Source organism: Notolepis coatsorum (genome assembly GCF_963971535.1).
Source record: "Notolepis coatsorum genome assembly, chromosome: 1".
NCBI lineage: Eukaryota > Metazoa > Chordata > Actinopteri > Aulopiformes > Paralepididae > Notolepis > Notolepis coatsorum.
The window spans coordinates 146375426-146653967 of record NC_140165.1 but is presented as its reverse complement, the minus strand read 5'-3'; the positions used below and the strand labels follow the sequence as shown (position 1 = coordinate 146653967).

The 278542-nt window shown below is 43.0% G+C and overlaps 7 protein-coding genes across 8 annotated transcripts in view; 2 read left to right on the top strand and 5 right to left on the bottom strand.

Moving 5' to 3' along the window:
* The window catches only part of LOC311246000 (E3 ubiquitin-protein ligase NEURL3), a 3922-nt gene extending 280 nt beyond the window's left edge, over window positions 1-3642 (bottom strand). The window contains exons 1-4 of one of the 2 annotated variants that reach the window (XM_084336053.1): window positions 3575-3642; window positions 1515-2018; window positions 1208-1363; window positions 1-893 (exon numbers count right to left, since the gene is read on the bottom strand). The exon at window positions 1-893 is cut by the window's left edge and continues 280 nt beyond it. In XM_084336053.1, the coding sequence (XP_084192179.1) occupies window positions 739-893; window positions 1208-1363; window positions 1515-2018; window positions 3575-3605 (846 nt within the window). In that variant the 5' untranslated portion in view covers window positions 3606-3642 and the 3' untranslated portion in view covers window positions 1-738. The remainder of the gene's footprint in view (window positions 894-1207; window positions 1364-1514; window positions 2019-3574) is intronic. The other variant, XM_084336054.1, reaches the window with a different exon arrangement.
* Window positions 3643-74854: 71212 nt separating this feature from the next.
* nkx6.3 (NK6 homeobox 3) lies at window positions 74855-77248 on the top strand (the record flags this gene model as incomplete). Its single annotated transcript, XM_084314500.1, has 3 exons — window positions 74855-75272; window positions 76147-76316; window positions 77018-77248. The coding sequence occupies 3 exons, from the start codon at window positions 74855-74857 to the stop codon at window positions 77246-77248; spliced, it is 819 nt and encodes a 272-aa protein (XP_084170626.1).
* A 2765-nt stretch (window positions 77249-80013) lies between these two features.
* On the bottom strand, window positions 80014-125380 carry inpp5l (inositol polyphosphate-5-phosphatase L). The gene is made up of 16 exons (XM_084326665.1): window positions 124923-125380; window positions 114047-114088; window positions 105890-105990; window positions 103123-103210; window positions 96712-96775; window positions 95908-96011; window positions 95599-95651; window positions 93687-93806; window positions 91394-91478; window positions 90986-91081; window positions 89739-89813; window positions 88594-88667; window positions 88212-88323; window positions 87144-87212; window positions 86992-87051; window positions 80014-82866 (listed from the first exon to the last, which is right to left on the bottom strand). The coding sequence occupies exons 1-15, from the start codon at window positions 124980-124982 to the stop codon at window positions 87010-87012; spliced, it is 1185 nt and encodes a 394-aa protein (XP_084182791.1). The 5' UTR covers window positions 124983-125380; the 3' UTR covers window positions 80014-82866; window positions 86992-87009.
* A 6800-nt stretch (window positions 125381-132180) lies between these two features.
* Window positions 132181-177814, bottom strand: LOC311242551 (glycerol-3-phosphate acyltransferase 4-like). Its single transcript, XM_084331522.1, has 13 exons — window positions 177682-177814; window positions 176347-176980; window positions 163189-163258; window positions 157565-157865; window positions 154317-154391; window positions 154092-154181; window positions 144234-144327; window positions 143999-144114; window positions 143653-143708; window positions 143442-143527; window positions 138926-139054; window positions 134491-134570; window positions 132181-132965 (listed from the first exon to the last, which is right to left on the bottom strand). The coding sequence occupies exons 2-13, from the start codon at window positions 176512-176514 to the stop codon at window positions 132857-132859; spliced, it is 1374 nt and encodes a 457-aa protein (XP_084187648.1). The 5' UTR covers window positions 176515-176980; window positions 177682-177814; the 3' UTR covers window positions 132181-132856.
* Window positions 177815-178044: 230 nt separating this feature from the next.
* Window positions 178045-214385, bottom strand: polr3d (polymerase (RNA) III (DNA directed) polypeptide D). The gene is made up of 9 exons (XM_084325809.1): window positions 214256-214385; window positions 200185-200338; window positions 198490-198533; window positions 198231-198388; window positions 189527-189651; window positions 185559-185730; window positions 185204-185454; window positions 179572-179724; window positions 178045-179424 (listed from the first exon to the last, which is right to left on the bottom strand). Exons 2-9 carry the CDS (start codon window positions 200335-200337, stop codon window positions 179308-179310), a joined length of 1173 nt encoding a protein of 390 aa, XP_084181935.1. The 5' UTR covers window position 200338; window positions 214256-214385; the 3' UTR covers window positions 178045-179307.
* A 45913-nt stretch (window positions 214386-260298) lies between these two features.
* On the top strand, window positions 260299-262907 carry phyhip (phytanoyl-CoA 2-hydroxylase interacting protein; the record flags this gene model as incomplete). Its single annotated transcript, XM_084328937.1, has 4 exons — window positions 260299-260475; window positions 261642-261816; window positions 262147-262264; window positions 262361-262907. The coding sequence occupies 4 exons, from the start codon at window positions 260299-260301 to the stop codon at window positions 262905-262907; spliced, it is 1017 nt and encodes a 338-aa protein (XP_084185063.1).
* A 1750-nt stretch (window positions 262908-264657) lies between these two features.
* On the bottom strand, window positions 264658-266223 carry ppp1r3c2b (protein phosphatase 1 regulatory subunit 3C2, duplicate b). The gene is made up of 3 exons (XM_084319000.1): window positions 266159-266223; window positions 265935-266010; window positions 264658-265664 (listed from the first exon to the last, which is right to left on the bottom strand). Exons 2-3 carry the CDS (start codon window positions 265952-265954, stop codon window positions 264803-264805), a joined length of 882 nt encoding a protein of 293 aa, XP_084175126.1. The 5' UTR covers window positions 265955-266010; window positions 266159-266223; the 3' UTR covers window positions 264658-264802.
* Between the last annotated feature and the right edge of the window lie 12319 nt (window positions 266224-278542).

Sequence of the window (278542 nt, the reverse complement as noted above, 5' to 3'; positions counted from 1 at the left end):
TCATCTTCAAATAAAATCACTTGGTCATCGATCAAGCTTATATATAATAATTACTGTTAATAAATAATAGTTATTTTGCAATCAATAGGCTACTGTACATTTCTAGAAATTCATTCATTTTTGTTCAGTTTAATGTCGTCATCCAATCCATTCCGGAGTTACCCCATGCACAACCTTGATCACATTAAATAGTACTTGATATATCTGACTCTGAGACACATGTATAGATGATATATTATCTTCACAATAGCAACCATTTTACAATGCTATACAATAGACCCTTTTTTTCCATCGATTATTCTCATAGATTAAGAAAACGAACGCAAAGACAGGTCATTGGACGTTGCATGGTTTCATCCAGACCATCCCTGGAGACATCTGTGCACACTAAAAACAGAGAGAGGGTCTATAGGTCCCTGGTCTCATTCACATTTGTGCAAGTGCATGTGCATGTGCATGTGTATGTCTTTTCACAACAAGCATTTTTTTTATACATTCATTGTAATTTCCTATATTCACATTTTTTGATGCATTAGCCATATGATATGAATTGCATAGAAATGTTGTAAGTTCATAAAAAGCTATAGAATAGAAATACTGGATATCCCTAATTTCTCATATCCACGTCTTCCTTCCCTGAGCTCTGACATTACATCTACCTTATCCAGAGCCACTGAGTAGCTATAGTGTGTCCAGTGTTGGCCTGTGTTGTGGAGCCGCAGCCCTCCCTTGAGAATCTCAGATCTTGTAACGACAAAGCGGGCAGACGCCAAAGTCCCGGATGATTCTGGGGGCGCACTGGAGGCATAGGCACTTGTGTCCACACTCCAGAGTGATGCAGGCCTCCTCCACCGTACACACCACACACTCCTCCACCGCCTCTGAGTCTGTAACTGGAACAGGGGGACAGAGTTCACATTACATGACCTGTGTTAACTTGTTGTGGGCCTCTCACTCGGCAGGGCTTTGAAGATAATGGGTTAATGTCCATTAGTTTGCTCCCACTAAGCCTGCATGCATCTATAGGTCCTGCAGCTACTGTACAAATGACCTTGAACTAACAGCTGTTAACTAAGGGTTTCTGTCAATGTATAGCTGAGTACACATCAGACATGTGTAGTGGTCTGTAGTCTTGTTAGTCTTGGTTTTAGGTCAACCTCTGGTTTATAACAACTGTGGTCATTTGGAATAACTGAGCCTTGCTTACCTGATGTGAGTCTCGTAAGCAGACCGTTGTTTTCAGAGAGGCTGTTTGAGGGACAGCTCACCGCAGGAGGATATTTCAAATTGCAGTGGCTGGTAGTGTTAGGTGGGGGAGCAGAACAGGACTTCTGATTGGTTAGTGTTCCCTTCTTCTCCGAACCTATAACAAAGAATGGGAGTTTTTTTGTTTGTTTGTTTACCATGGTACAAGTTTAATCACAATTAACATCTGTTATAATTATCCAATCAAAAATCAAGGAAAAGAAGGACATATTTCACTGATATCCAGGCATACTGTACTTAAAACTCACCCAGCAGGGAAATGGAGCAGGTCTGTCCATAGATGTCTATGACGGCCCACAGGGGCTTGCTGATATCCACTCTATTTGTTTTGAGTATGTACTTGCTGCCATCGTTTCTGCCGAAGTACATCTGGCCATTTCTTGAAACCCAGATCTTCACCTCTGAACCCGGGAGACAGCAGTCCTCCGGCAAGGCGACGGCCCAGTGCCCGGGTGTGTCTGTGAGGTTGGGGATGGCCAAAGCGGGCAGGGGCACAGTTCTGGCTAGGGGCGGCACATTGGTGAAACCCACACGCATGGCTCCGTGCCATCTGAGTGACTCGCTCTCCACTCTGAGACATACTCTCTCCTGCACTTTCACAGGGCGGCTGCTGAACACCAGGCCGTTCTGAAAGGTGTCCCCAACCCTCACCGCACACCTGGCCCCGTGGCTCAGGCTGACGCTGTCCCCCACAGCCTCCATATGGAACGTCAAAGGGCCCAGGCAGGAGGACCCACAACAGTGTGACCCTGCTGATCATGGAATATAGGGGGAAATTATATTACTTAGATAGATACTACAACATGTTTGAGAAAAGCCTGCAAACCCCAAAAGGGTTTGAAGCGTGTTCTCGGTGAATGCGCAGGCATGAGTATGGGCTTTTTTCTAACATGTTATATTACCCCCTAAACAATAAAAAATGTCAACAAATGTTCGTTGTTCCCCTTTAATTAATGTAATGCAGATCTTGCTGTATGAGATGAGGGTTACATGTGAGGGCTGAATGGAAACTGAACAGATGAATATGAGATGAACAAACTTAATGAGATACGATCTTAACATTCTAACAACTGCACATCAGTACAAAATGTATGTACTCTACTATAGTCACAGAGAATAACAACAAGCCAGCAATTGGTTATATAATCATATGGCATATTGCCATGGCTACTTACTGCTGCACTTGAAATAATTTATTTCAACTGAATAAAATACTGTATATTATTTCAGATTATTATTATAATTATACTTTTTATTATTATTTTATAATTATTATGGATTATGAATTAAAATCAATTTGATTTTAATCTATTTGACCAGATACTTGACACACTTGCCAATGGGAAGGGCTTTGTTGATATAGGGTGACCTAAATACTAGCCAACACTGCATATGCTTACAACGCTTTATGTTGTCAAAATATCTATTGCACTATCTAGTGCAAGAATCATTCATTTGGAATAACCGTTAATAGGTATGCAGTCAGGCCTCTCCTCTGGCCAGCGAGCTAACTGACTAGTCCACCTATTAAATATCGAAAGCAGTTAATGATGTGGATAATTGTCAGATTACAGTAAAAATAGTCAAAGTGTTTTACCTGACACAGTAAGCAGCACAATTATCTCTGACAACAGCTATTGCAAGTTATACATTTGACTGGCAACAATAAAACTAAAACATGATGTATAAAGTTATTGTGTATGACTGCCAGTCAGTTTCCATTGGTTTCCTCAATTTCAGGTTACTAACCAGTATCGGTATTTGGAAATAGTTAGCTAGTTATCAGTAACACTGACGTCAATATCCTGTACAGTAATATAATGGTATAAGCCTGGGCTTGCACATCCCTGCCATAGCCATGAATCCTCTAGTAGGGGGAGGGCTTAAAGAAATCATCCATTGATACATTTAGATTTTGCAAGTATTTGGCCAGGAGAGGGACTTTTCCATGACACATCATTAGTATCCAGAAAATGAAAGTAATGTCAAGATGGCATGTAGTCATACTGGTATTAGTAAATCTGGCTTCCCACACCCACTGTAAGTTATTGTAAATTATGGAAAACAACTTAACTGTGTATTAATACCTTACAATTGTGCTGTTTTATAATGTATATCTATTTTTTTTTGTCTGTCAATACATTTCACTCAAAATACACACCATTAAGCTTTTCATTTAGTAAAGTTCACCATCATCTTAGTTTTGCAATATTAGTGCAGCAGCACACCTCGATTTACAGAATGACATTGTGGAAGATAGTATTTAGAGATGAGTCAGGAATAAAGTTGACAAAAAAAGAAGACTTACCAGAAATTCTGTGTAAATGTCCCTTTACCATCTTGAAAGTCTTTGCAACTGTCTTCTGTTTGTGTTCTGACGAGGTGTGACTTTATAGGACCTAATGTTGAACAACAAAAGATTACTCAGCACATGGTCAACATGAAAATGGGAGGTGCCATTGAGAGGGACTCCACTCTGGAAAAGTACCTAAAATGTGTGAAACATGATGCTAAGCACGCCTCCCTTTTAGTCTTGATGCTAACCCTTTGTTCATACTCAGGTGATTGTACCAAAGTTATCGTGTATATTCCTGTGCCTTTCAATATATATAATTTACAGCAAGCACAAAATCACTATCATGGATTGTGCACAAATTGCTACAGTTTGTGCACTATTAACATGTATTAACTGTACCTAGTGTGCCACTGCATTCTTTCTGTTTCACTTTTGATATTTATCATTATTGCAGGGGCGGACTGGTATTAAAAAATGTGCCACCCCCATACAAACACCAGCCCTTCAAGGGGAATTTCAGTATTTTCAAACCAGGAGTCTATTTTTTACATCACATGAGGTCTAAATGAATAATAGGGATACAAATCTTTGTAATTGGTCCAGTATTGAGGGGATCACTTCAGCTGGCAACCACAGAAATGCAATACAATCACACAGGGCTTTGTTTTGCCACTGACAGGCTCAGACTGTTATAATAAGTGTCTGCAGATACTTCTAATCTACTTCTTTCACTACAGTGTGGCTCAAACAGAAGTGTTTTATCTGAAATCATCGAGTTGGTGAGGAAGATTAGGTTGTTTTGTTGGGAGAACGCTTTGTGTTATCTAAAAGATATAAAACAATGGTGCATGTTCACGCAGCATCCACCCTGAGTACATCAAACATCAAGGCAAGAAGGCAACCGACTGGCTGCACTCCCTCCTTTCTTTTTTTTTATATTTTTTTTATTATTGCAGAACAAAAAGTTATTAAAAGTCAGTACTCAACACACAATGCATAATGAAACTTTCAGTAAAGGTGGTTATAATATATGCAAGTACAGAAACAGGATAAAACAAAAATAGTCTATAATAACATTTTAGCCGTATACAGTGTATATCCAACGAAATTACAATTATATAAATGTTAGTATATAATATACCCCTAATACCTATTTTCTAAAACCCTACACACATATGCTCCAGCTCAAACCCCCCCCTCCCGGACCCCCTCTTGGATAGTACCTCCATTATCCCTCACTCCTAACCAGACACCACCATTATAAGCTAGCTTTTATTCTCTCCACCACTTCTAACCACATTGACATTTTGGATTCATTGATCCCAAGAATTCTTGCTGTAGATATTTCTTGATATATCACATCAAGATATGTAAGAAACCACACTTTTCGGCACATTTTTTCCGGTTGAAACCAACGTGATGCGATCAGTTTTTTAGCTACTGTGATACCCGATAAAACCAATCTTTTTAGTTGTGGATTCACTGCAAACTCAAAAACATCATTCAATAGTAATACCGCGGGGTGTACAGGTATATTCCAAAATACGAGTGTTGATAATTGTTGGGACACATCTTTCCAGAATGCCTTAACTGGTGGGCAGTCCCAATACATGTGCATAAATGTTCCTTCGTTCCCATTTGTACATTGGGAGCATTTGGAGTCTTGTATAAGCCCCATTTTGCACAGCCTTATAGGAGTCAAGTATGTCCTGTGAATATAGTTCAGATTGATTTGTTGATGATCCGGGTTCCTTGATGTAAGTCGGACATTTTCCCAGGCTCCTTGCCAATCAAAGTCATATTCCAGGTCTGGTATATCCCTCCTCCAGACAGTGTCTATTTGAAGGGTTTCATACGAGGACGTTAGTAATTGATAATAAAAACTTGATACAAAACCTCCCAATGTATCTCTTTCATAGAAAAATTTGTGGTATCTGTGGTGTTCAATTGGTATGAGTAATGGAACACCGTGAGATCTCATACAAAGTCGTAACTGTATGTAAAAAAGCCATGTGGACTCGGTGAGGTTAAACTTTATGCATATTTCGACATAACTACAGAGGCCCTTGTTATTAAAAATATCCCCTAATGAGTGTATGCCTTTCTCTTCCCATATAGGGAATCTTATAGGTCGTTTTCCCATTAGGAGTGCATTGTTATTGAATATGGGAGTGTGATTATGCCATTCTTGAGGGTTAGGATATTTCTTTTGTGTTTCCCGCCATGTTCTGATTGCATGGGTAATTATTGGGCCAAATTCTCGCTCACAATGCTTGATTGAAATTTTAGTGTGTGCTATGTCTTCCAGTCTCTGTGGGGCTACCATGTTTTCTTCTAATTCTCTCCAAGATACCAAAGCCTGGGGGTCAGACCATATCTTCACTGGTCTTAAAGTGAAGGCCTTAAAATATTGTAAAAAGTCTGGGACTGCCATGCCACCGTCTGCTTTATTTCTCTGTGCGGTGGATCTTTTTATGCGAGGTGGTTTGTTATTCCAAATAAATTTGTATGTGGAGGTTTGTAATCTTTTCCAGTAGCCCTCTGGAGGAGGTAACGGAAGCATTGAGCTGAAGAAATTGATTCTTGGTAATACATCCATCTTAACTATTGATACCCTTGCCTGTACTGAGTTTTTAAGTTTTGCCCACCTGTCCAGGTCATCTTTGATTTTGTTCTGTATTTTTGTGTAATTGTGCTTCACCGTTTGTCTTATGGTGGGAAATATTTCCACACCCAAGCATCTGAAATGTTTGACCATGGGTATCGCACCTGGGAGGGTTGTGTCTTTTTTTGCACTGGTGTTAAGAGGAAGAAACGCCGACTTAGGCCAATTTATTTTAAATCCCGATAAATCACCAAAGTTTTCTATCAACTTGAGTATATGCGGCAATGTGTTGTTGGGGTTTTGCATGAACAATATTACGTCGTCCGCATATAAACTAATTTTAAGATGTGTGCCCTTGATTACTATTGGTTCTATGTGTTGGGATTGTCTTATAAATTGTGCTAAAGGTTCTAATGATAGATCGAATAGTCCGGGACTAAGAGGGCAACCCTGTCTGGCTGAGCGTGATACCGGAAAGATATTGGAGATGAATGTGCCTGTTGTAATCCTGGCCGATGGGTCCTTGTATAGTACTTTAATCATATCAATGAATCCTTTTCCTAACCCCATCCTTTCTAATACTGCCCATAGAAACGACCATTCTAACCTGTCAAATGCTTTCATAGCATCCAGGGATAGTATCGCCTTAGGTGTGGTGTCCTCTTTGTCAGCATCTAGTACGTGCAGTATTCGCCTTATGTTATCATTGATCAGGCGACCTTTTATGAAGCCTGTTTGGTCCAGATGAACTAAAGACGTCATATGCTTTTGCAATCTGATGGCTAATATCTTAGAGTACAGTTTGACATCGGTTCCGAGGAGGCTTACAGGACGGTAACTACCGCACTCAGTGGGGTCTTTGTCTTTTTTGTGAAGAACTGAAATAAGTGCGGTATTTTGGTGTTTATGGAAGCTTCCCTCTTTGACTGAGTATATGATCATATTTAGTAATAAGGGTCCAAATATGTCCCAGCAAGAAATGTACATTTCTGATGGGATACCGTCAATTCCCGGAGCCTTGCCGTTTTTCATTCCGGATATGGCCTCCTTGAGTTCTTCTAATGTGATCGGTACTTCTAACTGTTTAGCGTCTTCCTCCGTAATTTTAGGGAGAGTAATTTGATTAAGATATGTGTCTAATTTGTCCTGATCAAAGGACGTTTCTGAATTATATAAATCGGAGTAGAATTCTTTGAATGTATCGTTTATTATTTTGGGTTCTGTTACTAGAGTTTGTTGTTTCCTAATGGCAGTTATATCTGCAAATTTTGCATTAATTCTTAGTCGCATGGCTAATAGGTGACTAGGTTTAGAGCCTTGGAAGTACTGCTGTTGTCTTGTGCTGCGTATTTGCAATTCAGATTTTTGTCTGTATATTGCTTTGATCTCTGTCTTTAGAATGTTTACTTGGTTTTCTAGTCTAGTAGAGTTGTTGTATTTTAAAGAATTAAAAAGCGTTGAGTAAAGCGTTTCCATTTCAGATAGTTTTGTGTTTTGATTTTTGCGCAATATGGAGGAAAATCTATCCGAGAAATCCTTAATCATAGTCTTTACCGACATCCATAATATTCTGGGATCTTGCACCGAGTTAGCATTATCCCGTAGGAATATTGTGAGAGCTTCTTTAATTTGTGTAATGAATTCATTGTTGTTAAGCAGCATAGAATTAAAACGCCATCTTGGGGCCCGGGAAGATAGTGTACCAAATGTTGCTTTCAGGATTAAGTAGCAGTGATCTGATAGCGCATTGGGTGTCATTTCCACTTCATATTTATCAAATATTCTCGGGGATGCAAAGACGTAATCAATTCTGGATAGTGTGTTGTGTCTCGACGAACGACAGGAGTACTTGCGGGTCATGGGGTTAAGTGAACGCCATAAATCAGTTACCCCTGTTGATTTCGACCAATCTTTTAATGCTTTAGATGAATTTTTTTGTTCGCTGGAAAAGGTAAGGTAAGTTTTGTCCATCCTTGGGTTCCAAATGGCATTAAAGTCTGCACCTATTATATATGAGTATTCGGGATGGTTTAACATTTCTCCGGTTAGTGAAGTGAAGAAACCCACTTCGTACAAATTTGGGGCATATACCGCTGCTAATGCAATTTTCCTGTTATTGTGTATAATCCTAGCTATAGTTATGCGCCCCTCAGCATCCGACCATACCCCTTTCAATTCGATATTTAATTTGCGTCTGACGACTATGGCTACCCCTCTAGTTCTCGTAACAAAAGAAGAGTGACTAATATTATGGTATATGTTATCCGCTAACGTATTTATGTCTTCCTCTAAAATGTGCGTTTCGCTTAATAGAGCCACGTCCACATGTTCTTTTTTCATCAGTGTGAGCACGCTTTTGCGTTTGTGTTGTTTGTTTATCCCGCCGGTGTTCCATACCATTATATTCAAACTAGCCATAATCTATGCATGTTTTTGTGTAGTTTTTGGTAATGTTTCTGGAGTGTGAAGCTACAATAGATGTACATCCAATTAATGAGGTCCCGTTGAGAGCTGAGCTTAAAAACATATATATATACAAATAAAAATCCCCTAATTTCCCCTCACCCAGAAAGTCGTACAGGCCTGTGTTCCAAGAACACATCCTCCGCGATTGACTTTCTCCCCTAGTCCACCGGATTGCCCAAACTGAGCATTGTAATCTTAATCTACCTATCGCTGCTGTCGGGACAAAACCTCATAACTCCAAAAACCCAACTTTTCAGCAGATGAAAAAAACTAACACAGATTTGAGGGTGAATAGAGTTAGGAGGTTTAGACAGATGATCGGTTTAATGCTTTTCCATTGTTTAAACTTTGTAAAACCCACACACACATATGGAGGATGATCTACGGAGTTGATTTATATAATAAAAAAAAAATTCAAAAAATGGAGTTATGAGGTTTTGTCCCGACAGCAGCGCTATGCTAATTGCCATAGGATCTAACATTTCCATTCTATTGCAATAGAATGTCGCTTTTGGTCTTGCCCCTTCCCTTACTGTAATGAAGTGTTGTGATAAATGACAGAAAAAATAAAATAAACAATAAAAAAAAAGAGAATAAACTTTTATCGACATATTCATTTGAACCCTCTACTAACGTGTGGAAAAACGGAAAAAAGGAAAAGATTGTAGAGCAATATTGACACCTTAATGTGAAGAACATTGGAAAAGAACAATGTAAGTTAAAATATATTTTAAAAAAATATAGAGTAATGAGAAGAAAAAATTAAATAAAATAAAAATCAATGGAAAGATATAGATAAGGAGTGAGAGATAGAATAATTATCAACGTGGAGAAGCCACTAGTCTCGAATTAACAGATTAGATATGATAGAAAAGCAGCGCCTTTTAGAGCTTCAATGTGCCCTCAATGGAGTGATTACTTAAATTGTTAGAATAACCTTGTAGTGTTCATACGTTTAAGTGTGGTTAATTTTTAAACTATTATTAAAGATTGATAGAACTTCATTTAATTTATTATCTGCTATGTGTATACACACCGGATGTTTATTGTTAGAGTTGTAGGCTTCGTTGTCATGGTGCCTTATATTCTAGAAGGTTGTAGAGTATACTATTGCCTAGACTATTTTATGTTCCAGAATGATCTAAGAGACTCAGGGCATTTGAGCGATAAACCCAGAATATTCCAGATAGATCTTTTTGCAATGATATGTATTTGTCTCCTCAGAGACCAGAGTCTGAAATTATAATGTATTATGAATCGTATTATACACAATACACATTGTTATAGACGGCTTGCATATCGTCTGCTACCTTGATGAACACAATAAAGTCATTCTAACACTGGTATACAATGAGAAAGAGGCTTATATGTTTCCGACATTTTCGCCCTACCTTGGGTTATTTGCTCCAATTCGATTCAGAAAATCCTCAGCTTCCATAGGTGTGTGTATATCTGACCTGCGACCGTCACTGCCCAAGAATGATAACAGCGCTGGGTATGATAGCCTTGGCTTGTAACCGGCTTTGAACAGCTGCACTCCCTCCTTTCTGCGTGTCTCCATCACTCAAAGCTGCCAAAGATCTGGCGTTGTGCAAAGTTCATCCCCCTGCCAAAGCCAAAAAAGCTGAGCGACGACCCCAAGAGATACCGGCCCATCTCACTGCTGTGTGTCCCATACAAGCTTCTTGAACGTCTCATCCTGGCGCGTCTTAACCCAGTCATTGACCCCCAGCTGCCCAAAGAACAAGCTGGCTTTCAAACCGGTAGGTCACTAGCAACTGCCAAAGCAGCAGGGTCAGAAATCTCAAGAACAGAGTCCCTCAGGGCTCAGTACTGGCACCTATGCGGCTATGCTGTTCAACATCTACATTCACGACCTATCCGCAACAAAATCAAGGAAGTATGGCTATGCAGATGATCTGGCCATTCTACTTAGCAAACCATCCTGGGAAGCAGTGGTATGTACAAAATATCAACTGAGTCATGACTGATTATAAAATATCTATATATATTTACAATAGTGGAATAGATAAACAGAGACTGGAAGGAGCGTAAACACAAAGGTTTATCTCTATAGGGATCCTTTACATAATGTTGGGCAGACACATAATATAACAATCTGAGCCTGTCAGTGACAAAAAAATGCATTTTTTGTGTACTTTGACATACTTTGATGTTCATGTTTGCCCCATATTGTTACATTGCAGCCCGACTGAAGCGATCTCCCTCAATACTGGACCAATTACAGAAATTGGCAAGATGGAGGGACCAGTGGAAGTCTGCAGAACCATCCAGGCTTCACTACTATGTTGAAGATCCCACAGATGTTCTTGGCCAGCACCTGCCCTGAAAGCAATGGACAACCCTCAACCGCCTGAAGACAGTTGTAGGACGCTTTGAAGCAGCAATGCAGAAATGGGTTCTCGTGAACAGTGCCCACTGCGAATGCAGGGACCCATTACAAACTGTGGAACACATAATAAGTAGCTGCCCCAAACACCGGCCACCGAATGGTGATCGTGGTCTAATCGACCTGGATGATGACACGTTGGACTGGCTTGCCTCAACGGAGCTGAAGCCAAGGTCTAAGGACATACGCCAGAGAGAGAATCACCCAATAAGCCAGTGGTATGTATGATGTCCCTGTTGCTAGGGTGCCAACTTCTCTATTCAGCTCAGCCTATACTGTAGTGATTGCATTAATCAACTCATATGGTCTGCACTCTCTAGCTGTAAACAATGAAGGCATATTGTGCTTTTGATCATCATTTAGGCATTGAGGCCTCAACACTGCAAGACGAGTTGCAAAGGAGAGTAAGGGAGAAAGAGAGAGAGAGGCTGATTAAGGTAAAGTGCCAGACAGCACAGCAAAACACAGCCAAAATGTTTTTCCGTGATTACATTTTCCACTAGTGGCACTGGTGCGTCCAACTTACCACTTAGGGTCATCTAGTGAATAGCAGCAATAACTGGACACGGGAAAATGATGATGATCACATGAATTGTCCGAGCTACACAGACATTGACCATTCTATTCTACAAAAAGGATCAAATATAAACAGATTGCACAGAACAGGACTAAAAGTTGGTAGCGAGAGACGGTTAGAAAATAGAAACGTTACACTATAAAAGTTGGAGCGAGACATGGACTTACACTGTTAAATGTGGAAAGGTGGAATGGCCTACACTGTAAAAAAAATTAAAAAGGGGAAACGGACATACAGTATGCTGTGAAAAGTCAGAAGGGGAATTCACTGCATTTGCAGCAGGGCTCTCTAGACTAACTTTTACATTAGTGGCAATGGTGCTTCCAACTTTCTCAGTAGGTGGCACCAACACAAGATATGGGTGGTTAAAAAAAAACTGTGCTGTGCAGTAGCTTATTCGGGATCTTAATTCAGGGCTTTAGACTGCGAGTAAAACGCCTCATCCTGGCGCGTCTTAACCCAGTCATTGACCCCCAGCTGCCCAAAGAACAAGCTGGCTTTCAAACCGGTAGGTCACTAGCAACTGCCAAAGCAGCAGGGTCAGAAATCTCAAGAACAGAGTCCCTCAGGGCTCAGTACTGGCACCTATGCGGCTATGCTGTTCAACATCTACATTCACGACCTATCCGCAACAAAATCAAGGAAGTATGGCTATGCAGATGATCTGGCCATTCTACTTAGCAAACCATCCTGGGAAGCAGTGGTATGTACAAAATATCAACTGAGTCATGACTGATTATAAAATATCTATATATATTTACAATAGTGGAATAGATAAACAGAGACTGGAAGGAGCGTAAACACAAAGGTTTATCTCTATAGGGATCCTTTACATAATGTTGGGCAGACACATAATATAACAATCTGAGCCTGTCAGTGACAAAAAAAATGCATTTTTTGTGTACTTTGACATACTTTGATGTTCATGTTTGCCCCATATTGTTACATTGCAGCCCGGCTGAAGCGATCTCCCTCAATACTGGACCAATTACAGAAATTGTTGTCCCTATTATTCCTTTACATGATGTAAAAATAGGGTCCAGGTTTAAAAATAACAGAATTTCCTTTTAATACCACCACTTATAAGCATAAGGGATGGATACTCTAGGCCAGTGGTTCTCAAACTTTTTTGTTTCAATGACCCCCTAATTAACCTTTGGATCCACATTTGATATGATTGTTTATGCTACTACATTATTTCTCTTTCACTTTTCATATTGGCCATTCTTATTGTGTTGACCTGGCATCAGTACACATGAAAGCATGGCAGGATAACGGCAAAAACAATCATGCAGTGATTATGAAATATCAAAACATTTATATTATTAAATAATTGTTCATATTAATAGAGGAATAGATAAACAGAAACCGGAAGAAGCATAAACAAAGAAGAATAAGTGGATGCAAGAAGAAATACTATACCAAAGCTACACGCATACAGATACACACACACACATGCAACCTTTTTGCTTTGACTTCAGGGAGAAATCGCATGGTGATGCACCTACTGTATCCAAGAACGTCAGGTATAGTTAATTTGCAAGTATATGGACATACTTGAATGTCATAGCACACCATACCATATAAATGTGGGGTTCATTCACACATTCGTCAAGTGCTTGATTTGTGGGTGGAAAATAAGCTTTCCTAACTTAAATCAGAATATAGGTCTATATATATATACGAGAGGGCCTACCTGGAAGAGGTAGAGGACCTGGCGCGATGGTGTCGGGAGAACAGCCTCTCCCTGAACGTCAGCAAAACTAAATAGATGATTGTGGACTTTAGGAGGTCGGGGGCCAGGGACTACAGCCCCCTCAGCATCAACGGGGCACCGGTCGAGAGAGTGAGCAGTTTTAAGTACCTCGGAGTCCACATATCCGAACACTTGACATGGACCACACACATTGTGTAGTGAAGAAGGCACGGCAACGCCTCTACTTCCTTAGGCACCTAAGGAAGTTCAAAGTGAGTCAGAAGATCCCCAAGAACTTCTACTCATGCACAATAGAGAGCATCCTGACTGGTAACATCACCTCCTGGTTTGGGAATAGCACCGCACAAGACCGTAGCAGACTACAGAGAGTGGCCCGTTCAGCCGAACGCACAATTGGAGGTGGGCTTCCCACTCTCCAGGACATTTATAACAATCGTTGCAGGGCCAAGGCTAAGAGAATAATCAAAGACTCTAGTCACCCAAACAACTGCCTCTTTGAACTGCTGCGGTCAGGCAATCGCTACAGAGTCTCATGGCCAGTACAGAGAGACTCAGAAGGAGCTTCTATCCCCAGGCCATCAGGATGCTCAATGACAATGACACTATGTAACAACCCATCATCTACACTCACTGCACACACATCCACATGTACACACTCACTTTAGTCACTTTAGACACTTTAACACACTTTATATTGATCTATTATTAAAGAGATTTGCACTACATTCATACCTCATTTGCACCCTACCTAAGTTTTGTACCTCATCTAATTTCTGCATTGTACCCGTAACCCGGCTCACTGTTACTCATTTGACTCTGTATTGTATAGTGTATATATGTATATTGACTGAACATTCCTTTACTTACTTTTTACTTACTTCTTAATAATCTTTTTTTTGTTTTACTGTATGTAGCACACTCTCAGGGGCTCATAGAGAAACAAGCATTTCATCATAAAGTATTCTGTATTTTGTTGTGACAAATAATAAACAAAGTTGAACTTGAACACACACACACTAACCTCTTCAGATGTGACATCAAAATATGGTGTGTTTTTTTTTTTTTTATATAGTGTAACTTCCGATTAGTAGCCCACATTATCTTTAAACTGAGCCCAACAAACAACAAACACCCCAACATAAAGTACACGCTAGTATCGCAAATAGAGTTAAGCTGCGTTCAGCGTTCACATGCACTAAGCTCGATGCTGTCTTTGAATAGCACAGTGTTATACCACAAACTATTTACCTCTAGTGTTTACATGAGTATGTTTTATTTTTGGATCTGTCATTTACAGTAAAACACAGTCATTCTGGGTATAACTGTATGTCCTGAAGTTTGATTATTGTGTTCACACACCAGTCCTAACGAACCGCACCATGGGGGTAAAAGCTCCAGGGTTCAACCGGACTAACAAGGCGTGTGAGCATGTTTACACACACACACACACGCACGCACACACACACACACACACACACACACACGCACGCACGCACGCACGCACGCACACACACACACACACACACACACACACACACACACACACACACACACACACACACACACACATAAACACACACACACACACACACACACACACACACACACACATAAACACACACACACACGTCATACAGTCTACAGCGTTTTAGATCACTGGAAATATAGCTTTTGGAAAGCGGCGTCTCTGTTTTGCCTGTATTCTGTTGACAGGTGACACAGAGCTTTTGGAAAACAGTGACACACACACACACACACACACTATATTTACAATAGTGGAATAGATAAACAGAGACTGGAAGGAGCGTAAACACAAAGGTTTATCTCTATAGGGATCCTTTACATAATGTTGGGCAGACACATAATATAACAATCTGAGCCTGTCAGTGACAATTTTTATTTAATTTTTTGTGTACTTTGACATACTTTGATGTTCATGTTTGCCCCATATTGTTACATTGCAGCCCGGCTGAAGCGATCTCCCTCAATACTGGACCAATTACAGAAATTGTTGTCCCTATTATTCCTTTACATGATGTAAAAATAGGGTCCAGGTTTAAAAATAACAGAATTTCCTTTTAATACCACCACTTATAAGCATAAGGGATGGATACTCTAGGCCAGTGGTTCTCAAACTTTTTTGTTTCAATGACCCCCTAATTAACCTTTGGATCCACATTTGATATGATTGTTTATGCTACTACATTATTTCTCTTTCACTTTCACTTTCACACACACACACACACACACACACACACACACACACACACACACACACACACACACACACACACACACACACACACACACACACACACACACACACACACACATAAACACACACACACACGTCATACAGTCTACAGCGTTTTAGATCACTGGAAATATAGCTTTTGGAAAGCGGCGTCTCTGTTTTGCCTGTATTCTGTTGACAGGTGACACAGAGCTTTTGGAAAACAGTGACATCATGATCTCAAGCTGTACCTCATTTTCTGCATTGTACCTCACTGTTTACACATTTTTACTGTATTGTATATATGTATATTGTATATTCCTCTGTACTTACTTTTTACTTACTTTCTTACATACTTTTTATTTTACTGTATGAAGCACTCTCAGGGGCTCATACAGAACCAAGCATTTCACCGTAAAGTACGTGTATTTTATTGTGATAATTATGAACTATTATACCTCAGTGTTTTCAGATTAAAATGTATTGCAATACTATTCTTTTGATTGTTTCCTCTCATGTGTCATCAGCCAGTACAGCAGACCTCCACCTGACTGATTCAGTGGATTTACCGTAAACCTTGACAGCATACTCATTATGAAACTACAAAAGATTGTCTGTGAGAGCTGGTTTACCAGACAATAGTGCATAGGGATTGTTGCTGCCCCCTAAAGGATGACAACCACAGTGCAGATCATGTGACAGGATGAGGATCATTCATCATGTAAATGTAGAATCACGTCACCCTGAACTGTACTGCTGGAAAGTTACTGGACACAATTGTAGTGCACCATTATTTTATTCAGGTTAGCTTCCAGGAAGAGGGAATGCTGCAATTTGCATACCGCCCCAACAGGTCCACGGAGGATGCCATAGCCCATGTGCTGCACACAGCAGCATCACACCTGGACAAGAGGCAGGGGAACTATGTGAGAATGCTGTTCATCGACTACAGCTCAGCATTCAATACCATAGTCCCCTCCAAAGTCCCACCTCTGCCAGTGGGTCTTGGACTTCCTGACGGGCAGACCCCAGGTGGTGAGAACAGGCAACTGCACCTCCTCATCCATCACTCATAGGGCCCCCCCAGGGCTGTGTTCTGAGTCCCCTCCTCTACTCCTTTATGGAAGCAAATGAGTGACAGAAGTATTTGAATTTTATCAGACACCAAATTTATAGCATTGAAAATAATTACTTTGAACAAATGTATCTGAATTTTTTTCAGACACCAAATTTATAGCATTGAAAATAATTACTTTGAAAATCATGTATCTGAATTTTTTTGCTCCGAATTTACCTATATGAAATAAAAATGCAGTGTTTAAAATTCAACGTAAAAAATTCAATGCATAATTGCAGTGTATAAAATTCAATGTAAAAAATTCGATGCATAGAAATATACATATGGCGGGGAGAGAATATATACATACGGTGGGGAGGAGACTGTACATTAGGAGGGAGTGGGTGGGTGGGAGAGAAATATATATATGGTGGGGAGAGAATATATACATACGGTGGGGAGGAGACTATCTATTATATGTATATTTCTCTCCCACCCACCTACCCCCTCCTAATGTACAGTCTCCTCCCCACCGTATGTATATATTCTCTCCCCGCCATATGTATATTTCTCTCCCACCCACCCCCTCCTAATGTACTGTCTCCTCCCCTCCGTATGTATATATTCTCTCCCCACCATATGTATATTTCTCTCCCACCCACCCACCCCCTCCTAATGTACAGTCTCCTCCCCACCGTATGTATATATTCTCTCCCCACCGTATGTATATATTCTCTCCCCACCGTATGTATATATACTGCCATCTTTCTCCCAGGTTGGTGTGATCACATGACTGACAATGCCGTGCAGTGATAGGCCAGAAGTCAGTTCGATTGCATCCAGGCTCGATTGCTTATCCTGTCTGGGTAGGCCGGATGCGTGAATACTTTCGACAACAAATGTTTGTTTCCGCGTTCGAGTTTTGCGCTCTGATTGGCCAGGTCATGTGACATGTGCGCCAATCGTGGGACAGCAAGTTCTGCGCCTATTTCCGGGTCTAACAGCCTGCAAACTACCTGGCGTTCTATCGCCATGCTCTAAGACAAACTCTAACCTTAACCAACTTCGAAAGAGTGCCTAAGCTTAACCGTCGAAAGAAGGGCAGGCGTTCTATCGCCATGCTCTAAGACAAACTCTAACCTTAACCAACTTTGAAAGAGCGCCTAAGCTTAACCAGTGTAGAAACTTGCGGTCCCACGATTGGCGCACATGTCACATGACCAGAAACGCGCGGGCCAATCATAGACGCGGAAACAAACATTTGTTGTCGAAAGTATTCAGGCAGCCCGCGTGATGGTTTTTTACATCGAATTCTATACATCGAATATTTTACATTGAATTTTATACACCGCAATTATACATAGAATTTTTTACATTGAATTTTATTATGCATTCGAATTTTTTACATTTAATTTTAAACACTGAATTTTTATTTCACATAGGTAAATTCGGAGCAAAAAAATTCAGATACATGATTTTCAAAGTAATTATTTTCAATGCTATAAATTCGGTGTCTGAAAAAATTCAGATACATGTTTTCAAAGTAATTATTTTCAATGCTATAAATTCGGTGTCTGAAAAAATTCAGATACATGTTTTCAAAGTAATTATTTTCAATGCTACAAATTCGGTGTCTGATAAAATTCAAATACTTCTGTCACTCATTTGCTTCCATACCTATAGTGTGAACAGCACAAATCACATTGAATCTGGTCTTTCAATTCTGATTTGAGCCACTTTAATATGTGGTTCTTCTAAGTTCTAACTCAGATACAGGTCAGATTTTTTGCAATGCGACTTCAGTCTGAACAGTCATATCGGAATTCATGCGACTTTTACTCTAGATTGACATTCATCACAATTCTGCACTGGCGGGAGTCACTCTGTGAATACAAACATGGAAGACAGCTGTGATGGTGGTGGTCAGTGGAAAGACAGTGACTTGTTTACCTTATAAGTATTTGGGGTAATACTTGTGTACAAGCTCAACCTGAGGAGAACTCTCTTGCTCTCTCTCTCTCGCTATCTCTCGCTCGCTCCTGCTCTCGCTCGCTCTCGCTCGCTCTCTCTCTCTCTCTCCCCCCGCTCACTCTCTCTCTCTCTTTCTATCCCGCTCTCTTCTTAAATGTAAATATAAATCTATTCCTTTGGGTTTCACCATGGTCACTGTTTAGCAACTCCTAGTAAGGCTGAGATCAGCCATATACATATATAAATGCACTTTCGATGCACATTGATTAAAGGTTCAAACAAACTTGAGCTGGAGCACAAATATGAGTGACACAGAGGTGTTGAGGTATTCCTGTGCACTATAGAATAGTGGATATGACTGATGATAAACGGATGATGATAAAGGTTTAATAGCTATTGATGATGTAAGGAATAGTTTGACAGACAATTAGAATGACAGTGTTTTATTAAAAGAAGACAGATACGATGTTCTCTTCCAATATGCCTAGACTGAGAGTAACAGAGGAGAATGGTCCCTTTTCACGTGCTTATATTTAAGACGCCAAATATGCATAAAGACATAATTAATTACAATGTACAGTATATAATGCTGGATAACTACATTTGAAAGGAAAATGCTACTGAAGTGAACCAGGGTATCCTAAAAGGGTAGAATGTTTACTGTGATGATATGAATATGCCTTTGAGTTGATGACAAGAAAGAAGAAATGTATAATGACTATGTAATTGAATTTATAAGAATTTATTGAATGATGTTAAAATGATTGATTGAAGATTATTATGACTAAATTAATGCTGTTGTAATAAACAAACGAGAGGATTCAGTCCCAGTAACATCATGTCCACGCCTCCTTTTGTCCATGACTAAGGCTATGGTTAGACTAGTGTATTCCTGGCGTTTTTTTATACGTTTTTGACGACGTTTCATGTCCTATCTACACAGTAATGCGTTTTTTGGCGTTTTTTTGTGGATACGGCTGAAACGCAAAATTGTGTTTGCGTTTGGAGATACGCAAAAAAAACTAGTCGACAACAGCGTGTAGTCAGCACGGAGCAGTTGTTGCGAAAACGCCCATGCGCAGTAGATACCATCTGCGTGCCCTTCCGGTGACAACAGTGTGTGTGTTTGGGACAGAGCTCCGTGTCCCAAATAGCTTCAGCTACCATGTGTTGTCAAGTTATTGTTATAAGGACCCCAGTCCAAGCTACAACAGTCTGCATTCCCTTAACAATTGTTTGTATTGAGCCGTATTGTATTGTACCCATATGCAATATGTTAAATAAAGTTTACATCCATTCATTCTGCTAGCATTACCGATTGCATGAGCAGCTGGCTAACGTGAGCTATCAGGATTCAGACCCTGTTAGCTCAGAGTTCCTCTTTCAACTTAACAAGCATTAAACAAAATGGCCCAGTCATCTATTCACCTTTGTTTAATACACACAGCGTTGTCTCTAATGTTATCTAACTACTGATAGCTCGCGATATCATCAGTTTTAGTGCTGGCTAAGTAGCGTGAGCTAACGTTAGCTTCTAGCCACAATGCTATATTGTTATTGTTGGGGAAAATGTGTATGGGGTGGACTAGTTTAATATAGGTCAACTAGCAGTGCTGAAAGACGGTCTGGCTGACGTTCTTAAAACAACTGGGACAGATGGACATTTCAGTACGGCACGTTGTGTGCTGGTAATCTCGGACATCGTATCGCTTTCATATCTTGTTCTTTTCTCTCTTTCATACATACACAGCACACACAGTCACACAGACACACACACACACACACACAGACACACACAGTCGCACAGACATACACACCGACACACACACACACACACACACATTCCCTGTGACACAATACACACATACAATACACATACGTCTGTACGCAGACGCACACACACACAGACACACACACACATACACACACACACACACACACACACACACACACATCTCACTCTCTCTTCAATGTTCTTAAATGTTTTACATCATATCGTGTGTTTACATCATATCTTGTTTATCTCTCTTCATGTTCTTAATGTTCTTATCTCTCTCCGATGTTAAATCTACGTATCATCTTAATGTACGTCATGTCAGATCTGACATGATATGATACGTCATCATATCTGTCATGGGGGGGCAGGACTGAGAGGGGATTTAGGGGACAGGCAGAGGGATTGAGGGTGGAGTGTTTTTTGTTCAAGCTGTGGTGATCCTCTGCTCGACCCATAGCTCTTGCTGTTAAGAACTTCTTTTCTTAAATAAATTACCTACTTGTTACAATTGGAAATATCGTCTCCTGCTGTGTTAAACAACCTTCAGCCACAACATTTGGTGACCCTTGACCTGTAGATCGCTCCACCGGGCCTTTTCATACGGCCAGTTCCTGGAATCTCCCGTAAACATTCTGCCGGTTGTCGACAAAAAAAAGGTAAGCGTTGGGCTTGTTATATAAATATCCGTCAGAGTTTCTGCGGGAGGAGAAAGTGAGCTGGTTGTGTGAACTGGTTTTCTGGATGGACGGCTAAAAAGAACACGATTGACTGGTGAGGTGTTTACACTGGGGCGATTCCTCTTTTAACAGGCTATAAAGTGCGCCACTAATCAATTTTAATTGCATGTTTTCGACCTCTGGTCAAATTTTTCTCCATCTCTTCAAACCTCTTCAAACCTCTTCAAACCTCTCCCCGACCCCTTTCACATAACTGTGCCTTCTGTCCTCTGTAGATAAGACTCTCAAATTTTCAAAACAAAAACTGCTGAAGATAGCTCATTCTGGGCGTAGAGCCAGCTCCCAGGTCTGGGCGTTCTGCCAAGAGAGATAGCTCTCTCTCTCTCTCTCTCTCTCTCTCTCTCTCTCTCTCTCTCTCTCTCTCTCTCTCTCTCTCTCTCTCTCTCTCTCAATTCAATTCAATTCAATTCAAATAGGCTTTATTGGCATGAAATATCAACATACTTATTGCCAAATCAAGTCCAATATACAAACAATAACATATATATTATTAGGCAATAAAACATACCATAATATTAGCAATAAGTAAAACAATCAACAGAAACATATTAAATTACAAAATAATCATTCAATCGGGTAGTCATTTTACAGATGTAGCCACCCAGATACGTGTATTTACAGGGCTTGTTCTCTTATTGTATGACAACCATCTACATATTTTGCAGCTAATACTGTACACTGACTTTTCTCCCCACATATATATAACAGCTTTTGATTATCAGGGAGATGGATAAACTGGATCAATTTTATTTATTTTATAAAAGAAAACTTCTCTTAGATCCTTGTATTTCTCACAGTATAGTAGGAAGTGAGGTTCTGTCTCAACATCCCCCTGATGACAAAGTGAACACAGCCTGGCCTCTCTGGGCAGCCAGTTCTGCCTGTGACGGCCTGTTTCTATGGCTAGACTATGTCCACTCAGTCTGTACCGTGTCAATGTCTTTCTTAATTTTATATCATTCACAGTGGTCAGGTATTCTGCCACCGTGTACTCTCTGTTTAGGGTCAAATAGAATTCTAATTTACTTTGAGATTTGGTTGATTTGTTCCAATATTCTATATAGTTTTCTTTTTGTTTTGAGGTTATTTGGTTGGGCCAGATTTTTTGGTATCTGTCCTGAGGCATTTGTGGGCAGAGATTTCTGACTAGCTGGCAGAGGGGACTCTTATCTGGGTTCATCTCTTGGCTCTGAAGGGCTTTGTAGTGGTAGGAGTGGGGGTCACTTGATTGGAGGTGTGTGTAAAATTTTATGGCTCGCTTTTGAATTTGAATGATTAGGGGGTATTGGCCGAGTTCTGCCCTGCATGCATTATTGGCAGTGTGTCTGTGGACCTTAAGTAGGTTTTTGCACAATTCTGCATGCAGTACTTCTAATGGGTGTTTTTCCCATTTTGGGAAATCTTGGTTAGTTAATGGACCCCACACTTCACTGCCATATAATATTATTGGATTTATTACGGAATTTAGAATTTTGAGCCAGGTCCTAATTGGGATGTCAATTGGAATTTTCCTTTTGATGGCATAAAAAGCCCTTCTTCCCTTCTCCTTCAATTCATTCACAGCCATCTCTCTCTCTCTCTCTCTCTCTCTCTCTCTCTCTCTCTCTCTCTCTCTCTCTCTCTCTCTCTCTCTCTCTCTCTCTTTCTCTCTTGGGTTTGCTGACCCCTGGTGGTAGACATACATACATACACACACACACACACACACACACACACACAGTCAGTCAGTCAGTCAGTGTCACACACACACACACACACACACACAGTCACACACACACACACACACACACAACCACACACACACACACACACAGTCACACACACGCACACACACACAGTCACACACACACACACACACAGACACACACACACACACACACACACACACAGACACACACACACACACAGTCACCACACACAGACACACACACACACACACACACACACACACACACACAGTCACACACACACACACACCGACACACACACACACACACACACCGACACACACACACACACACACACATTCCTGTGTCCCGGTAGACAGCAGGTTGTGACACCGACACACACACAGACACACACACACACAGTCACTACACACACACACACACACACAGACACACACACACACACACACACACAGACACACACACAGTCAGTCAGTCAGTCAGTCACACACACACACACACACACACAGTCACACACACACACACACACACACAACCACACACACACACACACACAGTCACACACACGCACACACACACAGTCACACACACACACACACACAGACACACACACACACACACACACACACACACACAGACACACACACACACACAGTCACCACACACAGACACACACACACACACACACACACACACACACACACACACACAGTCACACACACACACACACCGACACACACACACACACACACACCGACACACACACACACACACACACATTCCTGTGTCCCGGTAGACAGCGGGTTGTGACACCGACACACACACAGACACACACACACACAGTCACTACACACAGACACACACACACACACACAGTCACACACACACACACACACACACACACACACACACACACACAGTCACACACACACACACACACACACATTCCTGTGTCCCGGTAGACAGCGGGTTGTGACACCGACACACACACAGACACACACACACACAGTCACTACACACAGACACACACACACACACACAGTCACACACACACACACACACAGACACACACACACACACACACACACACACAGACACACACACACCGACACACACACGCAGACACACATTCCTGTGTCCCGGTAGACAGCGGGTTGTGACGCACACACACACAGTACGCACACACACAGTCACACACACACACACACACACACACAGTCACACACACACACACACAGCAAAGACACACACACACACACACACACACAGACACACACACACTGACACACACAAACACACACACATTCCTGTGTCCCGGTAGACAGCGGGTTGTGACGCACATACACACAGTCACACACACACAGTCACACACACACACACACACAATCACACACAAACACACACACACACCGACATACACACATACACACACACACACACACAGACACACACACCGACATACACACACACACACACACACACACACAGTCACACACATACACACACACCGAGTTGGAGTGGTAGTTGTAGAGTAGATCTAGGTTAACTGTGTCCTGGGGTAGTGGTAGATCTAGGTTAACTGTGTCCTGGAGTGGTAGTTGTAGAGTAGTATATCTAGGTTAACTGTGTCCTGGAGTGGTAGTTGTAGAGTAGTATATCTAGGTTAACTGTGTCCTGGAGTGGTAGTTGTAGAGTAGTAGATCTAGGTTAACTGTGTCCTGGAGTGGTAGTTGTAGAGTAGTAGTAGCTGAAGTACAACCACACACACACACACACAACACAATAAACACATATACACACTAAACAACGATGCATACAGCAGAGGACATACTGTTAGACCGGAACCCGCTGATAAAGAACCTAATTCTCAAGGTTGGTGTCCGGTGGCAGAGGCGTACAAAGGCCGGGGACACAAAATGGCCTTCCGGAGGTACTTTTGATCTCGACGTATGCGAAGAGATGAATGTAATGATTCGTAACCACAAGCCAGGCGATAACAGCAAAAAGAGGTTGAAAAAGAGGACAGAAGAGTTGGGGGTAATGAAGCTCTACGCCCAGAAGGGGAGAGCATACAGGCAGGAAGCTTTAGCGCTAAATCAGAGAGAGACGGATATAGGGAAACCAACATCCCCACCTTATGTCACGCAATTGCCGGTGAACATGTGCTATGTGAACAAAATACTGAAGGAGTGGAGAGGTGAGCTAGGACACAACCCAGAAATTGACCCGTTGCAGAGAGCGATGTTTAGAGAAAGTGTGATGAGAGGGCTTCCAGAGGTGGTTAAGAATAGACTGGAAGACGTGGTGGGGTTAATGGACATGACTTATCCTTTGTTCTGTGCACATGTAACACATAGTGTGGAGAAGCAAAGGGCTCAGGAGCAGAAAGTCAGGGATCAGGATAGAAATGACTCAAGGAAGTTAACTCAGCAACAACTGCAGCCCCAAAGGAGGTTGCAGGCAGTAATGGTGTCATCTGCTACCTCTCCACCCATGCAGGACCAGGGACCCCCGCCTGCACCTCAGGTAGTGAGAAGTTATGGCTATAGTTCACAGAACCAGGCGTCCAGGCGGCAGGCAGGGAATGGGCAATCAGGCCCACGGTTTACACAGGGACCGGGGAACGAACAACAGTTTCCCCGTTTCCACTGTTGGAACTGCGGCATGCAGGGACACAGGGAAATGAGATGTAGGCAACCATACCGTCCCGGCTCGGAGTATGGAAGACCCGTGCGCCAGGGGGAGTCACAAGGGCCCCACGACCAGGGGGAGACAGGAGGGCCCCGAAACCAGGGGGGTAATCACTAGGGGTGCCCAGAGAATGCGACGGGGGGAAATCAAATGATTGTGGTTTCCAAGGGAGCTGAGCAAGAACCTATTCTGCAGGTCCTAGTGGAGGGCAAATTAACAGAGATGATGGCAGACACTGGAGCAGGTTTTTCCTGCATAAAGCAAAAATACGCCGCTCACTTACCCCAGTCTGGACAGTATGTTCGGACGGTCGGATTCTCGGGAAAAACACAATTAATACCCACATCAGATCCAATCTCTATGACGTATAACAACAAGACCATAACAATACCTGTATTAATTTCGGACAGCACCCCGCGCAATCTCTTGGGACGAGATGCAATGTGTAAACTAGGCTGTAAAATCCTATGTACGCCTGAGGGGATTCAAATTGAACAAGACGTGTACCAAATGATGCTACAAGGGACGGGGGAGAAAGAGGCCACTGTGTTCTGGCTGGGCAACATAGATGCAGAGCTGCAAAGGGTCTGTGCCCCCTGGGAGCCATTTCTGAAAACCCAACTGCCTCAGTCTAGACAAACAAACATGGAGGCACATTGCACACTACAATATTTGACGAATAGTGACCTAGTTAGGAACAAGGCATGGTTGCAGGGACAGCCCGAGCAGGTGCAGATTAACTCATCTACGATAATTGTAGGGAGACAGGGCGCGGCGTTGAGGGTTAACACGGGTAAGTATCTACGGGAACAACATAGACTAAGAGACGCCGCCCCACACATCACTCTGAGAATAAATCCTGGTTACGAATCCGAACATCTAGGTTCAATGATACAGGAATCCGAGACTCAAAGGTGGGTCTCCACGGAATCTCCGCTAATTTGGAACAGCGCAGATGGGAGTTTCATAAAAATAATGATTTCCTTTTCAGTTTTGGCAAAACCGCAAGTAATCAGATTACCAGGAGACCCTTGCGTTATTCCAGAGGCGGATGATTTGCTGGAACAGGACATGTTGGCGCGCACCCCGGAACGGTTGTGGTCAAAACACGACACAGATGTGGGTCTAATATTGTCGGCACAGCCAGTGAAGGTCAGGTTAAAGAAGGGTTGTAGACCACCCTTTATCAGACAGTATACAATGAAGCCAGAGTCGGAGGAAGCTATATCACATCAGATTGAGGGACTGTTAAAGGGGGGAGTGCTCGTCCCTTTCAAATCCAGATGTAATACACCTATCCACCCAGTGCTAAAGGCGGACAGGGCTAGGTACAGACTGGTACACGATTTGAGGGCGGTGAACGACGTGGTGTCTGGACCAGAGGCGGAAGTCGCTAATCCACACACCCTCCTGACAAACATCCCGAGTAGCTCGCAGTACTATACGGTCATTGATCTCACGCAGGCATTCTTCAGTGTTCCATTGGAAAAAGAGTCTCAGTATCTGTTTGCTTTTACCCACAGGGGGAAACAATACTCTTACACCCGGTTGCCACAAGGGTTCGCGCACTCGCCACATTACTTCTCGAAGGCGCTCAAGGAAGACTTGCAAGGAGTGTGCGACACACTACTCAGCACGGTTTTACTGTATGCAGATGACATTCTAATCTGCTCGGATACACGTCAGCAGTGCCATGAGGACTCCATCAAAGTTTTGAGTGGATTGGCCGTGGGAGGCCACAAGGCATCCCGTTCAAAACTGCAGTACTGCCAGCCAAAAGTTGAGTACTTGTCTCGCGTCATTCAAAAGGGCATAAAAAACATCTCACCCACGCAACTCGAAGCTGTATCCAAGGCACCTAGGCCATTGACGGTCCGACAGATGATGACGTTTTTAGGGATGACTGGGTACAGCTCTGAGTGGGTGGAGGACTATACGATAGCGACAGCGCCGTTGAGGATGATGATAAAAGAGGCGGGTACAGACAAACTTCGCGCTCCCTTGACATGGACCGAGGAGGGGGAGGACGCGTTCATAAACATTAAGCGTCTGTTGTTACAGGCCCCTGCCCTGGCGCTGCCGGATTATGAGAAGTGTTTCCACCTATTCGTCTCACATAGAGCGCAGCATGCGACAGCTGTCCTGACTCAAACACAGGGGGGGAGTGGGAAAAAACAACCGATAGCATATTACTCTAGAGCTCTTTCGCCGGTGGAGCAGGGTCTGCCACCTTGTTATCAGGCCCTGGCCGCAGCACATTTGATGTATGAGAAGGCAACGGCCGTGACAATGGGATATGACATTTGCATTTGGACACATCACAAATTGGCAAACTTGATTGAAAGAGGCAAATTTGTTCTGACCAGCCAACGGCAACAGGCTTACATGAGGCTCCTGCAGTACTCGGACGTTACGATAAAAACATGCCACGGCAGTAACCCGGCGGATCTGGTACCACTCCCGAGCGAGGGTCAACCGCATGAGTGTGAGGTGGAGGTACAGGCTTTCGTGAAACTCCGTCCTGATTTGGGAGTCGACCCGCTCGCGATAGCAGAACTCTCACTTTTTGTGGATGGGTCCTGCTATCGGGAGGGGGAAAATTTAAGGTCAGGATACGCCGTCGTACAGTGCAAACCTAACGGAGAAACACTAACAAGAAAGGCCGGACAATGCATGCAACCATGTTCGGCCCAGCTTGCAGAACTAATAGCACTAACAGAAGCATGCATAATAGCTAAAGATCGCACGGTTAACATCTTTACAGACTCTGCGTATGCGCATGGCGTATGCCACCTATTCGCGGCCATTTGGAAGGCAAGAGGCTTTAAGAAATCGGACGGCTCACCGATCCTTCACCACAAGCAGGTTGTGGCGCTTATTCAGGCTGTAAAGTTGCCCAAAAGCATTGCTATCGTAAAGTGCCAGGCACACAGAAAAGACCTGTCCTTTGTGACGACGGGAAACAACGCGGCGGACGAGGCCGCGAAGGCGGCGGCTGCGGTGCCGTCCACGGCTGTTCTGATGTTTGCGGCCGAACTGACGACTGAGGTAACTGAGGATAATTTGAGTGATCTTCAGGACTCAGCCACGCAGGCCGAGAAACAGTCGTGGACGGAGAGGGGGGCTGTAAGGGGGGCAGATGGTCTGTGGAGGAGTCATAACGGTTTGATAGTCGCCTCCATCGATCTTCTGTCCTTAGTGATACCTGAGGCTCATGGTGTTGATCACTGTGGAAGAGCAGAGACCCTGAAACGAATCACGAAAATGGGATTTTGGTCCCCAAAGCTTCAGGCACAAATTGACGTTACACTAGCCAGGTGTTTAACATGCTTACAGGGCAATGTGCGCAAAGGAGTACCGACAGTGGCGGCTTACACACCCCTCCCTGAGGGACCATTCAGACATCTGATTATGGACTATACAGACATGATAACGCCAGTGCAGGGCAAACGATACCTCCTGGTAGTAGAGGACTGCTTTAGTCGCTGGATTGAGGCCATTCCATCTAAACACAAGAACGCGGACACAGTGATCAAGTTCCTGTGTCGCGAGGTCATTCCGAGATTTGGAATTCCCACGATATTACAAAGCGATAATGGCCGCGAGTTCATCGACAAGGTGGTTAAAGGGCTGATGCAGAAATTAGGTATAAGACAGCGCCTTTCCTGTGTCTATAGTCCCGGGTCGCAGGGGAAGGTGGAAAGGGCCAATCTGGTCATTAAAAACAAACTGTTGAAAATCTGTATGCAAACTAAGCTTAACTGGATTGATGCTTTGCCACTTGCTCTGATGGCTATTAGAAGCAGCGTAAACCGCCAAACACAGCTAACACCGCATGAAATGCTTACAGGCCGCAGCATGCCAGCACCGCCATTTAGACACCTGGCTAGGGGCCCGGCATTAGATATTTTTGAGCAAGATCTGAAAAAATATCTTCAGCAAGTGACTAAAATACATGAAGCTGTGTTTCGACAGGAGCAGAGAAAGGAGAGAAAGGGGGTGAAGGAGGCGGAGAAGGAAGCCACCAAACCGAGACTGATCCCTGGGGACTTGGTCTTCGTAAAGGTCCACAAGAGAAAGTGGTCATCACCCCGGAGAGAGGGCCCGTACGAGGTGATCCGATCGACTGGAACGGCAGTCCAAGTCAAAGGATCAGCGACCTGGTTCCACTTCAATCACTGCATAAAGGCCAGCGGCGATCTCTTGGGGGATACAATCGATCGCAGTTATGCAGAACCCGACATGGAGGGTCCGAGACGGCAACTGGAAGGTGCAGTGCCTGCTGATGCTCCCGCAGATGTTGGCAGCAGTGTGCGGACGGTCGGCCGGGCACAACGACGTCATTAAGAACCGTCACGGTCGACCCGTCCTTGAGGATGACGGGTTTGAGTGGGTAGGAGTCCCACGGGGTCCCGCTCAGGCTCAAGTACCAGCAGGCTTTCATGACCAGGCTCAGAATCAGGCGCCCCCTCTTCCCTCCATCGAGGAAGGGGGGGAGAAGATAAGACTACAACCAAAAGGGGTGTTTCCCGTAGGACCGCAAGGGCATGTTTTTGATTTTGACCATTCCCCCGTTACAGGCGGGGATACTTACCATTATACTAACGAGGATCGGGTTGTGGGGGTAGATAGGAGAGTTGAGCCTGTCCCGAACCAATCACAGGGGACAGGGGTGAGGGGAAAAAGGGAGGTCAAGGACACTGAGTCGGAAGAGGTGGGGGGACAGGATATGTTCCAGAGGACAGCCGGAACGTTGAGGGACTCAGTGGGCTCACTCTGGGCCAGGTTGAGGGGTTTGCTTCCTTCCGGGGAACAAGATGGGGGCGACTATGACTATGACGAGGAAGACCCGGAGGCTGACCCGATGTATAGGGCGGCTTTAGGGAATGAGTGGTTTAAGTGGGTCCAGTACACGAGCGCGCAGAATCAGATAGAGGATTGTTATGTCTGCTCCAAGGCACGTCCGGATAGGCTGCTGGTGAAGGGCACGAAGTTCAGTTGGGCTCAGTGTGACAGGGACGCAGAGGCATGGGAGGGGCCCCATAATAGTCGCCCTTGGTGCGAGGCAGAGTGTTTGGGGTTTCTCGGCTCTAGTCGTTTTAAGGCGGCAGGAAACGTCACGGATTTCAAGGATGTCACTATGCGGGAACGTTGTAGGAAATTGGATGTACGTGTGCAGGGGGTAGCGACGGGGTTGCCAATACCCAGAGGTGTCAAACTATGGCTGACCAAGGATTTCGAGTGCTTGCAAAAGGAGGGGACCCGGGATGTAGGGGAGGTGGCAGAGGGGCGGTGCACTACTATTTGGAGCATCACGACTAACTGCACGAAAGAAGGAAAGTGTGGACACGGGGTCATGTTAAAGGGAGTGGATACCAACCCACGGCCTGTAGCTTGCCCTTTTCATGTCCAGGATATGGCACTGGCGGACCAATACTGGCTCTGCGGCGGTAGGAGGTTGAGGAATACACTTCCTTTAGATTGGTCAGGTAGATGTGCCCGGGTTCAGGCGATCATGCCAATGGTGGTCCTACCATTATCAGTGACGGAAGGACCTTCTGAGTCTCCTATCTCTCGAACGAAGCGTAGCTACAAGGCAGACCCAAGGGTGTATCTGGACAGCATAGGACAGCCAAGGGGCATTCCAGCCGAGTTCATGGCTAAGAATGAGATTGCGGCAGGGTTTGAGTCTATTCTGCCATGGATATCGGTCAATAAGAACACCGGGTGGATCAACTATTTGTTTTACAATCAGCAGCGGTATCTCAACTACACCGAGGAGGCGTTGGATGCAATGGGGGACCAGATGCACGCGACCAGTACGGTGGCGTGGCAGAATAGACAGGCTCTGAACTGGTTAATGGCGGAGAAGGGTGGAGTCTGTTCCATGTTTGGACAGTACTGCTGCACATTCATTCCGACGAATGTGGGGCCAGGGGGAAAGTTCTCCGAGGCCATGGCTAAGCTGAAGGATTTGAGGGAGGAGTTGAGGGGGAATTCTGGCCGGAATGAAGAATGGTGGGGGAGTGGGGTGTTGGAAAGATTGGGACAGTGGGGAAGCATAGTGATGCAGACGGGGATATCCATTGGGGTGGCAGGGTTGGTATTGGTTCTCCTTTTCTGTTGTGGTATGCCTCTCTTGGGTAGGCTGGTAACTTCACACGTAACGAGCCAAATGCTGATGGTGGGACAGAAAGAGATTGAGCCACAAATCGGGCCATATCCTCAGCTTTATGCTGCCTTAGAGGGAGACGAGGGGATAGAGGATTAGGGGTATGGTGAGGTAGGGACATTTTCTTTTTGTTGGTTCTTTCCTTTAAGAGTGACGGGGGATGGTCTGAGTGCAGTTTTGTTGGTTTATTCCTTTAACTAGGAATTTTAGTCTGATTTTCTAATGATCCTTCGGCATAGAGATTGCAACCATTGAAAATCATTGCATTGTTTTTTATTTTTTTATTATTTTTTGTTTATTTTACTTGTGGTCCTGGTCAAACCGGAATGGGAAGGGGCATCGGCAGAGTGTCGGTTCTGAGCCTGAGGAAGCATTGAGAAGAAGTGGTCTGGGGATCGGTTCTGGGGACTGGAGGGACAAAGGGGGGGGCTAACGCAGTGGGCAAGATGGGCACCTCCCGTCGAAGATGGGGGGACACGTGGTGAGGTCGGTACCAGCGCCTCCCGTCCAGGCATGGGGACATGCGTCTACGAGGACTGGAGGTGTGGCGTGGTGGTTGCTGTATTGGCAAAATGTGACTTTTGGCAATACGGTGAGGAGACTATGGCGTGGGCATGGAAGGGGGGCTGAGCGATGGACACTGGGACTCAATGTTATGGAAGAGACAATGTCATTTTTTTTGGGAGGGATGTTCTATGTTTAGTTCTGACGGTCAACTTCTCCTTTCCCTGATGAGAGTCGCGGTTTCCGGCCGGAACTGTGGCTCATTTGGTAAGCGGTGGAGGTTGGGGGGATTTGTCTGTCAGGTTAGGATTATAAATTGGGGTATTTTTTTTTTTTTTTTTTTTTATGTTTTATTATTACTCTTGTTTTGAGCGGTTTTGTGTTTATTGTGAGAACGGTAGTCAGCCTTTGTTGGTCCGTTAGGGGTCCAGTGAATGAAGTAAGGTTTCTTGTTTAGTTAGACATTTAAAATTTATTATATGGCTAGGTTTCTTGTTTAGATCAGCCATTTAAACTTTTATTATATAAATATGGTTTCTCGTTTAGTTAGACGTTCACATTTTCTTGGTTATATGATTTGGGTGGGACTAGGGATAGCCCCAAATGGGGGAATGTTGGGGAAAATGTGTATGGGGTGGACTAGTTTAATATAGGTAAACTAGCAGTGCTGAAAGACGGTCTGGCTGACGTTCTTAAAACAACTGGGACAGATGGACATTTCAGTACGGCACGTTGTGTGCTGGTAATCTCGGACATCGTATCGCTTTCATCCATCTTGTTCTTTTCTCTCTTTCATACATACACAGCACACACAGTCACACAGACACACACACACACACACAGACACACACAGTCGCACAGACATACACACCGACACACACACACACACACATTCCCTGTGACACAATACACACATACAATACACATACGTCTGTACGCAGACGCACACACACACAGACACACACACACATACACACACACACACACACACACACACACACACATCTCACTCTCTCTTCAATGTTCTTAAATGTTTTACATCATATCGTGTGTTTACATCATATCTTGTTTATCTCTCTTCATGTTCTTAATGTTCTTATCTCTCTCCGATGTTAAATCTACGTATCATCTTAATGTACGTCATGTCAGATCTGACATGATATGATACGTCATCATATCTGTCATGGGGGGGCAGGACTGAGAGGGGATTTAGGGGACAGGCAGAGGGATTGAGGGTGGAGTGTTTTTTGTTCAAGCTGTGGTGATCCTCTGCTCGACCCATAGCTCTTGCTGTTAAGAACTTCTTTTCTTAAATAAATTACCTACTTGTTACAATTGGAAATATCGTCTCCTGCTGTGTTAAACAACCTTCAGCCACAACATTTGGTGACCCTTGACCTGTAGATCGCTCCACCGGGCCTTTTCATACGGCCAGTTCCTGGAATCTCCCGTAAACATTCTGCCGGTTGTCGACAAAAAAAAGGTAAGCGTTGGGCTTGTTATATAAATATCCGTCAGAGTTTCTGCGGGAGGAGAAAGTGAGCTGGTTGTGTGAACTGGTTTTCTGGATGGACGGCTAAAAAGAACACGATTGACTGGTGAGGTGTTTACACTGGGGCGATTCCTCTTTTAACAGGCTATAAAGTGCGCCACTAATCAATTTTAATTGCATGTTTTCGACCTCTGGTCAAATTTTTCTCCATCTCTTCAAACCTCTTCAAACCTCTTCAAACCTCTCCCCGACCCCTTTCACATAACTGTGCCTTCTGTCCTCTGTAGATAAGACTCTCAAATTTTCAAAACAAAAACTGCTGAAGATAGCTCATTCTGGGCGTAGAGCCAGCTCCCAGGTCTGGGCGTTCTGCCAAGAGAGATAGCTCTCTCTCTCTCTCTCTCTCTCTCTCTCTCTCTCTCTCTCTCTCTCTCTCTCTCTCTCTCTCTCTCTCTCTCTCTCTCAATTCAATTCAATTCAATTCAAATAGGCTTTATTGGCATGAAATATCAACATACTTATTGCCAAATCAAGTCCAATATACAAACAATAACATATATATTATTAGGCAATAAAACATACCATAATATTAGCAATAAGTAAAACAATCAACAGAAACATATTAAATTACAAAATAATCATTCAATCGGGTAGTCATTTTACAGATGTAGCCACCCAGATACGTGTATTTACAGGGCTTGTTCTCTTATTGTATGACAACCATCTACATATTTTGCAGCTAATACTGTACACTGACTTTTCTCCCCACATATATATAACAGCTTTTGATTATCAGGGAGATGGATAAACTGTGGATCAATTTTATTTATTTTATAAGAGAAAACTTCTCTTAGATCCTTGTATTTCTCACAGTATAGTAGGAAGTGAGGTTCTGTCTCAACATCCCCCTGATGACAAAGTGAACACAGCCTGGCCTCTCTGGGCAGCCAGTTCTGCCTGTGACGGCCTGTTTCTATGGCTAGACTATGTCCACTCAGTCTGTACCGTGTCAATGTCTTTCTTAATTTTATATCATTCACAGTGGTCAGGTATTCTGCCACCGTGTACTCTCTGTTTAGGGTCAAATAGAATTCTAATTTACTTTGAGATTTGGTTGATTTGTTCCAATATTCTATATAGTTTTCTTTTTGTTTTGAGGTTATTTGGTTGGGCCAGATTTTTTGGTATCTGTCCTGAGGCATTTGTGGGCAGAGATTTCTGACTAGCTGGCAGAGGGGACTCTTATCTGGGTTCATCTCTTGGCTCTGAAGGGCTTTGTAGTGGTAGGAGTGGGGGTCACTTGATTGGAGGTGTGTGTAAAATTTTATGGCTCGCTTTTGAATTTGAATGATTAGGGGGTATTGGCCGAGTTCTGCCCTGCATGCATTATTGGCAGTGTGTCTGTGGACCTTAAGTAGGTTTTTGCACAATTCTGCATGCAGTACTTCTAATGGGTGTTTTTCCCATTTTGGGAAATCTTGGTTAGTTAATGGACCCCACACTTCACTGCCATATAATATTATTGGATTTATTACGAAATTTAGAATTTTGAGCCAGGTCCTAATTGGGATGTCAATTGGAATTTTCCTTTTGATGGCATAAAAAGCCCTTCTTCCCTTCTCCTTCAATTCATTCACAGCCATCTCTCTCTCTCTCTCTCTCTCTCTCTCTCTCTCTCTCTCTCTCTCTCTCTCTCTCTCTCTCTCTCTCTCTCTCTCTCTCTCTCTCTCTCTCTTCTCTCTTGGGTTTGCTGACCCCTGGTGGTAGACATACATACATACACACACACACACACACACACACACACACACACAGTCAGTCAGTCAGTCAGTCACACACACACACACACACACACACACACACAGTCACACACACACACACACACACACAACCACACACACACACACACACAGTCACACACACGCACACACACACAGTCACACACACACACACACACAGACACACACACACACACACACACACACACACACACAGACACACACACACACACAGTCACCACACACAGACACACACACACACACACACACACACACACACACACACACACACAGTCACACACACACACACACACCGACACACACACACACACACACACCGACACACACACACACACACACACATTCCTGTGTCCCGGTAGACAGCGGGTTGTGACACCGACACACACACAGACACACACACACACAGTCACTACACACAGACACACACACACACACACAGTCACACACACACACACACACACACACACACAGTCACACACACACACACACACACACCGACACACACACACACACACACACATTCCTGTGTCCCGGTAGACAGCGGGTTGTGACACCGACACACACACAGACACACACACACACAGTCACTACACACAGACACACACACACACACACAGTCACACACACACACAGACACACACACACACACACACACACACACAGACACACACACAGTCAGTCAGTCAGTCAGTCACACACACACACACACACACACACACACACAGTCACACACACACACACACACACAACCACACACACACACAGTCACACACACGCACACACACACAGTCACACACACACACACACACACACACACACACACACACACACACACATAAACACACACACACACACACACACACACACACACACACACACACACACACACAGACACACACACACACACAGTCACCACACACAGACACACACACACACACACACACACACACACACACACACAGTCACACACACACACACACCGACACACACACACACACACACACCGACACACACACACACACACACACATTCCTGTGTCCCGGTAGACAGCGGGTTGTGACACCGACACACACACAGACACACACACACACAGTCACTACACACAGACACACACACACAGTCACACACACACACACACACACACACACACAGTCACACACACACACACACACCGACACACACACACACACACACACATTCCTGTGTCCCGGTAGACAGCGGGTTGTGACACCGACACACACACAGACACACACACACACAGTCACTACACACAGACACACACACACACACACAGTCACACACACACACACACACACAGACACACACACACACACACACACACAGACACACACACAGTCAGTCAGTCAGTCAGTCACACACACACACACACACACACACACACAGTCACACACACACACACACACACACAACCACACACACACACACACACAGTCACACACACGCACACACACACAGTCACACACACACACACACACACACACACACACACACACACACACACACACACACACACACACACACACACACACACACACACACACACACATAAACACACACACACACGTCATACAGTCTACAGCGTTTTAGATCACTGGAAATATAGCTTTTGGAAAGCGGCGTCTCTGTTTTGCCTGTATTCTGTTGACAGGTGACACAGAGCTTTTGGAAAACAGTGACATCATGATCTCAAGCTGTACCTCATTTTCTGCATTGTACCTCACTGTTTACACATTTTTACTGTATTGTATATATGTATATTGTATATTCCTCTGTACTTACTTTTTACTTACTTTCTTACATACTTTTTATTTTACTGTATGAAGCACTCTCAGGGGCTCATACAGAACCAAGCATTTCACCGTAAAGTACGTGTATTTTATTGTGATAATTATGAACTATTATACCTCAGTGTTTTCAGATTAAAATGTATTGCAATACTATTCTTTTGATTGTTTCCTCTCATGTGTCATCAGCCAGTACAGCAGACCTCCACCTGACTGATTCAGTGGATTTACCGTAAACCTTGACAGCATACTCATTATGAAACTACAAAAGATTGTCTGTGAGAGCTGGTTTACCAGACAATAGTGCATAGGGATTGTTGCTGCCCCCTAAAGGATGACAACCACAGTGCAGATCATGTGACAGGATGAGGATCATTCATCATGTAAATGTAGAATCACGTCACCCTGAACTGTACTGCTGGAAAGTTACTGGACACAATTGTAGTGCACCATTATTTTATTCAGGTTAGCTTCCAGGAAGAGGGAATGCTGCAATTTGCATACCGCCCCAACAGGTCCACGGAGGATGCCATAGCCCATGTGCTGCACACAGCAGCATCACACCTGGACAAGAGGCAGGGGAACTATGTGAGAATGCTGTTCATCGACTACAGCTCAGCATTCAATACCATAGTCCCCTCCAAAGTCCCACCTCTGCCAGTGGGTCTTGGACTTCCTGACGGGCAGACCCCAGGTGGTGAGAACAGGCAACTGCACCTCCTCATCCATCACTCATAGGGCCCCCCCAGGGCTGTGTTCTGAGTCCCCTCCTCTACTCCTTTATGGAAGCAAATGAGTGACAGAAGTATTTGAATTTTATCAGACACCAAATTTATAGCATTGAAAATAATTACTTTGAACAAATGTATCTGAATTTTTTTCAGACACCAAATTTATAGCATTGAAAATAATTACTTTGAAAATCATGTATCTGAATTTTTTTGCTCCGAATTTACCTATATGAAATAAAAATGCAGTGTTTAAAATTCAACGTAAAAAATTCAATGCATAATTGCAGTGTATAAAATTCAATGTAAAAAATTCGATGCATAGAAATATACATATGGCGGGGAGAGAATATATACATACGGTGGGGAGGAGACTGTACATTAGGAGGGAGTGGGTGGGTGGGAGAGAAATATATATATGGTGGGGAGAGAATATATACATACGGTGGGGAGGAGACTATCTATTATATGTATATTTCTCTCCCACCCACCTACCCCCTCCTAATGTACAGTCTCCTCCCCACCGTATGTATATATTCTCTCCCCGCCATATGTATATTTCTCTCCCACCCACCCCCTCCTAATGTACTGTCTCCTCCCCTCCGTATGTATATATTCTCTCCCCACCATATGTATATTTCTCTCCCACCCACCCACCCCCTCCTAATGTACAGTCTCCTCCCCACCGTATGTATATATTCTCTCCCCACCGTATGTATATATTCTCTCCCCACCGTATGTATATATACTGCCATCTTTCTCCCAGGTTGGTGTGATCACATGACTGACAATGCCGTGCAGTGATAGGCCAGAAGTCAGTTCGATTGCATCCAGGCTCGATTGCTTATCCTGTCTGGGTAGGCCGGATGCGTGAATACTTTCGACAACAAATGTTTGTTTCCGCGTTCGAGTTTTGCGCTCTGATTGGCCAGGTCATGTGACATGTGCGCCAATCGTGGGACAGCAAGTTCTGCGCCTATTTCCGGGTCTAACAGCCTGCAAACTACCTGGCGTTCTATCGCCATGCTCTAAGACAAACTCTAACCTTAACCAACTTCGAAAGAGTGCCTAAGCTTAACCGTCGAAAGAAGGGCAGGCATTCTATCGCCATGCTCTAAGACAAACTCTAACCTTAACCAACTTTGAAAGAGCGCCTAAGCTTAACCAGTGTAGAAACTTGCGGTCCCACGATTGGCGCACATGTCACATGACCAGAAACGCGCGGGCCAATCATAGACGCGGAAACAAACATTTGTTGTCGAAAGTATTCAGGCAGCCCGCGTGATGGTTTTTTACATCGAATTCTATACATCGAATATTTTACATTGAATTTTATACACCGCAATTATACATAGAATTTTTTACATTGAATTTTATTATGCATTCGAATTTTTTACATTTAATTTTAAACACTGAATTTTTATTTCACATAGGTAAATTCGGAGCAAAAAAATTCAGATACATGATTTTCAAAGTAATTATTTTCAATGCTATAAATTCGGTGTCTGAAAAAATTCAGATACATGTTTTCAAAGTAATTATTTTCAATGCTATAAATTCGGTGTCTGAAAAAATTCAGATACATGTTTTCAAAGTAATTATTTTCAATGCTACAAATTCGGTGTCTGATAAAATTCAAATACTTCTGTCACTCATTTGCTTCCATACCTATAGTGTGAACAGCACAAATCACATTGAATCTGGTCTTTCAATTCTGATTTGAGCCACTTTAATATGTGGTTCTTCTAAGTTCTAACTCAGATACAGGTCAGATTTTTTGCAATGCGACTTCAGTCTGAACAGTCATATCGGAATTCATGCGACTTTTACTCTAGATTGACATTCATCACAATTCTGCACTGGCGGGAGTCACTCTGTGAATACAAACATGGAAGACAGCTGTGATGGTGGTGGTCAGTGGAAAGACAGTGACTTGTTTACCTTAAAGTATTTGGGGTAATACTTGTGTACAAGCTCAACCTGAGGAGAACTCTCTTGCTCTCTCTCTCTCGCTATCTCTCGCTCGCTCCTGCTCTCGCTCGCTCTCGCTCGCTCTCTCTCTCTCTCTCCCCCCGCTCACTCTCTCTCTCTTTCTATCCCGCTCTCTTCTTAAATGTAAATATAAATCTATTCCTTTGGGTTTCACCATGGTCACTGTTTAGCAACTCCTAGTAAGGCTGAGATCAGCCATATACATATATAAATGCACTTTCGATGCACATTGATTAAAGGTTCAAACAAACTTGAGCTGGAGCACAAATATGAGTGACACAGAGGTGTTGAGGTATTCCTGTGCACTATAGAATAGTGGATATGACTGATGATAAACGGATGATGATAAAGGTTTAATAGCTATTGATGATGTAAGGAATAGTTTGACAGACAATTAGAATGACAGTGTTTTATTAAAAGAAGACAGATACGATGTTCTCTTCCAATATGCCTAGACTGAGAGTAACAGAGGAGAATGGTCCCTTTTCACGTGCTTATATTTAAGACGCCAAATATGCATAAAGACATAATTAATTACAATGTACAGTATATAATGCTGGATAACTACATTTGAAAGGAAAATGCTACTGAAGTGAACCAGGGTATCCTAAAAGGGTAGAATGTTTACTGTGATGATATGAATATGCCTTTGAGTTGATGACAAGAAAGAAGAAATGTATAATGACTATGTAATTGAATTTATAAGAATTTATTGAATGATGTTAAAATGATTGATTGAAGATTATTATGACTAAATTAATGCTGTTGTAATAAACAAACGAGAGGATTCAGTCCCAGTAACATCATGTCCACGCCTCCTTTTGTCCATGACTAAGGCTATGGTTAGACTAGTGTATTCCTGGCGTTTTTTTATACGTTTTTGACGACGTTTCATGTCCTATCTACACAGAAATGCGTTTTTTGGCGTTTTTTTGTGGATACGGCTGAAACGCAAAATTGTGTTTGCATTTGGAGATACGCAAAAAAAACTAGTCGACAACAGCGTGTAGTCAGCACGGAGCAGTTGTTGCGAAAACGCCCATGCGCAGTAGATACCATCTGCGTGCCCTTCCGGTGACAACAGTGTGTGTGTTTGGGACAGAGCTCCGTGTCCCAAATAGCTTCAGCTACCATGTGTTGTCAAGTTATTGTTATAAGGACCCCAGTCCAAGCAGTCTGCATTCCCTTAACAATTGTTTGTATTGAGCCGTATTGTATTGTACCCATATGCAATATGTTAAATAAAGTTTACATCCATTCATTCTGCTAGCATTACCGATTGCATGAGCAGCTGGCTAACGTGAGCTATCAGGATTCAGACCCTGTTAGCTCAGAGTTCCTCTTTCAACTTAACAAGCATTAAACAAAATGGCCCAGTCATCTATTCACCTTTGTTTAATACACACAGCGTTGTCTCTAATGTTATCTAACTACTGATAGCTCGCGATATCATCAGTTTTAGTGCTGGCTAAGTAGCGTGAGCTAACGTTAGCTTCTAGCCACAATGCTATATTGTTATAATGGTATACTCCATTGACGTTAGCATGCAGCTAACAATGCTACCGATCGTTTTTTAGACTAAACTATCCGCTCTTGGTGGTCACTTGTGTTGATGTTAGTTTTGTTTCATCAACAAATGACAGGCAGAACACACAGTGAATGTATCCGTTTTGTTTATTGCACTTTTATTAGGCTTTGCTGAAAAAAGAATTGCTGCATTGAGTAAAAAAAGCAAGATGGTGGCGCGGCATAGGCGCCTGCCTTATTGACATTTTCTTTGCTGGAGCTTCCACCAGGAAGTGTATTGGCACATTCGTTCTGATTGGTTGAAATTGCCTTCATGTTTGCCACCTACTGCCACCTACTGCTTTGGCAGTGTACTACATCAGTGTGCTCGGCTGACAAAAACGAAAAAAAAACTAAAGTGTGACTCAGGCGCACGACGTCGCGGCGATACGCGGCGATACGCATAAGAAAACAATACGAAGATGATACGAAAGGTGTAACCCCAGCCTAACTGCAACCTGTGTTTCAGGTAAACATATATCTGCTACCAGGTGCCACATACTGGTACCTGTAACAGTTTATTGGGGGCTCGTCCGGGATCAGCGCCACCTGCTGGCTGGGAGCTGATCCAGAGATCTTGACACTTGGACCAACCGCAACAGTTTTTATATAGAGTCATAGGACTCAAACAGAAGATTTTACTAGCATCAAAACATGCTGACACTGACATTAAGTACAACACATGCACAGTTCAGGATGTCTTTCTCCACACTGTGTACCAAGGTCTAGGACACAAGCATGATGACATTCGTAGGGAACTCAAACCATTACTTGAAGACAGAGTACCTGATAAGGCCATTCTCAGACAGATGAAAAGGGTAATGAGCGATGAGAGTGAAAGACAGCGACGGTTAGGGCCTACCAACCGCAATAGACCCCCCCATGTACATAGCGCAGAGGCTGAAGTGAAGGGAGCACAGTGTCCCCCCCGCATTAGGGAAGAAAATACAGAAAAGAAACCTAAAGTAGACCTGATTAAACAGTTAACAGAGAAAGTAGAGAAACTTACCAGTCTAGTTGAGCTCCTGCAGCAACAGCCACCAGTCAGAACAGGGAGGATAAATAGGCAGAGAGACAGGCCATATGGCTGTAGCAAATGTGTTGAACAGAAGCTGCCCAACTGTCCTCACTGTTTCCACTGTGGTAAGGAAGGCCACAGGGCGGTGGTCTGCCTGAAGGGACAAACATTGACCGGTTCCCCTTTACTGTCCCAAACTGACACCCATCATACTTGTGAGCCTGAGAAGGAAAGAGTAAAAGAGGAGAAGACTACACCTAGAACAAGAACCAAGGTGATAAATCAGATACAGAAGCACACAGACACCCCTGATTTACCATACAGCAAGAGTGAATGCCTTGCCAAGCTTGTAGGGAGAAGAGCTCTCACCCATTGTAACCTAAACAGAGGAGTTGAAGAGGAGTTGAAGAGGAGTTGAAAGTCTATGCGGTAACCGGTGAGGTCCTCCCATTTGATGGCTGGGTGGCCCTTACAGTGAACTTAAAGGGGAATGAAGATCCTAACCTGTTCAAGTTTCAAGTTTCTTTAATAGTTGTCATACAGAAGTACAGAATACTTTTATACAAAATGCTTCTTACTGTTACGCTCCAGAGACTGTGCAAGACAAGATAAGTATGAAATAAAATAACATAGTATAGCATGTAAATTAGAAGTAAAAAAATGAGGTCACAGTGTTCAATATAGACATATGTACAATGTTCGATGCAGAGTAGACGTAACTGAGTTACCATATAATATACAATACTGTGTAGTGTACTAATATACAATACTATATAGTGCAAGGCAGAAATAGGATGAGGTGCAATTTAGGTACAATTTACAGTAGGTGTACGAGTTGTAGTGCAAATCCTTTATCAATAAATATAAAGTGTGTTTGTGTGATCTAAAGTGTGGAGAGTGGGTGCTGCAGTGTGTTTGTTTGTTTAAGTGAGTGTGTGCGTGTGGGTGTGTGTGCTGTGAGCATTTGATGGTTGTTGCATAGTGTTTATTGTTCGTTTAGCAGCCTGATGGCAAAAGCGAAAGGCCTCTCCTCTGTCCTGATTCTCCTAGATCTATCTGCAGCCTTCGACACAGTCAACCACCAGATCCTCCTTGCGGCCCTCGCAGGAATGGGAGTGGCTGGCTCTGCGCTGACATGGCTGTCATCATACCTCAATGACCGCTCCTACCAAGTGTCATGGAGAGGGACCCTGTCGGCCACCCGCCCCCTGCGGACGGGTGTCCCCCAGGGCTCGGTTTTAGGACCCCTTCTCTTCTCCCTCTACACTAAATCACTGGGTAACATTATCACGTCTCATGGCTTCTCCTACCATTGTTATGCCGACGATACTCAACTCTTCCTCTCCTTCCCTCCCTCAGATATCCACGTCTCTGTGCGGATCTCGGCCTGTCTGTCCGACATCTCAGCCTGGATGACGTCCAACCACCTCAAACTGAACCTAAGCAAAACAGAATTGCTCCACCTGCCGGCCAAATCCTCCCCCCTAACCGACCTTTCAATCACAGTCGAGAATGCAGCTGTGACTGCGTCCCCGACCGCCAAGAACCTTGGTGTTGTCCTCGACGACCAGTTGAACTTCTCTGCTCACATCGCAGCGACGACCAGAACCTGCCGATTCCTCCTGAGCAACGTCAGAAGGATACGCCCCTTCCTGACAAAAGAAGCCACCCAACTCCTCGTCCAATCAACAGTCATCTCCCGCCTCGACTACTGCAATGCACTGCTCGCTGGCCTCCCGGCCACTGCCACTAAGCCTCTTCAACTCATTCAGAACGCAGCGGCCCGCCTGATCTCAAACCTACCGAAGTCGGCCCATGTCACCCCACTTCTTAGGGACCTGCACTGGCTCCCCATTGCTGCACGAATCCGCTTCAAGGCCCTCGACCTAGCATACCGTGCGGCAAAGGGAACCGCTCCCGCCTACCTCCGGTCAATGGTCTCTAACTACACACCCTCAAGACCCCTACGCTCTGCATCTTCTGGCCGCCTCAGACCTACTCCTATCCAAGCTCCGGGAGGGTCATCAAAGAGAAGTCGCCTATTCTCAGTCCTTGCCCCACAATGGTGGAATGAACTACCCACCCCAGTTAGGACAGCCGAATCACGTCCAATCTTTCGCCGTCGACTAAAGACGCACTTCTTCAACCATTATCTGAAAAAAAAAAAATAAATAAAAAAAAATCTAACCCTAACTAACCGTACTGTCATGCACTTGTCCTAATAAACTAACCTACACTGTAGCACTCAACACTTTGATGAACATTGTTGCTCAGCTGATAGAGTTGTGCCCTTCCTGATGGCTTGTCGTACAGAACTTGTAAGTCGCTTTGGATAAAAGCGTCAGCTAAATGACTAAATGTAAATGTAAATGTAAATGTAGAAGCTTCTTCTGAGTCTTTCTGTGCTCGCCTTAAGACTCCGGTATCGCTTGCCTGACCGCAGCAGTTCAAAGAGGCAGTTGTTCGGGTGGCTCGAGTCCTTAATAATTCTCTTAGCCTTCCCCTTGCCCCCCTCCAATTGTGCGTTCGGCTGAACGTGTCACTCTTTGTAGTCTGCTACGGTCTTGTGCAGTGCTATTCCCAAACCAGGAGGTGATGTTGCCAGTCAGGATGCTCTCTATTGTACATGAGTAGAAGTTCCTAAGGATCTTCTGACTGACTTGGAACATCCTTAGGCGCCTGAGGAAGTAGAGGCGTTGTCGTGCCTTCTTCACAACACTGTCAATGTGTGTGGTCCATGTCAAATCCTCGGATATGTGGGCTCCGAGGTACTTGAAACTGTTCACTCTCAACCGGTGCCCCGTCGATGCTGAGGGGGCTGTAGTCCTTGACCCCCGACCTCCTGAAGTCCACAATCATCTCTTTTGTTTTGCTGACGTTCAGGGAGAGGCAGTTCTCCTGACACCACTGTGACAGGTTCTCTACCTCTTCCAGGTAGGCCCTTTCGTCGTTGGCAGAGATCAGGCCCACCACTACTGTGTCATCAGCAAATTTGATGATGGTGTTGTTGTTCCGCTGTGCTACGCAGTCATGTGTGTACAGGGAGTAGAGGAGGGGGCTCAGAACACAGCTCTGGGGGGCCCCTATGTTGAGCGATGGATGAGGAGGTGCAGTTGCCTGCTCTTACCACCTGGGGTCTGCCCGTCAGGAAGTCCAAGACCCACTGGCAGAGGTCATAGTTCAAGCCCAGGTCCCTGAGCTTGGCTATGAGTTTGGAGGGGACTATGGTGTTGAATGCTGAGCTGTAGTCGATGAACAGCATTCTCACATAGTTCCCCTGCCTCTTGTCCAGGTGTGATGCTGCTGTGTGCAGCACATGGGCTATGGCGTCCTCCGTGGACCTGTTGGGGCGATATGCAAATTGCAGAGGGTCCAGGTTGATGGGGAGGGAGGAACAGATGTAGCCCTTCACTAGCTTCTCAAAGCACTTCATGGCTATGGAGGTGAGGGCTACAGGGCGGTAGTCGTTGAGGCAAGCGGGCGTAGATTTTTTGGGTACAGGGATGATGGTGGACTTCTTCAGACAGGTGGGGATGACAGCCTGTTCCAAGGACAGGTTGAAGATGTCAGTGAATACCGGGGCCAGTTGGTCGGCACAGACTTTTAGGACGCGGCCGGGGATGCTGTCCGGTCCTGCTGCCTTCCTGATATTCACTTTTTTAAAGATCCGTCTCACCTCATGCTCTGTTACCCTGAACACTGAGTCTCCATCAGCAGACCCCCCCCCCCCCCCATTGCCGTGGTTTGTGGGCTGGTGTTTTTATTCACAGCCTCAAACCTCGCATAGAAGGAATTGAGATCATTTGCTAAAGAGATGTCATTGTTCAGTTTGAGGGAGGTGCCTTTGTAATCTGTCATTGTTCTGAGGCCCTGCCACATGCCTCTAGAGTCAGCCTGTTCGAACTGAAGTTCAACTTTATCCCTGTAACGCCGTTTTGCCTCTTTTACTGCTCTCCTGACGTTGTATCTTGCCATCTTGTGTTCTTCCATGTTGCCTGTCTCCAGCCCGGTGTTGTATGCTGATGTGCGCACTTTCAGAGCCCCTTATTAGAATAACTGGTCTTCACTGAATATATTTAAATCAAAGGTTAAAGGTTAAATCAAAATAAATACAAATTAAATACCACCTAACATCTGTTTTAAATATTTAAACGTCATCACTTGACAGGAATGTCTTGTGTTTGATATTCCCTGTTAACACAGAACTAGGGAAAACAGTGTAGTATAATACAAAAATAATAATACAAATAAATAGTTTTGAAAAGTTTTATGGTGCCATGATTGGAAGCATCAGAAGTTACCGAAAATAATGGTGTGTTTTGGTCATCTGGGACCATTGGGGTTTTTAATTCAATCAAACAACTCGAGGAAGGTGCCAGTACATCCATAACTATGGATGTAGCTTTTGTACGACCACACGATTTTTTTTGCAATATCTGAGTCTGGCCAAATGACAGGAGCTAGTTTCATACCACAGTCGGCTGACCTGTATGAATGGGAGTGTTGTACTGTGTGATAGACACTTGTTATCTCAGCTGCAGTGACCTAGTCCGTCTGGCTATCATTGTTTGGTTTAAAAAGAAACGTATCCATAGATCTGGATGTTTCTTTTTGGTGAGCCACTCACGTCCACTGTGGCGCTTCAAGTCGTATTCTCCTCCATGCGCAATTGAAAACGAACTATGACACAAAACACAGAAAGCCTGCTGCGGATTGCCTGCCATCTGCCTCACCCAGTCATGTGTCGTTTGCCAGTCTTGGTTGTAACTGCAGGTCCGTTTCTTTTTACTGCTTTCCATCTTGAACTAGTTCGCTTGTAATGTTGTTGTGTTTTTTTTTACCAATCAGATTTGCGATATGAGGTAGCATCACAAGTTCAACTCTCACGAGCAGAGCAGTGCGCTAAATTACTATAACCAATCAGATCTGCGATATGAGGTAGCGTCACGACTCAGTCTCAGTCACGTTACAAGCAGGCAAGCAGCGCGCTAAAGTACTATAACCAATCAGAGCAATGTGTGTGGACAAGAGGCGGGTTGCTACGTTTACTGTCTGTAGGAAGGGGCTTTTAGATGCATGTTTTTTTTTTGGCTTCGAAAAGAGGGACATCCTCTCAATATGAGGGACGCGGGACATTTGGTCAAATGGTGGGACAGTACAACCAAAAGGGGGACACCTGGTCACCCTAGCTGGAGGTGATGATACAGGAACTGATCTCAACTCTCACCAGCCTGCTCTGTAACGCCATGGTGATACCAGCCGAGAAGGCAGAACTCCTGGTGAATTATATCCAGACTGACAGACCCCCTGTGCAAGTTGGTCGCCTACGAACAGGTAAACAAGACACTGTCATTCCTGCAGGTCAAGTGGCCTGGGTCAGGTGCCAAGTCCCACCCCAGGTGGAACTGTCTGACCCCACCTTCCTGTTCGAACCAGATGACAACAGTTTACAGCTGGCGGAACTGGATGTTGGAGAAGGCCTGCTGAAGGTGCAAAACCCCAGAAAGCCGTATGTCACCGTGCCTGTGGGAAACAACACAAAGCATACCGTCACTCTCCCCAGGAAGACAGCTCTGGGAAGCATCCATTGTGTTGGGAAAGTCATCACAACAGACTCCCTGGGGAACCCCCGACCGCTAGCGACCGTCAGCAGCACCGCCACCACCCCCGTCATCACTGGCCCGCCTCCATGGCAAACCCCCATCCCAACCTACTCACCTGAAATCTCCCAGCCCATGGTACCTCCCAACCGTGCAACTACAACATCAGCTGTCCCCAGCTCCATCCCATTCCAACCCCCCGTCGATCTCAGTCACCTTGATGACGAACAACAGACAATAGTCAACAGGATGCTTTGTGAAGAGGCTGGGTCCTTTGCACAAGACAGTAGTGACATTGGGTGCATCCCGAGCCTGCAGATGACAATCGCTCTCCATGATACTGTCCCGGCCCAGAAGACGTACTCATCAGTACCAAAGCCACTGTTTAAAGAAGTAAAGGAGTACATACAGGAACTGTTAATGAAAGGTTGGATAGTCAAGTCCAAGTCTCCATATTCTGCCCCAGTAGTCTGCGTCAGAAAGAAGGACGGCAGCCTACATCTATGCATTGACTACCGCCTCGTGAACAAAAAGACTGTCCCCGATCGTCACCCATTACCTAGAATACAAGACCTGACTGACACTCTTGGAGGCTATACCTGGTTTAGTATCCTAGATCAAAGAAAAGCTTACCACCAGGGCTTCGTCGCCGAGGGTTCACGACCTGTCACCGCATTCATCACTCCGTGGGGTCTTTACGAGTGGGTTCGCATCCCATTTGGACTCTCAAATGCCCCTGCAACATTCCAACGGAGCATGGAGGAGATGCTAGGTCCCCTCAGGGACGAATGCTGTATCCCGTATCTTGACGGCGTACTCTGTTACGCAAAGACATTTGAAGAACATGTAGAGACCCTCTGCAAGGTTCTCCAGGCCCTTCAATGTCACGGAGTGAAATTGAGACCTGAGAAGTGTGACCTCTTCAAGCAAGAAGTCAGGTACGTGGGTCGCCTTGTGTCAGCAGAAGGGGTCAAGATAGACCCACGAGACATTGAAGCCGTAAAAGCCCTGTGAAGTAAGACGCCCAGAACTGTTGGCGAAGTGAGGAAAGTAACAGGATTCCTGGGATATTTCCGTTCATACATTCAGGATTTTTCCCGGATTGCCAGACCCATCTACGAGCTACTCCAAATCAAGATAGGAAAGAGCGCAGTCCCAACGCGGAGTAAGAACACCAGACGCCCCCAGTTGCCCTCTAGAGAGCCCATAGAGTGGACCACGGAACAGCAGAGAGCCCTTGAACAACTGATTGACCTTCTCACAAACCCCCCCTGTCTTGGCGTATCCCGATTTCAACCTACCCTTCATGCTACACACTGATTCCTCAGAACAAGGCCTGGGACTGTTCTGTATCAACATCAAGATGGAAAACTGAGAGTCATCGGGTACGGGTCAAGAACATTGTCACCAGCCGAACGTAATTACCATATGCACAGTGGAAAACTGGAGTTCCTCGCATTGAAGTGTGTGTGAAATTCCGCGACTACCTGTATTATGCCCCACACTTCACTATCTACACCGACAACAACCCGTTGACCTATGTAATGACCAAGCTCAATGCGGTCGGTCATCTGTGGGTTGGGGAACTTGCAGACTTCCGGTTTGACATCAAATACAGACCCGGAAAGTCCAACATAGATGCAGACACCCTTTCCCGCCTTCCCCTGGATATGGAGAGATATGAAAGAACCTGCACAGAGGAGCTCTCCAATGAGGCAGTGGGAAGGAAGCCAGGCAGCTGAAAGGAAAGACGTGGCATGGGTTGTGGCGCTTAACATCGCGTCCCCAGACTCAAACCAGCAGTCTCACCCCCACCTACAAACAATCAGCCACGATGAACTGGTGAAGGCCCAAAAAGAGGACCAAGCCATCAACATGATCAGGGAGTTGAAAGAGTCGAACACGAAGTTGTCATACGACGTACGAAGAACTGTAAGCGTGGCGACCCGAAAGCTACTTCATGAATGGAGCAGATTACATATTGACAATGATCTCCTTTACAGAAAGACCAATCAATACCAACAGTTGGTCCTCCCTGTAAAATACAGAACACTTGCCCTGAAACATCTACATAATGAGATGGGTCATGTTGGAACAGAAAGAGTGATCCACCTCGCAAGAGAAAAATTCTATTGGCCTTTTATGTCCCGAGAGATTGAAGAATATGTGACCCGAAGATGTCCTTGTATCAAGTCTAAAAAGCCTGTCACACATGTCCGAGCTCCCATGGGCCCATTAGAACTTGTGTGTATCGATTATCTACATCTGGAAACCAGTCGTGGAGGGTATGAATATATCCTAGTGGTGATCGACCATTTCACTAGGTTCGCCCAGGCGTACCCCACCAAGAACAAGAGTGGAAAAACAGCGGCAGAGCGTATCTTTAATGACTTTATATACCCAAATTCGGTTATCCCTCGAAACTACATCACGACCAGGGTCGAGAATTTGAGAATAAACTGTTCCAAGCACTGCAACAGCTGTCTGGGGTCGGCCACTCTAGAACATCACCCTACCATCCACAGAGCAACCCAGCTGAGCGGCTCAATCGAACCATACTCCAGATGTTGAGCACATTGACTGAAAATGAGAAATTGTGGTCACCTCCCGCATGTGTTACACACGTGCAACTGTACCAAACATGAATCGACTGGTTACTCACCCTTTTTCCTCCTCTACGGTCGTCATCCACACCTCCCAGTTGACCTGTTGTTTGGGTTAACGAAGAAAGAGGAACCGTACTCACCCAGAGGATACGCAGAGAAATGGGCTGAGAAGATGTCCGAAGCCTACCGGATTGCTTGTGAGCATAGCAAAAAGTCCAGTGCAAGGGGAAAAGTGGCTTATGACAAGAAAACAAAAGGAGTAGTACTGCAGTCAGGAGACAGAGTTCTGGTAAGAAACCTCAGTCAGCGTGGAGGACCAGGCAAGTTGAGGTCGTACTGGGAGAAGGCGATTTATGTGGTCAAAAGCCAGCTCGCTGAGAGTCCTGTGTACATTGTCTGCCGTGAACACGGAGACCAGAAGAAGACCAGAACATTACACCGCAATCTCTTATTGCTGGTAAATGATTTACCCGTGGAAATGACTCCACCCCCAACTAGAACTGTCCCTGTAAAGAAAACAAATGACAGACCGAGACCAGGAAGAATGTCAGACACACAAAGACAAGTAGAGACAAGTGACAGCACTGACAGTGATTCAGATGATGACAGTAACAGAGGATACTGGCTAAGGATACCTGTTGAAAGGACAGAGGAAAGACCACTTGTACACCGTGAATTACGACCTGAAGTTGTGCCAGTCCTGTGCCCTGAGAGTGAAGACGACAGGAAAGGAAACACAGATGGAAACTTACCTGTCTTGGCCAGACCTGATGAAGAGGTTAGCGAATCTGAGGAAGAAGAGGAAAATGAGGCCCCCCAAGCTCACTCTCCTATAGCCCAACTCCGTCCCCAACCTCACTCTCCTATAGCCCAACCCCGTTCCCAAGCTCACTCTCCAATAGCCCAACTCCATCCCCAAGCTCACTTTCCAATAGCCCAACTCCGCCCCCAAGCTCACTCTCCAATAGCCCAACTCCGTCCCCAAGCTCACTCTCCAATAGCCCAACTCCGTCCCCAAGCTCACTCTCCAATAGCCCAACTCCGTCCCCAAGCTCAGTCCCCCGTAGCCCAGCTCAGTCCCCGAACCCAATCTCCACTCTCACCGGTAGAGCAGGTCCAGTCAGAGATTAGGAGGTCTGCCCGTGACAGAAGGCCTAGACAATGTCTCACATATAATTTACTAGGTGAACCGTCAGTGCAGAATAAGGTGACCGTGAATTCAGTAGTAGGACACACAGTGCAATGCCCACCGATAGAGCCCACACCGCTGTTACGTCTGGTACTCTAGCGAGTGCCAGCACTTTAACTAGTGTTCTAACTATTGCGACAGTGTCGTGTTATTCTGTTGAGTTTCACGTTACGGCATATGGCCGAACGTGACGTTGACGTTGATGTTCTGGTGTACGTTAGAATGCATGTGTCTTCAGTTCAGTAAACACCGACATGCTGAAACTACGTGTTGTCTGATTCTTCCAACATAACATTGGCGACGAGAGATGGCTGAATTATCTATCCCACCCCCTCCATCCTTCCTACCGCTGCCCGGTGAGCCGCCCGTCCCGTGGGCGCGTTGGATTTCCTCGTTCGAGACGTATATCCTGGCTACCGGTTTTGACTTGTCCACGGTGAGGAAACGTGCATTACTACAGCACTGTTTAGGCGTGGAGGGACAGCGTGTGTGTGAAACGCTCGGCACATTAGACAGTGACACATATACGTCGGTGGTGGCGCTCCTAAAGGGACATTGTGTTCCGACGGAGACATCAACGTACTGGCGAGTCAATAACGCAGTACGTCGCGGACCTACGGGGCTTGGCTAGCTCATGCAAATTCAGGGCATTACAGGATGAAATGGTGAGAGACCAACTCATATTGAACACTGACAGTGATAAAATCAGGGAAAGACTACTGTTGGAAAATGACGAGCTGACATTAGCAGTAGCTATTAGACTAGCAGTGCATGTGGAATCTGCTATGAACTGTGCAGCTAGTTTGTCTACCTCCCCCAGCCCCAACACACATGTGCCAGTAGAGGCTGCGAGTACGCTCAGCTCAAGGGTGTCCCTCCTCAACGTGAGTGCAGATGACGGCGGGGACAATATACTGTTAGCCTCCCAGTCACGTGACCGCTCACGCCAGCCGTGTGGGAATTGTGGCTCCCTTTCACACAACTCCAGAGCCCAGACCTGCCCTGCCCGTGGCAAAGCCTGCTCCAACTGCGGGAGGCTAAACATTTCCACAAGGTCTGCAGGTCAGCCCCAGCTAGCGCTTCCAAGCCACCGACCACTATCATCCATAATGTCAGCTCAGGACAAGTGCCATTCAAAACATGCTCATTGGTGGTTGGTGACATCACACTGCCCCTCCTCCTCGACACTGGAGCCACAGTGTCTCTATTGAATTGGGTGACATACTCTCAATTCTTCTCCCACAAACCACTGGGCCCGCCCACCACCACGGTAAACAAGGCCATCGTCCCTGATAAATACCCCCTGCCAACCACAGAGGAGCTCACCGCCCAGTTCCACGGGTCCAAGGTGTTCTCTAAGCTGGACCTTCGTCAGGGGTACCTCGAGGTGCCACTACACCCAGAGAGCCGCAACCTCACCGCGTTCATCACCCACAGGGGGGTCTTCCGTTACAAACGCATGGCTTTTGGCTTAAGCTCCGCCCCCAGCTGCTTCCAAAAGATCATGGCCTCCGTCTTCGCCGGGATCCCCGGGGTGGCCATCTACCTCGATGACATCGTGGTGCACGGGGCCAACGCCGAGAGTCACGACGCGAGCCTCCACAGTGTCTTAAGTGCGATGGCGAAGCACCACCTCACACTCAACGGCGAGAAGTGTGTCTTTGCCACCACGACCATTGACTTTGTTGGGTTCCGCCTCTCGGCTGACGGCATGTACCCGCTACAGTCAAACACAGAGGCCATACACAGTGTCCCAAAGCCCACCTCAGCGGCCCAGGTGGCCTCTTTCCTGGGCATGACGGCGTACTACCTCCGCTTCCTGCCACACTACTCCGACACAACTGCACCGCTGCGGAAGCTGTTGAAGCAGGACGAGCCCTGGCTCTGGACGCCTGCCTGCTCGAAGGCTGTGCGCCTCCTCAAGTCCCAGCTCACCTCATCACCAGTCCTGGCGTTTTTCGACCTAGACAGCACCACCCTCGTCACGTGTGATGCCTCCGCCGCAGCCGTTGGCGCGGTACTGTCACAGCTGCACGGGGGTGTGGAGAGGCCGGTCGCTTTCGCTTCACGGGCCCTTAGCCCCACAGAACAGAGGTACTCAGTGGGGGAGCGAGAGGCCCTGGCCTGCATCTGGGCATGTGAGCGCTGGCATATGTACCTCTACGGCCGCTCATTCACGCTTAGGACGGACCACCAGGCTCTCACTACCCTCCTTGCCACGTCAGGCACTGGCCACAAACCGCTCCGCCTCCACCGCTGGGCTGACCGCCTGCAGCAGTACAACTTCGGTTTGCAGTTCACGCCGGGCCGGGACAACGTAGTAGCTGACCTACTGTCACGCGCCATCCCCAGTCCCCCCACGGCCCGCCCTCGACTCCCGATCGGGATCAGGCTGAGCATGACCTGGTCCAGCTCCTCCACACTCCCCTCCAAGAGACAGTGTCGCTGCAGGAGCTCCAGGACGCCTCGTCTGCTGACCCTGTCCTCTTTGCGCTCTCAACCTACATCAGGCAGGGTTGGCCGGCAAGGACACCTGACGAGCTGCTTCCCTATAGCAGACTCCGGGACGAGTTGTCATGCTGGAACGACTCCTGCGTCGCTCGTGGGCTCTGTACTGTGGTCCCGAGTGTCCTTCGCGCGCGTGTCCTTGCTATGGCGCACGAGGGCCACTTGGGCATAGTCAGGCTCAAACAGCGGTGTCGTGACTTGGTGTGGTGGCCAGGCATCGACAGGGAAATCGAGACCCTGGTCAAGGACTGTACTGCCTGTCTTCTGAGCGGGAAGACCAGGGCCCCAGCCCCGCCCCCACCCATGCAGCCATTGGACTGGCCGTCCCAACCCTGGGAGCACCTGCAGCTCGACGTCTGTGGTGAACTGCACGGGGTACCGCATCACCAGCATTTCCTAGTTGTGATCTACGACCTCCACTCCAAGTGGCCTGAGGTGGCGCCCGTGGGCTCGGTCACAGCCGGGGTGCTGATTGAGATTCTCGAGTCCCTGTTCACACGCTGGGGCCTGCCCAAGAGGATCACGACAGACAATGGCCCCCAAATGATCTCCCACGAACTGGCCTCCTACCTGGGGGGTAAGGGGATACGTCATATCCGCACGTCGTTCTACAACCCGGCTGCGAACGGGGGGGTGGAACGGCTGAACCAATCCCTGAAGAATGGCATCAGGGCCCACCTGGCACAAGGGTGCACATTCATCAACGGTCTCCAACAGACGCTCCTGCACTACAGGGCTACTCAACACGCCACCATAGGCGTCTCCCCAGCCTCCCTCATGATAGGGCGCGAGTTTCAGCTGCCCCTGGACAGGCTGCGCCCTACTCCGGCTCAGGCTCCAGCCCACCCGCTTCAAGCCACAGTCAACGCACGCCAGCGCCGGATGAAGGACCGTTTCGACAGGACCCGACATGCGAGACCACCTACCATCGCCGTCTCAGACTGGGTCAGGATTCGGCGACCCCACCGGGACAACAAGCTCCGGTCATTCTGGTCTGACCCGGTCCAGGTCAGACAGCAGCTTGGCCCGGCCTCATTCAGGCTGGCTGATGGTACGCGTTGGCATGCTGGCCGACTGCGCAGGGTGCAGGCTCCCGCTGCCCCGGGACAGGGTGTGCCCGCGGCTGTAGTTCTGCAGGACAGACGATTCAATGATGTTGCAGCCCCAGCACCCGCGGCTATAGCTCTGCAGGACAGACAATTTGATGATGTTGCAGCCCCAGCACCCGCGGCTCAGCCTGAGGCTGCGGGACCTCCGCCGTTGGCTGTTGCAGTGCCCGGGCCCCGCCCACTCCGAGCGCGCAACAGGCCTGCACACCTGAATGACTTTGAGACTGAGTATCACTCCTAGGTTGAGTGAAGGGGGGGGAAATGTTACGTCTGGTACTCTAGCGAGTGCCAGCACTTTAACTAGTGTTCTAACTATTGCGACAGTGTCGTGTTATTCTGTTGAGTTTCACGTTACGGCATATGGCCGAACGTGACGTTGACGTTGATATTCTGGTGTACGTTAGAATGCATGTGTCTTCAGTTCAGTAAACACCGACATGCTGAAACTACGTGTTGTCTGATTCTTCCAACATAACAACCGCACCACAGTCCACTACCACATCCATTGATGCAATACCTCTTACCCTTCGTTATGCCATATTTGCATCCAATTTTTTACAGCCTTCCACAACATGTCCAGTGTGCTTATTACCATCCTACCAACACCGACAATCCACCCACAATGGACAACATTAATATAATTTGGTCAATAGGTGGCACTATAGGACTTGTGTTCAGTAACTTCGCCTTCTAGGAGACCGTACTCTTCTGTCTAGGGGCGCACGAGGCAAGCTGATCCTCACAAACGAGAGGATTCAGACCCAGTAACATGTCCGTGCCTCCTTTTGTCCATAACTGCAACCTGTGTTTCAGGTGGGTGATACATTACAAAACACACATAAAGGTTAACAATGATACATGCAATGTCGAGAGCCCAATGAGGTTATGTTTGAGTCAAGTTTAAGAAGTTTAAGACGACGAGTAAAGAGTGGTTTAGAAGTTGACCGTCAATTGATGACGCTGTGTCTCATGGCACGTTAAATAAAGTGTTGAAATACAATTCCCCATTAATCATTAAAGTGTCGGAGCTAAGTATCTCCAAGTGGGTTATAAAGGTTATGTTTGGGAAATATGTACTGTTTGAGTTGAAATGCTGTTTGGTAAATGAATATTGACATATTTGGTATAAGTGCATGCATTAAAGCTTTCCGTCTCCGTCTCTTTTTTATTTTTTTTTCGTCAATTTGATTTGGAGTCTGACGGAATTGGCTATCTGGTATAATATGATTTGTAGATGCGTAGGGCATTTTGACCATTCTAACCAATCAAACGTGAGCTTGACGCACACACGCTGCTCACAGTGCCCTCCCCCTCACAGACCTGTCTTGTCACAGACCCGTATCATTTGCACCGAAGATAGCAAGCGTGCAGGTCCTCTTTTAACACCACTGAAGCATTAAACAATGGCCCAGTAAACTATTCACTTTAGTTTACTACACAAGGCGTTCTCTAACGTTATCTAGCTGGCTAGCTGATAGCTCATAACATAATTGAAATTCGTTTTTGAAGCTGTGGCTAACGTTAGCTAGCTACCGATCTTCGGGTGGCTAACGGTTAGCTACCTAGCAACTGTAGCTTGCTAATACTCGCTGTCCTGGCTGGCTAACTTTTATTTCGCAATGGAGTGGAGCTAACTAACTGTACAAATTGATGTGATTGGCTGAGACTGTATTTTGTACGGTTGGCTGCCTGGCTGTTGTGGATTTGGGTAGCCAGCTAGCAGCTAACATCAACTCAATGTCAACACTATGTTGACACTCTGAGCGAGTTTGCCGACAGCAATGTAACAAACAATATGGTCCGTTCGGAACCATTATCCCCAACACATAGTTATTAGCTAACGTCAGCATAATAACGATAATGGAAGGAGTAAGCCGGCCACTAAAAAGAAAACACACGCAGTGTTCTCAGACGAAAAGGATGAGCGGCACCACCCAACAAAAGAAAGTTTCGAGAGGAATGGAAGTTTGAAGATAGCAGTGTTTCAAGAGACTGGCTAGGCTACAGTATGATGCGGGGGCTGTAGACGGTGGTGAGTTGTTAACTTGTTCCGAAACTATGTCAAAAAGAAAAACAGAAACAACACATTTGTCATTGTTGTGTTACTTCACAGTACAAATATGTGAGTCCTCTGCTGTGGTTGTGAGTATCCTTTATTAGCTTAACTCCGTAGCAACATCACACAGGTGTATCTGTAGACGGTCTCCTCCCCACTGTATATTCTCCACCGTATGTATCTTTTTTCTCCCACCCACCCTAATGTACAGTCTCCTCCCCATCATAATGTATATAATCTCTGTTAGGATCTATGGGTAACAGTACTGTATATTTGCATATCGTATATGTCACAAATGTAACATTACTATATACCTGTCCTGTAGTATGTCATGTATGTTGTGTATGTCATAAATGTCACTATGAATTGAAAATGGGGGACCCTGATGTAAACAAGACAAATGTCTTTCTCTGGTCTGCATCCCCTTAACAATTGTGTGTATTGAGCCGTACTGTATTGTACCCATTCTGCAATCTGTTAAATATTGATTGATTGTTATAACAGATTGCAGAATGGGTACAATACAGTACGGCTCAATACACACAATTGTTAAGGGGATGCAGACCAGAGAAAGACTTTCCACTTGTTTACATCAGGGTCCCCCATTTTCAATTCATCATAACATATATGACATACATGACATACAGATACACAGTACTGCTACATCTATACATTTATGACATACCAGATTTACAAATACAGTATTGTTTGTGATACAATAAGAGTCTAAAAAAGAGAGTGTATATACATTTGACGAAGAAACTGTACATTGGAGGAGGTTGGGTAGGTTGGGTGGAGGGGGGGGGGGGGGTAACTGTACATTGGATTATTGACGAAACCGAAACAAGTAGGCTCCCTTAAAACGCCAACGCTATTAAAAAGAAATACAGTGGAGGTTAAAATAAGAATATGACTTGCCTGGCCTGAAAAAAAGTTCAGTCAGGAGATTTTTTTTTGCTTTAATCCCTGTATAAGTGTTAAAAGATGGTTTAAAGGACTAGCATTAGCCCACGCTAGCTAGAAGTTAGCTAGGTACTTGAGCCATCCCTCATGCTCGCTCTCTCTCTCTCTCTCGCTCTCTCTCTCTCTCTCTCTCTCTCTCTCTCTCGCTCGCTCTCCCCCCCTCACTCTCTCTCTCTCTCTTTCTATCCCGCTCTCTCCTTAAATGTAAATATAAATCTATTCCTTTGGGTTTCACCATGGTCACCATTTAGCAACTCCTAAGGCTGAGATCAGCCATATACATATATATAAATGCACTTTCGATGCACATTGATTAAAGGTTCATACGAACTTGAGCTGGAACACAAATGTGAGTGACACAGAGGTGTTGAGGTATTCCTGTGCACTATAGAATAGTGGATATGACTGATGATAAACGGATGATGATAAAGGTTTAATAGCTACATATACGATGCTCTATTCCAATATGCCTAGACTGAGAGTAACAGAGGAGAATGCATAAAGACATAATTAATCACAATGTACAGTATAAGTATATATAGTATATATATTCTCAAAGACCGTTCAGAGGAAGATTCCGGTAAAAAGTGGGGAGGTGGAATAGCTTTCATGTTGAACAACAATTGATGTGATCCAGGCAACGTGAAGGAGCTTTCAAACCACTGCTCCCCAAACCTGGAGTATATCCATCAAGTGCCGGCCATTCTTTCTCCCGAGAGAATTAACGTCGGTCATTCTGATCGGAGTGTATATTCCACCACAAGCAAACACAGGCAACGCGCTCTCCAAGCTCCACGACGAGGTAAACTAACTTCAAGCAGCTAACGTTGACGCTGCTATTGTGGTTGTGGGTGATTTCAATAGCGCTAATCTGAGAAAAGTGTTGCCAAACTTCTACCAGCATGTGACTTGTTCTACCAGAGGCGGGAATATTTTAGACCATTGCTACTCGCAATTTAAGAGCGGGTACAAATCACATGCTGCCAGTCCTTTCGGCAAGTCAGATCACAAAGCCATCTTTCTTGTACCACAGTATAAACAAAGTCTCAAGCGCATTCCTGTAGTATCACGAGAGGTGAAGCGCTGGACGGTGGAGTCGGAGGAGACGCTCCAAGCTGCACTAGAATGTACAGACTGGAGTGTGTTCCGCGACAACACAGATAATATTAATAACTACACGGAAACAGTGCTGGACTTTGTTTGTACTTTGGTAGAAGAAACAATCCCCTCTACCACAATTAGAGTTTACCCAAACTAAAAGCCCTCGGTAGACAAATCCGTCCGCGAAGCTCTGAAGGCGCGCACCTCAGCCTACAACGCCAGGCTTGTGACAAGCAACATGAATGACCACAAGGTGGCGAGATATAACACCGGTTCCTGACAGGCAGCGAGCGAGCGAACTGGAGACGAAATCGCGCGCGACACTGTCCTGATATGAGGCGGTGTGTGTGTTACCTGGAAGCACAGGGGCAAAGCAGCCTGCGATTATCGACCAATAAAAAGTGTTTAGGGGCGGGACTCGGCCGCGTAATCGCTCAACTAGAGACACAGCGGGCAAATATTTGAGGGGGGAACGGCATCGCCGCTCAGTTCGCTGTCGCTCGCGGCAGGTCAGGATAGTCTGATTGAAACTAATACATTTTAATCACTTTCGCAATCACGCTCGCTTGCGTCGCTCTATGTCAGGAAGGGGTGTTGTTAGGAGGACAGTAATAGAAGCAAAAAGGCGCTACAGGGATACAATTTAACTTCAATATGAACAGGCTGACTCTAGAGCTATGTGGCAGGGCCTCAGAACGATGACAGATTACAAAGGCACCTCCCTCAAACTGAGCAGTGACATCCAATTGGCAAATGATCTCAATACCTTCTATGCAAGGTTTGAGGCTGGGAATAACAGCACCAGCCTACAAACCACTGCAATGGAGGGGGGGGGGCACTGCTGATGGAGACTCAGTGTTCAGGATAACAGAACATGAGGTGAGGAGGACCTTTAAGAAAGTGAATATCAGGAAGGCAGCAGGACCGGACGGACGGTATCCCCGGCCGCGTCCTAAAAGTCTGTGCCGACCAACTGGCGCCGGTATTCACTGACATATTTAACCTGTCCTTAGAACAGGCTGTCATCCCCACCTGTCTGAAGAAGTCCACCATTATCCCTGTACCCAAAAAATCCAAGCCTGCTTGCCTCAACGACTACCGCCCTGTAGCTCTCACCTCCATAGCCATGAAGTGCTTTGAGAAGCTAGTGAAGGGCTACATCTGTTCCTCCCTCCCCATCAACCTGGACCCCCTGCTATTTGCATACCGCCCCAACAGGTCCACGGAGGACACCATAGCCCATGTGCTGCACACAGCAGCATCACACCTGGACAAGAGGCAGGGGAACAATGTGAGAATGCTGTTCATCAATACATACAGCTCAGCATTCAATACCGGTCCATAGTCCCCTCCAAACTCATAGCCAAGCTCAGGGACCTGGGCTTGAACTATGACCTCTGCCAGTGGGTCTTGGACTTCCTGACGGGCAGACCCCAGGTGGTGAGAGCAGGCAACTGCACCTCCTCATCCATCACTCTCAACATAGGGGCCCCCCAGGGCTGTGTCCTGAGTCCCCTCCTCTACTCCCTGTACACACATGACTGTGTGGCACAGTGGAACAACAACACAATCATCAAATTTGCTGACGACACAGTAGTGGTGGGCCTGATCTCTGCAAACGACGAGAGGGCCTACCTGGAAGAGGTAAAGGTTCTAGCGGGATGGTGTCAAGAGAACTGCCTCTCCCTGAACGTCAGCAAAACAAAGGAGATGATTGTGGACTTTAGGAGGTCGGGGGTCAGGGACTACAGCCCCCTCAGCATCGACGGGGCACCGGTTGAGAGAGTGAACAGTTTTAAGTACCTCAGAGTCCACATATCCGAGGACTTGACATGGACCACAAACATTGACAGTGTTATCAAGAAGGCACGACAACGCCTCTACTTCCTTAGGTGCTTAAGGAAGTTCAACGTGAGTCAGAAGATCCTCAAGAACTTCTACTCATGCACAATAGAGAGCATCCTGACTGGCAATATCACCTCCTGGTTTGGGAATAGCACTGCACAAGACCGCAGCAGACTACAGAGAGTGGCCCGTTCAGCCGAACGCACAATTGGAGGTGGGCTTCCCACTCTCCAAGACATTTACAACAAGCGGTGCATGGGCAAGGCTAAGAGAATAATCAAAGACTCCAGCCACCCAAAAAACTGCCTCTTTGAACTGCTGCGGTCAGGCAAGCGATACCGGAGTCTCATGGCAAGCACAGAGAGACTCAGAAGGAGCTTCTATCCCCAGGCCATCAGGATGCTCAATGAACAATGAACAATAAGCAAACCATCAACACACCCACAGCACACATACACTCACTTTAAATAAACAACACACTGTAGCACCCACCTTACCACTTTAGACACACTTTACACTTTATATTTATATTTATATTATTGGTAAGGAAATTGCACATCATTCTCATTCCTTATTGCACCTCACCACTACAAGGTGGCACCACAAGCTAAGCTATACCTCACCATTTTTTGTACTAGCTGTACATACTATATAATATATATATAGATACACTGAACAATTTTGTTGTTTACACTTGTTTACGTACTTGACTTCTTGACTTTCTATTTTATACTTCTTATACTTATTTTATACTATCTTGTTATTATCTAGCACACTCTCAGGAGCAACACAGAAAGAAACATTTCATGCAAAGTATTCTGTATTCTGTATGACAACTAATAAAGAAACTTGATAATGCTGGATAACTACATTTGAAAGGAAAATGCTACTGAAGTGAACCAGGGTATCCTAAAAGGGTAGAATGTGTACTGTGATGATATGAATATGCCTTTGAGTTGATGACAAGAAAGAATAAATGTATAATGACTATGTAATTGAATGTATACGAATTTATTGAATGATGTTAAAATGATTGATTGAAGATTATTATGACTAAATGAATGCTGTTGTAATAAAAAACGTGAGGATTCAGACCCAGTAACATCATGTCCACGCCTCATTTTGTCCATGACTAACTGCAACCTGTGTTTCAGGTAAACATATATCTGCTACCAGGTGCCACATCCTGGTACCTGTAACACATGCAGGTCAGTTCAGGGGCTGGACCCGTTCACACTGGAATCTGATATTGGCCACATAAACAAATATATAAATAATAATAATAATAATAATAATAATAATAATAATAATAATAATAATAATAATAATAATAATAATAATAATAATAATAATAATAATAATAATAATAATAATAATAATAATAATAATAATAATAATAATAATAATAATAATAATAATAATAATAATAATAATGTGAACAGCCAAACTGAGCAATGAATCAGAATTGAGCACTAAGGCTTGCAATGTGAACATAGCCTAATATACTATTATATTAACACTCTTTAGACAGACTGACTAATAGACTAGGCTACTACATATACTGTATTTGTGCAAGGCTTTTTCTCCATGTACGTCATCTCGTCCTTCAAGTGATATAGCTACCACGCATATTTCACATGAAAAAAGGTTATTGATTTGGGGACAATGAGATGTCTGGCTAGCAAGCTGGCCTTATTGTGAAACATACTGTCACATCATATCCATGTTTGTTAACCATAGGCAAAGTTATGAATAGAAAGGCTTGCTAGCATAATAAAATGTCTGGGTCATTGTCAATATGGAGAAGTTTGCTTTCAGGGCTTTCTGTCAGAAAGCCAAACAAGTGCATTAATTTTGAACTGTGATGAGGCTCTAGCTATGCAGTATATCGGAGGGGGGAAAAGCAACACCCCTCCAGCCAATCACAATTGAGTATTCACCCAGGTCCTGGTATAATGTGGATATTGTAATAGTTAAATAAAGCCAGAACACAGATGCAGACACAAACAGGCAGAGACGATGTGGAATCAGAGAAAACCCAAATGACGGGTATATTTAATTAGAAAAAGGAGAATACGGTAACCAGGTCTTTAGGCAGTCCAGGGAGTGAACGAGTATCAGGGTAGTCAGACAAGCGGAGGGTCATAACCGGGAGTGTGTTCTCATACAATCCGGGGAGTAGACGAGGAGTGGCAAGGTAGTCAGGTGAGCGGGGGGGGGGGGGGGGGGGGGTCGTAGCCAGGAACAGGTTCTCGGACGGTCAGGGGATTCACATGGAGAAAGTGGTCAGGCAGGCGGAGGTCATACACAGGGATCCAGGACTCTGGAACAGGGTGTGAAGCCAGGTAATGAACTGTGAGCAAAGGAGGACAAGAAATGTTAGGTAAAGCAATAGAACACGGACTGACATGAGACAAAGCAAGAGTATACAGACTGACTGGTAAATAGGAACTACGATCTGGCAGTCTCATGACATCTGAGCCAGGTCTAAATAGGACGAGTAATCAGCCGGTAGATGTCAATCAGCTGCTTTTCCGGTCTTCACACACCTGCACCCTATCCTGTACTTACAGTAGGAGAGAGAGAGAGTAGATAGGTTGGGATAGAGTGAGAGAAACCAAGGGTTATAGAAGACGGGAAGCCTGGAGGCTTGGAGGTGCATGACAGTACCTCCCCATCAACGAATGCCAGCGATCAGGGAAGGGTCCAGGATCTGTCGGTGGGGAATCCAGCTTCTCTCCTCCAGTCCATAACCCTCCCAATCCGTCCACGGCGACGCATGTCCACCAGACGATGGACCATGTAGGCTGGGTGATTGTCAATCATCCGAGGAGGAGGAGGAGCGGGAGTGGGGTGTTGAAGTGGACTGGTGGAGACAGGCTTAATCCAGAAAACATGGAAGGTAGGATGGATGCGGAGGGAACATGGTAACCATAAACGGACGGCAGAGTGGTTTATGATTCTATTCATCTTGAAAGGTCAGATAAATTTAAGAGAAAGTTTGCGGCTCTACCTTTAAAGGAAGATCCTGAGACAGCCACACCCTCTGACCGGGACGGTAGTGCAGGGCTGGTGTCCGGTGCCGATCATACTGCTGCTGGTACCTGGCAGAAGCCCGGAAAAGGGATCCATGGGCCTTCCTCCAGGTGCTACGGCAACGCCAGATGAAAGCCTGAGCAGAGGGAACTCCAACCTCCTCCTTCTGGTAGGGAAAAAGTGGGGGTTGATAGCCCAGTGAACACTGGAAAGGGGACAGGTTAGTGGCAGAACCGGGGAGCGAATGGTGGACGTAATCCACCCAAACCAAATGCTGACATTTATCTCAGGACTTTAACATGTCTATTTTATCATGTCTATTGTGTGTCTATTATCTTCTACTTATTTTATTTACTATTGTATTATTGCACAATTAAAGCGGGCATGGCCACCCGCATTTCACTGTATGCCCTGGTATGTATGTGACAAATAAACCTCTTGAATCTTGAATCTTGACTCCAGGTGGAGGGGTTAGATGTGACAAGGCATCACAGGGTGGTCTCCAGGTCCTGTTCGGACTGGCCGTTAGATTGGGGTTGATACCCGGAAGTAAGGCTGGCTGTAGCCCCAATGAGGGAGCAAAACGCCTTCCAGAATTGTGCTGAGAACTGAGGACCCCGGTCCGAGATCACATCGAGGGGTAGGCCATGCAGACGGAAGACCATTAGTCTAGCTGTTTCCTTGGCAGAGGGTAGTTTGGGAAGAGAAATTAAGTGGGCTGCCGTGGATAACTGGTCAACCCTCCGAAGGGGGTAAACAAGTGACGAAGTCCAGGAAGATGTGGGACCAAGGGTGATGGGGTGAAGGTAGGGGATGGAGTAAACCATAAGGAGCAGAGTGGGAGGACTTGTTCTGGGCACAGGTTGTACAGGCAGTGACGAAGGAGCGGGTGTCCTCCTCCAATGTGGGCCACAAGAAGCGTTGGCACAGAAAAACCACTGTGCGGCGGATGCCGGGGTGACAGGTGAGCCTGGAGGAGTTGGCCCATTTAAGGACCTCAGGACGAACTGTATCCGGGACTTATGCGGAGGACACCGGACAGGGGCTGGCTGTTGGACCTGCTCAGCCCGGATCGTGGCCTCGATGTCCCAGGTCACAGCAGCTATCACACAGGTGGAGGGTACTATGGGGCTAGGTGTTGTGCTGGAGTCCATCATACAGAACTGGCAAGACAGGGCATCAGGTTTCAGATTCTTAGACCCGGGGCGAAAGGTGAGGGAGAACTCGAACCTCCCAAAGAATAGTGCCCACCAGGCATGTCAAGACTTGAGCCTCTTTGCCGAGCGAATGTACCGTATGTTCTTGTGATCTGTCCACACTATAAATGGTAGAGCCGCTCCCTCTAGCCAGTGACGCCATTCCTCCAGCGCTAACTTTACTGCCAACAGCTCTCGGTTGCCCACGTCATAGTTTTTTTTCCGCAGGTGACAATCGACGGGAGAGAAAAGCGCAGGGGTGGAGCTTGCCACCCGAGAGGGAATGCTGGGAGAGAATGTCTACCTCCACCACAAACTGAAGAGCTGGGTCAGGCTGCACCAGGATCGGGTCGAAACAAAATGCCGCTTCAGTTCCCGGAAGGCAGCGTGGTCCAGAGGAAGGGTTTGGTCACAGAGGTAAGGGCTGAGAGGGGCGCAGCGACACAGCTGTAATCACGGATGAAAGCTGATAGAAATTGGCAAAACCCTGGTGTAGTGGGCAAGGCGCTCGCCACGAAATGCTGGAGACGCTGGGCTCGTCAGTTCGAGCCCAGCGCTCCACATTTGCTTTCAGTTTAGCTGGTTGTACTAATACACATTGGCCGTATTAGGGGGTGGGAAACTGATGGGTGGGGATCGGGCGTTGTGGACAGCGACTCCTACAGGTCGGTTGGTGCGCCTGCGCAGTAGAATCAGGAAGTGTCGGGGGCAGCGTGAGCCTCCCACGCGTTACTCCTCGCCACTGAGAGATCGAGCTGCGCAGGTGAAAAGATGCGACTGCTGTTACCTCAAGTACCGGAGGGGACTTGTGCTATGTATGACTTAGTCCACATTGCAGCCGGCTTGTGGGAGGCAAGAAACAGCGTCCGTGACAGGGGAGGGTTGAATTGGATGATACGAAATTGGGATGGGAGAAAAATATAGAAAATGGGAGAAAAAGTGGATACAAAAAAAATATTGGCAAAACCCAGGAAGCGTTGGAGCTGTTTACGGTGGGTAGGAGTTGGCCACTCTGCAACAGCTGAGACCATGACAGGATCCATCTTAAGCTGTCCCTGGGCGATGATGAACCCGAGGAAAGAGACAGATGGAACGTGAAACATTTCCCCTTCACGAAGAGGCGGTTCTCCAGCAAGCGTTGTAGCACCTGCCGCATGTGGGATTGGTGGGAGGCCAGGTCCTGGGAGAAAATGAGGTCGTCGAGGTATAGAAATACAAAACGGTCCAACATATCCCTCAGGACGTCGTTCACCAGATTCTGGAAGACAGCAGGGGCATTGGTGAGGCCAAATGGCATGACCTGGTACTCAAAGTGACCAAGGGGGGTATTGAAGGCGGGGTCTTCCACTCGCCACCCTCCCGTATACGTACTAGGTGATACACGTTACGGAGGTCTACCTTGGTGAACACCGTGGCACCGGACAGGGGAATGAATGCAGAGTCAATGAGGGGCAGGGGGTACCTGTTCTTTACCGTGATGTCATTTAGTCCCCGGTAGTTGATACACGGTCTCAGACTACCATCCTTTTTGTCCATGAAAAAGAAACCTGCCCCCACCGGTGAGGACGAGGGACGGATGAGGCCGGTAGCGAGGGACTCTTGGATGTACTTCTCCATGGACCCTCGTTCCGGTCGAGAGAGATTATAAAGGCGACTACTGGGAAGAGGGGCTTATATGAGTATAGCGAGCGCTCTGCACTCTAGTGGAACCACATCCCTTATCAATCTAATACTGAATAATTTTCTTCACATGTACACACCCATCCGCCTGGCCACACCCACATCTGCTCCTCTACATAAGCGGGGTCGTGGCCATACTAACAGCTCCTTCCCAAGTCTTTCACCACCGAAGGCGAAGACCACGGGGTCCTCAGTGAGTCAGTGCAGAGCACTCGCTATACTCATATAACTATGGTTATAGGATAACCGTATGTTATATTATCGTATAGCTTAAACTCTGCACTCTAGTGGAACACAGGAGCTGAGCAGAGCGGAAGCTCGACAAATGTACCCGCTGAGGCCCCCCACAACCATCAGAACCGGGGAGGACCCGAGCCCCCGGACCCCCCTAGAGGGGGACGGGAGGGAATCAGATCCGACTGTGCGAAGAGGGTTTAGCATCTCAACGCACAGGGTGAGCAGATCGTGGGACTTACCTTCACACAGAAGGACCCGCAACCACTCAGGTGCGCATCCCACATGCCACTAGAACGAACGGGAAGGGGAAAAAATGTTACAGCCCCTAACATCACAGGGTCAAAGGTCAAGAACCCAACCCTGTGGCAAGGCCATAGCAGCAGAGCGCGGAGGAGGACCCAGCCCCAGGAACAGCCTGACGGCCAGGACCCCCCGGAAAGGGGGCCTGGTGAGGCCAACGATGCCGTAGCATCGAGACTCCACCAGACGGTCACTAGTGACACTACCCCCCACATCGCCAGCGTATCGGACAGGGCCCAATCCAAGAGCAGGCTCTTCCCCCCTACAGCACGCCGCCCTGAAGCACTCTACAGAGGCTACACCCCCACAACACTGTGGGGCCAGTCGGCGCACTGGGGAGACAACCCCAAGAGGTTGATCCCTCAATCCTGGCAACAGGCCAAGAGCATAACTTGACCTGTGCCCGGAGCACTGCGGACTAGACAGGCGCCTAAGGGGTCTACTGTGAACAGCACCCCGGCGGAAGGGCCGTTCGGTATGCTGTGCACCATGTCGCAGCCTCCACAAAACCCGACCCCCTAGAGAGGTCGAGGTAGAGAAGGCTGACACGATTGACAGACGTCATGAAAAGTGCGGGGGCACACTCGCAGGCAGACAGGGTCAAGCCCGGCCTAAACCCGAGAGTCGACTCTGATATCAACACACCGGGGAATCAACCACCACCCTATGTTTAGTTTAACAGGAGGCGTTGTTCCCAAGAAAAAAACTCCTAAACACAACTGCGCGTATACACCAGCTATACAGGCAGTACAAGTGTTCCAGTTTTCAAGAAGGGGTTAACCCAGGCCAACAGGTTGACGAGAACGAGTCCGGACCTGGGCCCGGCAGACCGGGACGTACACAGGGATGCCAGAGGGGTACAATAGAACCACCTCGACAGCCCCGCTGAGCAGGGGAAGGGAGGGGCGAAGGCCCCTTAGCACAGCGCAAGGTACAACACAATATGGACCAAGCAACTGCGAAGGATAACTCGTAGTGACGTACCCACAACACACACCTCCATAACATCAATCCCAGCGACGCCCGGGCCAACCCGGCATTTTCCCCCCGAAAAAGCACAAAGTCCTTCAGGGCACCAGAACAACAGATCCGCACCCCGGCGGACAACGTTTTAACTGACCTGGTCCAGCACGACCAGAACCAGTCCCGTGTCCTAGTCACGCCGCCATCCCCAGTCCTAAGAGGGGGGTAGGTACGCGCGTCGATCTAAAACATCACAGAGGGCGCCACCAAGACGGTCAGAACATGAACGCACCGTGCCCGGTGGCCCACCCCATGGGCGTGAGACCCCTCCGCCAATGCTTTGATCTACTCCGTCATCTCCCCCCAGAGATGAGCGAGAGTTCGTCGAGACTAACCTAGTACACTGGCGCTCGGAAGAGATAAAATCTCCATCCCAGTCGCTCTACAAAAAATGCTGTTTTTATAATGAGCAACCAAGGCGCGCCAGCCCATGCGTGGTTCCACACTGAAAGCACCCAGGGCTAGCGCCATGTACACGTCGAGACCCAAAACACATCAATGGTAATTCCAACAAGAAACCAGATAACGTTCCCTCCACGCCGCCTGGGACGAGCGGCAGGAAGCTGGCCAAAAGACACAGATATGGGCCCCATATGACGCGTCTGAGGGAAAAGAAACCTTAAAAGATATATGTAAACATTGAGCCATGTGACCAAAAGCTCAACACATGCAATAGAGAGCAGAGCAGAAAACAACAGTTTCCAACGCACTGCATAACTCAATCTTGACAATGACAGCGTTCCACAACATGGAGCCTGAAAAAAACTCACGGAAGTCTCACGACTAGGGATGCTCGATATTGGCTTTTTTACCGATACCGATATTCCGATATTGTCCAACTCTTAATTTCCGATACCGATATCAACCGATATCAACCGATACCGATATATGCAGGGTTTCCCCCCCCCCAAAAAACTGAATAATTTCAGGTAACTAATAATTTCACTGGATATATATATAACAAATATTGTTATTGTTTTTTTCTTTTTTTAAACCGATACCGATATTTTCCGATATCACATTTTACTGCCGATATAGGCCGATAATATCGGTCGGCCGATAATATCGGACATCCCTACTCACGACCAATAGAAACGCGCCCAGTGACGTATTCTATGGCTGGGGAAATTCCGTGACCCACCTGCCCAAATATGGCGTGGGACCAGGGAACTCCCTACCCCCCCTCTCCCCACCCTATGACGCGCTGACCCGACAGCGTGACAGGAAGACCGAAGAACAGGAGGTCCAACCCCCTGGCCAATCAGTAAAAAGGGGGGAGGGGTTTATCAGTTCACCCCTTATGACTCCATACCCCGGATACGATGAAAACAAACAAGCAGCGCATGATACCAGTTATCTAGCATGCTACATGAAAAAGCGTATATCCACTAGGATAAGCTCAACCATTGCACGTCAGCCACAGACGATAAACTCGTTTGTGAAAAAACTGGTCTTTATACAAGGCTTTAGGCTCATGTGCGAACACGTCACCCGTGTTTTCATACTTCACCAAGTAAAGAGAAAACAACAGACGTTTAAAGAGAGGGTCAAAGACCTCGGTACAAGCTACATATGTGATTACTTCTGTAGGCTAACACTCTAACCTGGTTGTGGACTCGATGTCATGTTTCCCAAATGTAACAGAATACACACAACCCCCTCAGATAAAAAAGGTAAAGTTCACTCTTACTACTTAACACCGTCTTCTTCATGATGAGGGAAGACAAGTCTTTCGACCGAGTGCTAGCCACAGGCCTTGCTAAGCACACATGTATAGCGACCAGAACAAAATTTTAAAGAAAACTGTCCTACTCCCTAAGCAAACACACAACCCCACAGCTAGGTGAGAGTTATACATCGTATCCCCAATATATAGTGAATAAACACACATTTTGTAACAAAAACTAGTCCCTCACCAGGAGGGCCTTTTTTATTTAATAACAAAATCATATGTTGGGGGGGGGACAGGGGTAAACAGGGGAGTCACTAGCGGCACCTGCCGCGTGCAGAGCGCTGTTTGCCTCCACGGGGAGCTGGCCCGGAGGAACGGTTCTGGGGAGCCTGGTCACGACGATCCCTACCGTTACCTCCGGGCGTGGGGCGGCTGGCTGCAGCGGACGAGGCACTCCCTCCACTCCTGGCCTTCTTCGCCGAAGGTCCAGCAGCGGCGGCGGTGGTGGCGGAGGCAATGGTTGCGGTCCTCTGACGCCGTTGCTTCTTCCGGACATCACTGGTGGCATCAGGTCGGGGGAAATGGGGCTGGAGCACGGAGCGCTCCTCCTCCATCTCCTTGCACAGGCAGCCGTCATCTGTTGCATGGCCGACCCGAATAGCCCAGCATCGGAGAGGGGGGTTGTGAGCAGCGGAATCCTCCTCTGTTCCGGCACACGCGCCTTCTCCAGCCAAAGGTGGCGCTGGGAGAGAGTGGCCAGGGTGCGCTCCTTCCTGGCGGCTATCGCCTGCAGCTGGGTTAGGTGCAGGATGGCTCCAGCCGCCTGGGCGTGAAGGTATCGTTGATGGTCATCCAATACCGACCCACCCGCCATCAGCCCCGACATGTAGCACGCTAGCTGCGCGATGTTGGAGGTCGCAGCTAGGCTCTGAGTCACGGCGATGTACACCTGGTCACTCCAATTAGCCAACTGCCTAGCCGATTTCCCTTGGGGAACCGGCTTTTCGCAACGGCTCCCACACCATTTCGGGACAAAGTATGGATGCCATCGGGCTATCAAGCCGAGGCACCCCGTCCTTTAGCCCCTGGACCAAACCCACCACCCGCGTGACTGGCACGTAGGCGGGGGTAAGGCCAACAATGTGGGAGATTACCTGTCCCTGTATCACGTAGGCCTCCATTGTTGGGAAGAATGGGCAGACAACGCCCGTCTCTCTCACAGGACGACGTTGCCAGAGATGACCTATCATGTCATCAGGAACAGGTGCTGGCAGTGGCTGTGGCAATGCCACGCCATTAGCGGCTACGGCGGCCACCATGAGCTCGAGGAACAAGGCAAGCAACTCCCCTTGCGTACCTCCCTCCACGTCACTCGCGTCCCTCACATACGGGAGGCTGCCACGGGCGCCACCATCCGACGCGGCAGATAGCTGGGCATCTTGTCTCGGGGTCAGAGGTTCTAACCCAACCCTGGAGTACAAGGGACCCCAAGGAGACGCAACACTCCCTGCCACTCCCCGAGGGGGAGAGTGATACGTCTCTACTGGGGCTTCAAACAAGAGAGCTCTCGCCCCCTCCATATACTCCTCAGTCTCCATCGGAAATGGAGACGAGGCAAGAGAACTCTCGTCCGGCTCCAGCACAACATCAAAGCCAGGCCGTTTGCCCCTACTGCTCGCCGCCTTACGACGAGAGCGAGCTGAGGCGAAGAGTCTGCGTCGCAAATCCCCTGCCACCAGAGGAGCTGTCGGCCTATCGGCCGACTGTCCACTGGCGGGGGAACAAGGGCCGGAACCAGGCCATCTCACGGGAGATGGAGGCTCAACGGCCCCTCGGCGAGGCAAACTCACCACCGGGCGCCGCCCAGGCATATCTGGCTGCCACGACCACGGAGCCAGAGACGCCCCACAACGCACGGAGGACGCGCCGATGGTGAAGCGCTGGTGAAGGGTGACGTTGCGAGCGTCCAAACCCTCCGAAGGTGCAAACATTATTTCTTAGCTTTTCTCGTAAAATTGCGAGAGAGAGAAAAATAAGATACAATGTCCACGTAGCTCCTTTCCAACAACTATTTCGGCACTAAACTCAAAGTGGTGTATACAGTCACTTCTATGGTGGTGAAAATAGGGAAGGAGCTGTTAGTATGGCCACGACCCCGCTTATGTAGAGGAGCGGATGTGGGTGTGGCCAGGCGGATGGGTGTGTACATGTGAAGAAAATTATTCAGTATTAGATTGATAAGGGATGTGGTTCCACTAGAGTGCAGAGCGTAAGCTATACGATATAACTGAGAGATTAAATTTCAGTTTCATTTTTTTTGTCTTCATATATGTATATATGTTTATATATGTATATAACTATTTATACATTCATGTGTCATCACTGCAGCATATTTATTCTGATAGCCCAGTTTGTCCTGCAAAAAGAAAAGATGTATAAAACATGATTGTGCATTACAGTGTTGAGGTTATACATGCATTATTACACAAGGAGACCAGGCAAACCAAAAATGGGAAAGTCTTAGAGTAGACCTCGGAGGGTAACTGACCTCCTATAATCACACTTTTAAAGATCCCCTCCACTCAAAACATGTTTTCTCTTTAATGGTTAACTCCAACTTTGATTATACAGATTGTTATTTATCCAGAACTTGTCACCAGAGCACCTTTTCACATTCTTCCACTGGAGAGAGCTTCTTTGTACCTCCCTGAAATCTGAGTTGCATGTGTGATATCACTAATAGGTTGAACCTCTCCTGGTCCAGTATGTGGTAACGTTTGGCTTCAGCATACTCCGAAACATACTGAGTTGGCATTGACATGTTTATTGACAATATATTGATAATATGACGTTGTATATTATTGTTTATATTACTTGTATATATTACCCATTGCCTTTATTCTTAAGCTTAGCATTGTATTTTATTCATATTACTTTTTTTTATCATGTCTACTCTATTTTATTATGTATTCTATTTTATTATTTGTATTTATGCACAAACGAGGCTGGCATGGAAAAAACTAAATCTTTACAAATTGCTATTCAATATAGAACATTTATTGATATTCAATATAGAACATTTTAAGGGTTTAAAATATGGCTGGAGGGGTTCTTCAACCAAATAAATCCACATGAAGCATTTTTCTTTTAAATAATCACTGCTGCACAGCAAAGCTTTGCATTAAGTCAAGTGGAGTTGAATACTTTCCAAGGCAAAATAGAATTAATTGGAGGATAAGGAGTATACAGTAGCTCAGTTTCATAATACAATAATACCATAATCATGACGCATTATAATGTAGCCTACTATGTCATTTTCACATAGGTGGTTATAATGCAAAGTAATTCAACTGTATATCAAAGACAGAAGCTGCATTTCCCAAATTAACATCAGCAATATGGTGCAAACAACATCTGCATCATTTCCATACATGTCTCTGTTTTTGTGGCTAGAGAAACTATGTTATTCTGTGTGTTTCCCTCCCCACAAAGCCGCCTCTGCTCCGCCACACTTGGCTAGCCATGACAGGCCATCAAAAATCAACTTGTTCCCACTCCACCTGTTCAAAACGCAATTAATCTACAGCTGTCCAATAAAAGGCTTGGCTTTCACCAGGGAGCCAATAGAAATGCATTAGCGCTGCAAGACCCTGGCCAATCCAGGGCAGCATTCTAATGTGGCCTATCTTTATCAAGGTGCCACTCCATTTCAAGATAGTGCTTATTTATGACCCCAGAGGAGAGAGCAGGCAGGAAGTGACTGCCTCCAGGAGCAACTGTAGAATATCTTATTGGAAGTTCACCTGGGGTTGATTATGGGATTATCACACTCAAAGCTATGGCTGGGCAAAGGTGAAGGGAGAGAGTGAAGAGAACCTTCTACTGGCACATCCTCTCTTCTAAGTTAGGAACTTTTTGCAGACACCAGGGACTTGGGAGAGGACATCTGGTGAAAAGGTAGGAGACATTAGCATCGGCGTCCATTGTCTCAAGCGTTTGAATGTGGAGAAACTTCTGGTTGCGATCAGAGACCTATCCAGGTAGATCAAGATAGATCTATCCAGTGTCAGTGAGAGATCTGAGGTGAACTCCCGTGGGCCCGTCTGGTTTTTTTCCTGACTGGACCTATATATGTGGGTGAAACCTGGGGGTAAGAGCCACTTCCCATGGATCCAAACATCCAGGGGTCTTTCCTGTTCAACAACGGCCTGAACCAGTTCCCCTCGGACCTCAAGGCTCCCGTGTGCCAGTACTCCGTCCACAACTCCTTCTACAAGCTCAACCCGGGCCTGAACAGTCAACTGGCAGCAGGCACCCCTCACGGCATCAGCGACATCCTCAGCCGCTCTATGGTGGGCGGCATGCACTCCACGGGCACCACCACCCTGCTGTCCGGATACTCGACCGTGGGGGGCTTCGGCCCGTCCGTCACGGGCGCAGGGATGTACTATAACCGAGACTACAACCCTTCCCTGGGAGGCTTCAACAAGCCGGGCTCCGAGTGCCCCATGAAGGGTCGCACCGTCAGCTGCTGGGCAGAGAGCGGCTATGACTGGAGAGGAGGAAGGCAGCAGTGCTCCAACAGTGAGTGGACCTGTGCATTGCTGTAGCTTGAATTCAGCATCCAGCACTTCTCTAACTCACTCACTTTAACTCCCTGAGCTAAACCGCTCCGCTGGGTCCTGCTGTTACCTGCTGTATCAGTGATCTAGGAATCACCTTATTCAGCTTGTGGTCTGTTTAAAAAAACAAAACAGAGATTTTTTTTAATTAATTTTAGTCAAGTAAATCTGTCAGGAAGCAATCTAATATTCTTCTTCTAAAATTGAGAAACATCAAGCAAGTGGATGTAGTTTCGTATGTGATAAAAAAAAAAGGCCTTTATTTCTAAGGTGCAGTGTATTGTATTCTGAATTGTATGATTAGTATTGTAATTATCTATATCTAACGGTTTTATTTATAGTGATCATTCGATATGAATAATTACCAACATTACCTCAAATGATTTTTTTTTTAATTACTACAAAATTTAAAGTGGATGATGAAAGCATGTGATAGTTCAGAGATGCAGTCAAATATACTGAATATATAACTATATATTATGTAGCCTACATTAATACATGGATAATACTTTATCAAGAAGAATCACACAGAAGAGATTTTTAGGATCAGTTTTCACTTAATAAGACATTAGGCCACAGTAATGTTACAAGACCAAATGGTGCCGTATAATAATGTCTGATCGTTCTAACAAATCACAAAATGTTCACATACTTTCCCATTCATTATATTCCATTTTTGTACAAAATGTGTACTTTTCTGATGATTAATTTCTATGAAAACTATCGATATCTGTGTCGATATCTTCTCTCTCCATATATCTATGTAATTATCTACAATTGATATATTATCAAACACGAATAGGTATGATTTGATATGTTTTTTATTACATTTTTAGACAGTGGTCATCTGGGGGAGATGACTGGGAGGAAGAAGCACACCAGACCAACATTCAGTGGACATCAGATATTTGCCCTGGAGAAAACCTTTGAGCAGACCAAGTACTTGGCAGGGCCTGAAAGAGCGAGACTTGCTTATTCCCTGGGCATGAGTGAATCACAAGTCAAGGTAGATCACAGTACAGTCTCCTCCCCATCATATGTATATATTCTCTGTTAGGATCTATGGGTAACAGTACTGTATATTTGCATATCGTATATGTCACAAATGTAACAGTACTATATACCTGTATGTCATGTATGTCCCTATGCCATAAATGTCATGATGTCATGTATGTTGTGTATGTCATAAATGTCACTATGAATTGAAAATGGGGGACCCTGATGTAAACAAGACAAACGTCTTTCTCTGGTCTGCATCCCCTTAACAATTGTGTGTATTCAGCCGTACTGTATTGTACCCATTCTGTAATCTGTTAAATAAAGTTTTCATTCATTCATTCATTCATCAAAAGTCAACAATTACAAATATCTATTCATGCATGAATGAGGCACTTGATGGATTACAAGTAGAATCCCACAAATGGCATTCTATTGATCATGGCGCTTGTATAACGTTGCTGTTAGATCAAAACCTCATAATATCCATATGTCAGTTTTTCAGGAATTAAGAAAAATACCTTTAACAATTTTCATAGGACCATGAATACTTTGAATAAAAGAAAGCAAGAAATTAGGAAACACTAACATTTTTGTCCCACAGTTTTGATCTGACAACAGTGACAAGTGGTACGCTGTACAAGTTGTGATGCGCAGATAATAAGTTGACCCGCTGCCTTGACTACAGAAACCCTTCTTTGACTGCTGTAGGTGTGGTTCCAGAACCGCCGCACCAAGTGGAGGAAGAAGAGCGCCTCGGAGCCCAGCTCCACCCAGACAGGCCATGGGGGACAGGGCGGAGAGACCTCGGAGAACGAGGTGGAGGACGAGGAGTACAACAAACCCCTGGACCCCGACTCAGATGACGAGAAGATACGACTGTTGCTGCGTAAACACCGCCGGGCTTTCTCTGTTCTGCGCCTCGGACCACACCACGTCTGACGCATCACAGAAAGCGTGCACACACACACACACACACACACACACACACACACACACACACACACACACACACACACACACACACACACACACACACACAGAGACACTCAAATCTGTTAGCAGACATGCATGTTGTAACACAAGGAATTAAAATGAATACTTGATTTTTTTTCTCTTTCTTTTCAATTCAAACTTTTATCAATGGACATTTTAAGCATGTTCAAAAAGGAGCCATTCCTGTTTAACCCACAAACAGACAAAAAAAGTATCAGCGGTATAGCCCATGAAGTGAGGAGGAAAATTACATTCATTACTTCAGTTTTTAAGTTGGTTGTATTGTGATTCTGGAATATGAGGGAATTATTCAGTATCATACAACATTTTGTAATAATAATTAAAACATTTGTAAAAAGATGAAAAGAAAATGAAATATATCATCTTGAGAACATTTGGCTATATGAAAAAAACAAAAAAAAAACAATAAACCTGCACGATGCTTTAAAAATTCTTGATAAAGACAAAGAAATTTCAGGTCAGTAAATTATTTGTACTTTTTTTTCTTTTTTACATAAAGTGCTATGGCCAACCCTGTCATAAATCCAGAATTTCCTTTCTGTTCTGTTTCTTGTCTATTTGATCTCAGTCAGACTGGGCTGTTACAGGATTATGAGCACAGGGTTTGGCTGTTTGCTCTGATTCATTCAGAAAAGTCACAGAGTGTCGTTGCTGTTGCAGGAGCTGAAGATACGCAGAGTCTGTAAAATGTAGGCAGATGTACTTGTGAAACGCAGACCGGCAAGCTTTAAAATGTACTGTATGATAACCTTGGAGCATTCGATTTAAGTGGACAGTGTAAAGAAAAACTTCTGAAATTGATATTGTACAATAAATTATGGCGAATTATTTATTGAAATTTATGGTAATTGTGTTTTTTTTCTTACACTTTTCCATGAAGAAACAAAACTCAAAACACATAATTTATTTATGTTTCCTCAACTTTCAAAGCACACTATCAGATCAAGTGACAGTTAATACACAACTGCAAGAGAAAGGCATCATCACTGAGAAGTCCAGTGTGATTTAGTTTACCAGCTTGGTGTAGCTGAATTAAAGACAAAGATCTTAAGCAGTGCACTCTGACATAAAATCAATGCCAGTGGACCAACTCATTCACCATTTAGGCTTAAATGAGTCCCTCTGGTATGGCTCAGTGAACCTAGATTAGGGCAGATGGTACTGTTTGGAGCTGAAGGAGTGTCACACAATTCCACGCTGTTTGCTTACTGAGACAAAGAATGAATACGTTTTCTGAAACAATCAGCAAAATTACAACATTATTTGTTGAAGCTCTGGCAGATCTGAGGCAAAGCACTGGATCAAGATTGAAATATATGTGAGGTTCAGATCCAAATATGTCACCATTTCAACTGACATCTTCTTTCTTGACCCTTAAAAAACATCTACATGCCCAGTTCTGACTGTACTAAATAGCCAGCCCATTCCACCTTGAGAGGACAGGCTTAATATCTCATCTATATCGGTTGTCATTTTTCTTTCTGCTACCAAATAAGTATGTCTGACCCATGGCAGAATTCTATAACTATGGGGCGAGATGCTAAATGTCCATTTTGCATTAGTCAAATGAAATCCTAAGCCATCTAAAAGATCTCAACCTCACAGTAGGTTTGCACAGGCCAAGTGACTAGAGAGAGGCTGACAGGAAATTAGATTTCAATTATTATATCTTATATCTTGAACCTGTTCAGTCCGGAACACACCAACATTATGGGAAATGTACTTACCGTCTTCTCCAGGCAGTAAGTGCTCTGTGAAATCCAGTTTGTCAAACTGTACAAGCCAAGAATGCAGGGTGATTTCCAGTAGTAGCCTACGGCAACCTTTCATGTATATCAACTGCTGCTGTGAGAACTGAGTGTTGCTGATAGATGCAGTGCCATCACAATCATTAAAAGAACATGCCAACATGTGCGTGCAGTACAAAGCCATCCAGCTGCAAGCTGGCCTAGCTTAGCACAAAGTGCAAGTGGATATGGTTCATGGACTGTTGGCCAAACACACCTGTCCCTGAGTTTTAAGCTACTGTAGGCCAGTGATCCAAATCATTTTCCATTCATTTGTGCTAAGCTACAGTAGGCTAGCTTTCTACTGAACACACAGAGAGAAAATTGGTATATTCTTGTCAAAAGGGAAACAGCAACACATACCTTTTCTGATGTGCTCTGTGGAATCCAGTAAGTGCATTTCCCAGAATGTTGGATTGTTATTTTAAATGCTAAAAGGCTGAAAAATCCCAATAGGATTTGTCGCAAATGTAGACTGCAAACACCATGCTAGTGAGAATAACATTGCACCCTATTCCTGTGAGTAATATTTTATTTACAAAAGTGTCACTTGTAGTGTGTGCTTGCGTTTTGTCAGAACTGAAAAATCACATTTCTCCACTTGATCTAATGGAAGAAATGGCCTTATATTGAACTCCACTTGAAGTCGTCTCCTGGACTGGGGACTATTACTACAAAGAGCTGACCAGACCATGAATCAACTGGTACAAGTCTATTATTGACAAGTGGTCCTTACGCCCTCCACTCAGACACAAGCACGATTGATTCTTAACCATTTGAAAGAAGTCTGAGAGGAGCCTGATTACTATGTTGGCACATTTTAGCAATCAGATGAACAAATGTCAGGCCAACTCAGTACAATGCACATGAGTAATTATGTACGCTGATCAAATCTTTCGTTTTTTTTTGAGTGTTTAATCATGGGAGTGCACATGAAAAGAAAGAAGACATTCACAAAGCCTTCTGAAAGATTAAAATATAACAATTAATAAAAACACATGTACATTTCAAAGCCTTTGAAGTAGTCATTGTTAAAGCAAATGGATTCAAATGTTTAAATCTGAAGTTACACAACTATAAATCAATATGAAATGAAAAAAAAGACAGAATCAGAGTAATAAAAATAATAATTACCTTTTTGCTACTGTGTGTGTGTGTGTGAGTAAACTGTGAATTTACAGTAAGTCATTGCGACACACCCACATTGGTTTTATAAAGTGAGATAGTAAACATGTTCTCGTTTTTTTGGCAATGACGTTCTGTAGATTCCTGCATGTAAAAGCAATGCGCAGGGCTGAACATACTGTACGATGCAGAACAAACATTCATTGACTTCCTTTTAATTAAGGACAGCAAGTGGAAATCTACAGAGCTGCCTGGATGCAATTGTGAGGAATAAAGCACTTGGTATTAACAACATACAATAGGTACAGTAGCACAACCCTTACCAAAAAGTAGCATGGCAGTTTGATGGTAATTTCCGTGTTATAGTACTGGCCAAGTTATGTATTACCATGGTACCACTTTTGTACTTAAATAATACTGTAGTATAATCCTGTTTGAACCATGATAACAATGGTAATATAATGGTATTTCCATTATTTCATGTTCACTGCCGTCATCATAGTTACCAAAAATGTATGGAAGAACCATGATACTTTTGGGGGGAAATACCATGATATCTGTTGTGATATTATAGCCTACTGTATACTACTGTACGTCAGGTGGAGTAATAATCTATAGCTCCTATACTAAGTCAAGCAGAGTAAGACTCTATATGGCTCCTATACTAAGTAAGACAGAGTACGACTCTATAGCTCATATACTAAGTAAGACAGAGTACGACTCTATAGCTCATATACTAAGTAAGACAGAGTACGACTCTATAGCTCATATACTAAGTCAGGCAGAGTAAGACTATCTCCTACACTGCAGTATACTAAGTCAGGCAGAGTAAGACTCTATAGCTCATATACTAAGTCAGGCAGAGTAAGACTATCTCCTACACTGCAGTATACTAAGTCAAGCAGAGTAAGACTCTATATGGCTCCGTTTAGAGTCATTCAAATCAACCCTTGCAGCAAAGAACCATGTGAGTGGGTTTCAAGTTTTCAGATGAACAATGTTTTCCAACCTCATTATCTTAAGTTTGTAAATTGGAGTGTTTCTTTCATATTAAAGTGGCACTTCACAAACATTTTATTTTGCACATAATCTTACACAGATCCAAAAACTTTAAAACAGTTTTGCACACATTAATTTAGTTGAACAGTTATTGAGAGTAAATTAGTTTGAATATGTTCACCAGAGATGTCATTGGGGACATTGAATCCTTGTGTTGTGTCAATTACAACTCAATTAAATGATAAGGTAGCAGTCCCTATAAGACACAGTATTGCTATTTTTTCATCTACATCATTTCATTGAGCTGTAATTAACACAACACAAGGCATCCCCGATAACATCGCTGGTGGCCATATTCAAACTCATTTACTCTCGATAAGTGTCAAACTAAATGAATGTGAGCAAAATTGTGTGTGAGATTATGTGAAAAATAAATCAGCATAATCCCTTTGGTGAAGTGCCCTTTTGAACCCAGTAAAGATCCTTTTAGGTGATGTATCTATTCACACTCCAAGTATTACAACTGCAAGTACATGGGCTGTAATCTCCTCGTGTGAGATTACAAAGTACTCCAGTTGCTTTGTAGTTCTTTTAGCAATAATGTCAACTGTCCTACTATTCGATGACAATACGACAACTACCTATACCTACACCAGTATTTTCACTAAAAATAGTTCATAATCATCTTCTGATGTCTGAAATCTAATCTATCACTGTTATAATTGATCTAATCAAGATATATAGACCATAACCACATTCGTCTGCTGCTAAGAGAAAGTGGCTACATTTATTGTGTAAAAGATGGAATGTTACTACATAAGACACCACAGGTCTGTGTGAGAGAGCTAATCAAATGAGTAGTATAGTCGTATACTGACATAGCAGCTTTCCTGTACTGTGTTTCTCTGCTGTGTTGAAATCTTGCTTATAATAGTGGTACACATGTTAAACAAAATAAATAGGTGCATTAAAAATGATCTAAAACACTAAATAATAACATGCACACATGTCATTAGGGGTCAAGACGTATACTACTAAACTTTAAGACTGTTAAAACACACTGAAGTCAAAGGGTATCTACTTGGTTACCTCAGTTAAATATACCTAAGTATGTGTGTGTGCATGTGTGTCTATATGTGTGCATTCTCTCATTGGAGAGACACCTGTCCAACACAGTCTCACGATTTCAATTATCTACATCACTTGGTCACATTTACGAAGCGATCTTCGCGTTCGCCCCACGCGCATACGGAAAGGCTGGCGGCCGTGGGGGAGGAGGAATCCCAAGGAATATCCTTATTAGTGTCACCCGTTTTTCAGGTCGAAAGGATTGAAGATGTATGGCCGGGCGGAGGATCGGAGCAAATGGTCTGTCACACAAAAATCCATATCGCTGCTGATGACCAAATCTGTGCTGATGTCACTCACCCCAGCCGTGGGAATCAATACATTGCAGTGAGAAAAGGGTGTGTGAGGAACAGGCGATGTGTGGACGATGGCGGGGGGTGTTGGGGGGGGGGGGGCACTGACATCAGGGAGAATTGGCTGGCAGATATGAGGGCAGTCAGTGGTGGATAGCGTCCCTCTGTTAGTGATGCTGCAGAGGGAGAGAGGGCCTCCGGGATGCTGTGCCTAAATGGTACAAGACAGAGGTGCTTTATGCAAACAAATTCACGTCAGCACTGTAGCAATTGATGACACACTTAAACCCAAGGGGCTCATTGCAGAGAGACAACAAATCACTGAACAATTTACATTTACATTTTGTCATTTAGCTGATGCTTTTAACCAAAGTGACTTACAAGTTCTGTACGACAAGTCAGCAGGAAGGGTACAACTCTTACAACTGAGTAACAATGGGTCTCATTCACCAACAGACTTAAGACAAAATATCAGACAAAAATGTGTCCTAGCTCCACTTAAGAAACTTTCGGGCCGATTTTGGGATTCACGAACGGTCCCTTCTCGGGGATTCGCGCTTAACTAAGAGCAGGATTTAGGAGCGCTAAAGAGCAGTCGTAAGTTGGACAGACTGGTGTGCGTTGTGTTCTTAAAGGCTTTATTTGGGAGGAATCATGGTGATTGCGTTCATGTCAACTCTACAGACATCCTTGGAATTAAATAATCATAATAATAAATATGACAATGTACAGTATGTAAAATATGATAAATAATTACGTTACACACACACACACTGTATAGCCTACGTGTGTAATGAATGAACAGTAGGCTTATATTATTCTAATGACTTGTTTCATTAGATGGCAGATACTGTATGCGCTGCCCTATAGTAGTAAGTACAGTACGTACAGTACACATCTTAGCAGGACATCTTAAGGCCACCAGAGTCTGGCGTACTGTGAGCAGACCAGACTCCGTGTGGCATGTCCCAATCGTTTGAGGTTTCGTAGTCAAGCGTACCAATTTCCTACATTTCTCATGCCAGTTTACGACATTTAATGCAGGCCGATGTCAACCAACATGCAGAGAGCAGCCTTTTGTGCTCATGACCGACTCTGTGGCGGCCTTAAGATGTCACGCTAAGGGGCACCCTCGTGGCGCACCGCATAGTGCCTCGCACACCCACGCGGCCGTCCCGGGTTCGTCTCCCGCTCCCGACGATGATTTGTCACATGTCTTCCCCACATCTTCTCCCGTTCTCCCTCTCCTCTGTCGGTCTTGTATGGCCTATAAAGCTGTAAAAATGCTAAAATAAATCTTTAAAAAAAATATGTCACGCTAAGATGTGTACTGTAAGTTCTACAGTATGAATACTATAGGGCAGCGCATACAGTATCTGCAATCTCCTAATAAAACAAGTCATTAGAATAATATGTCTACTGTTTCATTCATTACGCACGTAGACTATACAGTACGTGTACACGCACGAGCGTGTGTGCGCGCTGCGGGAGGTGGCCAAGAGCGGTCAACAAGACGGTATAAATATGGAATATTAATACAGTCTATTCCACTATAGCTATAGTGTGCTGTATGCTGACAATACATTTGAATCTAATCAAATTTTTATCCATCGCAAATCAAGTCAAGTCAAGTCAAGAGTTTTATTTGTCACGGCATACAAGCATACAGTGAAATGCGGGGGGTCATGCCCGCAGCGATTGTGCAATAATAAGTAATAAGTAATAAGAATAGGAATGAGAATAAGACATTTGTGCAATAATACAAGTAATAAGAATAAGACATAACAGGTATAATGTACATAAAGTTTACAAAAAGGATGGTAAGACATGCTAAGGTCCTGCAATATTGCAATACAATGTTAGCTACAGATGAGGCACTGGGTCTTATGTACACTACTATACAATCTACATTTATACTATGTGTCCTTATGCTAACTTGCTATATCCATCTATTTACTATACAAGAACCACTCCAGTTTTTTTTTTTTTAAGTGACCTTTTCATTGTGTCCAAGTGACCGTTGAGTGTGAGCGTGTGCAGCATGTGTGTGTGTGTTCATGCTAAAGTGACTGTTAGTGTGTGAGCGTATACAGTGTGTGTGTTATATGTGTGGTCATGCGTGCTTGTGTGTAGAGAGTTCAGTCTTCAAGACTCTGATGGCCTGGGGGAAGAAGCTGAGCCGGAGTATCTCTGTCCTAGTTGCTGGTGTTCGCAGGCGTTTGCCTGACCACAGCAGCTTGAACAGGCTGTTGTTGGGGTGGTGAGGGTCTTTCATTATTCTGCAGGCTCTGGATTTGCACCTCTTGTTATATAAGACCTGCAGGGGTGGTAGTGCAATACCCGTAGTACGCTCAGCTGAGCGCACCACTCTCTGTAGGGCCTTCTTGTCCTGTGCCTTGCTGTTTCCATACCAGGCAGTGATGTTTCCAGTCAAGATGCTCTCTACAGCTCCGGAGTAGAAGGACTGGAGTATCTTCCCCGATACTCTGAACTTCCTTAACTGTCTCAGGTGGTAGAGGCGCTGCTTCGCCTTCTTTACGACTGAGTCTATGTGTGTTGTCCATGTCAGGTCTTCTGAGATGTAGACCCCCAGGTACTTGAAGCTGCTCACCCTGTCCACGGTAGCCCCGTTTATCCTCAGTGGTGCGTGTGTCCCCTGCTGTGTTCTCCTAAAAACCACGATCAGCTCCTTGGTTTTACCAATGTTCAGGAGCAGGCTGTTGTCCTGACACCAGCGTTCTAGTGCATCAATCGCTTCCGCGCTACCTGTTGAATACGGGGATCAGCACTGCAATGCTGACCCTTGTTTTGCGCACGGCCCTTGCATTATAATGAGCTGGAGGGGCATGTCTGTATGCAAATGAAGTATACGAGAACGCGCTCCCGGGGGTTCGCAGCTGTGATCATTTGGCAAGTTAAGACAACCTCTCCACGCATTGGTGAATCCGGGGGTAATTGTCGTCGGCTTTCTCTTACGACCTTCCAAGGAGATTGTCGTAAGAGAAAACTTAAGACAATGTTGGTGAATGAGGTCCAATGTTCATCAAACAGTGCTGGAACTTGGGTGCTGCAGTGTTGAGTGCATAGTAGTAAAGACATATTAGTATAGTAGGAAGAGTGCATAATAGTATAAGACAATAAGAAAGTTAGTGTTTATTTTTTTTATACAGTATATCTTTTTTTATAAATTTCAAATATTCATTGAAGTGTATTTTTAGGTACAATAGGTGATGAACGACAAACATTTGCGAAATATCTCGCCCCAGTATGCCAGGGAAATAACAACTTCACAGGAATCGCAGCTTCAAAACGACAATCGCTCCAAAAGTTTAAATATTTTCTACTCTGCAAGCATGTAAACTTGTACCAGCGCTAAATTCCATGAAATCAAGCATCGCTTGTCGTTTAGCAGGCATCAAACTCACAACTTCTCGCTTGTCGTCCTCTTTTCATTGAAAAGGAATGGCACACTTGCGATGTTATCTACAGTACGGTCTGTCGAGGCCATTAGACAAAACCAACTACCAAATACTTATTTGACCATAGTACATTTAGGTTGAATGTAAGTGGAGACGCTAAGCGAGACATTTCTAAAAAGAAAGCGCATTTTGACACCCCTCCCCTGATTCTATTAATAGGGCTCAAGTTGATAGGGCTGCATTGACTGCATCTGGGACTTCTGGGCGAATGATAATGATCCGCAATATCCCCGGTGAAATTCAATTGCTGGAGTTTCTCAAAGAGCCGAACACAAAAGGCAGCCGAGAGCTGAGAATCACTTCTGCTATGCAATTGGAAAAAGAACTCCTTTGACAAACTCTAAAGTCCCTCCAACGCACTGCTCTCATCGCTCCACATCCGTCCAGAGAGGAATCCTCATGAAAAAGTGGTACATCCTCTGGAAAAGCCATTTAAATGGCAGCAAAACAAAATCCCAGCCGTAAAAAATGCCAATACCCCCCGGCCGGCACAACGTATGTCTCTCTGGCCAACTGTCCGTCCGGTAATGAAGAGTGGGCCAACATTGCACTTGGTGTAACCATAGTGACAGTGGAGGGGATTCAATAGACATAGATCAGTGAAAAGTGCTGATCACCGACGGCCCAGCTACATTATGCACAAAGGAACGCCCGTGTCCCGGAGGCACTTCATCTTAGTTCATAGCTCCAGTCCACTGGGCCGCCTGGGTTATGACTCCCTGGGGACAAGACCCAGGAACCAAACAAGATTATTGTGATCACTCTTACACATACTGGCCCCCCCCTGGAATAGTCCCCAACACACACACACACTTTTACACAACATACATTACACACTCACTGGCACATACTCTTACCATTGAGAGGGATCCGAGTCAATGTTCATTTGTCTTCAGAGCGAAGAACAAGAAAACGGGCTAGGGGAAGAACAAGGAGAACACATGAGTCAGAATAATTTACTGTGGGTTGTTTGTTAGGGCCATATCACATCAATGTTATTTAATGTTACCTTGTGGTCTCCCATACAGACATTAGGACCCAGGGTGTTGTAAACCACACTTCTTTCATGATCATCCCTCTGAAAAACAAATGTTTAATTTTACTTTCAAGGACACAGCTAGTCTCATCTCTTCAATTAACGTCAGTGTGGTGGAGGGAGCCATTTCAATCTCATGGCGGTTGAAAACCAAACAGAATCGCTTTTTGGTGAATCATGACAGAGAAGTGGGACTGTGCGCCACATAGACAAACTTGCTGGTGAGCATTGACTACTATATTTTGAGCCCCATGCAAAGCAATTAGCTCTAATAATGCACACTTGGTACCTAAAGCACTTTATCGCACATATTGTGTTGTTATTGTTAACATCAACCTGCAAGGGACTACAGATGGAAATTAGCATCTGTCTATAATCTGGCATATTTACATGAAAATGTTCATCAATAGACCACTGCATTTCCGCGTTACATTGAGCTCATGGAGGAGAGAGCGGAGGGAGAAAATTAATGAATGTGGATGAGAGCCTTGACATTAAGTGGTTGTAGGTACGGCTGTGGGGGTGCTGGAGACATGATCCAATAAACTTTTATACGCCTGAGTCTCCTGAATAGGGAGAGACCAATCCCAAGTCGATCTGCACTTTCTCGGCCGATCTATAGTCACTTTCCCGCACCTACTCCCAAACTATGCATGCGCAGATTGATAAACCTAGATCTCCAACAATCCAGAGAGACTCCGTGGGCAATCTGCGCATGCAGAGTTTGGGAGTAGGTGTGGGAAAGTGACTATAGCTCGGCCGAGAAAGTGCCAATCGATTTGGGATTGGTCTCTCCGTGTTCAGGAGACTCAGGCGTATACAAGTATATTGGATCATGTCTCCAGCACCCCCACAGCCGTAGCTACAACCACTTAATGTCAAGGCTCTCATCCACATTCATTCATTTTCTCCCCCCGCTCTCTCTCCCATGATTTCAGAAAACCGGAAGTGTTGCAGTGGTCTATATGTACTGTCCCTATTTTAAATAAATAAAATAATACAACACTCCATACAAATGATTGGTTGTGGTCATTGACTCACTCTGTGGATGAACTCTCGGGCAGAGTGTGACATGAGGATGCGGTCACACCAGGAAGGGCAGCGAGTGTTCATGTACTGGGTGGGTTTAGTGTACTCTTCACTGTAGGGGTAACTGGGGGGGGAGAGAGAGAGAGAGAGACACACACACACACACACACACACACACACACACACACACACACACACACACACACACACACACACACACACACACACACACACACACACACACACACACACACACACACACACACACACACACACACACACACACACACACACACACACACACACACACACACACACACACACACACACGTGAAGCATGTTTGAGCCTTGACTGCTTAATGGAAGAGGTCATTAATTGGGATGCAATGCTTACCTGGGTGGAAAAAGGATTTCCTCTTCTGTTACGACATCATGAAAGGTTGCGACTTCCTTGTCATATTTCAAAAGCTGGAGGATAAAAGACATTACTGGTTAGAGGTACTGGAGATGTCCAAACACACATAAGCATTGGCAAATATGTGATAATGATTTCGCTGGGTAACACTTCCTATAAAGTACAAGTTAATCAGCATTATACATGTAGTAATAATAAACAATAAACATATTCATAACATATGCATGTTTTACGACACAAATTATAAGTACCTATAGTGATTTATAAGTCTGTTATTTATTTTTATTTAAAAAAAATTAAGTATTCGATTTTTCCCCATTCATATGTCAAGGACATGTCTATCTTCAAAGTGTGGGTTGAGACGCTCATGTTCATTCAATGTTTATTTAGTCTCGAAAAGATCATTGAGAGTAAACACAGCACACAATAAATATATATATTATATATTTTTAAAATATAAAAATAAAACCAAGAAAACCAATCAATAAAGCAATTAAAAACAACTGCAGACTGGGGTATTGGAAACATTCAAATAGGTTCCAAAAATAGGTTCCAAACTAATTCTCTGGAAGTAGGACTTGAAGCAAAAGCCCTCTTAAGTCCATTGAAAAATAGACATGTTGAATAAAACATGAATAATGTCATATTAACCTACACAATCTGCCAAATCAGTTTTGGGTTGAAAAAAGATTTTCTCCATATTTAAACAACTGATATAAGCCAAATAAACCATTAAAGTCCATACATGATTTATAATTACTTATAAAACATTATAAATGGGGTTAACCACTTACAAATCACATATTATAATTATTGTCATAACCCATTATAAATAATTATGTTTATAGTTTATTATATAACTTACAATGTGGCATGAATGCGTGCCTCAGGTAAAGTGTTATCCACATTTGCATATCCATGGGATGGGGATTTGTTTGTTACATAATGTGTCACCTCTGTTGTCACTAATCAGACAATATGTCTTCTAAAGGTATTCCACCTGCAACATCCAGGACGAAGATATCACAGGTTGATTCCAGGCAACTTGTGTTGTAGCTGAGAATCAGAGCAAAGGGACTGGTGGAGCTGATCTAATCAATGTAGGTAAGAGTTCATGCCCTTACTGCTTTGCCGTTGTCCTCCCTGAAGATTGCCTGATGCAGGTAGGTGAAGAGCTTGGTTTCAATATGGAGGAGAACCTGTAGGTGAAATAGCAGCTAGTACACTGATAGTACAGTACAGTAGATCTCTGTGGAAGTTGTTGTCACTCATCCAGTAAACTATGAACTCACTTATGTCACTTATCACAGTAATGTCAACAACTGTCAATATACTATAAAAAAGTGATCCTTCTAATAATTTTTCTTTTAGTACAGTTTCCTCAAAAATACCCATATTTCATGTAAATTTCATCACACTGATGCCACTCACTATAATGTATAGTAGGAATTTCATCCATGAAGATTTATATCTGCTTATTATAGGTGGTTTCAACATAATGACAAAAACATATTAGCAAACACTGCAACAGGAAATCAACTGTATAGTCCAAACTGTCTCCTAGCAACACACTTTCACAGAAACAATCTATAAATGTCATGGTCCCAGCCGCGTCTATTCGAATCCTAACGCATTTATGCTTCCGCGTTCGCGTTTTGCACTCTGATTGGCCACTGATGTTTCTGGTCGCACCAATCGTGTGACGGCAAGTTCATTCGCCGGTTAAGCTTAGGCACTCTTTCGAAGTTGGTTAAAGGGGAACTATCTTATAAATGGCCTTTTTCAGTGTTTAGCATTGTTTCCTAGCTATGTGGACTTATATTAATATGATCTATGTCTCTAATTCTCATATTGGCGCATTCTTCCAATTCTCCTCTCACAATATTCACCCTCACTGAACTGAGTCATTTGAAAATGTGATGATTTGTGATGTCAGAAAGACACCGCTGCATGTTAATGTTCAGGCGCCGGCGCCGCGGCGCAGTGGTTTAGGTGCCCAGGCTCAAAACGGCTCGAGATCTTGAGGTAGAAAAATGCTGTTTTTGAGGACTTGATTAGAAATACAAAACAATGAATTAAAAAATATATATAATTACAGAGGTGTTCCATAAACTCACAGGAATTGTGTAAAAGTGCCCAAGGTTCTTATTTATAAAAGAGACTTACAAATATCGAGGAAACAATAATAAAATAGTATCTATTCAATATGTTAAGGGAAAATAATATAGGTAGCACCGTTAGTTTACTTCCTCTTTGGGCAGAGATGTTTGACAGTGGAACGTCGTCCAACTCTCTGCGTAGGAGTGTTGTGGTTAAATTGAGTTTAGGTGAGCAGGTCGCTGGTTGTTGCCATAGTAACAGCTGCAGTCACCTTGTGGTCGTTGTCTTTCTCCTCACAGATGATTTTCTCCACTTCATTACTGCTGTCCTTCTTCACAGTCTGAACGTCTGCTGATGTGGATAGGTGCTGTTCACACACACACACACACACACACACACACACACACACACACACACACACACACACACACACACACACACACACAGACAGACAGACAGACAGACAGACAGACAGACAGACAGACAGACAGACAGACAGACAGACAGACAGACAGACAGACAGACAGACAGACAGACAGACAGACAGACAGACAGACAGACAGACACACACACACACACACACACAATCAGATACTATACACCCTGATCATCTGATCATCGTACACAACACAACACAACACAACACAAGGGAACAGTCGGTATGCAGGCAGAGTGATACCTGGACCAGACTGAGCGTATCCAGGCGGAAGTTGAAGTCTCCGAACAGGAAGAAGGGTGTGGGAATACAGCTGCTGTCTGTTATCCTAACGGGAAATAACACAAACATAAGACCTCAGAACAATGTTCAATTACCATGAAGTCCTCTATCCTGTACACTATAATCTTTTTATTTTTTTATCCACTTTTTTCTCCCCTTTTTCTATTTTTTCTCCCATCCCAATTTCGCTGTGCCAATTCTCCCCTCCCCTGTCTTAAACGTTGCTTGCATATGCCCCCCACTGGCCGGTTGTAGGGAGGATAGAAGCCTTGCATCACGTGTAGGGTGACCAGGTCAAAATGGTTCAGTCGCAGGACAGCAGCACTGCTTTTGCGGGACACGTAGGGGGGGGGGGAGGGGGGGGGGGGGGTATTAGACTCACCTCCGGTTTTGGGGATATTAGCCTCCGGATTCTATTGCCCCCTTCCCTCTGGACAGTGTCCCGGCGATACTCCCTGTGTATTCTGTTATTATAACAAACCGACCCTCTTTTTGATTCAGTTCTCAATAATAGTCGGGCCAGACTTGCTGAAGAGGCGCTCCTCTGAACAACTATATGTGACGTCCCCCTCTCCTCCATGGGTGAAGCTCCTGTCAGTGGCAGATCCTGCATTCTACCTTTTGGGGATCATCTGAAACGGTGTTCTGCGAAATTCTACGGTCTGCTGGCACGCATGGCGCACGCATGCGCATGACCCACAATCGATATCCTGCCACCTTGCTGACGAACGTCTTGTTGAGTCTTGTTGTTGATATATCTTAAACAATATCTTAAACATATGTTTTTCATTGCACCTTTTGAACTGTATATGCATGTAAATATTTGCATGTAATTGGCTTTGCAGCCGAATGTATTTGTAGATGATAAAATGTCGGTACACCTGTTGGAATTCGGAGTGAACTATAGGGTGACGTCACCCAGCTGTCCAAACATATAGGCGATTCGCGCTACGGCAGCAGTTCTCAGCAGAGTAGTAGAATTTCGCAGAACACCGGCTCGGACAGGTGACAGGCAGCGCGACTCGAGTGAGCTGCTCAGCAGCCTCGGCTGGAGATGCATCCTGCTGCAGGACCACAGCACCAACACTCTCAGGACCGTGACACTTTGCGGACCCACACTCTCCAGACCCTCGCTCCCATTGGCTGATTTGGGTCACGTGACCGTCCCACTCCAATTCAACCATTGGGTGGGACGGTCACGTGACCCAAATCAGCCAATGGGAGCGAGGGTCTGGAGAGTGTGGGTCCGCAAAGTGTCGCGGTCCTGAATGTGTCGGTGCTGTGGTCCTGCAGATGGATACTATTGCTCGGCTGCGCAATGCATTGGTTTGTGACGTCGCCCGATTTTTTTTATTTTAAATATAAGAGGGTATTGGAACGAGGCATTAAATTAACAACATTTAAAACATTTTTTAAATAATAATCTTTGAAAGATAAAAAATTAAAAATTAAAAATTAAAATAATTTTTTTTTCTTCTTTTATCTTTGAATTGCAGGACATTGTTTTGTTGTTGCGGGACGCGGGACAAACGGCCCAATATCAGGACTGTCCCGCGAATCACGTGTCCCCTCCGATACATGTGGAGGCAGCCTGTCACATCTTTTCACCTGCCAGCGCGGACTCTCATTGGCGAGGTGTAACGTGTGGGAGGCTCACACTACCCCCGCCATTTCCTGTCTCTGCTGTGCAGGCGTCCCCCAACCGACCTGTAGGAGTCGCTATCCACAACGTCCAGATTACCACCCATCGACTTCCACCCGCTACCAATTGAGTTAGTATGACGGCTGGCCCAAGACGGAGGCAACGCCGACAGCCGGAGTCGAACCCGGTGTCTCTTGCGTTGGTGACGAGCGCAATGTCCGCTGTGCCACCCAGCCGCCCTACTATAATAATTTTTTTTTAAGATCCATGGAAACGGCATTTAGAACATTGCAAGATTCCATGATTTGACATATTTCCGAATGCAACAGACCTTTGATTGAGGTTTGATGGACATCCTTAAGTATCTGTGCATTTACGGTTTTTATAGAGATGGGGGAGGGGCATGGTACCCAAAATCCAATATTGGACAGTTTTTTTGGTGGTCACCCTCAAATTAGGTACTTTTTTCCAGGAAGAGAAAACAATGGTTTTCTATACACGAAAATTAAAAGGAATTTTTTTTTTGTGAGATTCTTGGCACACGATAGATGAGAACTAGGTGCAGTCAAAAGGCTTCTTTAAGTGTTTATTTTACAGAATGAAATGACTAACCTGTTGATGACATATCTGAGGGCCTTTTTGCGGTTAGCCGAGTAGATGGAAGGGCTGGAGTTGCAGGCAATGAGATTGGAGGCATCGTGGAAAAGGTGCACATTGACAAGGTCCAGACCTCTGTGAAGCACACACCCCATGGTGACACGTGAACACATTCAGACACACATACGGCAGGATATGGCAGATGGCGAAAGAAAACAGTAAGTGTTCTGACCAACGCCTGACTTCTATCTTATAGGTTGATGTGTGTATTGTGCACATGTATGCGTGTGTATGTGTGTGTATGTGTGTGTGTGTGTGTGTGTGTGTGTGTGTGTGTGTGTGTGTGTGTGTGTGTACACAAAAGGGTGTCACTTATGACAAGCTTACTTATCAGTGAGTGCACTTGTGGTAATGCTAGTCCACACACACAAGCACATTTGTCTTCTGCGCCCGGCATTCATTCTTTTTCCCGAGCTGTCACTGGACAACTATTAATGTGCATCCAACACACGGAGCGGTGTTGACTCACAGCTGGAGGCTGGGCCACACAGGCTCTGGGCCTCTCGTGTGGACTACCCCGTGGCTAAAACACAGGAGAGCAAACAGTAGCTATTGTACTGAGACAAGAGCAGGTGTTTGCTGACCCAGCCTCATTTTGCAGCAGCAGTGAGCAACTGTTCCTTACAGCTGAAAGGGGGGGGGGGGGTTCAGTGAGTTGTACTCAGCATATAGAAGAAAACACGTATTTTTTTGCCATGTAATAATAATAATAATACATTTATTTGATATAGCGCCTTACGGTATCTCAAAGCACTTTACAGACATTGCATTACAGTACATGGACAAACACAGTACATGGGCTTTCACAATGACAACATGGTGGGGATACTACAGAGAAAGGGAGACAGCTTAGAGACGAAACAGAGAAAAAATAGAAGAAAATGTATAATATATAGGTGTGTACAGATGTGTAAATGAAAGTGAGGGTCAGGAGTGAGCAGGGGTGCGTTGGTGATTTCAAAGCTGGTTTTAATAATGATGATGTGCACGTGCGCTCCCGCACGCTCCCGCGCGCATGTGCATAAATGTTCCCTCGCATGCGCAGACTAAAGACAATGCCTAATTGCCTCTAGGAATGGAAGGTAACACATTTCATTCACAAGTTTTGTGTGAATGTATCTGAGAACGCATTTGAACACACCTGACGACCTGCGCTATTGTTATGCAAAGTAGCCAGGTGGGTACTTGGCGAGTTGGCTCATCAGTCGAGTGCAGCGCATTCCTGTGTGCACGCGCGTGCACATCCGTGCGCGTGCTTCTGCTCACAGAGCCGGTTGCTCGGCGTGCAACCCCGTCCCATGAACAACGCACCCCTGGGAGTGAGTGTATGCAAGGTTGAACAGGTGGGTTTTGAGGTGGGACTTAATAAAGGCTTTTTAGGCCGTTTACAAGATACAAAGTGCCTTGGATTTATTTTCTGTTGGAAGTTAATTGCTATACATGTTTTAAGACTCGTCAAGCTAGGTTTTTCTTCCATAATGCGATAGATGTGAATCTTCCACAGAGCACCTGTTGGTCCGCACTGGCCGAGCCTGATCGCACCAGCGCGGAAAATGTCCGATTGCAAATGTATTTTCATTCCGTTCGCTAGTTCAAAGTTGTTCAAGTTTGACCTGCGAATTTGCATGACTTGCCGCTCAAGCAAATGCAAGGAGCAGGTCGCAGGATTTCAGCTGTTGAGCAGTGAACGTGATTGGCTGAACTCCAAGCAGCATCGCATTTCCTGTACGGTATGTGAGGAGACTTGCCAAGCCATCAACCTGGACCTACATGTAAGCAGTGCCACCACTTGTCTATGATAATACGGCTTTCAGCTGGTCTCTATCCGAAGGTGAAGGCAAGGTGAGGTACACACAGTAGTACTTACTGGTTATGTATGATCCAGCGAGTCCTCATGAAGCCCTTCCTTGACCACTTCAACTGCAAGACATCACAAAACAGCAGCCAGCTGTGTCATTGGAGGACAAACTGGTAATTATTGATTCCTCCACATAATTTGTCTCATCTCCCTGTCAGATTGGGCAGACAAGCCCTCCAACCCCAGTGGACTCATTTGTCCAGCATCTCCCCGTAGTCCTCCCTGGCCCTCCCAATGTGCACGCACGCACGCACGCACGCACACACACACACACACGCACGCACACGCACACTCACAGAGACACAAACACGTACTCACATCAGCCCAGAAATTCTTTGGGAATTTTTCTTTCTCCACCGTGGCCACACCGTCCAGGGAGCCCATGTACTGGTTGTGTCCCGACACTGCTTTAAAATCCTTAACTGTGCGGGGCAGCAGAGCAGGGAGGGGGGCGTGGAGGGTAAAAGAGTGAGAAAACATGCAAACTGCAATCAATAAAGTGGTGTTCACCTCATCAGAGCGGCATACGAGATGAGCGGATCTATAAGCAAGCCATTAGACTGTGTTTGGTGAGCGCCAATCGGCTTTGGGCCACAGAGAAAGTGGCAGGTCCTGGATGTTTATGGTTCTTCCATAAGCTTTTCTGAGGAGCTTTTTCATGGCTAACGTGACTGGACTATGCAACAGCTAACAAATAACAGCCTCACTTTAAATTCAGATTCTCTGCAAATGTCTGGCCCAAAGAAGGGGTGGCTCATCAGACTGTCACGTTCGACAGGAATAAAGTTGTGCATTTCCCTAAAATGTATGAATAAATAAATTTATTAATGAATTACTTACTTCATGTTATAAATGTTATGTATATGTAACTAAATGTTATAAACAAACAAGACAGGAATCTTGGTGATATGCAACAATGCTCCTCTGTCCTACCATATAAGCCCTGAATGAAAAGAATGATGCAGGGTTGCAAGGGGACTGGCTTGTTTGCATTCTAGAAATGATCACCGTGTTCAAGACATGAACTGGTATCATCCATCAACAGGTGATAACAAAGTCTCATTAATGTTTTTTTTCTCCCTTTCTTTTTTTTAGTCAATAATGATGTCACAGATCATTTACCATTGAAATCGTACTGGTAGATGTTTTTCAATGTCTTGTGGATGAAGTACATGCTTCCCAAAGCCTGCGTAGACAAAAGAAGAAACAGACATGTTACAATCTCTGACGACAGCTTGTACCAGCTGGACAAAAAGACAAGTAGCAACACAAATAAATTCCAATTCCAGATGTCAATTTTACATTTGGTAAAATATCTCAACAAAACAGTGAAAGCGAGTAGCATCGATGAAAGCAACGACATCTTAAAATATTAAAGGGGAACTATCTTATAAATGGCCTTTTTCAGTCTTTAGCATTGTTTCCTAGTTATGTGGACTTATATTAATAGGATCTATGTCTCTAATTCTCATATTGGCGCATTCTTCCAATTCTCCTCTTACAATATTCACCCTCACTGAACTGAGTCATCTGAAAATGTGCTGATCTGTGATGTCAGAGATGTCTCAGCTGCATAATAATGTGGCAGTTGATGTGGCAGGGTTAGGGTTAGGGTTACAGTGGTTGGAGCCCAGCCTCAAAACGGCTTAAGATCTTGAGGTAGAAAAACGCTGTTTTTGAGTACTTGATTAGAAATACAAAACAATGAATTAAAAAAAAAATACAGAGGTGTTCCATAGACTCACAGGAATTGTGTAAAAGTGCCCAAATAGTGAAAGAAATAGTAAAATAGTTCCCCTTTAAATACAATTTCAAAGTCTATTGAAGACTTCCATTCGGATCATGTGCAGAAGTAATGAGAAAGTAATGCATTTTAATGTAAAAAAAAGTACAGCTTGTTACAGACATCCATCGTATATCCAGTTTAATCACCTGTACATTCACATTGTATATATTACTATTACACTTTACTGTTACATTTGCACTCTGGTTGGATACCAAAATTATTTTCATTGTACTGTACTTGTGCTGTATGATGACAATACATTTTAATCTAATATAATCTAACATGAGAACAACTCCTGCTTCTCTACACATACACAAAAGTTTAAAGAAGGGACATACGTATGTGTATGTGTACACACGTGTACATGTGCACACGTGTGTATGCACACACACACACACACACACACACACACACACACACACACACACACACACACACACACACACACACACACACACACACACACACTTTAGCACCCAATCATCCCTGACGTGGGCTGACAATTTTTAATGTACTAACTGCCTGCTCCACTGATCTGATTAATCATGCCCTGAGAGATCAATAAAGACAGAAAATTAAAACAATTTAAAAGGTATTAAGCAGTAGGCCTGCTGTCTGCCACCACCGCCGCCGTTCTGACTGGGGGATGGGGTGGGGTGGGGGGGGGGTGAAGAGAAATCAACCCGCACCCAGTGGGTCTGGGGCGTGACGGCCCACTGTGCACATCCCCCCCCCCCCCAGCCCCAGCATGAGAGATCTCTCGCTGAAGAGACCATTTATCTTCAGCGCCAAAGCCATCCTCATTTAATGGGATGGAACTGTCCCTACGGCCAGCAGCCCCGGTGACCAGCGATTAGGGACCGACTTGTTCAAGATAGGGGTGTGAGGTTAGGGCACACGAGGCCCAACCTTGAGAGTGGATAGCGGGGAACTAAAAGCTTGACTTTGGAATGGTTCTACAACATGACTGATATTGTATGGTGTCATCAAAGTTCAGAGATAGTTGGCAGCGTGTGCTGTGTGAGCGTGACACAATCTAATTAGTAGTAGAGGAACTATGGATCGTAATAGCTAAGCAGATTTGATCCGTCATTGGCTTAGATGATTTTGTATCTGAAAAAGTGTTATACAAAATCAAGCACACACACATGCTCACTTTCATGCGCACACACACATTCTCACACACACACACACACACACACACACACACACACACACACACACACACACACACACACACACACACACACACACACACACACACACACACACACACACACACACACACACACACACACACACACACACACACACACACACACACACACACACACACACACACACACACACACACACACACACACACACACACACACACACACACACAGATATTCTCCTCCACATACTCTGCCAAACACCTATCTTCATCAATCAGGTTTGTGCACAGTTTAATAAAAAAATATTGACTTACAAGTGATTTTTTATCAAAACACCATTTGTACTAGGAGTCTGCCCCCCCTCCACTTCTGCAGCTCTCTGAAGGCTGAACCCCCCAAACTCTCCCTTGGTCATATAACTGATGATCCACAGCCAGGGGAAACAAATTGAAAATCAATGCAGGTGGCACAGGCAAAATGAGAATGAGGCATGGGGGGGGGCGGGCGGCTGCAGCCCACTCGGGGTAAGGGGGGGGGGGGCTAAAGCTCCAGCACAGGGGAAACATAGTCCCAGCTGTCCGCCACTCCCTGCACCCTTTATTTATTGTTTACAAATGGGCTGGGATCAATAATTTTAATCTAGAGTTAAATGTATTGACTTTGCCCGCTCTCCTCACACCTGGCCATTGACTTTCCCCTTTACTTCACACAGCTCAGTGGACGGACAGATCCATTGACCCCCACTGTCACAGCTCCAGACTGGGGGTCTCACCTGGGAGGAGTTTAAGGTTAATAGTTTCAAAGATACGGAGCCACTTTCCACACATGGGGGATGGAACCCTATCAGGGGGACAGAGTTTTAGTGAACACAACAACTGCTGTTACGAACAAACACTGGTCTCCTACTGTATGACATAGCCCCCCCCCCCCCCCCCCCCCCCCTGCTGTGGCTTAAGAAAGGGGCCAGAACTCAGTTGGTACCAGCATGAGAGGTCATTGAAGGGGAGTTCAGAGAAAGAGATGGCTTTCATGACAGGTGTGGAGATTGAGGCTGAGCCCATGACCCAGGCAGCCTCATGACAGCTCTATAATGGCACTTTAGTACCACAGACAAACACGGCCATATGCTTCTGGCTCCAGCTATAAACAGAGCCTGGGGGGGTAAAGGATAGATGGAGATATGAGGCCAAGGGAGAGCCAGGCTATCTTTACAAATCTGTCTTTAAACACCTTGCCTATGTCTGCACCTACACTAGGTACCTACCACAGTGGAACAGCACACTGCATCATACTATGTCTTTGAGATCGATGCTGCTTACATGAAAGCTGTGGTTTTATGACAATTTGCTCACTGTGAGTTTGTGCAGTAGCTTGGGTATTGTTGAGTCTAGGCCACACATGGGAAAGTAGAGCTTTGATTCTCTGCCCGAACCTGATTGGGCCCAGAACTGCTGCCGTGGTTGGGGCTGGGACAGAATTAGCCTGGGCTGGCTTGGACGTGCTCCATACTAGAGCTCTGATTCTTCACCTGAACCCGATTGGGCCCGACATGACCCGCTGGGTTCGGGGTCGGACTCAGGCCCAACTAGGGGTGGGAATCACCAGAGGCCTCACGATACGATATTATCACGGTACTTAAGTCACGATACGGTAGTATTGCGATAAAAAATATATTGCGATATACTGAGTATTGCGATATTAATATTGCTATATATTGCGATGTATTACCTTTTTTCAACTGCAAAGCAAAACTTTGTCAACATGTTTTATCTAATAAAATAAAGTTTTCAGTCTGTTCATCTCACTTCAATAATTTTTATTGCAGCAAATGGTATTTTCTCAAGCAGACAGATGTCAACACTGTAATCTGTGTTGCATGTACCTGACAAACTGAACTGTTTGTATTACAGTCATATTACAACTTAACTGAATGCACACGTATGCGCGTGTGTGTGTGTGTGTGTGTGTGTGTGTGTTTGTGTGTGTGTGTGTGTGTGCGTGGACTACTGTACTATTACAGGTATTGAAATGAACAATGCAACTTCCTTATACAAAAAAATATATTTGCATAATAAAATATCGATACTTGGCATCCTTGTATCAATACAGTATCGCCACACAAAGTATCGCGATACTATACTGTATCAATATTTTCCCCCACCACTAGGCCCAACACAGCTCTAATGGAAAGACAGGAAAACTCTCGGAGGTGCTGGACAGGATTTTCTATCAAAATGGAAAATAGAATTGACATACGTGGTGTAATTTATTAACTGTTACCTTACTTACATTAGAACAAATTCCTCTACACTCTATGTATTTGGCAAATAAAGTGATTCTGATCATATACCAGTATCACCAATCAAACTGAACCCCAAGCATGGATTATTTTGGCAAATCAATTATAGAAATATACATGTGAATTATTTAGTGCTAGATTCAGATTTCGGTGTAGCTCTAAATGTTCTCCCTGTACAACTCAAAATTGTGAGGATTCGCCTGTCCCTGGACCTTTTTCCTGTGTTTTCCCTGTCTACTCTCCTCTACTCTTCACCAGCCCCCACCCTTGCGATGATTTACTCTCCTCTACTCTTCACCAGCCCCCACCCTTGGACATCCTTGATCCTCTACCTTCACGCACCTGTTGGGAGTTTGCAATCACCTCGGGAGAGTACATAGGTTGCAGACTCCCCTCCAGTCCTGGTCGGGTCGTTCTGTGTTCTGGACTCTGTGTTCGTTCTGTATCTGTATCTGTGTACACTCTGTGTTCATGGAGTTCTGTACGTTACCATCCTGTACGTTACCATCACCTGCCGCGTCTCCGGCGTGAGACGACGTGCCAGCCATCACCACCTGTCGCCGTTTGCCTGGAGTGGGACACCGTCTTCGCTCCCTAATTCTCTACGGGAGGTTTTCCAGTGTTCCCACTCCAGACGTCAGGCCGGCTCGTCATCGCTCCCGATTCCACGGGAGGAAGGCGTCTCTTCGTGATCCTCGTTCCTGGGGGTGAGGCTCGTCGTCGCTCCCTAGTATTCCACGGGAGGACGGCGTGTTCCCATCCCGGTCCCCTGGGACCCCCTTTGTTCTGCGCTGCCCGTCTGCAGCATCCGAAGAGGAGGAGGAGGATCCCCGTGCCAGGCCTCCGCCGTCGGGCCCCTGTCCCCGTGCCAGGCCTCCGCCGTCGGGCCCCTGGTCCCCGTGCCAGGCCTCCGCCGTCGGGCCCCTGTCCCCGTGCCAGGCCTCCGCCGTCGGGCCCCTGTTCCCGTGCCAGGCCTCCGCCGTCGGAACCCTGTCCTCATCCCTGTAAGCAGCTCTGGCCCTCGCCCTGTCCAAGGCCTTAACCCTGTTTTCTGTCCCTGTCTCCAGCCCGCCTCTCCGGGCCTCTGTCCCTGTCCCCCTCTCCAGTGCCCCTGGTCCTGGTCCTTGACATTTAGCCCTGGTCCTTAACCTTAGTCCCTTAGCCTGTTCGCCTCTTAAAGGCACAGTGCCGCATTTTCCATATTTCCTTGACTCTTGTGTTTTTGTGTTTTCCCTTAAAGGGACTGTGCCGCTTTTTGTTCTATAATAAATATTTGCCCTGTTTTGGCTCACTCTCATACCTGTCTTGTGTTGTGCGATTGGGGTCGGTTACAAACCAATACAAAAATGTCTGTATTACGCCAGTGTTTACAAACACACCCATGTGACTGGCATGTTGATAAGTGAACATGCTAGTGTAACAGTTCCCATTGATAACTGTTGTTGTCAGGGTTCAAGAACATCACTTATGGTAGAATTCTGAGAAAACATGTCAAAACAAAAAACTGAAAACTACTCAGCTCTGTCAGTAAATCTTTAAATAATTTTTTTTTATTTTTGTATTGCTTCAATAAAACAAAATAAACATAAAGAATAAGCCAGTATTGAGGTGACTATGACAGCACACAGGGGTGCTATACTACAATTCTAACTTGGGACTTTGAGGCACAGGGATGCGTGTATTTTTATCATAGGAAACACTTCATCACTTTTAGAGACTAAACCAACAACTAATTAATTGACTGACTGATAATATGAATGATCTATTATGTAGAGGTTTGTGATGACGACATGATAATCTAAAAATGCAGTATCATCATAATGGTAATTAATGGATTGGAACAATGGTCAATGTATTTGGCATACTGTAGCCCACACAATAACTGATTAACTGTCTAATTACACATAGTGAATTTCTTCATCATTGACCATATTCACACGGCGGACATTTTGCTCTTATGTCATGCTCAGGTTGGGTTCCTTTCTGTTCCCACCTTTAACGGGGTGGAAAGGAACCCAACCTGAGCAAGACATAAGAGCAAAATGGCTGCCATGTGAATATGGAAAATTCTAGCCCAAACATTCTGGCCTATACAGAACAGCTTTGATGAAAAACCTAACTGCAAGGAGGACAATACAATATTGACTTGTGTCTAAGTCTACAACGTCCTGTTTCTTAGTCTAAGCATACCTAACGGCGCAGCGGTGCAGTGAACCTTTGGAGCAGGGCCCCATCTAGTGGCAACAGAGGTGAACTACTCTGAATGAACATGCCTCGAACACTTTACTCACCGTGAAGCTGTCCTCTGCTTTGAAGTCGTTATCCACATAGATGCAGACCCTGTCAAAGTCTCTCATTTCCTCACTTGACTCAATGCTCCTGCAGATAAGAAAATGTAGGAAACACTTGGACATGTGGCATGCTAATGGATTCTACAGTGTAAAACACAAACGTTTTTATAGCCGAGCTATTCCAGCTATTGTAGGTGTTCTGATTGTTGTGTTCTTCTCCATGTAACCTTTCAGTAGAGCTTGATACAAACTACAAAGGTTATATTTCACTATGATATTTCACTTGATATTCACTAATAAAACACTAAAAAATAGGCCACTTTGTTATTACAATTATATTACAAAATATTACATTTTACATTATTGTGAGGATTAATTATAGTAAGCAGTTCCACATCGGCTAATTATAAGAAAGAAAGTATGACATACAACTAATACCGTTAATGACAATTACAAAGTGTGTCATAAGAGGCGAAGGAAGGCCAACTGACCATTAAAGGGCAAGTTCAGAATTTTGGACTGCTAGCCTTATTTCCTGTTTTACCAATAATGTTATCAGTATAGGGTCCTTTCTCAGCACCATCCATGCTGTTTTATGGCGAACTACGGAGGAGCTGGGTATCCAGTATGAAGCACTGCATGGATTGTGCTGAAAAAGGATTCTACTTTTTTTTTTTTTTTTTTTTTATATATTTTATTTTACATTTTTCAGAACATTGTACAAACATGACAAACAGTATACCAACATGACATAGATACAAACACACTCAGACAGTGAAAGTAAAAAAAATGCATTAAAGAAAAAATAATAATAATAACACATTTTTTACATTTGCTATTACAACACGGTTACCAGCCATACATGACTGAGAAATATTGTGTTTGGGGTCCCTCATAGGGGGACTGTGAGATCAGACGGGCGAATCAGCTGCCGCCTCTAGCCTCATCGAGATAGGCTAAGAACGGGTCCCAGATTTTTGAAAACCTTTTAAGTGAATCGGTTCTCAGGAACCTTAGTCTCTCCATCCGTATGACAGAGGTCATGTCCGCCATCCACAGTTGGAAAGAAGGTGCTGAGGAGGACTTCCACTCCATCAGTATTTGTTTTTTAGCAACCGTTGTCCCCAATGTCAAAGATTGTTGCACAGCTGTAGGAAAGCTCAGAGAGGACTCAGAGCAGCCGAAGATGGCGAGCTCTGCCCCCGGCTGTAGAGTTATCTTGTAGGCCTTAGAGTACCAGTCAAATATTTTGGCCCAGAATCCTGTTAGTGAAGGGCAAAACCAGAAGGCATGAGAAAGTGTACCCTCTGATACCTGGCACCTGTCGCACAGAGGTGAAACAGAGGGGTAGATCTTGTGCAATCTATGCTTGGAGTAGTGGAGACGATGCACAACTTTAAATTGGATCAGCTGGTGTCTACTATTGACTGAGCCAAGTTGTACTATAGACAGACTCCTATCCCATACAATATCAGATAGATCAATACCGAGTTCCTCCTGCCATTGTTCTTTAATCTTCTCAGTAGAGGCCATATTACAGTTGTCAAACAGACACACAAACCTAGAGATGAGGTGCTTGGAGTGGGGAGGGCTCAGCAATATATCAAAGAAAGAATGTTCAATTGGGAGCCCTTCGAAAGCCTGAACTTTGGATCTAACATAATTTCTGACTTGTAAAAATCTGAGCCAGTTGGTGCCGGGCAACTCTAACTTCCTCTTTAGTAGATCGAAGGATGCAAAGTGACCGTCTATGTATAAGTCCTTAATGGAAGCTAGCCCCTTCCCACTCCAGGCAAGGTAACCCCCGTCTGTCCATGGAGCCGAAAAAGTGTGATTAAAACAGATTGGTGCATGGATAGAAACATCTGGTAGGCTCAAAGCACCCCTGATTTGATTTAAAATTCTGACAGAGTTTTCCACGACAAAACTTAGTTTCAAGCTTCTTAAGATCCCGGGTACCCCTGGGTTGACAAATAGCATAGCTGGCAAGGATGAGTTAATAAGGGAATTAGCCTCCATTCTCAGCCACAAGGGGGCCCCAGGAGTCAATTCACCTGTTGTCCCCTGCCGCCAGTACATCAGAGCCCTTACATTGGCAGCCCAGTAGTAGTGCCTAAATACTGGCAAGGCCAGCCCTCCCTCAGATTTAGGTTTTTGCAAGTGCATTTTTGAGATTCTGTGATTCTTATAATTCCAGATGTAAGACAGAATTACAGAGTCCAGTTCTTTGAAAAAAGACTTTGTGAGAAAGATGGGAAGATTTTGACAAAGGTATAGGAATCTGGGGAGAGAAACCATCTTGACAGAGTTTATGCGGCATATCATGGAGAGGGGTAGTACTTTCCAATTTTCAATGCATTGTTTTAGCCTTGAAACATAGTCGGCAAAGTTCAATTTAAATATTAATTTAGGATCTTTGGGTATGGTCAGACCAAGATAGGTGAGGCGATCTTTTGCCAATTTGAATGGGAGATTTTCCAGGAAACCGGGAGTGAAGGTGTCAGAAAGAGGCATAAAGTCACTCTTTGTCCAGTTAATTGTGTATCCGGATAGCTCACAGAAAGAGGTAATTAATTCTAAAAGAGGGGGAATCGATATCTCTGAATTGTGTAGGTATAATATTACATCGTCAGCATACAAGCTGATGCGTGTCTCGACGCCTCCAACTTTCAAGCCTACAAGACTTGGGTAGGATTCTACCTTTTGACAACACCACCGTGAGTGAGTATGAAATAGGACCTTGGAGTCTTAAGGTCAAAGTACTTACCAAAAGAAGTTGTCTGCATGTCCCATGTTGAGCAGGTAATCCTTCCCTCCCACCTCCTGGAAATGCAGGGCAATGAACCGTGGCTTGGAGCTCTGGATGGTCTGTTGTGAAACAGAGGATGAACAGATCTCAAGTTCAAGTTCAAGTTTCTTTATTAGTTGTCATACAAAAATACAGAATACTTTTATATGAAATGCTTTTTTCTGTTCTGCTCCTGGGAGTGTGCTAGATACAAATAAAAATGGATAAGTAAGTATAAAATAGAAAGTAAAAAGTATGTAAACAAGTGTAAACAAACATTTTCAATATATACAATATACAACACAGAGTAGGGGGGAAAATGAGTAACTGAGTTACAATACAATATACAGTACAATGCAGAAATGGGATGAGATACAACTTAGGGTAAGGTGCAATGAGGTATGAGTTGTAGTGCAAATCTCTTTACCAATCAATATAAAGTGTGTTAAAATGTCTAAAGTGGGTAAAGTGGGTGCTACATTGAGTTGTTTATTTAAAATGAGTGTGTACGTGTGGATGTGTGTGCTGTGAGTGTATTTGATGGTTTGTTACATAGTGTTATTGTCGTTGAGCATCCTGATGGCCTGGGGATAGAAGCTCCTTCTGAGTCTCTCTGTGCTTGCCATGAGACTCCGGTATCGCTTGCCTGACCGCAGCAGTTCAAAGAGGCAGTTGTTTGGGTGTGTGGTATAATATCTAATGTTCTCATGTAAATATATTCCCCTCCCCTGTATCCCCTTACCTATGCCCCCCCCCTCTCTGTGGAATAAGACATTCCCCTCCCCTTTCTCCCCAAACCTGTACCCCCCCCCCCATTTGACCTATCAAATGGGACCACACACCCCCCTTGTTGAACTATAAAGGGCTCCTCCCGACCACAATCGAGGTCTTCTTACCTGGGTCATTTCAGCTGATCACCTGGGGGAAGCCCTCAGCCATTCTCTCTATGTAATCTATCTGTTTGGTTAATAAACCTTTGTTATTATCCAAACCTCGGTTGACTGAGAACATTCTTCATCAGGATATCCACAAATATCCCACAGGTGGCTAGTCTTTGATTATTCTCTTAGCCTTACCCCTGCAACGCTTGTTGTAAATGTCTTGGAGAGTGGGAAGCCCACCTCCAATTGTGCGTTCGGCTGAATGGGCCACTCTCTGTAGTCTGCTGCGGTCTTGTGCAGTGCTATTCCCAAACCAGGAGGTGATATTGCCAGTCAGGATGCTCTCTATTGTGCATGAGTAGAAGTTCTTAAGGATCTTCTGACTCACTTTGAACTTCCTTAGGCGCCTAAGGAAGTAGAGGTGTTGCCGTGCCTTCTTGACTACACTGTCAATGTCAAGTGTCAATGTCAATGTCAAGTCCTCGAATATGTGGACTCTGAGGTACTTAAAACTGTTCACTCTCTCAACCGGTCCCCGTCGATGCTGAGGGGGCTGTAGTCCCTGACCCCCGACCTCCTAAAGTCCACAATCATCTCTTTTGTTTTGCTGACGTTCAGGGAGAGGCAGTTCTCCTGACACCACCGCGCCAGATTCTCTACCTCTTCCAGGTAGGCCCTCTCATCGTTTGCAGAGATCAGGCCCACCACTACTGTGTCATCAGCCAATTTGATGATTGTGTTGTTGTTCCGCTGTGCCACACAGTCGTGTGTGTACAGCGAGTAGAGGAGGGGACTCAGAATACAGCCCTGGGGGGCCCCTATGTTGAGAGTGATGGATGAGGAGGTGCCTGCTCTCAACACCTGGGGTCTACCCGTCAGGAAGTCCAAGACCCACTGGCAGAGGTCATAGTTCAAGCCCAGGTCCCTGAGCTTGGCTATGAGTTTGGAGGGGACTATGGTATTGAATGCTGAGCTGTATGTATTGATGAACAGCATTCTCACATTGTTCCCCTGCCTCTTGTCCAGGTGTGATGCTGCTGTGTGCAGCAAATGGGCTATGGCGTCCTCCGTGGACCTGTTGGGGCGATATGCAAATTGCAGGGGGTCCAGGTTGATGGGGAGGGAGGAACAGATGTAGCCCTTCACAAGCTTCTCAAAGCACTTCATGGCTATGGAGGTGAGAGCTATCTCACCATGTTTATGTAAATAATAATAATAATAATAATTCATTTAATTTATATAGCGCTTCTCAATAACCCGAAGTCGCTGACAATAGTCGGGAGCAAGGTAAAAACAAAGAAACGAAAGCAAAGAAACAAAAACAAAGAAACAGCAAAGAAACAAAAACAAAAGGAACATGAGACCATGGGGGGAACAGGGAAGACAGCACGATAGCACAAAAAGACAGGAGACAGACATCAGTCAGGTTGGAGGGGGGGGGGTTAAAGGCAAGGGAGAACAGGTGGGTTTTGAGGCGAGCTTTGAAGGTGGAGAGTGTAGGGGAGTCTCTGATGGACTGAGGGAGGGAGTTCCAGAGTCGGGGTGCAGTGCGGGAGAAGGCCCGATCTCCAAAGTTTTTGAGTTTGGATGTCGAGACAGTGAGGGAGGCAGTGGAGGAGGACCGGAGGGAACGGGTGGGGCGGTAGGGAAGAAAGAGATCAGTCAGGTAGGGGGGGGCCAGGCTGTGGAGGGCTTTGAAGGTGAGGAGTAGTGTTTTAAAGTTTATGCTGTGTTTGATCGGGAGCCAGTGGAGAGAGTGGAGGACAGGAGTGATGTGTTCACGGGACCGGGTGTTAGTGAGGAGGCGGGTGGCTGAGTTTTGGACCATTTGCAGTTTATAGAGGGAGCGGGAGGTGATGCCAGTGAGGAGGGAGTTGCAATAGTCCAGGCGGGAGGAGATGAAGGCGTGAATGAGGGATTCAGCAGCAGGGGGGGAGAGGCAGTGACGGATTTTTGCAATGTTGCGGAGGTGAAAGTAAGATATTTTTACGATGGAGCGGACGTGGGGGTCAAATGAGAGGGTGGGGTCAAGGAGGACACCAAGGTTTCGGACTAGGGGGGAGGGGTGATGGTGGAGTCATTGATGGTGAGTGTGATGGGTCCGGATCTGGTGAGGGTGGTTTTGGTGCCAATAATGAGAAGTTCCGTCTTGTCACTGTTCAATTTGAGGAAGTTGTGAGTCATCCAAGTTTGGAGAATGTAATGAAGTGATGTTTGGAAGCAGAGATGGAGTAGTCTGTTCCAGGGAAAGGGTCACTAATTAATTTGAGGTTGTTGTTCTTTCACTATGAATGAGTGGTGTTAGGCATCTGTAAATCTGTAAAACTGTGTTTCCCACAAGAAATTATTCTTTTTGAATCTACTGCATTTTGAGGTGAACTATGATTTTTTATGACTTTTGAAATTAATTAAGATCTCTGCCAAAAGGCTGGAAATCACATGGTGAGTGGTTGCCATGGTAACTACGGACTCTGTGGCAGAAACCACTGACTGGCGCATGTGTAGAAGCTGGTATATGAGAGAAAATGGCATTTTTATATCGCAAAATTGTCCTTTTTTACCAAATTAACGATTCTGTGTTGTCAGCAATTTATCAGTGACTTCAAATATGAAAGAAAAACAATGATATGCATGACAGATTATTAGATATGGATGACTCTCCATTCAAAGAGATAGGGGTCTGGTCTTGTTAGTCCCCGTTATCAGGATGGTGACATAATTCACTGATTCTTGAGAGTCGGGACAAAACACTTTTTAAATATTATATTTTGAGAATGCACACTATATTAATTAGAGTTATATATTCATGTAGAGAAAGGTCTGAGCTATTTAACCATGTAAAGGTGCGGGCTCTACATAGAAAAACATTTTCAACAAATTCACATGTTTCCCTTTGAAACTTGATTTGTGTTAACTCCGTCAGACACACAAAAAAGTATATAATTCTAATTATTCCAGTCCAACAAGAATCTAAAGTTCTGAAGTATGTTGTAATAGTGTTTAGTTACTCTGGTATGCAATAAAATATAATATATAAACCTCAGGTGTAATTTCACACTATTCTGAAAACCCAGAGTTAGAAATATTAGCATTTTCAAACTTTGTTTTTAATTTTGATATGATAAAAAAAAGATCACTAAGTAAATAAGACACAAGAGGATGAAGATCTCATGCTCCTTTATTACTTAAACAACATAAACTGAAGAAGGAATTTGTATTTTCCCCAAGATTAACAAAAATAAATATCTGACGGTGTTGACAATGATCTGACAGTGTTGACGAGAAACTGACGGAGTTGACAAAATTGGATTTGCATCTCTGCTAAATTTTTTAAACAGATGGAAGTGACAATAATAAGAACTAATAACTCCTTGTCTTATACTGAACATTGTTAACTCAATTGTAATAAACAACAAACTTTACATACACTGTTTCCAACTATTACAAAATGCACCGTTTCCAACAACAAAAACAGTAATGGAGAACAGGACCCCTTCTTCTCGTCCCTGTTTTCATCTACCTCCTCTACACCACTTCCTGATCTCCACTTTCTCACCCACTTCTCCTCTTCCTTTCCTTCTGCATTTCTGATTAGTTTCACTATGATGTCTTGAACTGGGCAGAAACAGACATCCTTCTTGCCACATTTGGGCTGAACCACATTTCTGTTGGACCATGGGGATGCAGAAATTCCACTTTCACATCTTGTTGCTCATTATCCACATCGATGGTCTTGGCTAGCCACCAGTGGTCATCATATACTACTGCTAACCAGTCTCCATTACTAAGGCTGCTAACAGTCGTTACTGTCACCGTACCCTCAGGACCTTTCAAAGGTTCTTCGTCCAACTCCTCCATTACATCTTCCATCTCCATACCCTCTTCCATCTCATTTTCCATCTCCTCCCACAACATGGCCAGAGGTCTCTTCTTCCTTGCCCTTTGTATATCACTCTGCTGTTCTCCTGGGTTGCCATGGTAATAGGAGGTAGCTGGGCAGAAGCACTGGCAATCCAACATCTCGCTGCAAAAGCAGGATAGTTGTCTGTTGTGGATCCTGTCCTTATGTGCGATGATCTGGTGTATTTGTCTTGTTGAGGGAACCGGTTTGAGAGGATTCATGAGAAGTGTCGTATCTTTGCATGTCTTCTTCCACAATATGATACAGCTGAACACCATTCAGACTGTTTGAGACCTTTTTGAAAAATATGTGTCCATCCGTCACATAATTTCCTCTCAGGACCAGGTTGTCAGCTGTTCTTTTTACTGTTCCGTCAATGCCGTCTGGTGCGCCCTTACCATGAGAAGTGGGGAAGAAGTTCCACGTTGTCCTTTCAAACCCCAGTGTAGGTGGGATACCAGACAGAAGAAAAAGGTTCTTCTTGTTCTTGTTTGCTTGGACCATCAGACCAAAAGTGCACGGTGGTAACCTGTGGATATTTTGTCTTGATATCTTTTAGGACTGGATCCATTTGTGTCCAGATTGCTGCAGCATCCTGTCTCTTTGACTCTGACAGTGTGCAAAACCCTGCCTTTCCACCCTTAGTGTAATACATTCTGGTATGGAGTGTTATCTGTGGCAGATTTTGTCCGAAATGGAAGGCCTGAACTTCAGCTTTATATTTGAATTTCCAGGATTCTGAAAAGTCAACATGGACGATTGCTGTACTCTCATCACAGGACTCAATTGTGTTGCTGTATTCTTTTGACTGGTTTCGCAATGAACACACATGTGTTGTGGTTTCCTTTCTGAGTTTTTGCTCAGAGTTTGATGAGCAATGAAAGGCTGCCTCGGTGTTCGACAAGCTTAGTGTTCATGTCGATTCCATTGCATGTGTCTTCTTGAACTCTCTCCCACTGCCTCCATTGGACATCGATTTTGTCTTGCTCTTGGGTTGTAACTGTACCTTTGTTTAGACATTGTGAGCAGGCGTGAAGAAGGCAGGCCTCACTTGCTGGAGAGCAACAAACTAATTGAAAACTGTCATCCAGTTTGTTTGACTTCACAACACCAGACATTTTAAGGACCTCGAGCATTAAGCATGCATTTTCATGTATTTGACACAGACATGTCTTCCGATCAGATGCTTTTGGTGCTGTGACATAGAAGGGCCTCAGAGCACAGAATGAAGAATAGCTCAGCTTTACAGTGGGGTTCTTAATCTGGAATTCAGTGTGGAGGTTGAGCATGGAGTCTAGCAGGATCATTATGTGCCGCTTGATCTTGTTCCTGGTGATTGTGTCAGTCACACGTGCATAGTTCAGGAAGAAATCCTGAACAGTCTTGTGTTATACCCTGTATTAATGTTGGCTTTTTCTGAGGCTGCTCCTTTTCTCTCATTAACTTGTAGGTTAACCCAAACTCTTTCATTTGTTGAAGAAGACGATACTTTTTAAGAATCGTGCCTGATGACACACTCAGTGCTGGTTTTTGGCGCCGTGGGACAGGAGTTTGTTTGTCTTCAGCTCTCTTCTGGGGATGTTGTGGAATAGAAGGGTCTTTTGGATTTTCGGATTCCTTACTTTGCTTCCTGATAGCATCTTCTTTGTTTCTGTGCCTGGAGAGTCCAGTGGTGATGTATTTGTAGCCTTTTTTCTGCGCATTATTGTTTTTATCAGGTTGTTTAGTTGCTTTGTTACATTTGTAATATTCTCTTTCATAGTTTTTATTTCTCTTGAATGCCTTTTTCGCATTTTACTTCGTTGCTTTTCCTGTCTGAGAGACTCCCTGCACTGTCTGGCATTGTTATCTAGAATATCCTGATCTGATTTTTATCTGATCCTGATTTTTCTTGAACTCTACACTTGTGACAACTGATAAGATTGAGACAACTGACTAGCAAAATATTATCCTGTTGATCACTCCATACCATAATGTATTACACTATGGATGGAAAGAGTCAGATAAAGGATGATGTAGCAATCTACAGTAGACACACATGGACCAGTCCTATATTAAGAATTATTATAAAGATATTAAGATGAAATATCCACAGTTTACCACCGTTCACCTTTGCTCTGATGATCTAAGTAAACAGTATAAGAACAAGAATAACTGTTTTCTTCTGTCTTGTATCCCTACTGGGTTATGAAATTTTACATCAATCAATCAACCACTTAGACACGTGATATATTTATATTTATGTATTAACACATGTGCTGGGAAAGTAAGACAATTATTCAATAAGCAGACCACAGCCTGTCCATGCTCTAAAAGTCAGAAGTGTATTGTAATGCATGCTATTATATGCACACTTCTGTGCAGATACAACTCTGAAATAACATTTAAATCCTTTACCATGTTCAAAAATAGTATAATAATAGCATATTATGAGGTTATTGATGGATTTGTCAACTCCGTCAGCTTACACGTCAACTCCGTCAGACACAAAGTCTGACGGAGTTGACAAAAAGGCACACATTTTCCCTCCAAGCCTGTATTGTGCACTGCAGCTAGCTAGTTTTTTGGCAGTTGCTAGCTGTCTTAATAATCTCACTGAAACACTTGAATTCAATCCACTATTGTTTTTTTAAAGTATAATAACGGAGAGATGGTGTTGACATGTTCCAGCTGTGACCATAGGAATATTGACATTGTTTGTCTAAAATATCAAAACGTATCAAATTTACCAGACCATGTGTGGTAGTGTTGCATTCACCACAGGCAGGGAAAGGAAAAGGGGTCATCAGGGATAGAGCTGGCCATGCTATTGCCTGATTTAATTAGGTTTATGAAAAAGTCTGACAGAGTTGACATAAACTGAGGACACAACTTTGATAGGCAGATTTCTATGGAAAATATTATTTGAGTTTCATGGCATGCATTGTTTTATACATTTATAACCCTTATCATTGATTTGATATGTATGTTTTCACAAGTGGAGAGGTTTTTCAAGCTTTTTTGGGCTGGTCAATAATGTGACCCTTGCTGAGGACAAGGAAATTAACATGGGAGCTTCTAACCACAGATTATACATTTAAACAAATATCCCCCAAAAAACAAATATATGTGCTAAAACATAACATCAGTATACACAATACCTTTAGATTGAACTTTGTGAGTATGTCAATCATTATTAATTTCTTTATTTTTTATATAAATTAGACTTTTCTATGTAGGACATGTTTTGTCCCGACTCTCAAGAATCAGTGAATTAACTTATCTTTAGACAGACTTTGGCCCTAGTACATAGAAAATGGTTCTAATTATAGGGCCAAATCTATTGTGGACAACAACGAGGGAGCTCAAACTCACCATGTAGAATTCTCGTAGCCACTCACTCTGAATTTCACCCACCTGTGGAGTGAGAAAAAGACATATCACAACAGACATGTCTATTTGGCTTTATTCATGTCGTGAGTGACCTATACTATTTATTAGTTAGAACATTTATTAGTGTTCAATACTTTCAAATCTTCTGACAGAATGGAATGCTCCCATTTTAAGGCTTTCATAGAGCATAATTTTCTTTTGTGTATCTAAAGCTAAGTAATCCTGTGACCTAGTACCATTATGTGCTATATTCAAAAGCAATTAAAGAAAATAGGGAAGTTTCATAAGCAGAGCCTTATATACTGTATACATAAAATACAATGCAAGTCCCTTCTTAGTTAGAGAAGGCCATCCCACTTTTTCATATAAAACACAATGGTGAGTGAGAAATGCATCTCCAGTGATAAAACACAGTGCGCTATGATATATATATTTTTTGCTTTTGATTATTATTTTGGTTTTTAAACAGTTTGAGAGACCTGTCTTTTTTACGTGACATATTGTATAGTCAAGTCAAGTCAAGTCAAGAGTTTTATTTGTCACGGCATACGAGTATACAATGAAATGCGGGTGGTCTTGCCCGCAACGATGTGCAATACAGTGGGTACAACATATAATAGAATCCAATACAAAAAAAATTGTGCAATAACAGGTAACAGGTAACATGGTGTGACATCAATATGTCACGATCATAGATTATGGCAGGGACTGAAGACAATAACTGACTATAAAGTCAGCGCCCCCTCAATGGGGAGCGACGACGCCTCCCTCGCGGACAAGCTCAACACCTTCTACGCTCGGTTTGGTGTAGACAGTGGCGCTGCTGGCTCTCCGGCTAGTGACGTCACTGGCGCGCCGGCTGTTGTGGAGGGGGGGGGGGGGGCAACCGCGGGGGGCGGGGACGCTCTCTCGTTGTCGGAACACAGTGTGAGAAGAGCATTTATGCAGGTGAACACCAGGAAGGCTGCTGGCCCAGATGGCATAACAGGAACACCAGGAAGGCTGCTGGCCCAGATGGCATAACAGGACGCATACTCAAGTCCTGTGCCAACCAGCTGGCCCCAGTGTTCACCGCCATATTTAATCAATCCCTGGCGGAGTCAGTGGTCCCTGCCTGCTTCAAGATGTCTACCATCATCCCTGTACCGAAGAAACCCTCCCCAACATGTCCAAATGACTACAGACCGGTGGCACTCACCTCTGTGGTCATGAAATGTTTCGAGAGGCTGGTCAAGGACCACATTTGTGCCTCCCTCCCCAGTGATATGGACCCTATGCAATTTGCATACAGGACAAACAGGTCCACCGACGACGCGGTCTCCCAGGTACTGCACAGCACCCTCTCGCACCTTGACCGTCAGAAGGGGGGCTATGTGAGACTGTTGTTCATTGACTACAGCTCAGCGTTCAACACCATAGTCCCCACCAGACTGGTGGACAAGCTGATCGAGCTAGGTCTGAGCTCCGCCCTGAGCGCCTGGGTACTGGACTTTCTGAGCGAAAGACCCCAGGCGGTCAGGGTGGGGGGTCAGACCTCCAACACCATCACCCTGAGCATCGGGTCCCCCCAGGGCTGTGTTCTGAGCCCCCTGCTGTACTCACTCTACACACACGATTGTGTGGCCAAGTTCAGCTCCAACTCCATAGTGAAGTTTGCAGACGACACGTGGTGGTGGGGCTGATCTCGGACAACGACGAGAAGGCCTACCGGGAGGAGGTTGAGGTACTGGAACGCTGGTGCCAGGACAACAGCCTGCTCCTGAACATTGGTAAAACCAAGGAGCTGATCGTGGATTATAGGAGAGGACAGCAGGAGACGCACACACCACTGATGATTAACGGGCTACCGTGGACAGGGTGAGCAGCTTTAAGTACCTGGGGGTCCACATCTCAGAGGACCTGACATGGTCAACACACATAGACACAGTAGTAGCGAAACAGCGCCTCTACCACCTGAGACAGTTAAGGAAGTTCAGAGTATCGGGGAAGATACTCCAGTCCTTCTACTCAGGAGCTGTAGAGAGCATCCTGACCGGAAACATCACTGCCTGCCTGGTATGGAAACAGCACGGCACAGCCGCACAGGACAAGAAGGCCCTACAGAGAGTGGTGCGCTCAGCCGAGCGTACCACGGGTATTGCACTACCTCCCCTGCAGGTTCTATACAACAAGAGGTGCAAATCCAGAGCCTGCAGAATAATGAAAGACCCCCACCACCCCAATAACAGCCTGTTTCAGCTGCTGAGGTCAGGCAGACGCCTGCGAACCCCAGCTACTAGGACAGAGAGGCTTAGGCTTAGCTTCTTCCCCCAGGCCATCAGAGTCCTGAACAATGAACATTGAGTACCACAGAACACTGAACTATCCACACATAAGCACACATGAGCACACACACGACACGCACGCTGTGCACGCTCACACACTAGCAGCCACTTTAACACTTCAACATGAGCGGGCACACACTCATGCGCACACACTCACACTTATTGCCAAAAGGAAAAGCCACTTTAAATCAGTATTAGCAACAGTAACAGTGTATTGCACTACCAAAGCTACCTAGCATGTCCTATATGCTCTGTAAATAACTATGTACAGATACCGATTTTGATGTCACACCATGTTACCTGTTACCTGTTATTGCAAAAAAAAATGTATTGGATTCTATTATATGTTGTACCCACTGTATTGCACATCGTTGCGGGCAAGACCACCCGCATTTCATTGTATACTTGTATATTGCCGTGACAAATAAAACTCTTGACTTGACTTGATGTTTTTATTGTGTGCGTTTATCTTTTTATCTTATGTTGTGGGACTTGTACAGCACTTTGGTCAACTTTGTTGTTTTTAAATGTGCTCTATAAATAAAGTGGATTGGATGATACACAGTAGCTAGGGGTTTTAAAGTGGAGGGAGAGGAATGCATGTACAGAAGGTCACCATAATTAAATACAGACATAGTTGTTGATTGTACAATGGTCTTCTGACTGGCAGTAGAAAAGCATGCTTTGTTTCTATACAAAAATTCTACTTTTCTTCTACTTTTTTGTTGTTTGTTGACAGTTGTTCTACATGGGTGTAAAAGGGTCTAGTATCTAACCAAAGATTCTACTATTTCAAGTTGAGAACCTTGAAGTGTATGGATACTAATATTAGGAGTATTCCTCACACAAGACCTTGAGAATAACATATTTTATTATATCGGAATTTAAGATAAGATTGTGGTTAATGAGAGATATCTGAAAGGCATCAAAAGCAGACTGTACATTTGTAGAGGCCAATTTAATTAACCCTTTCAAACCTAAGCCTGAAACAGTCCACCTGGGTATATGTAGTTGTTATTGCTGTGTAATTATCAGAGAATGTGCTGTGAGTAAGTGCTTTTCACCCTTTTTTCAGAACTACTTCAGCTTTCAATTTCTGTTATTGTTTGAACTTACTGTATGTTTTGAGTGTGTATCAAACTGTTATTAGACAAGAAAAACGAAAATCGGAATGGGATTTTTACAGGTTTTTAGTGAAGTAGACACTGCAATTGACCATCAATTTGTGGTCAATGTACATTTTGAACTTGGAACTATTATGCAACTGCAGTCAAGTTTGTGAACCCTGGCTTTTAGATTATGCTTCTTATGCTCCTTTTACTCACTTTTTTCTCTGCAGAATTTTTACCTTGGTGGTTGACCTTGAAGCAGGTAGAATTCTACTTGTGAAGTAGAAGTACTTGTGTTTACTTCCTCAATAACCCCCACAGTTGTTGGATTACAGTAATAAGCCATATATATGAAGAAAGCTCAGCTCCTTGGCTTTCAGACGGCCCTGAGCTTTTTTCGAGTTACGGTACAGAGAAGCAGCAGTGGTAAATGGGACCCAGCCATTAAGCCTGTAGGCTTAAAAGAGAGTGGAGCCAGTAGCAACTGAGAATTAAATTATGATTCTAGAATTTTGGCAGCATCTGTTTGATATTGGATATCACTGGAATGCCAAGGAACAGCTTTTCACAAGCAAGGGATTTTACCAGAGATAAATGTTAGATTTAAAATGCGAGCAAGCGGTGTGGCAATTATATGAGTACTAGAGACAATCAAGATCATCCTCATCATTTGACTTCTTTGTGTTTATGAGTGCATTATATACACTTCATTGTAACTTACAGGTCCAAATTAAAATCTATTGTCAGATTGTTAAGAATTGGATGAATTCTCTGCCACAGAACTAGGAGTATAGTTCACTGAAACTGTGCTAAGCAGGCAGTCTACGAAATAAATGGCGAGAAGATATGAAGTGACGATTAAAAGCTTCACAGTCTGTTTTATTTTAAATTAAATAATAATTTTGACAACCAATCTGAGCAGGTAGAGAGGTGGTAGGCTAGTTTTTTCTTTAAAGATTTCATGATTTTACAAAAGCTGACTGCATCTCTATGGGAGCCCACAACAGAGGTCAAGTAATGATCAGATTGTTTTTATTCAAAAGCTCTTAGGGGGCATGTTTCTCAGCAAAACTATGAGCATGAGCATGAAACTAATAAAACTAAAAGCTGGGTAAAAACTGGAATTGTGCAGAATTTATCTAAGTCAGCAGCATGATACAAATCATGTGAACACTGAACACCCTTAAACATTTTTAAGTTTTGTTTACACTCGCTTTGTATTTATAGCCTCTGGAAAATCTGAAACATGCAATTGGGCAATTATCACTAATGTGAAAACTCCACTGACCTAAAAGAAACACACCTTGTGACTCGTGTTGGGTCCCGACCTACAGTTTAAGAACCTTTCAACTAGAGAGGCCAATTTGTCTGAGATCAATGAGGAATCCTCATTTGAATAGGCGTAGCTGTGTCATAATCCTGCCTGGTATTTAAGATGCATTACCACTTGACAAGAGTGTATAAAACATGCATGAGGAAAGGCAGGCAGATTACACACCCCTGTCTGTCAAACAAGAGCTTGGGCCATTGAGCAGGAATAACAGGTAAGATGAACCACAACAACAAAGTTTTTTTTTACCATATCAGAGATAATGTGTGTGGACTTCAGAGTACAACTATTGTTGAAAATGACACTTACATGGACTACATTGTGTAATAGTGGCAAATCTACAATTTCTCCTTGAACTGAGTTGTAGTATTTCTGGTATTTGAACGAATCGTGTCCTGGAAGTCCCAGTGCATAACTGCATATAGACCGGGCATGTAGAGTCCTGTGAAGTATGTGGAGTGAATTGCCTCCTGGGCCAGGGAGAAACCAGCAGCTTTGCATAGTGTATTTGCATGGCAGAGTGGCTGGCTACTCCTCAGGGCATGTCATACATAACTGTGGTGTCTGACACCAGAGAATGTGTGTGTGTGTACACTCACATACTCCACAAGGCAACAGCACCAACACTACCCCACTCTGATTATCATCCATTGAAAGAGGATGGAGGAGAGACTTTACTTTATCCAATCGTGATAGGTTGTGATATATGGAAATATACAGACTTGCAAAACTCATAAATCGTATAGTATCGTGTAGCACAATGATGCTGGGCATGGTTTAAAAATGTTCCAATACCAATACTGTTACATTCAAAATCAATAAGCAGGGGTGTAGCAGGGGATTATAGGCCCTGTGCACATGCTATGTCTCTCAGCCCCTCTCTCCTGCCATTCGTGACTCATAAGCACACACCTCCAGACAATCTAAGACATTAATTGACTTAATGATTATACTGAGGTGCATCCATAGTGGAATAAGAGCAGCAGTAATTGTCTTGTTATTACCACATCTTCAAGAGTTGCCTCACTTTGTCATAAGAGGACAATTGTATTACACTACATTATATTTATCTATCTATTAAAGAGATTTGCACTACATTCATACCTCATTTGCATTTGCACCTTACCTTAATGTGTTGTACCTCATTGTCTGCATTTTTACAAATGTATACTCACTGTACTTAGGTTGTACTTTAGATTGTATATTGTATTGTATATTGTATATTCCTCTTTTACTTACTTTTTTACTGTATGAAGCACACTCTCAGGGGCTCATACAGAACCAAGCATTTCACCGTAAAGTACATGTATTTTATATGTGACAAATAATAAACTTAGACTTTTGGACATCATGTAGTATGAAATACTTGCAGTGTTGTCGAAGCAGAGCTATTAGCTCACCTAGCGAGTCCCGTGGTCTGAGCTCTGGTTCCAAGTGATAGCAGGCAGCAAACAGCAGAAACCAGCTCACAAAAGAGAAACCGTTTTAATCCACAGCACAACATGCAGGCAAAGGGTTAACCACCTCCAAAACAAAACAGCTCCAGCGTGTAGTAATACACCAGCCCTTTTCAAGGAAAAGATTATGCCAAATGATAGCAGAATTCAAAGTGCTAGAGGACAATGATTTTGTATTAGAAATGTGGAACCCTTTTGCCTGCATGTTGTGCTGTGGATTAAAAACATTTTGGTTTCAAGCCCCCATTTACTTTCCAGTTCGCCTGGAAACTGGCCAGAATTCCTGACCACAGGAATCTGTAAGTAAGCTAATCGTTTTGCATCCACTACACTACTGGCAAGTATTTCATACAACCTTATCTCCAAAATTCAGAACTATTCCTTTAAGCTTCAATACTCTGCATTTGAAACTTTTAAAACAACCTTTTAAAACCAACTCAGACCCTCTGAGGGGCCTCGCCCAGCTTGGGACCCTAGGCAGTCAGTTTCACTATTCCCCCTACTTGCTACACCCCTGACTATACAAGTACTTTTGTCAACACTGTGTGCATGGTGCAGGCACTGAGGCTCTAAGGCAAGAGCTAAAATCCAATGTGTAACCAAAGACCTTTGTGTTGATTTGTCAACTAATTCATGTTGGATATAATAATGCTGGTAGTGATTGGCTGCAGAAAAAAATACCATTTTACAGTTGTAAATAGGGCTGCATGATTTTTCTCCATGAGAATTGAGATCACGATTCTCTCACACGATTCTTTTTCAATAAAAACATTTATTGCACTCTTTCTTAAACAGACAACATAACATTATGAAAGTGCTTGACTTAAACTTAAAGGTCTCTTGTAACATACAAAATAACTCTTTTCCTCTCTTACGCCCGTGCGTCGCGGCACTTTTCTCTCGTCAGTCAGCTCAGGGCGTTATTTGACAAGCGCTCCGTCAAATGACCACTTTCGGTTCTGACCTTTGTCCCGACTCTAGCGTCAGAATGTTATGAAGTGGATAATCACGCTGTTTTGACCGGTACACATATTACAAAAACATTTCTACAAAACAAATTTTCCGTGGGATTTTTATAAACTTTTGACTGTATGACTAAGACTTCAGGTTATGGAACTGTTGTGTTGTCCAGCTCCATTTTTCAATACCAGGTTGTATTGATTTGATTCAATCAATACCTTGATGGTATTATTCATTTTCAATATGCAGCCCAATGTGGTACCATCTTTATTGTGGCCCATGTGTCATGACAACATTGTATTGTATCATATTGCATAATAATACCATATTGTACCATATCAAATGGTATCATATTGCATCATATCATGTCGTATCATATCATATCGTATCATATCAAATGGCATTGTACCGTATCTTGTATCGTATCATACCGTACCATATCGTACTAGTACTGTATCTGATAGTGTTGCATTTTACCATACCGTATCCTATTATATCATATTGTGTATCGTATCAAATGGTATCGTGATACCATTGAAACCGCAATGTATCTCTGGTTATTGAAGTCTGGTTATTCCCACCCCTAATAATCAGTCACACATTTTCACTTAGAGGTAATACTGACACCTGGGAGGAATGGTGGTGCTGACACTGGACAACAGGCAGAGCAGTGGTCACTTAACTTACTTTACAGAGTAGATGCACTTACATAGAGGTAAGAATGTAAGTGCATCTACTCTACAGTCAAGAAGTGATAAAAATGCCATAACAATCAATAATTGTGTCAGAGGGAATAACTTTATACAGTTGTACTTGTTTTAATTTCAATTATGTTACCTTTATGGGGGGGAAAACAGCAAAGAGGTTTACACAAGACCAGAGAGAGAGAGGGAGAGGGAGAGGGAGAGGGGGAGAGAGAGAGAGAGAGAGAGAGAGAGAGAGAGAGAGAGAGAGAGAGAGAGAGAGAGAGAGAGAGAGAGAGAGAGAGAGAGAGAGAGAGAGAGAGAGAGAGAAGAGAGAGAGAGAAGAGAGAGAGAGGGAGGAGACTGTGTTCCAGCATGCCCTTTAGGAGAAAGATGGGTCAACTGGATCCCACATGGAGAGGTCATGGATGGATGAATATTTTTTTTCATTTTGACACAATAGTTTGTCAGTAAAGGACATCTGAATATCCCCTTGGGGATAAATAAAGGTTTTCAATTAAATTCAATTCAATTCAATTAAAGGCAAAATGTGTTAAATACATTCTACATTAAGTATTGTGGTACTGCAGAGAAGCCTTGGCCTACAAATCGTAGTCCATAGACGTACAGAATTGTTTTGGTTTGGTGTACAGCCCCCTGCAAAAATCAGAGCGTGCTCATTTTAATACTTTTTTCAATGAAAAGGAAAACGAAGCAAACATTTTAATTCCCTCTAACATCATGAATCATATTGCAACTGCAATATCTGTCAAAAGAATCACAATATGATTTCACCCCCAACATCGTTTAGCCCTAGTATATGAGCTGTGTTCATCAATGTGTGTAACCTCAGCAGCCAACCTACTGGTGACACTGTTTATTTTTCTGCCTAACCCCGGTTCTAAAGTGCTTTTAAATTTGTCTTGTGATGTGATTAGGGTCTTACCCTTGTCCAGAGGGCTGGATGAATGTTTTAGTGTTTGTTTATACAAATCAGATGGCCAAAATAAGTAGAAAAGCTTGCACCCCCCAGGGCTGATATCTGTTTACAGATATCTCCCACAATGGGATCTAACATGTTTTCATTGGTGCCAGATATATGGCAACCGGAAACATGGTCCTAAGCCAAATTTCCATGAGTTCCCTCCTCCTCCCAAGCAATGGCTGAAAGCCTGAAAGTTCCCTGGCAGCCAAGCAGGAGTTTACATATTAGTCCTCCATTACAGAAAAACCTCCTCGTCTGTTGACATTGGGAATTGTTGGGGTGAAACATGTGTGACTCGCTATCAACCACTGAATGTCATGGAAGTTAAGAAACCTGAATGAGGACATAAGGAGGCAGACCTGAATACAAAGTTATGAAAACTGAACGAAGACGCATTTGTAATTGCCTACGGGAGGTAGGTTTGTAAAGGAATCTAAATGTTCAAAATGTCTGTCTACTCTGGACAGGAACCATGACTCACTGTGCAGTCAATATTTGAGAGCATATTCCTTCCTACAGTGTGGTATGTTGCCAAGAAAATGGATGGGTGTCAATGTTAATAAGCCAAAGATTCAGGGGCCTTGGATAAAGGATGTCTAAATATTATGAGCAGGTCGGATGAATCATGAGGTGTGAACCTGCCTGCGCCCCCCATTCGCTCAGTAACACAAGTGTGTCTTTTGCACGGAGTTAGTAGGCCTGGCTTTTTTGTTTCTATTTCAATTTCAACTGACTCGTTACGTTTTTCCCGACAGAAGAGGATATTAAAACGGAGTAAGCTAAACTACTAAACATATCTCTATATAGTATTATGCTACAGTATTAGCACCTCAAAGGCACTAAAAACAATATTACAAACATCTCAAAACAAACTGGTCAGACTACTGCTTGACCTTACCCCTAGAACCCACCTCACCCCTGCCCACTTTGACAATCTAGGATGGCTTAGAGTAGACAACAGAGTACAGCAACTTGCAATGGGCCTGGTCTACAAGATACACTACACGACCAAGGTACCCATGTACATGTCAAAATACTTCCCAAAGGTCAGTGAATACCACGATCACAACACCAGAGGGAGCTCCACAAATCATGTAAAACCCAGATTCGGCTCAAACAAGGGACTAAACACGTTTCGCAATTATGCCACAACAATGTGGAACGCCCTACCCAAAGCTGTAAAGGAATGTGAATCACTACCCACCTTCAAAAACACTCTCAAAGAACACCTACGGGAGACTGCAATTCAAAACTGGCCCCTACAAATTTCCTAACCCAGTTGTACAATAAAGACCAAGCATGGCTTTGTCAGTATTCCAATGTACAGCCCCACCCAACCCCACCCCACCTACCCAACCTCCTCCAATGTACAGTTTCTATGTCAAATGTATGTCAGTATTCCAATGTACAGTGTCCCCCCCCCCCCCACCTACCCAACCTCCCCCAATGCACAGTTTCTATGTCAAATGTATATACACTCTTTTTCTGGATTTTTTTAGTATCACAAACAGTACTGTATTTGAAAATCTGGTATGTCATAAATGTATAGATGTAGCAGTACTGTCTATCTGTATGTCGTGTGTGTCATATGATGAATTGAAAATGGGGGACCCTGATGGAAACAAGACGAAAGTCTTTCTCAGGTCTGCATCCTCTTAACAATTGTATGTATTGAGCTGTACTGTACTGTACCCATTCTGCAATCTGTTAATAAACTTTTCAATCAATCAATCAAACAGCAACTGGTCATTGCGCGCGCGTCCAGGCGCCTTCTTGCGACGACTTTTGACAAATTTCTTTAACCTACGTCTAGTAGTATCGACCTCGACCTGTAACATACACCGGCCTGAGCAAATCACAAAAGTGAATGAGACAGAAAGTAAAACTCGTAATTTACTTGGGCCTGCCGATCAACTTATTAATGGAACCTCAATACCATTATGAGGTCCTAACCATTTGGACTAGTTCCAGCGTGCAGCTGTTAAATGATCTTCCCATCGGGTTACTTACATTGTCAAATAGCGATCCAACATTCGCAGTGACAAGCAACACATCAGTGTAGGGCTCCATGATAACATCGACTTCCAGAAATAGTCCAAGGAACTCCGTGGCTTTGGGAAATGACGTGCGTAGGTATAGGCCTACTCTTCGAAGCTTACCGGGGATAGATCTTGTTGTATAAGCCTACATTGTAAGTCAGTAATGTATTATATTCGCTATGCCTTGCTTTAGTTCCGACTTGTCCGCTTCTCTAGACGGCGCCTCGTAGTCCTGTTCAGGTGCTAATAGAGCAGGGTTCGTGTCCATCGTCGACCAAGAAACGGGAGAAGGAGCGTGGATTGTCGTCGCTCTTCATGGTGGTTAATTGGACTAGGTTCTTAGAGGACTTAACGCCTGGACAGTGCATCTGCTGTCCGAATAGACGGCGAAGACCCAGAAGTTGTTGTAACCAATGTTGTGTTATGAACTCTCTGGAGCTCCGCCCTATTTGTGTGTGTGCAGTCTGTTGTACCCTTCCTTGTCCAAGTGTTATGACCGCATGTAGCCAACATACAGTACTAGCCTACAGTATTAGTAGAGAAATCACACACGTTTGCATAATTACAATTAAATAACACCGGCTATTATAGGTCCCATAAATATATATGTGGTGCGGCTACCTAAGTCATGCCTTTGTGAAAAATACTGTACCCCGGCCCGGGCCACAGCCCTGGCTACTTACAATGAATTATAAATCAAGTGTAAGGTAGGCTATACATCACTGATTCTTGAGAGTCGGGACAAAACACCTTTTAAATATTATATTTTGAGAATGCACACTATATTAATTAGAGTTATATATTCATGTAGAGAAAGGTCTGAGCTATTTAACCATGTAAAGGTGCGGGCTCTACATAGAAAAACATTTTCAACAAATTCACATGTTTCCCTTTGAAACTTGATTTGTGTTAACTCCGTCAGACACACAAAAAAGTATATAATTCTAATTATTCCAGTCCAACAAGAATCTAAAGTTCTGAAGTATGTTGTAATAGTGTTTAATTACTCTGGTATGCAATAAAATATAATATATAAAAATAATAAACATCAGGTGTAATTTCACACTATTCTGAAAACCCAGAGTTAGAAATATTAGCATTTTCAAACTTTGTTTTTAATTTTGATATGATAAAAAAAAGATCATTAAGTAAATAAGACACAAGAGGATGAAGATCTAATGCTCCTTTATTACTTAAACAACATAAACTGAAGAAGGAATTTGTATTTTCCCCAAGATTAACAAAAATAAATATCTGACAGTGTTGACAATGATCTGACGGAGTTGACAAAATTGGATTTGCGTCTCTGCTCAATTTTTTAAACAGATGGAAGTGACAATAATAAGAACTAATAACTCCTTGTCTTATACTGAACATTTTGTTAACTCAATTGTAATAAACAACAAACTTTACATACACTGTTTCCAACTATTACAAAATGCACCGTTTCCAACAACAAAAACAGTAATGGAGAACAGGACCCCTTCTTCTCGTCCCTGTTTTCATCTACCTCCTCTACACCACTTCCTGATCTCCACTTTCTCACCCACTTCTCCTCTTCCTTTCCTTCTGCATTTCTGATTAGTTTCACTATGATGTCTTGAACTGGGCAGAAACAGACATCCTTCTTGCCACATTTGGGCTGAACCACATTTCTGTTGGACCATGGGGATGCAGAAATTCCACTTTCACATCTTGTTGCTCATTATCCACATCGATGGTCTTGGCTAGCCACCAGTGGTCATCATATACTACTGCTAACAAGTCTCCATTACTAAGGCTGCTAAGTGCTAACAGTCGTTACTGTCACCGTACCCTCAGGACCTTTCAAAGGTTCTTCGTCCAACTCCTCCATTACATCTTCCATCTCCATACCCTCTTCCATCTCATTTTCCATCTCCTCCCACAACATGGCCAGAGGTCTCTTATTCCTTGCCATCCGTGTATCACTCTGCTGTTCTCCTGGGTTGCCATGGTAATAGGAGGTAGCTGGGCAGAAGCACTGGCAATCCAACATCTCGCTCCAAAAGCAGGATAGTTGTCTGTTGTGGATCCTGTCCTTATGTGCGATGATCTGGTGTATTTGTCTTGTTGAGGGAACCGGTTTGAGAGGATTCATGAGAAGTGTGTCGTATCTTTGCATGTCTTCTTCCACAATATGATACAGCTGAACACCATTCAGACTGTTTGAGACCTTTTTGAAAAATATGTGTCCATCCGTCACATAATTTCCTCTCAGGACCAGGTTGTCAGCTGTTCTTTTTACTGTTCCGCCAATGCCGTCTGGTGCGCCCTTACCATGAGAAGTGGGGAAGAAGTTCCACGTTGTCCTTTCAAACCCCAGTGTAGGTGGGATACCAGACAGAAGAAAAAAGTTCTTCTTGTTCTTGTTTGCTTGGACCATCAGACCAAAAGTGCATGGTGGTAACCTGTGGATATTTTGTCTTGATATCTTTTAGGACTGGATCCATTTGTGTCCAGATTGCTGCAGCATCCTGTCTCTTTGACTCTGACAGTGTGCAAAACCCTGCCTTTCCACCCTTAGTGTAATACATTCTGGTATGGAGTGTTATCTGTCGCAGATTTTGTCCGAAATGGCAGGCCTGAACTTCAGCTTTATATTTGAATTTCCAGGATTCTGAAAAGTCAACATGGACGATTGCTGTACTCTCATCACAGGACTCAATTGTGTTGCTGTATTCTTTTGACTGGTTTCGCAATGAACACACATGTGTTGTAGTTTCCTTTCTGAGTTTTTGCTCATAGAGTTTGATGAGCAATGAAAGGCTGCCTCGGTGTTCGACGAGCTTAGTGTTCATGTCGATTCCATTGCATGTGTCTTCTTGAACTCTCTCCCACTGCTTCCATTGAACATCGATTTTGTCTTGCTCTTGGGTTGTAACTGTACCTTTGTTTAGACATTGTGAACAGGCGCGAATAAGGCAGGCCTCACTTGCTGGAGAGCAACAAACTAATTGAAAACTGTCATCCAGTTTGTTTGACTTCACAACACCAGACATTTTAAGGACCTCGAGCATTAAGCATGCATTTTCATGTATTTGACACAGACATGTCTTCCGATCAGATGCTTTTGGTGCTGTGACATAGAAGGGCCTCAGAGCACAGAATGAAGAATAGCTCAGCTTTACAGTGGTTCTTAATCTGGTGTGGAGGTTGAGCATGGAGTCTAGCAGGATCATTATGTGCCGCTTGATCTTGTTCCTGGTGATTGTGTCAGTCTTATCCATTGTCACACGTGTAGAGTAGATAGATAGATAGATAGATAGATACTTTATTAATCCCCTTGGGGAAATTCAGGGTATCTCGCAGCTCACATAGTATACAGACATTGACCATTCCCATACAGTAGTTACAAGAAGGAAGAAGGAAGAAATCCTGAACAGTCTGTGTTATACCCTGTATTAATGTTGGCTTTTTCTGAGGCTGCTCCTTTTCTCTCATTAACTTGTAGGTTACCCCAAACTCTTTCATTTGTTGAAGAAGACGATACTTTTTAAGAATCGTGCCTGATGACACACTCAGTGCACTCAGTTTGTCTTCAGCTCTCTTCTGGGGATGTTGTGGAATAGAAGGGTCTTTTGGATTTTCGGATTCCTTACTTTGCTTCCTGATAGCATCTTCTTTGTTTCTGTGCCTGGAGAGTCCAGTGGTGATGTATTTGTAGCCTTTTTTCTGCGCATTATTGTTTTTATCAGGTTGTTTCGTTGCTTTGTTACATTTGTAATATTCTCTTTCATAGTTTTTATTTCTCTTGAATGCCTTTTTCGCATTTTACTTCGTTGCTTTTCCTGTCTGAGAGACTCCCTGCACTGTCTGGCATTGTTATCTAGAATATCCTGATCTGATTTTTATCTGATCCTGATTTTTCTTGAACTCTACACTTGTGACAACTGATAAGATTGAGACAACTGACTAGCAAAATATTATCCTGTTGATCACTCCATACCATAATGTATTACACTATGGATGGAAAGAGTCAGATAAAGGATGATGTAGCAATCTACAGTAGACACACATGGACCAGTCCTATATTAAGAATTATTATAAAGATATTAAGATGAAATATCCAGTTTACCACCGTTCGTTCACCTTTTCTCTGATGATCTAAGTAAACAGTATAAGAACAAGAATAACTGTTTTCTTCTGTCTTGTATCCCTACTGGGTTATGAAATTTTACATCAATCAATCAACCACGTAGACAAGTGATATATTTATATTTATGTATTAACACATGTAAGACAATTATTCAATAAGCAGACCACAGCCTGCCCATGCTCTAAAAGTCAGAAGTGTATTGTAATGCATGCTATTATATGCACACTTCTGTGCAGATACAACTCTGAAATAACATTTAAATCCTTTACCATGTTCAAAAATAGTATAATAATAGCATATTATGAGATTATTGATGGATTTGTCAACTCCGTCAGCTTACACGTCAACTCCGTCAGACACAAAATCTGACGGAGTTGACAAAAAGGCACACATTTTCCCTCCAAGCCTGTATTGTGCACTGCAGCTAGCTAGTTTTTTGGCAGTTGCTAGCTGTCTTAATAATCTCACTGAAACACTTGAATTCAATCCACTATTGTTTTTTAAAAGTATAATAACGGAGAGATGGTGTTGACATGTTCCAGCTGTGACCATAGGAATATTGACATTGTTTGTCTAAAATATCAAAACGTATCAAATTTACCAGACCATGTGTGGTAGTGTTGCATTCACCACAGGCAGGGAAAGGAAAAGGGGTCCTCAGGGATAGAGCTGGCCATGCTATTGCCTGATTTAATTAGGTTTATGAAAAAGTCTGACAGAGTTGACATAAATTGAGGACACAACTTTGATAGGCAGATTTCTATGGAAAATATTATTTGAGTTTCATGGCATGCATTGTTTTATACATTTATAACCCTCATCCTTGATTTGATATGTATGTTTTCACAAGTGGAGAGGTTTTTCAAGCTTTTTTGGGCTGGTCAATAATGTGACCCTTGCTGAGGACAAGGAAATTAACATGGGAGCTTCTAACCACAGATTATACATTTAAACAAATATCCCCCAAAAAACAAATATATGTTCTAAAACATAACATCAGTATACACAATACCTTTAGATTGAACTTTGTGAGTATGTCAATCATTATTAATTTCTTATATAAATTAGACGTTTCTATGTAGGACATGTTTTGTCCCGACTCTCAAGAATCAGTGACATAGAATTACCCAGAGTTTCTACAGCTTGCAGCTCCATAACAAGTGTGTATCAATGTAATACCAAGACAAGTACATTTAAATTAGACTAACGTCATCTCACCATTCTTTTATTTGAGAGTTTGGATGTGTGATCATCATATCACTATTATGTAATCACCTCTATTTATTGTAATTGATATTTTCGACAACAACCGTTCCTAGTTCTCAAACACAATCCTCCTGCAGCTCAGCACAGCAGAATACACTGTGTATGCAGTCCTGTACCACAGCAGCAGACTGGGGCCCTAGCTGAAGGAGGCCAAAAACTCAGGCTCTCCATAGTGCTGGCAGTTTGTTGCTCAGCCATGTCAGGGTTTACACAACCAACCTTTTGAGGTCTTCTCCCTGCTTCCTCTTACTCCTCCTCTGAGCACTGTGTGCTTTCTTCACCCTTTGTCAATGGATCCATTTGAAGCCATTGCAACACACAAGACGCAAAAGAATGTCGCCCTGTCCATCACCAGTGAAAACAAAGCCATCCAAGGGGGGGGGGGGGGGGGGGGGCACTCTGAAAGGCAAGTGAGGCAGTTTGTGCAGCCAGGATTAAAGCTGGCTTCTGGATGAGGTCTCATGCTCATGACATTCAGGGTTGGACAACTTGTCCCTGAACACTTGGTCATCAAATAGATCAATATAGGTCAATACTCAGTGGCAACGTTTTTAATCCTCAACCCAAACCCAGGTTGAGGCCGGCTGCCCACTGCATGATAAATCGATGACAGACAGAAGCTGTGCCCACAGACTGGGCTCTGAAGCCAAGAAAAGCAGCACAAACCTAAACTGCGGACTACTTAGGTGGGAAAACTACTTCCAAGTTGTGAAACTGTTCCTGAAATAATCGTTTATTGTTGGGAGGATATTCAGAACCACTGGGTTGACTTGGGATAACTGTGGCGATAATGCAACGCTATTATAAGCTCCGGTCAACAGAATGGTGTCAGTGATGTACAGTGATGTACACCAAGTGAACAGAAATAATTTACTTAAACCCCACCCACATTCTCCCTACTTTTGTACTGGCAAACATTTCAACTGCCAGTCTTGAAAGTAGCACGCCAAAATTACCTAATTTAATGGACCTGTCTCAAAACCCTGCCCCTTTTCTTGATCCTCCAATCACAACTGTCGCTTACCTCGGACAAACTTGGTTTGTCCGAGGTAAGCGACAGTTGTGATTGGAGGATCATGAAAAGGGGCAGGGTTTGAGACAGGTCAATTGCATACAAGCGAGGAATACTGACCAGGATTAACATGTTTCTATTAGAATAAATTAATAAAATCAATACACATTCACAGATCGCGTCCCTTTCATGAACTTTTATTTTGGTGAACAGATTTGACACTTGATCTAAATGACTATCCCTGATACAGAAACGTCTAGTAGGATGAGGATTAGGGTGAAGATGGCAAAGGCATTCTGCCGTGACTACAGCCTGTTAGGGAGTTCAGAACTATACCTGGACCCTCTCCTTGCTGCCTCTTAGAAGCTGCCAAGCAGGGGAAAACACAGTTGTTAGAAATAAATAAATACAATTAAAAATAACGTTTTGAGAGGTCACATAGCAAATTTGGCAAGACGGTCCCAGCAATGAGCATGAATCCAATAAGAACCTCATGAGAAGCAGTTAGAAAGGGTATCCATGAATTCAGTATGACTGATTCTCTTATTTTACCAGCTACTCTAATATTGACACATTATGACCAAGTTTCAGTCTAGCGACCAATTTAGATTCAAATGATCCTACTTAGGACTGAGAATCTCCCAGGCCAATGCTAGATAAGAACATTGTATATTCTCATTGTTTAAATATTAGCTGGGACAAGAACATCTGCTACATTTGAACAAACCCAATCCCAGTTACTGTGGGTGCACATTCTCCATATCATAACGTGAACAAGGTTTACACATTCCATGGAATATTGCACAGAAATAAAAACAACATCCAGATCGCAACTGTCAAGTAACTCATGTATTGTACACATGTGCGGATACATTACTTACTGTAAAAACACAAAGCTTAAAATATAAGGCCTTTCCCCCTTAAAAAAAAGCCCATAAAAATATCTGAAATTTAATTAAACTTGGCACCAAACCCTAAGTCGTAGTGGGTACAAGCCAGCCATGCAACTCCCAAATGAGCCACAGGGTTTCCCTTCAATACAAACTAGCTGTATCTACAGTACCTCTGTCATACCTCTCAGCTTGTCAGATCTGTAACTTTAACAACAAATACTAAACTGTCAATACAGACAATATAGTAAAACAGAACAGGTTGAACAACCAAACAAATACAGGAACTTTGTGAGGAGGATAAATACATTTCGTCCCTCAAAAAGGTCGTCATCAAGACAAGACAACACACCATCTTTTTTGCACACCTTATTGTGACTCAAACAGAAGCTGTACCTCTTGTTAAACCTTCACAACACTGAGGAGGCTCAGAATAGTCTGTAACAGCGATGAGAGCTGGACACGCGAGGCTGAGGCCGTGACCGAGGAAGCCAAACGGAGTATTGCCAACACCAGAGAGGGAGCTTTCCAGGCCACCAGCTCCGGCAGGGAGCCGAGGCGACGGCTGACTGTTCAGTTTTGGTCCCGAGTGGTTCTGGTCGTATCCAGACGGGTTTTCTTCAGGAGCGACTGCGATCCTCTTGGGTTCCCACCAGCATCCTGCTGTACAGCTTCTGCTGCTCTTCCTTAAAGGTGTCTTTTACCTTCCCTCGCTTCAAACCACCGTCCCTAGAAGAAAACATTCAAGGACAACAGTCAGTTTACTGTTTTATCCAAAGCGACTTACAAGTTCTGTACTTCAGTTCTGTAAGTCAGCAGGAAGGGTCTTTCAGCTGAGTTACACTGTTCATCAAACAGTGTTGAAACTTGGGTGCTGCAGTGTTGACTGCATAGTAGTAGAGACATTAGTATCGTAGGTAGTAGGGCTGTCTTAAATACTTCGAAGCTTCGTTCGATGGGCATCGAATATGAAAATAAAATTATATAATTTTTTTTTTGCAAAATCAACTCTGCCTATTTGTTAATTACAACAAGCAATGCTGTTTGTTATTTAAGACGAGGTCGGACTCTGCACTGACAGGTTTGTGTTCATTGTGCTGCTTTTATAAAGCCTCAAATGACGGTTTACAATATTTCATGAAAGCAAAGTGTTGTTTGTCTAAGATTTAAAAAGGTTTAAACTTTACAGCACTGACAACGTTGAACAAAGTGCTGTACAAGTCCCACAACATAAAAAAAAGAAAAAAAAATATTATTTTATTAGAAAATATATTTTTTTATTTTATTTCGAAGCTTCGAATTAAATCTCGGCCCCGAAGCTTCGAATTCCAAAGAAAATCGAAGGTCAGCCCTAGTAGGTAGTGACATAGGCATGGAAGATTATTTAGTGGAAGAGTGCTTAGTTAAGTAAATGATGCAGCTTCGCCAGGGCCTACAGTTTAGAGATAGACGATGGATACCACTTTGATCCACAAGAGGAACTTGCTAGTAGACATGACGAGGTGAGACAGAAGCCATAGAGAGGCGAGACAGATTGAAATTAAGTTATGAAAAAGGTGATTAGTGGGAGGCAATAATTATAACTGTAGAATAAAAATCAGTGTTGGACAGATTTGCTATGTAGTCGAGCTGCTTAAACAATTATTCAAGTAATCGATTCATTAAATGAATATCTCATCTATTAATCTGTGCATCTAAATGATAAATGTGCATCTCCAAATGAACATTAGTGCTTCTGCATGAAATGATTCTTCCTTCTTTTGGATTTCCATCAGACTAGATACTTGGAACATTAAACTGCCACAATTAAATGCTTTTAAGCATTGATGCATTACGTTTTTTCATTAATTCTTTTTGTAATTGATTAATTTGATTCAGTCATCAATAAATCATGTCAATCATGACACCCCTATTGCATAGTGTAATGCTAACAGAGCCATGTCCACACCAATTTGCCAAGACTGCCACTGACTGTGAAAATGCATTAATGACCAATGTTGGTCTGCCTCAGCTGGTCTGGGCAGTTCTTTAGTGCCCGACGGACGGTTTAACATGTTGAATTGGCATCATCAGTCCATCAGCCCTGGACAGATGGTAGCTAGCTATTCACATAGACTTACCGTGTTGAGTTTCATAAGTTCCCTTATAAAATCTGAGTTCAGAAATCGACTATAGCGTTTTTTTTCTACCCAATTATCTCATCATGAATAACCACAAGCACTAGTCTGAACAACAAGCTTTTGCTATTACTCACCATAGCAGGTCCACCAGTCCTCCTTGCCTGGCAATAGCTGCCTTAACACGATTGGCAAACTGTACAGCATCCTCTCCCTCCTATTCACAAAGAGACACGTCATGAATAAAAAGCAGATGCATAATAGGACCAGGCTACTCTAAATATAAAGAAACAATGGCAATGATTCAGAAACTTTTTGGAGGATCATTGCATGGAATATACATGACTCATAACAAAATGCTACATCAGAGGAAAGAAGAAACCAGTCATGGCTAAATATGGGGCCTTGTGAGAACAGAGCGATCTTATAGCCTTCTCCTTTGGTTCATGGACTATTCTCATCCCAAGCGGAAACTGATCAAAAGGGCAGAACACCTCCGAGGACAGACTATATCACAGCCAGGCCCGGACTGGCCATCGGGAGCACCGGGAGTTTTCCCGGTGGCCTGGCCTGCACAGATAAAAAAAAAAAAAAAAAAGTATATAAAAAAAATATATATATATAATATTTTTTTATTATAATAAAAAAAAGATTTGCCAGGCCATTGTTTCTAGTTGTGGCGGCGGCGCGGCGCAATAGCAAGATAACCCAGGTGGGTGGGGAACAACCAGGATTTCACTGTCTGCGACAGAGTTGGAGAACTATCTGACTCTCTCTCACACGGATCACACACACACACACACAATGGAGCCGTGCTGCCGCTTGTGATAGGTGGAGGCGGGACCAGGCGATACGACTGATTGACAGTGGAGGCGGCGAATGGAATGGCAGATGGCACTCAGACGCAGAATAACAGCCAGGCAATGAGCCAAGTAGTGAGGGACTCGGGAGAGATACAGTAGAGCGAAAGTCAATTAACGTTGATGTCAAGATGGACAGTGGAAGAAAGAGAAAGGGTGGAGGAGAGAGGGATAAAACAAAGAAAAAGAAAGGCCCTTACAGGAGAGAGTGGTTAACAGTATTATAATAGTAAATAGAAAAATATGTTGTGCTCTTGCTTTTTTCTTTTTGAAGGTGGAGAGAGTAGCATTGCTAGTGCCACAACAGTTTTATTTGAGGTTCATAACAGTACATTGTACTAAGCAATTGTTGGCTCAATAGTTTATGATTCACATGCACTAAAATTCACCAGAATGCAGGAAATTAAGTCTTTGTAACAAAATGTCCTGGTGTGGGACCCCCAGACCCCCCGCTTAAAAAGTGGCCTGATTGGGGCAATATTTCGCGCTATATCTCCCGGTATGAATTATTTCCCCAGTCCGGCCCTGATCACAGCCCACTGCATTCATCCAACTCTGACATTTACAGAGTGAATACCTTCCCTTTCTCCACTCTGCCATGAGAAGGAACACAATGTCTGGAGATCTGAGGCTGCTCAGTCATTGGCCCTCCCCAGGTGGTCTTTGCTTTCCCGTTACTCTGCACCCAGGTCGTACTGATCTGACATCAGATCCACTCCCTCCCTCAGTAGAGTACACATAAACAAAGCTTAATGTATACTTCACGTCTATAACAATGTTTCCATTATTAGCAGTCAAATGTTACATCTTTGTCAATAACACCTAAAAAAAACAAAGAGTGTACCTGTACATTTTCGTGAACACCGATTTTAAACCCCACTCAAAGGCCGTGTTCACATCTGAAAGTCCACGGATAGTCCGACCAAATGTGTGATACATTGTTTGATTTTGGTTTGCGTTCACACTTCCCTTTTTTGAGCTAACCTAATTTGTAGTAGAGTTGAGAGCGAGAGAGAGAGCAAGAGAGAGATAGATACTGTCATTACGCGTGCGGCGCAAGTCTAGAGAGGAGAGACTGTCATTACGCACGTGGCGCGAGTCTGACTATGGAGCGCACACTGCAATGCACTGTAGGCTACTTTGCTTCCTAGATTAGGTACTATAGTTCGATTGCGTTCACACCAACAGCAAAACGCACCATGCTCCACTTTGAAATGGACCGAGTCCCAACTTTTCAAAAGGACCATGGTTCGGTTGTTTGATCCTCACAATAGTTTGGTTTGTGTTCACACCTCTCCAAACGAAACGGACTATTGATTTAAAGGGACCATGGTTCACTTAAAACGGACCAAACAGGGTAGGTGTGAACGCGCCCAAAGAGATCACTGGGGGACATTGGAACTACCCAGGAAAATAAATCAATGTTGTTACGCAAAGCAAGTATAAAACATACAATCACGCCTGATTCTTTTGTGTTTTACAAGGGGTGTCTGCTGACAGCAAGCGCTGCAAAACAGACTTGATAAAAACACAGCTTAGCAGGGTGTGATTAGGAGTTAAGGTATGTTGATTCACTTCTCTGCACATGGTAGGCAGGTATCACACACTGCAGACTTTGGCCTAGTCGACAAGTATTTTTGAAAACTGGGTTTTTCCCTCCCTCGTTTTCAAGAAGACTGTATTCCACACCAACAGTGTTTTAGAAAATCTCTCAAAAACACTCATGAAATGATCCGATAGCATGACCTAAAAACTCTGGTTTCCACCATTGGGAGGCTGCAGGGAACTCTCCATGGCCCTGACCTCAGATAAAATACATTTTGAAAACTATATAATCTCCGGTTTCACCGGTCCACTGGAATACAATGTATTTTCAGTGTTTCAGTTTTCAAAAAAGTGTTCAGTGACCTAAAACACAGTTTTCATGTGGACAAAAAGCCAAAACTCATAGAAATAGCTACAAAAAAGTTTCAAATGTATATGCATTTATGTGTGGATTAGGTCTACTGATGGAGCAGACGGATCTGTCAAACATCTCAGCAATAGGCAGTGCAGTCGATTTTAATGTAATTTCTCAATGAAGTGCTGTTCTGTTATGTGCCACCAGGAGGTGCAAAGCCTGACAGAAGCTACATGTGACTTGCTCTATTTCAGTCACTCCAAATATTAAGTGAGATACTCATTATATAATGAGCCTCCAAAGCTTTGCAGTACATTTTGAGGCATTTATTCAAATGAATAAAAACCATAAATTAATCTAGACATGTTTGACAAAACATATAAACACACTATAATGTTCTCTCTTTGTCACTTGCATACATTAATCCATGGAACAAAGGCAAACTACACAGGCATGCCCATATCTACGTGCGTACCCACACACACAGCTCAAAATGGATTGTGGGCCAACGTCAACTGATGCCGTCAAAAAGTATTTGCTGATCAGTCGAACCCATTGCTCATCAAGCAGAGAATGGAGTAATTTAACAACCGTCGGCACCACTGATGAATGACAAGTTTGGAGAGCTATTTCAAAAAACGTGCTGCCTATTCTATCCACGCTGCGTCTCCATCGGCAGAGAAAGTCGGGAGAGACGAAAAGTAACCTGGCCTAACTCGAGCGCCCCTACTGGTTGAGTATTGTTAATACAGCAACAACCCGGCTACCATGCGGCAAGGGCAGCGCTCTACTGTGCTTCATCTCTATGTTGACTCACTTCACTGCACAAGCAGGTACCACAGACTATGTTGACCGACTCACCTCTATGCACACGGGACGGGAGTAGGGCTGCACGATTTTGGGAAATAATCTAATTGCGATTATTCTGACAGATATTGCGATTGCGATTTGCGATGCGATTATAACATATTTAAAAAAAAAATTACAAGAAGAATGTTGCCGCTTTCTGTAGTCGGGTCCCAACTGCAAAATTACTGTATTACCCTGTATTATACACTTTTACTATCATGTAGACTATTCTGCTTTGTGTTTACATGTGATGTATTGTATACATGCACATTTATTATGTTCTTGTGTGATGTATCGCACATTTTATTGCCGTGTGATGTATTGCAAATGTTATTGCTGTCATCTTGGCCAGGTCTAGATTGCAAAGGAGATCGTGTATCTCAATGGACTTCCTGGTTAAATAATTTTTTTTTTTTCTTTTTTTTTTTTTTTTTCTTTTTTTTTAATTGCAGGCTTGGCGATTTGATAATTGCATCATTCCAAATCGCGATTTCGATTAAAAAACGATTAATCGTGCAGCCCTAGACGGGAGGCAGGTACCACACACTGCAGACTATGTTGACTGACTCACCTCTCTGCACATGGGAGGCAGGTACCACAGACTATGTTGACACACTCACCTCTCTGCACATGGGAGGCAGGTACCACAGACTATGTTGACACACTCACCTCTCTGCACATGGGAGGCAGGTACCACAGACTATGTTGACACACTCACCTCTCTGCACATGGGAGGCAGGTACCACAGACTATGTTGACACACTCACCTCTCTGCACATGGGAGGCAGGTACCACAGACTATGTTGACACACTCACCTCTCTGCACATGGGAGGCAGGTACCACAGACTATGTTGACACACTCACCTCTCTGCACATGGGAGGCAGGTACCACAGACTATGTTGACACACTCACCTCTCTGCACATGGGAGGCAGATACCACAGACTATGTTGACACACTCACCTCTCTGCACATGGGAGGCAGGTACCACACACTGCAGACTATGGCCCAGCTGCTCATCATGCGTAACAGGTAGTTGATCATGCCAAACATGCTGCTGTTCCAGAAGGCATCTCCAAAGCGGGGGTCATACTGGAGTGAACACACAGGAATGTACAATTAGTACATGGATTAACCCAATGTATTGTAGATAATGACATTTAACTAGGAAACATAAGTCATTAAAAACGAATCAATTAATAATTAACACAACAGAAGTTATCACTAAAACCTAGCAAAGAGTCAAAAACCTTTGCAAAAAAACTCAAATAAAGCGAAACTTCTCTTTGCTTATAGTACATATTTTTTGTTAAAATATCCCCATGTAATCCCTTCCCCACCAGCTTCATAGTTAAACCTCATCAGAAGCCTCATCTCTCAGATCTGCCTTCCCCTCATGTTGTTTAACGGTGAGGTTTCTCACAAAGCTAGATCTGCTTGGAATGAGGACATTTTTATTTGATTTGAAATCTTTATTTCGAACATGTAAATACAAACAATATAAAATCAAAACAAATCATTGATCTCTATGAAATGAAAAAAAAATTCATAAACAAAAACAAAACATAAGGTCAACTTTATTCATATAGCACATTTAAAATCAACCGAAGTTGTACCAAAGTGCTGTACAATATAAAAACAGAAATACTAAAAGAAATACAAAATACAGTATACACAAAGTCATAAAAACTACAATAAGAATTTTAAAACAATCACAACACGACCAGGGATGTGTGGCTTACCTCATAACTCAATTTACATGTTTGAAAAGGAGTGTACTAATTTAAAACATTACAAAACAAATAAATATATATATGCACAAAAATAAATAAATTTAAAAAAATTATAATTACCGGTATATATAAAACATGAAAGAAATCAAATAAAAATGTAAACGCCTGTGAATGTAAAATCCCTTCCTCATCCCTGTACCTCGTGAAAATAATTTCCTTATAATTCAGTTTGAATTGACATTGCTTTAGCACCACATTCAGACTGTTCCACAGTTTCACTCCACATATGGAAATGCAGTGTCTTCTCCTGGTAGTGTGTACACTAAGGACTTATTGAGTTCTTCCCTCAGATTATAACCCCCCTCTCTATCAAAGAACAGTTCTTGAATGTTTCCTGGAAGTACATTACCTTTTGCTTCATACATTAATTGTGCTGTTTTAAATTCCACAAGATCATTTAACTTGAATGTTTTTGACTTGTTTGCAGGGGAGGAAACAAACTTTTTGGCTTACCAGCCAACTGGCGAGTATATGATTTTTTTTTTACCAGCCAAACAGATTTTTTACCAGCCATAAATAAATCGCTAATTGTGATAATTACTTCTTTGTATGTCTTCGTCTAAATTTATTTTCAATCATAGTAATAATCACACCGTGTCTCTACTCTTCACAATATTAGCATAAAACATATTAATCACACCGTCTCTACTCTTCAAAATATTAGGATATCACATTAACATGAAAGAGGGAACTATTCTGGACTGGGTTGGGCTGAACTGGGCAGTGAAAGATGCTGGACTGGGTTGGGCAGGGAAAGTTGGGCTGGTCTAGGTTGGACTGGGTTGGGCTGGACTGGGCTGGGCAGTGAAAGAACCAAGCATTTCACTGTAATGTAATAGCTAAATAAAACAACTTGAACTTGACTTGTTACATTTGCACTCTGGTTGGATGCCAAACGTATTCTGGTTGTACTGTTTGTGCTGTATGATGACAATACATTGGAATCGAATCTCATGTCAACACTAGGGGTTCAGCAGGTGTATTCTGAATGACAAGTATGACAACATCACTGTTGTGAAGGGCATATGGGCGAGTGGTGATGTGGGGGGAAACCCGGTAATAATAAAATGTCACTCGGCTGCATTGAAAGCTCGGCGTTGCTAATAAACATTTAAAATAATTTTTATAAACTAGTAAAAAAAATCACTGAGCTAGCCTTGGCTAAAATGGCTTCCGCATTTTCACACAGGAGCGCTGTGATTGCTGGCTGCCTTCACGTGCCTGGTGCGCCCAGCAATCACAGCGCTCCTGCGTGAAAATGCGGAAGCAGCCATTTTAGCCAAGGCTAGCTCAGTGATTTTTTTACTAGTTTATAAAAAATATTTTAAATGTTTATTAGCAACGCCAAGCTTTCAAACCCCACCGCGTGTGTGTGTGAAACCCTAATGCAACGGTGAGTACCTTTGAAATGTCTATCTGATATATTTTGGACCCACCGCTCGTCTTTAACCAGTGCTTGATGTGCACATTAACATGGCTAGTAACGTGGGAGCCAGTGACTGCGTATTCAAGCGAGGCTTGCATCGCAGTCACGAAAGGGGCTATGGAATCGTTAGCCTCACGCCCACTTGTCATTATCATCCGACTCGAAGGAGACGCGTCGCGTGCTGTTGTTCACCCCCATGTCAGACCGCACTGATATCCGAAAGAGACGACTCTACATGCAATTATTTTCATCCACTGATGTGTTTTTGTCTAAGTTTGTCTACGTTGTCAAGCCGGTGACAGGAGTCTGTAGGTCTGCACACAGTGGTCTGTCCACTTCCCCTAGATGGGCGGCATCTTCTAGAAAACGAGTGTTCATTGGAGGAGCTTAGAGCGCAACGATGATGTTCATTGGTTATGGATTATTATCAAGCGCAAATGGGAGGAATCATAAGGGGGGAGTCAAAGTTCGGCTTGTGCCAGTGAGCGAATCAGCAGATTGCAGAATGATTTTTTTGTTTTGTTTACTACTCGCCAGTGTGGCGAGTGCTCTTCATGAATCACTCGCCAAACATAAATAATACTCGCATTTGGCGAGTAAAAGGGCCTAATTTCCTCCCCTGCTTGTTTGCGTGATCACGATAACCTGCAATGTGAACTATCCTTGTGGCTCTTTTTGAGAGTATAAAAAGTGGTTGTAGTGTAGAATTATAAGTGTTTCCCCAGACTTCAGCGCAGTAATTTAAATATGGTAAAACTAGTGAACAGTAGAGATTATCATTTTCAGATGACTGGTGGGCAATCACTAGGATTAGCTCTACTACTTCATGTGCAAGATTGGCGGAGATTTAGGACGGCCTACTCCAGACTTCCCTAACCCTGCTGCACAAGTGGCCAACCCCACAAAGGAACAACAAGGGGCCTGCAGAAAGCCACCAAGGAAACGGTAGTTAACTTTAGACAAATCATATCAGTATAAATATGCGATCGGTGATAATGCTTTATTTTCGCCGATCGTCAAAACCGATCTCACTCGCTTGTCTCGCTGAGTTCTGTCTCAGACACCGGGAGCTGTGCGGCGTCTGCTCCTCCCTCCAGCCCCTCCCGCGCGCATGTAAACACGGGTCTAGTAGTCTAGTGGGACGGGAGGACGGCGTCTCCCTTAGCCAACATTACAAAATGACCCAGTCAACCATTCACTTCCAGTCCAATACATGATGAGGCATTGTCTAACCGAACGGTATCTAGCCGGCCAGCTACTGATAGCTCCTGACATCAACAAACGCTCCAGCAAGTCTAGTAGAGACGTGTATGATACCTCAGCTAGCTCATGTTAGCTGACGCCAGCTCACTGTTCAAAACTAAATGTCCCACTGAACTAAATAGTTCACAGAGGCGCTGTATCAACGTTATATAGCCGGCCAGCAGTAGCCACAGATAGCTCCTGATATCAATGTTTTATAACACTCATTCGATGCGTATTCGAGCTGAGGGCATGTTGTTGAATATGATCGGGTCTAGCTGCAGCTCCGGTGAATCCTGGCCGTAGCTGCAGGCTACTCGAGTATAGGGCCTAGCTGCAGCTCCGGAGAATCCTGGCCGTAGCTGGAGGCTACTAGAGTACACACAGACAGTGGAGCTTGTTGCGTGGTGGCGATGTCTCGCAGATAATACAAGTACAAGTCTAATTATATAATATATATATTTTATAAAAAAAAAAAAAAAAAAAAATATATATAATATAATTTTTTTTTTGTTTGAATCAAAAACGATCGGTATCGGCCTATGGCTCACGACGATCGGTGGCAAAAAACGTGATCGGGGCATCCCTAGCATCCACCTCCAGCACCATTGAGGAAAACCCAGAAGATGTGTGTGTGAGATTTTCAATGGTGAGTGATGATCCTAGCTTTTTTCACATTATGGCCAAGTCATACATCTATGGATTGGGCCAAATCTGCTCTTTCCAATGGCTTTGCTCAATGGCTCAATCTGGATTTAGTACCACCATGCGCCCGTAACAGGGCAGCAAAGAACGTGAATGAAATCTACTATAAGTACAGTTACTTTTTTATAATGTAAATAGCTCCGCCATTTTCATCAGATTGAGACACGTTTTTTTCTAGACATTCACAGAAAAGGTAGAGAAACAAACTACGTCCTATTTTATGGCAATAACGTTCAGGTTTGTTCGACCCATGAGATGTAATCGTCAAGAGTTTTTCCGCAAAGATTATTTTCAGCAGCTTTCTCACTCTTACCTTAATGGCCACAGGGTAGACTGTGGAGCCAATCTCAAAGCTTCCCTTCTTAAACATCATAACTGAGGTGTTGTTGATGCAGGTACCTGGTGGTTCACAAAATAAAATAAAAAATTTGATTAAGGTTCAGATTTTACGAGTACAAGTTCACAATCTTCAGTTTTATAATACACTTATAATCCACTTATTGCAGACCAAATAACAAACTCACCTTCTGGGAAAATGAGAATAGGCAACTTAGTTGTATCTTCTACATGGTCACTCAATCTGCAACAACGGAAATATGCAGGTTATTAGCAACATAAATCTCATGTTACAGAAGGATATTAACTAAGACATCCATTATAGTATCCAATATAGTATATTAAGTGACACAATTTTACCAATGAAAACTAAAGCAAATTGCAACAGAGCAGCAATAAAAAAAAAAAAAAATACAACTTTTCAACCCAAAGACAATAACAACAGTGGTTTGGGTTCACCAAGTGTGAGATAAAATACATACTTTTGTTCTAAACAATCACCAAAGAAAACACTGGACAAGCCTGTAATGCTACCTTTTAGCCACTAGATGTCGATCTTTGACTTCTGAGCGTTCAAACCAAATATGTGGGCAAGCCTTGACCATGGACCTCTGAATGACACCCATCAAACCCCCATGGATTTGACCAACCTGAGACACACAAACGCATGCATGAAATAGCCGAACACGTATATGTGGAGAACTGTCATCACACCAGTAAATCACCGACAGTATTGTGGTAGCCTCCTGCTGGACTGTGGTGTAGTTACCATTGCATAGCAGCCATCACTGGCCAGGATGATGACATCAATAGGTGACGTGTGGTTGGCGACACATATCCCTCCATTCTTAGGCTTATTCTCACTGGGAAGATGAGAACAAACAGGAAGAGAGTTAACGGTCTACATAAAATGTGTTAATAATAAGCTTATGGTGGATTGACTGTTGGGAAGAGGTTACATTTGTCAGGGGAAAAGAAAGAACTGGCCGGTGGAAAAGGCCAACAAATGAGAAACTGAGAAACAAAGCAACCCATGGAGTTCACAGCTTGACCTCCTGAGCATGTAGGACCTATTACCCTGTGCCCAAATTCCAAAGATAGAGATACTGATCTCATTCCTACAGAGAGAGGGAGTGTAACACCCACCCTCCCATGTCACTTGTGTATTTTTAGCCCCTCCCGAGTGGAGTGAACTTGAAGTGCATGCTAGAACATGCTCAGTCCTTCAGGGCAGAAACAGGCATGATGGAGCCAGTGCACCAACTGTCGAATCCCTAAAGAGCTCTTGTCATTCAAATACAGTGCTGCATTTGGTGGCGTCAACATAGGCTTAATTCTTTATTCATAAAAGCTCCCTGCAATCTACACATTTCCTAATTAACTACAGCATTTCCCTTGGTTACTTCCTTGACTTACAAACGGTGCAGACAAGAAAAAGCTTCAACAAACCAATGGGCTAATGGCAATAAAATAGACCAAAGAATGAGTATTGTCTTGTTATGGCTATCACCACGACAAGCAAGCGTCAATAAAATCAATCTTCAGACAGGCTTATTAAGAGCAATCCGACTCTTCTCAGTTTGATTTCAAAATCAAAATCAAAATCAAAATCAAAATGGGTATTAGCCAAGACCATAATACCCATTTGTTAACACATGATGGCTGATTATCAACTTTCTGTATAACTTCTTGCTGTCTGTCAATGAGGCTGAATGGAGGAGAGGACACGACTGTCATCCTGTAAGAAACTGGGGTACAACCCAAACACCAGCACTGAGTAACATAGCCTCCAATATATAATTACTTAGCCTTGCTGTGTGTGCCATCCCCACAATAACTATAGTTCTACATACAGGGCTGTACAATCTGTAAGTATTGTTTTGGTTCTGTGCTCGAGCACAGAACCAACAAGATAAGATATTCCTTTATTGATTCCCTTGGGGAAATTCAGTGACTATAAGGATAGAGTGGAGACCTTCAGCTTCCATATACTGTACAATTTGGGGTTAACTGTAGGGTTAAACGGATACAGGTTTTTCAGCACTGATCCAGATCATTAGTAAATCAAGGAGACGGCACTGTAGCTCTAATAGGAACCCCGACATATCATAATTACATTGGACCAGCTCCCACTTATAATACCAGCACCTATGACTAATATTTATATTTACTTATTTAGTGGCTCAGAGGTCTAGTGTCCATCTTGTTATGGAATGCAGTGGTTTGGCTCAGGCTTTGTGTGGCAGAGAGCAGAAACAGCTACAGGCCTTTGTACTCCACCTAAGCCAACTGTGCCCAGCGTAGTGGAAATGAATGTGGACCAGATGCATGTAGAGTCAGACAGTCTGTGAATAGCCCTCAGCAGCCACATCTCTCACACACACACACACACACACACACACACACACACACACACACACACACACACATAGTGGTGAACTACACATCACACACATGGTGGACTACACATCACACACATGGTGGACTACACATCACACACACACATGGTGGACTACACATCACACACATGGTGGACTACACATCACACACACACATGGTGGACTACACATCACACACACACATGGTGGACTACACATCACACACACACACATGGTGGACTACACATCACACACACATGGTGGACTACACATCACACACACATGGTGGACTACACATCACACACACACATGGTGGACTACACATCACACACACATGGTGGACTACACATCACACACACACATGGTGGACTACACATCACACACACACATGGTGGACTACACATCACACACACACATGGTGGACTACACATCACACACACACACATGGTGGACTACACATCACACACACACATGGTGGACTACACATCACACACACATGGTGGACTACACATCACACACACACATGGTGGACTACACATCACACACACATGGTGGACTACACATCACACACACATGGTGGACTACACATCACACACACACATGGTGGACTACACATCACACACACACATGGTGGACTACACATCACACACACACATGGTGGACTACACATCACACACACATAGTGGTGGACTACACATCACACACACATGGTGGACTACACATCACACACACACACGGTGGACTACACATCACACACACACACATGGTGGACTACACATCACACACACACACACGGTGGACTACACATCACACATCACACACATGGTGGACTACACATCACACACACACATGGTGGACTACACATCACACACACACATGGTGGACTACACATCACACACACACATGGTGGACTACACATCACACACACACATGGTGGACTACACATCACACACACATGGTGGACTACACATCACACACACATGGTGGACTACACGTCTGTTTTGCAGAAAGAACCGTGTCATTGTATTAAGTCATGAATGATCCTATAGTTTATATCTTCAAAACAAATCCAAACTGGTCACACCGATCAGTTACCGACTTCTGCAGTCTGAATTGGTGCCTCTGTGGTTAAGCTCTGACTCTTTGACGTCCAGCCCTACTTGCCAGTGACTCACCAACTATGTGTGTTCTTGGTCAACAGAGTTTTCTCACAGCTCACCCCATGCCATCCTTCATACTGGACTCACAGCTCACCCCATGCCATCCTTCATACTGGACTCACAGCTCAACCCATGCCATCCTTCATACTGGACTCGCAGCTCAACCCATGCCATCCTTCATACTGGACTCACAGCTCAACCCATGCCATCCTTCATACTGGACTCGCAGCTCAACCCATGCCATCCTTCATACTGGACTCGCAGCTCACCCCATGCCATCCTTCATACTGGACTCACAGCTCAACCCATGCCATCCTTCATACTGGACTCGCAGCTCACCCCATGCCATCCTTCATACTGGACTCACAGCTCAACCCATGCCATCCTTCATACTGGACTCGCAGCTCAACCCATGCCATCCTTCATACTGGACTCGCAGCTCACCCCATGCCATCCTTCATACTAGACTCACAGCTCACCCCATGCCATCCTTCATACTGGACTCACAGCTCACCCCATGCCATCCTTCATACTGGACTCACAGCTCACCCCATGCCATCCTTCATACTGGACTCACAGCTCACCCCATGCCATCCTTCATACTGGACTCACAGCTCACCCCATGCCATCCTTCATACTGGACTCGCAGCTCAACCCATGCCATCCTTCATACTGGACTCACAGCTCCAGCGAGTACCTGCCACAAAACCAACGGCATGTAGTGGAGCCGCAGGCTGGCTGTACACTAGTGCACACAAGGCACGTGGAAGGCTATTGGTGCTAAAGTGAATGTTTATATCATCATTTTGAAATAGAATTATCACCAAATAACTTACTTTGTGCTGGGACTGTTTTCTTTCTGAATGCCAGGAGAACTGCTGCATTGGAATAATGCTTTGTGTACAGAAGCGGTCCCTGTAGCATTTCCTCATCCATATACCATAAAAGTATGCCACCTCAGTCTTCACCAAATAAAAAAAAAATAAAAAATTTAAAAGTATCCTACTCTTCAACCTCAGACATGTTGATCCAAATAGTTACTGGCTTGCTTGGCAACCAGTGGCTCTCTCACTTCGCTTATCACTCCGCTGCAGGCAGCGGTTCTCCCTGGCATTTCGAAAGAAACTAGTCCCAGCAGCACAATGTAAAGGATCCGTCAAACGTTTCATATAAACACGCAAATTGGATCCAATGGATTGTCGTATGCTTCTAGTGCACTCTGAAGTACAGCCAAACCACGGCCCCATTGCTTCATGTTAGTTTTATGGCAACTACCAGGAGCTGGAGTCCAGTATGAAGCAGCACAGAATGGAGTGAGCTGAGGGAGGACTCCATCAATCAAACCCATCATCGGCCATTCTTGCCATGAGGCAACAGTGCTAACCACTAGGACTAATCGATTATGGCAAAAATTATAATCAATTATTTTGATTGATAATGAAATCATAATTATTTAACACGATTACTCATTGTACTCATTGATTTGAGAAGATCATACGATGACGACTGAATTCGTTTTACCTTTCTTCTCGACCAAAGGCTGCCTTTATGTCATCTTCTACAAGTTACCAAAGATGTTTAAAAATAACTGGAGATACGTGGTTATCTCCTCCCTCTCAACACGAGCTGAAACTACCATTTGGGCTTTGGGTGGAGCGCACCGCTGTGAAGGAAGGGTGCACTGCATTTACAACACAAGACAAAATGAGAGGAACACAGGATGCAGCACAATAATAATCCTATCTAGATTGTTTTTTAAATGTAATTGAAATCTTATTAATAGCCCAGCCCTAGCTATACGTGGCAAATTGTGGTCCCTCACTCACACACATTTTGTGGGACATTGCACTCTTGCAAACATCGGGATGTGCCAGAGGCAGCTTCACAGCAGTGACAGTTCAGATCAGCTTAATCCTCTTCAACTTCTCCTTTATGATTTGTGTGAATCAGTAATTAAGGTGAGAATGTACTCATGTTTCCTCAACTGTACAGCATGCATACCTTTGTGCATTTCCCAGTTTCTGTTCATAACTACCTGACTAGCTTAAATTGCGTGTGAACGGACGGTAGTTTGGTTTACTTTAATAACCTTGGTTCAAGGAGGATCACATTAAATACAACACAAGATGCCATCAGAGGGGTTAATGAATGCTTTGTTTACTAACAGATGCAAGCTTGAGATGATATAGGCCCGCTAGCTTTAGCTGGCAAGTGTAACCAACAACATTTTCATTCCACAACTGACTGTGCCAACTCATAATGGTAGTTGCACCGTGAGTCTGGACGGACAGGTTTGTGCTCGTTAATAACCATGTAAAAAATGTAATTGTACCTCTACCTCATGACTAGTCAACAACTACTGCAAATGACTTAATGAAAGAAAAATCAGTAGTCATCCAAACACTAGTAGGTCATAAAAAAAGAGGATATGGAGAGGGCTTCAGCGTTCTTGGTTTTGTTTCGGTAGGTGCTCTTTGGATTAAATCCGGGGTAGGATTAGTTATAAAAAAGTTGAGATCCAAGGCAGCTCTACAAGTTTTAAAATGCCTTTATTTTATGGCTCACATTATTTAAAAATAAACCGACATGTTTCGGCCTACACAGGGCCTTCATCAGGGTGTTGATAACTGCGACCAAACAAAACTGTGACTAATAAAGAAAAAAGAAAAAACCGAACTCTCAGAAAGAAAGCCGCTGGATCGATAGACTACAGGCCACCTCACTCCCAGGTTTAAATGACTCCATAGACATGGTGTCATTTCTATAGGCGAAGTAGGTTACTTTATTATATAGTATTCTTTTTATTTTCTTGCATTACTCATGGCTCTTAGTTATTTTTGATATTTTCTCTATACTTTTTTTTCTATTCCGTTTGATTTGACTAATTTCCTTATGTTGATACAATACTTTGAGTGTGTATATATACGTATATAATGTATACATGTTTTATTTTATATATATTTAGTATTATTGTATATCCCTTCCACGTTGACATAGCCTACCATTAAGTAGATTATATTCTTTACTGACCCTTTTCTAACTATGTCATGTTAAGTATATGCTGTGCCTCCATTCATTTAACACCAGCTGTCCCCCATTGTAATTAGTCTCTCCCAGAGTTGTTTTTTCTTTTTTCTTTATTAGTCAGTTTTGTTTGGTCGCAGTTATCAACACCCTGATGAAGGCCCTGTGTAGGCCGAAACATGTCGGTTTATTTAGAAATTCTCTAAATAATGTGGGTCATAAAATAAAGGCATTTTAAAACTTGTAGAGCTGCCTTGGATCTCAACTTTCTCATAGGTATATGACATGTATATGTTCAGCCAAGCGTGGCCAGCTATACTGAGGGCCCTTTCTCACTCACCTATTCGGTTCCATTCCATTTCGTTCTAGTCCATTCCGAGATCTGATGCGAACACCCCCCCCCCCCCCCCCCTCTCCCCCCTCTAGTTTGCGTACACACTGCAGTCTTGTTTCGTTCCGGGTTCTGTTTACGGTTTGCCTTTTGAGCGTTTACGCTTGCCGTAGGTGATGATGTCACGTTCGAAAATGTAAACACAGGAAGCGTTAACATGGCGCTGGAGACTGAATGCTGATATAAAATAAATAAATAAGCAATAAATATGAAGTTATATTTGAACCTCTGTTGTCAAGCCTTGTCAATATAACCCACCCCATTTTATCACGAATGGATGGTGTTGTAGAGTTTGCTTTTGAGCGTTTCCCAGGGCTAACGCTAAGCTAACGGTTAACGCTAGTTAGCTTAGCCTAGTATAGCCTGTAGCACTTTCTTTTCAGCAAAGAACGTGCAATAAACAAAACGGATACATTCACTGTGTGTTCTGCCTGTCATTTGTTGATGAAACAAAACTAACATCAACACAAGTGACCACCAAGAGCGGATAGTTTAGTCTCAAAAAAGATCGGTGACTTTTGTTAGCTACATTGTTAGCTGCATGCTAACGTGAATGGAAGATGCCATTATAACAGTATAGCATTGTGGCTAGAAGCTAACGTTAGCTCACGCTAGTTAGCCAGCACCAAACTGATGATATCGGGAGCCATCAGTAGCTAGATAACATTAGAGACAACACTGTGTATTAAACAACGGTGAATAGATGACTGGGCCATTTGTTTAATGCTTGTTAAGATTGAAAGAGGAGCTCTGAGCTAACAGGGTCTGATAGCCTAACGTTAGCCAGCTGCTCATGCAATCGCCGAATCGGTAATGCTAGCAGAATGAATGGATGTAAACTTTATTTAACATATTGCATATGGGTAGAATACAATACGGCTCAATACAAACAATTGTTAAGGGAATGCAGACTGTTGTATTGGACTGGGGTCCTTATAACAATAATTTCATGTTTTCATCCACTTGTTTTTGGTTGAGGTATGAACTCTCAAATTGCCCATAAATATCGTTTTTGTGGGTATTCTCCAGTTGTTGCCGTGTGTGGTGTTATCTGCCCAAAATTCAAGCAAGCATGACAGTAACGACGGATTCCGAGACCACCTAATCCAACTGATCCCGTTCAGCGGGGGGTGAAACGAATCAGCGCCGTTTCGCATCGCAAAAGGGGTGAGTGAGAACACTCCCCCCCCCGTTCTCGGGAGCAGTGATTCAATCTCCAAACGTGAGTGAGAAAGGCCCCTAAGTCGCCCTTCAAGTGTTGGACTACTCATTTATCAATCATAAATAATTAAATGAATTGTGTTCAACGTTAAAAAAAATAATTCACCGGATTTGGTTGTTGTTGTTGTGATGAGGTAATTTCACACTTAACACATTAACTGCCACAGAGTTTGCCCGTCTCATACCACTCTCTGCCACTACTCTAAGCCTATGGAGATGTTTACCTTCTTTGCAGGGCTATAACTTTTTAAATTGTATTGCTAAATTGACATTACTATGGCCCATTCAACATCGATTATCTATCGTTCAGGATGTAGGAACGTTATACTTTTTCATTCATACGAAAATACCGTCTAGAATATAAATATGTTTTTATCGTTTTCTGCAGTAATTCCTAGAATGTGAGTTATAGGCATAAACGCATATATAGATTATCAACTGCCGTTTGTTGCCGATACACTATATAAAAAATTTCAACTGTACATGATCCTAAACGTTATGACTTATCATGCGCGGATGAACGGGGGGGGGGGGGGGGGGGGGGGGGGGGCGTTTATAATTCCGTGATCGTCAGTAAATGCTTTATGTAGTATGGGTGATATATTGATCAGAGCAGTTTGCATTAATAATAATTAACAAACACGCTGAAAATGACGTCAGCGTCCTCTTACCGTTCGCCGATGAGACTGGAGGAAAAAGATCCCACTTATTTGACGGCGACCTACTAGATCCATTTCCGGTTTGTATAATAATAATAAACGCCCAAATCATATCAATTATTGAGTTATGGCAGCGATCGATATACACGGATGCGTGTCTAGAGTCCCGCAACAATATGAGTGCCGGATGCATTTGCCAGATGCACGGAGATCTCCAGAGATCCATTTCCGGTTGTAACTCGCCGATCATCCACCAGGCGGCAGTATTGAAGCGTTGCAGAGTTGTGCAGGCTCCCACTGTATCAGCCGAGGCTGGGTGAGGGAATAATGAATACCATGGCGAAAAAATGAAATATGATCTCAATAACGTCGTACGCCGTGGAATGGCAGAATTAGCATGACCTTGACACACGTTGTACAACGTTATTGGCGCCAGATGTGTTAACACATTCAGCGCCGGAGCTATATGGAGACTATAGGTCTAGATGGCCACCGCTTTAATCAATGGGAGGACGGGGAGATTTGCGAGTGCTTAAAATATATCTTAAATTATGGCTATGGGTCTAATACACCCGTCGCTTATCAATGAGTTGCTTGCAGTCAACATGTACAAAACGGATTGTTTTTTCATGGGTACATTTCCGTTTTATACCGTTTTGAATACGAGTATAGTTTGTGATTTCTAGTAATTCCAGAGAAAGACGCGATAATAGCCCTTTAGTGGAATACACAAAACACGTAATTTTTCGGCTGATTTATGAATAGTTTTCAAATAAACGCTAGATTATCGATAGTATATGTGTCCTCATGCACGATATAGAAGTGGGCTGAAAAATCGCTTATCCGTGCATTTGTCGGCGCCAACAGCACGCACACACAGACACGTTGTGATCGCTGTGAAAGAAACATCTGATTAATCCAAGATTGGTAACATAAGAGTCCTTAACTCACATCTGATGTCCTGCAAAAAGATTAATCCAATTCATGATCGCCATTCCAAATATTGACCGCGTTTATTGATCCAACGTTATATATCCAAAACACATAATCCACGCTGCTCAGTGTCCCCAGTCAATGTGGTATAACGATACTGCATGCCCGAGAAGGAAAACCTGGACTGTTTTTTTTTTTTAATGCACAGTCCCAGCCAATCCAATCCAATGATGTGCAATACCATCCAGGAGACGATAGGCAGCGGTATTTGCCCTTTTGCGAGCTCAGACCCATTCCCAACGATAACATCAGGTTAACTTTTTACCAAAATCGCTCCTAATCACTCATTTCTGAACGGATTTTTATGAAATTTGGACTACACAAGACTTTAGGCTATGGACCCAGGGTGTTTTTTTCAGCCATACAATTTTTTTTGGACATACTTCTGGCCTACTAACTACTATAGAAAAACGTGAGTAACAAGTTTTTCTACAACTCATGTTCAGACCTATGTTACTCCATTTCATTAGCACTAAGAGTGAATTATCTTTATTGTATCAGAATGAAACTTCAGAATCTTTCAAAAGAGACCAGGCTCATGCATGTGCTATAAGTATAAAGTATAGTATTTTGGTTTGCAAAAAAAGTATGCAGTCCTCAAGTTCAAGTAAAGAAATGGCCACTTTTAGCCGGTTACATCCACACTGCCCTCACTGCTGATGCACTTCAATGCCTCCTTCGGAGGCATATCGTTAATTTCTGATGACACACACAAAAAGGAACACAGGAGATACGACTTTGCCCTCTTGCGCATACGAACGCGTATTTAAAAGCCAAGTACAATGAGACCATTAGTCTTACCTGTCATGATAGGTGATGATGGCAGTCAGAGCTCTGACACATATTCTGTAACACATCAGGTGAACCTTCTGACTGAGGAAGTTCTTCGCACTAAAAAAGGCAGGAGAACAACACCAGTAGTTATTTTCTACAGCAGCACTGGGCCTCTAGGAATAATAACATCCAGTTCACTGAGCCAAGAAAGATACGATAGTATAGGATTAAAATGTTGTGAGTAAGTCTTACCTGCCATTGGGCAGCAGGCCAATAATAGAAGTGAGGACCACTAGAAGCCCCACCCCGGTGAAGGCCAGAGTCACCCTGTCAGAGTGAAGACACAGGTAACGTACACTGCTGCGCAAGGCCATCTCACACCGCTTTTATGTAAATACTGGTGGGAACTGACCATAATCATACGGCGGCCATTTTACTCTTATGTCATGCTCAGGTTGGGAATGGCTGCTGTGTGAATTTGGACAATACATGATGTCAACTGAATACCCATCAGCATTTAAAGAAAAGTTTCAAGTTCAAGTTTGTTTATTATTTGTCACAACAAAATACTAAATACTTTGTTGAAACACTCGTTTCTGTATGAGCCCCCGAGTGTGCTTCATACAATACAAATAAAGTAAGTAAAAAATAAAGTCATTAAGAAGTAAGTAAAGTCAATATACATATACAATACAGAGTAAAATGAGTAACAGTGAGGTACAATGAAGAGGTACAAAACTTAAGGTAGGGTGCAAATGAGGTATGAATGTAGTGAAAATCTCATTAATAATAGATAAATATAAAGTGTGTTAAAGTGAGTGGTAAGGTGAGTGTTTGTTTAAAGTGAGTGTGTACATGTGGATGTGTGTGCAGTGTGTGTAGATGATGGGTTGTTACATAGTGGCATTGTCATTGAGCATCCTGATGGCCTGGGGATAGAAGCTCCTTCTGAGTCTCTGTACTGGCCATGAGACTCCGGTAGCGCTTGCCTGACCACAGCAGTTCAGAGAGGCAGTTGTTTGTGTGACTAGAGTCTTTGATTATTCTATTAGCCTTGGCCGTGCAACGCTTGTTATAAACATCCTGGAGACATCCTACAAAATTCACCATGTGTATAATGCCCATCCTTGCTCAGATTTTACTACCAGCTTTCACTGAGAAGAGTAGCCAGAGATGAGGCCGCGTGTAGCTTTATGCCAAGCAAGCAGTGCAAAAATTTACCGTAGTGGCATGCAGTAATGCGCCTTTCATTTTCGCGGAAATAGGCTGTCTATTGCCATTCTCTTTGACAAACTCTAACCTTAACCAGCTCCTTAACAGCGCCTAAACTTAACCGTTCTAACCTTAACCAACTCCGAAACAATGCCTAACCTTAACCTTAACCTTAACCATGCCTAACCTTAACCATAGAAATTATATTGCCATTCTCTTTGACAAACTCTAACCTTAACCATCTCCTTAACAGCGCCTAAACTTAACCGTTCTAACCTTAACCAACTCCGAAACAATGCCTAACCTTAATCGGCGAAAGAATACACGTTAAAAAAAAAATCACGTTAAAAAATATTTTCGATGGGATTCGAACTCGCCAGCAAACAAGCCATAGGATCCACAGCCATGTGTCCTTGCCAATTGAGCTATTTGTTGGATACTGAATAAGGGGCGGTGACTTATATATATTGAGCTCCGCTCGTGTCGCATGCGCGGGCACCTCGCGCGAGCACGCCGGCGCACGCACGCACCTGAGCGAGCACGCCGCCGCCGGTGCACGCACGGTAGCATTTGTCTGAAAAGAAGGGCGCTTTACCGCACTAGCGTGCGGTGACGAATGCGGAAGCATTTTTGCACTGCTTGCTTGGCATTAACGTACAGGCGATGAGGCCATGTCTCAAAATCAGGGAAGAGGCAATCCTCTCATTAATCTAAGTGTCGGGTTAGCCTCTACTCTCTACTTTCCCCGTTAGCAGACACCCACACCTGTGCAAAAGGCACACAAGGCGGTTGTTAAGCCACCTGGCAGGGAGACTTGAAACTGGCTGAATCAATGGGGCAAGGTCTGAGGAGTTGCAGGATTAGTGTGTAAAGGATTAGATCCAAACAGATTAGAAGGGCCAAGGGTCTCAGTCTGGAGGTCAGACAAGCCAATACTATACTGGGCAAGTGTTAAGTGAGCAAATCTGGAAGCCAGACATGAGACTACAATATTACATGTCCCATTATCCGGTTGCTTGGTTATGTCTTCACACTGGTGACTGGGCTTGGGCCAGCCAGACTGTGTTAGTGCTGGGTCACGGCACTCCAGTTAACCCTTACCTCCAGGCAGGAGCCTCTCTCCACACTGATGCCTTGTCCCTACCCCAGTGATTAATTTAAAACTTGCATTTGAAAATAGTTCCATATTTTCAGCTTTTTACAACCTCATGCTATGCGTGTGTGATAGAATTCCACCCATATCCATTTACTATGCCTGTATTCCTCGTGGGCACAGGCCAGGTGTAGGTGTATGAAATTATGTTACCTGAATGATCTCAAATGTGGCTTAAAACAAGCGTGCCAGGACTTGTGCTGTGATTTGATCGTTTCACAATGCACCAGGTTACATTTTTAGCTGCAACCAGCAGCTCTATAGCTCGCTCTGTTGGTTGATTGATTGATTGATTGAGTAGTTGGTCGACAAAAGTGTGCCCACCCTCTAGCAGCCACGGTTTTCACCCTAGGAGGCTGAAATTTGGCATGGTTGTGTGTGTGTGTGTGGTGTGCGCATGCATGCACGTATGTGGTTGCAGCTGTCGCAGATTTGCGCTTGTTTTAAATATGCCTAGATATCCCATAGATCAAAATTTCGAATTGAATACATTCGGGATACGATTATTTAAGTATTAATTTCAGAATTACAAGTCTGCTACTTGTGTCTTGCAGCCATGCATTAGAGATAAATCTTGTCAATATGGCCAAATAATGAGAAGCGTTTTCAGAATGGAACACAGAAAACCTAAATTGTCCAGGTAGTAGACTACAGCAATAACACGTAATTCATGAAAACAGCTGTTGTCAATCTACAAACTGCTCTAACATTGAGGGCTACTGGCAGCACTATGCAAGCGTGCCGTACATCTATGAACTTTGCAGAGGAATTGCTATCCGACCATGCATATCAAATCCATTAGCAGGTCGATGACCAGCTTGCTTTTGGCTTCATTCCATCAATTACAGCGGCCTTGTAATATTTTGAGAGGCTACAGACTCCTACCTGCCGTTAGATGTGGAGGGTTTTAAACATTGTCACCATAAAAAATAGGGAAACAAGTCCAGGCTGGAGAAACCTGGAGTGCGTGCCTGGACTTGTTTCCCTATTTTTTATGTATAGTATCAGAGGTTACAGCACCCAGTGTCAAGTCAAGTGAGGGGAGCGCGTTCTACTACTTTTTTCAAACATTTTCACCACTCAGAAGCCGTCTGGTAATCTAACACGCACTGTGGTGTGGAGGTAGCATAGGTACCTGAGAGGCAGCAGGAAGCCGTAGCGGATAACCACCCCCAGGCCCCACAAGACGGTCAGCCTCAGGCTGATGTGCTGAAAGTTGTAGTTGCTGCGGGTCAACAGGTTCCAGGACTTCAGCTCCTCGGCAGAGAAGCGCTTGGTCACCTCGTCGTCCATGATGCTCTCGACTCCCCGCCGGGCGAAATAGAATATGTCGGACATCTCAAACTCAGAGGCAGAGTCCAGGTCTCTGTTGCTGCCACTGCGGCGGATCTCCTTGATCTCCTCCTCCAAGGAGGTCGGCTCCTTGGCAACGATGGCTAAGAGAGAGGATACGTAGACAGCAATGCCCCCCTTTACTAACAAAATACATCCACTGAGCATACATACTAAAGCAAGGAACACACCCTCATACCAGGGCTCTACGCTAACCTTTTCCCCCAAGGAGCACACAAAGAAATTGAGGAGCGCAGTGAAACATTTTGAACTAACAGCTTTTATTAACAAACTATCTATTACATGCATATTATACTGTGCGTGTGTGTGCGTGCATACTAAGGGACAAACATCTGTGCAATAGCACCACCAAAATCACACATTAGTCCATGCCTACTAGACAAAGGATATAGGTTGTCCAGCTGCTTCTGTATGTTGTAGTGTTGTCACGATACCAACATTTTGGATAGGAAAGGTAATGGAATATATTAGATGACAGACATGAAAAGTTCTTTATACAATTCTTTATAATTTAAATTAATATTTTGACACTGTTGAAACGTAAATAATCAAATGATTCTGTTACAGCTGCTGAGCTATAGCTAATGTCCATCAATATCTTCCCTTTGAATGAAATAGGATCAGGAATCAGGAGAGAGGGGGTGCAAAGCTCGCAGAGTTTTCTTTACACATAGAAACAGCGTGACGAGTAGGGCTGACCTTCGAATTTATTTTTGGCATTCGAAGCTTCAGGGCCGAGATTCGATTTGAATTAGAAGCTTCGAGATTAAAAAAATTATAATAATACATTATATAATTAAAACGAAAATTGAAGTAATTTTTTTTTTATGTTGTGGGACTTGTACAGCACTTTGTTCAACTTTGCTGTAAAGTTTAAACCTTTTTAAAGGTTTAATTACCAATAACGGCATTCGTTATTGCAACATCATACGATGACCGGGTGGATGGCTATGAGAACAAGGCCCGATCAGATTGAAATGTACGTCAAATCGCGCTTACCTGTGGCCGGTTGGATTCCAAAAAGAATTTCCCAGTTATTGATCGCCATCTGGTAGATCGATATGTCCATTGGCAGATGCTATATTCCTTTACTGCATACTGAATTCGGCGTCGCAAAAAGTATTTCAGGCGATCGGGTAAAGCCCTCTCTTCAGGCTAACAGAAAAGCTAACCCGGAGTGAAAAAAAAGTGACACCCGGTCTGCAACACGGGAAACTGCATTATCGAGACAGCGCCAATACCATGATCTGGCCGGTACTGCACTTTCGGAGTCCCGATATGCCGTTTCCAGCCAACATACAGCTCCGTGACATTGAGTAGGACAAATGGAATAAAAGCGAAACAGAGTAGTAACACGTATATATATACATGGTTAGCCATTTAAGGATGGCGCCATACCTGTCAACAGTCCCGTTTTTCCCGGGATTGTATGGTATTTCAACATTCTTCACGCCCTCCTCACGGTTCACGGAATTGGCACGTTTTTTTAACTTATAAATTTTTACAAAATGGCTGCAATTCCCCTCCGTGACGACAGGTGGCAGCAGTGTAGATTAGAACGTTATCACAGGAAGTCAGACCGGAAGACGGTGCAACCCGAAGAAGAACAGCGACCGGATAAAGGAGGGGTTTAGCGCAAATAGAGGCTATGAAAAATGCCCGTGTTATGCCTGCGTTCGTGACGAGAAACACATTAGAGGCTGATTTGGTCACCAAAGCTGAAGTTAAAATGGCCATGATTTGTGCAAAATCCAACGTGGCCTCCAGTTTCTGCGACGAGTACAACCGGAGCGTAGCAGATATGTACCCCGACTCTGCCATTGCTCAGAAGTACTCGACTGGGAAAACGAAAGTCACCCAACTCATCAAAGGTAAGATGATGAATGAAAAACTTTATTTAACAGATAATTGTATTAACAGATTGCAGAATGGGTACAATACAGTACGGCTCAATACACACAATTGTTAACACTTTGAGTGCCACTCACGAGATTTCTCTGTTTTTTTTTATAGGTGGTTGCATGCCACTCACGAGATTTCTCTGAATTATTATTATTATTATTTTTTTGCGATCTGAAAAATTATTGCATCACCCGAGCCTACCCGAGTATAGCCGAGGGGCGCCGGCGATCACTGTGGAAAAAAGCGCCCCCTGTCGTCTCCCAGATGACATAAGTGATTTTGGAATGGACTCAATGAAAATGAATGGGGAAGAAAATCCGGTACTCCACATTTTCCAGTTCACTGATCCAGCCGGGGTTACTAGAGTTCATTCTGGAGCCTCAGATCCCCGCGGATCATGGAGTTCTACTGTATCGCGTTGGATCCATACACGTATCGATTTTTTCGAATGGTGATCAGGAATTGGAATATACCAGTTGGATACCATCTGATGTCAGGTAAGGACTCTATGTTATCAGTGGTAGGATAATCAGAGTAAGTTTGATGAAGTTATAAGCTGTTTTGTGAAATGTCTTCTTTCGGTTTCACTGTAAAAGTCCGTGAGGAAATCAACGGAGCGATTATCAGTGCACGGCCGTAATGTGCGTGCGTGCACGTATAATATTGATCATCTAGCGTTTATTTGAAAACGATTCATAAAAAGGCAGACGAATATCAACGTTGTGGAATATTCCACTAAAAGACGATTTTCATAGAATGCTCCAGAATGAGCTGTTTTTTATATCAAAACGGGGGCTTTTCTAACTGCTCTGAAACGGCAACGACGCGATAAAAAAACAATCTGCCTTCACAGCACTGACTGGAAAATAGTCTTTGATAATGCGATGGGCAGATTAGACACATAGCCATAATTTAAAACATAGATTAGGCGATATTAACGTTAACATTGGCGCCGATGGTGGCATTCAAGCGGTAAAACGGAAAACCAGGCGTGGCGCTGAAAGTAGGGATGCTCGATATTGGCTTTTTTACCGATACCGATATTCCGATATTGTCCAACTCTTAATTTCCGATACCGATATCAACCGATATCAACCGATACCGATATATGCAGGGTTTCCCCGTCCAAAAAACTGAATAATTTCAGGTAACTAATAATTTCACTGGATATATATATAACAAATATTGTTATTGTTTTTTATTTTTTTTAAACCGATACCGATATTTTTCGATGTCACATTTTACTGCCGATATCGGCCGATAATATCGGTCGGCCGATAATATCGGACATCCCTAGCTGAAAGTGTTAAGGGGATGCAGACCAGAGAAAGACTTTCGTCTTGTTTACATCAGGGTCCCCTCCCCCATTTTGTAGCTTTCATTGCTAGCCACAGACTAGCTAGCAGCTAACGTTACTAATGAATAGACAATATACTAGCCTAGGTTTACCCTGCGTTCTGTTAAATGGCTGCTGTGAAAAGGATCTATAAATAACAGTTTTTTGCTAATATAAAGGACAATCAAATCTAAGCCTTTGGCTGATTTCAACACAGCCTTTCAGGTGGGTGTCATGACTTGTCATAATGTAAGAGATTACCATATAAATATCATATTATGATGATGCTTATCATTTCACTGTTGTCTGTCTACAGTCGGAGGGAGTCCAGATTCACAGACTCGAACGCGATATGCATCGGCTGATCAGGCGGTTCTTGGGCTACCTCATACCAGCCAGCGCCATCATGGATGTGCCTCTCAAAGAGGTGAACTATGGAGAAGGACATCAGCTGGCAGATGAAGCTCTCTTCATTGGAGAACAGACACACGCATTCATCCAACAGGCAGAACTCCCTGTCTCAACCAGGAAGAAAATCTTTATTATTATTGTAGTTATGATCTCAACTTGAGAAGTCTGTTGTGTGCCTGAAATGACACTAATGAATATTATTGTTTTACTCTGTTTTAGAACTGTAAGAGCCTTCTAGGAAGCAGTTCTACGAAAGATGTTCGCCTGCTTTCCAATCGACTCCAAAAGGACCCGACAGTGCTAGACCCTGCATCGGGGCTTGCCACAACTCCAATGACGGGTATAGAAACAGTTGAAGATACCTGAAGATAGCCCTTTTTAAAGACGGGTAGATCTAGATATTAGCAACAGTTTCCAGTTGAAGACTGATAGAATACGTTTCCAGTTAGAATAGAATTATAATTTCCAGTTGAAGACGGAAAAAACAAGTGGCAAGATACTTTGGCTGTTGGGAAGTATTGTATTGTATAATGTATTGTATGGTTTCGTTTTACAGTGACAAGGCTAGGAGCCCTGTTCTCTCAGTTGAGTTTCAATCTGGATGGGCTGAAAGAGGAACTCATCGACTACCAAGTGACCAACAGCAAGGAGCTCCCCCAAGAAGACAGAATCGACAGATTTTGGGGCCTTCTAGGCAGGACTTGAGGTTCAGTGAGCTGGCGAGACTTATGAAGGCTCTGTTATGCATTCCACACAGCAATGCCAGCTCTGAAAGGGTATTCAGGTGAAGAAGATTGTCACAGAAAACAGAATGGCATTGGACAACAGTACTGTTTGTGCTTTACTGTCATGCAAGATCAATCACACTGGTCCAGCTCACAAATACACTCCTTTATGAAACATGTAACTGTTTTACCTGATGCTATTGCTGATCTGATTATGCTCCTTGCTCGCCACTGCACAAATGGCCTTCTGTATTTATATTTGAATTGTATGTTTTTTGTTTAATGCCCTGTTTTATGTTGAAACTTGTTGTGTGCCGTGTTGGTCAGGACTCCCTGGAAGAAGAGATCTTGTATCTCAATGGGACATTCCTGGATAAATAAAGGATACAAAAAAAAAAAAAAAACAGGTTGACCAGCAGATGGCAGCGACGAGGCAGCTCCATTGGGAGGGGGCGGGGCCGGGTGGGAGGGGGCGGGGCCGAGGGCGAAGGGGCGGAGCTAAAATGTACACATTTTTTAACCTGCCAATGTTGACAGCTATGGATGGCACCCAATAACGTATATATACACGGTTGGCCACGAAACGGTTAACAAAGAGAGGCAGAGTTGATTTTGTAAAAAGAATTCAAAAAAAAATTGAATTAATTTTTTAATATATTGGAATTTTATTTTCCCATTCGAATCCCATGCCCATCGAACGAAGCTTCGAAGTATTTAAGACAGCCCTAGTGACGAGAGAGGTTTTTACCGCGACAAGGATGCAACACATTTTAGAGCATTGGACGCTTTGCGTGCAGAGTTTTCCTTACACATAAAAACAGCGTGACTCGTGAGAGAAGTTGTCACAGAGCTGTCAAACGCAGGGCTGAATAGCTAGATGTCATGGCTTCTAAAATTGAAGGTCCATGCTGCTGTGTATATTATGAAATGACAATTGCGCTTTGACACGCCCACTACGCAAAACCATTACACTCACTGTGCTCCTAAATTAAATGCTCACACTGTAGAGCCCTGCCTCATACCACTACTTACCAGTTGAGTAGTGTTTGTACAAGAGTTGATTGTTTTCCTTGGCTCCTCGCTCTATCCTAAGTGTGGCCCACTAGAAAGGGAACAGAAAAAGAAACACAGCAGTTTAACCAATGATGAATCAAGATTAGGGGTCAGAGATGCACTGATCCAACCTTTTTAGTCACCATACCGATATCTGTCGATACAGAATATCAATTGGATCCATTACTTTTAATCCAATCCACTTTATTTATAGAGCACATTTAAAAACAACAACGTTGACCAAAGTGCTGTACAAGTCAAACAACTAAATATCGCAGAGATCAAAAGCACACCGTAAAGCATATACAGTATGTCACATAAAAAGGCAAGTCTCTCAAGCTGTGTCAAAAACCAAAGAAAATAAATGTGTTTCGAGTTGTGATTTAAACACCTGCAGAGTGGGGGCCTACCTAACATGCAGAGGCAGCTCGTTCCAGAGCTTTGGGGCTGCCACTGAGAAAGCCCCCCTAAGCTTCAGCCTGGACTTAGGAACTGCCAGGAGGAGCTGATCAGAGGACCCGAGGGACCTTGAAGGAATATAAAGTTCCAGCATGTCTGAGAGGTAGCACGGTGGCAAGCCGTTCAGGCACTTAAAAGCAAACAGCAGCTAAATCTTAAAATCGTACAGGAAGCCAGTGGAGGGAAGCCAGTACGGGCCAGGGGACTGTCATTTTGGGGTCATTGGAGAGAAATTACCACCCATCAACTTCCCACCCGCCAATTGAGTTAGTATGACGGCCGGCCCAAGCCGGAGGCACCGCTAACAGCCGGATTCGATACCAGTGTCTCTGCGGTGGTAGACAGCCGCTTAGTCCGCTGCGCTACCCGGCCGCCCAAGGAGACACATTCTGTAAGGGCGGGGTCAAAATCGCAAGATCTCAATAATTCTGGAGAGGAAATTAGTCAAGAGATGTCAGCAAGAAGGCCCGGACATCTGCCAAGATGATTGTTGCCGATCTGGCCTCTTCTGGAGTTGATGTTAAGCAACACAGTTGTGAGGGCTCTTCAACGTGGTGGGCTTCAGGGCCATTGTCCCAGAAGAACCCTTTACTGAAAGAGCGGCACATCAGAACCGGACTGAGGTTTGGCCATGATCATTTGAAAGGTAAAGATGAGTTTTTGGAAGTGGGTGCTTTGGTCTGATGAGACTAAACTGGAATTGTTTGGGCACATGGATGTTGCTTATGTTTGGTGAAGAAAGGGAGAGGCCTTCCACCCTAAGAGGACAGTTCCCACAGTTAAACATGGTGGTGGAGCATCAAGCTGTGGGGCTGTTTTGCCGCCTCAGGCACAGGGAGCCTTTTTCGGGTGCATGGCATCATGAAAAAAGAAAATTATGTTGACATTTTGAGGGATAATATGAAGAAGTCTAAGGTTAGGTCGTCGCTGGAAACTACTCTAAGGGGTTGTCATCAGTTGTGGCTCAGAAAGGGTACACTAGTATGGCCAGGGGACTAGTAATTGTTAGTCATTTTTGACGTTTCTTGTTTTAACTCATGTATCGATAAAATATCCTAATCTAGTGGACATTTTAGTGGACATTTTGTCTTTATTATTTTGGAAACAAATACACTATAAACACACTTGTTGTTAATGGTATTTTCCATGGCGAAATCAAGGGTTGTTTGATTTTACAAGGGGGGGGCTCAACTGTAGGTAGCACTGGATAGTTTACCTTGTCTTTGGGTAGAGATGTTTTGACAGTGGAACGCAAATGGAACATCGTCCAACTCTCTGCATAGGAGAATGCACTAGGAGAAGTGTCGTGTCATGAAGCTACACCTCACTGCAGCCTGCAGCTGTCTGGCCTGCTGGCACTGTTGTTGTTATTAGCAGGTAGCCAGCTGCAATGTACCCCCGTAGAAAACTCGAAGAAATGTGAATGAAATCTTCTAAATCTAAAGGTCTAGTGCGGGATGAGATATATGTACCAGAGTTGTCCTAACGTGACACCATGTCCACAAGGCTGACTCAAACTATAAAAAGCATCCATTTGTGTAGCAAGTGAGGACAACAGACCTAGCTAATCAAATTAGCCTAGCAAGTTCATGGAGATGTGCCAGATGCAGCGTGAGAATTATTATAATTTATTTGTACATCAGTCACCCCCCCCCCCCCCCCCAACTAACAGACTATGAAAAAGTTAACTTCCTGCTTAACACCTTAACACATCCGTAGCATTTGTGCACACGTCACACACACAAACACAAACGGCCCAGGTCGAGTTAGCAGGAGGGAAAGGACACAGTGTTCCTTTTTCCTCAGCAACAACAGGCAGAACACAAGAGACAAAGTGGGAGGGGAGCTGCTGTTCAGAACCTCAGTCTAGCTCACATAGTTCAGTTCACAACACGTGATGTGACATCCTCGGGCGCGACGCAAAAAACACAAGTTGATTTCTTGAACTGATTTTAATGAAGCATCCAAAACTTCATCCAAACCGTAAAATCTGTATGAGTACAAATGCATACAAAAGATACCATTACTATCAAGTCCATTAACAATGGTTGGAAAGTCACTATACATACACCACAATTGTCATCTCCATCAATCAATACCTTATTGGCTGCGTGCCAGTACATGAGAACATCGATGCTTTACTGTAGTGTGTCTTCCGTCAGTTTCTTGGAAGATTGTCTTGATACGTTGGCTTGATGGCTTGTTCTTTAGTTATTAGAACAGCAGGTAATTTCATTACCACTCAAGTTCATGGTTCCAACATAAGAGAGAAGGCGGAAACACGTCACCGGATACCAGGGGTGTCAACTCTCGTGAGATGTGGTAATTGCACAAATAAAATAGAAAAAACAGTGCGCCACTAATATGTATCTTATATAAAAACAAATAAGAAATACATTAAAAAGCAATTGTGTATCATTACTATTATACAAAATAAGCATATTAATTGTAAACATAAATAACTATATTAACCAACTGTTAACCATAGCTGCAGTTACACGTGAGCTTTACCATTCTCAGAGTCACACATACATTAACCATCCATGCTGAATCAAATCACAAAGAGTCAACTAACTCAGCTGATGGGTAGCCATTAGAGCTTAGCCTTCTTAGTCGATTAATCAGTCACATGATAAGCCCATCTCTGCTCTTAAACACAATTTTACACATCTGTCAATTAAATCAACAAATCAATTAGTAAACAAAGTCCTAAGACTATTACAATTTCTTCAGTTGGGGACAACTCTGGTTGTAATCAGTACATAATACTGTACGCTCCAACACAGCACGGCAGTGCATTTGCCCCCAAGCAAATTCATAGTATTAATTTCTCACGCCATACAACATGGCGCTGTGCCACAGGTAATTGGCCACATTTGTCATTTAATGACAAGCACCTGCTATTTGATTACCTGTTGTTTGCGACCAAGAGGCCTGCGATCGAATACTATGAGTAACCGCTGCAATTAGCCCAAGGCATTACCTTCAAAATGTCAAGAATGTTGGGTAATAAAGCACATCTTTAAAGGCCCAGGCTGCGTGGTCTGGACATTCTGACAAGACAGGACTGGACCTGATTAGACTTACTGCTGGTTTCTTTCCACAACTCTTCATGAAGCGAAATGACAAACCTGCCAAGCATTTGCTTTTGCAGCTGAGTCTTAATACTTGTCATGACATGTGGTTCTACTGGTTGTGATTCATCATGACATCTGCATTATTGACACTAATGACTGTTTTGGTTCAGTGGAGGAAGGAGTAGAGCACTAGTGCCACTCAGTCGTATCAGTGACTTGGACCAAGTTTAAGTGGGACCGGGCCAGCACATAGCTTAGGTGTGGAACATTAGGGCTCTTACATCATAATTTCCTGGGACAATTTTAGCATGCACATCCACTCTGGTGATCAGGTGCAGGACAAACAGAATAAAAAACAACAGAGTACGCTCAGCATTAAACTTGTTCCCACTATATTTATTGAGATCAACGTTTCGATCAAAATTATGTTCATCAGGATCCTGAACTCAATTAATATAGTGGGAGCAAGTTTAACAGTGTGTTCTAGTTCTATCATTTTATTTTACTCTTTTACATTTACATAATAATCCCCTCCCAAAAAAGAGATCACTCAACATATACCTTAATCCTAAACAGAGCTGGAAATCGTGAGGTTTTGTTCAAATTATGATGTGCTCTACTGTCCGTACTTCAAATACAGGTTTAAGTACCTACCAAGTTCCAACTGGACAAATGTCAGGTAGATGTTTTGTAAAACTTTGCTCTGGCAAGGTCCAGCTCATACTAATGCATTAGCACATATGAGCAGCTCGCCTTTTGTATCCTCGTGTACAGTGTTGGAGAATTGGCAGTGGTAGCTACTCACAGAAGCAACAAATGCTTTAGCTACCAAGTCTATAAGGGTAAAACATTTAGGTGTGTAGGTTACAGGACTCCACATAACTGTTGACCGTCGGTCTCAAATTCTTTAGGTCCGGTTAATTATTTGCCATTCAGAAACAATATTGCCAATTGTATATATACATTTGTTGTTTACATATGTAAAATGTATGAATCATTAGTCATGAATTTAAGAGATCAAGCGTATTCATACACCGCGCCTGTAACACTTTAAAAAAAGGTACACACAATGATGGATCCAGTCATCATACGATCACAACACCAGAGGGAGTTCCACAAACCACGTTCAACCCAGATTCGGCTCAAACTAGGGACTAAACACGTTTCGCAACTATGCCACAATAATGTGGAAGGCCCTACCCACAGCTGTAAAGGAATGTGAATACCTAGCATCCTTCAAAACTGCTCTCAAAGAGCACCTACACGGGCGCCCCAGTGGCGAACCACATAACTTGCTGAGTCGCGGCACGGCCGACCCGGGTTCGATTACCGGACCCGTCGTTATTTGCCGAATGTCTTCCCCCCACTGTCTCCCGTTCCTCCTCTCTCTCTTTCTACTGGACTGCCCAGTAGTAAAAAGCGATAAACGCTAAAAAAAAAAAATCTAAAAAGAAATTCATAAAAAGGAGCACCTACGGGTGGCTGCAATTAGAAACTGGCCCGGTAAATGCCAAAATTCTTTGTGTAGATGTCTAGATTGGCCTGTGCCCAAGGCCTCCCATCATGCCCATGTCAAAGCCCTATCCAGACCAATGGGTATCACTACATTTGAGTCACGAGTCCAATCAGAACCGCCCACTCCACTTTCTCCCTTGGACTCTTTGTAGCTTCGCATTGTGAATCAGTGAGTTAGCTTATAGTCTTGTGTGCGGAACTATACTAATAATAAGTCATTTAGGTCACTTAACTTAAGTCTTTGGGGCACAAGTTCAAGTAAAGTTTCAAGTATTTGATCATCATGAGTCTGACTCATGTCTGTTTTTGGAATAATTAAGTGTTGAATCTTCATTCTTCAGTGCATCACGTTAGAAATAACCACTGTGCATTTGTGCAACATGGTTTTTAAAGGTTCTTCTGTAGCTGCCTAACCAAACCACTTGCTTTGATATGAAGGCTACATACAATTTACCTTCCCCAATAGGACTGGTCCTGTCCACCCAAACAACATGATTACTCCTAAATCATCAATGAACACCCTATTTACAAATTTGATAGCAATAATGTGGGAGCAGCACATCGTTTTATGAAGTAGGGTGCATGGCGGGAGACCTGTGCGTCACGTGTAAAGGAGCAGACTGTTTATTCACCCATAAAGAAATGGGCGAATCCCTCAATGGTTCCTGAATATGCTATATAACAGGTGCCTACTGACTTTGAGTGAAAGACAAGCTAAATGACACAGATGACAATCTATTTAATAAATTCACCATCTGGCATTGCGCTATAAAACACATAGCAAACAATGTGAATTAGAGAATAAATATGCTATTTTATCTCAAAAGCCAGTCAAGCTCTGTGCGATGAGGATTCTATTAAAATATTGTAATCAATCCATTCAGTGTCAAATAACCGTGATATCAATATTGACCAAAATAGTCGTAATTAACAAACTGATGAGGAAGGCTAGCTCTGTGGTGGGAGTCGAGCTGGTCAAACTAGAGGTGGTGGTGGAGAGAGAGGTGGATGAGAAGGAAGCTGGCCGCTATCCTGGAGAATCCCTCCCACGCCCTCTATGAAGAACTAGTCAAGATGAGAAGCACGACTCGTACACCCTGAAATTCCTGTATCAATACACTCTTAATTTTAAGGTAAAAAAAACTTTTAGTAGCATCACTTATACAATGTCACTTTGACTACTCTTGTTCCGCATGGTATAGTGGCCTTTCACAAAAGCTTAAAAAGGAACATGCCAACTTTTTGGGAAATGAGCTTATTTGCCATCTACCCTGGATTTAGACAAGCAGATACATACCCTTTTCATCTCTGTGCATGCATTAGGCTTAGGGAACAGCCGCATTGTTAGCCTAGCTTAGTGTCATTCACTGGAAGTAGGTGTGCCAGTGTAGCCTAGTTCCCAACAGTCATGAAATACACTCGAAATACAACTCCAACACTTTCCTGTAAACATGTTGTGACCTGTAGGCTGTGTATTTACCACATGGAGAAAAAAAAATTACATTTTCGTTTTCTAAGGAGATATATACTCTGAACAATTTTTTGCCGAACCAGTACTACCTGGGCGCAATGATTTCCTCACCACAAAAGTCCTGTTGTTTTTCGGAGAAAAAAATCCCCAAAAGTTGGCGTGTTCCTTTAACACTTTCAGTGCCCAGCAGGGGGCGCACATTTAGTGCTTGAATGCCCACCATCCACTTCAATGTTAGCATTAATATCGCCTAATCTATGTTTTAAATTATGGCTATGAGTCTAATCTGCCCGTCGCGTCGCTTATCAATGACTCATTTTCCAGTCAACATTGTCGAAGCGGATTCTTTTTTTATCGGTTCATTTCCGTTTTATAGCATTTTGAAAAGCCCTCGTTTTCAAGGGGAAAAAAATAATCCGTGATAAACGCCCTGTACTGTAATATTCTAGAACGTTGTCATTTTTCGGCCTATTTATGAATCGTTTTCAAATAAACGCTAGATTATCGATAGTATATGAGTACGTATGCACGCTGGTGCCGCGAGCTGAAAATCGATTCTCTTAGTTCCTGATCGCTCGCACAGTCAAACAGCCATATCACACATAGGATAATCAGACCTGTTTTCACCGAGATATAAGCTTTTCCCCTAAGACTGGTAAAATAGATTCCTTACCTGAGATCAGATGGTATCCAAATGGATTATTCCAATTCCTGATCGCCATTCCAAAAATCGATCATTTTATTGATCCAACGCCACATACTGTAAAACACATATTACACGCTGTGCTGAGGCTCCACAATGACTGGGATCATCTCCGGTTACATGCGTGAGAAGTAAAATGTGGATTACGGTCCGGAGGTTTTTTTTCTCATCCATTTTTTATTGAGTCCATTCCAAAAGGGTGCATTACCATCTGGGAGACGATAGGGGGCGCTTTTTTCACATCTGAGCTCCTGGTGGAGCTGGTTTCCCAACGGTAGACTCGGTTGATGAAATATGAATTCAGATCGCTAATAAAAACTATTTCACGCCAATTGTCGTGATGGGCATTCACAGGGGGCGGGCTGCTAACACGTGTTATGTCGTGGTGGGCATTCAAAGTGTTAAGAACAAATGACAGGTTGCACAGAACGTCATTAGATACATGCTAAATGCTCCTCCCAGGACTCATATCGGTCCCACAGAAAGGAAAAAAGTAGGGTTATTAACAGTCGAGGATAGAGTCAAACAATTCAAACTAAACCACATGTATGATTGATTTAATGGTAGAGCCCCAGAGTAGATGTCCTCAAATGTAGATATGGTAAGGGCGGCTACGTGGTGCAGTGGGCAAGGCGCTCACCACAAATACTGGAGACGCTGGGTTCGCCTGTTCGAGCCCAGCGCTCCACATTGCTTTCAGTTTAGCTGGTCGTCCGTACTAATACACATTGGCAGTATTAGGGGGTGGGAAACTGATGGGTGGGGATCGGGCGTTGTGGACAGCGACTCCTACAGGTCGGTTGGTGCGCCTGCGCAGTAGAATCAGGAAGCGATGGGGGCGGCACCCCTCCAAAGCGCAGATCCCTGGCGCTGAAAGATCGCGCAGCGCAGGTGAAAAGATGCGACTGCTGTTACCTCGAGTATCGGAGGGGACTTGTGCTATGTATGACTTAGTCCACATTGCAGCCGGCTTGTGAGAGGCAAGAAACAGCATTCGAGACAGGGGAGGGTTGAATTGGATGATACGAAATTGGGATGGGAGAAAATATAGAAAATGGGAGAAAAAGTGGATAAGCAAAAAAATTTAGATATGGTAAGAAACATATACCACCATAACACAAGAGCCAGCATTATGTCCTGTTGTGTTCCTGGTGTAAAGAGTAAGATGGCCAGAAACCAAACAAAAATCACACGTTTTTTAAACAAAAGTAAATGCGCTTCTTTTGGAAGAAGTGTAGGATTGAGATTTAAAAAAAAATCCATCTTCTCTTAGTGTAGTGTGTTGTATTGAGTTTGTTTTTATTGTTATTGTGTTTTTATGTTTTCCATCGAGGACCACTTGGAAATAATTTTTTTTTTTTTTTTTTTTTAATCATCTTTCTTCCCCTCCTTTTTCCCGATTTTTCTCCCATCCCACCCTTCCTGGTTGTTGCGTACTTTCCCCTACTGTTGGTCCGGGAGACCGGAGACTGTCACATGCTTTCCTCCGACGCATGTGCAGCCTGGGGCAGGCCAACCTGGCCGCGCAGGTTCTCACCGGGGAGAGTGTAGCGTGTGGGAGGCCACACTATCTCTCCTCAGATCCAACCCTCGCTGAGCAGGCGCCCCGACCGAACTGTAGGGGTCGCTGTCCACAACGCCCAGGACCCACCCTTCAGCTTCCCACCCCCTGATACAGCCAATTGTATCAGCGTGAGAGGACAGCCAAGCTGATAGCAACGCCGGGAGCTGGATTCGAACAGGCGAATCCTAGTGTCTCCCGGTGTTGGTGGGAAATAAGTGTTAAGTAATGCTTTTAAGTGCAATCCTCTGGAGTGCAGGGTCATGATACTTCAATGTTATGTATGATACTTAAACCCGCCAAAATCGCTGTTCAGCGTTATTGCCCGCCATGCGTTGTCTGCCAATCGCTGTACAGCGTGTTTCAAGGTCATATTTCATATTTTCGTCATGGAATTCATATTTCACCCACGGAGCCTCGTCATATGCTGCGGGAGTAGGCTTGGGCGGTATGACGGTATTAAGGTATACCGGGGTATTTCGAAATACCGACGGTATTGAAAATCAATACAGTCTAAACGGAGTTTTGTTGTAGTGCACACACGCGCCAGCAGAGGGCGAGACTAGTCCTCACTAGTGGGGCGAGCCATGCAGAGCTGATTGTCTTCTACACAGGAGGAGGGGGAACCCCGCTTCAGTGAGTGAAATTAAATGACACGCTTACCGTTGCTGGTGCTGCGGGCTAACTGGCTATTCTGAGAGCTAACTGTAGTGTTGTGTATGATCACAACGGTGTTCACGCTTTACGGTAATGTTGCGACAGTGCTGTGAAAATACCGTAAAGCGGTGTGGTAACGAGTGTGTGTTGTTGTGTGTAGGATGCTGCGGGCGAGCTGCTACCATTCTGAGAGCTTAACGTTAGCACTAGCATGCTGCGGGCGAGCTGCTACCATTCTGAGAGCTTAACGTTAGCACTAGCATGCTGCGGGCGAGCTGCTACCATTCCGAGAGCTTAACGTTACTAGCACTAGATGCTGCGGGCTAACTGCTACCATTCTGAGAGCTTAACGTTACTAGCACTAGAGCTGCGGGCTAACTGCTACCATTCCGAGAGCTTAACGTTAGCACTAGATGCTGCGGGAGGACTGCTACCATTCTGAGAGCTTAACGTTACTAGCACTAGATGCTGCGGGAGGACTGCTACCATTCTGAGAGCTTAACGTTACTAGCACTAGATGCTGCGGGAGGACTGCTACCATTCTGAGAGCTTAATGTTACTAGCACTAGATGCTGCGGGAGGACTGCTACCATTCTGAGATCTTAACGTTAGCACTAGATGCTGCGGGCGAACTGGCCATCTCCGTGATTTGTTTACTTGGGCCATAGTAATGTCAATTTAGCAATACAATTTAAAAAGTTATAGCCCTGCAAAGCAGGTGAACATCTCCATAGACAAATAGTGCTGGCAGAGAATGGTTTAGGATGATCAAAGTGGTGGCAGAGAATGGGTTAATTTTCCTAATAAAATAAAATCAAAGACATAGGCTATATATCATGCTGGTTAGAGTATCTTATGTGTATATTCACTGCATACTTTACTTACTCATAGTATATATTTAGTGTTTATTGCAACCATATTTATTGTAATGTATAATACTAGGGATGCACCGAATGGGAAATTCTTGGCCGAAACCGATACCGAAAATAGAAAACAGTTGGCCGAAAACCGAAAGGCCAAAAATGATTCATAGAATAGATTTTTTTTACCAATGTTGTGGAACATTATGATTATGGAAAAATATATGATTATGGCTAAACTTAACTTAAATAATAAATAATCACTATTATGGGTCCATAAAACATTTATTCAGCACTTCTGAATGCATACAGTACATTAATTCCATCTTTTCTCTGGCTGCCGCAGCGGACATCTGTGCTCTACTGAGCGCACCTTTCTAGTCCCCAGCTGAATGTGCTCGCTTGACTCTGCACAGTAGACGCGTGACAGACAGACAGCGTCAATGTGAGAAACACAATCCCCCACCCCCCCTCTCGCTCTGAATAATATGCATATTAGATCACTCAGTGATTAACCGCGACGCGCATATGGTGAATGGGGATGTAAAGGCATGTTGAAGACGCATTTGTTGGACGCGTTGCGCGCAGAGTTTACATGGAGGCGGCGCGACTCCCGACAGCGCGACATCATCACAACAACACGCAAGGTTGTTAGGTTGTTTCTGTTTCGGTGATATATTTTCGGTGAAAAAACTCTTTCGGCCAAAAGCCGAAACGCCATTTTTTGCCATTTTCGGCCGAAAACTTTCGGTGCCGAAATTTTGGTGCATCCCTATATAATACTAATAGGACATAGACCTCCATCTACACCTTTGATCAAACTGCCTTACTTGCTCATAATCATATATTCAGTTAATTATATTATTAATATTTACACTGCCTATTTTTACCTTTCTACTGCACTATAATTGTATTGCCTGTATTTATGTATTCTACCATCAACATGCCCATACCTGTGCCTCCCCTCCCCATGCTGCCTGAATTTCCCCAAGAGGATCAATAAAGGAATATCTCATGATTTTTGCCATAATCGAACAGCCCTGCTGTTTTCACTTTGTGCATACAGATGCGACTGTAATTAGACATTTTACCAGCAACAGTCTAATACAAGACTATATTCGAATCATAGTCTGTAGACACTAGACACTTTACTACCTTTTTATTTGTAATTACATAGTCAAAGACTGCTGCCATAGCTAATCGTCCTCCCTTAGTCTGTATTCTGTGGGTGTCAGTGGGAACCAGTAATCAATATACTATCAAAGGCAATGGGCCAAAGAACAAAAGACCATGCTCATAAACCTCCAGGTCAGGTCAATGGGGGCTTCCATTCTAAATGAACATGTGGCAGACTTTTTCCAAATGGCATTGACGCCCAAAATTATGATTGTGCCATATGTACTGCACAGCATGGACACAAACTGCCACGTCAACTTTCCTCTACATCTGAGCGCAGCTAGTTAGGTGTGTGGACTAAGAAGAACCCCTCTGGTATCTCCCTCTGGTCCGTTTATTTCTGGCACCAGCTCCTGCTCGCAAACTTCGCAAAGGAACAGGCAGAGTGTCAGTGCGCCGACGGCTTTCGTGACAAGACGCACCAGAGAAAGAGAGACTGGGATAACCTGATCCGCTTACATGAGATGTTCCATCTTACATTGAACTCAATAGTAAAAAGAAAAAAAGGTGAACAACCCAATGAGCACGTTGAAGAACATTCTTCACGTTGAAGAGCAGAACTTGAGTTTATCTTTAATGTTGACACTTGACAAGTTAAAGTGTCATAATCTCTGGTAACAATGTACATCAGTAAACAGTGGTTCCAAGCCATGGAAAAAGCTATGCCAGTTTCGTTAACAATTTGAGAACAAATGAAGGCAGTAACAATTTCTCTGCCACCCTAGTTACATAATATGGGGAGATGGGCCCCCTGGCTGTGATGTAATCCACACCAGCTAGAGTACAAAAATAAAAGAAATAAAATCTATTGTACCAATAGTACTCGGGACAAATGAAATGTTCCCGCCCCCAAAACGGCATAACCCCTACGTCACGATCTGCTTAGGTATGGTATCACGTTAAAAAAAAAAGCTAATCCGATTGATGTTAGTCATGTTGGATTGCAGAGTAATGGGAAGTGTAGTACAGAATCAAAGTGAAACAAGATTAATTTAACCTAATGTTCTCAGATATTTCAGAAATTAAATCACCAATATTTAATTTTGAATTACCATTCATGACATTAAAAAAAAACCATGACATGACAGATAAGACGACAAACAAATAACAATGGTATATCGTCTAGCCTTGATTAGAGAGGTCCGTTTTTTCTTTGCCCTTTCAGTTGATGTAAACATGGCTTGTGTTGGAAGGAAACCAGGCAAGCACATGGCCAATGCAAATACAGACTGTCCTCTACTCAAACAATGACACATGGTAGTGTGTTTATCTAAACCTATGCCTCGTATTCACCCATTAACTCACATTCACGGTGGAGGCAACGAAGCAAGGTGCTAACCGGGAGCAGTTAGGGGTTGTGTCTTGCTCAAGGACACTTCAACACACTGCCAGGAGGAGCCGGAATCGAAACAGGAACCTTCAATGTTTGTGCACTAGTGTGGCATATCAGCTGAAAATGTTATGCAGTATATTCAACAATAACATGAGGTCGGTTGTTGGAAAAAAATGCACCATCAGCCATATTCCCGAATGTGCTTCAGTGGGTAATTATCACTATTCACAGCACCCACCATCACCACACTATATATGAAAGACACCTGTATTATCTCATTCCACCATGTGAAAAGAAAACAGATGTTTGTGCTATAAACACTCACCTCAAAGATCTTCAACAGTGTTTTCATGTAGAGCCGTCGGATGCCAAAAGACACCCCAAATATGGCAGGCACGATGATGAAGACCAGCAGTAGGGTGAACCACAACGTGAAGGAGATGCCCAGGAGAATGCATGGCAGGTTGTCAAAGGGGTTAAAGAACAGCTCCATCTTGAAGGCAGGAAGACTTTTGTATCTATCAACTTCTACGGAATATTGGCTGGCCAACAGCAGGAGGGGGACAGTGGCCTGAGTCTCTGTTGCCAGAACAAGGCCTTCATTAAGATGTGTGGGGGAGCAGACTCCTCATCACACGGCCCAGAGAATCCATCTCTGTGGAAGGGAGGATGTTGTTGCCATCTTGCAATGTCAAATCGTTTCAGTCACCATCTTTAGCATCCCTCAGGATTTAGAACATACTCTTACTCTTACTAAAAATTCCATTCATATATATTGGAAGGGTACGAAATAAATCACCAGTCCTCATAGCATTGATGTTTTTTTTTTTTTTTTTAAATCCTCCCAACTATTGAAGATATGTCAACAATGGAACAAAAACTTATTTGGCGAGCTGACTATTTGTCCGTGCTTTTGACTGGAGAAAGTCCACAGTTGTGCCGTCGAGTCTCACATTGACCTGAAAGGGGGAAACAAAGTGTTAAGACTGCAGAATAATGTGGTCGGTCATCTCTGTGGCCCAATGGGTGATACAAGATAAATGAGGATGTTCTGAATATTGTCGTGTTGGTTTCCGTTAGAGCCTGGTCACGTCGACGGTAGCGTTAGATGATGTAGTCAAACGGAGGGCAAACTAATATGAAACATTGTTGCTAAAGGGGATGAAATGCAGCGCTTCAACAATGATGGCTCCACAACAGCTGACTGAAGGAGAACAGAGGCCCTTCATACACAGCGGGAGTGGTTAGCTCAGCTCCATCATTACGTTAGTATAAATTACACGTGCGCTCATCTAAGCTAACGTTGGCTAACCAGCAGCTACCTAAAGAGTCTAGTTAGTTCAATAAGAACGCAATCGGGCAACGTTAAAGTTAGATTACGAAACTGGTACCTCGTAGTCAGTTGATTGAAAATCGAGTTTGCTAATGGCAAAGATGCGGCTAGCTAGCCGTGCTATATGTTGGATGCTAGCAAGCTATGCACGATATGCTTGCTAATGTAGCTTGCTGTCGACGAGCAGCGAGCGCCGCCTCATTTCTACCAGTTTGCGACATTAACGAGACCCGACCAAAGAACACCGACTAGCTCACTTGGTTGGCAACCATACAAGAAGTTAGCTAAGTTACACGCTAGTGGCCACATACGTAATGTGCTGCTCACCTTTAATGTGAATGGCAGGGGTGCAAGTCTTCCATAACCATCACTTGTCTTTGTCTCAACCCTTCCAACTCCTCCACCCAGTGAGCTTGACGAGGATGATAACGCTGCTGCGTTTCAGATGTCCAGCCCAGCCCTTTGCTTTGGCCTCAACGTGAACCTCGTTCTGCTGCTGGGACGCAGGCTGCTCGCCTCGTTTGCTATGAGCTAACAGTTACTGCCATCTGGTGGCGAGGAACAAATGGCTTCCATCCGACTAAAGGCTGTCATTAGAAATGACTCAACAGGCAGGGGTGGGGACTTAGTATAATACTATTTCAGGAATATTTCAAATAATTTCATATCGACATGTACTGGGATGACAAAATCATGTTTATTCACACATTTACATAAATGTACAGCAAAGGCATTGTGTTTATGACCATACTTGAGGATCTTCATTCCACTTTTCCACTGGAAAAAAACCTTTAATTTGGCACAACAGAGAATCACATGAGATATCTTGTTTAACTGCAGGGTTCATACACCTTTTTTCCCAAATCAAATTCCATTCCAGTTTCTTTTGAATGTGTCAGGTCTTGTTTTGGCATGCTACCACACTATGGCTGTAGACTTATGTAAGCAAAAAAAATATTTGGGTTGTTATTCCATGAAAGGTAACAAGATCCATCTGCAGCCATTACAGACTTGCTGGCTTTCTAACAAATTTCCAAGAACCCATTTGGACATAACTTGAAAACACAATTTTCAAATTCAATCCATGACTATTCCAGGTTTCCCATGACCATATGAACCCTGAATTAAATACAGTAAATCTTTCAGACCAAAAAGGTGAGAATTGAAAAAATATTTGTCAACACTATTTTCTCACAAATTGATACATTTCAATATGTTAGAATATCCAGCCTCAAGAAATTATGCAGAATCAAAATCACAATTATGTTTGAATGTCACTCCTATGCAGAGCCGCCTGTACGTCACAGCCTGCTTAACACCTCCGTCTCTACACTTGTACGTCAGCCTGCTTAACACCTCCGTCTCTACGCTTGTACATCACAGCCTGCTAAACACCTCTGCCCAAGAGAGCAAACATTTGTACCAAATCCAAACATCTGTCACCAAATTAGTCTGAAAGAAAATGCAGCTATACCATTGATTTGGGTTTACAGAGTATCACTAATAACCAAAAAGTAAGCTGTCTGAATATTTATGAGTTAGGCAGTGATGTAGAATGTAGATCATAGAAAAGTAAATGGACTATAATGCTATATCTTTCCTGTGTAATGCGCTCATGCCGAAGGCACAGATGCCATGTAATTAACTATTCCAACTTTTTTCAACACATTTTAGGTTCTTATTCATAAATGTGACAAAATGATATGGGCAGAACATAAATATATTATTATTTATTAAATATGTTAAGGGGATAATAATACAAGTAAAGGTAGCACCATTTAGTTTACTTCCTGTTTGGGCAGAGATGTTTGAGAGTGGAACATCATCCAACTCTCTGCATAGGAGAATGCTTAAATGTGTCAGGACCCTCTAGGATAGCCCTGGCATTGGATTGTCAATGTGTGGGATCCTCAATTCAGTGCACTACCAACCCCTGGTCTAATAAGGGCCCCATCATGTACTGCTTTCCAGGAGAGCTTCGAAATCTGGGGAGCAAACCATTTTATGCTTGATGTGCCCCAATACCGTCATATCACCTGATCGACCCTCTGTCCCTACTGACACCAGCTCCTGAAAAGAGAAGGGGCAGAGCAGGTCAGAAGAATAAAAAAACGAACAACTTACTACTATTGGTGCCTTCAAGTCATGTCCGAAATATTGTAAATACGATATGAATGACCCAACCTAATAAATAGCAGAGCATTGCCGTTGTCTCACCTGGAGGAAAGCGCACGACGTTCCCAGTGCCACATCAAGGGTGATGTGTCCCAGTATGAGTTGCACCCGTCCAGACTTCCGCACCAACATCTTCCCAATAAGACCCTCCCGGAGGTCCTTCAGGTTACAGCTGTTTTCTTCTGGCTCCTCCTCCTGTTAACATGTAAAACACACGTTTTACCCACACTGCCTCACCGAATGTCTACTACACACAACATATAAAACACGTTTACCCACTCTGCCTAGGGGTGGGGGAAAAAATCGATACGTAGTAGTATCGCGATACTTTGCGAAAGTTTGCGTGGGGATACTGTATCGATACAGGGACGCCAAGTATCAATTAATAAAAAATAAAAATTTGTATAAGGAAGTTGCATTGTTCATTTCAATACCTGTAATAGTACAGTACTCCACACACACACACATGTGCATTCAGTTAAGTTGGAATATGACTGTAATACAAACAGTTCAGTTTGTCAGGTACATGCAACACAGATTACAGTGTTTACATCTGTCTGCTTGAGAAAATACCATGTTCTGCAATAAAAATTATTGAAGTGAGATGAACAGACTGAACTTTATTTTATTAGATAAAACATGTTGACTTTGCAGTTGAAAAAAGGTAATACTCAGCGTATCGAGATATATTTAGTATCGCGATCAGGGCTGTACGCTAAGCTTTTTCACTAGGGGCACACTTGCCCCTAAATTAGAAATTTAGGGGCAAAAAATATGTTTTAGGGGCAAATTTTTAAATAACAATTTTACCATTATAGTGCAAAAAAATATGTTCCTCCTGCCTCATTACTGTGGTCCTTTTATTTAACATTTAAGTGCTTTTGTTGTCAGGTTTGTATCTTTTATAATGAACCAACTAGGGCTGGGCGATATGGCCTAAATATGATATCACGATATTTTCTGACCTTTCGGCGATACACGATACACATCTCACAATGTTTTTCTTTTTTACCCCAAACAATTCATTATGAGGCTTACCAAGACAGTATGAGTTTGCAAGCTAACATTAAAGACAAAATAAAATACCCATGCATTTAGCATTTTTATATTATATATTAGATTTAGATTATTGGATTATTAGATTATATATTGCATATATTTAGCAATGAGATATTATATGATTTAGATATGAAATATGATGAATTGAAAATGGGGGACCCTGATGTAAACAAGACAAAAGTCTTTCTCTGGTCTGCATCCCCTTAACAATTGTATGTATTGAGCTTTATACAACGGCATGCAAATTTCTCGATTCTGATTGGCCATTCACACGTCTTTATTGACAACAATCCACGGTCCTGGGCTCAGGACCCGCCCACAACCAAATCACATAACCCTCCCCGGCTCACTCCGGGAGAAAACAGGATCGCCGAGTACAAATGGTTATGTTGAAAGCACCATAACGACTAAATATGAAGCGATTATGTCAAGGGGAATGTGTTAGTATTTTAAACAATGTTGGATGATGTAATTGATGGGTCTTGACTCAATCTAGAACAAAAGAAAAATCGCGGATTGATTGATAGATTAATTGATTGATTTAAATTTCTTCCTTCCTACTTTCCGACTGCAGCGTTCTCTCTCACACTGTCCGACGCTGGCGTACCCACAAACACACACACACACACACATACACACACACACGCACACACACACTGTGACACACACACACACACACACGCACACACACACACACACACTCCTGTCTGCAACAGCGGGGGAGTCAGACTGAGAGAGAAGCAGCGCTGTTTTAAGTGAGCATGGTCTATTGAATTGATTGATTGGTTGATTGCTAATTTTATTACTGTACCCCTGGTTTCCAACTGGTTAAGTTTAGGCTAAAAGAAATAAATAAAAAAATAGGGCGAAGAAAACGTTTTTTTCCTATAGGGCAAAGAAAACGTTTTAATAAATTTTCAATCAATCATTCCAATAATACACAGTTGGATGTGTTAGTTGGTTGGATGCACTTCAAGCTGCTTCCACATGAGGCAACTTCTCTCAATCATTCCAATAATACACAGTTGGATGTGTTAGTTTGGTTGGATGCACTTCAAGCTGCTTCCACATGGAGTTGTGGGAACTACTTTTTCTGGCGGATGGTTTTTTCAATAAATCTTCGATTAATGTGTGTTTATTGTATAGAAATAAGGTTGGATGAATCTGGCAGTTGTATAAAAGCTTTACACCACGTGCAGTCGTGATTTGTGACCAATAAACCATGCCTAGGGGGGTCTAACGACCCTCGGCTGCGCCTCGGGCCTAACAACCACCCCTAGGCATGGTTTATTGGTCACAAACCACTCCTGCGTGTGATGTAATGCTTAAGTACTGTACCCATTCTGCAATATGTTAATAAAGTTTTAAACCAATCAATCAATAAATAAATAGCATTTTAGCATTTTTATGAAACTACTGTATATTTGTATGTCTCTAAATGTTTTGATGAATTGAAAATGGAGGACCCTTATGTAAAAAAGCCGAAAGTCTCTCTGGTCTTCATCCTCCTGTACTGTATTGTACCCATTATGCAATCTGTTAATAAAGTTCTCATTCATTCATTCTGACGGAAAAACAGAATAATTTTGATTGACAGTAGAGTCTGCCAATTACGTCACAACGCTTGCACCCGCCCTGCTGTTCTTAGCACCAATCGGCAAGCGCATTCGTTTTTGACTTCCTGAATGCCCCGTGTGCTGACATCAACAAAGCTACTTACATTAGCTCCCCGCGGCCCACGAGTAGGAGACCAGTGCTCTGCAGGATGACTAAATGAGGCATAATGATTTTACATCAACGAATGTTATAATAAAAGCCTTTCCATACATCTGTCTGATTGAAAACTTTATTAACAGACCGCGGAATGGGCATATCTCAGCACAGGCTGAGATATGAACGAGTAACGTGTGGACCAGATTGACGCGACACAAGGTTTACACAACAGCCCCCACCCCTTGTTTTATTGTATTTGTACCTGTACTACCTGCTGTCAGCTGTTTATCTCTCTCCGTGAGCTTGATTAGCTCACGTTAGCTAGCGTTAGCTCCGCGGCTAACCCTGAACTAAATCAATGACATCATTTCGAGTAGTTTTCACTGCACATAGAAGCAGCCAAACAGCGGGAGAATTTCGGGAGCATATGGCCAAAACCCAGTTAGGAACCATCGATTCCCATCCATACTACTAACTTTACTTTTCTTCATAGCTAAATCAGACAGTCAGCCAGTCTATCAGAGTGAGTGCTCAGTTGATTTTCCCCGCTGATCATACCTGAGTGCTCAGCGTCATCACACGCCTTGGATCATTTAGGAGTGAAAATGCGAATGCAAGGCTTGAAATCCCTACTCGCAAGCCCGCCCCCAAATATTATTTACCAATCGCAACGGCCAATTAAAGGGGCAATTTGCGATGAGATCATCGCAGCGTACAGCCCTGGCGATACTATCGTATCGTGATGCAAGTATCGCGATAGTATCGTATCGTCTCTGGCGATTCCCACCCCTAACTCTGCCTCACCGAATGTCTACTACACACAACATATACAAACATCAGTAGTAGAGGTGAAGAACAAGATCTGATCAAATATACATTTTAAAAAGATGAGGGGCGCCCCAGTGGCGAACCACATAGCGCGCTCAGCCGCGACACGGCCGACCCGGGTTCGATTCCCGAACCCGTCATTATTGGCCGAATGTCTTCCCCCCACTCTGTCTCCCATTCATCTCTATCGACTGGGCCCCGTTCCCCGTACCTGGCTAACTGAGTTAGCCGGATCATTTCCAGTATAGCCTGACTTAAGCCGGACCTTTCTGTTCCCCGACGCTCGATTGTCCAAATCACCATGACAACAGATAAAAAAGTTTGAGCCTGGTCGAGAGCAGGCTTAAGTTCAGTTAGCTGGATGAACCATGGCCACGCCCCCGCAAAGAAATGACAGCTCGCTTCCTGAAATGATTCTCACAGTCTAGGATCTGCATTATACCATTCTGAATTACGTTTTTGTGCTTCATTCTTCCAGAGGGGGCTTTTGAAATGTAAAATAGACCCAAAATGCTGATACTAAATTCACGTTGTCCTAAATAATGCACGTTATATATACCGTGGCGCTCGCTAGGTGCGATGTACACATTATGTGGTTATTTTAACAACGCGCAGCATTGCAAATGTGAATCCTGCAGGGATATTTTTAATGATTGAAACCTATCGCTCGTTTGGCTCTGATTCCTTTCATATTCTCCGCTGTGGGAGCGCCTGGATTGTGTTTCATTCAAGCATAAAATTGAAGTGTCTATGCGTGGATTGTGGTTTTTGTGGATTATGAATTACGAGGAATCTGAGGATTGTTGAATTGTATCATCACTCACACGTTATTGTGATATTGTAACTGGGATTAATGCATTTGAGAATAAAGAGATAAAACTTCATTCAAAAGAAGGATATTCTAAACACGGGTCTCTTGTCCATTGATGGTCTTGGATACACAATGGATATATCCCGTCTGGCACAGTGGTCCAACGGCAGTGTTCACTCCTGGCAAGCCGGCGACCCGGGTTCGAGACCCCGCGTTTCCAATATGATTTTTTTGGAATATAATATTAATGATTATACGCAAAAGTAGCCTAGTTTTAAGTTAAAATATTATAAATCTACATGCATTGAGGATGTCATTCTTTATATAGCTCTCAACATGCACCAAATTGACGTATTTACATTTCAAAAAGAAAGCTAGAAGAAGTGGGATTCGAACGCGGGTCGTCCGTGTGAAAGACAAAATGCTCGACCATCAGACCACGGTGGCAGACAAATGAAACATCAACCATACATCCATCAATGGATAAGAGAGCCGTATCCTTATTCTGAAACTGTTGAACTAATTATTTTCGCTAGCAAGATCTCATTTGATTATCCATTCCATGAACCTACTGCCAGCAGGGCACGTTTAAAGAAATATAATCTGATTGATTGATTGGGGTAATGAGGGACTTAAAATGTGCCTATAGATTATGCATTTAACTTGTCGGCGAGGCTATTGAGCCGTACTGCAATCTGTTAATAAAGTTTTAAATCAATCAATCAATCAATGCCGTTAGAAAATCAGGATCTCTGCTCTCGACACTTGCTGCCTTCTCGGCTGAGGCGGGCGCGCGCACTGATCCTGAGTATCAAGTCTGGTTCGAGTTAACGAGACTGAATCCACCTTCGAGGAACAGGAAAATCCCGGCTTCAAACATCGGGTTAATTGAATCTGGATAATGGGACTCTTGATCGACTTAGTTGAACCAGGTACGGGGAATAGAGCCCTGGACTGCCCAGTAGAAATAAAGCGATAAAACGCCAAAAATATATCTTAAAAAAAAAAGATGCGATAAGGTGTAAATTATGCTGATGTTAATATGTTGATGCCTCAACCTGTTGATATGTAATTGTATTTCTGCCTTTCAATGTGAATATCTTTCTAAATATCTTAATGATCATCCCTTTATCTTTATGTGTAATTGTGTAGTAATCCTCTCATGCTGTGTTGTGTACACAGTGATTGCTGTTAGTGTGCATGTCTGTAGCTTTCCCTCCCGAGTCAGATCAATAAATATGTGACGCTCAAATCTTCCTGTACCTGAGAGTCTGTTTTCAAAAGCACAGACTGTCCGTCCTCGGACTTAACCTCAGTCTTCACCGGTTTGGCCTCACTGGTGGGGGGCTGACCGGGCAGCGAGTCTGGTAGCTGCATGAAGAACAGCTCCTCCCCTTTGCTCAGACTCCAGCTGTGAAGAAGCTCAGGCAACATCTCTGGTTCAGGGAGAGGAGGAGGCCGGAAAGTAGGCTCCATCTTCTTATCCTCCAGGGTATCATCTGGCTCCTGTTTTACTGAAGACACACACACACATATATATATATATTATATATATATATATAGAGAGCGAGAGAGAGAGAGAGTCAGCAGCATCACATAATTCTCACTTGTTTATTACCTTTAACTTCAGATGAGGGCTCGGGATCCATATCGTCAGCACCTTCCTCTATTTTTTCAATTTTAGGAGCACTCATGTCAAATTCTTCCTTAAATCCCCATCCTGTCACAGCGAGAGGAAGCTGGACGGGGCAGCTTCTCTCCTCACTCTTCAGATAAGGGTCATCTATGAACTGTAAAACAAGAACACACAGTATCACAGATACAGAACATGATGCCAGATTCTGTGAATATGAGTCAAAGTGACACATGAAAGCTGTCACTAGGGGAAGAGTGGATAAGTGAGTGAGTGAGTGACATTGGGTGCTTTCACACCTGCCTCTTTTAGTCCAGTTGAACCGAACCCTGGAGCGTTTACCCCCGTGGTGCGGTTCATTTGGACTAGTGTGCACACTAGAATCAAACTCAGGTCCGTAACAAACAACTGTACCCTGGTCCACCTGTTTGAGGTGTTCTTGGTCTGCTTCCAAGTGAACACTGGAGTGGTTTGTTTGTGTAAAAAATAAAAACGATTGGACCAAAAGCAGGAAAATATCTGAAAATGCACACATCTAATGAAGCTGATAAAAGCCAAATAATATTGTGATACTAAACAAAAAACTTGCTTGCATAATTCAGGTGACAGACAGAAGCACATAAATCACTGACAGTTTATCACTTTTTGTAACGATTTTTGCCACTGTGCTACCTTTTGGTAATTTCTCATGTTAATCTCCTGTTTTTCATCAAAAACGGTTAGCAACATGAATCAAGGCGGGATCCACAAAGAATGGATTGCGCAGTGCTAATTGCACCCTTAACTGTGCCGGGTTTGCGCGCGGTATCTGCTCCGTCTTTGTGAGCTATCCACAAAGGACATTGCGCGGATGAGATACTAGCGCAGACACGCTCATTATGTGTGCAGTTTGCTCCTGATCTGCTCCAGCACAGTGGAGTTTGGCCACCCCTGGTATAGAGCTTGCTTAATTTGTATTTTCATGACCCATTGCATACTTTGTTTTTGTCACCATCTTTCATCATTTATATGTGCTGCTTAACACATTCACGGCCAGGGGTCGCCGTTTACCTTCTGTATAGAACGCCAGTGCTGTAAGTCAAATGGGGCACTTTGTTCACTTGCGAGTGCTTAAAATATATCTTATATTATAGCTATGGGTCTAATACACCCGTCGATTGTCAGTGAGTTGCTTCCAGTCAACATGCACGAAACAGATTGTTTTTTCATCCATACATTTCCGTTTTGAATATCAGTATAGTTTGTGATTCTTAGTAATCCCAGGAAAAGACGCGATAATAGCGTTTTAGTGAATGGCAATAGCGAATAAAAGAAATAACGAGTTAAACACGTATATAGACACGTGGTTGGCCCTCAAGCGTCGGCTCCCAATCACATATATAATATACGTGGTTGGCCAGGAATGTGTTAACACATTGGGCGCCAAAGACGAGTTAACTAGTTTTTGGCCGCCATGTGTTGAGTGCCAAAGATGAGTAAACTCAAATTTTTTTTTATTTTTTTATTCATTACAGGTTCACGGACCTTAGTGTTACCATAGAAAATCATTCTGAGATCCTGAGAGTGCAATACCGGCCGCATCCTGCTAGGTGGCAGTATCGCCCACCCTTTGAAACCTTATTTCACACTGTGTCACATCTAATTTCGTCCGGGCGGAGAATTTAGACCAAGCCAAGTAAATCGCTTCATCCGATCACTCCGATTTACATCGACAAGACGAGATCAAATGCAGACGCAGTTCTGTTCTGGCTCCGCTGTCATCGTCACACACACTCCGCTGTCAGTGCAGCCAGCAGGTGTGTCTGATTGGCTGCACTGATGCAGTGTCGGTGTCAGTGGCCTTGATTGCGAACAGCTGCGCACAGCGGTCATTATTGTTCCACAGGTCCGTTATCAAGTAATATCGGACCTCTGAAGAGCGCTATTGACCAATCACAAGCAAGCATTTCGGCGAATGTGAAAACGCCATGTAATAAATATATATATTCACCACGGTATAACACGCGAACGTATACATGAAAGGATTTGAACGAGGGATAGTTAATGTCAAATGAGCCATAGTATTGTCTCCATAGCTATAATATAGAATATAGATATAGCCCTGCAAACACCGCAACGCACAGTTTTCAAATGTCCAATCTAACGAATTGTGTTTGGTCATAAAATTCTTAAAATGTTAAATGTGATTATAATGAGGAGTGTTAATGTATAGCGACGTGCACGGGCTGACTGCATGAAGACCGGCCATCAGAATGTTAATTTGGGATAAATAAATAATGCGTTTTATTTATTTCCGTTGTATTGTGCTTGTGCATGATGACATACATAATCAAATGTCCAATCTAATTGTTCTATTCATGCAAATATCTGAAGCATTTTTAGTAAGGTGACTAACCTCTCAAGCACTCATTGCTTTGTTCACTCACTCATATCATGTTATTCAATAGGCAGTGTCCTGAAATAATCAGTAGTGCCGAATTTCTCAATTCTCCGCTTGAAATAATTAATCAAAATGTCAAATCTAACTCATTTCGTTTACTCAATAGCCTACTGCTGAATAACATGGACAAATACATTATACATTTTTTGGAACACCATAGTGCTGAATCTTTATACCGAATTAAGCACTGTGCCAGTGAAGATATTTTATAATTAATGAATATTTTGAGTGAGCAAGTTGTATTTAATGTTTAGTTAGGATAATAGCCTGAATCATCATTATACTCCAGAATAAACTTTTCATTGGCCTGTTTCCGACGAAACGTTATAAATTACGTTTATTCTGGCGCATACGAGTGTGCGGTGGTACAATTGCAACGTGAGTGCAGTCAATAATGATAATAATAATAAACGTATTTATATAGCACCTTTCATACAAGGATTGCAGTTCAAAGTGCTTTATATGAATACATACTAAAACAAGTAAAATCAATCAATCAATAACGCCGACAACATTGGGAAAGTCGACAACGTTAAATAACAATATTTAAATAATAAATACGATTGCATGGGATCTCTGGGTGGCTGGCTCAATATCATCCTTGATTTCATCCAGTAGATAAATGATTGCTTGAGCTGGCAACCTGTGTCTCCGGTTGATTTTGGTCTCACTTAAATAAAAAAGGTGATATTCTCCTTAGAAATATTTTTCCACAGGCACGCCTGGCATTACGATGCCTGCGTCTGCCAACAATTACGGCTGCCATGATCACCTGCGAGACGCTGGCAGTGACGCTGGCATGATGCCCCTTTATAGCGCTCATGGTTTTGCGCTTAATTACCACCATGTCTGTGAAGACGGTAGTTGCGTCGCGTTAACGGCTCAGTGCAATTTGCGCCAGGCTTTGTGGATTGGGAGCGGCTTTGGACGAGGCTCATTTGCATAGAAAGGGGACATGTTCCGCCCATATTACCTCATTTAAATATACGCTAATTGCACCGGACGCAATGCTGACTGAATGCAGTTACCACCTCATTTCACCCGTTGCGCGTCCTCTGTGGATAGCAAACTGTGTTTCAGCGCTGTGCAATGGCTTTGCATCGGAAAAAGCCGTGCAAACCCTTTGTGGATTCCGCCCGCAGTCTTTATATGGGGAGATTTGTGTTGCCAGGATTAGATTGACAGAAATATTCATGTACATTTTAAGCCCCAGAAAATCTGGCAGGTATGATATTCAAAATGATGTTTAGAAAGTTTGGTTTGTCAATTGACAATATGAAACATAACTGAAGTAACAATTTCACTTTTGATTCAGACCATTTCCAAACTAACCAGTGCCCATTGTGGGTCTATGACCTGCAAGCCCTGGCAGCACATCACCCCCACCCTTATCCACTGTATTCTGTATTATTACTACTAGGTGCTTCACATGAGAAAAACATGAATGACTGGACGGGAAATGGACAGAGGCAGGTTTAGGCTACTTCTAATATCAGATACAAAAGGGTCTCACATTGTCTCTTTCCAGCTTGCGAAGAATCTCTTTGGTTTCTTCCTCAGTTTCCCTCTTCTCCTTTTTGATATTGATGATGGGCGAGGGACCCACACTTGGAGCATCTCTCTCACTTTCATATGTACCTGAGTAAAAACAGATGAGTATACTTAACACTTTGAGTGCCAGCCACGAGAAATCTTGTTATTTCATGCCATGCGTTGAGTGCCAATGACGAGAAATCTCGTTATTTAATCATTATTGCTTTTATTAGCGATATCCATACATTTTTCATCAATCTAGCCTCACGTTATCATTGGGACTGTCTATGAGGTATTTTCCCTAACAGGGAAAATACCGCCCCCTATCGTCTCCCGGATGGTAATGCACCCATTGGATTGGACTCAATGGAAATGCATCAGAAAAAAAAACTCCGGAATCCACATTTTACTTCAGGCATGTAACCGTTGATTTGAAAACTATTCATAAATCAGCCGGAAAATGACAACGTGTTGTGTGTATTCCAGTAAAGAGCTATTATCACAGAATCTTTTTTTCCCCCCTAGTAATTTCCAAAAACGTCCGTTTTTCAAAACGGTATAAAACGGAAATGTACCGATGAAAAAACAATCCGTTTCGTACATGTTGACTGCAAGCAAGTCATTGATAAGCGACGGGCGTATTAGACACATAGCCATAATATAGAATATAGAAATAGCTCAGCGAAAATTATGAAATATCGGAAAATCAGTCCAAAAAGGCTGGCATTCAAGCGATAAATAGTGCGCCCCCTGCTGGCACTCGGTGTTAACACTTTGATTGCCAGCCATTGTGCCCATCCTTATGCCCAGTCTGCCAGTGCTGTAACCCTATGGAGATGTTTACCTTCTTTGCAGGGCTATAACTTTTTAAACATTATAGCTATATCGACATTACTATGGCCCATTCAACATCGGTATCCATCGTTCCGGATGTGGGAACGTTATATTTTTTCATTCATACATTGTTGTGTTAATACCGTCGAGAATATAAGTATGTTTTTAAGGTTTTCTGCAGTAATTCCTAAAACGCGAGTTATAGGCCCTGACGCATATGATAGATTATCGATTGGCGTTTCTTTCCCATACACGCTATATTAAAAAATTCAAATGTATATGATCGGTATACATTATGCTTCATCATGAGTGAAGGAAAGGGGGGGGGGTCGTTTATACTTCCTTGATCATCAGTAACGGCTTTATTTAGTATGGGTTGATATGTTGAGCAGATGGATTGCCGTGAAATGAATAAACAATCTGGCTGAAAATAACGTTATATTCCTCTTACCATGCGCCGATGAGACTGGAGGAAAAATATTCCAATTATTTGACGTCGATCTGCTAGATCCATTTCCCGTTTGTATGACGCAATAAACGCCGAAATCATATTGATTATTGCGTTTCGAAAGCAATCCCATGCACTCGAGTGTGTATCTAGACCCACGTTACAAGATATTACTGCCGGAGGAATTTCCTCGATGCACCGAGCGCCACTTCCGGTTTGGCTTGGAGTGTAACTTGCCCGATCATCCACCAGGCGGCGGTATTGAGGCGTTGCAATATCAGACAGGGTCCAGCTGCAGTCCCGGAGGGAGGCTGGATGAATTATGAATGCCATGGCAAAAAAATTAAATATTGATTCCAAAAACGAGTTAACTCGTTTCTGGTGCACAACGCATGGCCGGCAATAACAAGTATACTCGTTTTTGGCGTCCAATGTGTTAAGGATAAGCACTCATAAAAGAGCACTCATCGACACATAATTATAAAATTAGAGCCTCCTGCTAATTGCATGGTGTAGCTTTAGAACGATAGGTTATGACTATAACCAAGTTCTGTTAATTAGGGGTGACGCTTGGCATCACTCATGCACTCCCTCGCGTAAGAGAAGAGCGTAAGAATGGAAAACCAGCCCCAGCACCCCGTACTTGGTATTCCCAGGAGGTCACCCAACCAAGTACCAACCAAGACCAACCTGCATGGCGGCCGAGATCCGACGAGATCGGGCGCGTACAGGTTGGCACGGCCATAAGCCATTACGACAGTGTAGAATACAATGTACCCAACAAGGGTTCCATAGCGCTCAACCCTGTGACACCCGGACCGACCTAGCATTTTTCCCCCTGAAAAAAGCCCAAGTCCCTCAGGGTACCAGAACAGCAGATCTGCATCCCCGGCGGACAACGAGTTTAACTGATCCGGACCAGCGCGACCAGAACCAGTCCCGTGCCCTAACCACGCCGACATGCCAACTCCAGGAGAAGGGGCAGATATGCGTGTTGATCTTAAACATAAAAAGAAGGCGCCACTCAGACGTTTCGGTGCGAACCGCGCCCGGCGGCCCACCCCCAGGGCGTGAGACCCTTCCACATATGTTCAGATCCATTCCGTTATCATCCCCTGATATGAACGAGAACCCATCGACAACCACACAGGGCGTCGGAAGAGGAAAAACCCCCATCCCAATTGCTTTATAAAAACGCTGTTTTAACCCCAAGCAATCAAGGCGCGCCAGTCAGTTACCAATGTCCAACAGAACATCCTGAGCTAGCACTATGTGTGCGTTGGACATACCCACATCAATAATAGGCTATTTAGACCATCTTATTGAATCCCCAAGACGCCCAGGGGAACGACAAGAGGGGCGGGATGCAACCAACTCCATGAATGAATGAATGAAAACTTTATCCAACAGATTGCAGAAAGGGTACAACACAGTACGGCTCAATACACACAATTGTTAAGGGGAGGCAGACCTGAGAAAGACGTTAGTCTTGTTTCCATCAGGGACCCCCATTTCCAATTCATATAGACACATCCAACTCTTTATAATAATAAAGAAGAAGCATCACCCGTATGAACCCAACTGCACAGCTGGGAGCAAAAAACCCGTTTTCACACGATTTTACATCCAGTCACTCTTTTAATCAGAGAGTAAGACTAGACCCTCCCAGAAAACCTTCCCACACAAGTTGTAGTCATGAGAAAGACATGCCAACTGTGAGTCACGTGACCAACTGACTCAAGTTACACATAAATCGAGCGCAGCAGACCCGTGAGCCCTACGCTCTAACTCGACGCCTTAAGACACCGTAACTCATGGAAGGCGTCGCCATAGCAACACCGCTACGACGGGTGGAAACCCTGCCGGCTCCTGTTTGTAATAGGAGTTGGCAGGATAACCCCCCCCCCCCTGCCAAGACGTCCTACCGGCTCGGCCCTGACTGGCTCAGCAGAAGAGATAGAAAAAATCTCCTAAACCAATCAAGTGGGAAGGAGGGGTTTATTCGACACCCCCTCACAAAAAACCCTTCGTTCCCTACACACAGAAAACAACCGTAGCCATTTTGAAAACCTCCGGTAGAATGCTAATGTATAGCGTAAGCTAATACAATGCCCGCTACCCACAAAATGTGAACAGGATTTACAACAAAAAACAAGTCGCATGTGTGTGAATCCTACACCCGTTGACTATGTCGTACATAGCAAAAACGCTGACCGAGAGTAACGGCTAGGCCGTGGAACGTGTGTGTACGAGTATTACTGCAACTAACAACACAGCATTGTGAGACACATACTTAGTTCAAGCAATGGAATAACACCAGTTTCTACCTGCATGTGGAGCGTCAGGCTAATAGAACCCCCTATGACTGAGTGTATGTTGCAGACCTTGCTTAATCTCGTAACACAACACGACTCATCTCACAACGTAAAAGTGCAGATTCAAATTTACACAACCCCATCATATGATCTGTGAAGAAACACAGTTTGTTTGCCAAAAAACATAGTCCCCCTTATGTCGGGGAACTTTTTATTTCACAAGTTTTTTAAAGCACAAAATCATAGAGGGGCCGGGGAGGGTGTAAAGGAGAGGGGACACAGAGGAGAAAAGTCACTTTCAGCGGCGTCTGCCACCTCACGCCGCTCGAGTCTTGCCACCCCGAGGAGCCCCGAGGAGCCCCGGAGGGACGGTAGTTTACTGTCTTGCTGGTCACGACGTTCCCTACCGTCTCCTCCGGTCGTGGATGGGCCGGCGGTAGCAGAAGCGCCGTCTCTTTTCCTGGCCTTCTTGGAGGGGCCAGCAGCGGCGGCGGAGGCAGTGGTAGGGACGACGGAGACAGCTCGACGTCGTGGAAGCCTTCTGACTCCACCGGCAAGGACGGGAGGCGGAAAATGGGGTTGGAGGATGGATCTCTCCTCTGCCATCTCTCTGCATGTTGAGGTCATCAACCGCAGGGCCTTCCCGAACAGACCAGCGTCGGAGAGGGCGGCCGTCAGAAGAGGGGCTCTCTTCTTCTCTGGCACACGGGCCTGCTCCAGCCAAAGATGACGCTGGCCCAGGGTGGCCAGGGCGCGCACTTTCCCCATGGCTATGGCCAGCACCTGGGTAAGGTGCAGGACAGCTCCTGCCGCCTGGGTGATCTGATCGCATTTTACCTCGTTCAGATCCGTGCCGCCCGTCATAATCCCCGATACAAATCTAGCCAGGTGGGCGATGTTAGACGCCGCAGCCAGCGATTGTGTACCAGCGATGAATGACTGGTCACCCCAATATGCCAATCGCCTAGCCGATCTACCCTGGAGGACCGGCTTGCATAAGGGTTCCCACACCATATCCGGACAGAGGAGAGCGGCCATCGGACTATCAAGCCGAGGCACGCCCTCCCCCATACCTTTGACCAACCCCGACACCCGCGTAACTGGTACGTAGATGGGGGTTAGTCCCATGATGTTGGAAACCGCCTGACCCTGACGAACATAGGCCCCCATTGAGGGGAAAAATGGGTAGACAACATCCACCCCTCTCACTGGGCGACGCTGCCAGAGATGACCTATGAGATCATCAGGGACAGGAGCAGGCAATGGCAGCGGCAGCGGCACGCCGTTTGCGGCGGCGGCTACCGCCATGAGCTCGGGGAACAAAGCCTGCAGTTCCCCCTGCGGACCCTCCTCCACCGAACCCGCATCCCTCACATGCAGCAGGCTGCAACTGGTCAAGGAGCCACAGTCTGATGTGGCCGATAGTAGGGCATCCTGCTGATGAGGCCAAGGTGGTTCCTCGACATCTTCGAACAAGGCGTCCCACGGAGCCATTTCTCCCCCCTCAGGTGTTTCCTGAGGAGGGATACTCTCCTCCACGGGACCATCATACAAGAATCCGTCCGCCTCTTCCATGAAGTCCTCAGTTTCCATCGGAAATCCAGAGCCGGACGCATCCTCGCTGGTCTCCAGCAGTTCCCCAAAACCAGGCCGTTCGCGCCTGCATGCTACCATGCGACGTGAACGGGCAGACGCGAAAAGTTTGCGTCGCAAATCCTCCGGCTCCAAGACAACCCCCCGTTCACCAACGGACGATTCCCTGGAACCAGAAGAACCAGAGTCGAGATCAGGCCATCGCCGGAGCGACGGCACCAACTCCTCGGCTCTTCGGAGAGGCAAACTATCCATCGGCTGTCTCCTGGGCTGGGTCGGCAACCACGAAAGTGGCAACAGCCCAGCACCAGAACGCACGACGGAGGCGGGAATGGAGAACCGCTGGTGAAGAGTAGGTCTAGCGGGTCTACTCTCCGCAGAATACATTATGACCCAAACTTCTTCTTTACAACAGATATGAGAGAAGAAAAAATTAAGCACAATGTAAACTCGTCACAACTCTTTTCAACTAACAACACGTCAAGTGGGGTACTACCGGGCACTTCCTTGTGGTGAAAGCGAGAAGGAGGAGAGCAGGTGACCACACACCTGCTTATGAAGGTAAGCTGATGAGGGGTGTGGTCAGACTAATACTGGTATTAATAGAGCTGCCGCGATAACCGCATTACCGCAGTATCGCTGTTGCATCACGCTCACCGCAGAGTTAGGCTGAATACCGCGTCACCGCTGTTTTTGATCATAATAATAAAGTTGGCTTGCGGCTTGCGGCTCTGCAGATATACCCTACTCGGTTCCAAGCGGCCCTATTGGGTAGAAGTGGTACCAGAAAAGTCATGTGAAACATTGCAGACCACTGACTGGTCAGAAGAGAGACGCGTCACACTTTGTAGCCTCTGAACAAAAACAGAACGCCGGCGCCGCCATCTTTACTGCCTCGCTAAGGATGCATTTCATTCAGGATTTGTTTGCGTCTTTGCGACAGAACCAAGTGCAATAAACAAAAAAGAATGGATTCACTGTGTATTCTGCCTTATTTATTGATGAAACAAAACCGACATCAACCCAATTTACCACCGAGCGGAGAGTTTAGTGTCACAACAAGATCGCTGATGTGTTAAGTTTGTTGTTGTAATATTAGCCTAATACTACCGTCAGCCGATATACACGAGAGGTAACGTTAAACCCGGGTTTGCTTGGTAGAATACACAATGAGAGGTAACGTTAGCTTTGGCAGAATAGACGCAACGAGAGTCTGGTTAATGTTGTTATTGATTGATTGATTGATTGAAACTGTGTTAAACTCTGGCTTGCTGCAAGCCCTCGGACATCTATGCCCACGGAGCTTTCAGTGTACACAAGCGAGCGGCCCCGCCTGCATCCCCACACGGAGACAAACGGAGTACTACCTGGCTGCAGTGGAAAAGGAACGAAGTACCAGGTGCCTAAAGCGGGTCGAGTCGAGTAGGTACTATGCAGTGGAAAAGCGCCATTAGACTAGAGGCAGGCTATAAGAGTAGACTACTAAAAAAAAAAAAAAATGCATTCAAACTTTTTTTTTTTTTGTGCGCACTGTGCGGTAATAACCGCGGCGGTAGGAAATATTTCACAAATTCGTGCGGTAAGGAAAATATCAATACCGCGGCAGCTCTAGGTATTAAAGGATAACTCCACTATTTTGGGAAATTAGCTTATTTAACATGTTCCCTGGAGTTAGACAAGAAGATGCATACCTTTTTTGTCTCTGTGCGTGCATTTTAGCTTTGGGAATAGATGCTCCGTTAGCATAGCTTAGCTTCATCACTGGAAGTGAGGCAGGACAGTAGCCTTACAGTGCCTTACAGTGTATTGCAAGGTCTGACATTGACCAAACTTGATATGCATGACCTTGGTGGGCTCTAGGTCAACTCCTGAAAAGGGGGTCAATGTCAGACCTTGCAATCAAAAGTTAGGGGCGCACTGAAATTATGGCAAGGGTTATTAGCCCCCTAACTTTTGATTGCAAAGTCTGACATTGACCCCCTTTTCAGGAGTTGACCTAGAGCCCACCAAGGTCATGCATATCAAGTTTGGTCAATGTCAGACCTTGCAATACACTGTAAGGCACTGTAAGGCTACTGTCCTGCCTCACTTCCAGTGATGAAGCTAAGCTATGCTAACGGAGCATCTATTCCCAAAGCTAAAATGCACGCACAGAGACAAAAAAGGTATGCATCTTCTTGTCTAACTCCAGGGAAGATGTTAAATAAGCTAATTTCCCAAAATAGTGTTGTTATCCTTTAAAGCAGTGGTCAACAACCCGTCGATCTTGATCGACTGGTCGATCTTTGAGACTGTCCCTGTAGATCTTTCCATGAAAATTAAAAATTAATTTTTTTTTTCTTTCTTTTTTTAGATCTTACACTGAGAGTCCACATTACAGTTCTACTTTTGTTTTGATGTGAAAAGTGATGCTGCACTTAGCACTGACTGAGAAAGTACACATACAGGTCTACTTTTGTTTTGATGTGAAAATGATGCTGCACTTAGCACTGACTGCACTTAGCACTGACTGCACTTAGCACTGACTGAGAAAGTAAACATTACAGTTCTACTTTTGTTTTGATGTGAAAAGTGATGCTGCACTTAGCACTGACTGAGAAAGTACACATTACAGTTCTACTTTATAAAATGCTAATTGTAAATATGTTTGTCAATGTTAATAATATGAGAAAGTCCACATTACAGTTCTACTTTTGTTCTGATGTGAAAACTGATGCTGCACTTAGCACTGACTGCACTTAGCAGTTAGCACTGACTGAGAAAGTCCACATTACAGTTCTACTTTATAAAATGCTAATTGTAAATATGTTTGTCAATGTTAATAATATGGGAAAGTCCACATTACAGTTCTACTTTTGTTTTGATGTGAAAAGTGATGCTGCATAAGATGACTGCACTTAGCACTGACTGATAAAGTACATAATAGTTCTACTTTGACGTTTTAATGTTGGACCAAAGCATTGCATGTAATTAGAATACAGGCAAATAAAAGTCATTTAGTTTAAAGTACAATCTTGGCTGTCTTTTTCTCTCAACGCTTCAATAGGTAGATCTTGCCTTCACCAAAAAAAATAAAAGTGATCTTGGGCTTAAAAAGGTTGGTGACCACTGCTTTAAAGGTACATTTGTGGAATTTATTCAGTGCGCGTGCACGTACGCGAGGGAGTGCATGAGTGATGCCAAGCGGATCCCCTAATGAAACAGAACTACAGACCTAATGGCTCCTGTGTAGACCATTAACTTACTAAAACACACCAACAAAAACACAGTGTAACATTGTCAACCAATTGACCATATTCACACCGTGGCCATTTTGTTCTTATGTCATGCTCAAGTTGGGATGCCTTTGTGACCCTGGTGGAAAGGAATCCCAACCTGAGCATGACATAATACCAAAATGGCCACTGTGTGAATATGGTCAAATGAACAAGGGCTAGAATATACAATATCAGGGGAATGTATTGATGACATTAAACTGTAATGGTATTAGTTACCTCTCTTTTTCATCACCATCTCTGCAGGACCCTGTTCAAAGATGGAGTGAGACTGGATGACCTCTGCACGACCCCGGCCTCTGCCCCTGTCTCTCTGGCCCCGCCCCCCCCGTTCTGCGTCCCTCCGCTCTCTTCTTGGGCCGTCCTCAACCTTTGTTCTGTCACAAAAGAACACGTTTACCATCAACAGTCCCAAATACAATACAGCCATGTCTATCCTCTCAGAATTCTTTTTCTTGTTCCAATCAACTCAACTTACTCATCTTTGGCTTTTCGGCCAATGATATTGGGGGCAAAGGTTTTCTGAAAGAGAAAGAACAAAAACACAATTTAGGTTGAGTATGAGTGCCTAACTATCCAATAATTTATAATAAAACACAAGATATCAACAATCAACAATCAAAACACAATCCCCTTGACAAATATCTATGCTACTCATAGTGGTCAAATAAAAAGGTAATGTGTATATGTGTGTGTGTGGGGGTGGGCACTGGGGGGGTGGGTTAGGGTAAGGGGTGTAGGGAATAACATACAAACCCGGTTTAGGGTAAGGGGTGTGGGTGCACGAGGAAATGGTTCAAATGTGAGCTCCAGGTATTGACAATGCCGATGCTACATGCCCTACCACATGGCCCCTAATGGCAACCACAACGCAACGTGTAGATAGATAGGCATCGAGAGCCAGCATATCACCAGGGTTATCAAGTGGACACCTCCCTTCACTGGTGTTAGTTGGAAGTTAGGCCCACGACACCATGGGAAGGCTCAACAGCTAGTTCCACAGTCCCAGAACCACCTCCCTCCATGCTAGCTCCCCTTTTTCCATGATATCCACACGCTGAACATCCTTGTTATCCTATGTGAAAAATAGAACAATTCCTGATACCAATATCACACGTGAAACAGCAACAACAGAGAAGAAAATTTATACTATTACCTTTGTTTACTTTGGCCCCCAGCTGACATTATTTCTCCTCAACCAAATCTACTGACTGCCTTTCAATGCTTCTTGCGACATCTCATTTACCACTTTTCGCGAACTCCGCCCACAAATCCCCAACTCTCCCAATAATGACTCAATCGTGCTATAAATCCTCTACATCCTACTTCCACCAGACAAACCCTAGCTCTCCATCCTCGCTGTTCAGTTTCTGCTCTCAAGTCTGCATATCTATGCTTTTTTCCTTTCATATGCCTCCTCCACTGAATCCTCCCAAGACAGTAAATTCTATAAAATAAACTAACCGCTGACTAACAGACCATAATACTAGGTCAGGCCTCAAGTTAGTACGAACTATCTCTCGTGGAACAACAAGATTTCCTCCTAAATCTACCTGCATCTTCCAGTAGCTCCACTTAGGTGGCCTGACTCCTAAAAACCTACCTCCTCTACATTTCTCTACCTCACGGACAAATTGAATGGCTGCACCCTCCATCCAATTACATCCTGAATTCACCTGTACTCTTCTACTTTCAATTCCTGCCGCTAAGCTCTTCAAAACCTGGTCATGTCGCCATGTATACCGGCCTTGAGAAAGACTAGTCTTACAGCCTGATATAATATGCCTCAAAGTTGCCATCTCTGAACACAGTGGACACAACAGGCCCCCCATCTACCCACTGGTCTAGGATCTGTAGTGATGGCAGCTTTCTCAAATTCAATACAGGTACGGCTTAAACTTAAGCTTTATTATGCCTAGCCATGGTGGTTGAGCTCAGACCATGTAAATCTGCAGGATCTCTGTCATGGTGGGAAGACCAGTCATCATTGTATCTATTTAAATGTACACAGACTTTCATAACATTATTTACCACAGAGTCCCTGAGTGTATTCCAATAAATATTTTTCAACATAAAAAAGGAGAGAATGCGTCTATTGACACTACATGATTTGTTTTTAACATAGTGCTGCAAATGGAATGAAATGCAACATCAGCCTTGGCTATTACCATACCTTCTTTACGCCTCCTAAGGTGAGGTCTCTGGAACGCATAGAGGGGAGCCGGCCTGGAGAGATGGTCGCTGGCAGGCGACGGCCCATAGGAAGACCCCTGCCACTCCCTCCAGCTGCTGGCATGTGCTGTTCACCAGAACCTTGCTCTGCCATTCTGAACCAGAGACATCAAAAAGAGCCTAAATATACAGTTGCTTGAGATTTCTAGTTCTATCTACGAGTGCATATCAAATTGCGTGTGTACATTTCAGATTTGTAAAAGAGTGGAGAAAATGTTTTGTTTTCTTCAAATATACTTGCCAAGAATAAACCATAATGGTTTCAGCTATATATTTTAAAAAGAAACACGTTAACTGATCAAGTTGTCAACTATGTTACCGACAAATATGTACAATTTGAAACTCTTTGAAATAAATTTTAAACATTAATACAATCATCACTACTGACAGATCATGTGTCCTTTGGTCAACATCTGTAATTGAGCTTATACAATTTCACAGAATGTAGTCGATGTTCTGGACATTTTCCCCATTTACGACAAATTCATTAAGATGTTTGTTTTCAGAAAGAAATATAATGGTAACATAGTTGACCGGACATCAACGAGCAGAAAAATTCATTCAAGTAATACTACATTTGTTTAGTCATTTATCATTCCGTTTTAAAGGTCCCATGCATTATAAATGGCCTTTTCCAGTGTTAGCATTGTTTCCTAGCAATGGGGGATTATATCAATGTGGTCTGTGTCTCTAATTATCATATTGACTCATCAGTCTAGTCTCGAGTTTACGAGATCTTCCCGTTCTGATTTGACTGTTTTGCTGACGTGAATAAGGCACTGATTGAGCAGATTGTGATCCGATTGTCTCTGTGGTTGTAGTCACCGCCCACAATTCGCTCAACAGAGCGAGCGTAATTACTTCCTCAAACAGGGTGCAGAGTCCGACAGACAGCAGAGAACGAGCGAGAGAGAGAGGGACCGCGCGCAGGAGTGGGACCGCGTGCAGGAGTGTGTAAAAATGTGTGCGCACCGCGGGATGAGAAGCTCCTGCCCCGCGGTCGGGAGGTTGTGTGTAAATGCTCCGTGTGTCTCTCTCCATCTCCCCCTCTCCCTCGCAGTCGGGAGCACTCGCATATCACTGTCAAAATATCTTTGCGCATGCTCCCACGTGCACGGCCGTATTCCAATCCGTGCAATAATATTCACAGAGGTATATATTGTCATTTGAAACAAGTTACCAATGCATTGTCCCGTGGAATTATGCCCCCCGCGGCGAAATTAATTAGTCTCCCCCTCAATCTCTCTCCGTCTGCCAATCGCAGACTGTGTGGGTGACTGTCACTCAAAGCGCTTATGGGCAGAGCCCATCCAATAACAGCCTGAAATCCTGAGGTAGAAAAATGATGCTTTCGAGTACTCGAATAGAAATATAAAATGAATTTTTTTGAAAAAAAAAAAAAACGTACAGATGTGTTCCATAGACTCACAGGAATTGTGTAAAGTTGCCCAAATAGTGCAAGGTATAGCAATGCATGTCCCATTTAAATTAAACTTTTGTATTTAATATTGCATGCATAAACAATTGGGTTTAAAGAAACAAAAAGTTTCTAAATGGATGAACACCTACAATCACATGACATTTGCTCCAATTCATTTACATTAACGCATTGAACGCCAAAAACGAGTATTCTCGTTTTTTAAAGCCAACAGTTAACTCATTCAGCGCCAGCGTGTACCCCCATCTCTGCTGTCTCTGGGCCGTTTTTGCGATATTTCATGATCTTTGCGGAGCTATTGTATATTATGGAGACAATAGTATGGCTAATTTGACAGACACTATTTGTAGTACAACATGTAAAAAAAGAGTTTGTTTCTACATACCTTTGTTTGTTCACAATTCCAATATAAACATTGCCTCGTTTCACAAAAATCCAAGTTGATTTCCTGGAATGCGAGTTACAGAACGTTTTCTGCGGGTATGCGTAAATCATGTTTTTTGCTCGCCTGAGACCCAGGTCAAAGGTAAACACATGGCCTTGTTTCTTCACAAAGCCGGGGGGGGGGGGGGGGGGGGTCATTTATCCGAAGCAGCGATCATATAAACGCATGTTTTATGATGGAGTTTCTGTAAAGTACACGTAAAAAGGCGTTACCTTTGTTTTAGATGTACTCCATTTCTCATGTCGAGTCCAAACGTGTCTTGAATCAGAACAGGATCAATACATATAGCCTCCATCCGTCTACTTCATCTGCTCGGGCCAGACTATATCACGGAGCCAAATAGGTTTCTTCATCGGTCGATTTGGTTATAGTAGGGCTGGGCGATATGGCCTAAATATGATATCACGATATTTTCTGACCTTTCGGCGATACACGATACACATCACGATGTTTTTCTTTTTTACCCCAAACAATTCATTATGAGGCTTACCAAGACAGTATTTGAGTTTGCAAGCTAACATTAAAGACAAAATAAAATACCAATGCATTTAGCATTTTTATATTAGATTTAGATTATTAGATTATATATTGCATATGAGATATTATATGATTTAGATATGAAATATGATGAATTGAAAATGGGGGACCCTGATGTAAACAAGACTAAAGTCTTTCTCTGGTCTGCATCCCCTTAACTCTTTCAGTGCCACTCACGAGATTTCTCGTGTTTTTTTATAGATGGTTGCTAGCCACTCACGAGATTTCTCTGATTTTTTTTTTTTTTTTGCGATCTGAAAAATTATTGCATCACCCGAGCCTACCCGAGTATAGCCGAGGGGCGCCGACGATCACTGTGGAAAAAAGCGCCCCCTGTCGTCTCCCAGATGACATAAGTGATTTTGGAATGGACTCAATGAAAATGACCCACATTTTCCAGTTCACTGATCCAGCCGGGGTTACCACAGTTCATTCTGGAGCCTCAGATCCCCGCGGATCATAGAGATCTACTGTGTCGCGTTGGATCCATACACTTATCGATTTTTTCGAATGGTGATCAGGAATTGGAATATACCAGTTGGATACCATCTGATGTCAGGTAAGGACTCTGTGTTATCAGTGGTAGGATAATCGGAGTAAGTTTGATGAAGTTATAAGCTGTTTTGTGAAATGTCTTCTTTCGGTTTCATTGTAAAAGTCCGAGGGGAAATCAACAGGGCGATTATCAGTGCGCGGCCGTAATGTGCGTGCGTGCACGTATAATATTGATCATCTAGCGTTTATTTGAAAACGATTCATAAAAAGGCCGACGAATATCAACGTTGTGGAATATTCCACTAAAAGACGATTTTCATAGAATGCTCCAGAATGAGCTGTTTTTTATATCAAAACGGGGGCTTTTCTAACTGCTCTGAAACGGAAACGACGCGATAAAAAAAGAATCTGCCTTCACAGCACTGACTGGAAAATAGTATTTGATAATGCGATGGGCAGATTAGACACATAGCCATAATTTAAAACATAGATTAGGCGATATTAACGTTAACATTGGCGCGGATGGTGGCATTCAAGCGGTAAAACGGAAAACCAGGCATGGCATTGAAAGAGTTAACAATTGTATGTATTGAGCTGTACTGTACCCATTCTGCAATATGTTAAAGTTTTAAATCGATCAATCAATAAATAGCATTTTAGCATTTTTATGAAACTACTGTATATATGTATGTCTCTAAATGTTTTGATGAATTGAAAATAGAGGACCCTTATGTAAAAAAGCCGAAAGTCTTTTTCTGGTCTTCATCCTCCTGTACTGTATTGTACCCATTCTGCAACCTTTTAATACAGGTCATTCATTCATTCTGACGGAAACATAATCATTTTGATTGACAGTCGAGTCTGCCAATGACGTCACACCGCTTGCACCCGCCCTGCTGTTCTTAGCACCAATCGGCAAGCGTTATTAGTTTTTGACTTCGTGAATGTCCCGTGTGCTGAACATCAACAAAGCTACTAACGTTAGCTCCCCGCGGCCGTCGAGTAGGAGACCAGTGCTTCACAGGATGACTAAATGAGGCATAATGATTTTACTACAACGAATGTTATAATAAAAGCCTTTCCATACATCTGTCTGATTGAAAACTTTATTAACAGACCGTGGAATGGGCATATCTCAGCACAGGCTGAGATATGAACGAGTAACGTGTGGACAGATTGACGCGACACAATCCTCTTGGGCAAAACATCACGATATCCACGATACGTTGAAAAAGTGTATCGTTAATGAACTGTACCCGATATTTATATAATATCGTCATATCGCCCAGCCCTAGGTTATAGTTGTTTTTAGAGTTGTTCCGATACCGATACCAGCATCGGAAATGCCGCCGATACTGCCTAAAATGCTGGTATCGGTATCGGCGAGTACGCGTAAATTCTAGCCTCCGATCCCATGACGTCATTTATCTCCTGCGGAGAGTGAGGATTATAAAATGAACGTGTTTTAAAGTGTGATGCTGTTTGTCATTTTAACAGCAGATACACTTTTTTAAATTCCATTGTCCCCGACAGTGCGTGTGACGGGGAGCTCGGACGGGATGCGTTTTGCTTGCTGGTGTTATGATAGCATTAGCTGAAAAGCTAGCTAGTTGGAACAACATCCCCCCGTTACATCAAATCAGATGATCACCTGTCCTTTCTCCAGGACCTGACACTGTCCGTCTATCAACAATAATGCACCCACGGTAGGCCTGCCGCGATAAGCAATAAATCGATTAATTGCCGCGATAATTAAAATGAATGCAATGATTTTGACGGGCGCGATTAATTGCTATTTGCGCGTTTGTTTTAATGACGCGGAACCAGTACCCCTCGTCAGTCACTCTCCGTGTGGGGGGCCGCTGGCTTTACTACAGAGCACAGCACGGGAGCTCCGTGGGGCAACGCCACATAGCTTAACTACATTTCTCAATAGTGTTGCTCCTTTTAACCAAGTAGCGTTATTTGTAGTGTAACGTTAGCTATTTTTAGACCCAAGTAGTTACTCGCTACTGCCCGGAGAAACTGGACTGCTAAATAAAGACGAAAGATCGAGCGTTGATGCTCATTCAATGCTAACAACATTAGCTAAATAGCTAACAAACGAAATACAACGTATAGCATAGCTACAACACAGAATAACGTTAATACAATTACATGCATCATTGTTTACAATGAACGGGTGGGGCTAGTCAGGGGTGCAGTCGTAATATGGGCGAAGGCCAAACGCCCGCGCACGCGCGCATACATGTTCCCTCGGTTGCGCACAGAACAGATGATACACCTCGTCTCATCCTTCCAGTCGAGAGATCAAGCAACCCCCCACCTACAGGGCTTGTATTTGGTTGTCGGTATCCTATTATTATGCAAAGTCTAGGTGATAAGTGCCGGCGACGAGTCATTTTTGTGTCGTCGCGCCGGCACTTACCACCTAGACTTTGCATAATAATAGGATGCGCGCACTTCGGCCTCAGTGACGAAGCCCAAACGTCGTTTGACCGCGTATGCCCAGCACTGCACCCCTGGGGCTAGTCAAAGGACTGGACACGGGGACAAGTTAACCATGAATTAATTTATTATAACAGGTAGTTTCGAGTCGTGCCTACGCACCACAGGGCTACTATTCTATTATATACGTATTTGACGCTTCCTCCTCATCGTTGATTGCCTGTAGTAGCTGCATCTAACGTTAGTAGCTAACGTTAAAACTAACCTAAAGTTAGTTGTTCACCAACAATCTCAACATTTGTTTTATCATTAGCTCAAAAACACAGAACCGGACGAGACAAGTTGTCCACTCATAGGATAATCACAACAATACTTCCGGTCCGGTCGGTGGGCTTCAAAATAAAAGTCTAAAACACGGGAAAAGACGGAGCGGTGGGCTTCAAAATAAAAGTCTAAAACACCGGAAAATACGTTTATTTTGTACAGCGTTTTCCTCCACGAGTACTCGAGTACATCATGTGATCAATCGATCTGGATTATTTTTGCCCATCCCTAGTTTATCCTGTGCTGAAGTCTCCATTCCAATAGAGATAGTATATATTTTAGTCTTTATTTGATTATTGTTTCACTGCCTTTTTATTTATTACGTTTCCAGTTTTTTCCTCACACTTTATTAACATTTTGTACATGGTACCGCGGCGCAAGGTACATTAATAATACATGTACCGTACTTTTCGCACTATAAGCCGCACCTGACTATAAGCCGCAGCAGCTAAATTGAATGATGTGTACATATATAAGCCGCACTGGACTATAAGCCACAGGTGTTTTAATGTTTAATTACCATATGTAATTAGCATTGGGACACAATACTGTCGGACAAATAACAAGAATTAACTCATTTACAAGTTGTATTAAGTTTAGCAAATAAGGGAACAGATAAATTAGGGCTGGGCGATATAACGATAACGATAAATATCGCGATATATTTTAATAATCGATATCGAATATCGAAATTAAAAAAAAATCGAAAAATCGTTTTTTTTTTTTTGCCTGCAACAGGGCAGTTTTAAAACCAGAGACAGTGGACAGACTTGTCTTTCTTGCCTGCAACTTAAAGTAATGGCTTTGCTTGTCCAAATGACAATACTGACCAAATTCAGATTTCTTTTTCTCTTGTCCATTTATTTTGTTTGCTTTCTAATTTAAAATACATTTTGAAACCGTCTGTACACAGTAGGATATGTGTGCTAGCAGAACTAGACTCCAGTCACGAGTCACAGTGCACATGTGCGGTGGTTTGTCCACCAAAAAAGCGCCAAAAGATCGAAAATAAACTAGCAGAGCCAGAACTGTTCAACTCCTCTGGAGCCACAGCCAGCAGAGAAGCCAGTTTACTTTAGCTTTTAAACCAGCTGCAGCCTGAGAACTGGAGTGTGAGGGGATGTAACACTAAAGATGGCGGCAATGACAAAGAATTGCTGCAAAATAAACATACATCCGTTAAAAAAAAAAAAAAAAAAAAAAAAAAATTATACTTATAACAATTCGATAATTATCGATATCGAGAAATAAAATAAAATTATCATATCGTTATCGCGATATGATTTTTTTCCATATCGCCCAGCCCTAAGATAAATAACATTTCAATGCAGTCAAAAAAGCAATAGTTTGATTTTTACATTTTCGGGTTTGGTCACGTTGAGTCACATATAAGCCGCACCGTTATATAAGCCGCAGGGTCGAAAAATGGGGGGGAAAGCCGCGGCTTATAGTCCAAAAAGTACGGTACATGTTAAAAGGATGACACAAAAAGCCAGACAGAGGGCTTGTTTCCAGTTTCAGTTTGTTTTATAATAAACAATCAAACTGAGCATTTTTTTATTTAGGATATTTAAAATGTCTTCCAATGTTAAATAAAAGTGTATTGCACTTTGAAACGGTGTCCTTGCATTATTATGCTATTATCATTATATTAGTGAATTTTTTAAAGAAAAATGAGAACTTTTGGGAAATAAATTTCTCCAAAAAAAAATTCTCTAACCGGTCGAAATATCGCTTATCGCGTTATTTCCGGGGGCAATTAATCGCCCAGCAAAATGTGTTATCGTGGCAGGCCTAACCCACGGTGAATCGTATTTAAGTTAAGTAGCTACTGACTAGCATTAGCTGACTAACGTTATCAAATGTCAATGCGGGGAATACGAGCTAGGTCAGCTAGCTTAGCTTGATACCGGTACCGTGGCTAAAGTTGGTGCTATTCATAATCCAGCAATAATGGATGCAGACCTGCAAGCAAAGTACAGCAAGTTCCAAGTGCCAAAGGATAAGAGTCTGAGGCGGAGTCTCAAAAGAGAATATTTATTTTGCATCGAAAATCACAACATGAACGTTCTATCTGCTACTAGCTTACAGACTGGGTAGCGAGTGCAACACCGCCTAATGTCCGTGCAGAGCGTTGGAGACGGAGTAGGGTATATCTGCAGTGCCGCAGCCCCATACTCATTGATTAATGATACTAATACTAATCTATACAATCACCTGTTGTTGAATAAATACCATTACTTTCTAGTTATTACTAAAAAAAACAGTATATATAAAACAGTATCTGTAAAAAAAAATCGGTATCGGCCGATACCCAAAGCTTAGGTATCGGAATCGGATCGGGAAGGAAAAAATGGTATCGGAACTAGAGATGTTCCGATACCATTTTTCCCTTTCCGATCCGATTCCGATACCTAAGCTTTGGGTATCGGCCGATACCGATATTTATCCGATACCAGTGCATAAATTTTTTTTTTTTTTTTTAAATTATATAAATTATACTTTTTTTTTTTTTTTTTTTTCAGATACTGTTATACTGTTTTTTAGTAATAACTAGAACGTATAGTATTTATTCAACAACAGGTGATTGTATAGATTTGTATTAGTATCATTAATCAATGAGTATGTGCTGCAGCACTGCAGATATACCCTACTCCAATGATCCACATGGACATTAAACGGTGTTGCACTCGCTACTCAGTGGCTCTGCAGATATACCCTATTCAGTCTGTAAGCTAGTGGCAGATAGAACGTTCATGTTGTGATTTTTGATGCAAAATAAATATTCAACATTCTCTTTTGAAACTCCGCCTCAGACTCTTATCCTTTGGCACTTGCTGTACTTTGCTTGCAGGTCTGCAGCCATTATTGCTGGATTATGTGAATAGCACCAACTTTAGACACGGTAACGTTATCAAGCTAAGCTAACTGACCTAGCTCGTCTTCCCGCATTGCCATTAAGATAACGTTAGTAATAGTCAGCTAACGCTAGTCCGTAGCTACTTAACTTAAATACAATTCACAGTGGGTGCATTATTGTTGATAGACGGTCACGGACAGTGTTAGGTCCTGGAGAAAGGACAGGCGATCATCTGATTTGATGTAACGTTAAAAGCGGATGTTGTTCCAACTAGCTATCTTTCCAGCTAATGCTATCATAACACCAGCCAAACATCCCGATTCCCGTCCGAGCTCCCCGTCACACCGCACTGTCGGGGACAATGGAATTTAAGAAAATGTATCTGCTGTTAAAATGACACAGCATCACACTTTAAAACATGTTCATTTTATAATCCTCACTCTCCGCAGGACTCGGCAGGAGATAAATTACATCATGGGATCGGAGGCTAGAATTTACGTGTACTCGCCGATACCGATACCAGCATTTTAGGCAGTATCGGCGGCATTTCCGATACCCGTATCGGTATCGGAACAACTCTAATCGGAACATCTCTAGTTGTTTTACATTTTACCAGTAGTGCTTGGTCCAACATAGTCCAACATCATAGTCTGGTGGAAACACACCTTATCATCCATAATCATCATCCATAATCCGTTTTGTCTTCATCATATATCCAATAGTTCGCTCGCCATTGCATTGCAGCCAGGTTACTATTGTGTGCTCAGGTCAGACTATAGCATGGAGCCGAATAGGTTTCATCGGTCGATTTGGTTATAGTTGTTTTTAGGGCTGCAACTAATGACTATTTTGGTAGTCGACTAATCTGTCGATTATTTTTTCGATTAGTCGACTAATCGGAAAAACAATTATATAAAAAGAATAAAATAAAAAAAAATATATATATATATATTTTTTTGCACTACCTATCTTTGTGAAAGTGGCTTCTCAGCTCTGGTCCAGCTGAAGACAGAGCAGAGGAACAGATTGGACATTGAGCATGACCTCAGAGTTGCTTTGAGACTCTTGTCAGGACCAAACAACATCCCCAGTTATCCCATTAGTTCTCCCAAACTTACTAGGGGTGGGAATCACCAGTTTAATCACGATACGATACGATATCGATTCTTTGGACAACGATACGATATTATCCGATATCACACAGTCTGCCACGATACGATACGATTCGATTCAGGTGCCTGCGATCGATATGAGACGATATTATGTGCCCATTTAATACAATCAGTAACATTTAAATCAACAAAAAAAAAGGCAATGGAAATATCATGACATTTTTATTTTTGAGCTCTTCCAGACATTTAAATGAAAAACAATCTATTGTTTTTAATACAAATAGACCTCCTGTTCACTGTTTTTGGTTCATTTTTCTTTTTTTTCTCGATATTAATATCCTATTCACTGTCACAGAGCTGTATTTTGACTGGAAAAGCATATTGGGAGTCCCAAGGTGCAGTACCGGCCAGATCCTGTTAGTGGGGCTATCCCCGAGAATGCACCCTCCCAGTCCCCACTTCTCTCTGCCTATGGCTCTGGGTTAGCTTGTTAGCTCACGCTAAAGTAACGTTATCTTCGATCTTTAACGCGACGTGGGCATAATGGAGTGACAAGGATTGCAAAGCAGGTTAGATGCATTGGACCCGTTGTGGAATAAAATAGCAGGGACATGTTTTGGGTCACAGAATAGGCACACTAGTCTTGCTCTAGATGCTACTGCTGTGTTGATGTTAAACGGAGTTTGAGTTTCACAACACTGGGCGCGGGGCGATGACGTCGCCCTCGCCGGATTTTCAAAATAAGAGTATCGCAATATGAATTGATCTTTTTACGTGGCATCGATCCTATTTGATTATTGATAATAGATCGATATATCGATCTGGATCGATGTATCGTCCCACCCCTAAAACTTACTGTCGGTCTGTTATGTTAAGCTAAGAAGTCTTCAGCTGGCTGGACCAGAGCTGAGAAGCCACTTTCACAAAGATAGGTAGTGCAAAAAAAAAAAATATATATATATATATATATATAATAATATTTTTTTTAATGACTAATTGACGCAACAATTTCTCATCTACGATTTTTTATAATCGACATCGTCGATTATGTCGACTAATCGTTGCAGCCCTAGTTGTTTTACATTTTACCAGTAGTGCTTAGTCCAACAAACGCACCTCATCATCCATAATCATCATCCATATAATCAATTTAGTCTTTTTCATAATATCCAATAGTTCGCTCTAGGCGATCGCGATTCTCGAATGTGTCCTTCTCACTGCTACTCGCAAAAGAGTACCTAGTTGTTTTGGGGCTGTGGGGCCGGCACTAATAACACACCAATAGCTGGCTGATGATGTTCATAAGGTAGGCAATACTGCCACCTGGTGGATTTCGATTGTCATTGCAATTCCAACGTTATGCCAGGAGGCTCCAGGGGACTGTGTAGAACGGGGATCAAAAGAAAAAGTCAAACGACCTAAACCCGACTTCTCTGGTTTGGCACTCAACTCGCTGGCGAGATAACCCGACTTTATTCATGATTGGCGCCGAATGAGTTAACTGCCAAAAGAAATCTATTTTTTTTTTTTTTTTTTTTTTTTTCTAAACAGCCAGGCGGACATTGGTGTGTGATCCCTGAAGCTCTGAGGGAATTGGAATTGAAATGACGATTGAATGCCGATGTGGCAGTATCGCCTACCTTTTGAACTGGGCTAGTTTAGTGTGGGGGGCTCACACGCCGAAGTTGAGAGCACTCGAGAGGCAGAAGCAGTGGTAGAGAGGTACCAATGGCGATCGTGAACTTTGAGATTATTATGAAAATAATATAGTTGTCAGGCGAGCAACTCGCACAAAATGTGCATGCTGCACAACACACGTCATATCTCGCGTTCCAGAAAACAAGACTGGATTATTTTGGGACAGGTTTTAGCCTGGGATTGCGCAAGAACGAAGGTATGTAGAAATCTTTTTCCCTGTTGGGAGTATAAATATTTGCCTGTCAAATGAGCCATACTATTGTCTCCATAGCTATAATATAGAATATACGATGGGTCTGCAAACATCATGAAAATTGTCAAAAACACTGGTGCCAGGGAGTAAAGATGGAAAAACAGCATGGCAGTCAATGATCAACATGTTTTATCTAATAAAATAAAGTTTTCAGTCTGTTCATCTCACTTCAATCATTTTTATTGCAGCAAATGGGATTCTCAAGCAGACAGATGTCAACACTAATCTGTGTTGCATGTACCTGACAAACTGAACTGTTTGTATTACAGTCATATTCCAACTTAACTGAATGCACACGTGTGCGTGTGTCTTCCTTATACAAAAAGAAATGCATGCATTTTTTTTGCATAATAAAATATCGATGCTTGGCGTTCTTGTATCGATACAGTATCGCGATGCAAAGTATCGCGATACTATACTGTATCGATATTTTCCCCCACCACTAGTAAATGGGTAACTTATGTGACGGGTAACGTAGACAACATTTATTTTGGGCCTAAACTCCACATATGCAGGCCTTCTCCCAGATGTCAAATCTAGATCAATTAATTTTAACATACAAAATACTTGTATCACTTTTAATAACACTTTTCTGAATAATATTGTAACTTAACTCACAATTAATCTACTCTAGGTCTATACAACACTTTGTCAAATATCATGAAATATGCGCAGTGAACTAAGCACTCGCCCAACACCGCAGAGACTCTGGGATCTAATCCAGTCAGCGGTACCTCCGGCTTGGTCAGTCGTCCCTACTAACACAATTGGCAGTGTTAGCAGGTGGGAAGCCGGTGGGGTACATGTGTCCTGGTCGCTTCTATACTTTAGGAAAGTGGCTTGTCCTTCCGCGTTCCCGTTTTGCGCTCTGATTGGCCACGCACGTTTCTGGTCATGTGACATGTGCGCCAATCGTGGGACGGCAAGTTTTTGGACGGTTAAGCTTAGGCACTCTTTCGAAGTTGGTTAAGGTTAGAGTTTGTCTTAGAGCGTGACGGCAAGTTCTTTCAACGGTTAAGCTTAGGCACTCTTTCGAAGTTGGTTAAGGTTAGAGTTTGTCTTAGAGCATGGCGATAGAACGCCAGGTCGTTTGCAGGCTGTTCGACGCGGAAATGGGCAAAGACACAGCTTGTCACGCTATTGGGCACACATGTCACATGACCAGAAACGTGCGTGGCCAATCAGAGCGCAAAACGGGAACGCGGAAGGACAAGCCACTTGCCTGAAGCATAGACGCGTCCTGGTCGTTGTAAACTGCGACTCCTACTGGTCAGTCGGGGCACCTGTTCAGCAGGGTGGGGATCTGGGGAAAATAGCGTGAACCTCTGCACACGTTACGTTCCCCCAGTGAAACTCCTCGCCGTCAGGTGAAAAGAAGTGGCTGGCGACTCCACATGTATCGGAGGAGGCATGTGGTAGTTCTACACCCTCCACAGACCGGCAGTGGGGCAATGTGCGCAACGACCAGGAAGGGCATAACAACTAAATTGGGATGGGTGAAAAATACTGAAAGCCCCCCCCAAAAAAATTTATAATTAAAAGAAATTATATCATGAAATATCAGAAGAGACATACCTCATGGTCTTTCCATATTATGTTCTGAGGAAATGACATCACACAATGTAGGTCACATGATTATGGGACTAACCTTTTTTGGGAGGAGCGGTTTCTTCAATGGGATTTCTCAAGACGCACATTAAAGAGATATTTAACAACTAAATTGTATAATTGCTATATTTCTTTTCTGGTCATGATTCTCTTATAGTCATTAAAGGACAATGTTAAGAATATTTTACATAATGCTATTTTTAGTGCTTTCAGTTAACTGGTTGAAAAATTAGGACAGCAAAAAACCTAACCGAAATTAGTTAATTCAATACTTAGTGATATTATTTGATAAAAGACTAATGTATTACAACAAAAAGCATTATTGATATTATGAATAAAAATGTCTGACAATGAATAAGATATAACCCACTGACATGAAATGTACCTGCAATTTGATATTCACTCCTATGCATGCAAGATACTCAATTCTACCGAAGTGAATAGCGTTCTAGAAATGTTAAAGAAATAAAGTCAAAACATCAGATAAATCTACTGATGTTATAGTTTGCAATGCATAAATTATTCACCCCTAGTTTAAAAAGTGGCTGATCAGCTTTCTGAGTCTGATGCAATAATCAAGCTGCCCAAGTTCTGTGCCAGTCATATATTTGTGTATCAATCTAATGAGACGTGTTTGTTTGGATTGGAGAGTGTTTCTTGTGAATCCATACAACACACCAAACACGTTTAACGTTAATGCAAACAAGCCATAGTTTAGCTAACGCTAGTAGCTAACGATTAACGTCACGTTGCCAGAATACTCTTTTTTGACAGACAACTTGCTAAATATTTACCTTATGTATATTTTTTCAGATGTCCAGCAAATAAGAAGATAACCACAAACGGTTTGCTAGAATTAGTTAAAAGAGGCAGAGGACTGGAGTACTGCTATCTCACACACTGCATGCTGCACAGCGCCATGACACTACATACGTGACGTAATCATCTGTGTTTTTGAGGATCAAATATGCGCAGCATTTTTGTCTGCGTAGACTCAAGTGTAGATATATATCACTAGATGGCTCTAGGCGGAGTCTCCCGCATAGTTCACCGGCGGCCATCTTGCTTGAGTGGACCACTGCTGGTGATGATCTGCACAAACAAAATACTCTTAACTTGCTGAATTTTTTACGGATTTACAAACGGTTTGATTTATTACAAACATTATTAATTTAACGTGGCTATGATTCTTGCTTGGGAGAATTTTTTAAATATTTTTTTTTGAAAATACATTATATGTATGCAGTATGATAACTACATCTCTGACGTTTTTAACAAACCAAACGGTTGAAAATTGAGCAAGCTATGGTTATTTCAATAGTACATGCACCATAGACATGCATGTTATGAGTGGGCGTGCTCCACCCATGCAAGATGGCCGCCATGTGGCAAATGTCAGTTGCAAGGCTTCACTCTGCAACATTTTGATGTAGAACTCTTTGTCTGCAACTTCATAACATTGAAGGGTCAGTATTACACATTTTATTCAATCTATACTCTATAACAATAGACTATTTTGTTATAGGTAACCATTTTCACCATCTATTTTTAGAAAGCTTTTGATACAAGGGTTTCATAGAGGTTTGCGTTATAGTCCTACAATAGAAAAATAAATCTGTATTACAATGTGTAAAATAGTTTTGTTCCAAAATATATAGAACCTGGGGTTCCAACAAAGTACACAAATACAATGGATGGAAAAGGAAGAACAAACTTTATTAACAATAACACAATTGGGGCGTCTGGGTAGTGTAGAAGCACTCGCCTACCACCACAGAGACCCATGCAGGTTTAATTCCCGGTAGCAGTACTTCCGCCATGCCAACATAATTATTTGGCAGTGTTCGTGGGTGGGAAGCTAGAGGGGTATTTACATTTTACATTTAGTCATTTAGCTGACATTTTATCCAAAGCGACTTACAAGCAGGAAGGGTACAACCAGTGGCGGTTCGTCCATAGTGGGCGCTAGAGCGCCGCCCTCCCTGGTTAAAAGAGAGGAGAAGAAGAAAATATTTTTTTTATTTTTTATTTTTTAGAGCCCTAGAAATAAAATAAACATGTTTAAAATGAATAATATTTACTAATTTTAAGTATGTTTGTGTTTCCAATGCACAATATATAACGTTAATATATCAAATATAAATAATTGTTTTTCATTCACAGGAAGTCACTAGTAACTATAGCTCTCAGGCCGGGCGACTCGTATCGTGCACGGCAGGGCGTGCACTGGTTTCATCGCTGTTTCCTCGCAGCCAATGAAATAGGTCAACCAAATAAATTTCGCCTATCAGTGCGTAACGCACTGTGCGTTGAAATATGATGTAATATGATGGAAGCCGGGCACGTTTTCAAGCAATCTATATCATCTAAGCAAGCAGCGTCAATACTTTCCGTAGCCGCATTTCTCGGAGACGCTCTCTGATTGGCCGACGTCAGTTTCTACACTGGTTAGGCTTAGTTACTCTTCAAAGTTGGTTATGGTTAGAGTTTGGCTTAGAGCATTGATTGATTGATTGATTGAAAACTTTATTAACAGATTGCAGAATGGGTACAGTACAGTACAGCTCAATACATACAATTGTTAAGGGGATGCAGACCAGAGAAAGACTTTCGTCTTGTTTACATCAGGGTCCCCCATTTTCAATTCATCGTAACATATGTGACATACATGACATACCGATAGACAGTACTGCTACATCTATACATTTATGACATACCAGATTTGCAATTACAGTACTGTTTGTGATACAAAAAGAGTCCAGAAAGAAAAGAGTATATACATTAGACGTAGAAACTGTACATTGGATTGGGTAGGTGGGGGTGGGGGGGGACTGTACATTGGAGGTGGATGGGTGGGGGGGGTTGGGTAGGAGTGGGGGGGGGGGGGGTTGGGTAGGAGGGGTGGGTGGGGGACACTGTACACCTGTACAAACAAACACTGTACATTGGATTATTGACAAGACCATACTTGGTAATTTACTGTACATTGGAGGGGGTTGTGTTCGGACATTTACAGGGGCCAGTTTCGAGTTGCAGTCTCCCTTAGGTGTTTTTTGAGAGTGTTTTTGAAAGTGGGTAGTGATTCACATTCCTTTACAGCTTTGGGTAGGGCGTTCCACATTGATGTGGCATAATTGCGAAACGTGTTTAGTCCCTTGTTTGAGCCGAATCTGGGTTTAACGTGATTTGTGGAGCTCCCTCTGGTGTTGTGATCGTGGTATTCACTGACCTTTGGGAAGTATTTTGTCATGTACATGGGTACCTTGGTCGTGTAGTGTATCTTGTAGACCAGGCCCATTGCAAGTTGCTGTACTCTGTCGTCTACTCTAAGCCATCCTAGGTTGTCAAAGTGGGCAGGGGTGAGGTGGGTTCTAGGAGTAAGGTCAAGCAGTAGTCTGACCAGTTTGTTTTGAGATGTTTGTAATTTTGTTTTTAGCGCCTTTGAGGTGCTTTGGTACCATGAGGTGCAAGCATAGTCGTAGTACCCTTGAATGAGTGCTCCTGCTAGAGTCTTCAGGGTATTCTTGTTTACCAGTGAGGAGATCCGGTACAAGAATCGAGTTCGTTGGTTGACTTTTTTTATTACATTGGATGCCATTTTGTCACAGGAAAGATTTGCCTCTAGGATGGAACCCAGGTAGGTAATATCTTCTTTCCTTGTGACAATATTGTCACCCACTGTAACTGAGAAGCCGTCGGTCTTGCTGAGTTTGTTATTTGAACCGAAGAGAATGGACTCTGCATGACGGCAAGTTCTTTCGACGGTCAAGCTTAGGCACTCTTTCAAAGTTGGTTAAGGTTAGAGTTTGTCTTAGAGCAGGGCGATAGAACGCCAGGTAGTTTGCAGGCTGTTCGACGCGGAAATGGGCAAAGACACAGCTCATCACAGTACTTGTGTTGTGGTGCCTAACTTGGCTAACAAGAAGCTATATGGCTAGCTGGATGCAGTCTCAACTAAACAAAGTGAGTCTCTCTCTCTCTCTCTCTCTCTCTCTCTCTCTCTCTCTCTCTCTCTCTCTCTCTCTCTCTCTCTCTCCGTCTCTCTCTCTCTCGCTCTCTCTCTCTCTCTCTCTCTCTCTCTCGCTCTCGCTCTCTCAACACAGCGTGTTGTTGTTGTTGTTAATTTCGCCACGGGTGATGCATAATGGATGAATGAATGGTAACTTGTTTAAAATGACAAGATATACATATGTGTTGAATGAATGAATGAATGAATGAATGAATGAATGAATGAATGAATGAATGAATGAATGAATGAATGAATGAATGAATGAATGAAAACTTTATTAACAGATTGCAGAATGGGTACAGTACAGTACAGCTCAATACATACAATTGTTAAGGGGATGCAGACCAGAGAAAGACTTTCGTCTTGTTTACATCAGGGTCCCCCATTTTCAATTCATATCGATAGTTTAATAGCTAGCCTTGGCTCGTTTAACAATATGCAAAATATGTGTACAGCCTGCCTGTACTCATACTGAAGTTATTCTTGGAATATACTACACATACTACTAGGTCTGATTTAGTAACGAATCGATTCCACGTCGCACGAGGGAGAGAGAGAGAGAGAGAAAGAGAGAGGAGAGATAGAGGGGGATACTAATTAATTCCGCCCCCCCCCCGGGGAAGAATTCACGAGCCGCCACTGGGTACAACTCTATCAGCTGAGTAACATAATGTTCATCAAAGTGTTGAGTGCTAGGGCGGCTGGGTGGCGCAGCGGACATTGCGCTCGTCACCAACGCAAAAGACACCGGGTTCGAATCCGGCTGTCGGCGTTGCATTGTGCCGGCCGTCATACTGGCTCAATTGGCAGAGTCAGCGGGTGGAAGTCGATTGGGTGGTAATCTGGACGTTGTGGAGAGCGACTCCTACAGGTAGGTTGGACGCCTGCACAGCAGAGACAGGAAATAGCGGGGATAGTGTGAGCCTCCCACACATTACACCTCGCCAATGAGAGTCCGCGCTGGCAGGTAAAAAGATGTGACAGGCTGCCTCCTCGTGTACCGGAGGGGACACGTGATGCAAGGCTTCTATCCTCCCTACAACCGACCAGTGGGGGGCATATGCGACCAATGTTCAAGACAGGGGAGGGGAGAATTGGAAACACGAAATTGGGATGGGAGAAAAATAGAAAAACAAGGAGAAAAAGTGGATAAAATAAATAAATAAGTGTTGAGTGCTACAGTGTAGGTTAGTATATTAGGACAAGTGCATGACAGTAAGGTTAGTTAGGGTTAGATATATATATTTTTTTTAATTTAATTTCAGATAATGATTGAAGAAGTGCGTCTTTAGTCGATGGCGAAAGATTGGGCGGGTTTCGGCTGTCCTAACTGTGGTGGGAAGTTCGTTCCACCATTGTGGGGCAAGGACAGAGAATAGGCGACTTCTCTTTGATGACCCTCCCGGAGCTCGGATAGGAGTATGAGGGTATGAGTCCTGGTCATTGCATTAATGACTCCTACTGGCCTGTTCAGCAGGAATGGGATCTGGGGAAAATAGCATGAACCTCAGCACGTGTTATGTTCTCCCAGTGAAACTACTCGCTGTCACGTGAAAAGAAATGGCTGGCGATTCCACATGTATCGGAGGAGACATGTCGTAGTCTACACCCTCCCCAGACCGACAGAGGGTAGTGCAACAACCATAACTGTAACTGAGGGGTTACAAAACCCTGACTGTATTAAAGATTGTGATAGATTAAACCACTGCTAGTTATGTACTTAGTATTACTTGCCAGACAGTACAACTAATTATGGCAGACACTCATAATAACACGGCACGGTGACAAAGAAATATCATTGAGGGTATTTATTATTATGCAGCAAATTGTACAGAGATGAGAATTAAGGTCGCGCTTGTATGGCGAAGAATATGCATAAGTCAGTCAGTAGCAAAAGTCAGTGGGAATAGAATAATTCCTACGATGGGGTACTAGGCTAACGCCGCCTGGCGTAGGATGGCAATTATAGGGGGAAACGTTGGTACCGATGGAGACAAGGGGTTTCCTCCCAGAGATGTAAGCTATGGAGGAGAGAGGAATGTTCGGATACTCAGTCTGATCAATTGAAGAAGAAGGGGGTTCACATACAGAATCCAGTCCTTGTAATCCAAAGCTCAGCCACAAAGCAATAACTGTAATCCAATTGCACGATAGCAATGATGATAGCCAGCTAGCCTCAATCCACGAAGCCAGCCCGAAGTAGGTCCTCACGGTGGTTAAATCCAAACGACAGTGGGTATTAACGAGGCTCTTCTCCAAGGGTAGTACGCTCCACAATCACTATAATCCAACCAATACTGGTTCTGCAATCGCCGCCGTCGGTTCCAATATGCACATGTCCAGTAGGTTCTCCGACTAGGCCTCCTCGTGTACTGGCACCAATGTATTTAGTCCACGCACACTGGCTAAGGTTCCACTAGCTAAACGAACGAACTGCTGGGTAATGCTGCACACGAACAAACTGCTGTTGGCATGATACACAATAAATAACGACTCTTTACTTCACATTAAGCTAAGTCGAACTTGACGTTACTGCATTAAATCTGACACTTTTACTATTCACTTCGCACGTGGTTCTCAACGCTCTGTTAGACGAACTGCTTCTCACTACATTAGAATCACACTGAACTTGATGAACGAACTGCTGCTGTTCGCACCTGCCACGATATATATACTTAAGTGGCTTTCTAGTGCCAAACCTAACCACTTGCCCGGAATCAATGCGCTGCCAAGGGCATGTCCCGACTTGCCCAGACTCGTCCTTGAACCTGGCTGAGGACGAGACTGCCTGGCGCTGCCGTCAGGGGCATTATCCAATGGGAAAGTGAATATTACTAGGATTTACACGCAGGCTTAAAGGGATATAACCTGTATATATAAATAATATACAAGGTCTATAAAACAATAAATGTAGATTCTCAGCTTTTAGTCTGGCCCTTCACAACAGCTGCCTCCTAATTAGTCCGCACCTAATTAGTTAAGGGAGACAGATTAATAGTCCAGTCAACTGCTCAATATTTGTTGTGAGGAGTAGGGCAATCTACAAAGTCAGTGGGTCATGGTCGTCATCAGGGAAGTCAGGGAGCTTCGGCAACTCTATCAGCTTCGCCACGGGTCGGGTGTAGGTCCGCCCTTGGACTATGACTTCTGCCGCTCTGACCTTCCCATCGGCACCAGTAATCACTCTGCTTACGCGGCCGGCCGGCCACGTAGCTCGGGGTAGTGACTGGTCTATGATCATAACGACTGTGTCCACCTTCAGGTTGTCCCTGTCCTTTACCCACTTCTGACGGGCTGGAAGGGATGGTAGGTAGCTTAGGAGGAAGCGGGTCCAAGACTGGTCGATCTGTGCTTGGTTGTGTCTCCACATCCTCCGTCCGTTCCTCTTGTTGGGTCTGTACACCGTCTGAGGAGGGGCTGGTTCCGGCCGCCCCATCAAGAGGTAGTTTGGGGTGCTGGATTCGAGGTCAGCCACGTCGCTTGGAGCGTAGCTGAGGGGGGTGGAGTTTGGAACTCCCTCTTCTTGAGCCCACTGTTCTCTCACAGGCCTCTCATCTAATGTCAATAGCCTCTCAACGGGCTGTACGAGAGAGTGGCCTGTGTCGCTCACCTTTGTGTAAAGGCAGCGGGTGGACGTTGGTTGGCTGGAAGGCCCGGAGAGCGGGCCTTGGAGCGTCCAGCCCAGGCGGGTCTTGACCGCGACTGGGCATCCTTTGGGTCCGATGTGGGCCGCCTCGATTGGGACAATGAGGTCCGCGTGGTCGGAGCCTATGAGCAGGGTCGGTGTGGCGCCGTCGATGAGCGGTATAGGTAGTCTGCGTAGGTGTGCGTACTTCTCCATCAGCTGTGGGATGGGGTAGTTATAGCTCGACAGACCTATGTCATGGCTTGTAAATGCCTTAGTGATGCTGTACCGCTTCTCGGGCTGCTCGACCGCTGCTATTGTGAATGAGACGTTTTTGCCCTTTACGGTCTTTAGGTCTCGCTGAATAGTACCGATTGTCATTGTTTCTTTAGTACCCCGCAGGCCCAACTGGGCTGCGGCGGAAGCTAGGAGGAGAGTCTTTTCTGACCCATCGTCGAGGACGGCGTAAGTGTACAGGACCTTGTCCTCGTAGCTCAGGAGCACTCTGACCACTTTGATGAGCACTCGGTGGCTCCCACTATACTTGGGGTCGATGTGGAGCACTCCTGTTGGTGGGTTGTCTTGTAGGGCTAGTCTTCGCTTGGGGGCCTCGCCCAGTGCTTTGCGGTAAGCGGCGCCCTCCGTGTTCGCCTTACCCCACTGATTCATTTCGGCGGGGGTCAGTGTCTTGTATTCGTCGCACTGTGACAGCCAGTGTCCGCCGTGGCAGTAAACACATGTGCTCTTGAATTCTGTGGCCTCCATTATCCCTTTCTCTTTGGCGGGGGGGTTGTGACTCTTCTGTGGTGACACAGCCTCGGCCTGGTACATCACTGTGATGGGCCTACTTTGGTTTCCTGGTGGGCATCTATTGCTCTCATGCAGGACTTCTAGGTGGGCGCGGTCACACTTGCCGCACCTTCTCTTGAGGCGGCACTCGGCTGCCATGTGGCAGCGCGCGCAGCGGAAGCAGCAGCGTTTGTCCTTAAGCCACTGACCTATTTCGGCGGTGGTTAGGTCTTTGAAGGCGTCGCACTGTGACAGCTGGTGTTCACTGTCACAGTACTGACAGACAGCCTTCCACTTCTCCTTGACGTGGGTGTTGTGGCTCGTCTGCCGTGACTCAGCCTCGGCTTGGTGCATCACGGTCATGGACCGGCGGCTGTCGTTGAACCTTCTCGGTCCATCTTTAGGGTCAGAGCCACCCCACACGAACGTGTCTAATCGTAGACTGCTGACCTCCCTGGCGAGGAAATCAGCCAGGTCTAGGAGGGATGGTTCTGGGCCGTGGGGGTCACGGTGGTCTCTCTGCCGCCGAAAACGCTCTTGACGGGCTGGAGGGAGCTTCTCCAGTATCCGCTCCACGTTAGAATTTGCATATAGTTCATATCTCCCCTTCTCCTTTTGTGACCCCAGCATCCCCACAAGGGATTGCACCTTGATAGAGAGGTCATCTAGTGCCCTATTGTCTTTGGCTGGGGGGAGGCGGTCGATATCTCGTATTTCTTGGATCACGTAATCCCATATGCGGCCATAGCGAGCGTCGAGGGCCACCAGAGCATCTGAGTAGGGGGTTCTTGAGTTCGAATATGCCAGCGCTATGTTATGCGCTCTGGGTACTTTAAGGTGCTTGAGGAGGATGGCATATTTATAAGACTCGTTGTGTACATCGGACATTATAGTCTCTAAACACATGCGTAGTTCCGTATACTGTGCTCTGTCCTCACGCGTAAAGTCTGGGAACGTCGGTGCTCCAAGGTAAGATGCCATGGATGGCTGGGACACCGACGCGCGTAGGGGGAGAGGCCTCCTGGGCGAGTCTCCCCGTACGGGTGGTCGTGGGTTAGGGCTGGGTGGGTACCAGAGGCCGGGCCCCCAGGTGCTGCTCCTCGGTGCTGACTGTGTATTAAACTCACCCATGGGTTGGGTCGGGGGTTTGTAACGCAGTGACTCGGGGCTGAGGTCGGGGCTGTACTGGGCCTCCTGGTCCAAAGTAGGTTCGTGCTGGTGGGCTTGCTGTCCTCCCTCGTCCTCCGCTAGGTCCTGGAGTCTCTTGGTTAGTTTCTCGGCGACGTAGGCGGGATCTTCCCATTGGCTGGGTCCCGTATAGACCGGTCGGGGAGGGGGCTCGGCGACGTAGACAGGTTCTTCCTGTTGGCTGGGTCCCGTGTAGATTTGTCGGAGAGGGGAAGGTGCCCTCGACCCGTGTCGTGATGATCTCCGGGAGCTCCGGGTGGAGGAGTGGGGAGTCATCCTTTGGAGTAATTGCTCCATCATCTGCGCCTGCAGGCGGTCCCGCTCCATGTCGCGCTGTGCATGGGCGGCGTTGCGCTGTGCATTGGCGGCGTCGCGCTGTGCATTGGCGCGTTCTCGCTGAATGTTTTCTTCAGCCTGGAGGCGCCTCTCTTCCAGTCTGATGGTCATCGCTGTGTCAGCCTGGAGGCGACTCTCTTCTAGTCGGATGCATTCTCTTTCGCTCTGTTGTTGCGCTTGGAGACGTTCGCGCTCCACTGCAGACTGTTCGCGCGCACTCTGCTCTTGCGCCTGGAGACGTTCTCTTTCCACTGCGGAATGTTCGCGCTCACTCTGTTGTTGCGCTTGGAGCCTTTCTCTTTCGACTGCAGAATGTTCACGCTCACTCTGTTGTTGCGCTTGGAGCCTTTCTCTTTCGACTGCAGAATGTTCGCGCTCACTCTGTTGTTGCGCTTGGAGACGTTCTCTTTCGGTTGATGCAGTTAGTGTGGCGATCAAGGCTTGTGCTAGTCGCTGGTCAGCCTCGCTGGGGGATGACACTGATGGAGGTGATCGGGCGCTGACAGGACTTGGTGGGGACCTGTTCTCTTGGCGCGCTCCGAGGTCCATCTCTTGAGCGCTGCTTCTTGATTTCTCCCGCGCCCGAGGTCCATCTCTAAGACGCGGTACTCTTCTCTTGGGTGCGCGCCGAGGTCTATCTCGGGTGCGCGCTCTTGGGTCTCTTGCGTTCCGGGGTCTATCCCGGTGGCGCTTTCTTTATCCTTGGGCGCTCCGGGGTCTATCCCGGTGGCGCTGTCTTGGGGTATAGTCACGTCATGTCCCGCTTGTTCCCCCCCGTGAGCTAAGTCAGTTTCGTTTGAACCCACTGGGGTCTCTACTGGTGGGGCCGACAAGTCGATAGGATTGGGCATGCTTAAGCTATCAGTTTTATCCGTGCTTAACGTCTTTTTAGATAAGCTAGGAGGTAAAACGAAAGCGTAGTCCTTCAGGTGTGGAGGGGGCTGATGTTTGCGCCTAGAGCGCTCTAGTTTGGGAGAGCCGTCTGGAGAGTGTCCGCCGCTGGCCATATCAATAGTAATATGATATTAAGATTACTGATACCCTCCGGCTCGAAGGACCAATTGTAACTGAGGGGTTACAAAACCCTGACTGTATTAAAGATTGTGATAGATTAAACCACTGCTAGTTATGTACTTAGTATTACTTGCCAGACAGTACAACTAATTATGGCAGACACTCATAATAACACGGCACAGTGACAAAGAAATATCATTGAGGGTATTTATTATTATGCAGCAAATTGTACAGAGATGAGAATTAAGGTTGCGCTTGTATGGCGAAGAATATGCATAAGTCAGTCAGTAGCAAAAGTCAGTGGGAATAGAATAATTCCTACGATGGGGTACTAGGCTAACGCCGCCAGGCGTAGGATGGCAATTATAGGGGGAAACGTTGGTACCGATGGAGACAAGGGGTTTCCTCCCAGAGATGTAAGCTATGGAGGAGAGAGGAATGTTCGGATACTCAGTCTGATCAATTGAAGAAGAAGGGGGTTCACGTACAGAATCCAGTCCTTGTAATCCAAAGCTCAGCCACAAAGCAATAACTGTAATCCAATTGCACAATAGCAATGATGATAGCCAGCTAGCCTCAATCCACGAAGCCAGCCCGAAGTAGGTCCTCACGGTGGTTAAATCCAAACGACAGTGGGTATTAACGAGGCTCTTCTCCAAGGGTAGTACGCTCCACAATCACTATAATCCAACCAATACTGGTTCTGCAATCACCGCCGTCGGTTCCAATATGCACATGTCCAGTAGGTTCTCCGACTAGGCCTCCTCGTGTACTGGCACCAATGTATTTAGTCCACGCACACTGGCTAAGGTTCCACTAGCTAAACGAACGAACTGCTGGGTAATGCTGCACACGAACGAACTGCTGTTGGCACGATACACAATAAATAATGACTCTTTACTTCACATTAAGCTAAGTCGAACTTGACGTTACTGCATTAAATCTGACACTTTTACTATTCACTTCGCACATGGTTCTCAACGCTCTGTTAGACAAACTGCTTCTCACTACATTAGAATCACACTGAACTTGATGAACGAACTGCTGCTGTTCGCACCTGCCACGATATATATACTTAAGTGGCTTTCTAGTGCCAAACCTAACCACTTGCCCGGAATCAATGCGCTGCCAAGGGCATGTCCCGACTTGCCCAGACTCGTCCTTGAACCTGGCTGAGGACGAGACTGCCTGGCGCTGCCGTCAGGGGCATTATCCAATGGGAAAGTGAATATTACTAGGATTTACACGCAGGCTTAAAGGGATATAACCTGTATATATAAATAATATACATGGTCTATAAAACAATAAATGTAGATTCTCAGCTTTTAATCTGGCCCTTCACAACAATAACCATGACACACATGGGGAACTGGCATAACAACTAAATTGGGGAGAAAATGACAAAAAAAAAAAAAGCAATAACATAATTATATGCACAATGGTTGCAATGTCCCTTCAAACGCAGGGATGATGAAGTCCAGCCCCGCTGAGTAAGATGTGTTGGGGGGCGTAAAACCCTACTCTGCCCTCTCAGTCAGACCTGGCCACAGCTAGCCAACAAGAAACCTGGCTACTGTCAGTAATGGGGAACTGAGTGTGTGCAGGTGGAAAAGCCACCAGGTTGTTCTGCATCTGGAACCACTCTTCTCCGGTTGTTGTAGGGGATACAGCTCAACCTGTCAAAGGAGAGCACATTCATTCTTACTTCAATATCCAACATCAAACATGCGATCAAAGAGGAACACTACTTAGCTTGGGGAGGTGAAGCAGTGTTGGTTCCCAAGCCAGGGCATCACGTTGGTTCCTGCTCTGTATTGGTTAGGATGGAGAAAAGCTGGAGTGGCATTGTAGAGGCTTGAAGTTCGGCAAAACATCCCTGTAACATGATACTTTCTTGTCAGAACCAGTCTGCCACTCCTTATTTCCTTCCTGGTTTTATTTTTAAGCCTACGTCTGTTGACAGAGTTAGCTATGGGGCGACAATAACTTATCATGACGACAAGGTCCTCTCACTTCAGCCTTTAATCGGCGTAGTTTATTATCACATTGGTACACAGTACATGAGACCTTCTCTCTGTGAGAGGTAGGTGGGAAGAGACAGAGAGGGATGGAACAATCCCTTAAATACCCTCTTACCTGGCGCCAGCGTCAATAGCTCCGCCTATAGCGCCCTCTTGTGGAAACAGTTAGACAGTTACATGCAATTGTATACATCACATAACTTTAACACTCCCACTTACGGCTGTCTTGTATACTGTACAACTTTTTCAAAAACAATCTTCAAAGAAAATAATACAGTTCAGAGCATCAAAAAGGATATGGCAGTCAATACTACATAACAGGCAATATTTACACACCAAACATGACCTCTGCAAATCTTCTCAATTTCAGTTTGGAAACAGGCTTCATCATAGCGTCTGCAGCCATGTCGTCTGTAGGACAATAAACAAGTGTCATCCTTTCTTCTCTGATGACATATCTGATGAAATGATATTTTATATCCACATGTTTACACCTCTGTTGGCACACAGGGTTTCTAGCAATTGCAATGGTTCCCTGGTTGTCTTCATAAACAACAGTTTTCTTATATACATAGGTATCCATTCCTTCGAGCAGTTGTTCTAGATAAATACATTCCTGTATTGTCATAGCTAGAGCCATGTATTCGGCTTCACAAGTTGATAGTGCCACTGTGGGCTGCTTCTTTGTTTTCCACGAAACCAGTGAGCTGTTTGTGTTCAAACTCACACAATACCCTGTGGTACTTCTTCTGTCTGTGGTGTCTGCCGCCCAATCTGCATCACTGTAGGCTTTAAGCCCTAAGCCCTCGCTGCTCTTTCTGAAACAAAGCTGTTTATCTGCTGCACCTTTGAGATAACGAAAAACATGTTTTGCTGTAATCCAGTGCTCCTCTGTGGGATCAGCAAAATGCTGTGACAATTTACTCACTACAAAACATAGGTCAGGGCGAGTACATGTTGTCAAATAAATGAGGCTACCTACAGCTTCTCTGTACATTTTTACATCTGTCAATTTCTGAGCATCCTCTTGGTAGTCTAGTTTTTGATCACATGGTGTTTCCCTTGTCCTACATTCTTGCATGTCAAAACGTTTCAGGATCTTTTCCACATATCTCTTCTGGGATATTTTTACACAACTGGCTGACTGTTCGAAGTCCATGCCTAGAAAATGCTTTAACCTGCGTCTTTCATTTTGAATCTGGTGGAGAGCATACCTTTCACCTGCTCTAGGTTTCTAGTGTTGTCCGCTGCGATGATTAAATCATCCACTTCTGTATTTAAACATAGAATCCACTTCTGTATTTAAACATGGAATCAACTCCTTCTGTATTTAAACATGGAGTACCCTCCTTCTGTATTTAAACATGGGGTACCCTCCTTCTGTATTTAAACATTTAGCTACAAACCTGGCTTTGTACTTGTTGTGGCCTTCAATACCCTCCTTGATTGAGTACACCCATTTTCCTCCCACTGTCTGTCTGCCCTCTGGTAACTTGGTTAGAGTAAAGGTGTGGTTGTCCTCTAGGGACCTCATCTCCTCATCCATTGCTCTCTCCCATTTCCTTGATTCAGGGGACACCATCGCCTCTTTAAAGGTCTGAGGTACTCCACTCACTACTCTGTAGCAGTAATCAATGCTGGTAAGTGTACTGTCGTCCTCGTCACTTTCTCTTCGGGCATAGTCTTTCAGATACTTTGGGGGGTTGTGTTCCCGTGAGGGATACCTCCCACTGCCTGAGGCACGTGACGTCACCCTCGGGTGCTCCTCGTCATCATCCTCTGGGGGTTGCTGACTGTCTGTCTGCACGACTGTGCTAAGTACACTAGGCTGAGGTGTCTCTGTTTCTTCACACCTTACTCTGGAGTCCAGCTCTGGCTCCTCTGTCTGTGTCTCGTTCTCACATGTTGTCTTTGTGACAAATTTGACTAGCCTGTGTTTTTGCACTTTCCATTTACCGGGATAATAGACTAGAAAAGCGGGGCTTCCTTTGTCGTGCCCTACAAAGAGTCCTTTTTTCACATCTGGACTCGAGCTTTCCTCTGTCCTGCTGGTAAGCATAACACACTGATCCAAATGTGTGCATTCTAGCTAGATTACATTTCTTTCCTGTCAGTGCTGTATACGGGGTGGTGCCCGTGTGCTTATTAAAACACCTGTTTCTGATGTAAGCGGCTTCTTGTACCGCATAATGCCATAGACTCATAGGTAAGTTACCAGCTATTAGCTCACACCTAGCCATTTCGAAAAGAGTACGTCCTTCCCTCTCTGCCACTCCGTTCTGGTGTGGGGAGTACGGACATGACATCTCGTGTCTTATCTTGTTCCTTCTCAACAGTGATTGGAACTCTCTATTTGTGAACTCGGTTCCGTTGTCGGACCTCAAGCATCTTATGTTGCCATAAGGGGTTACGTCTGCCAGGAATTTCTCTGTGGCCTGGAGTGTGTCACTCTTTGCTTTGAGAACGTAAACAAACACTGCCCCTGTACACACATCTGTAAAAGTCTGTACATATCTAAAGCCACCTATGGACTCGTTGCTTACTGGACCGGCTAGATCTGTGTTAACTAGCACAAGTGGTACCTTTACTTTTTCTGTGGGACTTCTGTTTCTCGATTGAGTGAAATTCTCCTTTATGCACACTTCACATTCTTTGTCAGGTCTACGCTTTTCACCTTTAATGTGCATGCCTTCTGTCACTGCTTGCAGTTTCAGTAAATCCTCGTAATTACAATGACCCATGATCCCATGCCATGTCTGAATATCATGACTGACAGTCACATTACATATATCATTATTATTACACTTATCGTCATCATTACACTCTGTTTGTAGATAATACATTCTCTTGTACAACTCTATGTTAAATCGCGTACCGTCAGGCTCTACAAGAACATCTTTACCTCATTGAAGAACACTTTGGCACCGTTTGCAGTAGCAGATTTTACAGAGAATAGTTCTTGTGGGAACAAGGGTATGTAGAGAGCGTTCTTTAACATCACTGTACACCGGCGCCCCTCACTGTCTATGAGGCATACCTGTGCGTCTCCTCTCCCTTGCGCCAACCCGTAAGTGCGCTTCCCGTCTGCCAGCTCCATGCTGTGTCTCTCCGGCTCGAAGGTGTTGTCAAAGTTCTTGAATCGATTCCTGTCGTTGATGACGTGGGACGACGCACCTGTGTCCACGATCAGTCCCTTCCTTTGGGCCTGCTGCTGCTGCGTTGGCTGGGTGACGTACGCTGTCTGCGCCCCAAAGATGAAGTCCTCTCATCCCGCTACTCTCCGGGCGTCGTCTCGACTCGTCTCACGTCCACCGTCGTCGCCATCTTGTCCACAGCCGCCATCTTGTCCATGCGCGTACCGTGCGCTCTGGTCACGTTTCTTTCTAGACACTTTGTCTGTGTGCCCCATGGATTTGCAGAAGCTACACCAAACAGTCTTTGTGCAGTTATCTTTCCGGTGCCCCTTTTCTCCGCATCACCAACACGCCAGCTCCGTTGTGGGTCTGGTCTTCTCTCTCGGTGCCGCCCGGGCCTTCAGCACCCTCTCGCCCGCCTCCGCGGCGACTAGGTGTGTGTCTTCTGAGGCCTCAAAGTTCCGCAACTTGGCCTTGAACTCCCCCAGCGACATGTCCGCTGAACCGTGTGTCACCAGTAGTGTGAACGGTTTGTACAGCTCCGGTAGTCCTCTCATAACCATCGCCATCATTAGTCCATCGTTTGGTGCTTCTCCTGCACTCTTAAGCGCCATAATGATCTGCTCAGCTCTGATGACGTATTCGGTCACAGTCTCGGTGTGCGCCTTCTTCAGCGCGGTTAGTGTTATGTAGAGGGATACGATTCGGGGTCTTCCCCGTCCGATATAATGTTCTCTCAACACTTTCAGGCTCTCTCTGCCTTTGTCCTTAGTGTCGCGGAATATCAGCCCCAAGCTTGTGTCGTCTAGCAGTGGTGCTAACTCGCAGTATGCGTCGGCATTTTGCTTGGTGTCCAGGGCTCGCGCGGCCGCCGTTACTGCTCCCATGGGGGCCGTCAAGATCGTTGTCTTCAGTCCCACACCGTGCATGCAGCACAACATTCGCTCTTCCCAGAGCTCATAGTCCTCTGCTCTTCCGTTGAACAAGGGCCATTTGCTCTTTCCTTTGGTCGCCATCCCTTTTTGATGGTAGGCGTAGCTTTAGCTCCCGTTAGCTTAGCTTTAGCCACGCGGTGCTCCCGGTGCTAAACTAGCCTATACTTTAGCTAAACTTGCTACCCTTATTATTTCGCCCCTGCGTGATCTGGGCCCATAACCTGTTGACAGAGTTAGCTATGGGGCGACAATAACTTATAATGACGACAAGGTCCTCTCACTTCAGCCTTTAATCGGCGTAGTTTATTACACAGTACATGAGACATTCTCTCTGTGAGAGGTAGGTGGGAAGAGACAGAGAGGGAGGGAACAATCCCTTAAATACCCTCTTACCTGGCGCCAGCATCAATAGCTCCGCTTATAGCGCCCTCTTGTGGAAACAGTTAGACAGTTACATGCAATCGTATACATCACATAACTTTAACAGTCCATGATGTCACCATTTTTCAATAGGAATGCTCAGACAGACAGCAGAAGGAGGAGAGAGGGGCAGGCACAAAACACAGAAGTGAATAAGGAGCCTGACACCTGGGAGGAATGGTGGTGTTGACAGCGGACAATAGGGACAGCAGTGATCGCTAGCTTACTTGTAGATGACTTTAGTTTAGATGGAGGTAAGACTGCAGATTTTACAGTACTACTAAAATGAAATATCCCTTTAAGGTAAGATGGAACATTCCAAAAGCCAAGTTTCTAACAATAAACCACTGTCTTCAAGAAAATAGAAAAAATACCAAATTAAAAAGAATCCTTGAAGATTTGAATTCCTTTGTCAGTCAGGCTAGAATATCAGGAATGAGCAGTGGAATAAAAATATATGCTAGTATGTGTGTCTGTGTAATAAAGCTGATGTTGTGCTGTACACATGCAAATATGTTTTACATGTAAATAGATTTGTACTTCTATGTTTTCCATTTCCACAGCATTAGCCTATACATAATGTCTCAGATGAAAAGTGCAAAACATTGCCAATGTCCTGTACAGTCATGGATAGGATGTGGACGTGGTCCTCCTCTCCTCCTCCCTCCAGCATGCCCTTGTGACTGGCATACCATGTCTAATGAATGATAGATGATTGCATTTTAATTACACTTTGAGGGAATCTGTTAACTGTTGCTTGAGTGCAATTTCAGTACCTCACACAGTCTGCAGAATCATGGAGAATACATCTTTGTCACCTTTTTGTATTACATATGATGAATTGCCTAAACCCTAAAGTATCATCACAGTATCATCCTTTTGTTCCTTGTTGCCATTTTTTATGTGTCTCTATTGTGTGGCCATATGCATTTTTTCCCAGCATGAGATTATAGAACCACTCATCTGAAATGGGTTTTTGGATGATTTATTTTCTTAATCTCTGATGGAATCCTAATGAAATTGTTTCATTTGCATATCAGGTTCAACCAATGAAACTTATCTCTATGACTATTAATGCCAGAGGAAATCTCTTTACAGTGGGCTCATTCAAAGCAATCCTTGCCCCCAGATGGGCAGAGGGTTGATTCCCTGTGGAGTGAGCCCATATGGCATAACATTTGGTACATCATACATTTCTTTGAGCCCCTGGTAGAGCAGACAAGAGGAGGCTCATGTCACCATGCCACCATCATTGAGAGATCCTTCATTGCGTCCCTCGTTTTGAGAATCGCTATGGAAATATAAAATATAAATGGTTTGTATATGAGAGCCCTCATTCTATGACTACAATTACCAAGTGTTATTTATCAGACCAACTATATTCTCCCTCTCTGACAAATGGATTGTAGTTGAGTTGTCAGCGGATCCTGTGTTTTAGCGAGGCCAGTGGCGTGTAATGGTTTTATATAATGATGGTGATGTGTGGGCCTGTCTTGCGAAGACAATGCTGATGTGAGTGGGGTTGGAGAGCAGTAGATTGATGGAACAGGATGTAGTCTGGTTACAATTAAAGAGCAATGAGATTACTGGTTCTTTTTGAAAAAATAAAAAGATGTCACTATTTGTTGGATTACTCAGAAATATATTTGAAGGGAAGATTTAGATTGTGAAACTATAAACACAATGGCACACATGTTGAATAATACTGTAGTGGATATCACTAATGTAAATAGCATAGTATGGATGGCAAACTATAGCTGAAATAAATCTAGTGTAAATCTGAGCACTCCTGTAGTTACTGGTTACAATTTTCAATCCATATTAACAATTAATAATCCATATCAGATTACATTGTGAAAGTACCTGGGTGTGTGGTGGGTGCACCTCAGTCACAGATGTCCCATTTCAGCTCATAAAACTGAGTTGCAGCTCCCTCTGTGTAGCACTGTAGCTGCACCAGAGTCAAGTAAACATCATCCTCAAAAGCCAGAGCGAACATGAGATTGGAAGGAGGGGGGGTGTAGAGAGAGAGAGAGAGAGAGAGAGAGAGAGAGAGAGAGAGAGAGAGAGAGAGAGAGAGAGAGAGAGAGAGAGAGAGAGAGAGAGAGAGAGAGAGAGAGAGAGAGAGAGAGAGAGAGAGAGAGAGAGAGAGAGAGAGGGAGAGAGAGAGAGAGAGAGAGAGAGAGAGAGAGAGATAGCGAGAGGGGGGTGGAGAGAGAGAGAGAGAGGAGGCAGTGTGTTCGTTTCACCTAGTAATCGGTTTTCCTGGGGGATCTATCATCGACTGCAGCAGGAGAGGCAAGTAGAAGAGGAAGAGGATAGTAGATTAAACCGGCATCATTCTCATCTTCTCTCATCACAGTTGCAACCTCATACAAGTAAGCATTTTTTTCTTTTTTTACATTCACTTGAAATCCATCTGCTTGTAAGTGCTCAGAGGACAAATCCATTCGGTCTTCATTTTAACATGTGATATTATTGTATTTAATAATCCTGCTTTTATCCTCTCTTCTCCATCTCTCTGCGTGTTCATTTCTCAATTGATGTTTGACTCTGTATCTAATCCGCACTTGGGTTTGTTTAAATGCTTGTCTGAGTTTTATCTTGGCAGGGGAGCTCGTGTTTATCGCCTGGCATACACATGCACCCACAGCTGTGTTGAAATGTAGGCTACTGTCATCCTCAACCAGTTAATTATTAGGTCACACCGACGATGACCCGGTACGGCAGATAAAAAGTGTTTCGTTTTTTTCTCTTCCCATTTCTCAACAGGATTTTGATATTTCATAATCATAATAGACCAGAGTCAGTGAAGGGGGCTCCGCTGAGAGGAAGTACTGTAGTGATGTCAATTTAATTGTACCGAAGGATGCCGATATGTGAGCATGGGAGAGGAGGCAGCATGTTTCTTTCACCCCCTAATCGTTTTTCCTGGGGGAAACCCCGTTTTTGCCTATCACCAACTGCAGTCAGATAGCCAGGCAAAGGTTTAACTGAAGCAGATGTGTTTATTATACAGCAGGGTGCACCAATGCACCATGCAGAACAACAGAGAGAAAGAAGCCTGTGGTGCTTCCTCTCACCTCTGCCCAGCTGACTGGTTAACATAGTGCCACACCACTGCACAAACACTGCGGTCAAGTGAGCCGTCTTTTGCTTTTGCGTGGTCAAGTGAGCCGCTCTTGTTTTTCGAGTGCGCGATTAGTTCCAGGTTTACGGTAATGCATTCAAACAACCCTGGGAGGCTGTTGTAATGAACCGACGTGACTTTTGAACACAGTCTCGCAAGTAGATCTTACAGAAATACTTAATATGACATTGAATGCGCATCGAATCAATAGGACGTTTAGTCTAATCAATAGGACGTTTCGTATGTGCAGTATTATTGAACATCGAATCAATAGGACGCGCAGTATATTCGACCACTAAACAAAAGCTACAGACAATTCCACAGAGGAACACTTCCGGTGAGGATTTCAAAGTAAAGGATGGCATGTGGTTCATTTCTATTATTTCATAAGTAGTTTATTACACTGCCATGTTTGTACTTAATACTTCTCAAGACTACTTGCACAAATAATATTAACTACTTTTACTGTGTACTTTGAGTAATTTGAGTTTCAAAGTCCTTTTTATAGAACAATGAGTATTTTCGACTAACTTTGATGTGGGATAAAAAAAGATTTTCCCATAAGCACTTTATGAAACTGCCATGGTTGTACTTAGTACCTCTTAGACTACTTGTACAAATTATATGAAATATTTTTACTGTGTACTTTTTGAGTAATTTGAGTTTCAAAGTCCTCAGAATCAGCATTTTCGACTAACTTTGATGTGGTATAAAAAAAGATTTTCCCATAAGCACTTTATGAAACTTCCATGGTTGTACTTAGTACCTCTTAGACTACTTGTACAAATTATATGAAATATTTTTACTGTGTACTTTTTGAGTAATTTCAGTTTTAAAGTCCTCAGAATCAGCATTTTCGACTAACTTTGATGTTGGATAAAAACAATTCTTCCCATAAGCACTTTATGAAACTGCCATGGTTGTACTTAGTACCTCTTAGACTACCGGTACAAATTATATGAAATATTTTTACTGTGTACTTTTTGAGTAATTTCAGTTTTAAAGTCCCCAGAATCAGCATTTTCGACTAACTTTGATGTGGGATAAAAAAAGATTTACCCATAAGCACTTTATGAAACTGCCATGGTTGTACTTAGTACCTCTTAGACTACTTGTACAAATTATATGAAATATTTTTACTGTGTACTTTTTGAGTAATTTCAGTTTTAAAGTCCTCAGAATCAGCATTTTCGACTAACTTTGATGTTGGATAAAAACAATTCTTCCCATAAGCACTTTATGAAACTGCCATGGTTGTACTTAGTACCTCTTAGACTACCTGTACAAATTATATGAAATATTTTTACTGTGTACTTTTTGAGTAATTTGAGTTTCAAAGTCCCCAGAATCAGCATTTTCGACTAACTTTGATGTGGGATAAAAAAAGATTTTCCCATAAGCACCTTATGAAACTGCCATGGTTGTACTTAGTACCTCTTAGACTACGTGTACAAATTATATGAAATATTTTTACTGTGTACTTTTTGAGTAATTTGAGTTTCAAAGTCCCCAGAATCAACATTTTCTACTAACTTTGATGTGGGATAAAAAAAGATTTTCACATAAGCACCTTATGAAACTGCCATGGTTGTACTTAGTACCTCTTAGACTACTTGTACAAATTATATGAAATATTATTACTGTGTACTTTTTGAGTAATTTCAGTTTTAAAGTCCTCAGAATCAGCATTTTCGACTAACTTTGATGTGGGATAAAAAAAGATTTTCCCATAAGCACCTTATGAAACTGCCATGGTTGTACTTAGTACCTCTTAGACTACGTGTACAAATTATATGAAATATTTTTACTGTGTACTTTTTGAGTAATTTCAGTTTCAAAGTCCCCAGAATCAGCATTTTCGACTAACTTTGATGTGGGATAAAAAAAGATTTTCCCATAAGCACCTTATGAAACTGCCATGGTTGTACTTAGTACCTCTTAGACTACGTGTACAAATTATATGAAATATTTTTACTGTGTACTTTTTGAGTAATTTGAGTTTCAAAGTCCCCAGAATCAGCATTTTCGACTAACTTTGATGTGGGATAAAAAAAGATTTTCCCATAAGCACCTTATGAAACTGCCATGGTTGTACTTAGTACCTCTTAGACTACGTGTACAAATTATATGAAATATTTTTACTGTGTACTTTTTGAGTAATTTCAGTTTCAAAGTCCCCAGAATCAGCATTTTCGACTAACTTTGATGTGGGATAAAAAAAGATTTTCCCATAAGCACTTGATGAAACTGCCATGGTTGTACTTAGTACCTCTTAGACTACGTGTACAAATTATATGAAATATTTTTACTGTGTACTTTTTGAGTAATTTGAGTTTCAAAGTCCCCAGAATCAGCATTTTCGACTAACTTTGATGTGGGATAAAAAAAGATTTTCCCATAAGCACCTTATGAAACTGCCATGGTTGTACTTAGTACCTCTTAGACTACGTGTACAAATTATATGAAATATTTTTACTGTGTACTTTTTGAGTAATTTGAGTTTCAAAGTCCCCAGAATCAGCATTTTCGACTAACTTTGATGTGGGATAAAAAAAGATTTTCCCATAAGCACCTTATGAAACTGCCATGGTTGTACTTAGTACCTCTTAGACTACGTGTACAAATTATATGAAATATTTTTACTGTGTACTTTTTGAGTAATTTCAGTTTCAAAGTCCCCAGAATCAGCATTTTCGACTAACTTTGATGTGGGATAAAAAAAGATTTTCCCATAAGCACCTTATGAAACTGCCATGGTTGTACTTAGTACCTCTTAGACTACGTGTACAAATTATATGAAATATTTTTACTGTGTACTTTTTGAGTAATTTGAGTTTCAAAGTCCCCAGAATCAGCATTTTCGACTAACTTTGATGTGGGATAAAAAAAGATTTTCCCATAAGCACCTTATGAAACTGCCATGGTTGTACTTAGTACCTCTTAGACTACGTGTACAAATTATATGAAATATTTTTACTGTGTACTTTTTGAGTAATTTCAGTTTCAAAGTCCCCAGAATCAGCATTTTCGACTAACTTTGATGTGGGATAAAAAAAGATTTTCCCATAAGCACCTTATGAAACTGCCATGGTTGTACTTAGTACCTCTTAGACTACGTGTACAAATTATATGAAATATTTTTACTGTGTACTTTTTGAGTAATTTCAGTTTCAAAGTCCCCAGAATCAGCATTTTCGACTAACTTTGATGTGGGATAAAAAAAGATTTTCCCATAAGCACCTTATGAAACTGCCATGGTTGTACTTAGTACCTCTTAGACTACGTGTACAAATTATATGAAATATTTTTACTGTGTACTTTTTGAGTAATTTGAGTTTCAAAGTCCCCAGAATCAGCATTTTCGACTAACTTTGATGTGGGATAAAAAAAGATTTTCCCATAAGCACCTTATGAAACTGCCATGGTTGTACTTAGTACCTCTTAGACTACGTGTACAAATTATATGAAATATTTTTACTGTGTACTTTTTGAGTAATTTCAGTTTCAAAGTCCCCAGAATCAGCATTTTCGACTAACTTTGATGTGGGATAAAAAAAGATTTTCCCATAAGCACTTGATGAAACTGCCATGGTTGTACTTAGTACCTCTTAGACTACCTGTACAAATTATATGAAATATTTTTACTGTGTACTTTTTGAGTAATTTCAGTTTTAAAGTCCCCAGAATCAGCATTTTCGACTAACTTTGATGTGGGATAAAAAAAGATTTTCCCATAAGCACTTGATGAAACTGCCATGGTTGTACTTAGTACCTCTTAGACTACCTGTACAAATTATATGAAATATTTTTACTGTGTACTTTTTGAGTAATTTCAGTTTTAAAGTCCTCAGAATCAGCATTTTCGACTAACTTTGATGTGGGATAAAAAAAGATTTTCCCATAAGCACCTTATGAAACTGCCATGGTTGTACTTAGTACCTCTTAGACTACGTGTACAAATTATATGAAATATTTTTACTGTGTACTTTTTGAGTAATTTGAGTTTCAAAGTCCCCAGAATCAGCATTTTCGACTAACTTTGATGTGGGATAAAAAAAGATTTCCCCATAAGCACCTTATGAAACTGCCATGGTTGTACTTAGTACCTCTTAGACTACGTGTACAAATTATATGAAATATTTTTACTGTGTACTTTTTGAGTAATTTCAGTTTCAAAGTCCCCAGAATCAGCATTTTCGACTAACTTTGATGTGGGATAAAAAAAGATTTTCCCATAAGCACCTTATGAAACTGCCATGGTTGTACTTAGTACCTCTTAGACTACGTGTACAAATTATATGAAATATTTTTACTGTGTACTTTTTGAGTAATTTCAGTTTCAAAGTCCCCAGAATCAGCATTTTCGACTAACTTTGATGTGGGATAAAAAAAGATTTTCCCATAAGCACCTTATGAAACTGCCATGGTTGTACTTAGTACCTCTTAGACTACGTGTACAAATTATATGAAATATTTTTACTGTGTACTTTTTGAGTAATTTCAGTTTCAAAGTCCCCAGAATCAGCATTTTCGACTAACTTTGATGTGGGATAAAAAAAGATTTTCCCATAAGCACTTGATGAAACTGCCATGGTTGTACTTAGTACCTCTTAGACTACCTGTACAAATTATATGAAATATTTTTACTGTGTACTTTTTGAGTAATTTCAGTTTCAAAGTCCCCAGAATCAGCATTTTCGACTAACTTTGATGTGGGATAAAAAAAGATTTTCCCATAAGCACTTGATGAAACTGCCATGGTTGTACTTAGTACCTCTTAGACTACGTGTACAAATTATATGAAATATTTTTACTGTGTACTTTTTGAGTAATTTCAGTTTTAAAGTCCCCAGAATCAGCATTTTCGACTAACTTTGATGTGGGATAAAAAAAGATTTTCCCATAAGCACTTGATGAAACTGCCATGGTTGTACTTAGTACCTCTTAGACTACCTGTACAAATTATATGAAATATTTTTACTGTGTACTTTGAGTAATTTCAGTTTTAAAGTCCCCAGAATCAGCATTTTCGACTAACTTTGATGTGGGATAAAAAAAGATTTTCCCATAAGCACTTGATGAAACTGCCATGGTTGTACTTAGTACCTCTTAGACTACCTGTACAAATTATATGAAATATTTTTACTGTGTACTTTTTGAGTAATTTCAGTTTTAAAGTCCTCAGAATCAGCATTTTCGACTAACTTTGATGTGGGATAAAAAAAGATTTTCCCATAAGCACTTGATGAAACTGCCATGGTTGTACTTAGTACCTCTTAGACTACCTGTACAAATTATATGAAATATTTTTACTGTGTACTTTTTGAGTAATTTCAGTTTCAAAGTCCCCAGAATCAGCATTTTCGACTAACTTTGATGTGGGATAAAAAAAGATTTTCCCATAAGCACTTGATGAAACTGCCATGGTTGTACTTAGTACCTCTTAGACTACCTGTACAAATTATATGAAATATTTTTACTGTGTACTTTTTGAGTAATTTCAGTTTCAAAGTCCCCAGAATCAGCATTTTCGACTAACTTTGATGTGGGATAAAAAAAGATTTTCCCATAAGCACCTTATGAAACTGCCATGGTTGTACTTAGTACCTCTTAGACTACGTGTACAAATTATATGAAATATTTTTACTGTGTACTTTTTGAGTAATTTGAGTTTCAAAGTCCCCAGAATCAGCATTTTCGACTAACTTTGATGTGGGATAAAAAAAGATTTTCCCATAAGCACCTTATGAAACTGCCATGGTTGTACTTAGTACCTCTTAGACTACGTGTACAAATTATATGAAATATTTTTACTGTGTACTTTTTGAGTAATTTGAGTTTCAAAGTCCCCAGAATCAGCATTTTCTACTAACTTTGATGTGGGATAAAAAAAGATTTTCCCATAAGCACCTTATGAAACTGCCATGGTTGTACTTAGTACCTAGAGTCCAGAACTGACTCTACCCATCCACGCCAGTTTGCTAGCAACCCGGCTAATCTCTCCTACCCTCCTACAGCCACTAATACACCTGTCACAGTACGGGGAGGCTTATGGAATTGTCAATCAGCAGTCAAGAAAGCTGACTTCATTACTGCCTACGCCCATAGTCTAAATCTGCAGCTCCTGGCTCTAACTGAGACCTGGATAACCCCCAATAACTCATCAACACCTGCAGCATTATCTACAAACTATAACTTCACTCACACACCTCGACCTTCCAGACGGGGTGGAGGCACTGCCCTCATGACATCTCCTTCATGGGCTACAAACGTAACACCACTCCCAGAACTGTCACTCTCCTCTCTCGAATATCATGCAGTATCTGTCTCTAATCCTTTCAATCTCACCATTGTTACACTCTACCGCCCTCCAGGTACACTCGATCACTTCACAGATGAGCTGGACATGCTTCTTAGCTCCTTACCGGAAGATGGTACCCCTCTCCTTCTACTGGGCGACTTCAACCTGCCTGACTCATCTCAGTCAGTCATAGTAGTCTCCCTCCTACAATCGTTTGACCTGACTCCCACTGCCATGCCTCCCACCCACAAAGCAGGCAACTCCTTGGATCTCATATTTTCCCGTAACTCCAGCATCATTAACACCACGGTAACTCCCCTACATGTATCTGACCATTCCTTCATATCCTTCTCACTAACTCTCATGCTTAACCGAAAGGTCTTCACCCCAACTCAAACAGTCTCACTCAGACGCAACCTGCCCTCCCTATCCCCCTCCACCCTCTCCTCTGACATACTATCCGCTCTACCTTTGAGTGACACCTTCTCTGCTCTCTCCACAGAGATGGCAACCTCCACCCTCCTTTCAGCCCTTGCAACCTCCTTCGACAAGCTCTGTCCCCTCGTTGAGAAACCTGCCCGCCGTTCCCCACCCAGTCCATGGCTGACAGATCCAGTGAGAGAACAAAGACAGGTCCTGAGAGCAGCTGAAAGGAAGTATAGAAAGTCACGCCTCACTGCTGACATCGACACATATCACAACCTCTTGTTAACATTCTCCAAAACCATCACTAATGCCAAAGCTTCTTTCTTCCACCATAGGATCGAGGCCTCTGCCAAGAATCTTCGCAAACTGCATGCTACCATGTCCTCCCTCCTCACTCCCCCCCCACCCCCCCCTCCCTCATCTTTCTCTGCCGAAGACTTTGCGATCTTCTTTGAGGAAAAAGTGGAGAACATCCGCAGCTCCTTCTCCCAACCCCCACCCATTCCAAATGCTGAATCGAGAACCTCATCCTTCACTCTGTCATCTTTCTCTCCCATTACAGAAGCAGAGACCCTGACACTGGTAACGTCAAACCGTCCGACTACTTGCCAGCTGGACCAGCTACCCTCCCCACTCCTCCAGACCATAGCACCAGACATCCTCCCATTCCTAACTGCAACCATCAACTCCTCACTCAACTCGGGGGTGGTCCCCACCTCCCTAAAACAAGCCAGAGTCACGCCGCTCATAAAAAAACCAACCCTGAACCCTACCGTCATAGGCAACTACCGTCCTGTCTCTCTTCTCTCCTTCCTTTCTAAAACACTTGAACGTGCTGTATCCAACCAACTTACTACTTATCTCTTACAGAATGACCTCCTAGACCCTAATCAGTCAGGCTTCAGGACTGGTCACCCCACAGAGACAGCCCTCATTGCGGTCACAGAGGCACTTCACTTAGCAAAAGCGAAAGGCCTCTCCTCTGTCCTGATTCTCCTAGATCTATCTGCAGCCTTCGACACAGTCAACCACCAGATCCTCCTTGCGGCCCTTGCAGGAATGGGAGTGGCTGGCTCTGCGCTGACATGGCTGTCATCATACCTCAATGACCGCTCCTACCAAGTGTCATGGAGAGGGACCCTGTCGGCCACCCGCCCCCTGCGGACGGGTGTCCCCCAGGGCTCGGTTTTAGGACCCCTTCTCTTCTCCCTCTACACTAAATCACTGGGTAACATTATCACGTCTCATGGCTTCTCCTACCATTGTTATGCCGACGATACTCAACTCTTCCTCTCCTTCCCTCCCTCAGATATCCACGTCTCTGTGCGGATCTCGGCCTGTCTGTCCGACATCTCAGCCTGGATGACGTCCAACCACCTCAAACTGAACCTAAGCAAAACAGAATTGCTCCACCTGCCGGCCAAATCCTCCCCCCTAACCGACCTTTCAATCACAGTCGAGAATGCAGCTGTGACTGCGTCCCCGACCGCCAAGAACCTTGGTGTTGTCCTCGACGACCAGTTGAACTTCTCTGCTCACATCGCAGCGACGACCAGAACCTGCCGATTCCTCCTGAGCAACGTCAGAAGGATACGCCCCTTCCTGACAAAAGAAGCCACCCAACTCCTCGTCCAATCAACAGTCATCTCCCGCCTCGACTACTGCAATGCACTGCTCGCTGGCCTCCCGGCCACTGCCACTAAGCCTCTTCAACTCATTCAGAACGCAGCGGCCCGCCTGATCTCAAACCTACCGAAGTCGGCCCATGTCACCCCACTTCTTAGGGACCTGCACTGGCTCCCCATTGCTGCACGAATCCGCTTCAAGGCCCTCGACCTAGCATACCGTGCGGCAAAGGGAACCGCTCCCGCCTACCTCCGGTCAATGGTCTCTAACTACACACCCTCAAGACCCCTACGCTCTGCATCTTCTGGCCGCCTCAGACCTACTCCTATCCAAGCTCCGGGAGGGTCATCAAAGAGAAGTCGCCTATTCTCAGTCCTTGCCCCACAATGGTGGAATGAACTACCCACCCCAGTTAGGACAGCCGAATCACGTCCAATCTTTCGCCGTCGACTAAAGACGCACTTCTTCAACCATTATCTGAATAAAAAAAAAAAAAATCGAACCCTAACTAACCGTACTGTCATGCACTTGTCCTAATAAACTAACCTACACTGTAGCACTCAACACTTTGATGAACATTGTTGCTCAGCTGATAGAGTTGTGCCCTTCCTGATGGCTTGTCGTACAGAACTTGTAAGTCGCTTTGGATAAAAGCGTCAGCTAAATGACTAAATGTAAAATGTAAATGTAATGTAGTACCTCTTAGACTACGTGTACAAATTATATGAAATATTTTTACTGTGTACTTTTTGAGTAATTTGAGTTTCAAAGTCCCCAGAATCAGCATTTTCGACTAACTTTGATGTGGGATAAAAAAAGATTTTCCCATAAGCACCTTATGAAACTGCCATGGTTGTACTTAGTACCTCTTAGACTACCTGTACAAATTATATGAAATATTTTTAAAGTGTACTTTTTGAGTAATTTGAGTTTCAAAGTCCTCAGAATCAGCATTTTCGACTAACTTTGATGTTTGATTCTGGGGACTTTGAAACTCAAATTACTCAAAAAGTACACAGTAAAAATATTTCATATAATTTGTACACGTAGTCTAAGAGGTACTAAGTACAACCATGGCAGTTTCATAAGGTGCTTATGGGAAAATCTTTTTTTATCCCACATCAAAGTTAGTCGAAAATGCTGATTCTGGGGACTTTGAAACTCAAATTACTCAAAAAGTACACAGTAAAAATATTTCATATAATTTGTACACGTAGTCTAAGAGGTACTAAGTACAACCATGGCAGTTTCATAAGGTGCTTATGGGAAAATCTTTTTTTATCCCACATCAAAGTTAGTCGAAAATGCTGATTCTGGGGACTTTGAAACTCAAATTACTCAAAAAGTACACAGTAAAAATATTTCATATAATTTGTACACGTAGTCTAAGAGGTACTAAGTACAACCATGGCAGTTTCATAAGGTGCTTATGGGAAAATCTTTTTTTATCCCACATCAAAGTTAGTCGAAAATGCTGATTCTGAGGACTTTAAAACTGAAATTACTCAAAAAGTACACAGTAAAAATATTTCATATAATTTGTACAAGTAGTCTAAGAGGTACTAAGTACAACCATGGCAGTTTCATAAGGTGCTTATGGGAAAATCTTTTTTTATCCCACATCAAAGTTAGTCGAAAATGCTGATTCTGGGGACTTTGAAACTCAAATTACTCAAAAAGTACACAGTAAAAATATTTCATATAATTTGTACAGGTAGTCTAAGAGGTACTAAGTACAACCATGGCAGTTTCATCAAGTGCTTATGGGAAAATCTTTTTTTATCCCACATCAAAGTTAGTCGAAAATGCTGATTCTGGGGACTTTAAAACTGAAATTACTCAAAAAGTACACAGTAAAAATATTTCATATAATTTGTACAGGTAGTCTAAGAGGTACTAAGTACAACCATGGCAGTTTCATCAAGTGCTTATGGGAAAATCTTTTTTTATCCCACATCAAAGTTAGTCGAAAATGCTGATTCTGGGGACTTTGAAACTGAAATTACTCAAAAAGTACACAGTAAAAATATTTCATATAATTTGTACAGGTAGTCTAAGAGGTACTAAGTACAACCATGGCAGTTTCATCAAGTGCTTATGGGAAAATCTTTTTTTATCCCACATCAAAGTTAGTCGAAAATGCTGATTCTGGGGACTTTGAAACTGAAATTACTCAAAAAGTACACAGTAAAAATATTTCATATAATTTGTACAGGTAGTCTAAGAGGTACTAAGTACAACCATGGCAGTTTCATCAAGTGCTTATGGGAAAATCTTTTTTTATCCCACATCAAAGTTAGTCGAAAATGCTGATTCTGAGGACTTTAAAACTGAAATTACTCAAAAAGTACACAGTAAAAATATTTCATATAATTTGTACAGGTAGTCTAAGAGGTACTAAGTACAACCATGGCAGTTTCATCAAGTGCTTATGGGAAAATCTTTTTTTATCCCACATCAAAGTTAGTCGAAAATGCTGATTCTGGGGACTTTAAAACTGAAATTACTCAAAAAGTACACAGTAAAAATATTTCATATAATTTGTACAGGTAGTCTAAGAGGTACTAAGTACAACCATGGCAGTTTCATCAAGTGCTTATGGGAAAATCTTTTTTTATCCCACATCAAAGTTAGTCGAAAATGCTGATTCTGGGGACTTTAAAACTGAAATTACTCAAAAAGTACACAGTAAAAATATTTCATATAATTTGTACAAGTAGTCTAAGAGGTACTAAGTACAACCATGGCAGTTTCATAAGGTGCTTATGGGAAAATCTTTTTTTATCCCACATCAAAGTTAGTCGAAAATGCTGATTCTGAGGACTTTAAAACTGAAATTACTCAAAAAGTACACAGTAAAAATATTTCATATAATTTGTACAGGTAGTCTAAGAGGTACTAAGTACAACCATGGCAGTTTCATCAAGTGCTTATGGGAAAATCTTTTTTTATCCCACATCAAAGTTAGTCGAAAATGCTGATTCTGGGGACTTTAAAACTGAAATTACTCAAAAAGTACACAGTAAAAATATTTCATATAATTTGTACAGGTAGTCTAAGAGGTACTAAGTACAACCATGGCAGTTTCATCAAGTGCTTATGGGAAAATCTTTTTTTATCCCACATCAAAGTTAGTCGAAAATGCTGATTCTGGGGACTTTAAAACTGAAATTACTCAAAAAGTACACAGTAAAAATATTTCATATAATTTGTACAAGTAGTCTAAGAGGTACTAAGTACAACCATGGCAGTTTCATAAGGTGCTTATGGGAAAATCTTTTTTTATCCCACATCAAAGTTAGTCGAAAATGCTGATTCTGGGGACTTTGAAACTCAAATTACTCAAAAAGTACACAGTAAAAATATTTCATATAATTTGTACACGTAGTCTAAGAGGTACTAAGTACAACCATGGCAGTTTCATCAAGTGCTAATGGGAAAATCTTTTTTTATCCCACATCAAAGTTAGTCGAAAATGCTGATTCTGGGGACTTTAAAACTGAAATTACTCAAAAAGTACACAGTAAAAATATTTCATATAATTTGTACAGGTAGTCTAAGAGGTACTAAGTACAACCATGGCAGTTTCATCAAGTGCTTATGGGAAAATCTTTTTTTATCCCACATCAAAGTTAGTCGAAAATGCTGATTCTGGGGACTTTAAAACTGAAATTACTCAAAAAGTACACAGTAAAAATATTTCATATAATTTGTACAGGTAGTCTAAGAGGTACTAAGTACAACCATGGCAGTTTCATCAAGTGCTTATGGGAAAATCTTTTTTTATCCCACATCAAAGTTAGTCGAAAATGCTGATTCTGGGGACTTTAAAACTGAAATTACTCAAAAAGTACACAGTAAAAATATTTCATATAATTTGTACAAGTAGTCTAAGAGGTACTAAGTACAACCATGGCAGTTTCATAAGGTGCTTATGGGAAAATCTTTTTTTATCCCACATCAAAGTTAGTCGAAAATGCTGATTCTGGGGACTTTGAAACTGAAATTACTCAAAAAGTACACAGTAAAAATATTTCATATAATTTGTACAGGTAGTCTAAGAGGTACTAAGTACAACCATGGCAGTTTCATCAAGTGCTTATGGGAAAATCTTTTTTTATCCCACATCAAAGTTAGTCGAAAATGCTGATTCTGGGGACTTTAAAACTGAAATTACTCAAAAAGTACACAGTAAAAATATTTCATATAATTTGTACAGGTAGTCTAAGAGGTACTAAGTACAACCATGGCAGTTTCATCAAGTGCTTATGGGAAAATCTTTTTTTATCCCACATCAAAGTTAGTCGAAAATGCTGATTCTGGGGACTTTGAAACTGAAATTACTCAAAAAGTACACAGTAAAAATATTTCATATAATTTGTACAGGTAGTCTAAGAGGTACTAAGTACAACCATGGCAGTTTCATCAAGTGCTTATGGGAAAATCTTTTTTTATCCCACATCAAAGTTAGTCGAAAATGCTGATTCTGGGGACTTTGAAACTGAAATTACTCAAAAAGTACACAGTAAAAATATTTCATATAATTTGTACAGGTAGTCTAAGAGGTACTAAGTACAACCATGGCAGTTTCATCAAGTGCTTATGGGAAAATCTTTTTTTATCCCACATCAAAGTTAGTCGAAAATGCTGATTCTGAGGACTTTAAAACTGAAATTACTCAAAAAGTACACAGTAAAAATATTTCATATAATTTGTACAGGTAGTCTAAGAGGTACTAAGTACAACCATGGCAGTTTCATCAAGTGCTTATGGGAAAATCTTTTTTTATCCCACATCAAAGTTAGTCGAAAATGCTGATTCTGGGGACTTTAAAACTGAAATTACTCAAAAAGTACACAGTAAAAATATTTCATATAATTTGTACAGGTAGTCTAAGAGGTACTAAGTACAACCATGGCAGTTTCATCAAGTGCTTATGGGAAAATCTTTTTTTATCCCACATCAAAGTTAGTCGAAAATGCTGATTCTGGGGACTTTAAAACTGAAATTACTCAAAAAGTACACAGTAAAAATATTTCATATAATTTGTACAAGTAGTCTAAGAGGTACTAAGTACAACCATGGCAGTTTCATAAGGTGCTTATGGGAAAATCTTTTTTTATCCCACATCAAAGTTAGTCGAAAATGCTGATTCTGAGGACTTTAAAACTGAAATTACTCAAAAAGTACACAGTAAAAATATTTCATATAATTTGTACAGGTAGTCTAAGAGGTACTAAGTACAACCATGGCAGTTTCATCAAGTGCTTATGGGAAAATCTTTTTTTATCCCACATCAAAGTTAGTCGAAAATGCTGATTCTGGGGACTTTAAAACTGAAATTACTCAAAAAGTACACAGTAAAAATATTTCATATAATTTGTACAGGTAGTCTAAGAGGTACTAAGTACAACCATGGCAGTTTCATCAAGTGCTTATGGGAAAATCTTTTTTTATCCCACATCAAAGTTAGTCGAAAATGCTGATTCTGGGGACTTTAAAACTGAAATTACTCAAAAAGTACACAGTAAAAATATTTCATATAATTTGTACAAGTAGTCTAAGAGGTACTAAGTACAACCATGGCAGTTTCATAAGGTGCTTATGGGAAAATCTTTTTTTATCCCACATCAAAGTTAGTCGAAAATGCTGATTCTGGGGACTTTGAAACTCAAATTACTCAAAAAGTACACAGTAAAAATATTTCATATAATTTGTACACGTAGTCTAAGAGGTACTAAGTACAACCATGGCAGTTTCATCAAGTGCTAATGGGAAAATCTTTTTTTATCCCACATCAAAGTTAGTCGAAAATGCTGATTCTGGGGACTTTAAAACTGAAATTACTCAAAAAGTACACAGTAAAAATATTTCATATAATTTGTACAGGTAGTCTAAGAGGTACTAAGTACAACCATGGCAGTTTCATCAAGTGCTTATGGGAAAATCTTTTTTTATCCCACATCAAAGTTAGTCGAAAATGCTGATTCTGGGGACTTTAAAACTGAAATTACTCAAAAAGTACACAGTAAAAATATTTCATATAATTTGTACAGGTAGTCTAAGAGGTACTAAGTACAACCATGGCAGTTTCATCAAGTGCTTATGGGAAAATCTTTTTTTATCCCACATCAAAGTTAGTCGAAAATGCTGATTCTGGGGACTTTAAAACTGAAATTACTCAAAAAGTACACAGTAAAAATATTTCATATAATTTGTACAAGTAGTCTAAGAGGTACTAAGTACAACCATGGCAGTTTCATAAGGTGCTTATGGGAAAATCTTTTTTTATCCCACATCAAAGTTAGTCGAAAATGCTGATTCTGAGGACTTTAAAACTGAAATTACTCAAAAAGTACACAGTAAAAATATTTCATATAATTTGTACAGGTAGTCTAAGAGGTACTAAGTACAACCATGGCAGTTTCATCAAGTGCTTATGGGAAAATCTTTTTTTATCCCACATCAAAGTTAGTCGAAAATGCTGATTCTGGGGACTTTAAAACTGAAATTACTCAAAAAGTACACAGTAAAAATATTTCATATAATTTGTACAGGTAGTCTAAGAGGTACTAAGTACAACCATGGCAGTTTCATCAAGTGCTTATGGGAAAATCTTTTTTTATCCCACATCAAAGTTAGTCGAAAATGCTGATTCTGGGGACTTTAAAACTGAAATTACTCAAAAAGTACACAGTAAAAATATTTCATATAATTTGTACAAGTAGTCTAAGAGGTACTAAGTACAACCATGGCAGTTTCATAAGGTGCTTATGGGAAAATCTTTTTTTATCCCACATCAAAGTTAGTCGAAAATGCTGATTCTGGGGACTTTGAAACTCAAATTACTCAAAAAGTACACAGTAAAAATATTTCATATAATTTGTACACGTAGTCTAAGAGGTACTAAGTACAACCATGGCAGTTTCATAAGGTGCTTATGGGAAAATCTTTTTTTATCCCACATCAAAGTTAGTCGAAAATGCTGATTCTGAGGACTTTAAAACTGAAATTACTCAAAAAGTACACAGTAAAAATATTTCATATAATTTGTACAAGTAGTCTAAGAGGTACTAAGTACAACCATGGCAGTTTCATAAGGTGCTTATGGGAAAATCTTTTTTTATCCCACATCAAAGTTAGTAGAAAATGCTGATTCTGGGGACTTTGAAACTCAAATTACTCAAAAAGTACACAGTAAAAATATTTCATATAATTTGTACACGTAGTCTAAGAGGTACTAAGTACAACCATGGCAGTGTCATAAGGTGCTTATGGGAAAATCTTTTTTTATCCCACATCAAAGTTAGTCGAAAATGCTGATTCTGGGGACTTTGAAACTGAAATTACTCAAAAAGTACACAGTAAAAATATTTCATATAATTTGTACACGTAGTCTAAGAGGTACTAAGTACAACCATGGCAGTTTCATAAGGTGCTTATGGGAAAATCTTTTTTTATCCCACATCAAAGTTAGTCGAAAATGCTGATTCTGGGGACTTTTAAACTCAAATTACTCAAAAAGTACACAGTAAAAATATTTCATATAATTTGTACACGTAGTCTAAGAGGTACTAAGTACAACCATGGCAGTTTCATAAGGTGCTTATGGGAAAATCTTTTTTTATCCCACATCAAAGTTAGTCGAAAATGCTGATTCTGGGGACTTTGAAACTGAAATTACTCAAAAAGTACACAGTAAAAATATTTCATATAATTTGTACAGGTAGTCTAAGAGGTACTAAGTACAACCATGGCAGTTTCATCAAGTGCTTATGGGAAAATCTTTTTTTATCCCACATCAAAGTTAGTCGAAAATGCTGATTCTGAGGACTTTAAAACTGAAATTACTCAAAAAGTACACAGTAAAAATATTTCATATAATTTGTACAAGTAGTCTAAGAGGTACTAAGTACAACCATGGCAGTTTCATAAGGTGCTTATGGGAAAATCTTTTTTTATCCCACATCAAAGTTAGTAGAAAATGCTGATTCTGGGGACTTTGAAACTCAAATTACTCAAAAAGTACACAGTAAAAATATTTCCTATAATTTGTACACGTAGTCTAAGAGGTACTAAGTACAACCATGGCAGTTTCATAAGGTGCTTATGGGAAAATCTTTTTTTATCCCACATCAAAGTTAGTCGAAAATGCTGATTCTGGGGACTTTGAAACTGAAATTACTCAAAAAGTACACAGTAAAAATATTTCATATAATTTGTACACGTAGTCTAAGAGGTACTAAGTACAACCATGGCAGTTTCATAAGGTGCTTATGGGAAAATCTTTTTTTATCCCACATCAAAGTTAGTCGAAAATGCTGATTCTGGGGACTTTGAAACTCAAATTACTCAAAAAGTACACAGTAAAAATATTTCATATAATTTGTACACGTAGTCTAAGAGGTACTAAGTACAACCATGGCAGTTTCATAAGGTGCTTATGGGAAAATCTTTTTTTATCCCACATCAAAGTTAGTCGAAAATGCTGATTCTGAGGACTTTAAAACTGAAATTACTCAAAAAGTACACAGTAAAAATATTTCATATAATTTGTACAAGTAGTCTAAGAGGTACTAAGTACAACCATGGCAGTTTCATAAGGTGCTTATGGGAAAATCTTTTTTTATCCCACATCAAAGTTAGTAGAAAATGCTGATTCTGGGGACTTTGAAACTCAAATTACTCAAAAAGTACACAGTAAAAATATTTCATATAATTTGTACACGTAGTCTAAGAGGTACTAAGTACAACCATGGCAGTTTCATAAGGTGCTTATGGGAAAATCTTTTTTTATCCCACATCAAAGTTAGTCGAAAATGCTGATTCTGGGGACTTTGAAACTCAAATTACTCAAAAAGTACACAGTAAAAATATTTCATATAATTTGTACACGTAGTCTAAGAGGTACTAAGTACAACCATGGCAGTTTCATAAGGTGCTTATGGGAAAATCTTTTTTTATCCCACATCAAAGTTAGTCGAAAATGCTGATTCTGAGGACTTTAAAACTGAAATTACTCAAAAAGTACACAGTAAAAATATTTCATATAATTTGTACAAGTAGTCTAAGAGGTACTAAGTACAACCATGGCAGTTTCATAAGGTGCTTATGGGAAAATCTTTTTTTATCCCACATCAAAGTTAGTCGAAAATGCTGATTCTGGGGACTTTGAAACTCAAATTACTCAAAAAGTACACAGTAAAAATATTTCATATAATTTGTACAGGTAGTCTAAGAGGTACTAAGTACAACCATGGCAGTTTCATAAAGTGCTTATGGGAAGAATTGTTTTTATCCAACATCAAAGTTAGTCGAAAATGCTGATTCTGAGGACTTTAAAACTGAAATTACTCAAAAAGTACACAGTAAAAATATTTCATATAATTTGTACAAGTAGTCTAAGAGGTACTAAGTACAACCATGGCAGTTTCATAAAGTGCTTATGGGAAAATCTTTTTTTATCCCACATCAAAGTTAGTCAAAAATGCTGATTCTGGGGACTTTAAAACTGAAATTACTCAAAAAGTACACAGTAAAAATATTTCATATAATTTGTACAGGTAGTCTAAGAGGTACTAAGTACAACCATGGCAGTTTCATAAAGTGCTTATGGGAAGAATTGTTTTTATCCAACATCAAAGTTAGTTGAAAATGCTGATTCTGAGGACTTTAAAACTGAAATTACTCAAAAAGTACACAGTAAAAATATTTCATATAATTTGTACAAGTAGTCTAAGAGGTACTAAGTACAACCATGGCAGTTTCATAAGGTGCTTATGGGAAAATCTTTTTTTTATCCCACATCAAAGTTAGTCGAAAATGCTGATTCTGAGGACTTTAAAACTGAAATTACTCAAAAAGTACACAGTAAAAATATTTCATATAATTTGTACAAGTAGTCTAAGAGGTACTAAGTACAACCATGGCAGTTTCATAAGGTGCTTATGGGAAAATCTTTTTTTATCCCACATCAAAGTTAGTAGAAAATGCTGATTCTGGGGACTTTGAAACTCAAATTACTCAAAAAGTACACAGTAAAAATATTTCATATAATTTGTACACGTAGTCTAAGAGGTACTAAGTACAACCATGGCAGTTTCATAAGGTGCTTATGGGAAAATCTTTTTTTATCCCACATCAAAGTTAGTCGAAAATGCTGATTCTGAGGACTTTAAAACTGAAATTACTCAAAAAGTACACAGTAAAAATATTTCATATAATTTGTACAAGTAGTCTAAGAGGTACTAAGTACAACCATGGCAGTTTCATAAGGTGCTTATGGGAAAATCTTTTTTTATCCCACATCAAAGTTAGTAGAAAATGCTGATTCTGGGGACTTTGAAACTGAAATTACTCAAAAAGTACACAGTAAAAATATTTCATATAATTTGTACAGGTAGTCTAAGAGGTACTAAGTACAACCATGGCAGTTTCATCAAGTGCTTATGGGAAAATCTTTTTTTATCCCACATCAAAGTTAGTCGAAAATGCTGATTCTGGGGACTTTAAAACTGAAATTACTCAAAAAGTACACAGTAAAAATATTTCATATAATTTGTACAGGTAGTCTAAGAGGTACTAAGTACAACCATGGCAGTTTCATCAAGTGCTTATGGGAAAATCTTTTTTTATCCCACATCAAAGTTAGTCGAAAATGCTGATTCTGGGGACTTTAAAACTGAAATTACTCAAAAAGTACACAGTAAAAATATTTCATATAATTTGTACAAGTAGTCTAAGAGGTACTAAGTACAACCATGGCAGTTTCATAAGGTGCTTATGGGAAAATCTTTTTTTATCCCACATCAAAGTTAGTCGAAAATGCTGATTCTGGGGACTTTGAAACTCAAATTACTCAAAAAGTACACAGTAAAAATATTTCATATAATTTGTACACGTAGTCTAAGAGGTACTAAGTACAACCATGGCAGTTTCATAAGGTGCTTATGGGAAAATCTTTTTTTATCCCACATCAAAGTTAGTCGAAAATGCTGATTCTGAGGACTTTAAAACTGAAATTACTCAAAAAGTACACAGTAAAAATATTTCATATAATTTGTACAAGTAGTCTAAGAGGTACTAAGTACAACCATGGCAGTTTCATAAGGTGCTTATGGGAAAATCTTTTTTTATCCCACATCAAAGTTAGTAGAAAATGCTGATTCTGGGGACTTTGAAACTCAAATTACTCAAAAAGTACACAGTAAAAATATTTCATATAATTTGTACACGTAGTCTAAGAGGTACTAAGTACAACCATGGCAGTGTCATAAGGTGCTTATGGGAAAATCTTTTTTTATCCCACATCAAAGTTAGTCGAAAATGCTGATTCTGGGGACTTTGAAACTGAAATTACTCAAAAAGTACACAGTAAAAATATTTCATATAATTTGTACACGTAGTCTAAGAGGTACTAAGTACAACCATGGCAGTTTCATAAGGTGCTTATGGGAAAATCTTTTTTTATCCCACATCAAAGTTAGTCGAAAATGCTGATTCTGGGGACTTTTAAACTCAAATTACTCAAAAAGTACACAGTAAAAATATTTCATATAATTTGTACACGTAGTCTAAGAGGTACTAAGTACAACCATGGCAGTTTCATAAGGTGCTTATGGGAAAATCTTTTTTTATCCCACATCAAAGTTAGTCGAAAATGCTGATTCTGGGGACTTTGAAACTGAAATTACTCAAAAAGTACACAGTAAAAATATTTCATATAATTTGTACAGGTAGTCTAAGAGGTACTAAGTACAACCATGGCAGTTTCATCAAGTGCTTATGGGAAAATCTTTTTTTATCCCACATCAAAGTTAGTCGAAAATGCTGATTCTGAGGACTTTAAAACTGAAATTACTCAAAAAGTACACAGTAAAAATATTTCATATAATTTGTACAAGTAGTCTAAGAGGTACTAAGTACAACCATGGCAGTTTCATAAGGTGCTTATGGGAAAATCTTTTTTTATCCCACATCAAAGTTAGTAGAAAATGCTGATTCTGGGGACTTTGAAACTCAAATTACTCAAAAAGTACACAGTAAAAATATTTCCTATAATTTGTACACGTAGTCTAAGAGGTACTAAGTACAACCATGGCAGTTTCATAAGGTGCTTATGGGAAAATCTTTTTTTATCCCACATCAAAGTTAGTCGAAAATGCTGATTCTGGGGACTTTGAAACTGAAATTACTCAAAAAGTACACAGTAAAAATATTTCATATAATTTGTACACGTAGTCTAAGAGGTACTAAGTACAACCATGGCAGTTTCATAAGGTGCTTATGGGAAAATCTTTTTTTATCCCACATCAAAGTTAGTCGAAAATGCTGATTCTGGGGACTTTGAAACTCAAATTACTCAAAAAGTACACAGTAAAAATATTTCATATAATTTGTACACGTAGTCTAAGAGGTACTAAGTACAACCATGGCAGTTTCATAAGGTGCTTATGGGAAAATCTTTTTTTATCCCACATCAAAGTTAGTCGAAAATGCTGATTCTGAGGACTTTAAAACTGAAATTACTCAAAAAGTACACAGTAAAAATATTTCATATAATTTGTACAAGTAGTCTAAGAGGTACTAAGTACAACCATGGCAGTTTCATAAGGTGCTTATGGGAAAATCTTTTTTTATCCCACATCAAAGTTAGTAGAAAATGCTGATTCTGGGGACTTTGAAACTCAAATTACTCAAAAAGTACACAGTAAAAATATTTCATATAATTTGTACACGTAGTCTAAGAGGTACTAAGTACAACCATGGCAGTTTCATAAGGTGCTTATGGGAAAATCTTTTTTTATCCCACATCAAAGTTAGTCGAAAATGCTGATTCTGGGGACTTTGAAACTCAAATTACTCAAAAAGTACACAGTAAAAATATTTCATATAATTTGTACACGTAGTCTAAGAGGTACTAAGTACAACCATGGCAGTTTCATAAGGTGCTTATGGGAAAATCTTTTTTTATCCCACATCAAAGTTAGTCGAAAATGCTGATTCTGAGGACTTTAAAACTGAAATTACTCAAAAAGTACACAGTAAAAATATTTCATATAATTTGTACAAGTAGTCTAAGAGGTACTAAGTACAACCATGGCAGTTTCATAAGGTGCTTATGGGAAAATCTTTTTTTATCCCACATCAAAGTTAGTCGAAAATGCTGATTCTGGGGACTTTGAAACTCAAATTACTCAAAAAGTACACAGTAAAAATATTTCATATAATTTGTACAGGTAGTCTAAGAGGTACTAAGTACAACCATGGCAGTTTCATAAAGTGCTTATGGGAAGAATTGTTTTTATCCAACATCAAAGTTAGTCGAAAATGCTGATTCTGAGGACTTTAAAACTGAAATTACTCAAAAAGTACACAGTAAAAATATTTCATATAATTTGTACAAGTAGTCTAAGAGGTACTAAGTACAACCATGGCAGTTTCATAAAGTGCTTATGGGAAAATCTTTTTTTATCCCACATCAAAGTTAGTCAAAAATGCTGATTCTGGGGACTTTAAAACTGAAATTACTCAAAAAGTACACAGTAAAAATATTTCATATAATTTGTACAGGTAGTCTAAGAGGTACTAAGTACAACCATGGCAGTTTCATAAAGTGCTTATGGGAAGAATTGTTTTTATCCAACATCAAAGTTAGTTGAAAATGCTGATTCTGAGGACTTTAAAACTGAAATTACTCAAAAAGTACACAGTAAAAATATTTCATATAATTTGTACAAGTAGTCTAAGAGGTACTAAGTACAACCATGGCAGTTTCATAAGGTGCTTATGGGAAAATCTTTTTTTATCCCACATCAAAGTTAGTCGAAAATGCTGATTCTGAGGACTTTAAAACTGAAATTACTCAAAAAGTACACAGTAAAAATATTTCATATAATTTGTACAAGTAGTCTAAGAGGTACTAAGTACAACCATGGCAGTTTCATAAGGTGCTTATGGGAAAATCTTTTTTTATCCCACATCAAAGTTAGTAGAAAATGCTGATTCTGGGGACTTTGAAACTCAAATTACTCAAAAAGTACACAGTAAAAATATTTCATATAATTTGTACACGTAGTCTAAGAGGTACTAAGTACAACCATGGCAGTTTCATAAGGTGCTTATGGGAAAATCTTTTTTTATCCCACATCAAAGTTAGTCGAAAATGCTGATTCTGAGGACTTTAAAACTGAAATTACTCAAAAAGTACACAGTAAAAATATTTCATATAATTTGTACAAGTAGTCTAAGAGGTACTAAGTACAACCATGGCAGTTTCATAAGGTGCTTATGGGAAAATCTTTTTTTATCCCACATCAAAGTTAGTAGAAAATGCTGATTCTGGGGACTTTGAAACTCAAATTACTCAAAAAGTACACAGTAAAAATATTTCATATAATTTGTACACGTAGTCTAAGAGGTACTAAGTACAACCATGGCAGTTTCATAAGGTGCTTATGGGAAAATCTTTTTTTATCCCACATCAAAGTTAGTCGAAAATGCTGATTCTGGGGACTTTGAAACTGAAATTACTCAAAAAGTACACAGTAAAAATATTTCATATAATTTGTACAGGTAGTCTAAGAGGTACTAAGTACAACCATGGCAGTTTCATAAAGTGCTTATGGGAAGAATTGTTTTTATCCAACATCAAAGTTAGTCGAAAATGCTGATTCTGAGGACTTTAAAACTGAAATTACTCAAAAAGTACACAGTAAAAATATTTCATATAATTTGTACAGGTAGTCTAAGAGGTACTAAGTACAACCATGGCAGTTTCATAAAGTGCTTATGGGAAGAATTGTTTTTATCCAACATCAAAGTTAGTCGAAAATGCTGATTCTGAGGACTTTAAAACTGAAATTACTCAAAAAGTACACAGTAAAAATATTTCATATAATTTGTACAAGTAGTCTAAGAGGTACTAAGTACAACCATGGAAGTTTCATAAAGTGCTTATGGGAAAATCTTTTTTTATACCACATCAAAGTTAGTCGAAAATGCTGATTCTGAGGACTTTGAAACTCAAATTACTCAAAAAGTACACAGTAAAAACATTTCATATAATTTGTACAAGTAGTCTAAGAGGTACTAAGTACAACCATGGCAGTTTCATAAAGTGCTTATGGGAAAATCTTTTTTTTATCCCACATCAAAGTTAGTCGAAAATACTCATTGTTCTATAAAAAGGACTTTGAAACTCAAATTACTCAAAGTACACAGTAAAAGTAGTTAATATTATTTGTGCAAGTAGTCTTGAGAAGTATTAAGTACAAACATGGCAGTGTAATAAACTACTTGTGAAATAATAGAAATGAACCACATGCCATCCTTTACTTTGAAATCCTCACCGGAAGTGTTCCTCTGTGGAATTGTCTGTAGCTTTAGTTTAGTGATCGAATATACTGCGCGTCCTATTGATTCGATGTTCAATAATACTGCACATACGAAACGTCCTATTGATTAGACTAAACGTCCTATTGATTCGATGCGCATTCAATGTCATATTAAGTATTTCTGTAAGATCTACTTGTGAGACTGTGTTCAAAAGTCACGTCGGTTCATTACAACAGCGTCCCAGGCTTGTTTTAATGCATTACCGTAAACCTGGAACTAATCGCGCACTCGAAAAACAAGAGCGGCTCACTTGACCACGCAAAAGCAAAAGACGGCTCACTTGACCGCAGTGCACAAACTGTCTGACCTTTATCTTGCAGCCTATGTAATTTTGCTGTCTGTACTTCTGTCCCATGTGCAATGGTTGCCTCCCGTGTTACCTTAATACTTCTAATAGATAAGCACATTGGCGTGATGAATTTAGGGTATTATAAGAATTCTTACTGAGCACCATCATACACCCAGAGAATGTATTGCTGTCCAAGATACATCGCAGGTTTGAATCATTATCATCTTAGTTATGATTTAGGTCAGCTCCACTATACAGTTGACTAACTGCTCAGTAGTATTTTCTTTTATTTTCTTTAGAAGACCCAATTGCATAATGTGAAAGCAATTAGTTAACAAGTCACACTAGGAAGGATTCTCTCACACAATTCACCATACTGGTTTATAATTGAGTGCAATGGGGGGCTGTGTGAATGACTTTGGAATGAACTGTCCTCTCCTCTTCACACACATTCCACCTAAAAGTGGGGCATGCACAACTGAAAGAGAGAGAGAGAGAAAGAGAGAGCGGGAGAGGGGGGTCTTTGATGTGTGTCCTATGAGAATGTCCCTCCTGCCCCAAATTCTATCTCTAGGAGAGACACCAAAGGGAGAAATGATAACCGCAGTCGAGAAACATAAAAACCTCGCACAGACAGACACACACACACACACACACACACACACACACACACACACACACACACACACACACACACACACACACACACACACACACACACACGCGCGCGTACGTGACCCAGCCATCCGCTTCCTCTGCCCCAGTGTGAAAAGGCTAGTGCACACGTTTCACAGCCCACAGGCTTTAATGAGCTGCTGCAGCCTGTCCATCACCACAGGCCGAACCGCAGGACACCTCACCAGGCCTGAACACACAACACCAGGAGTTCTTGTCCATGCGTGACACAGTATCACGCCAACATCAAAATAAAGACCTTGTTTGTGCTACGTGCCATTTTGCTAGCAGCATATTCTTGCTCATCTCACTGATTCAGCACATGTTTATTATTGTGTGTGGGCTTGTAATGAGGCAAAGGTACCATGTGTTGTTGTGCTCACCCTGCTGGAGAAAAATAGGGCATGCGGGTATGAACCATCAGAGAGAATGGAAGAGAGAGATGGAATATCTTTACTGGATCATTAAGCAATATTGGAGGAGGCTATTTCAGTAAGAAAATCCGGAAGGGTGGATATCAGAAGCCCACTATACGAGCCATAAACTGAAGAGCAGTTGATGCACACATACAGACTTAGGGCAAAAGAATAAGATTACTGTTCACACATTACAAGGCATATTGGAAAGACCATCAATTTAGGAGAGGGATAGTGACAGGTAATCAAATACAAAAGACAGACCAACAGATTACGCCCATCCTGAATCCAAGGCTGTGTGCACCGACCTGGAGCCACTGGCTCTGATGGGCAAATAAATAAATAAATATAATCATATATCATCTGCCTCCTATTTCCTACTGACATTTCATATACCATGAAACTGACCATAGAGATTTCCCATGAGTTGCCACACTCCTTTGCTCAGCTAAAGCTCACATGTGCACCTTTGTGAAAATGTTTAACTGAAGCAGAAGTATTTTTTCCCCCACTCTTGCACTGAGACATTCTGCCAATCTTTTTGTCTGTGAGTCATTTTAAAATTGCAGATCAAGATTAAGAGAGACGATTGTCGACTGATCGGGTGTGAGAGAACCAAATGCAGTGTAGTTGCCAGGAGACTGCTGTAGGTGGATTATGAAATACACGGGGAACCTGCGGAGGCCAGTCATTTGGCTGTGAGCGAATTAGAGGGTTGTTTGTTACGAGCAGGGAAATGTCAGTGGAGGCCAAGAGAGGAGGAGGAGGAGGGGGGGGGGAGAAGGGAGGAGAAGGGCAACTAGAAAATAGCTGGGACATGATATGGCCACACACAGATCTCCTGAAGAAAGGTTAATTGAATTCTACCTGTGATGTATCGATTCGGCCGTGGTGCTTGAAAACTTTTGGTGCTTTTGTGTTATTGGTGAATTTTCACTTGGATAGTTGGATGGTACAGTACTTTCACGATCGCTGCAGCTCACTGTGAGCACACAGTCTGACACGACTTTAATCTCTCTCAACAGATGTTGGCATTCTCAGTGTTATTATGGCTCCAGATTACATGTCGTCTGATGACCCCCTTTTTCCCTCTTGATTTGAGGGCAGATGACAGACGCGGACGTCCCCCTCTCCACCCCCCACAACACCCAGATTTGTGAGGTGACCTGTGACTCCTTCCGCATCAGGTGGGATATGACACCCGAGGACACCAGCCGGGCCACGCACTACTTTATAGACCTGAGCCGCAAGGCGAGCACGGACGCCAACCGCTTCAAACACAGGGTCTGTCTGACAAACTGTAACTATGCTCCCTTTTCCTCCTGTAGTAGCCTCATTTAGGCTTAGAGTTCACATCCAACAACAGTATAGAATGTATTTTATAAGGCTCCTGCGGGATTACCAGATAATCACAACTGTTCTGCAGTGTTCTCAAAGGAAGGAGTCATGGTAATGTCCTCTCAGTCACTTCTAATACATGCAAGAAGGAGAAACGTGCAGAGTCAGTAGCTTCAGGCCGATGACTCGCTCACACATTGTTTTCCTCATGAATGGACAAAAGAAGGCTAATAAAACTGCCGCTATGCTCTTCTTATTGGTTTTAAATTGAGACTATTTGCAGATAAAGTGCAGGATCAAATCTACAGACCGAATGCCATGTTGATTCTACTCTTATTTTCTTCCTACTTACATTTCAGATACAAACATGTGGTAGTATAATTAATTCGCAAGATTGGCACATATCACACCAATACTACATTTACAAATATGTGATATAAGCTAAATGAATACCAAATATGTGAATAAAGAGCCAGTTTGTGCTTCATCGGAGCATGCCACTACAGTATAGAGCATCACAAATTTACAAAGTCTGATTCATAAAGTGATAGCTTGAATGACGGCAATTTGAAGCTTTGTATCTCCAAATACCCATGTAAAGTCAAAGTACACCTTTGCCAGAGAATAATTACTTGATGGAAGCAAAAAGATCATTAATTCTTCCCGTGAAAAGACTTGATGCCTCACATAAATACAAGCAGGCCCAAGGTTGCACAGGGTTCTTGATTGGATGGTTTATTCCATCTCTCAGAAGTGAAAAACAAACTTGCATCAGTGAGGTTGCCATGGATATATGGCCCTCTGAGCCTCTTGTAATTAGCTATGCTTCTTACACCTTGGCCAGAACAAAGCTACTGATTTGATTAAATGTAGCGTAGCTTCAGTATTAACTGGAATGGTTTGCTGTCAGGCTGTGGTTTATGGAGGAAACTGATGCTGAAATTACATCTTGATAACTTGATAGATAGAAGTCTAGTTTACAGCAACTTATTATAGCACTGCATCTTATCTCTGTAAATGTGTAACACCCTTCTGTAGTCATTATCATCAGTAAAGCCAGATAACAGATCAACTTGATTGGTGTCTACTGACATCCATGCTCTGTCCTTCAGGATGTGCCAACCAAGCTTGTGGCCAAGGCTGTGCCTCTTCCCATGGCAGTGCGAGGCCACTGGTTCTTAAGCCCAAGGACAGAGTACTGTGTTGCTGTCCAGACAGCGGTCCGACAGCCAGATGGAGATTACCTGGTGTCAGAATGGAGCCAGGTGGTGGAGTTCTGCACCGGAGGTATGGTATACTGTACCATGTCAAGAAGTTTATGCAACACTGGTTATTTATACAGTATGTAAGACAGTAAGTAATGCAGGGCAGGCTGACTAATGAGCTGATGAATAAAAGGAACGTCAGCACTCACAGAACAAAGCGTTGATGCTTTTTATTTTATGTGCAGCAACAGCAGTAAAAAAACAAACACATTTCAGCACGTAAGAAACACATTTAAAAGCATTAGAACATATTTTTGTATGTGCAGATTTCTTTTCCCAGAGTATAACCACAGGTCTGTAGCCTACCCATTTTTTGAGACTTAAGCAGTTACTGCAAGTCTTAACTTCACAGATTATGCCATGGACCATCTCCAGCAGCTCCTTGACAAGGCCCAGGGCACTGCAGGAAGATTGCTGAAATTCTCTGTGTTCTATCGCAACCAACACCCAGACTACTTCGACCACATCAGGTCAGTGCTCCATTCAGTGCTCCTGTATGAAACAAATGGCCTGTAGATTAGCCAGCAACGATATCAATAATACGCTTGTCCTCCTTCTGTCCTCAGAACACAATGTGGAGGAGTCATGAGTCCAGCTCTGAAAGACATCAGTGGCAGCCATGGTTCTCCCATCAATGGAAAACTGCATGGAGTCTTCTTCAGCTGCAACACAGAGTTTGACACAGGCCTCCCTCCCAGAGACTCCCCCTACGGTCCCTTGCGTTTCCAGATCCCAGCCGGACACCTGCTAAACCCCAACATCTGCCTGTATTTTGCAGATTTCTACTGTATGTACACAGCTTACCACTATGTGGTGCTAGTGCTGGCTCCTGCTGGCTCAGAGGGAGATAGTTTCTGCCGCAGCCGGCTCCCTCTGCTGGACCTTTCCTCCAATCCTTTCCTCACATACACTGCCCCCCAGAGGCCAGGGGAGGAGGCCTTGTTCTGCCACGCCAGTGACGTGATCCTTGAGGTGGTTTTCACAGAGACCCTCCACCTGGACCTGGGCAGCGTGTCACAGATCAGTGGGCACCACCAGCTAATGAGTCTGACCACCGCCAACGCCAAGAAAGACCCTAGCTGCAAGGTGTGCAACATCAGCGTGGGCCGCTGAGGAACTTGACTGGGCTGATGCATGCAGGATAGCTGTGTGTGATGTCGAAAGGCACTCCGTAGATTAATTCAGATATACAGTATATACAGTGACATGATTGAGCCAATCTTGTGTACATCAGAACACAACTGAGACAGCCCACCTGGGGTGTGTGCATGCAGCTTTCATCCATCCCTCCCGCCTTGACTAGATTTGCTAGTATCAATAGAAGATGTTGACGATCGATGTGTAAAACTATTAATCATCATGACAATTGGTAGCAAAAGTTTGGCTCGTCACTAGAGTCTTTCTAGAGATGTTGACAAGGTTAAAGGTGCACTATGTCGTTCCCGGGGAGGGGGATTTGTTTACAGTTTCATGTATAATTATATTATGTATAGTAATAATTGTATCTTATGCCATCATCAATCATGCACCAAACATAAGCCTTCTTTGAATGTTTGTAAACAAAATAGCAGGCCCTGCTAGTGTAAACAACTGCAGTGAAACAACAACTTTTCAGGCAGATTTCTTCCACTACTCCAATTTTCAAAAATGTCTTTTATTCTCAGAGTTTAAAATGTATCTTCCAAAGCTGCGTAGTGCACCTTTAAGGGGATAGGAAGACAATTAGAGCTCCTTATTTGTTGGAGTCATTTTGTGCTCATTGTGTATTTTAGTCTTTTTTTATAAGCATCCTTTGATTTACATAAATTTTTAGTATCTATGTGTTTGATCTAAATGTCAGTGTTTTACAGAGTTATCTTGGAAGATTGCTTACGTCAGAAAATATGTAATTTATTCACTTAGCTGGAAGTATACATGTATGCGATTAGACGGATGTGCAAAAAAAAATATCAAGTGCTCAAGATGAGTTGTGTTTCCTGTCATCGCTGGCAAACCCTTTTGAGTAGAATTCAAGGTAAACGGGTAGTAGGCTTTGAGCATCAAATGGATAGTGCTTCAATGAATGTGTCACTGGGACTTCAATGCAGTGAGATGTCAAGTAGAAGGACTTCATGGTGGGAACAGGGTGGAAAGAATCCCAACCTGATCACGACATAAGAGCAAAATGGCTGCCTTGTTGTGAATATCGTCAATGCACTGAGACATCGGCTCTTTTGTAACTGGCAGTTACTCAACTGTTTGTTATAGTTCCTCGTTAGTTCCTATGAGCTTAAACCACTAGTATTGTGCTCAGTGAAGTGAATATTGAAGTTGTATCCAACATAGTATGCTGTGCAGTTGGCACAGTCAGGCTCCTGTTCTGGAATAATCAGTTGTGAAATTTGTTGCAAAATAATTGGTTACAGTGTATGACAATGAAAACGGGGGTCGATAAGTCATCAGTATCTCAGCCTATTGAAATTATGAGACAGAAGATAATGTCACAACAGCCTCTGAAATCTTCTGTGTTCAGTTCTATAAATAGCAGTGCTAAGATAGGATCAGTTTCATGGCGGCTCCATTTCCCAGAATTCCATAGCCTATCAGATGCCATTAAAGACACCCGAGGTGTAAGGGATACCCTCTCTGAAACAGCAGTGAGTGACATTGAAGTACAGAGTTGATGAGTGGCCAGAGTACTTTATTTATGTATTTATGCACACTAGCCAAAGAAAATGTGCAATAAAGAAGGCATAAAGTAGTCCATATTATTATGTTTGTGATATGAGACAAAGCTATTTAAAAGTTAAAGGTTCCTAAACATTTATGAAAAAAAAGTGCTACAATACATAGACTATAAGAGGAATTATTTACAATATTTAGATACTTCAGTTCAAAGGAATTGATGCAATGAAAATGTCATTCAAATATTACATCTCAGCTTCACACGGTTCAGCTTAAACTAATCTGATGATAAATAAAGATGTAATGAAGAGCATTAGGGATGATGTCTGTTATTTAATGTTAGGTTATGCCCATTCCCTTTGGATCTTGCCATGGCAGAGATGGGAGTTTACGCTGACAAAGATGCAGTAATTCTGTCCACTGTTATTGTCCCAATAAGGCGTGCTGCGTCTACTGGGCAAATAGAGTAAACAGAACTCAATCTTCTTCTTAGCATCAAGCACTTTAGGAAAGGTTATGTCAAAGTCAAAGACGTCTGTCTGTGGTCCTCCGTAGCGTTTCTCCAAGTAAGTACAAGGTATGTCTCGGTAGCTCTGCCAGGAGTCAAAGGTTATACGCACCCGCACATCCTTCTGGAAGCCCATGTTTCTCACTCGCACAACGCCTTGGAGGGCATGGTCGCTCACACTGCAGTTCTCAAGAATAACCATACTTTCTGCCAGCTTGGCACGGAAGGCCTGGAAGTCTGCAGAGGGCTGTGGGAAGCCCAGGTTAAGCCGAGTCCCTGGGCAATACGTGCTGACAGTGCAGCTATAGCCAACCTCTGTCATGCTTCCCAGCTCTTGAAGCGATGGCAGCAGGTCCAAGTCACCCTGGTCCTCCGCCTCAGAAAAGACTCGCACTGCTGTTAGAGACAATCCTAGTGTGTCTGCGAAAACCACACGCTTCTCCTTGATTGGGATCAGGTCGTCGTCCATATCATCATCCAACAGAAATGACCACGGTGAGGTCAGAAATCCTTGGCTCAATACATCAGGTGATAGCTGTTCCGACACTGGAGGTCGAATACAGGATCGCTGAGGCTTCAGAATTGGCACCCAGACATGAGGGCACAATTTTTTTCGCTGGTCCAAACATAGCCTGACAGCAATCTCCACAAGCCCAGCAGAATGGGCCATTGACTCAAAGCCTAACATTGGTAGGAAGCTGCATGTGAAGAGTTAATGAACAAAGTCAAAACATGAAGAACAACCTTTTAAAGCTGTAATAACTCACAACATTGATTTTATACACGCATAAGGAATGACCAAATTGAGGAAACCACAGTATGAAGATGTCCTTTATTACATTGTTGCATTAAAAAATAAATGCATGACAGATGATCACTCAACCCGTTATGCTGCTATAGGTTTTATAATTTGTCTAGAACACACAGTAACACAGAATCTCCAGAGCCCCATCCTGCGGCAAAGTTACCTTGCACGGGTCATATCCATACTCAATGACGATGAGTGACAGAAATATATCCCTCACTGTCAGGTTGGGTTATTTTCTAGGAAATAAACAAACGTTTATCAGTTTAGTACAGATCACAAACAGCAGCCATGTTGTAGGCCTAAGCCATATTCCTTACACAACCATTGCTAGTTTTTTGTTTAAAGGAATAGTAATAAAAAGCCCATGATGTTGGTGTTACTTACATGCAGAAGTGAAATGCCCCAGCACTAGCTAGCTAGTGTCTGTAGTCTCACCCATTTATTTGCCTGCCCCAGTATCTGACAGTGACAACACATTCTATTTATACTTCCTCCTTAAACATGTCACCTCCTTTACTCCACCCCCACTACTGTCCTGACCAATCAGATGAATATCACTTTATGTTTTGGGAATAGAATCAAGTTTCTCTCGAAATATATATTAATTCAGATAATTCAAGATTCAAGAGGTTTATTTATCACATACATGCATACAGTGAAATGCGGTTGGCCATGCCCGCTTTGATGTGCAAGAATACAATAGTAAATAGTAATAAAATAAGTAGAATAGACATGATAAAATAGACATGTTAATAAATCCTGAGATAATTGCAATACAATGTTGAGCTACGACTTAAAGGCACTGGGTCCTATGTACACTACTATACAATATACAGTTTTACTTCTATGTCTCTATGCTATTACTAACTATACTATGCAATAATCACAACAAGTGTCCTTTCCCCCCTTCATTTAAAGTGTCATTTTCTTGTGTGTTTAAAGTGACCTATGGTGTGATTGTGATTATTATAATTAGCTGCAAACAAATAAGACAAAAAGATCTTAAAGGTTTGAGTTACTCCTCTGTACAGCATGCGATTGCGCATTGCAGCCCATTGCCACATATGTCTGTGCCAAAACTGCTTTTTGGTGCAGTGTGTTGGCCTGTGTGAAGTTAAATGTGAAACAATTGATGGTTTATCATGAACTTTCAGATGTGTGTTGATCAGTGCTGATGGGGTGTTGAGAGAGAAACCCGTGCAGGTCTCGTCTCGGTAATTCAACCTCCAGTACATTGTGGAAACCATTCCAGTCATTCTGAGGTCTATTCTTGGCCCATGTTGGTCAACCCATGGTCCTGCTAAGACTGGGGTTTTTATCCAGCCCTTGCTTTCATCCCCTTGTTGGCTGCATCACTGACCCATGACCTTCTCTGGTTCTCTAAGACCACATGCCCCTGGCCAGAGGAGCACTATGATAGCTGACCAATGGAGCACTCATGAGCAACTGATATCCTTATTTTCACATGTGCTGCTTCATAAGGTTATGGCTTTGTGCATTTGAAGTGTTATATTCCAGAACGCTGTATACATTTTGAACATTCATATTCACACATTCACAAATATAGAATAAAAAAAAACGTGTAAAATTGTGTACATGTACCTCAATAAGCCAGCAATAGAAATAGCATTTATTTATTGTTTATTTGATCCCCATTAGCTGCCAAAATGGTGACAGCTAGTCTTCCTGGGATCCACTCACAAGATACATAATCAGAATCAGAGTCAGAAAGGTCTTTATTGCCAAGTAGTTTGCACTTACAGACAATTAAGGTAGAATAAAATAAAATGGAATATATAAGTTAAAATAAAAGTACAATATAATATAATTATAAAATAAAATAGGCCAGGGCTGTACAATTGTGCACGATGTAGTCGAGTATATACACTACATTTACATTTAGTAATTTAGCTGACGCTTTTATCCAAAGCGACTTACAAGTTCTGTACAACAAGTCATCAGGAAGGGCACAAATCTATCAGCTGAGTAACAATGTTCATCAAAGTGTTGAGTGCTACAGTGTATGTTAGTATATTAGGATAAGTGCATGACAATAAGGTTAGTTAGGGTTAGATTATTATTATAATTATATTTTTTTAATAAAAATACAGTGGGATGGAATATTTAACAGGGCTGTGCAATTGAGCAGTATTGTGCAAAAAGTATGAACAGTCTTGAGTGTATATACAAATATATAGTACAGGAAGGGTGTGTTAATGTAATACAGTGGGGGTCCCGAGTGTCACCACTGAACTAGTGGAACACAATGTGCAAACACAGAGACAGGACTTGGTATAACCCAAAAGACGGGTACTTTATTTTATTACATGGCGTTTTAACATTCGCCAAAATGCTTTATTGTGATTGGTCAATAGCGCTCGGTTGCCCCTAACAGCGATCAATTATTTCTCGATAATTCACCGGTCAGGGGCAATGCGCAATAATGACCGCTGTTAGGGGCAACAGAGCGCTATTGACCAATCACAATCAAGCATTTTGATCGCAGTCACGAAAGCTAAGCTCTACCATATGCACAGCTGCACTACATCAGGTGCAATCAAGTCCACACACCTGCCGGCGATGAGCAACAGAACAGAACAACTGCGTCTGCATTTGATCTCGTCTTGTCGATGGTGTAAAATGAATTACGTATATTGTTACTAAGTTAGCCCTGTAATAAGCGGGATAATGTATAGCTATACTCGGTCACCCGAGTACCCTGCAAGGCTGTTCATCATCACCAAAGACGGATTGAGGATGCATGTTTCCTCGCCTGAGGAAGCCAAAACCTTCTTGAAGAGCCAGGAGGACACCACATCATAGGCTACAGTATACTGTTTTTGTGCAGAGCACTTCGTTATGGCTTAAACGCCAAACGGCGTCATATACATTTTGATAACTTTGTTTTTATAAATAGGTTAACTTAAGTGACGCTGGATATCGTTTATTTTAATGTTTCGCTACATCTGATATAAGTGTCAGTCAATTATTTTGCGACAATGACCTCGTAGCTATACATTATCCCTTACTTATACAATGGCATGCAAATTTCTTGATTCTGATTGGCTGAAACAGTCAAGTTAGACGTTGTTATTTCGTATAACACACTCCACGTGACCCCAGATCCCTCCCACAACCTAATTACTTTTTTTTCTTTTTCTGAATGAGACTGAATGAATCCACCATAGATAGACAAATGGAAGTATGAAATATTTTGAACGAATCCTCCAAAAAAGATAGTCAACTGGAATATGTTAGTTCGTTACACATATGTTTGATTATGTAATTGGTTTGTCATGACCCATTGTGAAACAAAAGAAAAATTGCAGACTTAAAAAAAAAAAAAATTGCCGTCACACGAAGCGATTTCACTGGATGTCCCGGACACAATGGAAGTATGGATATATTAGTAACAAATAATTAAAAAAATATATACAGTCAACTGGAATATGTTAGTTGTTTACACATATGTTGGATTATGTAATTGGTTTGTCATGACCCATTGTCAACGCAATAATAAATCACGGTATTTATATGGTTTGTTGTTAGATGGCATGCTTTGTAGCACCTCCCTCTGCTTCAAAAGGACACTGTCACACGAAGCGATTTCACACTGCTCCAGGAGCTTCCCCACACCTGACTCCGTGTCTGTAATTAGAGAGATAATAGAGAGAGAGATGACAGGCAGGCATAGGGTGTGACGCCGAGCCTTGTTGATGAGGCCCACTGCAGAGGGGTAGGAGCTGTTCTTGTGGCATGATGTTTTGGCCCTGATGGACCTCAGCCTCCTGCCAGAGGGAAGTGTCTCAAACTGATTGTGACCGGGGTGGTTAGGTAGGGGTCGGCCTTGGCAGTGGTTGCAGCAGCATACCATACTGTGATGGAGGAGGTGAGGATGGACTCGATGGTGGATGTGTAGAAGTGCACCAACATCGTCTTTGGCAGGTTGAATTTCTTTAATAATCAAGAGAATCAAGAGGTTTATTTGTCACATACATACCAGGGTATACAGTGAAATGCGGGTGGTCATGCCCGCATCGATTGTGCAATACAATAATAAAATAGACAGGAAAGAAACAACAGGTAATAACGACCCTCTTTGCACCGCCCCTGTGCCTCAAATAGATTCGCTATCAGCTCTATCTTTAATCTTTCAAAATGTTCAGTTGCTATCGCTATCAGCTCTATCTTTAATCTTTCAAAATGTTCAGTTGCTATTGCATGCACTCATCTGTGTTTCACTACACACGAGTGCATGCTTACCAACTGTTAGTCTGCAACACTACTATCACCGACATCTAAGAAGGGAGATCCCCCCTTGAATGGCCCTTCTAAGGTTTCTCCCCTCCACACTGCCTGTGGAGCATTTTTCCCTATTGTTAGGTTTTAGTGAGTTTTTCCTTACCTTCGCGTGGGGTATGTCTGGGAGTGCTTGCATTCTTTCATTTATTTGCATTTATTTTAAATTTGTTGGACCTTATGGTGTTCTTGTTCTGTTGTTGACTTATTGTTATGTTTCTTCTTGACTTGTTTAAAGAAGACGTGTACGGCCCATGGGGACATTAACGTGTGTTGTCGAGCTTTACAAATAAATTTGATTTGATTTAAGAGACATAAGATGTGCATGATAAAAATTGTATTCTTCAGCTGCCATAGAAAGAACATCCTACATAGTATGCTGTGTTCTTTGGGAAGAACATCCTCTGCTGTGCTTTTCTGATGAGGGAGCTGATTGATGAGCCCCACTGCAGAGGGGTAGAAGCTGTTCTTGTGGCATGAGGTTTTGGCCCTGATGGACCTCAGCCTCATGCCAGTGGGAAGTGTCTCAAACAGATTGTGACCGGGGTGGTAGGGGTCTGCCACAATATTACCTGCACGCTTCAGGGTCCTAGAAGTGTACAGGTCCTGGAGAGATGGTAGATTGCAGCCGATCACCTTCTCAGCAGAATGAATGACACGCTGCAGCCTTTGTCCTTGGGAGCGTTTGCAGCATAAGTGATGGAGGTGAGGATGGACTCGATGGTGGCTGTGTAGAAGTGCACCATCATCGTCTTTAGCAGGTTGAATTTATTCAGCTGCCATAGGAAGAACATCCTACATAGTATGCTGTGTTCTTCGGGAAGAACATCCTATGCTGATGTTCAGCTGCCACTTGAGGTCATGGGAGATAATAGTTCCCTGAAGTGGAAGAACTCTAGTGTCATAAAAAACTATCCAACATATAAACATAAAACTAACAATACATCCCTGACCCACAAACACCTACTAACACTAAAACCCACCCATACAACCCCAGTCCCTCCCACCTAAAATAAATCAATACAATTACATCCTGAAAAAATACTACAACAAAACAACAAAAACATTGCATAATAGCAAAGAAAATCTCAATTTAGTGAAGTAATCAAATGTAACCACCAATAAGAAAGTATGACAAAACAATATTAAAACAAGTTTTAAACCATATTTAAACAAATTAAAACATACACTAAAAACCCCGAACGTAGAGAACAAAACTAACATAACATAAGGTACAATGACGGGTTAGCCTTCGGGTGATGTGTTAGTTGGACAATGCCTAGGCTAACCGGCCATGTCTGCTTCCATTCATTGTGCTAAGCTAGGCTAACATGCAGCCAGATAGCTTTCTATTGAACGCACAGAGAGGAAACTGGTATATATCTTATTGTCTCTCTCTGGAGAAGAATTTGCCACAAGGTTAGCGTGTTCCTTTTAACTTTTATTTTTTTTTATCCACTTTTTCTCCCATTTTCTATATTTTCTCCCATCCCAATTTCGTAACATCCAATTCAACCCTCCCGTCACGAACGCTGTTTCTTGCCTCCCACAAGCCGGCTGCAATGTGGACTAAGTCATACATAGCACAAGTCCCCTCCGGTACTTGAGGTAACAGCAGTCGCATCTTTTCACCTGCGCAGCTCGATCTCTCAGTGGCGAGGAGTAACGCGTGGGAGGCTCACGCTGCCCCCGACACTTCCTGATTCTACTGCGCAGGCGCACCAACCGACCTGTAGGAGTCGCTGTCCACAACGCCCGATCCCCACCCATCAGTTTCCCACCCCCTAATACGGCCAATGTGTATTAGTACGGACGACCAGCTAAACTGAAAGCAAATGTGGAGCGCTGGGCTCGAACAGGCAAGCCCAGCGTCTCCAGAGTTCATGGCGAGCGCCTTGCCCACTACGCCACGTAGCCGCCCGCGTGTTCCTTTAACCAAACAAAATGCTTTTATTTTTTTCAAAATAAGCACACCTGATTGATTGATTGAAAACTTTATTAACAGATTGCAGAATGGGTACAGTACAGTACAGCTCAATACATACAATTGTTAAGGGGATGCAGACCAGAAAGACTTTCGTCTTGTTTACATCAGGGTCCCCCATTTTCAATTCATCATAAGGCCTAACAAAAATAATAGTTGGTTTCAGGTTGGTTGTCAGTTTGGCCATGGGTAGGTAGGGATTTTATTTTTATTTTATTTTTTTTTTATTCTTTCCCACGGCGACTATGGATAGGGAATTTCTTTATTTAATTAACCCTTTCACTGCCACACGACAGAAGGTTAGCCCTTTACTATCACACAACCGACGGCGATGCTCCATCATTAGCATCATTAGCTCCGCATCCGCGGAGCTAATGATGCTAATGATGGAGCATCGCCGTCGGTTGTGTGATAGTAAAGGGCTAACCTTCTGTATTGTCACAGTGAAAGGGTTAACCGGCTGTCGTGTGGCAGTGAAAGGGTTAAAATGTTCACAACAACATGGATGCATGTACTCTGCCAGCATGTTTAATATCCATAATACTAAATGTTTGACTAAGATTTCTATGAAACTTTATTCTAAAAAAAAAAAAAAAAAAAAAAATGATTTTTTTTTTTTTAATATATAATTTTTTTTTAAAACTCATAAAATATATTGGGTCGCACCTAAATCGGCAGGGTCGGTCGGCAACCTGAAACCAACCATTATTTTTGTTAGGCCATATATGACATACACGACATACAGATAGACAGTACTGCTACATCTATACATTTATGACATACCAGATTTGCAAATACAGTACTGTTTGTGATACAAAAAGAGTCTATAGAAGAGAGTATATACATTTGACGTAGAAACTGTACATTGGAGGACCTCTTGATTACTCACAGTCACAGCTAGTGATGCACGATATATCGGCCGCTGATATAATATCGGCCGCTGATATAATATCGGCCGATATGGCAGTTTTTTTACACATCGGTATCGGTCCGATATCAAGATAGGGCGATTTTTTTTTAATCTTTTTCTTTTTCTTTTTACATGTTTTGGCCTTAAATAGTTTCAAAATATCTGTCATTTCTGAAAATAAGTTACAAAAGTAAAAAAAATAAAAAAAGCGTTTTGGAAAATAGCTCTTTAATTGATTATCATAAAAAGGTGTTTTCTATACAGAGATATCGACAGCGGTAAATATCGGTATCGGCCAGAACAGCAATATTAATATTGGTATCGGCCACAATTTTCACATCGGTGCATCACTAGTCACAGCCCTTCCTATCTCAACTACGATATTATCCATATGTCTAGTCCAGGATAGCTGATCGTCAGTTTTTTTTGTGTATTACTCAAAACGAAATTCTGTCAATACAGTTAGATTTAAAAAATGTTATTCCAATTCTCTCCACTTCAGTTGATAAGGGTGACTGAGCGTGATGGGAGGAGGGCAGTTCTGTTTTGCACATTGCCACAGGCTTGGCATCTTGTGTGAGGGGGAAATGCAATAAGCATGGACTGCACCCCGGGAAAAGATATTGCATAACAACGCAATTACCACAATTATGTCTCAGAAAGGGCAATGTTCAAGTTAGTTTCGCTCCTTTTAGGCAGTTTCTTAAATTATGGGTCGGGACCCAAAATGGGCCATGGGCCTGCATTATGGTGGATCCCCAAATAACCTGAGTGATTGTGTTTCAATGAGCCTGGGTCCCAGAATGAGACTAATTCAGTCTATTATGGTTCCTGGCTGAAAGACCTCTACTTTTGGGTAAAACCATTTCGCTAGATAATTCCTCCCCTAGAAGTTCCTTAATGTCACAATAGAGAAAACAACCCCATGTGATCTCACTACCAAGGGTATTTAGATCCAGGTTGATCCAGGATGTCATTGCCGAATGAAAGGGAAGCAACGTGTCACGTAGCACAGTGCACGATACTTGGCTTAGTAGTCAAGCCATAGAAAAACAATATAACTCTTATGGTGGATGCTTTTCTCCAAGCACCTTACAGTAGTGAAAGTATACATTCTACGGGTGGCCCCACTGTGAGTGTGAACCCAACCCCTAACTGTGGCATTGTTTCTTGATGTCACGCTCCATCAACTGAGCTACACATGTTCATTTCTCCTAAATGGTGCATGCATGCTTACGCACGTACACCATATTTCCAAACAGACCTAGAGTATATAAAGAGATAAGCAATTTCCCACTATGACACAAACTGACGAAACTGTGGTGCAGCTCATCATTGAGTAACAATAATTTATTTTTTTATAAAAAAAAAGCCCATAGCCGAGTCAAGCGGATGTAAAGACAGGAATAACCAGGGCCCTATTCCCCGTACTTGGTTCAACTAAGTCGATCAAAAGTCCCATTATCCAGATTCAATTAACCCGATGTTTGAATCCAGGCTTTCCCTGTTCCTCGAACGCTGATTCAGTTTCGTTAATTCGAACCAGACTTGATACTCAGGATAATTGCGCGCGGCCGCCTCACCTGAAAAGACAGCAGGGCCCTGTTCCTCATACCTGGCTAACTGAGTTAGCCGGATAATTTTCAGGATAACTTGACTTAAGCTAGACCTGTCGGTTTCCCGAAGCGCGATTGTCTAAATCACTATGGCAACATATCAAAAAGTTTGAACCTGGTCGAGGGCAGGGTTTAGTTCAGTTAGCTGGATAAACCATGGCCACGCCCTCGCAAAGAAATGCCAGCTCCCTTCCTCACAGTCTAGAGATCCCATTATACCATTCTGAATTATGTTTTTGTGCTTCGTTCTTCTAGAGGGGGCTTTTGAAATGTAAAATAATAGACCTAAAATGCTGATAATAAATCATATTCAGCCTATGGATTTACTTTGTCTTAAATAATGCACGTCATATATACGGATACGGCGCTCGGAGTCACGAATCGCGATACACACTATGTGGTTATTTTAATAACAAAAAAGGAGGTAGGGACCGCACTCAGAATATCGTTTTTATTTTCAAGTTGTTATAGCGCACAAAACGTTTTCAGCCATCCGGCCTTCATCAGTGTGCAAATGACAAATGTGACAAACACAACTTAAATAGGCTGTACTTGACAACAGGTGGGAACAATCGGCAATCAGTCAACAGGCTAGGTTGACGTCATGATTAGTAGCAGGGCTAGATTGACAGGTAGATATCACAATATCACATAAATGTGTATGATGGCTATGTATGAAAAACAACAAATTGATACATATTACAATACAATATTTTCAGACCTGTATGGAATAAAAAAGGCAGTACATTGGGGGTATCAGGTTGTTAGACCGTTCATTAAACAGTGTACTAGTTTTTTTCTCATACAGTAGATAACTTTGGATAGCACCTAAAGGAATGGAGCTCATATAGTAGATAACTTAGGATAGCATCATAGCACCTAAAGGAATGGAGCTCATATAGTGGATAACTTAGGATAGCACCTAAAGGAATGGACTCTTCATTCATCCCAGATGGAATACATAGATTTGAGCCGATGTCAATACGGCACATTGCAAATGTGAATCCTGCAGGATTTTTTTAATGAATGAAACCTATCGGGCGCTTGGCTCTGATTCATTTCATATTATCCGCGCCCGCGGTTTATGTATTTGCTTAACGGAGCACCCGAATTGTGTTTCATTCAAGCATAAATTGAAGCGTCTTTATGCGTGGATTGTGATGTGAATTACGACGAAACTGTACAACTGTACAAGCAAAACCGTACATTGGAATATCGACGAAACCTTACTTGGTCCCAAGAAGAGGGTCTCGTGTATTATTGGGTTAGGACATTGGAGGGGCTTACTGTACATTGGAGGGGCATTGCATTTATCTGTTCAAGCACTGTTAGTGTTATCTGATGATGAACAAGAAGGTGATTAACATGATTGGTGTCACTGGTATAAACCAAAGGTTAATCAAGTCAATGCATGTATGGATGTCCGAAACAGATTAAAACCTGATTAATGGTGAAACTGTATAGCCTCCAAGCAGTCGCGACTGGGACCATAATTCCTACCGGGAATACGAAAGCAGTAGCGGCTCGTGGATGCTTCGCCACTAGGGGCGCTATACCAAACATTTTGCAAACATGTACAAGGCACGCATTGGCGAATATTATCACCATTGCCATCGATCAATATATGATCAGTCAGTCAAATGCAACCACGTTTCCAATAGCCCAACACAAACACGCACAGCTCTCTCTCTCTCTCTCTCTCAGATGATGTCAGATCCATTCAATAATAAACACATTTGTAAAGCTCGTCATTTTAAACAAGTTACCATTCATTGTCCGAGTGGTTATGCCCCACACGCGGCGAAATTAGAGAGAGAGAGAGAGAGAGAGAGAGAGAGAGCATTTTAGTAAAGTTACATTTTCAACAAGATTGCTGCTATTTAAACACTTCATGGGAACGGGGTAACGTTAACCTTATGTCGACTGTAGTATTGTATGACCTCGACATAACGTTTAAACGTTAACGTTACTCCGTTTCCATGCAGTAATTATAAAAGTGGCCAACTAAGCTAACAGCTAGCAGTAGCTAACGTTAGCTGAAAGCTGTAACATTACAACGAATCAGCTGTTGATATTATGCGGCATCAGTAGACAACGTATCATGTATTAAACTAGAGTTAAGATCGCTAATCTACCTTGTTGTTGGCTTGTTGATAAAGTATATCCACTCCATGGCATTGTCCATCCAGCCTGTGTTGATGTCCATCCATTGTCGTCCCTCCACACTGCATCCATATATAGCTTGTTGTTAGCCAACAAGTACTGTGTGAGTGAAGAGCTGTGTCTTTGTCCATTTCCGCCTCGAACAGCCTGCAAACTACCTGGTGTTCCATCGCCATGCTCTAAGACAAACTCTAACCTTAACCAACTTTGAAAGAGTGCCTAAGCCTAACCGTTGAAAGAACTTGCCATCACGCTCCAAGACAAATATCTGCATCACACAACACAACAACAGCATAAACTCATGTTGCAAACTGCGGTTACGGAAAGTACAGCGTCGGCCAATCAGAGAGCTTTTAGACGCTCGGCTGCTTGCTAGGTCGTTTCAAACCAGCGCCCGAGTTCCATCATAATACATCATATTCAACGCAAAGCGCGTGGCTGCGACGGATACAGCGATGAATAAGTGCACAGCGGGCACGCGCACTCCAGGCGCAATTGCGCCTAGCCCAGAGAGAAATACGGCGCGGAGAAATGCCTGCGGCTACGTAATGAAAAGGTCTATATCAGACAGAATCGTCACTTCCTGTTCAGGAAAACTATTATTAATCTTTGTAAAATTAAGTTATATTGTGCATTGGAAACACAAACACTTAAAACAAGTAAATATTATTCATTTTAAACATGTTTATATTATTTATAGGGCTATAAAACAAAAAACGAACGTTTTTTTTTTCTTCTTCTCTGATTTAACAGGTGGGTCAACAGGTGGGTCGGCGCCCTAGCGCCCCTAGTGGTAGAGCCGCCACTGTACGAAAGTGTCCTTTATAGAAGTTTACCGGTGCACGTTACATTACATTTCTCTACTTCACTGGCGCTCTGTGATCTATCGATTCATTATAGTATCACTCACCCTCGCGTGCTGCCGTCAGTTCAACATAATGACGCGTTCCTTCCATCTCCGCGGCTTCAATATCAGCATCCAAATCATCCATCAGACTTATAGCTGTTCTATTTCCCGGTCAGGTTCCAACAAACTGTCTTCTTTAACTCCCAGTACATCCAAGTGATCAACATTTGGAGTTTCCAAGTCAATTTCAATGTCCATCTGATTCAAAACTTCTGTAGTAACACCTCTGATTGCGCCCCGCTTTCGTCTCATTCTTTCAATTTTAGTCCGACGTCCGTCTTCACCCATTCTAGAGCGATCCAAAACATTCATATCTCCCGGGTTTCGGCAGAGGCCAAAGCATAACCACTTCGAAGCAGAGAATATTATGTACAAAGCGGAAGAGCCCTTCGGAGCTAAACCAATCAGAGAGGGTCTTCGCTGTACGCGGGCTAGCCAATCAGAGAGCGTCTTCGCAAACTGCGGCTATGAAAAAAAACCCACGCATTCCTGCCTGAACTTATATATGCGCAAATAGAAACATGTATACCACGCTGGCCGCGTGAATATTAAAGGCAACCAACTTGTGTTCAGCCTTTCGTTCAGCGTTTCTGATTGGCCACACGGCCACGTGACCGCGCGGCAATATTCACGCAACCTTGGCCTGCTTCAGAGTTCAGTGGCCTGACTGCGGGCAAAAACAAACAAATTTAAAAATAAAAAAAAGCATTTGCCAGTCCACGATGGTCAGTCCGCTAGTGCCTCCAAGCCTCTCTGACACGTTATTTCGGGGGTCACGCCTTGAAAACCATATTTATATAGTACATGATACCTAAGCACATACAGTACAGATATCCTCATAAGTATATTAATTCGTATCAATTAGATACTCTTTGGGCTTGTTTTTGTC

Excerpts from the sequence above, each read along its gene's own strand:
- inpp5l (XM_084326665.1), bottom strand. The coding sequence starts at position 124,982 with ATGGAGCCCTACACTGATGTGTTGCTTGTCACTGCGAATGTTGGATCG. Across the intron at positions 89,814-90,985 it reads AGAAAGACAACGACCACAAG|GTTCTCCTCCATATTGAAAC; the intron begins GTGACTGCAGCT and ends TTTCACCTACAG. Across the intron at positions 87,213-88,211 it reads CCCGAGAGTTCATCCACAGA|AGGGATGATCATGAAAGAAG; the intron begins GTGAGTCAATGA and ends TTTGTTTTTCAG.
- LOC311242551 (XM_084331522.1), bottom strand. The coding sequence starts at position 176,514 with ATGGAGCTGTTCTTTAACCCCTTTGACAACCTGCCATGCATTCTCCTG. Across the intron at positions 144,115-144,233 it reads GTGATGGCTGCTATGCAATG|GTTGGTCAAATCCATGGGGG; the intron begins GTAACTACACCA and ends TGTGTGTCTCAG. Across the intron at positions 134,571-138,925 it reads TGCCTCCCATGTGCAGAGAG|GAGGGAGAGGATGCTGTACA; the intron begins GTGAGTGTGTCA and ends CTTTGTGAATAG.
- polr3d (XM_084325809.1), bottom strand. The coding sequence starts at position 200,337 with ATGGCAGAGCAAGGTTCTGGTGAACAGCACATGCCAGCAGCTGGAGGG. Across the intron at positions 185,455-185,558 it reads GCCCTCATCTGAAGTTAAAG|TAAAACAGGAGCCAGATGAT; the intron begins GTAATAAACAAG and ends GTGTGTCTTCAG. Across the intron at positions 179,725-185,203 it reads TTTTGAAAACAGACTCTCAG|GAGGAGGAGCCAGAAGAAAA; the intron begins GTACAGGAAGAT and ends ACATGTTAACAG.
- ppp1r3c2b (XM_084319000.1), bottom strand. The coding sequence starts at position 265,954 with ATGGATATGACCCGTGCAAG. Across the intron at positions 265,665-265,934 it reads ATGGATATGACCCGTGCAAG|CTTCCTACCAATGTTAGGCT; the intron begins GTAACTTTGCCG and ends CTTCACATGCAG.